Source organism: Leptidea sinapis, chromosome 28 (assembly GCF_905404315.1).
Source record: "Leptidea sinapis chromosome 28, ilLepSina1.1, whole genome shotgun sequence".
NCBI lineage: Eukaryota > Metazoa > Arthropoda > Insecta > Lepidoptera > Pieridae > Leptidea > Leptidea sinapis.
Window position 1 is genome coordinate 9,343,463 of NC_066292.1, and position 288,358 is coordinate 9,631,820.

The 288,358-nt window shown below is 34.8% G+C and overlaps 3 protein-coding genes across 4 annotated transcripts; 2 read left to right on the forward strand and 1 right to left on the reverse strand.

Annotated features, from left to right (window-relative positions):
* Positions 1-17,443: 17,443 nt before the first annotated feature.
* On the forward strand, positions 17,444-175,452 carry LOC126973010 (uncharacterized). The gene is made up of 8 exons (XM_050820135.1): positions 17,444-17,511; positions 74,343-74,428; positions 83,094-83,284; positions 126,219-126,320; positions 128,176-128,284; positions 138,961-139,072; positions 154,347-154,525; positions 174,875-175,452. Exons 1-8 carry the CDS (start codon positions 17,504-17,506, stop codon positions 174,973-174,975), a joined length of 888 nt encoding a protein of 295 aa, XP_050676092.1. The 5' UTR covers positions 17,444-17,503; the 3' UTR covers positions 174,976-175,452.
* A 33,052-nt stretch (positions 175,453-208,504) lies between these two features.
* Positions 208,505-211,584, forward strand: LOC126972985 (RB-associated KRAB zinc finger protein-like). The gene is made up of 2 exons (XM_050820100.1): positions 208,505-209,457; positions 211,043-211,584. Exons 1-2 carry the CDS (start codon positions 208,700-208,702, stop codon positions 211,530-211,532), a joined length of 1,248 nt encoding a protein of 415 aa, XP_050676057.1. The 5' UTR covers positions 208,505-208,699; the 3' UTR covers positions 211,533-211,584.
* Positions 211,585-258,328: 46,744 nt separating this feature from the next.
* Positions 258,329-282,379, reverse strand: LOC126972974 (uncharacterized). Of its 2 annotated transcripts, XM_050820081.1 has the most exons (7): positions 280,124-280,199; positions 279,059-279,747; positions 268,595-268,733; positions 262,895-262,992; positions 261,836-261,973; positions 261,048-261,153; positions 258,329-258,553 (listed from the first exon to the last, which is right to left on the reverse strand). In XM_050820081.1, exons 1-7 carry the CDS (start codon positions 280,188-280,190, stop codon positions 258,381-258,383), a joined length of 1,410 nt encoding a protein of 469 aa, XP_050676038.1. In that variant the 5' UTR covers positions 280,191-280,199; the 3' UTR covers positions 258,329-258,380. The 2 variants fall into 2 exon arrangements, with proteins under 2 accessions (XP_050676038.1, XP_050676039.1); XM_050820082.1 differs by lacking the exons at positions 279,059-279,747; positions 280,124-280,199 and adding an exon at positions 281,822-282,379.
* Between the last annotated feature and the right edge of the window lie 5,979 nt (positions 282,380-288,358).

Consider the following 288,358-nt stretch of genomic DNA (forward strand, 5'->3'; position numbering starts at 1 on the left):
TAATAATAATAATAATAATAATAATAATAATAATAATAATAATAATAATAATAATAATAATAATAATAATAATAATAATAATAATAATAATAATAATAATAATAATAATAATAATAATAATAATAATAATAATAATAATAATAATAATAATAATAATAATAATAATAACCATGTACCATCTCATATACACCATCCATTCCCTCCTTACCCCTTTCAAGCAGATATTCACCCACACCGAACTTGGATACTACAGCCGAAAATGACAGACTGACTGACAGGACTACTCCAACGGAACCTTAGAGTCCATGTACCATCTCATATACACCATCCATTCCCTCCTTACCCCTTTCAAGCAGATATTCACCCACACCGAACTTGGATGCTGCGCGGGAGGCAAATGCCTTTTTACTCGCGTCCACCAAAGCCGGTAAACCGAGAGTGCGCATGAAATGGAGTAAAGAAATGAACCTATTCATTATGCGCACCTATTACTACATCACGAAATTAGAGACCGACCTAACCACCTACAGAAAACAGTTGCATGAACTCTTCTTACAAAAATATCCGGACTTAAACGTTACAGAACAAAGAATTGCGGATCAAAGAAGAGTAATAGTAAAAAACAAACTCTTAAATCAGGAAACTTTAAATCAAATTAAAGAAGAAATAAAGTCACAACTAGAAATAGAAAATGAAAATCAATTCCATATTAACATTAGTGAACCAACAAACGATGTAATTCCATGTTCTTCCACTCAAACAATACCAAACACACAGCACAATCAATCATTAAATACATTCACATATAATATTCAATCATTACAAACATTCTCATATATCACTCAGACATCACATAATATGCCTACACAGACTGAATTTGTTACTATAATGATGGAAAACGACATTGATACGGTATTAGACCATAACCCAGGTACGAACACTGAAATAGAAGAAATTTGTTATAAATTCAAAACAGCACTAACACAATATTCAGGAATGGACCCACTAGTCCGTCCAAAATTGCCTAAACTTAGATACAATTCTCACCTATTTCAACTAGTCAATATGTTTAATAGCGATATCCTGTCCAGATTTATTTCCGACGACACAAAACTAACTGACATACATACGATAGTGTATTGCGTAGCCTTAGTTATCTCTGAAGAACTTAACTATAAGGTCACAGAATATATTAGAAGCACAAGGCCCAAAGACTGTTATAAACCACCATGGCAAATAAGGTTAGAAAAGGATATAGAAAAACTCAGAGCAGACTGTGGGCGACTCACCCAGTACATCAATAACAATAGATCCCGTAAAATCATTAAGCATGTTAAAGTAATATTTAAAACAGGAAACACACACACTAAACATGAAAATAGCAACATTAAACCGGAAGAATTTTTAGACACTTTAAAACAAAAATTAGCACTCAAAGTTCATAGACTTAAAAGATACAAAAAGGCACAGGAAAGGAAAAATGATAACACAATGTTTAGCACTAACGAAAAGAATTTCTACAGAAACTTACACAAACTAAAAACAGATACAGTAAACAATCCTAATGTGCCCACACAAGAACAACTGGAAACGTTTTGGTCAGGCATCTGGGAAGAACAAGTACATCACAATGATAAAGCTGATTGGATTATAGAAGAAGAAAATAAATGGAATGCAATTGAAGAAATGGATTTCACAGAAATAACTGAGACAGACATAAATAACATTACAGCCAGATTGCATAACTGGAAATCACCAGGGATAGACAAAATTCATAACTTTTGGTATAAAAAATTATTTTCTTTACATAAAATCATGGCCAAAAATATTACAGATATCATTATTGGTAAACAGAAAATTCCAGATTTCATTGCTACTGGAATAACCTATATGCTTCCAAAATTACAGATATCTCCACTCCCTTCACAATATAGACCAATCACATGCCTACCAACTATATATAAAATATTAACATCAGCCATAACAACAAAAATCAATAAACATGTTGAACATTATAATATAATAGCGGAAGAACAAAAAGGATGCAGGCGAGGCCACATGGGATGTAAGGAACAGTTAATAATTGATTCTACTATTCACAAACATGCGACTTCAAAAAATAGAAACCTACATTGCACATATATAGACTATAAGAAAGCTTTCGATAGTATCCCACATTCTTGGTTGATTAAAATATTACAAATATATAAAATAAACCCAAAAATAATAAACTTTTTACACGATATTATGTCTAGATGGAAAACCACACTTTATTTGAATACAAATCAAAACACCATCACAACTAGAGAAATAGCCATTAGAAAGGGTATCTATCAAGGCGATTCCTTGAGTCCTCTGTGGTTTTGCCTCGCCTTAAACCCCCTGTCACATTTGCTGCGTGATTGTCGTGCAGGATATCGCCTCAAACACGATATACAAGAAACAATAGTCTCTCATCTCATATATATGGATGATATTAAGTTATATGGAAAAACAGAAATGGAAATGAAAAAATTAATAGATACTACAGCACAATTTAGCAAAGATATTAATATGGAATTTGGTTTGGATAAATGTAGAACACTTCACGTAAAACGAGGCAAGATACGGCCGGGCGATTATGCAGTTAATGATATCGATATAATTAGAGCCATGGAACAAACCGAACTATATAAATACTTAGGATATAAACAACTTAGAGGATTAGATCACACAGAAATCAAAAACACTTTAACAATAGAATTTAAAAAACGAATTAATGCTCTTTGTAAAACTCAATTAACAAGCAAACACCTTATTAAGTCCCTAAATACATATGCTATCCCAATTCTAACATACTCATTTGGTATCATAAAATGGACAAAAACAGACATAGAACAAATAGAGCGGACGATTCGCACCACACTAACTAAGCACAATAATCTACACCCAAAATCTGCAATAGAAAGACTTACTATCAAAAGAGAATATGGAGGAAGGGGCCTCATTGATTTGAATCATCTCTGTCAAAAACAAGTCGGCAATTTAAAAGATTTTTTCCACTTAAAATCACAGACCAGCGAAATTCATAAAGCCATTGTTAAAAATGATGTTAACTTTACTCCACTTAATTTACACGAAGACATAAGCTCTCAAAACACTCGAAGAAACGATCCCCAAATACAAAAACTTGACAGCTGGAAGCGAAAAGTGTTACATGGCCGCCATCCTCACGACCTAGAACAATCCCACATAAACACCGCCGCCTCAAACAAATGGCTTAAAATAGGAAACTTATTCCCAGAGACCGAAGGATTTATAATAGCGATACAGGACCAAGTTGTCAACACCAAAAACTACAGAAAATTCATAATCAAAGACCCCTCAATATCAAACGATAAATGCCGCAAATGCCACGTTCAACCAGAAACCATCCAACATATTACCGGAGGATGTACAACACTCACACAAACAGATTACACGCATAGACATAACCAAGTAGTCAATATCATTCACCAAAAGTTAGCACTCAAACACAAACTCATACAAAACACAAACACACCTTATTACAAATATAAACCACAAACAGTTTTAGAAAACGATACATATAAACTTTATTTTGATCGCGCGATACTTACAGACAGAACCATTCACTACAATAGACCAGATATAACGCTCAAAGATAAATTAAATGAAATAACCTACCTGATAGACATTGCTGTTCCAAACACTCATAACTTACAAAAAACAATTTCTGAAAAAATCAACAAATATACTGAACTGAAGGATGAAGTGGCTAGAATCTGGAACCAAAAAAAAGTATACGTAATTCCAATAGTCCTTTCCACCACAGGTGTTATCCCAAACCATCTGTTACATAGTCTTAAACTACTAGAACTAAAGGAAACTCTTTACATAACCTTACAAAAAGTCGCCATCTTAAATACATGCCGAATCGTTAGAAAGTTCTTACAAATTGACGAACACGACATTTCACCCTACACATAAATTTAACACACCACACGCTGCATTTACTTGGTTTCGACCCGTAAATGCAGGCAAACCAGCGAAAGGCTGAGAAAAATTATAAAAATAATAATAATAATAATAATAATAATAATAATAATAATAATAATAATAATAATAATAATAATAATACTAATAATAATAATGATAATAATAATAAAGCCTTTATTAATGATTTTCCAATTGATTTCTACATTTTAGTGTTAGTATGTTAGTACGGTTAGTCGACAAACATGATTATTTTATTATTAACTTTTATGTTAGTAAGTTATAATGCATGCACTATGTTAGTTTTCTTGATTATTTTCAAATGGATCCCAGTGCGGTAAAGGCCTCCTCCATTCCTTTCCATTCCTTTCTATTTTTTCCTTTTTCGAGCCAATTAGTTCCGCCAGTCTCTCTTATCTCATCGGTCCACATAGGGTCTGCCCACATTTCTCTTTCCTACAGGTCCCTTCCATGTTGTGGTCTGAATGGTCCATCTAGCGTCTGTTAGTCTGGAAATGTGTCCGGCCCATTGCCACTTTAATTTTAATGCTTGATTTAAGGCATCAGTTAATTTTGTTTTCTTCCTTATCTTCTGGCTATGTATCTTATTAATTTTTCTTAATTTAAGAATGCTTCTTTCCATTCCGCGCTGACATGTCCTAATTATTTTCTATTTTTTATTAGTGTTGTATTTTCTTCGTAAACACCCATGTTTGGCAGCCATATAACAAAGTTGGATGAACAGAGGATTCCATTACCGTTTTTTTGAATTCCAAGCTGTAGTTTCCTTTTAAAATTTCCTTCTGGCTCCAATATTTTTTCCAGGCTAGATTTATTCGTCGGTTTATTTCCTCTTCATGACTTATTTTATTGAAGGATATCAGCTTTCCTAGGTATATATATTCATTCACAAAGTCAAGTGTTTGTGATCCGGCGCTTATTGGTACTGATAGACCATTTGTCATAATTTTTGTTTTCTCAAAATTCATTTCCAAGCCTACTATGGCACTTGCTTCATGTAACTGATTAACCATAGATTCCAGTTGCTTTGGGTTCTCATTAAAGATGACTATATCGTCGGCAAATCGAAGATGACTTAAGAAATCTTTGTTGATCATAATACCTCTATTCACCCAGTTTATGTTGTTAAAAACTTCTTCTAGTACGGCTATGAATAATTTAGGAGACAGTGGGTCTCCTTGTCTGACTCCTCTTTCAATCCTGATGTCTTTTCCTTTTGTTTCTAATTTAACTTTGCAAACACTGTTCATATATATATTTTTTATTATCTTTATGTATTTTGAGTTGACCTTTAGATTATTTAGAGTATTCCATATGGCTGTGTGGCTAATGCTATCGAAAGCTTTGCTGTAGTCCACAAAGGCTATGTAGAGGGTTTTATTATATTCTTTGTACTTCTCAATTATTTGTTCGACTGAATGTATATGATCCATTGTTGAGAAACCGGATCGGAAGCCAGCCTGTTCTTTGGGTTGTGTGGCATCTATGCGTTCTGTGATCCGGCTTAGTATTATTGATGCAAACAGTTTATAAATACTAGACATAAGACTAATGGGTCTATACTTAGTTATATTATGAGGGTCTCCTTTTTTGTATAACAGTACTATTTCTGAAATAGTCCACTGCAAGGGTATGGTTCCTGTGGTTAATATTAAGTTGAAAAGTCGAGTGAGATGAGTTGTTATGGCGGGTATTCCTATTCTTATAGCTTCGGTCGTGATTCCATCCGGACCAGGACTTTTATTCAATTTCATTTGTTTTATGTGTTTTATAACTTCCGTGTCTTTGATTTCCATAACATCAGTGTCGGTAATATTTGAGTACTCGAAAATTTCATTTTCTGTGTGTCCATCCGTACATTTATAGAGCTTCCTGTAGTAGTCAGTAGCCTGTTCTAGTATGTCTATTCTTGAATTCGTTTCTATTGATCCCCTACTCAGTTTTTGGATCCATTTTTTATGTGATATTAATTCTTTCTTTGCCCGTTTTGTACTTCTATATTTAGCCAGATTGGTTTCTATTATTATTTTTCTATATATTTCGTAGTCTTGTTTAATTGATTTTTTTGTTTCTTTGAATATTTTACTAAGTTCATTTCTAGTTTTTCTATCGTTAGGTTTTGTTTTTATAAGTTCTGATCTTTTTTTCAATAGGCTTTTTGTTGTGTCATTTAAGATATTTTTTGACTTTTTTGTATTTAGTTTTAAATTTAATCCCTTAGTAATAGCTTTTTCCAATGTATCGTAATATGTTTGTACATTATTTGTGTTTTGTTTTCCTTGCTCGAATTCTGATAAACATTTCTTTAGTTGTGTGATATATAGTTCTATTTCTTCTAGTGTGGTCGGGTGCTTTAAAGTTGTTTTAAAGTTTGTTCTTTTCTTCTTTTGAGTTCCAATGTTTAATGTAGCGCGTAGGGGTCTATGGTCTGAAGCAAAGTTAATATTTGTAATAACTTCTATATTTGTAATAAGTTTTGGTTTGCTACATAATATAAAGTCGATTTCATTTTTTGTTAATTGGTTTGGAGATATCCACGTCCATTTTCTACTCTCTTTTTTTTTGAAGTACGTGTTCATTATTGACATTTTGAATTCATTTGCAAATGAGATAAGTTGCTCACCTCTTTCATTACGTTTACCATAACCGTATCTGCCCATAATAGGGTATTCATGTTCTTTCGGCATTCCTATCTTTGCGTTAAAATCTCCTATAATGAGTATAGTACCGTGCGAAAGGTCGAGAGCCGTTCTGATGTTATCATAGAACATTTCTATTTCATTTTCCGGTGCTTTCTCAGTTGGGACAATACTTGTATGATAGAAAGATATAGCTTTGCGAATTTTAACTGTAGGAGGGCTACTCTTTCCGAGATTCCTTTATAGTTTACTATATTGTTTTTATGAGATTTATTTATAAGGAATCCGACTCCGTATAAGCCTTTAGTCTCTCCTATGTAACATAATATATGGTCAATGTACTCTTCGATGTTGCAGTTGTTCCTTCTTACTTCAGAGAGTCCCATTACGTCGAAATTGATGTTTTCAAGAGCGTGTGATAACTCTAGGTACCTTTCATAAGATGATAAGGATCGTACATTGTATGTACATATCCTTAGTAGATTGTTTCTTGGGTTAGTCTTACAATTTTGTATGTACGTTTTAGATGGAGGGTATTGGTCTAATTTCCCACGAAGACCACTCGGGTTGGGAAATGTTTTTCTAATGTTATGGTTACTTACTTGTTCTTTTGTGTGCGGGTTGTTTTGGTGGCCGATTGCTATTTGCTAACTAATGTGCTCTCCTGTGTTTTGTTGTTTTGATGAGGATGGATATGAATCTGATCTGCAGCGTATTAAATCGAAAGCGTTGACGAGACTTGTATTCGTTGTAGTTTTTTTGTTATATGAAGCGTATTGCTTTCGCGGATTTTGTGCTACCTCTGGTGATGTCAATTCTTTTCTTTTGCGGTTCTTCTGGTTTCTGTGTTTACCTTCCTTGACTATTAGTTTGTCATAACTTATTACCGCGAAGTTTCCTTTCTTTCTTTCTTCCATCATTTTTTCCTGTAGTTGTTTTCTTATTGCTAGTACTTCCTTGGGGAAATCTTCTGTGATGTAAGCATCTTTCAATTTTCTTTGATTTTTTAGTAGATCATTTCTCAACCAATAATTTGTAAAGGATATTAATATTGGTCTGGGCTTACCTTTTTCTCCTTTTCCAATTCGAAAAATGTTGTCAATATCCCTGTTGGTAACATTTATTAGCATTTCATTTTTAAATTTTTCGACTGTCCATTCTAATCATTGTTTCTGTGATTTTTCCATTTCTTTTATGCCGAAAATTATTAAGTTTTTCTTCCTTTCTTTGCGCTCGTACATTTCCAATTTGTTTTTTAGATTACTGTTATCTCTTTTTAATTCTTCAATTTCGAGTACTAGAGGTTTTAATTTTTCGTCTATTTGTGATAAAATTTCTTTAGTTTGGTTGTTCATTTCTGTCTTTATTTTGTCAAAAAACAATTGTAATTGCGATTCCATGTTGATTCTTAAAGTTGTATTCGCCCGTGGACTATAGTGGAGCGTAGCGGTTCGTTTAAGCGAGACGTAGTATTGCGTAGGTCGCTACGTAGCGGCAGATACTTGTTTCGTTGCTGGGGTAGCACGATGACGTACACTCGACTCGGCGACGATGTTTGTGTACTAGAACCAGTTCGTGTGACTTGCCGTTCTCTGAGCGAAGTGCTCGCTATTAGACGTCTTATGTGTCGTAGGTCATGGTTTTTTTATTTATTCACTGCACTGGTCTTGGAGTTTTAAGTGTTTTTGCAATTAAATAATTGTTTTTGGCACTATTTATTATAATACTTTATTAACTTATAGTACGTATTTGAGTATTTTACACTTTTTTTATTTAGATAAACTGTTTATAGTAATATAAATATAATTTATTCACGGAGTGTAAAGAGACGCTGTCTACTCTTTCGGCACGCGCACCTGAACAATGGATGGTCGATATTACTTACCAATTACCATCAAATACGCTCGTTTGTCATCCCAGTCAATAAAAAACCTTCAAACTAAAATCCCATTCAAACAACCACAAAGAACATGTCATTATAGCCATGGTAAGGACTATAGCCGAAAGCTATTGAAATTCAGCTACCGATATTGTAATTAATATTACAAAGTGGAGTTATGCGAACCTTGCAAACCCAATAAGCTCATCGGAGCATTAAATCAATTTATGTGGTCACTCATCGCAGATGCTTTGATATTCTACTGAGGAATATTGCATTTATAGTTTCACTCAATCTATTCATATTAATAACGTAAAATAGTTGCTGAAATATTGAGTTTAGTTTACGATCGTATATTTAAAGGGAAGAATTGACGGATCTAGTATTCAATATATATATATCGCATCGCAATTACAATCGTTACTTTGAGACATAAGATGTTGCATCTCATTTTCCCAATAAATTCACCAGATACGGTGCTATTGAAACCGAAACACAAATAATGTTGCAAACGACAGCTTGGTGGAAGAAAAAGGCACCGCCGTGGTAAGAGCACAAATTAAATTTTAAAACAGAATTTATGAACCCCTCGCGTTCCGTGCGTGCGCTCTTCCACTGAGCCAACCGTTCGAGTGACGTCACGTTCATAAATCTTGGTTTGTCTTGTTTAACTCTCAGGTTGTAGTATTCATCTACAGAATCTACTAGACAGTTGATAATCTGCCCAACCCCACTATTTGCATATTAGGAAATTGACTTGAGATGTCGCTCTTTCAAATCTTAACAATTTGTTATTTTTTTAAAGTGATAACCCTCACTTCTGCGATTAATTACACAAATTATTTAATTATGTGCGAAGAAGAAGTATATAAGTACAACATGCCACAAGAGCTGAAAACTATTGATATAAATTTTCCTAATAGAACACAAAAGTAAAGTTGATCTTGTGGAATGTTTTAAACGTCTTAGTAACCATCGTGATAAAACCAATTATTGGTTAAGTTCCCAAAATGAATTGTCAGTTGTGTGGAATTAGGTTTGAAAGAAAAAATTCGAAACGTGAAGATTTCAAAGCTTTTTACGTTCAGAAAGCAATTCTATTAAACGGCCCAACAAAAAACGTGCTTTGAATGTGTATATAGATACATTTTGTATTTTAAAATATCAATATAAACACTATATTTGTTTGTAGTTAACACAGCTTTTTGTTGTTTCTAACTAAATGAAGTAGGAATAGGGTCTTTGATTTATTTTAAATATCTTAAGTGCTTGGTTTTTTTTAAACAGCTGAGATTGTATTTACCTCTACTAAGGTGCTTCTTATGTTCATCAATAATATTATGTTAAACTAAAACCAATTAAATTCTAAAGTATCATTTTATATACCACCTGATGATAAGTAATCTGCATCACCCATCAAACACTAGAGGAATATATTCAGCGTTGCTGGATTTAAAAAGCATTAAATAAAAGGACATATGAATTCCAAAAGAATTGTTACGTGGCGGGTGCTTTTCGAACCCGGGACTCGGGACGGTGAGCGTCAAAGGTTCTAACTATTGCACCACCGATACTTCTACCAATTTCGGAGTATAAGTTTGACCTGAATAGCGGAGTGGTTAGCGATCCTACCTACTAAGCTAGAGGTCCCGGGTTCGAATCCCGGTAGGTGCAAGCATTTATATGATGAATATGGATGTTTGTTTCCGAGTCATGGATGTTTAAATGTATTTATGTATTTTGATATGTATGTTTATATGAATTTATGTATGTTTAAGTAAGTATATTGTATTAAATATATCGTTTTCTTGTAACCCATAACACAGGCTATATATGCTTAACTTGGGGCAAGATAATTTGTGTAAAAAGTGTGTCAATATTATTATATTATTATTCAAATTCAAATTCAAATATTTTTATTCAAAATAGGATTTATAATCACTTATTGAACGTCAAAATCTACCACCCATTCAAAAGAGACTGCCTCAGACCTGAGAAGAATGGGCGCAAGAAACTCAGCGGGCTTTTTTTTTATATAAAACATGGATTACAATGTAATATCGTACAATAAACATTAATAATTAAAGAGCCTGAGGGTGTTCGCTTTAATCCCAGTCCGTGGTGTCATTAAGAAAATCGTTTATGCTATAATAACCTTTCCCACACAAACGTTTTTTAACAATTCTTTTAAATTTCGTAACACATTTGTTTTGTACATTTTCTGGGATCATATTGTAGAAGCATATACATCGCCCAACAAAAGACTTACTGACTCGACCCAACCGAGTAGTAGGCATAACAAGTTTATGTTTGTTCCTCGTGTTAACATTATGAATGTTACAGTTTCTAGAAAATTCCTCAATGTGCTTATGAACATACAAAACATTATCAAAAATGTATTGAGAAGCAACTGTCAAAATGTTTATTTCTTTAAATTTTTCTCTTAATGATTCTCTAGGACCTAGGTTATAAATCGCGCGAATAGCCCTCTTTTGCAGCACAAAGATAGTATTAATATCGGCCGCACTGCCCCATAACAATATACTATATAAATCTCTTATTTATTGGTTGGTACCAGGAGAATATAATTGAAGAAGAGATGGTATTTCCTTGAGGAAATGACACTTATGAATGCCATGATGTCACCTATATCGATAAAGTTATTTTGATTTGATTAGATCCAAATAGGTAACACTGCCAGCTTCTTGGATATTTTTTATTCGATTCTTACATGTTGTTGATTTTAGTTAATTATTAATGATTGATAAATAATTATTTAATTAGATATATTAAATAAAAGGAACTAACCTCGTCATTGATTGCTGGAAATAGCAAATAAATCCAATTATACTTAGCTCACCTCGTTATAATTTGCAATACTAGCAATTGTGTGACATCGCTACAGCTGATATTGTTACAACGGCTATTTCATTACATTAATCAATAACTATCATATTACTATGTTACAAGTGGATAAAATATGTAACTAAATATGTGTATGTACGCACAAGGAAGCTTATTTCAGTTTGTTTGTGTATGTAAGAAAGTAAGAAATGTGGTAAAGACAAACAATGAAGCGAGGTCTCTACGTAACATACAAAGTAACATTATTAAAATAAAAGTACAATGTAACATTTCAGATTAAATCTAAAGCGTTTCAAAGATACTATACAAAAGAAAGAAAACAATCAAACTATAAACTAGTAATCTTATTTTATAGAGCTTACAGGCATTATACTCTCAAATCTTTGATTCCATCGAGCTGGCAAATAGATCACACTGTGGTGCTACGAGTACCTCAAGTACATAGTTTAGAAGACAGATGGCTCGTATTACAGGCTTGTGCTTATGAGCTTGAGTGCGTGCAGGCAACTGCGCTTACAGTGCGTGTCGCCGCGCGCGTATGTACGACGTCGGTACAAAGAGTCAAACAGTTGAAATAAGTATGTGCAGTCCACTCTGCCACGAATTATTTAAACAGCTAGGCACTTAAGAATTGTATTCTAGAATGAAAAAGTAAGCTTTTGATATTATGTCCATTTCTATAAAAAGATAAACTGGCTAGTCAAAATTAAGAAGAATAATAATTATAGGTAGCATAATGTGTATTCACTTACAAAGTCCACCGAGGTGGAAATACCATAATAAAATTGAGAACATTTTGAGAAAAGTAAAGGTCCAAAGCACCTGGAACCGGCGAGCATATGTGAAAAGAGTAAAGAATGTAGAGAAAGTGCGTGATGTTTGTAATGATAGAAGAAAGTGGCATTCTATTGTCTCTGCCTACCCCGACGGGAAGAAGTATGTGCGTATCCAAATACTACATAATTCTAAAACCGTGTGACCTACACATGGTTTTTAGAATTATATGGTGTATTATTCTTGAAGATAGAATTACCAAGGCACTGCTATACTTTTAGTTGTCTCTTATTATCATTGGAAAATTCAAAGTACCTTCAAAAACCGCATATTCTATTAAGGATGTCAACGCTCCAATGATCTCACTGGTTTTACAAGCCAGTATGGGTGGTGATTTAACATCAACATGTAAACCGTCCACTCGTCTATTCTAGTATTCTATAAAAAAGAGTACGGGTTGCACTCCGAGAGTGCCGGCAAAAGTGAAAACTTGAACTTTAACAATGTGTATTTTTGATTATTTTGAAATTATTAGGGAAAAGTTTAGCACGAATTGTTATATTTATCAGTTTAAAAAGTACTATCATTTATGTGGTTAAATACAATATTCATTTATTGCGCTATCGTACACATAAAATGACAATTTACATTACATAAAAAATTTCACGGTTCAGAACTTTACACAACTTACTTTTATTACAATTATTTTACATAAATAGTTTTTCTCTCAGAAAAATCAATTTTCATCCATAATTTCAGAACACCAGCGAACAACAACAACGGGTCTGCACTTGTGTAATAATTTTAAGATCTGCATTGTGCATGAACCTCTAAGCTGTATATGAAGTCCTGGTACATGTTGCTAGGATGACACCACTGACTAGTAAAAAAATAAGGACTCCGTGTCACCTTACATAACAATGTTAGCACCAAAACAAGCCAATTAAGGTGTAAATACAAAGCCCTACGCATACACTTATGCTACTACAGGCCGATAGGCGGCCATTATGAGAATTGTCATCGTCTGTGAAAGATCAGTTTGCGTCTCAATAAAATATTTTAAAAATTCCGTCGTGCGTTGTGTAAAAACGTAAAACGTAAATACTTTTTAAGTATTTGTGGCCATATATGATTATTTAAGGGAGAAAAAATTGTGTAACTACTATCCCCCGAAACCGCACACACACTAGCATAACGGTGCTTTACTTGCTAATATCACATGATTTCAACGCGTATGAAAGACATTAATTATCACAGAGTTAGGATGGATACTTACGTACATTACTATCACCCGTAGATAGAATACGGATAGAGTATGTAAATGAGATTGCAATAGTCTGTGAAATGTGTTATAATTTCATGTTTTCGTTCTGGACGATTTGTACAACGTAATAGACAATAACGTCCCATATTTAAATAATAACTAAAATCACCATGGCAACCATTGTTTGTTGGGAGCCGATGAAGCGTCTCGTAACGGTGTCGCGAGTCCAGAGATTTTATCTCAACTAAAAATATATATCCCCGCTAAAAGTAGTTTTCACTTCAATAAACGAAGTTGTGAACAAAGGGACGTTAGTAAAAGCTTCTACAGTACGAATTCCGAAGTGGCAAAGAGTGATTGTTCAAGACATATTATTCTTGTAATATTAACTGGGCTAGAAGCAATACTGATTGACAGTTGGGAGTAATTACCTACGATCAATTCTCGTCGAATAATGGCTAACCTAACTACTCTACTCGTATACGCTTTACGTAAAAGGTCTAAGAATTTAAAAGAGAATGGAATTGATCGAAAACATTCTACATACAAAAATTGGTCTTTAAATTTATTATCATTTTGTGTTCATGCCCTGTTACTAGACAATTTAATATCAAGTAACAAGAATCCTTATAAAATCCCTAAAAGACTTCATTTTTACCTGAAACTTTTATTAATCTGGAGATGGCTTCTTCTTCATACTTTTTCGTTTTTGCGGCTTTCTTGTAAACAACGTTTCATATTAAATTCGCCGCATCAAGGTTTTTACTCTCAGTAGTTGCGTTTTCCCTTTTTGTCATTTTCTCATTTTGAATGTGATACAAATTTTATTTGTATCAAAATTTATGGATGATTCGGGACTTGAGCCTGCCTCTCAGGTTTTTTTTATGTGATAATAAGGGCCGTACCCATTACAATGCAGCACCGCTCAGAATAGTTGAAAAACCCAAAAACGCTGAGCGGCACTACAATTGCGCTCGTCACCTTGAGACAATATGTTATATTAAGTCTCATTAGCCCAGTAATTTTTCAAATTTTAATTTTAATTTTTTGGGTTCCGTCCGAGCGCTCTTACCAACTGAGCCAACCGTCCGAGTCACGCATTGATCGTAAATCTTGGTATGTCTTGTTCAACTCTCAGGTTCAACGTCCATAAAATTTGGTACATATTACATTTATATATTTAAATCTCAGATGTAACTTAAAAATGACAAACCGGTCTAAGTAATTGTAATGTAAATTGCATTAAAAAAAGCGACTAAGAGAGAAAAGCCAAGCTCCTGTTACTTATTGTCTCACAGGTCTACCAAATATTCAACTATGCTGAAATCGAGCCCTTTAAACTATATAATATATAACTCACAATTGAAACAGATCCAAAAATATATATTATCAAAAATGCTAGAAACGTACTGTTACTGTATATTTATTAGCTCATATTTCTGGCAAAACTACAATTAGATAACGGTATTATTTGGAGATACAGTCTAGTTTATTATAAGAATTCGGCTTCAATGTCTATCTAAACTGCGTATCTTGTCCCGATCCCTGCTTATATTAGTCCGAATTGTTTTCAAATTCCCTTGTATTTCTGAGAGGCTTATGAATCGCATGTTTTGTTTTGAAAGAATTATGAATTTTGTTATACAAGATATTATTGGGGATTAATCTGATAAGTTTGAGATAAAAACTAAAGTTACGGCCGCTTCAGTTAATCTGCATTACATCATATCTAAATTATAAAATAAGTTTAACAAAAATGGCCGTAGCAATGGTAAGCGCCCTGAAGGTATTTGAACCTATTGGCTTGGCACGGGGAAGAAGAACGCATAAAAAATATCCACGTGCCTCAATAATCTACTGGGAGCCGCAGCGTTGGCAGCCATTTCGGTTTTTTTATGAAAATAAGGGACGAGACGAACAGGAGGTTAAGCTGATGGTAATTGCCCTACCCATTACAGTGCCGCTCAGGATTCTTGAAAAACCCAAAAATTCAGAGCAACACTACAATAGCGTCACCTTGAGACATAAAATGTTAAGTCTCATTTGCCCAGTAATTTCACTAGCCCCGGCGCCCTTCAGACTGAAACACAGTAATGTTTACACATTACTGCTACACGGCAGAAAAAGGCGCCGTACCCATAATCTAGCCGGCTTCCTGGGAAATTCTTGGGGAATTCTCCATTTCTCCCACTGGTGCACTTTCGGTCAACGGATCAGCTCAGCTATCCACTATAACGCAGAAATGCTACCAGTTTTCTTTGTATACTTGCTTAAAGAGATAGTTTTTAATGTGGTTATAAACACTGTTTCGTTTTAAATGAGAATTGGGGAATATACACCTAAGCCGACCTTTTCTAAAAAGCTTTCCAGCAAGATATGACAATAACAGAATTAAAAAATAGCTTCAAACAACATGGTTAGTCCAAACATTATCAACAAAAGCATTAAGATATAAAATTAAAACCATTTTCCCATTGAAGTAACAATAAAAGAATATTTCATCCAAGTAATATTACAGCTTTTCATTACATTTCTCCCGGTGGATTCTGCAATTCTCGACAATCCTCTAATCCCTTATTACAAGTGAGTAAGGTATACAATCCCGCATATCTAGCAGTCATCCGCCAGGCTTACACTGAAGTGGCCTCGATTGTATTTTTATTTTTATGATCCTGTATTAAATTCATGAAAAGACATCTTAAAACCGTCATTATAATAATTGTTTATTATTTGCTTGAGTTGCTCAGCAGTATCTTGTTTCAATTCAGCCAAGCTTAGACGTATTGGAGTGCTATATAATTTCATATTATTATATCATAATATTTAATATCGGCAATACAACGTTTGCTGGGTCAGCTAGTAATATATGTTTTCCTACGCACGCGCCAATACAAAAGTTTCATATTAAATGTCAGCAATTGGATTTGATTTCAATGAGTGGCTTTACCGTGATGAATATAATATATCAGAAGCAAAGAAAATAAAATTTCAATTTTTGTTTTTTTTTCATTATATCTGCGATAATTATTTTTGTATAAAAATGCTATAACAGTGTAATAATAAATTCCTTAGGGATATTTACTACTTTTTCTATCTCGTTGAAATACCACTATTTATTAATATCTACACGTTTGTTTTGAATGGACAAAGGCCTATTCCAATTTTTTCAATTTTGGGATCTCATATTTTGTAGATACCAACCACCAATTCATTACAGTTTTGTTCCATTTCATGGCAGCCCTATATTATGTGTTGATTTGTTCTTACGAATTGTATAAGTGACGTTAATAATTTTGGTTTTAATTCTGATAATTGTGTTCTGTATTTAATCTGATAATTTTAAGTTTAGAATACTTCTTTCCATTTATCTGGCTTGGCAACCTTCTAGTTTTTTGTTATGTGCTTTAATGAAAGCCTACGTTTGACAACCATTGGTTAATGTTAAGATGCGATTCCACCAGTGTGCTGAACTGTGTGGCACTGTACTGCACAGTGTATGGCACAGATGTTCACACTGGTCGACTCACTCGGGCAAACAATAACAAATTGACTCGAACATTTCTAAAATGTTCGCGCACATCTGTATATTATTGTGCGTGCACACATGCATTTAGTTGACTCTCGTCGACGCGTACAAGCTTGTTGTTTGCGAACTCAGTCTTGCTTCCGCCACCGAAGCGAAAAACTTTATTCGTACGCGCACATTATTTAACTGAGTTAAATATGGATTGGACGAATGATAAAATTATTAAATTTATTCAAGCAATTGAAACTTATCCTCTTTTATGGGACCAGTCACAATGATTATAAAAATAGAAACAAAAAACACGACGCCACTCAAGTGTTAGCTCAAAGTTTCAATTGTGACTGACTGCTCGACAGAGGTAATGAGAAAATGGAAGATTATTTTGGCTCAATATCGGCGAGAAAAAAAGAAAATAGTGGATTCAAAATCTTCAGGTTCTGGTATTTCAGACATATAAGAAAAATTGTTTGGTTATGCATACTTGAATTTCTTTCATGGAAGGGACGTACCGAACGCCAGTGTGAACTCACAGGACGAAATAAATGAACAGGTACGTTTAATTTTTTTATTTTCAAACCTCTTCTTTAATTTTTTAGGTACCTGTTCTTTTTATGCTAGTGTTGCCATGGCAACATCCCAATGTCAGTTTGGAAATAATGTGCAAATTCTTCTCGTATGTCTTTCGCATCGCCACATGGTCTTCTTCCGACATGTCTTAAAGGTAGTAAGTTTGCTATGGGTGCATCGCACCGCCAACTTCCATCGATAGTGCTATGGGTAATTTGGTTCTCAGTATCAAAACTGCCAAGAGAAGTATAAAGTTGTGAAGACGACTTTTGTGTCATCAAAAAATTATGCAAGTAACAACATGTCAGTGTTATTAATTGTGCCTTTTCTGGAGATAACAGAATAGGTTTTATAAGTACGCGAAACACAGCGGACAAAATCCCAAATACATTTTCCACAACACGTCTTGCTCTGCTCAACCGATAATTAAATATTCTTTCTTTTGATCTTTTATCATTCATCATTCATATCATCCGGGATATGGTTTCATTAAATTTACATCTAAAGCCACAATGACATGTGGAATTGGTTTGTTCCTTCCGGGTAGCAGCGCATAAGGTTGAGGCAAATTTAATTTTCCTTGCTGAAGATTAGCATAGAAACCAGTATTTTTGAAGACACCACCATCCGATATTCTTCCTTTACAACCGACATCTACGTATGTAAATTTATAATTTGCATCAACCAGTGATAAAAGTACAATGCTAAAATCACCTTTGTAATTGAAAAAGTCACTTCCAGTATTATTTGGAGCTTGAATAACAACACGTTTGCCATCCATAGCCCCAATGCAATGAGGGAAATTCCATAGATGGTCAAATTGATGCTCTATCATCATCCATTCTTCTGAAGTGTTAGATATCTGAAAAAAGAAATATAATTATTTCGGCGAGTAAAAGATATACAGATACACACAGTAAATGAAGACCAAGAATCTCCCCAGGAAAGTCCAGTCGAAAAGTTTAAGGTTTCGAAGAACTCTCAGAAATGTCGTGCTGTCGATGAAGACCCAAGAATCGTCCATTCTTTGTCCATTACGGATAACGTAAACAAGCTGGAAGCAAAAAAGCATGATGATGACGACATTTTTGCTGCAGCCGTCGCAGTGAAATAAAGGAAAATTAAGGATGAGCGAACGAAGATTTTAGTGCAAAGAGATATTGATAATTTAATGTATGACGCTATTATTGGTACTGGAAAATATACTATGACTCCAATGCTTTCACCGTATTCAGATTCGTCGAATTCTCAGAGCCAAGGAACGACTAAAGTCGGAAAACTTGAAAGTTTTCATGTCCGCGATAAGGATTACTCGGAACTTTTATGCCAGAATGACAGCGAAATATTAACTTGGCGTGATATGTAAAGCAATAAAAGTAACTAAAATTATATGTGATTTTATTTTCTTACCTTAATATTTTCTTTCAACACGCTTATCGACGCTTTACAGGTCTCAGGTACAATCCGAGCAATAAGTTCTTTTGAAACTTTAAATAAATACATTAAACTTGCAAATGAATCTCCAGTAGCAAGATATCTTAAGGTAATTGAAAGCCTTATTGAAACAGGAACACATTTTCTGTAGTTGGTATCTTGCTTAGCAATAAGAGGATTAACCGCATTAACCAGCAACTCAAAATTTTCGCACGATATACGAGTGAATATTTTTAAATCCACTCAGTGGATCTATTTTTATTTCTTCTACGAATCTGTTCGTTTCTTCATTTCGTCGCTGTAGGAAAGGCCTCTCCCATCAACGCGGTTTCTGACTTCGCTTCTTTTTAAGCAGACCACATAATAAAACACAAGTTGCAGCACAGAGCACTACGTTTTCTCGCCCGTCCATATTAACAACTGAAGACAAAAAACTCTTCTCAGTGAACATGTTCGTGCACAAGTGTGCCACACTGTGCGTTTACAAAAAATACGCACAGTCTTGCCGGTGGAGCCAGAAGCTAAACGCGATACAAGCTTAGTACGTGCAATGCTGGAGTTTTGCACAAAATGTTTGTAAACAAATGTGCTGCACACTATTCTCGTGGAATCGTACCATTATGAGAACACAAGTGGGTATGGACATCAAAAGTAAAATATGATATATTTTTCCAGTTCTTCTTCAAAGCACTCCTCATTCATGTATCAATTTCTTTCGAGGTTTGGTTACTAGGAAAATTAACTTAACAACGCAAGTATATTCTTGGACAAACGCAACGCAATGACAATAAGAAAACCTGAACCATTTACCGATAATGGTTCAGGTTTGCTTATTCAGTGTTCCAGTGCATGCTCATATCTGAATTATCCCTACAAGTTGTTTTTTATTTTTCTCCACATTATAAAATCTGTTTTATATTTTTCTGGAGTTTCGACTTTGTTGTAGAAGATAAATTCATAATGATTATCTATGTTTTCTCCATATATCCATGCACTTCATTTAGAACTATAACGATCCATTTTTATTTATCTTGGGCTAAACAAATTCTTGTAGATTACTATTCGTTCTCAGTGAGTTTATGTTATATGCAGCAATGTTGTTTTGAATATAATTCGTAAAATCTGGTGCGTTTGGACGATATTGATGTTATTTTTGTTAGAACCTTATATGTAGTCTTTTTGCTCCTTGGTGAATAGACGGATTAATCTAGTTTTATTTTTGTGTGTTGGTTGTTTGTGTAAGATTAGTTTTGCTTTCCGGCTATCGGTGATGTTAGTTTAGTTATGATAGTTTAGCTTAGTTTTTGAATTTGAAATTGACTTGAATTTATAATAACAACAAATATTAACTTGTTTTTGAAGTGTGAACCTCTTTAGCGGCGTTGAGCACTTTGCTTGGGATTGGTATAAAATGTTAAACTCGCGTCAGGACAGATCGAAAATTCGTTAGTCGTTGAAATTATGGATGAAAGTTGATTTTTCTGAGGGATAAACTTTTTAATGTAAAATAATTGTTATAGTTCAATGACGTTATATATATAGAACGTCATTGTAATATTTCGAAAGTGTTAAATTTTTTATGTAATATAAATTGTTTTTGTGTACGATAGCGAAATCAATGAATATTGTATCTAACGATCTTAATGCTAGTACTTTTATACTGATTAAAAAACGAATTCATGCGAAATTATTCCCTTACCATTCCAATATTCAAAAATGCACAAGGTTAATAATCACGTTGTCACTTCTGCCGGCACTCCCGGTGTGCAACTCGTATTATTTTTTCGTAGCTGTATTTCATATTTTTAACACCTTTATAGCCCAACTGTTTAGACATCATCACAAGACATGACAACATTATAGACATATCTTCAATTCCTTTAATATAGATGTTTCGGTTTCTCAGATTCTTAGGTTTTAAAAGGTTATTAAGGAATGAATTAAAGAAGGTTATATTGACCAAGTCTTTTCTAGATATGTTATAAGTTATACTATATATTGCTTAGTAAGAGTTTAAAGCAGTCAACGAGCTAGACAAACGAGCACCACCAATGTACTTATACTTTAGATATAAAATAAACTTCAAATTCCACTTCTGAGGTCAAGAAACCCATTTTTAACCGTTACAAAACTTAAACAATAAAGAGCGTCGTGAAAGTAAAACAGCTAGAAATATTGCTGAGCTTGTAAAATATTTTGTTTGCGGAATTGTAGTTCATAGTATTTATTTCTTTATGCTTGGAATAAAATTGGTGATATTTTATGTACTACTGTCGTTGCAATAGTTTTGAAAGTAATACCTACTAATATTATAAATGTGAATGAAAGCTTGTTTGTCACGCTTTCACGCCGGAGCTACTGAACCGATTTTGACGAAATTTGGTACAGCGATAGACAATCCAACCGCGGGATTTGTGAAAAAATTTAATTCACGTCGATGAGCTATAACTATACCAATAGTAGGTTTAGTTTGCAATAGCAATCTTCCTTGAAATAAGATTCATATAATATGTTGGGAACGGGAGCGGAAACGGGAACCGGAACTGGAATAGGACATGAGATAATCTTCAACTTTGCTTATTATTTTTAAAAACCCTTTATCTGTGCGGACGAAGTCACGGACATCTGCTAGTTTAATATAAATTTGTGATCATAAGTTGAACAGAGAGTTCAAACATAAATTTAAATTCAAATATTTTTATTCAAAATAGGATGTGACATCACTTATAGAAATTCAAAATACTACCACCCATTTCAAAATTAATGTCTCAGACCTGAGAAGAATGGGCGCCACAAACTCAGCGGGCTTTTTTTTTTCATCGAATAAATATATTTAAAAAGTAATATTGTACAATTAAACTTATTATTTAATAGCCTGAGGGCGGTCACTCCATTCCCAATCTGTGGTATCATTAAGAAAGTCATTTATGTTGTAGTAACCTTTACCACACAAACGTTTTTTAACAATTCTTTTGATTAACGTAATACTTTTGTTTTGAAAATTTTCTGGGATCTTGTTGTAAAAGCATATACATCGCCGCACAAAAGACTTCCTAACTCGACTTAGCCGAGTAGTAGGCATCATCAGTTTATGTCTGTTCCTGGTGTTAACATTATGGTTATGACAGTGTCTGGCAAATTCACTTATGTGCCTTTGAATAAAAATGATGGAAATGTTGAAATTGCTCATTTCTTGCGGGGCAGTAATTGTTGTCTATAAATAATATGTACATAGTACATACATCATTACATTGCTAAGTATGAATGACATCTGCGAAGATAAATCCTTTTATGTTCATGCGTGGACTGTGAGTCTAAGGGGCCCTAATCCGACGTATACAGATTAGGGGTCTTATTAAAAAACTTATGGCTGTTTTAATAATAATAATATTAACACACTTTTTACACTAATTATCTTGCCCCAAGTTAAGCATATATAGCCTGTGTTATGGGTTACAAGACAATGATATATTTAATACGATATACTTACTTAAACATACATAAATTCATATAAACATACATAAATACATTTAAACATCCATGACTCGGAAACAAACATCCATGTTCATCCATTAATCAGAACCAATTTTTGATATTGTGTAGACTGGAACGTTAGAGTGAGGTTGATGGGTAGGTACTCACAGGAAAGTAAGAGAATATATATATATATATATATATAGAGGTAAATAAAAGAAGTTTACATGACTGTATGAAGGGCACTCAACGCGAGTTTTAATGACTTATTTTGTACAGTTACATACACTACTTTATCTACCCACATATCATAAGCCTCTATGATGCATTCATGAACCCCATAGTATGACCAAAGAGGATGTAAATACTACGTAATAAGAGGCGGGGCATAAGCAAAAATTGAAAACAAAAAAAAGCCGTTAAAGACGTAAGAGATACAAGTTATAAATATATGTAATTTTTTTTAAATATATGTGAAGGTTAATTGAGAATACGCTGTCATGGGTTCTTTGCTGTTATATCGGCAATAAAATATAATAAAAACCAGAAAGTAATATTTTTGTACGTAAGTATGTATCCATATACTCCGTGGTATTTTACACTATTTCAAAATTTTAGCAGCTTAACTATTACGTTATATGAGATACAGCCCAATCACAGACAGACGGAAGGAAGGACTGCGGACCCAATATAAATCTTCTATATGCCGGGAGATGTTATTTCGTTATGCGTCTTCATCTCTATTTATCATAGTGTGTGCGGAAGTCCTGTTTTTTTTTTTAATGAAAATAAGGAGAATAAGACGAGCAGGACGTTCAGCTGATGGTAATTGATACGCCCATTACAATGCAGTGCCACTCAGGATTCCTGAAAAACCCAAAAATTATGAGCGGCACTAAAATTGCGCTCGTCACCTTGCTTCACGGCAGGCGCCGTTGTGGTACCCATAATCTAGCCTTGCTAGCTTCCTGTGCAAAAGAGCCTCACACTGTTTTAACTTATCCCCACTACCCAATTTTAGCTTCACACCATGTGCCAATTCTCGATTTTGTTTCCAATTCATGAATTATATATATATATTATACAATTTAATATATCGATATGTTGAATCGTGCGTGTGGTCGGTCGCTCGGTCAGCGTCGGACTGAACGCACTAATTTATCGCCATAACGCGTCAGCGGACCGATGTACGTCGGACCGACGAACTCGAACGACGCTTCTCGTCGGCTCGACATATCTCTATGTGCGTAGCAATTCATTAGATATATATAGATAGCTACGCTCGACCGACGACAGCCTGACCGTCGGTCGAACACTAAATGCATCCTTAGACTCCGCATTCAATCACTGCTTAGTTATTGTTTTTTTTTAATGTTATATTTAACTTAGAAAGAGCGATCATTAGCAAAATTTTCATGAAAAATTCTGTTATATTACAAAAAGTACAGAACCGATCGGAATATTACTTACATTATAAGATGCTACATGTTTCAGAGAAGGTTTTATTATATAATATATTAGTGATTACGTCTTATCCACAACCTATATTACTTCCTATATACTTAGAAATACCAACAAATTCCCAATACAAAATTTAGTCTTAATATATATGGCTAAACAACGTTTGCCGGATCAGCACTTGTGTAATATAGTATATACTTTTATCTCAAAATATATATTTCAAATATTTAACCAACATCAATACCACAGGATATCAAATATTTTAGATACTAAATAAAACTGGTTGCTTTAGAGCGCTGTGTGATTTGATAATATGACGAGCCAGTTGTTTCACTTTGATACAAACTCAATCTAACCGCTTCAGGGCATCGCAAACGCCTTCAATAATCTAAGGTTAAGTCTGAAAACGGGTAACTACATTGCCCCCTTTTATACCTAGCGTATTATTATACAACTCAGCCTACCACGAGGAATAAGGAATGTTTAGTTTTATTCACTTAATTTATTGTACTGATCAACTCATAAGAAAAGTTTAGTTATATTAACTTTTATTCTAGTGATCTGTAAGCAACTTCTATAATAAGATCTTTAATGAAAGTCTTATCTAAAGGTATCCTACTAATAAAAAAATTATCGAGGTAGGCGTTACTTTGCGGAAATCCATAATTATCCAAATGTTTTGATAAACAATTCGACAGATGAATGCAGAGTCTCGCATCAGTCTCAAGCCAGAGTTTGGCGAGTCAACATCTTCTGAGGATGCCTCGTGTAGAGGCGAAACACGCGTCGAATTGTTTGAAGACAAATATTGGCGGAATTAACACTCAAGAAAACTCAAAACATTTGGAAATCCTACTAATATTATGAATGCGAAAGTTTGAAAGAATGTATGGATGGCTGTTTTGTCAGCTGAAAAATAGTCCACAGTTGTTCGATTTAAATTTGGTTATATATTTATTTGGTATGGGTTATAGTATAAACCACCTTTACCACAAATAGCATCTGTCAGTGCACTACAGAAAACCCAAGGTGCTTTTCAAAGGGTTGGTTGAGAACCTCTCGTACAGCATGTTATCGTATGAATGTATGTATGTAATGTATGCATGAGGAAGTGTGCAGGCTCCTGTTTACACTAGCCGTTCCCGCCCGCTTCGCTGGCCGAATTTTAAAAGGAAATAAATTAAATTTTATTCATCTTCTTACAAATGCAATAAAATAGAAGAAGCCATAAAACATCTAGGATAAATTATCACGCCAAGTGCCACCGTGTGGCGGAAGCCATGTCTAATCTTTCCTGTTGAAATTAACTCGCACCACACGAAACACAATTCCGTGACCGAATAACAGTAATAAAAACGGTTGAGGAGAGATATTATGAAATCGGTATTGCTTATTGCTACCAAACAGTAAAACACAGTGCGGATTTCTGGAATTTTCTTCCACGTACTACAAAGCTAAAACTTTCTTAAAGGCTGGGTTTGCTCCTGTGATTCCTGGTGTTGCAAGAGAATGTGGATAACGTTGATCACTTAACACCAGGTTCGTACGCTTGGTTGTCCTCCTATTTCATAAAAAAAAATATATAATAAATGCTACTGCATATATTATATATTATTATTTTGTATTATTATTATATGTATTAGTACGTCACGGTATCTACTGCATCAGCTTTAAATTTTCCAGCAAAACTTTACTGCCCTTGTACTTTTGTGATACTTTGAAAGTCATAAGTACCACACACCATCGGTGTGTAAGCATGGCACATGACATTACATCTTAAGTGACGGGCTTATACTGATGTGGTTGAGGTCATGTTGCACTGCGATATGCCTTACCATCTTTTTATTACGATATTATTATTTTTTAACATTCATATGAAAACCCAGCAAATTTGTTATCACAGTTTGATTGCAGGAACGAGTCTCTTTCAATATAGATATTTTATTAATAAGCCTTAATTTAATATGCTTAGTATATTATTTTACCTTTTTTACTATCACCATTTAGTGCTAAGATGTATATAAGTAATAATAGGTAGGTAATAATAATCTAGTTCTCTCACTTACTCTCATAACACAAAAAGTTTTGAGTCCAGACAAAGTCGAATACATTTATATTCAAGTACTTAAGTATAAATGCTACTGATATTGATTCTTTTTTTGTGTTGCAGAAAAGATCTATTCGGACTTTTTATGATATGAGACCAAGAGAGTCGCTTAGATCTAAATTTAAAGATTTAAGAATTATGACTGTTTCTTACCAATGTATATGAATTATTGTATGTTAATTATTAAATAGACCATGTTCATAAAACTGCAGAAGATATACCAAAAACATGATATTTATACCAAAAAAAAACTTTTAATAGCTTCAAGGCTAAGAAAACTCGACAGGTCATTTATCTTCAATTGCGTTATATCTTATAATAAGCTTCCTGAAAACATAATGGAAAAGTCCCTCAACAAGTTCAGAGCCTTTATAGAAAAATCTTATTACAATTTAAAGGATTTTAATTATAAGAAAGCTTGGGTATGAATTGCCCTAAAGGATTTGAGCTTTTAATTACTCTTAATAAAAATATAGTAATAGTAATTATAAATTATAATCAAAATGCTCAAATTTAAAGGTATTTTGTGAGTATTGCATAATATGTATTTTTTTTATATTTGGTTGGATTCTCGTGACAGGCTTCGTCATGCTCTCTTAAATGTCTCTAGTTGTGGCGGCGACGTGGGACGGGTCGTTCCCTTCCCTAAAATATGGTTTAGGGAGGCGATTGCGTCATACTCGTGAACGGGCGCTACTTGTGGTGGCAGTATGATTCTGTTAGCTGAAACTCTGCTTCATGTTTTTAAGATTAAAGTTATTATATTTTTTACAATTGCTTATAAAATGCTCACAAAACACCTTTAATTATTTACGGTGTGTGTGGATTGTTGCTTAATCTTACTGTACTCAATAACTCTAGTTTTTACGTTTTAATTTACATTTCCTTTTTTGACTTCCTCGTTTTAGGCATTAATATCCGGACGACCGAGCCTTGCTCGGATTTTTAAGAATGTACAAAACTTGAACAAAAAAAAAAAACTAATAGGACTTCTGGATTCGAACCGGGGTCGTCTGCTTTTCGCCAATATACGTCTTGTGTATATTGGCGAAATTTACCTTTGTATTCTAATGTTTTTGTACCTGTCTCTCATTAAAACACGGATAAAACTACTTTTTTTTAAATTGAAACCTATCTAGATCGATTTATCGCCCTCGAAATCCCCTGTACACAAAATTTTATGAAAATCGTTGGAGCCGTTTCGCAGATTCAGATTATATATATATATTCAATCAAAAAAAATCAATTCTTGTGTAGATATATATACAAGAATTGCTCCTTTAAAGATATAAGATTTTTAAGTATTTGATGTTTGTGTATTTTTGTTGTGTCACTTTGCTCATTATTTTGAAGTGGACATTATTTGTCAAAGGCTGAAGCTGTAGATGTTGATTTAAAAGAGCATCAATGAGTTTCTTGGCACTTCTGACGACCTGTATAGCCGAGTGGTTAGCGATCCTACCTACTAAGCTAGAGGTCCCGGGTTCGAATCCCGGTAGGTGCAAGCATTTATATGATGAACATGGATGTTTGTTTCCGAGTCATGGATGTTGAAATGTATTTATGTATGTTTATATGAATTTATGTATGTTTAAGTAAATATAATATATCATTGTCTTGTAACCCATAACACAGACTATATATGCTTAACTTGGGGCAAGATAATTTGTGTAAAAAGTGTCAATATTAAAAAAAAATATATTACTGTTACTGTTAAGTTGAGCTTTAATGAGAAGACTCATTAAAGCTCAACTTATTGCGAATGGCGGTAAATGTAAAAAGAAAAGAAAATTTGACATTCATAAGTGTCATTTCCTTGACCTACTTGAATAAAGTGATTTTGATTTGATGAACACTCTCACTGATTAGATTCAATAAAATCATATGATACAAGTAGAACTATTTTAATTAATACAATTTAGATAAAAGTAAAAATAATTAAAAAGACTTATAATTACAATCAACAAAAGCTGAATAATATAAAAAATAAACTGTAAAAATAGTACTGATAATGGAATAAAATAATAAAATATCAAACACTTTATTGAGCAAATTTTGCGTGCGAGAGATAGGAATATCTTTAACGGAGATACATCAAGATAGAAAAGTTAAGCGAATAGCTCCTCCGTATTTTGAATATTTAACTTGCTAACCACGAGTTAACGCACACAATGAAAAATCAAAATCAGATATACCCGACTATATTGTAAGTTTATGCTAAAACCTAACACATAACCACACATAAAACACCCACGGTGTTATTACGAAAAAAATAATTAAAACATGGCTAAGACACGTGTCTCGTTAAACAATGATTTAACTATAACAATTTCAGTGACCTAACAATATAGACGCCTAAAATAGAGTTTATCTTTTTCGAATACAAAACAGTGTCAAGCGTGTGTTTAACTAAAACGTCGTTAAGCACAACATAAACTGTAGTGTACAGGAACAATTGAAGGAACGGAACGCAATTTCTGTCAGCTGTCATCTATTTGTGATAATTAATTCCAAATCTTCCATAAGAATATGATAGCTATCCTTAAGACACACCTTAGACAAGAATTGACTCATGTTTAAATATAGGCAATGTCTAAAGATAGTTGAACGCTAAACAACAGAAAGACTTGTAATATAATTTTTTTTTTTAAAATTGTTCAAAGCACGTTTAACATTTTTGTAATAACACAGTTTTTATCTATCCTTATTTTTAATTTTACTATCTCGTATTCAAACTCTAAACATCAGACCCTTTGAGCATGATGAACTCAACTGAAAGAAAAGTTTTAAATGGACAAACTTGTGACGAAAAGAGGGACGACAAAATAATATTAAATATGTTGCCGGTTGAGCCGAAGGGCTATAACGGGTACCTCTATTATAAAAGTAAGCAACTTCCTTCATAACATTATCAAATCCCACGGAGTCTTTACATAATTTTGACTACCCAAAATGTGCCCCTAATTCACACAAAATATACAAAGTAAACGAAAGCCCCCATAAAAATAAACGGCCAAGTTAATCTATGGGTATCCGGAATGACTATGTTGGATCTTTGCAAAAGGTTTTTCCCTTTAAGTATTCCGTTTTTGGTGTCTTATTAGATCTCGAGCTGGTTGATAATTTGAAGCTCTTGTTCGAGCATTTGTGTGTGCACATTTGAAAATGCAATACTATTGGAACCCTACCTTACCTTACCTTTTCTTTTCAGATACAATAATACTTACCTCATTTGTGGTTTAATTTTATCAGCTTCAAGTTCAATAAAAATCTCTTTTTAAATAATCAATCTTACAAGTAATATAGATGAAGGATTTTTTTCTCTTGGAAGTGCCGGTAACAATTTCTTATCATATTATTTATATAGAGAAAGCTTTCAGATTCCTTCGAGTTACGTGTCTATAGTTCGTTAACCGATTGATCTTTGCACATTCATAAGGTGCATAATACTATTAGAACTTTTATATATTTTGTTGAAGAGAAATTGGTAGAAAATTCCTACACTGCCATAATTTACTATTTACAAAAGTGAGATAGAAGTATAAGACAACTACTGCGTGAATTGTCGGCGTTCCAAAACAGTGTGAAGGGCTCGATAGGTGCCTTACTCAATTCCGATTCTGCATTAATCACGGACATTATTCCGAAGATTGAGATGACTGGGATCATCGGCAAATTAACCATCACAACACCATGCAAAAACTAAAAATTAAATAGTTTGCTAACCACCAGCTGAATGCGTGGCTTTCTTCAACAAACCGTTTTTTTAAATATTTTCTTATGCGTTCCGAAGTGATAGCAAATGGTTAAAGGAATAAAAAATTGACAAAGCTATCATATTCTTACGTGTGTCAATTTTTTATTGTAATAAGTGTCATTTCCTTAACCTAGATTAATAAAGTGATTTTGATTTGAAATATGATTGCTACATATACCTCTGAAGGAAGACTAATTTTAAATATAACCTATAAATAATAATTATTTCATCGTTTTATAATATATTATTACTATCTATATCTCTCTTTTACAATACGGTAAAATAATAAAAAATAGAGATATAGAGAGAGATGATTTATATTTATATTCTATGTATTTACTGAACGGCGCCTTTTTCTTCCGTGAAGCAGAAATGTGTTTCGGTGTGAAGGCCGCCGTAGCTAGTGAAATTACTGCGCAAATGAGACTTAACATGTCTCAAGAATCCTGAGCGGCACTGCATTGTAATGGGCTAAACGTATCAATTACCATCAGCTGAACGTCCTGCTCGTCTCGTCATTAATATTTTTTTTTAATCTGTTTTTGTGTATATAAGTTCGTTATAATTAATAAACTCTTAAAAAAGATAAAAAAAAAATTAAATCACTCGTAGAATGCTGTATATTGTATCATATTTTTTACTTATTACTGTCAATACCATTAGGTGAAGTCGTGGCGAGCGACCACTAAGAAATAATATTAAGGCAGCTATAAAATACAAGAAGTCCACTTCAAAAGCAAACTTCCGAAGTAGCAATTGAATGCGCTTGTTAGAATTTTGCTGAAGGCGCTGAATCTCAAGATTTTCTATCCAATTGGACATGTCAGACTGTCGGACTGGTTCGATAGAACTGATATTTTCTTCAGAGTATTCAATAAGATTTTCATATGGATATCTGATAGCTTAGATGACTGAAGTTGTGTTGTAAAATTAACAGAAGTTAATAGTAGAGGTTAATAATAAAATTATTAGAGGGTATGAGATAATGTATATGAGTTGATAGCAAATACTGTTGAAGTCAGTGAACCTAGTTGAAGTTAAATGGAGAGACATTTGAGCCTTGTCAGAAAATTGTTTGTTTTGCCTAATCTTAAAAAAAATGTTGAAAGGGTTTCAACCCTCTTGCATGACTTACGATCAGTTGACATGTACCCTCATTTTCCTCTTATTTCATAAAAGGTTTATAGTTTATATATTATAATATGTAAGTGAAACTTTCTGAGTTTAATCTGAGGCTGAACTAGAATAATCTTAGAAATTTCTTTTTATTCTATTCCCGGCTTTTTGAATACTTTACGTGTAAAGTCTGAAATGCCAAATACATGTTTGATTGTTTGAGCGAAGATAAACAAACTTTGTGTTTTCCTATTTTCTTTGGTGTTATTATTTAATAATAACTTAAATTGGTGCTTTTCAAAATAGTACTTTAGTAGAAAATATTATACATTCGCATTTCTTCTTCTTTATCTTTAGCCGTTCTCAACCAAAGTTCTCAAGGTGTAGGCCTCCTTCAGTTTATGCCATCTTTTCCAGTCTTGAGCAGTTTCCAACTAAAAGTGGGAATAAAGATTCAATCTTTTGATATCGTTCCATTCACATAATAGTATAGATTTGTTTATTTAATATTTAAAAAAAGAACATTATGATTAAGAACTGAATGAAAACGAAACAGAAGTTCTTTTAAAGTTAAAAGCTTTAGTAAAGTCATCAACGTAAATTAATTTTCATCTATTGTAGCACAATACAAAAACAACAAAAGCCCATTCATTCCTCGAGCGACAAATGAAAAACAAAATTAGAGGAAGTAATAACGTTGGTGTAAGACCAAGGAATGATAAACACAGGGCGGCTTCATTTCGGTAGATACACTTACTTCATCGTCAAATCAAATTTGAATTCTTTACATTATTTCCGTCCATCTTCTTCGTCCACTTTCAAGTCCGTTATATAACTCAATTCTCTTTTGCTAATTTTAATTACATTGTTCATTCTTATTAAACAGCCTGTTTTCATTTCGTTTCTTTAAAGTTCATTCAACAACGCAACGTTAATTTGTTCAGTGGGGCTTGCTCATGTTAATTTCACTCTTATAAATCTAAATTGCTTACTAATTACACATTACAAATTTTGAAAATTTCTTGAAGGCACGAGTTTGAATTTTTGCGAATACAAGGTTTGGCCGACTTTGACTTATAGTGACAATATGGTGGCATAAGTACTCTCTAATACGTTGAACTATTGGTAACCACAGTTAAACCTTGTGTTTATGTTTTGACATCAATTGCTTAATAAATTGTATCTTGAATACAAACATTATACCAGACGGTTTAGATTGATCTATCAACTAGTTTCATGGAGTTGGAAAATTGTGATGCTCTAGTCTGTATATGCAAATTGAAAAACTCATTCATCACAATCTTCGTAAATATAGTTTCCATCAATATCTATTTACATATTACTTATATTATATTTATTAATATATAAAAAGAGAAACGCAAAATGGAGAATAGTTAGTGAATATGTATTTGAAGTATGATTTTTAGCAACAATAGTTATGTAAACAATTCGAAGAAGTTCATTTTTCTAAATTATTTATCACGTGTACGCTGTATTTAATACGAGCGACATACAAAGATATATTTAAAAGCATAGTTATTTAAAAACTGAGTTTAGGATCCGGTCTACAGTCGGGTCGGAAACCTAAGGAGAATATATTTTATCCTCGAGTTTATATTTTATTCAACAAAGAGGAAACATTTGTAAAAATACATGAGTTTGTTGCGAAAATGTTGAGTTACTGACAGACCAGCTGGGAAGTGCTGAGTTTTATTATTTGTGAAACTTTACACTGCAAGCTGAAATTTATTTTAGCCTTTCCTCTCAAAATGGTCCACGGATAGTGCTAACGTGTTTGTTAAAGAGATTTTTGAAAATGATATTAGCAATTAACAAAGCCATTTAGGTTTGAGTAAGTAGTATTTTCTAATATAATAAAAAGGAATAATTTTTTATTATAGTTGAAATGAATAAGCTAATTAACTTTTTGACTGATTTGACAATTATCTTCTACCGTATATCTACCAGTGGGAGGCTCCTTCGCACAGGAAGCCGGCTAGATTATGGGTACCACAACGACACCTGTTTCTACCGTGAAGCAGTAATGTGTAAACATTACTGTGTGTGAAATTACTGGGCAAATAAGACTTAACATCTTATGTGTCAAGGTGACGAGCGCAATTGTAGTGCCGCTCGATGAACGATGGGTAGGGCGTATCAATTACCATCAGCTGAACGTCCTACTCATCTCGTCCCTTATTTTCATAAAAAAAAGTACAATGCTACATTTTTGCAATGTAAATAGACATATATATATAATAGAGAGTAGATAGACATTGTTTTTATTAGGCTTAGTAAAGAGAGTTTGTCAGAGTGGGCAATGCCTGATGTTAAATGATTTTTACTTCATAAATTACCAAATTCGGTTGATGGAAACAGCGATGAAATGAATCAGGATGGAAAAGGCTTATACTCGAACGAGATGAAAATTATTACTTTAATTATAAGTTTTCAAATGTAAAAACTAATAATTAATTGAGAGTTGGAGTTGATAAACCCCAATTATATTAAATATTAACTTTTGTATAGTAATTCTTATAACTCTATAATTCATTAGATATTTACACATCTAGAAGAGACTTGCTATAAGACAACCGATAAAAACAGGCCAGGATGAATACTGTAGTGTGCGTGATAAGCTACGTGATACTCGTGATTTGTGTGACACTTTGTGCTAGTGTGCATGTTCTCGTATTGCTCAAAATAGAACTGACCTCTAAACTCAGTTTTTTTCGACTTTCTTACAGCTGTCATAGTCTATCTAGATCCATAAATGATCTAAGAATATTTCTTTATGAAATATATATTATGAATCGAACAGATACTTAGTCGGCATAAGTAAATTTAGCTTTCTAAGGATCTTGAATGTAACACTCTTTTCAAAAAAGGTTAAAAGACACGTGGCGACTTATTTTAAAAAGTCGTCTCTTTAACCCTTTTATTTTATTTATTACCCAATGCCCCAAAATTTTGAGTGGCATCGCTATTGCGATCGTCACTATAAGATATAACATGTTAAATCTCATAAGCCTAAAAATTTAACTAGTTACGTCTCATTCAAACCGAACTGCTTACATATACAGTGCAAACAAACTTCCAACTGCTGTAGTGACTTCCATATGGACAGAAAAATTGGAAATCGTTCGAGATTTTGGATAAACTGCTCCAATACTAGGCGAGATGATACAATTACATTTGCTTAATTTATTTCAACAGTGCTTACTTTGATTAAGGGTTGGTCTCCGCTCCAACTAGATACCGCAGGCGTAGTCGCAAAGTGCGGCAACTACTAATACTACGTCCAAGTGGGAGCCAGTCTCTAACAATATGTGACGTTGACGTGCCAAATGTTCTGTTAAACTTTGCTAATAATTAATAAAAATGTATAACTTTATTTAAATACCTAATAGTTGCCGTAATAAAAAAGTTATTGTTCTTAGGTAGTGCGGTATCTAGTTGGAGCGCAGCGGAGACCAATCCGTAATCTAAGAGTGCTTATGGTATACCCGCATTACGTCATACTATATAGATGCAATCCTCAGAGATTTTACGTCGTCGTCATTATAAATAATTTTGGCAATGGTTCCCAACAGCTATCCGCAGTTCGTGACAGCCATTGAAATATTGCCTCAAATAAATCCACCATTGCATCTCAAGCATACATTATAGGCAACCAATGAGCTATAATTAATGGTAGGCAATATGTATAAATTGCTCGAGTGCGGTATTGTGGTAATATTGACAAATCATTTATGATTAGTGGTCTAGAGTAACATAATTGTCATAGATCTCAGTATGATACCAATAAAAAAGGCTGCAAATGATTTAAATGAAATTTGTTTTTTTATTTATTTTTTTCATCCAAATATTTTAAAAATGATATTAATTAATGATAATTAACAAGAAATAGTTTAGATTTGAAAGAGCAACATCGTACATCGTTGGAAATTGGCTTGGCACCGACTTCATCTTTTCGACTCAGCGTAATCGGTATACATGCATTTAAAAATTACCAATCGAAATGAGAACCTCCTCCTTTTCGAAGTCGGGTAAAACGAATATGAAATATAAACAGGCCTATGACAGTATTTTGTACGTCATAATATGTATATTTATATCTATAACTAGCTGACCCGGCAGACTTCGTACTGCCTCGATAAAGACCTAAATTTTTATATAAAATAAACTTTTATTCATTTATTTTTTACCTCCTGAGATAGTTAGAAAGATATATAAATTCTAATAAGTTATTCATTTTAAACTATTACATTTAATTGATTTCTGAACGTCGGGGACACATCAAAGGAAAATTAAAATGGTTTTTCGAGTATTTTCATATTTATTTACCTTTTAAACCTTCTCTGGACTTCCACAAATAATTCAAGACCAAAATTAGCCAAATCGGTCCAGCCGTTCTAGAGTTTTAGCGAGACTAACGCACAGCAATTCATTTTTATATATATAGATATACTACCTAAACATATGGATGAAATTTGTTGGTACTGGGTGGTATTTCGGAGGAAACGGGTTTTTTTCATTCAGATGTCCGAAATTAGATTTTTGAGGGCATCTAATTGGTCTAGTTAGGTTATTATTAGAAAAACACGTACTACTGCTTAACACCTATAGAGTCTCAGGTATCCCCCTCTATTTTATTGCATGAATTGTAATCTCTGATACTTTTCATTGTCTCTTGTCATTTATATATTATACTAAGCAGGGATCTGTATTTAATTATGAACTAGCTGACCCGACAGACGTTGGGTTCATAATAAAAAAAAAACTCTTGCGGATGGAATTTTGGAAAATCCTGTTCTTAGCTGAAAAGTTGAAAAGAATATTCCTACCAAATTTCAAGTCTTTAGCTCTAGTGGTTCCAGAGATATCGTGATGAGTAAATATATACGTGGAAATCTCTTATATATTTATAGATTGAACTTCGGAAAGGGATTGTCTTGATTCATACCACAAACTTTCAAGGATTGGCCTTAAGATTTGAATGGTCAGGGCGAATGCGAGACGGATCGGAAATTAAAGGTTTGCGGGCTAACTCGTCATGCAAAATGTTCATGAAGTAGTTGCTGCAGATCTGGAGAATTGCTATTATCATTGCTGCATTGATCTCTTGACATCGATCAAGTTATTTGTCCATGTTGCCCATGAAGTATAATTGTAAAAATTTAGGCTGTGCATCTTCGAGAGGTTGCAGTGATCCAATACGATGGTGAATCTGTCCTTATATCTACAATATCAAAAGCGAAACCCGTATTAATGATTTACAAACTTTTTTTTTAGAATTAGCATACACAATACATAGGAATAAGTATAGTACGTACGTTATTCTTTTACTGTATTGTGTGTAAGTATGTAAATAAATAAATACCTTGAATGTCGGATTAAAACCTCATTCATAGATGTCTGCCCCAAATGAGGTCATTTGGAAACAAACATTGTATTTTAGAGTGTTTCCTAGAACACAATTCTTGCGTTTCTCCGCAGAATACTCGCAAAGAACGTCCATCGGCCCAATGCGAAAGCTAGTATGCAACCAGTACTACAGTACAGTATAAGTACTACAATCGTATCGAAACGTTGCTCGATTCAAATCAGTACTTCATAAACTTCTTCTTGTGCGTCGAAAATTATCTATAAGTTGTTGATCTCTGAAGTTTTACTGGACGATTTCGTATTGCCAGCCGATCCGTTTTACGGGCTGCTACGCTTTGCTCTTCTGATTCATAGCACGAAGACGATCCATACTAACGCGGTTCTTTTCACCTGCAGTTTCTTGTTCTTCTTCAGTCCTTTCATTCGCAATATTTCGAATCCTAGTTGCATTACGTCTTTGCCGGGAATAATTTGATCGTCTTGGTCGTGACATTGTTAATGATTATATCGCCACAATAAGCTAATAGAAACTCGAAACAAACACACCAACCGGTCAACTTGAATAACATGGACGTGCACTGTCAGTTGTATTTTATAACTCATGAAGCGTGAAACTAACAAAAAACTTTATTGAATTCTTTCTATTCTCGAGATGTCATCAAAATATCAATCCATACAAAATGTATCAGATTTTTTTTTTATAATAATATTTTTTCGTATTTTTTTTGATATTTTATGACTTATTATATTCTATGTCCGTCTCCTGGCTCTAAGCTACCTCCTCACCAATTTTCAGCCATATCGGTGAAGCCGTTCTTGAGTTATAAATAGTGTAACTAACACGACTTTCTTTTATATATATAATAGATAGATATAATTTCATTATATTTTTGATTCTAAGAGAGTTATTTTCGCCATTTTCCACCATATAAGAAGTCTTATAGGAATAAGTTATGATTGTGCTGTGACCAAAATAAACAAAAAATGCGTTTACTTATGCCCCATTTTTTCTTGCCGTTTTAAGTAATTATTACATATTTGATCGGAAGTACCTACAAACAAATGAGTTTCTGAGACTTTTTTATGATAATACGGGACGATACGAGCAGGACGTTTAGCTGATGGTAATTGATACGCCCTGCCCATTACAATGCAGTGCCGCTTAGGATTCTGGAAAAGCCCAAAAATTCTGAGCGGCACAACAATTGCGCTCGTCACCTTGAGATATAAGATGTTAAGTCTCATTTGCCCATTAATTTCACTAGCTACGGCGCCCTTCAGACCGAAACATAGTAATGTTTACACATTACTGCTTCACGGCAGAAATAAGCACCGTTGTGGTACCCATAATAGACTCTGTAAATAACAATCATCAAAAAGAACCTACACTGCGTAATTATTATAGATATTAAAAAACCTCTCAAAAGTTACGAAAACAGAGCCTTTAAAATCATTAAATTTGTTTAAACGAAATCCTTCGGTAATTTAAGACGACGCAATTATTATTACCAATTGTACCGTGCTGGGCAATTAATTCGTTTAATTGCTTTTAAGCTTGTTTATAGCGAGAAACATTGTTAATTTGTACAAGCTAGTCGTTACACTGACTAACGAGGTTTTTCCTCTGATATAGTGGAGGAAAAACTTCAAAGGAAGTATGTTTTACAAATTAGATCTTGTTAACCTCGATAGGAGATGACGAAATGTTGTGTTTGATTTCTAGTTTTGAAAAAACTGATACTGCGATCAGATCTTTGACTTTAAGGCGTAAACAATGTTCTTATACTGAAGAAATATATTATTTTAATCGTATAAAATTAATAGTGAAGTATATTGTTTAGTATGAAATAAATATTATTATGAACTTAGGTCTACTATAACAGTGCTTGATGTAATAGATGGAATGTATTAACTTGGTATACAAATGAGGCACAAAACTAAGATACTTAAAAGACATAAAATACATTTATTTTTTAAAATTGATTCTCTTTAGAATTATTTTTGATGTCATTTCTGAGATACTACATACTACTCCCGCTTCGAAAACAAATGGCGCTATGAGAGAAAAGAAACTCTATCAGCATTCTGTTTTTTGCGCTCTTTTAAATAAAATATACAATATTGTACAGTCATTGCTATTGCCACAAAATAATCATAATCTAGTTCCAGGCTGTCCGATCACATCCAGCTGTGGAGTAGTAGGATTTACGACGGAGACATTTTTTAATAAAACATTAAAATTTGTTAATGCCTCAACAGTGGCTGGGATTTTATAAAAAATGTTAATTACTCTTGAAGCTATTATGTATCTTATGAGCTTATCTGATGGTGGAGCTATGCACAAAAATGCAAATGTGCTGGCCATATTTCACGAAGATAGATCAACAAGATAGACTGAGAGAATAAGAAAATGGCGACTAGAATTTTAGAACTAAATATTTGACAAAATTGGAAGATGAAAAAAAATGTATTGAGTGATTCAAATTCAAATTTAAAATCACTTTATTGTAGGCCACGGAAATTACGCTTATGAATGTCAAAAAATAAAAATATTTTTTCTTATTGAATTTACCGCTACTTCGTAAAGGGAAGCTAATGAGAAGAAAAGGCAAGAAACTCATTGCCACTCTTTTAAATCAAGGTTTACATTTTAATTGTTTTACAGATCATTTCAATTACAATATATGCAAAGAGACGCAACAAAAAAACGAGTAGTGCCCGTTCACGGACCAGCCATCGCCTCCCTCGACCACATTTTAGGGAAGGGAATGACCCACCCCCTTTGGAATGCTTGTTACTCAGAATAACAATATTTGGAGTTCTTTGGAGGAGGCATTCACAGTTCCTGTAGAATAGTTAATAATTACAAACTAAAAATAAAAACAAAACAAATAAGAACATTGACATTAAAATATTACTAACCTTTGTAATCACGAAACTTAGGAAACTCTCACGTGCGTTGAACATGGTTGAAACTAAAAATTTAATCATAACGATTGAATTAGTTTATGGCCCTTTTATATTAGAGTATCTGATATTTTGATAGCTTCTAGCCCTAATAATATAATAGCTTTTTGCACCAACGTCTCCATTCTCCAGGAACTTGGCATAAAACAATGCCTTACAGTTAATACAGAGTCGCATTATTATGTTCTTCGGACACGTCTTCCGGCGCGAGAGTGAGTGCAATGAGCGCCTTGTAGTGCAGGGCAAAGTGGAGGGCACCAGAGGGCGGGGAAGGTCGCCCATGCGATGGACCGACCAAATTAAGTCTGCTGTGGGCGGTCCATTGAACGAGATTGCACTAGACTGTCGGCCAGCAGGGAAACGTGGCGAATTCTCCTGGGGTGAACCACGTCTGCCCCGAAAGATTTTACTTCGTGATGACCACGACCGCTCAAGAGTATAACGACGAAGAAGAAGAAGCCCTAAAATGTTTATGTTAATAATTAATCTAGCTAAAACCACAATATATTGTGGTTATTGGTTTGTTTACGTAACGTTTCAAGTTAGTTTTAGAGCCTATAATAATGGCAAGCTTCCAAAAACACCATTAAAATATTATTCATCGTTAACCATTTAAAACTGATGTTAATGTTGAATCCTGCAGCAGATTTAATATTTTTAAGACAGGGTGCAAAAACATCCCAGAAGGGATGAAGACAACCTGGAGAGACTGATAGTAACAGGGAAGGTGGAGGGAAGAAGACCAAGAGGAAGGAGCCCCATGCGATGAACCGATCAGATTCGCACTGCCCTTGAAACCACTGTCCACGACGCAACCACAACCACTTTACACTCTGCTTTCGACAGGGGCAGATGGCGGGAAATAATACGCAAAAAAGTACTCTGTCGAGATGATAACGACCCTCAGCACTGAGGAAACCGACGCGAGGAGGAGGTCTCCAATACGACTTATATGAACATGACAATATGACGTCAAAATGTGAAACTTACCTTCTGCCAACAATTTTCCGAGCTATTACGCGTTAAAGACCTTAAAGTATTTCTTTCACACTGAAACCGTTACTTGTGTCCTTTATATATACATAGGATGCCAAATAGATGCGCACTATAAAAGCGCCTTTTTCTGCGCAAGCATAAATTTTGTGATTAGGTTTGAGTGGTACCGAGCTTTTTTTTGAGAGAAGGAAAATATATTTACGTATTGAAGACCCCGAAACGGGGCCCATATGTCGGGCTCGGGTGTAACACCCCCTACTGCCTAAAAACTCCTCTGTACTGATAGCCCTAAAAGCTTTTATAGTGAAGCCGGGCGGGACCTTGGAGGCCGGTTATTAACACATACCAAGGCTTTGAATTTAACGGTAAGTACTAAATATGCTTCAATCCATGAATAAAATTATACTATTTCTATATTAATTTCGTAGTAGTAGTATCTACCAACCATTAAACTTAGGCTACTAAATGGTGAGCCCGTACGATTGTTTCATGGGTAGAGTGGTGAGTAAATATCAAAATCATTTTATTTTGGTCTCTCATATAAAATGTCTTATAAATAAAAATGTTCTATTCCTGCCTTAGTCCGAACTTACACTAGGACTAGTTTTAGACTTAGTCATTTTCAGTTTATTGAAGAAGACAATTTGTATTTTTGGGATTATAATAAACATTGAATAGGGTCTTAATAACAATCATTAGTTTCGCTTTTATTAATGCGCTTTCTTAGGTATCCATGCAATTATATTGTAAAAAAGTAAGTAATGCCGTTATTGACAGAATTTCCACCATAAAATTATAAGCGTATAGACAACCTGACAATACGATATAGTGCGACGAATTTTGATTTGTAGGTACGTTAGCTAATGGATTTATATTCAAAATACTTAGGAGGTGTACCGGGCGTGGCTCACTGTGTACGACTTTTCCATAAAAATCGGTAACAGAAACAATAGATTCGCTAGATCTCCATTTTTCTCTCAGATGCTTGCTTGCGGCGGCTTCGTGTATCGGGTTATCTCCTTCCCTCAAATATCTGCGAAGGGAACGATGACTGGTCCATGCGTCAAATCATGAACGGATGCTACTTTTGGTGCCAGGTCGACCTGTTATAGTTAAACGCGATGCGACTTGTAATTATGACAGTAATCACGACCATCATGTTCATGAACATGAAGCATTCTTCCACAAACAATGAATTCAAGCTCTAAAGGTGGATGCATCCAATATAGGATAATTTATTTTTATACAGTTCTTAAAGTGAAACTTTTATTACATCGTCTCAAACTTTTTCGTCTGTGTATTGCATGTCGCATGACGATCGGGTGGCGCCTATAGTTCGCAGCAGCTGACCGTGTAGTTTAATGACTATTACTTATTTGTGCCAGTGCTCCACGCTTGTTTTTAGTTAAATGTCTATAATGTGAAAAAAAGTTTCACTTTTACCGTGGTTTCATAAAACCACACAATCCTTTTTTTCTTTAATTAATATTTTTTTACGAAATATTTGGTATTTAAAACGCTTTTAAGTAACACAATGAACATTTTAAATTTAGTCTCACCGTATTCAGAGGAGTATTTGTCTATTACGGCAGTATACTAAGTATATCGTTATCACTGACTAAATACTTGGAGTACAGTTACTCTGGCTCTAGTCTACGTTTAATATTAAAAGTGATAGATATTGTATACCCGCGGCTTATCAATCTATCATCGTTGTACAAAATTATATTTGAACACGTCGCTATGGCGGTCGTGTTATGTTTCCTACGGATGTTTTACCCGATTTCTTTCCGGCTATTATGTCTGTTATTTTTGCGATAATTCAAAGCTAAAGACTAACATTGAATAAAATATAATATAATAAGATTTTTTATTGCAACTTGAAATGTTATTGAATAATTTTATTATAAAAGTAAGATACTAGCCATTTTAGGGTTACTTTCCTAAACTCTATAATTAATTAAGAACTCGATAGTTAAGAAGACTTCAATGTCTGTCAGTGAAAGTATCTCATAAGCTGTAAGTACTCGTATCAGTGAGCTATTTTTTTTTAATATGTAAAAGTGCATAGTTTTATATTTAGTAAAATTGTACCGAATTCTGTTCTAAGTTATCAATTGACGAAAGTGGTGTCCTTCTAATGGCAGATACCGTCTGTTTATCTTATCTAAAAAGGTAACTTATATCTGCCACTGCATGGAATCAGGTTATATCGCAATCCCTCAAGAATGCTTTAAAATTTCGGATTGAAATCAACCGTTAATTCTTAATTAACCCATGAGAACGTAAGCGCAAAATTCAATGATAATTTGAATACTTACGATGAGAAACTGTAACAAACAAACTAACTATATTCACATTAGCATAAAATATAATATTTTTTCGATAGTGGGTCGCTGTTGAAGCTTTTTAAGATCTAATTTGCGTTGAAGAATGATTCACAAACTACGACGTATGTAGGTATCGATATACCTTGCGTTGAAGTGATTATATGGAAATGCTACCGTGTCTGTCCATCTCCAAGATCAGTTCATGAAGCCTATCCGTCAAACAAGACGATGTCATATCGCTGAAACTGTTCACCACTGCATTGGAAGATGTCTTTAAGCTTCTGGACTGGAACGGGCTGGATATCAATATCAAAAGCGTATACATCACTCACCCTTGATTCGCAGACGATATATTCATTATGGCAGCGACCATCAAATACTTAAGCCGTATGCTCGATAGCCTCAATACAGCTTCCAAAGGGAAGCTACTCCTTTGAGTAGGTCTCAAAATGAACATGGACAAGACAAAGATCATGCCCATATCGCACCTGCTCCCGTAACAGTTGGGAATTGTTCTCTCAAAATTTTTGACGAGTTCGTCTACCTTGGACAAATAATCCAGTTGGGCAAGTCCAATTACGGGAAAGAGGTTCGGGAAAATGGGCAGCGTTTGGGAAGCTCCGTAGAATCTTCTCGTCTTAAATACTATAGTGTCTGAAGACGATGGTTTTCAACCAGTGTGTGTTGCCAGTGATGACATACGGAACGCAGACGTGGTCGCTAACTATGGGTCTTACGAGAAAGCTCATTATCGCTCAGAGGGCAATGGAGAGAACTATGCAGGTGTGGGCTATGTGGGCAGCACAGAACCGATCGTTATGGGAATCTTTGGGGATGCCTTTTTTCAGCAGTGGACGTCTTCCGGCTGAAATATGACTCTTACCATCAAGTTGACTCCTTAATTGCCACTATTCCTAAATAAAAATAAAAACATTTTTTATTTATATTCTTAAAGAACGCGGAGATTACATATCATTAAGTGAGTTCCACGCTGTATTGGCGTGAATATATGTAAATTTGATTCTGCGATATTGGCAAATTAATATCTAAAGTGGCACGTGGCAAAACTTAACCAAGCCAATTACTGTCAAAATTAATGAACTGCAGATTTTTAAGTGCACTCTTATGACTTTTCCATTAATGAAAGTAATTAACCTATGAAATAAGAAAATCATAAATAAATTTTTGCTTTGTAATGATAATATGACGTGTGCCCGCAGTAGTATTTGTCTGTGAGGACTTCAAGGTTTTGGCATTTTTTTAACCATATTCAATTATTATTTTTGAAGTAAAAATTCCAGTAAACTATTTTGTGGATATTGAATGAGAATTAATAATCACGCTCGGCAATGTAACGCATGTAAGGGTGAAGTTGACTCAGATCGTCTAAGATAGCGCCATCAGCCAGAGCACCGTTTACAAGTTGTGATGATGATTTCAGTTTGTTTGTTTGTTACACTTTCACACCAAAACTACTCAACCGACTAACATTTATTATATTTTACACACACGTTTTCAGGTCTACAGAAAGGCACATACAAATTTTAATTGCTTACAAGATAGAGTAATACAACTTTTAGGTCTGCTTAAAATATAATTAATGTGGCCCAAAGAAAGCTACCAAAGAAATACAATCATTTTGAAGGTAATCGAATGAATTTGGGATATTTTTGTGAAATACCAGATAGTATGGTTTCAACAATATGGATATTGTTTTCAAACGATCATCACATAATATTATATAATCGATAAACAACAAAAAAATGCACATATTTTTTCGAAGTGTATGTACTAATAGTGATTTGGGGTAATGGATATGGAACCATCGGTCAATAACTCACTTTAAAAGATAGATATAAGACTTTATGCTCTTATATGATATCGACAGTTATACCAACATTTCCTCTGTCAAAGACCATAAAAGATGGAGTCGATACCGTGCTGTAGAAATCTAAAGGCTGTTAATGATGATAAATTAATATTGCCGAAATACTGTTAGAATCACAATAAATTTATTGCAAGTTATGCAGATTCCCGTAGGACACTTTCGCGTTTCATCGTTGAAGAATTGAAAGATGGTGCTTATCGTCGATGCACAGAACATAGGGTAAGTTCATAAATCAATCATGTTCATCAATTACTATAGTAAAAGACATGCTTGGCACGAAGATAACGTACTGGACTTAATAAGAGCTGAAGCGTAAGCCCTTGTCTAGCCTAGATATAAACCCCTTAGAAGACAACTTATGGTCAGGTTTAGAACATATGGTACATAGACATAAACGACACAATGAAATCGAGTTACTTAAGAAATCTCTGGAACAAGCGATTATGAAATTTCCTATGGAAACAGTAAATATATAGTAGTATAAGAAATGACATCAAAAAGAATTCTAAAGGAATCAATTTTGAGAAAATAAATGCCTTTTATGCCTTTTTATAGATTCATAGGTCAAATGGATTAAAGGCCTTATTAAGGTATTTTCTTTTATTGCTAAGACTTCAATAAATAAACACATGTGGGTTTTAGACGACATTACTTCATAAATACTAAATGCATTTTTGTTTGTAATAGAACGTGTCACTGGAGAAACTTGGCCTGGTGTGTCGTGAGAAATATGGGAGCATATCACGGTCAGGCCAGTTTTTCACGTAGTTATACCCTTTAAAGAAGATCTACTTCCGATGCAGATGATATTCATGCATGTATATAGTGGGGACATTTCACGATTTGCTGTTAGTCGCTGAAAGTGTCACGCGATAAGCTATAAGCTATAGACATATCATTCAGGGAGGGATAATTCAGTCCTTGTCGACGGAATTGTCTCTTGTTTCCTAATAAAATTTCATATTTTATTTGCGTTCACCGTGGACCATTAAGAACGGAAAGAATTAGTAATTAAAACTTTCAGTGTAAAGATTCATAAATCATAAATCCCCGCAGTGTGCAGCAGCGCCAACTGTAAATTGCCATCCTCGCAATGATTTTGCGAAATATATTTCTGCTTTCTAGATTAAAATATAAACTATAGGATAAAATTAGTTTCAGGCTTGAATCGTGGACCGTTTTTACACTCAGAATATTTAATTTCGCTTTGAAATGAATTTTATGTTGGTCTTAAAATGTTTGTGTCCAACTGAATAGCTAAGAAGAATATAGAGTGTGTGTTAAGCTGCCACTGACCTCTACTATAAACCACTGGACTGGCGGCTGTCAAAGTGCTTTTGTGCCTGTTTGATATTCGCCATTTTGGCGCTGTTGGCCATGTAGCGAGAGTCTGTGGTACTTAAACTAGTAATGACAGTCTAGTGGACAATATAGATGGTTTTACAACTTTACAAAAAATCATTGTGTAATTTATTACGTTGATTCTTGAAGTATTGATAACACGGAAAACGATCGAAATTAATTCAAATTGTAAAAATACTTCAAAGTATTGTACGTTTCTTCGCAGCCATTTGTATTATACGTCAAAATTTGTTCTCTGGACGCTCGCAAGTGGCGCTTCAAATAGGCACAAAACATTTGCTGTCAAATATGTGGAACAGCCTGTCCTATGTGGTATAAATACCAGGTACAGTAATATACAGGTCAGTGGTTACTGCGGTCAACATTTGACATGTCCAATTATCAGAAAGAGGTAACGTTGACAGCTTCAGAGGCACCTTACCTGCCAACAGAGTTCTTAATGATATTTAAAAATATTTTAATTAATTATTTTTATTAGATTATTTAAGTTTTAATTTATTATTTTTTATATAAATAATGTAACTGATTATTAAGTCATATGTAAATAACATCAATTTATTATTATGATTATTACCTACATTAGGTTATGAAAATGAAACGGAACGATTTATTATCTTAGAAGTCCTGTAGAATTCATATTTTTTATAGAAGCGTTTGAATATGAATTTACATTTATAATAATATAAAAGACGGAAGTTCAAATAGACAATTTGTCTGATATGTGATGACAAAATAGTTTAATATTTTATGTCAATCGTTCCCTTTAATTTCTCATCTCTTAATTTTCAAATTCATATTATGACGTATAGTATAGAAAATTCTTATCAACCACTTATACGTTGTGTTAAAAAAACTCTGAACGATAATTGGCACATTGTATGCGGAGTCACCACTAAATTTAAAATAAAAAACACAACCCCGTAGATTAAATGCTACAGCAAAAAGAACACATCATATGAAATGTTTTCAAAAAATCTCGAGAACCCTTGACTTATTTATTCTACCAGTAATCTAAATATTGCTGATGCCGCCAATTATTGCTTTACAAAATTAAAAATTACACTCACTCTCACTCAGTTACCCGTCATCTCGCTTTTGCGCTTGCGACAACTGCGTGATTTTTGGTCTGATTATATGTCTGCTAATATATAAGTGCTAGTGATAGTTTTTATGTGTCATGTACATACTCGAGTGAAGAGTGTTTTAGTGCAGCTCGTAGGCATTACGAACAAAGTTATGCACCGGTAGGCACCTGCAGATGTGACAGTGCACCACGGGCAGCGTTCATGCAACATTTTTTCGTTCGGCTGCCATGGTCACCCAATCTCACGCCGCTCGACTTTTTGTACGGGGGCACGTAAAGGAATACGTGTTCAGAAACATTTGTGACGCTGAGGTGGAAATGAGAGCCCCGATCGTTACTGTATATGATACGGTTAAGACTGACACGACGGTGTTAAAACGGATCCGAGCCAATGTCATGAAACGATGCACTAAATGTATCGATCGAAGTCAGTGGCGGTCACGTCGATCATACTTTGCGGTTGTAAAGTATGTAATAATACAAAAAATTGTTGTTTGTCGTCGCCCACCCGACGTCCGCACGCCCATCACAAGTACATGAATGAAATGGGTGTATGGGCAGGGAAAACTGAATATGTCCGCAAACAGAGGTGTACAAACTGTTATAATTGGATACGACTCTTTTTTTTTTCACTTTTTTTAAATGTGCTTATTTCCTGACTATCAAAATTTGTAAGCTCTCACTACTTGATACCAATATACGCCTTCAGATATAGTACAGGATTTTTTAATCATCTTGTATACAAAAGCCTAGCTAACTACTATGTAGCTAATACCAGTACGTCATCCCAACAATTGATAGAATAAGATATCACCACGACTGATCAGTTGTTTGAAATGCCGGGAGGTAAATGGCTTAAAATAATAATCCCGGAACAGATTGCAATTGAATTATGAAATGAACGTAATTTAATACATCAGGTGACGACGTCTGACAGACTCCACATAAGTGAAATATTTCCACCAACGCCACCTCAGTTGCAGAAGGTTAAGTAATAGTTCAGCTGTGTCATATTATAATCCCGTCTCAGAATTAAGTGGAAACATGAGGTCTATTGATTTCTTTATACAATATAGCCCTGGCTATAAATTAACATTTACATTCTAATAATATACAACCTTCCGAAATCGGCATGGCACTAGATTTTTCAGATACAACAAAACCGAGAGTGCCGTTCGGCACTCTATTCCCTCGCCAAGTTCTGACCCTTATTTTGTTTATAAGATGGTTTATTTTGCATGGTCTTATAGCTTGTTTTAATAGCTTGCAAATACATTCACTCAAATCATCCTAATTATAAGCATTCTATTAATACACATAAAAATAATTCGCTTTGACAGAACGCTGTGCGAGCGCCAAAATAATGAAGATCTGAGGCAAACCGCGCGATAAGAGTTTCCGGCACAATTTAATTATAATAAAATTACAAAGATAGTGAGTAATTGAACATTCATTTTTGTATAGTTTAACACTTAATTGGTGAAATAATTTATGATGAACGGCTTTATTTTTATTGAGATGAACAACGTTATTAATAAGTAGGAAAAATTACATTTGGGCAGTATCTCAACGGGAGATGAATCGTTCTGATATTTATTTAAAATAAATAAAAGTTAACACCGCGTCTGTCTTTCTAACTGTTCGTGATAAATTCATAAACTACTGCACCGATTTTCTTCTTTTCACTGAAGGATATCGTGGTTTTTAGTTTTGTATACCTTTTTGTACATATAAACGAGTTTCTGGATAAAATAAGCTGTCAAGGAGCTTTTTATGATCAACCTCGCCTTTTTAAAGTTTTAACAAGTTAAGATGTGGTGTTTACAGTTCAATTTTCGAGTATTTCTGCCATGTACAACCAAATAATGCAATGTGCTTCCTTGAAATGACATGGATACCTTCATAAGTGCGTCATCTTCCTAAAAGATCGGCAACGCTCCTGTGATCTACTCGCAGGATAATGTGATCACTTTACATCATGTGTAATAAATAATACGCTCGTTTGTCTTCCTCTTTTATTAAAAATATATGAATTTGTGGTGTGTAAGGCGATACCTGTGCATGAGGGGGTGTTGGTTACAACACTCATGTACGGAAGTGAAAGTTGGGTATGGCAGAAGAAACATGAAAGCAGAATAAATGCAGTTGAGATGAGAGCGTTGAGAAGTATGATAGGAGTTAAACTGAGTGACAGGCTAAGAAATAGTGAGATAAGGAAACGTTGTGGTCTGAAAGAAGATGTTGTGACAAAAATTGAGAAAGGTATGCTGCTTCTCTCGACATGTCGGTTTGAGAATGAATGAAGAACGATTGACGAAGAAAGTGTATAAGGCCAGTGTGAATGAAAGTGTTGGAAGGGGTAGACCTAGGCGGACGTTTCTAGATCAAATCAGGAACGTCTTGAAAAAGGCCAGGTCAAGAGTACCCTAAACCGGAGAGCATGTATGAAAGTAGACGAAGCGAAACAAGCATGTAAGGATCGTAGCAAGTGGAAAGAAGTGGTCTCTGCCTACCCCTACGGGAAAGAGGCGTCATTTTATGTATGTATGTAAAGCGATACCGAAATTTGAATCACATAATATCTAGTACGCAACTAATCACTTTGATTTGTCAATATTACCGCAACACCGCACTCCAGCTTGTACACGTAATTGCTTTCCATTAATTAGCTTTCACTTATTTGTCACCAATGATATTGTTATGATATGAATATAGTGACAGGAAAATACTGCCCAGTAACAATTTATATATAGTTGTAGGTATAATTATTATTCTTTTATAATAGTATTGACACACTTTTTTACACAAATTATCTTGTCCCAAGTTAAGCATATATAGCCTGTGTTATAGGTTACAAGACAATGATATCTTTAATACAATGTACTTACTTAAACATACATAAATTCATCGACTCGGAAATAAACATCCATATTCATCATATAAATGCTTGCACTTACCGGCATTCGAACCCGGGACCTCTAGCTTAGTAGATAGGATCGCTAACCACTCGCCTATACAGGTCGTCTACATATAATGATACTATCCTACCCGACAGACGTTGTTCAGTTAAAAAAATGATATAAGTACTATTACTTAATTCCTACGGATTAATGTAGTCTAAGGCCATCGGAAATATTGTGTAAAAAAGTAATAGAGTAAAATGTGTAGTAATAAAATGATAAGGATTAATATCGTATTAATGTAAACCGCTTTTACGTAACCGCTTCATGATTGGCAATTTTTTTAAAGTATTAAAATGGATTTAGTATGTTTTTCTTAAAAGATAGACATACGCTATCGCTACTTTTCTGTAGACCCAGACAATTACACCATACATTATATTGATATATCTCAAATGGTTCAGTGTTTTCGTTGAAAGCTCCCAGACGGCTTATTTTTTTTACACCTCCAACAAATATCGTAAAATGTACACAAAACATAACAAATTATATACTAAAACCTTCCCCGAGAACCACGCTATCCATTGGTCAGAACGACATGGAAATCAGTGCAGTGGTTTTTGTATTTATCACGAACAGATAGACAGACCGGCACAGCGGAGGACTTTGTTTTATAATATGTATTGATGATAAAAATAAAATAGAGTGCACCAGGGGAAGAGGCTGTAGGAGAATTTCATGGCATGACAACATTAAATCCTGGATAAGAATTCAGAGAGCTGACGAGCTGCAAAATAGCTTTAGAAAGAGAAGCGAATAGAGAAGTGATCACCAAGTTACCTTACAGGGATATGATATGGTATACGAATATTATCTTTAAACTTCGTTTAAATAAATTAATGTTATTGCCACTACACTGTAATTGAGATTTTTTTATGAAAATAAGGGACGAGACGAGCAGGACGTTCAGCTGATGGTAATTGATACGCCCTGGCCCATTACAATGCAGTGCTGCTCAGGTTTCTTGAAAAACCCCACAAATTCTGAGCAGCACTAGAACTGCGCTCGTCACCTTGAGACATAAGATGTTAAGTCTCATTTGCCCAGTAACTTCACTAGATACGGCGCCCTTCAGACCGAAATACAGTAATTCTTACATATTACTGCTTCACGGCAGAAATAGGCGCCGTTGTGGTACCTATAATCTAGCCGGCATCCTGTGCAAAGGAGCCTCCCATTGGTAGAACGTAAGTAAAGTCTGAGCAGTCTTGGTATGCTCTATAGATCTAAGCCTTTGATGGCGGACAAACCCAGTGTATGACGGAGCTACAATAATAGCTCCACATCAATTCACAATAGTCTACACAGTAAACATTAACTGACGACAAGAACAACAGACCTAAGGAGTTAATTTTAGAAGTTTTAATTAAGGTTTCCGATGAAATAATGCTTGATATATATTATACTTGATGCCGGCATCCTGTGCAAAGGAGCCTCCCACTGTTGTTTTTTTTTGCTGTGGCAACCCTAAGGCATAGTTCGAAATTGAACTTCTCCCAATTAATTTTAATAAATTTAATTGTTAGAGTATTTAATCTAGCATTAATTTTTGTTAATAAAATAATAAATTATTAAAACTCAGTGTGTATATTATAAACAAGTATTATTGAGGAACAGCAGAGTGACCGCCCTCAGGCTATTATATAATAAGTTTAATTGTTCAATATTACTTTGTAAACATATTAATTCGATGAACAAAAAACCCGCTGAGTTTGTTGCGCCCATTCTTCTCAGGTCTGAGGCATTCATTTCGGAATGGGTGGTAGTTTTTTTTGACTTTCAATAGGCGATATCACATACTATTTTGAATAAAAATATTTGAAATTGAATTTGATAATATGTATTAGTGTAGTTTAATTAAATTTTTAAAAATAATTATATATTTTTTTTAATTATTGTTTCATGATTGATTGTATTATTAACGTTTAGAATGCTTTTATAGTTAATTTTTCTATGGTAAAATAAAATATAATTAACATACTATGTGCCCTTGTTTAAATTGTTTTTTAATACTTTAGGCTCTCAAATAGAGCTATCAAAGCTTTAACAGAATATACAATTACAAGAATATAAATTTAAAAAAAAAATGTAAGCAAACGTTAATATTAGGCATTGAATAATTATTGTGGTATTGGAAAAGTTTCTAATTAGATGAAAATCCTGCTTTGTTGAATAATTATGTTTATAAGAACAGGAAAGATACACGAAATTAACTTTTTAATACCTTTGCGAGGCAAAAACGTAATTAAATTACCAAGCGAGTGAGCAATCGAAGATTTATTCAAGCATAAATAAATAGTGCAGTGTTAAAAGGAATAATTTTGAAAGTTGGTTTAATTAAGAGCGACTTTTTAATGTTTATCTTTCATTGGGATAAGCAACTTCATTGAATGGATCAAAATATAATGGCATGTAAGCTTAGATTAACTAAGCAGTAACTACTTAGATAAACTACGCCCAAGTGAGCGTAGTCGAACCAGTCTCAAACAATGTGTGACGTTCACCTACCGCATGTTCTGTTAAACTTTGCCAATAATTGAACTGAAAATCACGTAGTATAACATTGTAAAAATAATTCTAAGAAAAATACAAAATACTCACATATCATCTGTAAGTATTTTGTATTTTATTAATTGCATTGTAAAATAACACGAAGCGTATGTTAATAAATTTGATAGACGCCATTGAGTGTAAAGATGCCACGCACACAAGCATCTACTAGTTGCCGTAATAAAAAAGCTATTGTTCTAAGGTAGTACGGTATCTTGTTGGAGCGCAGCGGAGACCAATACTTAATCTAATCATGTAGGTAACATTATCACTCAGAGTTAAATTATAGAAGTTGCCATTAAGAAAATGATGCAATGTATAAACAAATAAACAAGATTAAAAAATATTTTTATATGACTAGACACATAAATACAAAGTTCAATTCTTATATATGCTTCAATTAAAATTCAATTATTAGAAAAGAATAAAAATTTATTGATAGCAAACCACCGCCACACAATAATTAAAAAACAAACCAGAATGAGTAATAAATTCTTAGAACTAATAAATAAAACCAATTAAATAATATAATTTATTACTAAAAACGAAAAATTAGTTACTGTGCGGCAGTGAATGTCACCAAATGGAGCTTACTCAGTAATAAGCTGCAATGGCGTGGCGCCAATGTAGCACTGGTTTTCAGTAGCCCCAACATTATTGATTACAATTATATATAGCTTTTAACTACGACTTCATCTGCATTGAATAGTTACTTTGGGCATTTTCTTTTATTTTTAGGATACCATATATATCGCGCATATCCTTTGCCATTATGGACAGTCTCTTTAATAGTATTTCCCTGCGAACTTTAATGACCTATTTCATCCCTAGGTAGGTGAAAGTTTAAGAAATGCTCGTTTAAGAAATTATTTCTTATCAAGTGCCTTTATACAAAGTTTCATGGTTTTATCTTCGATAGTGACGAATTTCCATACAAATTGCCATCCCATTATTCAATCCATCCGTTTTTTTTGCAATACAATGTAGCCAATGTCCTTCTTCAAGCTCTTTTATATGCTCTATTTCTAAGCTCTGTACTAAATTTTATCCAAATCGGTTCGATGGTTTAGGCATGAAATAGTAACAAACAAACTTACATTCACATAATATTAGTAGGGATGTAATGCTAATTATAAGAGACATTTCAATATATTTGACTCAAACGTTAATTTCCACCAACTTGTAAATGTTATAGAGATTTTTTACACTTTAAGGTAAATCAAGTCCACAAAGAGATAAATTAATTTTTAATTAAGAATCTTATTTATTTAAAATAATTCTAAATGGTATCAATAATATCTTCATGTAATGGAAATTTACAGGAAATTAAAGTATTACTTTATGATTACCATTTTGAAGTATATGTGGTAAACTAAACCAATGAATGTTTAAATAATTTTTAAACTAAACTTCATCATTTTATTTAAGAAACTGAAGAATAACTTTTTATTGTAGAATAATTTACTCTAGGATTTTATAGAGATTATTATCATCGAACACAAAAGTTTCCAAATTTCTCGAAAAGTTTTGTAGATATTCAAGTGGCATATTCACTTCACGGACTTATTTTGAAAATTTTATTTGAGCTAGATACGCTACCGTTGAATATAAACACTTATGGGCTTATCTTTCAGGCAAGCCAATGTAAGAAGTGTTGGTCTATTCTACAACTCAAGGCAATACGTTTACGATCTTCAATATCTGAATAAGAAAATTGCTCTTTCAATACCATTTAATATTCTGATTAGTTCCATTCAATTCAATTCCATCTACTAGGCTCCGTAAAATTGCTAAGTCTTTTAAAGTGGATTGTGTTATATTTTATAATAAACTCCCAAATTATATTGAAATATTACCTATTAAAAAATTTCAATGTATCGTAAAAAATAAATTAACGTCTAAGGCGTCTTATAATGTGAAAGATTATTTGAATGATAAAGATAGTTGGAATTAATGTTCTAAATTTTGTTAATGAATATTGTTATACTCATTTGAATGCTATTGTAACTTTTGTACTTCATCCTGACTTGCACTAAATAACTTATAAAGTTTTACAGTGAATAAAGATTTTTTTGACTTTGACTTTGACTTAGACTATTTGACAACCTTATTAGCATATTCATACACGAGGCTTGGTTTATCGTGTCGTACTGTACATCAACATACACTACATCAACATCGATGAGTGTCCGAGACTTGTGACTCGAGTAAAGGATTATAGGGCCCTTACTTAGATAAAGGATTGGTCTCTGCTGCGCTCCAACTTGATACTGCAGCCGTAGTCGCAAAGTGCGGGAACTATTACTACGCCCAAGTAGGAATACTCCAGCCAGTCTCAAACAATGTGTGACGTTGACCTGCCACATGTTCTGTTACACTTAGCAAATAATTGAAACTAAAATGCCGGGTTGCGTAGTAAAACTTTGTAAAAATAATACTACAAGAAATAAGAAAGAAACTGAGATCACATATCATCAGTATGTAAATTTGTATTTTATTAATTGCAAAGTAAAATAACACGACACGTATAATACAAAATTTGAAAGATATTATTGAGTGTCAAGATACAACTCACACAAGCATCTAATAGTTGCCGTGATAAAAAGCTTTTGTTATTAGGTAAGCGAAATGTTGGCGAACAATCCTTAATCTATGGGCCCTTATTATGTGCAAATGCAATAATTAGTATCCCGTAATAAATAAGGGTAGGTAATAGAAGTCCTAAAATTTTCCTCCAAAATCCACGAATACAACAAATTTCTAAATGGCAATCAACGTTGGTACAAACGAAACCTCATCAGGAATCTGTATGCGGCTACTAATGATCTGTGTCCCATTAACTTTACTCTTTGTTTTAGCTCCGGTTTAGTCGGAAACATTGCGAGCATGTTTTTGAGAAATGATAAATAAATGTTTAAAATGAAACAATGGCAAATACTCTGACGTTACTTCATGAAGATACAGATGGCTTATTCACATTGACTGGATAATTTTCTATGCTGTTGTTTTTAAGATATATTGGAGTTTTTACGTTCTCAATTACAAATGTAGGTTTCTTGAAAGGCATTTTATTAGGAAATCATCACATTGTTTCTATAGGAACGCTGTCTAATTTTATTTTCGACTCAATCGTCAATATTATCGATCCGCATAAAAACAGAATAATTTAAGGATTCAGAAATATACGTGTTTACAAGGAAATTTTTATCTTCTTATTATAAATCAATATGTGCCATTATTAAGTATAGTTCATATAGTTCATTCATCATAATTAATGATGTATATTATATCATAACGAAATAAATTTAATAAATATTTCCCATCTAGAGGCATCGTATTCTTTCGCAATACACAGCTTAAAGTGCCTAGTACATCTAAAATTAAAATAAATAATAAAGTAGGTATGTATTTTTTAGTGAAAACTTCTTTAGCGGCATTGAGTACTTTTCTTGGGATGGGTGTTAAACTTGCGTCAGGACACGTGGCCTGATCGTAAATTCGTAAGACAGCCATTGAAATGATGGATGAAAGATTTAAACTTCTAATTAATTATATAATAGTTCGGCTATTTCAACTTAATGATTGTACGGTTATTGAACCAGTGGTTGAATCATTGTGACTGCTAAGCCGAAACACGAGGCCGAGGGATCGAATTTCAGCCGTGGACTATTTTTACACTTTAATTATTCGGTTTTTAAGCTGTGTCGTTAGTGAAGACTCTCCCTAAGGCGATAGTTACACTTGTATTTCTCTGTTACTTTTTATTTTGATTATTTTTTTTTTCTTACTTCTGCTACCATAAACGTATTGTATCACTTTTAGAGGTTTGCGATGATGATGCTGGTAATGAAGATGGTGAAAGAGTCGTTGAAATTATGGATGAATGTTGATTTTTCTCGGAGATATACTTTTAAATGTAAAATAATTGTAATAGTTCTAGGTGTTAAATTTTTTATCTAATATAAATTTTACTTTTGTGTACGATAGCGTACAAAATGAATATTGTATTTAACCACATAAATGCTAGTACATTTATACTGAGAAATAAAGCAATTCGTGAGAACTTATTCCCTAACCATTCCAAAATATTCAAAAATGCATAATGTTCAACATTAAACGTTGCCGGCAGTCCCGAGGTGCAACCCGTATTATTTTCTTCATATGATGATATTCTTGATGATATATGTGAATTCTGCTCATAAAACTCTATAAAACTAGAGAGAGCGGTATCCTATATATTGTTATCGGTGTTTTATCGGTATATTGGCCCATTACCTGCGACATATACAGCATGTTTTATCGATATCACACGATATTATGTCAACGTAATGCTATGCGTATCTTAAAAGACAAATCACAATATAAAATCCAAAAGACTTTAAGCTCATTTATATTTTATATAATTATTATTATCACTTTCACTAAGCTATTGTCAGATTATTTTACTTGGAATTAGATTTAGAATTGCGTTTACCATTAAAACTATGTATCATAAATAATACAACCAAAACAGAAATAAGTTTATGTAAACATAGAAAAGGGTATAATAAATTACAAAATGGGATAAACTATCACAAACCGCATGTTATTGAAGCGGTCTTGGTCTGCTGAGATTAATGTTACGGGAAATGAGTCAAGTTAATTTGGGACTTATGTAACTTAGTGAGAGCCTACTCAGTAAATTAAAATTAAAATAACTTTAATGTTCACTGTTCAGTGACCCATATGTTGAGTCACACACAACTTGATGACAAGTCCGTGAGACACCATTAATTATGGAGTGCATAAAACTTTGAATATTGTTTTAGGTTTGGAGTTGTAAGAGTGTTGTTGTAATTTTTTCGGAAATCCGTCGGAGCCCATATTGTCATGCGGTGACCTTGGCGTGGCTTAACGTTTGTCGTCAATTGATTCATCGCGCGGTTACACATTTGTTGCCCCCGCAGCTGATAATATAACTCATATCGCTGCCTTGAAAGAATACTGTTTTAACTCAAAAATGCTACTTTTTTCAAGGGAGCTGATTGAAGTTTTCTGTTAATTCAAATTGTTGTAACTATTTACCTATTGTACTTTTATGGATGAAAGCTAATTAAAAACAAAGAAAATTTGTGATTCTATTTATTTAAGAAAAATGTGTTAGGATTTGATCACCTTCGTGAAACAATACTTATAAAAAGATAAAAGAACTTCGAAATACTTCAGAACGTCTTTAGTAATTTTATGACGTATACTGACTCAATTTCGAATATTAAAATTTTCTATAAATCTAAAATCTCTCATTTTGGATTAAGAGAGTCACGTATTAATATAGAGTCATAAAGCGAATTCGGCCACTTTTAAACAGAAAAAGTTATGTATATAACCCTATAATTGGGATATACAATGTTATATTAAGTCTTATGACCTAAAAATATACCTACAAAAGTTAAGAATAATCAATAAAATTCGGATTTTGGTGTTAGCTTTGATACCTATAGTTCTAGGATACCACTTTTATATAAACACTTAAATAAAATTGATAAGAAAATTAACACCTGAATAGCCACGCTCATTAATGTTCTCTTACCTTCTATCTGATTCTTGAACTTAATATTATATTTATACATTTGTTAACCTGGTTGAGCCTTATACAAAAGCTAAACGTTAAACTTAAAACGTTATAAAGTTTTCATTGAATAGAGATCAGGACAACAAGAGATTCTGCAAATTTTTTGTCTAGTCTACAACAACTTTTTTTAAATTCTCGTGATCACAGGAAGTTTTGTATAAAAAGGTTTTATTTTGTGTGTCATCCATTACTACTTTTAAAATTTTTATATATGTTAATTTTACGACATCTTTATCAGAGTTCTTTGAAAAATTGTGTCCAAAAGCTGTTGCTTACTTTTCATTATCATTTAAAAATCTAAATAGTACACTACTTATACCTTTTAGTTTACCAGTTTTCTTAGCACTACTTACAATCTGGGTATATTGATCTAGTATATATTGATCCAGATCTAAGCCTTTTTTGGATTTTCCTTTCTATTACCAAGTGAACGCTATCACCCTCATTTTATGTATGGAACCTTTATTAAATATTTATAACATATAGTATTTATAAAATCAAGATGATGTGCGGCGTAAATGTAAACTGCCATTATATAGCGAATAGTTTTGCTAAACACAGCAATTGTCTGAATAAAATACCAAATCCAACTTTGATTCTAGTCATTTGGACGTTTCTTTTAACTATTAATATTGAAGCACACAACGACGATTTCAAAAACAATAATAATTGTTACTAAATTATAATTAATATATTAAATATATAGTCTTAATATCTATCGTTTCATTTTACTAAGAAGAACTCTATAAATAAGTTGTTTATTAAGTTGTGGAGGAATACACAATTATTTATTTACTTTTTAGTGAATATTATTATGTTTTGGAATCGTTTTATTGAAGTCAGATGTTTTTTTGTCACATGGGATTGACTATGACTTCTCGGAAACTTTGCTTTCATAGATATCCAGTTCAATTTTGATTTTAGATTATTTTTCATAAGATTTTGTGTCTTCTGAGGCTGTTGTTGACGAACGCACCTTTACTCTTAGAATGTGTATGGTTAGATACTCGTGTATTAATTTCAATTATAGGTGTATTCCATAACAATATTCAAATTCTTATACATTTGCAGCGTTCATCGATTAGTCACAAAAATATAAAAACATTTTTTTTTATGGAATAGGAGGACAAACGAGCGTACGGGTCACCCGTTGTTAAGTGATCACCGCCGCCCACAATCTCTTGCAACACCAGAGGAATCACAGGAGCGTTGCCGGCCTTTAAGGAAGGTGTACGCGCTTTTGAAGGTACCCATGTCCATTCCACAGCTTCGTAGTACGTGGAAGAAATCTCCTTGAAAGCCGCACTGTGGAGGACCGCCACACATCCAGATGGTGAGGATGATATCCTAACTTGTGGCGTGTAGTGCGAAGGTGGAATTCGGCGGCAGGAATCAGGTTAAACAGCTCTTCGGAACACTCCCCGTGATAAATGCGGTAGAAGACACACAATGAAGCGACGTCTCTACGCAACGCCAAGTGATCCAGCCGTTCACAGAGCACTGGGACCCCGACAATTCGAGCTGCTCTGCGTTGCACGCGGTCAAATGGATCGAGCTGATACTGGGGTGCGCCAGACCAGAGATGACAGCAATACTCCATGTGTGGCCGGACCTGCGCTTTGTAGAGCGCTAGTATGTGGGCCGGCTTGAAGTATTGCCGTGCTCTATTAATGACGCCCAGTTTCTTTGAAGCCAATTTGGCTTTGCCTTCCAGATGACCACAAAACTGGCGATCGCTCGAGATTTCGAGACCCAGTATTCCGATACTAGGCGAGGCTTTGAGGGAAGTGTTGTCGAAGAGCGGTGATACGACAAATGGGGTTTTTTTAGTGGTAAACGCGCAAACTTGAGTCTGTCAAACAATTTTAATATCATGCCAAATAACATTAAAAAATCTGACTGCAATAAGTACCGCATTTTTCATTAATAGGATATTTAGTTGTAAAACCTATTTGATATTTTAGGTTAAAGCGCCTTATTCAAAAATATGGCACAATCAACATTGGTTTTTATTGTCTTTGAAACAGTCTTATTATGAATAGTGACAAAATTGTTCCTCTTATTTGTATCTAATACGGTATTTTTTTTTAATTGTAGGATTAATAAATACTTACTTTTTCTAAAATAAGGTAGTAAATTGAAAAGAATTAAACAAATAGCACTGTTTTATATCGATTAGTGAAATAGCACAAAATAATATAGTTTTATAAAAAAAACACATGGTCATGATCTTATTTCGCGTTACGACTATTTTACGGAGAAATAATCTGTCTTCCCCTAAAATTCACGTCGCAATTGGTCGATCACTGTCAAAAATAAATTTGGACTTAAATCAACCAATGGCATAAAGTTTTACAGTCGTGCCACAGTTACAAGAATTGTGATACAAATATGATCTTTATTGAGTGTATATTTTGGATCATTCTCCATCGCGTGGTCTAATAGCCTCGAAATTGGTATTTTGTAATAATACACTATTCTTCCAAAGAAGCGATGTTATGAAAAGAAGCATTCCCAGTATTACATTTAAGTGTTTTCTTACGTAGTTGAAAACAAAATTCAGAACAGTCTTATTATTTCACCATAAATTTTAACAACATATTAAAAGTAAAAAAAACAGCACACCGTTGCAAATATCTAATTGGTTGTGCTCCGCAGAGGTAGACCCCGAGGGCCTCTTCCCAGCAACTGCAAAGCGACAGTACTGTCGTAGCTGTTCTCAAAGGCCTCTCGTTCTTTGAACTCTTCATCTGGAAGTTCCGTTAATTTTTCAATTTCACTCTGATTTGTATCAAAGTCGGTATACAATTCTTGGAATCTAGATAATTGACTATTGAGTTGAATTGATTGAAGCGATCTTAATGTTTATAATGGCAAACGGAGATCAAGATAAGATCTAAATATAGTTAAAATGGATTTCAATGAAGCTCGACTTCTTTTTAACCGACTTCAAAAATGGAGGAGGTTCTCAACTCGTCGGTATTTTTTTATGTTTGTTACCTCAAAACTTTCGACTGTGTGAACCGATTTTGATCTTAATCTTATCTTTTCCCGAATGGTCCCATTGTAATTTGGTCCAGATCTGAAACTGGAATCCATGAGAAAACCATAAAAGTCTTAAATATTGCTATACATACGTATAGCAAAATGGATAATAAATTTACGAATAACTCAAAATCGCGCCAACCGATTTCGATCATTCTTTTATTGGAAAGCATATACTTCAAGGATACTTGGTGAGTGTTTGGTTAGGTTCTGATAACGGAATCCATGACAAAGTAACGGAACACTGTCTGTAATCAAATTGCAAAGTACTTACGTTCATTGCTGCATTGAAAAATTTAGTATAACTACACATATTTAGACAAATTGTTAGTTAGTGTACTTCAAATTCACTAAAAATCATAAAATAAAATAAATTAACAAAAAAACAACCGCCTTCGAAAACACTATTCCAAAACAATAGATATAATGTGCACTAAAAAGTATAAAAATATTTTTATACAATCTAAATTAATAATCTTATTCTAGTTAAGATTCAATGTCAAGTCATCCAATATAGGTTTGTTACTACATACATAGTTATAGGTGAGATGTGCTTGAGTCGTGAGGAGGCGAGAGCGGGTTACGGCCGAAGGACACCGATCCCAAAAATAACAATAATCGTAACTAGAATAAGATTAATAATTTAGATTGTATAAAAATACGCCATTATTTTATACTTTTTAGTGCACATTATAGCTATTGTTTTGGAATAGTGTTTTTGAAGGCGGTTGTTTTTTTGTTAAAATTTTTTTTAGCAATTTTATATCCATTTTGTTCTAGTTAGTAGGCAGTAAGAAGGCAAGTGCAATTATTGTTTTGATACAAAAGTATGAAAATAGACTAATATATAAGTGTATAATAGGCATGAACAGTACTAGGTTGGACTTTTTCTTTGTTTTACGATATAATATCATGTTGAGATAAATATTTATAATTGCCTAATAATTTATTGCTCAGCACCTGCGACGTTAAGCGTCAAATGGGAGCTACTGAAAATCAGTGCTGTGACTAGTCATCACAGTTAACCTGAGTAGCATTCCTTTTGACACACACTGCCACACAGCTGCTATATAATATCTTGGGAAAGTTATTTATTTATTATTTGTAAAATATGGTCAAGGTTAGTTTTAGTTTGAATTTTTCTTTTTTAATGTTATTTTTGTAGCAATGTAATGTTTCAAGTGTGTGTCAAATAAAAGATATTATTATTATTATTAATATTATAATGGTTTGAATAAAATAGTCAAAATTTAAATACATTATGTATAGCCAGTCATACCACCAAGTAGCACAATATAAGACAAGGAAGCTAGCATGCACGTGCAAATTGCTGCAGGCGCTCCGTTCATGCTCTTCGACTTCACCCACGCTCGAGTAATTAGCTGGCGCCTGGCACGAAATAACTTTAAATAAATTAACACTGTTTTGTACAAATACGTATATACCTACAAGTAAAAATGTAAGTGACTGAATTTATTGGAAATTCACAAATAAATATTATTATTAAAAGTGAATATAATGAAATATTGAATATTATGTTTTGAAATATTGACATTTGAACTAAAGTCATGTGTTTGAAAACTTGGAAGAGTGAGCGCTTGAGCAAAATAGCGTCACCCTTAAGTAGCAAGAAAAAGAAATAATAGTTATTAAATTTACGGCAGTGCATAATAAATAGAATCATTTGGAACAAACACACTAAGTTATGTATAGCAAACGCCTTCCTGGGTTTGTGTCTCGACTCGATGATTGCTTCTTTAAATTTGATAAAGCGTTGGTAATGGCTCACCGCACGCTGGACCGTAAAAAAAATTGTTATGATATCTGACGATTGCGTCTTTTGGCTCGAAATCGTCAAGATCTTCTTGAATAAAACCAACCAAAAGTACCAAGTCGAACTAAGCTTTTGTATAGGATCATTAGAAGTATTCAGCAAATAACATATTTTATATCATGTTGTGTTTTTTTATCTCTTGCATAAAAAAACTCATAATATACCATTTAATTTTAACTTGTACAGCTTCTGGTGAGCATCTGTAACGTCATTACTACAAAAAAAATCAAACTCTTTCCATAGAATGCCTAGATTTGAGTATGAGGTGTTTTTCGTGTTCGCATACACCTTTTATCAAATAAGTAATCCTAATAATTTATATGCGAACATTACTGGAAATTCGGTTTCTATTATGGTTTACAGAGAAATCTAGCTGTAGATTATAGAAACACATTTGCATTGGTTGCGGTCTCACATATGCAGATCATTATCGAACCTATCTTAATACCTTCCTAATTAACAAACTTCAAAACAATTTGACGACCCATATACATAGTGACCCTGCTTTCTAAGTTAGAGGCTCCGGGTTCGAATCTCGGTAGGTGCGAGCATTTAAATGATGAATATGGATGTTTATTATATTTTTTATTAGTTTTTGTAATTATATCATACTAAATATTATATTGTTGTCATAGCAACCCATAGCACAAATTATGCTTAGTTTGAGCAAAGTAATTTGTGGAAAGGTATATCGGTATTATATTATTAATTATTTAAATTGTCATAATAACTAACAATCAAATAAATTAATTACAGCTATAAATATAATGAGATGAGAAATAAGATCTTTCAAATTCGGAAACAACCAAATATTTAAATAATTTCGTTGAACATTCTGTCGTTTTCTTCAAAAACTCCACATTATAAATGACTTTCAATACAAATGCTTGATTTGATGCTGAAAAAACTAAAAACTCTAATCATGGAGAATATTATATACCCTTCTAAAAGAAGAAAACATTTTCAAATCAATTCTTATGAGGAATTTTTAAGTAATAAGTAGTTACCAGTGGGAGGCTCCTTTGCACAGGAAGATTATGGGTACCACAACGGCGCCTATTTCTGCCGTGAAGCAGTAATGTGTAAGCATTACTGTGTTTCGGTCTGAAGGGCGCCGTAGCTAGTGTAATTACTGGGCAAATGAGACTTAACATCTTAAGTCTCAAGGACGACGCAGTTGTAGTGCTATTCATAATTTTTGGGGTTTTTCAAGAATCCTGAGCGGCACTGCATTGTAATGTCAATTACCATCAGCTGATTGTCCTGATCGTCTCGTCCCTCATTTTCATAAAAAAAACATAAATATATATCTCTACTCAAACTTTTATTAACAAACTCCCTAGAGTAGGAGCTCGTCTCGGCCCTTATTTTCATAAAAAAAGTAAAATACATCTTAATATATAAAAATTACGTGACACGTTGTTTGTCCGCGATGGACTCCTAAACCAATGAAGGGATTTTAATGGGGATTACTTCATGGAGTGCAGTTTGGTATTTGCTTGAGAGATAGGATAGTTTTTATTTCGATTTGGATCCCACAATTATTTTTATTTCCAATATTTGTACACACAGTTTGACAGTTCCGCTGTGAAACAATTTCATTATAACAACAGAGAGCATTTTTAACGAAATATTATTGGCAAATTCCTATAAATCAGTATTTTTTTTTATTATCTACAGAACTACGTCTGTCGGGTCAGCTAGTAATATATAAAAAGGAACACATAGAGATATAAAATTATACTACACTGGCCTTCAAAAGTAAGTATCACACTTTTAAAATTGGGATAACGTTTTAAGTTCACAAGATATACTTTCGAAATAAAAAGGACTCCAAGAGAATTTAATTTTGTACATTAAAACTTTATAGTCGGTAACCTTCTTTTAAGAATTGGCTGAAAAAAAACTTAAAAAACAAAACCATTCCTTTTTCAAAGTGGACGTTTCCGAATTATAATTTTACTATTCACATTTTTCTTTCTGTTTTAAATTTTTTTCAAGATCGATGGGTCTTATTTTAAAAATTTATGTTAAAAAGCACATAACATTTATTTATCGTGCCTCTTTCAGTTGAAGAATGTGCTAGGATCATGGCCTTTCTGGAACTAGGCATCAGTATGCGTCGCACTGCAAGAATGGTGGGTGTGACGGTACGAATGGTCCAGAAGGTAAAGCGAAGTTACGAAGAGACTGGACACCATCTGAGGAGACCTTGTAATGGAAGACCCAGGTGTACCAGTGCCCGAGAAGATCGTTATATTATTTCCACTGTGTTAAGAAATCGCCACCAAAATGCAGTTGAAGTCCAGCAACAGCTACTTCAGACCCGGAGGGACTACATTAGTGACAGTACAGTGAGAAGAAGACTTGCTGAAGCAAATTTGAAACCCCGAAGACCAGCGAGTGGCCCAAAACTCGAGAGACAGCATTGAGTAGCGAGACTGCGATACGCCCGTGAACAAATGCAGTGGGATGAAGAAAAATGATCAAGAATTTTGTTTGCAGATGAGTCTCGATTCTCCCTTTACACTTCTGATGGAAGGCGAAGTGTTTACAGGCGACCTGCGGTGAGCGATACCTTCAAGCCTGCATCTCAGAAAGAGTCCAATACGGTGGAGGCAGTGTCCATGTATGGGCTGGCATATCTTCAGAAGGTCGCAATGAGCTAGTAGCCATAGAAAATGGCACCCTCACTGGGCAAAGATATGCTCAAGAGATCCTCAATGAGTATGCAGGGCCGTATTTAGCAAATATGGGTGATGGATCGATGCTGATGCATGATAATGCCCGGCCACACACGGCTCATATCGTACAAGAGTATATTCAGGAGGTCGGTATCAGCGTGATAGCTTGGCCATCAAGAAGTCCTGATCTCAACCCGATTGAACACGCCTGGGATGAGCTTGGGAGGCTAGTCAGAAATCGCAGACCACCACCTACTACCCTCAGGGCACTAAAGCAGGCCCTGGTAGAAGAATGGGAGAATATTCCCCAACATCGGCTCCGAAACCTAGTGTTCAGTATGCCCAACCGGCTCGAAGCTGTAATCAGAGCTCGAGGAGGCAATACCAGTTATTAAAAATTAAATAACATGTAGTACATTTTCTTTGAATTTTTTTTACACTAAACTAAAAATGTCTATTTTCATTGTTTTATCTTTTTTAAGTTAAAAATGTTACTAATGTATAATTTTAGTTTCTAAGAATAAAAGCCTATAAAATTTGCAACAAAACGTTTTTAATCTTAAATCTCTACCTTCTATAGTTAAGAAAAAAAAATAATTTGAAAAGTGTGATACTTACTTTTGCAGGCCAGTGTAGATGAGAAGTGAATAAATAGAATTAAAGTCGGTAACAAAGCCGCGAAAGTGCAACTGACTAAGTGAAAGGTTTTTAAATTTGTTTTTAAATTTGTTTGAAACATTTTTAATATTGGTTTTGGTTAAATTTTTTAGACCATAACATATTGATACATATTATGTGACGATTTTACAATGCGTTCGTAATTTTTTTATGAAAATATCTTATACTTTAGTCTGCCAATAATATCAAAATATTCAGAATAATTCCGCCCGAGCTCGCTAATTTCCTTTTACAAGCGGACCGGTAATTTTGAGTTGGCAACACTACAACACGTTTCACCAGATATTATTTAATCCAAAGGGTAATGTTTGAGGTTTGTGCCCGTTCGTGCTCACAGCACTGGCTTATAATTTAATATTAACTTCAGTTTTTGTTTATAATAATTGCTTGGAGTTTTTTTGTCACATCTTTTTTTTTTTTGAGAGGAGGAAATACGGTTACGTTTTTACGCCCCGGAACGGGGCGTAATATGCCGGACTCGAGTGTCCGCGTAAGCGGACACCCCATACCGACTAAAACCTCCTCTGCGCTGTTAGCAGCCCTGGCTTTCACAGCGAAGTAGGACGTGGGCCGTGGAGTCCGCAAAAACAACAAACAAATAACAGTCGCTGGGCGTCTCCTAAGGAGGCTCGAACCTCAGACCGGCTGTGTGCTTGTGGGAAGGAGAGAGAATGAAAATGAAGATGAAAGATGAAAAGGTGATAAGAACACACTCGCCGGTGAGTGTGGTGATGTTTTGTGTAGTGTATGTAAGTGTGTATGTATGTGTTTAAGATTGTATGTATGTGTGTTTGTATGTATGTAAGTAGTGTAAATGTTTGTGTGCATGTATGTTTGTGTTTGTTTGTGGAGTGTGTTTGTGATTGTGTAAGTGGTGTATGTCAGTCCGTCAGTCAGTCCGTGTGTGAGCGAGTGTAGTGAAGCGATTACAGGACGAGGACTAACGTCTCGTCGGGTATCAAAACAATGTGTGGTGTATCTAGGGTGCGGGCCGCTGGCCATCGTCAGAGCGACGAGTGCCAGTTGTTTGCGGTGGTTGACCGCGCCTACGCCTGCGAAGGCGGTGTGTCGGTGTTTGTGTGGGTGTCGCGTTCGCGATGGTGATGTCGTCATCCGGGTCTACCGTTACGTGTCTGGGACGTCTTATTGGGTTGAGACTATGGTGAAGGCGGGTGTACCCGCATGCCTTCCTAACCAAGTTGTTGGTATGGTTAGGCGCCTTGTCAAAGAAGCATCGCGAGATCTCTTTAAAGTGTTGAGCTATCGTCGGAAGCTCTAGGTCGCGGTGAAGGTCAACGTTTCGGATGAACCACGGGGCTCCGGTTGCTATGCGCGTGAATTTATTTTGAACTACTTGCAAACGACGTAAGTAGCTCGGTCGGGTGTGCGCGAAAACGACGCTTGCGTATGACAGTATGGGCCGTACGATGGTTTTGTACAGCGTCACTTTGTGTTTGAGCGGAAGTTTGCTTCGCCCACACACAAGTGGATAAAGGCGACTGAGGACAAATCGGGCTCTATTGCATACCGTATCAATATGTTTCTTGAAGTTCATATTGCTGTTGAACGTGACTCCTAAGTATTTGTAATCCTTCACCCACGGTATGGGTGTTTCATACAATTTAATGACGTCGGTCGGTCGTTTTTTAGCGCGGATGCTATTTGCGTTACCGAAGAGTACCGCTGCACTCTTGGTGGGGTTCACTTCAATCTGCCATTTTCTGAACCAGTTGCCTAGTTCATCGACGGCGGCTTGAAGCATTTTAATGTTCCTGCTCAAGGTTGAGCGGTTCAATAGAGCGGAGCCAAAGTAGAGTGAAGTATCGTCAGCGTACTGAGCGAGCTGGACACTCGGAAACTTGGGAATGTCGCTCGTGAAGAGCGAGAAAAGAGTGGGAGAGAGGACTGAACCCTGTGGCACGCCAGACCTGATGGGTCTGGGTGAGGATAGGGTGCCCTCTACTCGATATCGGAAGGAGCGATCAGTAAGGTAGGCTCGTATGATGCGCACGAGCCTGTCTGGCACTCCCAGTTGATACAGCTTGAATACTAAGCCGTTGTGCCAAACCTTGTCGAATGCCTTCGCGACATCGAAAAACACGGCTGCCGTGGTAGCGTGAAGTTGACGCCGTACGAGAATGTACTCGGTGAGTCGGTGAGCCTGCTGGGGACACGAGTGAGCGGTTCTGAATCCGAACTGTATGTCGGGTATCAGGTTGAGCTCCGCGATGTAATGATTAAGACGCGCGAGGATTAGTCTTTCGTAAAGTTTCCCGATCGAGTTAATTAAGCTAATAGGCCTATAGCTACTCGGATTAGCTTTAGGTTTATTGGGTTTTGGGATACCGATAACAATGGAATCCTTCCATTGTTCGGGGAACGCGCTATTAGACAATAGAATATTAAAAATGGTAATCAATTAAGTTAAAAGAGTCGAGGGTAGGATTTTAAGAACCCTATTGTTTATAGTGTCGGGCCCCGGGGCCTTCTTGGAGTGATTTGTCTGGAGCTGTTTAACCTGATTCCTGCCGCCGAATTCCACCTTTGCACGACACGCCACAAGTTAGGATATCATCCTAACCATCTGGATGTGTGGCGGTCCTCCACAGTGCGGTTTTCAAGGAGCTTTCTTCCACGTACTACAAAGCTGTGGAATAAGCTTCCTTGCGCGGTGTTTCAGGGACGATACGACATGGGTACCTCCAAAAAAAGCGCGTACACCTTCCTTAAAGGCTGGTAACGCTCCTGTGATTCCTCTGGTGTTGCAAGAGATTGTGGGCGGTGGTGATCACTTAACAACAGGTAGGTACACTCGTTTGTCCTCCTATTCCATAAAAAAAAGGAGGCTCTCAAATCAATTAGTATTTTTTTATGTACTATGTACACCAATTACGCTGAGATTTATTATCCGACTTACGTGATTCGTCTTTAGTTTGATGCGGATTAGTTGCCAATTGGGGTCCATAAAAATGACACTAACTTAAAATCTATCAATAGGTAGCACATACAAATAATAGTATTTTTTTTAATTTTAAAGGTATTAAGTTTGCAATACGAGGTCTATTAGTATTAGTAGATTTTTTTGTTTACTTACAACAATATAAAAGATGAGCTGCTAATTTGAGCTCAAGTAGAACCAAAATTTAAATATCTATTTGCTAACAAAATAAAAACACTCTTCAAGCTAAGGTGTTTTTGTAAGAAAGTTAGTTCATGATGCTTATTTAGGACCTATTTTAGCGTCGTGAGGACTTCAACATAATTATAAAGTAAAGGAAATTTAATACCAAATCAAACATATTTACAACATCAAAACAAAAATAGGTTTTTAAAAGAAATCCTACCCTTTTTTTGCACTACGATAAAAGACCACTATTTTAACTAGATTTTCTCGAATTTTTTTTAGCAAGCCCTTCATTTCTACAAAAAATCTGTGCCTACGCTTAAGAGCGTTGAGAATGTTTCTAGTTTCAAGGCAACCTTGCATATCATGGTGAAAAATATAAAAATTTCTACATCAAAATCCCGAACCAACCAATACTCTAAAACAAGATAAACAAAAATTAAAAAAATATATATTATCTAGAGAACTTTATAGCGATATAAAGGGATTATTAAAGTGCTTAACATGTCACTATAGAACAAACTTTTATTTAAATCTAAATAATATTTTTGTGTTCATACATAAAATTATTCATATTAATAGAAGACTAGAATTCTTTACATGTCCCATGTGTGTCGATAACTTTACTATGCTAATGATCCTGGTAGTAAGAACAAAAAATATTGCACAGTCATGTGTCCTTGGCACGTTTAAAATTTTTCAAGAAAATCGGACGAATTTAAGCACAAACGTAGATAGATCTAGGTAAAGCTATTTAATAATGAACAGCATAAAAAATTCACAAACGAAAGTCCAAAACAAAAACAGCACGATGAAAATGATGATATTACTTTACATCTAGTTAATATCAATACTATATTAGATTATATTATCCTTTGAAGGCTTCATCTAATTTAAATAAACATTATTAATTCTGAGAGATATTAGAACAATGGCTTTATCACTAACTAGATAATACAATAATATTATCTACGGATTCCGTAAGCATAATGAAGATTATAGAATTAATAAACATTATGGAGTTTGGCGCGAACGTTAATAGCAGCCATTATAATCCAGACTTTGCTAGGATTATTTTTACTCTCGTGTTTTATATTCAGCTCTCATCTTAAATATTCTGAAATCGTTTGTAATTGACGCGAGAATAGCTTCATGGTTTTTGATGTCGTAATAAAGAATATCGTGTCGATTTTGTAGATTCAGATGGTACCTAAATTACCGATAAAATAAACCATTTTAAAAATCCAATATCCATGGCTTATACTTTGTTTCATTGAAGGGTTTCTAAACGCCATATATTATCATGTATATACTACTTTTAATAATGTGAAAATTGGTGGAATTCTTATAGATATTTTTATGGAAATCAAAAAGTTTCGAGGCTTGTAAAGAAGTTCCGTTCTTTGTTCGTTAAATGCGTTTTTTGAGCAAGTGTGTTGGAAAAGTACTTCATTTTTATTTGTAGTTGTAGCATTAAATCAAGGAATAATAGTTTTGTCTTATATTAATTAACAGTGTGTTTGTTTTCAATTTTATTTTTCTGAACAACTGATCTGATTAATATTATTTAACTTTATATTTTATCACTGGTACACTGATCTCGGTTATCCTTACCTTATTAGGCATTTTTCAACGTACAGGAATAGCCAGATATTGTCAAAGCAACGTTTTTTTTATGTTTTTATTTTTCACCATTTAATTTCAGCGAAACAAGTTTGGAATTAGCTCTCACTAAAATTATTTAATTAAGTTTGTTCTTAAACAAACGACGTTCGCTGTAGGGTTTAACTGAGCGAAAGTTTCTTGCAAAGCTATAATTACAAAGCTTGGGGAACATAACAATAACAGCCAGTTTGTTTCGTAAACGCTGACAACCATTGTTCTAAGCACCGTGTTCATTTAACTTGGTATAACTTCACAATGTTTTTAACAAGCAATTCACTCGCATACGGATTCTGAAAGGTAGACTTAATTGATTAATATTAACTCATTTTTTTTTTATTATTAATTTGCTAAAACGTAAGTAATGCTTTTTTTGTGTTCGTTTGTTAATTACTCTCGATTTGCACCCATAATTGGGGTGTCACTTAAATAGTTATATCTATGTTAGTTAGTAAGGAATTGTAGTGGTGTTCACCCTGTTGGAGCATTAAATAAATAAATATATAATACTAGTTGACCCGACAGACGTTGTTCTGTATATCTATACTAATATTATAAGGAGGAAAGATTTGATTGTTTGTTTGTTTGTTTGTTTGCATTGAATAGGCTCCGCAACTACTGAACCGATTCGAATAATTCTTTCACTGTTGGGAAGCTACATTATCCCCGAGTGTTATAGGCTATATAACATTTTCAAAAAAAATAAGGATCCCTAATAAAAGTCCAGTAATGTAACCCAAGGTGTAAAAATACGTACGCGAACGACGTCGCGGGGTATCAGCTAGTAATAAATAAAATAATGTTTTTATGAATTTGTCAATAATATTTCATAACATCAAGAATTATTTCTTAAAATATGCTTCCTGTTGTTGTAATGAAATTGTTTTACAGCAGAACTGTCAAACCGTGCGTCAATAAATTCTCTCATAGAAAATATGTCCGTACAAAACAAATATAGGACGACGGAGGACACATCAAAGGAAAAACAAAATTGTTGTTTTTATTTAATTCCGAAAACTTTCATATTTATTCACCTTTTAAACCTTCCCTGGACTTTCACAAATAATTCAAGACCAAAATTAGTCAAATCGGTCCAGCCGTTCTCGAGTTTTAGCGAGACTAACGAACAGCAATTCATTTTTATATATATAGATAGAAATATCTAGACGACCGAGCCTTGCTCGGTTTTTTAAGAATGTTCAAAACTTGATAAAAAAAAACTAATAAGCATCTGGATTCGAACCGGGGTCTTCTGCTTTCCGGATCACCCAATCAACCTGAGCTATTATAGTCTTGAAGTGGTGAAATTTACTTTGTATTCTAATGTTATTGTAGCTGTTTCTCATTTAAGCACGGATAAAACTACAATTTTTTAAATTAAAACCTAGCTAGATCGATTTATCGTTGGAGCTGTTCCGAGATTTAGATTATATATATACAAGAATTGCTCGTTTAAAGGTATAAGGCAAGTGTTTTAAGTCAATTCAAGTAAGAATTTTGTACATAATTTATAATAACAGTTGAAATGTTGTATAAATTGAGTGAAATTTTGTATTGTTACGTATCAGGGTAAGAAAAACATCAGTTTAATTCTGCAAGTAATTCATTATACGTTGGAGGAGTCAGTAAATTTCTTACCAGTTTACTGAATTACATACTCAATAAGTATACCCCTAAAGATTATTTTCGAATGTTGTCGAAAACAATAAATATGAAAAAATAAACGTTTAACACATTGTTTAAGTAAGTAAGTATAATGAGTTATCTAATCTAATACTCCAAGGCCTATTTTTGCAATTGATCATGTCAAGCAAATTTTCTTTGAGTAGCTTCATTTTGGTGAGATCCCAAAACTTTTTCGCTTGCAATAATTTTCGATTGTGGTAGCGAATAGGGATCGCTGAGACGGATTGTGACGATTCGGTGATTTTCAAAATTTATTACTAACTGTTCAAACAATAATCATGCGAAGTAACATGATTACTATCTGAATCTTTCGAAAAAATATTTTTTATTACAAAATGTATGGTTTGATGAAAGAATCCTCATTTTGGGGATACATTATAAGCACATCGTCCAGGAATTGAATCTAAGAGCACAAAACAAAATAAAAAAGAATTAAAGAGCAATAACAGGAGAAACAAATAGAAAACACACACGCAAATACAAACGGAAGTTTTCGAAATTTGTATGTTGACATTTTACAATGACATACTCGTAGATGTTCCCTAATAATAGATAAAGAAATCAAATAAATAATTAATCTACTTCATTCCTTTTTAATAAAGTTATTATTATAACTGTCATTCAGGAACTATGTCCAACTATTTATCACAAAATTTGAGCATAGTGATGCTTCAATAATGATCAAAGTCAATAGATTAAATTGGGTAAGTTTAAATATTAGAATGTAAATTAATTTGCGAAGAGTACCTGTGTGATTTATCCCATCCAAATCCACGTGGAAACAAAATGGCGGTTTTTAGCTTATCAACTAATTCCCAAAGATACTTAACGAACTTATATTGAGATTATAAATTGTGTACATAATACTGGTTCTAATTCATGAATACAGACTGAAAATTTGTTATGTAGGAAAACAATATTTTTCTTATACCAGGCGTATGGAGAGTTTTAAAAATTGCATTTGGCTTCATACCTACTTTTTGTTATGCAATCACAGCGATTCGGTTCTCTTTATCACCCCACTCCATTTTAATATCGCAAATTATTGTATAATGTATTGGCGCCAAAATGAGAAAACTCAATTACATAAAAAGAACTTTCATCAGAACTCAGCATGTGATTAACCGTAACAAATACTTTAAATTGCCAAAAATCAACTAAATCACATTTAAACACACGTTCTGTGCGTGAAAACTGATTACGTTTCCAAGAACAATTCGTGGGCGAATACGATCGACTATATGCGCGGCTTGCGACCTGATATAATATAAATAAAACTAGCTGACCCAGCAAACGTTGTATTGCCATATAAAATAATAGTGAAAATTTTTTGGGTTATAAAAAATAGATGACGACCAATTCTCAGAACTACCAAATATATCGTACATAAGATTTATCATACTACAATAATCATTATATTCGATTACATTCTTGCAACTCTATTACGTATCTGTGCATGGAATAGAATAATATTAAAATTTCGATACAAAGATATGTGTTGGTCGTAGACGGGTGAAATTTTAGGGTTGTATGTATATAAGAAGTATTTTGTACAAGTTTTATTGGAATCATAGATGATAATACTGATAGTACTTATGTTTATTTTACTGTTGCAGGTATACCATTAGGATGTCATTGGAGGGACAGAGATGTCTATGTATCGTCATTTTCCTCGTGCACACTGCCATTGGCGCTGGCGAAGGTATATTTCCGTTTAATTCTATCAATTATACAAAATGAAGCTAGATAAAATATAAAAATTACAATATTGGATATATCCTAGAATAGTTTTACAATTAATTATACAGACATGACAACAGAACCTGAAGATAAGTAAACAATGGGATATTTAGGCGAATACACAATATTATATAAATCAAGACATAGACATACCTACTAGTGGATATAATAATGAATAAAGATACAAGGTGTAAGGTAAGGACAGTAATTGTTGTTTTAACTTATTCTTAAATGACGCAGTAGAGGCGAGCAAAAACAGATATAGTAAGATGGCAGAGAATAACAGTCAAGGCTTGTTTGCAACAAAAATTTGTGTCAGTAGACCTCTAATCATCTTAACCTGTGTCTTCTACCGCATTTATCATTTATATCAGTATTCCGTAGAGCTGTTTAACCTGATTTCTGCAACCGAATTCCACCTTCGCACTTCATGCCACAAATTAGGATATCATCCCCACCATCTGGATGTGTTGCGGTCCTCCACAGTGCTGTTTTCAAGGAACTTTCTTCCACGTTCTACAAAGCTGTTCTTCTTTGTGCGGTGTTTCCGGGACGATACGACATGGGTACCTTCAAAAGAAGCGCGTGTGTGTGTCCTGTGATTTCTCCGGTGTTGCAAGAGATTGTGGACAGCGGTGATCACTTAACACCAGGTGACCTGTACGCATGTTTCATAAAAATCATCTTAACCGTCAGCTTTTTAATTTCATGCATAAAGAAGACAAGGGATTAGAATTTAATTAATTTTAATATGTATTAATTTTAAAGTCAAAATAATAATTTCTATACATTTGTAAAAAAATAACAATAATGATATTTAAATAAACGTTATTTAGCAAAATTATGTCGTAAGTATAATTTATACAAGTACACTTCTTGCGCGCGTACATTATAAGTACACACACATTTTTTATTTGCCATTTATCTGACAGTGTGGCCACTTTACATTCTTAAAAAGAAAATAATAATATTATGATTAATTATTAACATTAAATTGTATATTAAACAATGATTAATTAACTTGTAAAATAAAATCTTTTTAGCTTTCTGTATTTTTTTATGTAATCATTCACTTTGCCAAAACTTACACAGTCCCGTTCAAATTCAAATTCAAATTCAAATATTTTTATTCAAAATAGGATGTGAAATCGCTTATTGAAAGTCAAAAAAACTACCACCCATTCCAAAATGAATGCCTCAGGCCTGAGAAGAATGGGCGCAACAAACTCAGCGGGCTTTTTTTTTTTTCATCAAAAATATGCTTTACAATTAAAGTAACATTTACAAAGTAACAAAGTAACATTGCACAATTAAACTTATTATTTAATAGCCTGAGGGCGGTCGCTCCATTCCCAATCTGTGGTATCATTAAGAAAGTCATTTATGTTATAGTAACGTTTACCACATAAACAATTTTTAACAATTCTTTTGAATAACGTAATACTTTTCCTATGAACATATTCTGGGATCTTGTTGTAAAAGCATATGCATCGCCCCACAAAAGACTTACTAACTCAACTTAGCCGAGTAGTAGGCATCATCAGTTTATGTCTGTTCCTGGTGTTAACATTATGGTTATGACAGTTTCTGGCAAATTCACTTATGTGCCTATGAACATACATTACATTATCAAGAATATATTGAGAAGCAACAGTCAAGATGTTAATTTCTTTGAATTTTGCTCTCAATGATTCTCTAGGACCTAGGTTAAAAATAGCGCGAATAGCCCTCTTCTGCAGCACAAATATTGTATTAATATCGGCAGCGTTGCCCCATAGCAATATACCTGCTGTAGTTGCTGACAATATTTTTAGAAAGGTATAAAAATCTGGCCATAATAAGTTCTCTTCCAAATTAGATTTGTACTTTATATCTGAATAATACATGCTACGTATTTATTTAATGAAGTCTTGGCAATACATAAAAATTGTTCTATTTGAAATGTCTATGACTTTAATGGTCTTGCCGCGAATCTATGTTTTTTCCTATAAGGGGGGCTAAAGGCTTGCCCTTTAGCCCACGTGATAGGAAGTGAAGAGGCAACCGCCCATGGACATCTGCAACACCAGGGGTCAAAGGATGCTTTTAGTTGGGGGTAAGCTCTAAACTTGAAGGTCCCAAAATCTTATCGGTTCGGAAAAACCGCAGCCAATAATTGATAAGTTCAGACCATGCTGAAATTTTACTTCTGGCACATTTAGAGTCGTACCGCGGAATAAGCGTTAGTGGTGTAGCACCTTGGTCATTCAGAGTCGAGTTTGACGTAAAATGAGAGCCCAGGAGATCTGCTTTTTCATCATCTCTGTGGTGGTGGAAAAGCAGGCAGAAATTTCCGTTGACAGCGTTACCAGAACGCAACAGCTTCCGAGGGAAGGCTTTTAAGTCTTCGCCAATCATGCCTGTGTGACAATAACTCTATTGAGGGACCTAAACTTATGGTTGTAGTATTTTTCAAGTTCGCTGGTATTTTCATGCCAAGATACCACCGCTTTCTGGGATTCGCATCAGTGCAATTACCAGTTGTTTCAGACCATATGCTGACTGATCTCCCCGGATAATCGGTGGTAGGTGACATCAGGGGCGTTCTGGATATTGAAATCGCCTAGAATCTCAGTCTCGAACCTGTATCCATCTGGATGTGTTCGAGTTACTATCAAGAGAGGAGTGCCCAATCTACTTGTCACGATTTTTGGTCAAAAGTCCCAAAATTCCTGCAACAACGAGATCATGTCACTACCTGTAAGACGGCAAATGATTGAAGTTTCTATCATATAAACGCGTCCCAAATTTGAAATAAAAAAAGACGTTTTTAAGTTGTAACAATATTTAAGGCTACAATAGTGATACGAGTTTTGTATGCAAAAGCGAGCTCCGCGAACATGGAACGCTTAGCCAACAAAAAAGGATAAATTATACAGAAAGACGAGTATAATTAGAATCCTTTTAATAATTAACATAACAAACAAAACATTTAAAAAAGCTACTCAGGCATCAAAATAAATAAACTCTGTCCCTTTATTTCATTTACGTGAGTCGTAACAAACCCGTGTGCAACTCACCCTTGTTTTGTAGATTGAATGCGGTGTGCATCACCTTTATAATTTAACAGAGTCGCTTGAATAAAAATAAACAGAGAGTTATTAAAATAATTTGAACAATTTTTGAGTAAAGCTTTGTAATACTCTAAGCATTCATTTCTTTGGTCTAGGCTACAAGGTTGATATAACTACTGAGATCTTTATATAGATATACTGTCCAACTTGAGAGATATGGGCGTTTTTATTTCAATTCGTAAGCCTTAATTATTTTTATTTCTTCGTTTATTTTTGTATTTTTTTTTAGAAAATAAGGGACGAGCAGGACGTTCAGCTGATGGTAATTGATACGCCCTGCCCATTACAATAAAGTGCCGCTCATGATTCTTGAAAAACCCCAAAAATTCTGAGCGGCACTTCAACTGCGCTCGTCACCTTGACACATAAGATGTTAAGTCTCAATTGCCCAGTAACTTCAGTAGCTACAACGCTCTTCAGACCGAAACACAGTAATGTCTACACATTACTGCTTCACGGCAAAAATAGGCGCCGTTGTGGTACCTATAATCTACCTCGGACACCTCCAACATACATTGCTATGCAGACGACAGCACTGGTGATGCCGTATACACGGGCCATGCAGGTCTCTCTCGGGAAATCGTCGAGCAGTGCCGGGAGAAACTTGTGTCTTCTATCGAGTCCTCTGTTGAGAAGGTCGCGGAACCTTGTCCAATTTAACCCCCAGAAGACTCAAGTTTGCGTGTTTACCACTAAAAATACCCCATTTGTCGTATCACCACTCTTCGACAGCACTTCCTTTAAAGCCTCGCCTAGTATCAGAATTCTGTGGCCATCTGGAGGGCAAAAGCCAAATTGGCTTCAAAGAAACTGGGTGTCATTAATAGAGCACGGCAATACTTCAAGCCAGCCCACATTCTAGCGCTCTACAAAGCGCAGGTCAGGCCACACATGGAGTATTGCTGTCATCTCTAGTCTGGCGCACCCCAGTATCAGCTCGATCCATTTGACCGCGTGCAACGTAGAGCAGCTTGAATTGTCGGGGACCCAGTGCTCTGTGAACGGCTGGATCACTTGGCATCGCTTCGTTGTGTATCTTCTACCGCATTTATAACGGGTAGTGTTCCGAAGAGCTGTTTAACCTGATTCCTGCCGCCGAATTCCACCTTCGCACGACACGCCACAAGTTAGGATATCATCCCCACCATCTGGATGTGTGGCGGTCTTCCACAGTGCGGTTTTCAAGAAGCTTTCTTCCACGTACTACAAATCTGTGGAATGAACTTCCTTGTACGGTGTTTTCGGGACGATACGACATGGGTGCCTTCAAAAAAAGCGCGTACACCTTCCTTAAAGGCCGGCAACGCTCCTGTGATTCCTCTGGTGTATCAAGAGATTGTGGGCGGCGGTGATCACTTAACAACACGTGACCCGTACGCTCGTTTGTCCTCCTATTCCATAAAAAAAAATCTAGCCGGCATTCTGTGCAAAGAAGCCTCCCACCAGTAAGTCTGTATGAACATTTCTGTGGAAAAATATTTCGATCAAGATATAACAGTTCACTCGTGACATTATTTCATTACAATATCAGGAAACAATGATATAATTGCTGATAGAATTTAGACTAATGTCTTAATAGCAACCAAATCTACAAATTAAACTATCCTTTATACTAAACTTCATTTCTTGGGCGCTAAACATTTAATTTTGAGGATAATGTAAATGTATTTCTTATTTCAAACTTTGCCATGCTGTACTTATTTCTGTACCATTTTATTTAGGCAAACATTAAATTGACATTTGCAATATATATTTTTTTAAATTATTGTATTTTTTATACATTTTTCGTAGTAGTATAAAGAGCAATAAACACTTCGAATCCACTTCTCGGGTGGCTCTTCTACCTTCTAATGTAAGCTTCTCCTCTAGACTTTGTAGATCCTCTTTCGTTGGTTGAAAACCACGATTCAACGGTTATTATTCTGATCAGGTTTCGTTGCAAAGCACTGGCAAACCACGAGACTACAACGTCTCGCAGTGTCTCACAGTTATATAGCAAGACAACAGCAATGTGAAACCGTGTCGAAATGTAACGGTACTGCTGGAGTTTTAAAGGCAACGAGTCTGTTATCTTTGCTCATCTGGAATAATTCAACGTATCGTATAGTATCGCCCTGTGTAGAATAGGCCAGAGTCTTAGTATCACATATCATACTACCTCATCGCTTTAAATTTATCATAGTTAAATATTATTTTGCTCTGTCAATGCAACTCTGTGTAGTCACACAAAACATGAGCTCGTTATAATATTCTTTGTGTAAAGATATTTAAGCTGAAAGCTCTTGTGTTTAAATATTTGAGCGTTTATAGCATGTTGTTATAAATCTACAAAACTAAATTGCAAATAAAATTCTGTAGAAAATTTATTGAAGTAGGCGTTACTTTGCGGAATCCATAATTATACAAATGATTCAAGTTTTCTTTACGTTTCGTTTGTGAGGACGAGACATCATTCAGTCTCGTTCCAGATTTTGGCGAGACAACACGTCCTGATGATGCCTCTTGTAGAGGCGAAACACGTGTCGAATTGTTTAAAAAAAAATACTGGCGGAATTAACACTAATGAAAACTTAAATCATTTGTAAAATTCTGTAGACACAAACATACCATTTTCATTATTCAATTTCGTATTATCTTTCTTTCCTGCCTATATGTATCTGAAATGTAAAAATGTCATTCATTTAGAGTCAAATAGATTTCAGACGCCAGGGTTAAATAAAGATATCTGTATTTATCTTTATTTATTTATATAAGGTTTATTTGATATAAGACAGTCTTATGTTTCCCGAAAAAATCCGTATTCGAACTTACCAATTACATTTCTTTTCCTACTTTATATTTACGGAAGCATGCACATCAGGACTGACTCCTGTTCCTTGGACTATGGACTATATAGAGTAAACTTGTATTTCTTAGAAAAGAAACACTTTTTTTAAGATTCAATCCTGCATATATACATAATTACAACAATTACAATACTTTTACACACACAAGGACTAGCACACTACATACGGGTACAAAAAATTACGATTACCCTTCATGTAGGAATCTCTACTGATCTCACTCGTCAATGCAGAAAGTTCCAGACACTCTCTTTGGTATTGTGGTTGGGATTTTGAGCTACTTAATTCTATTGACGTTATCCGAACTATATCTTCCCTCCCCGGAGCATAGATCGAATAGGGACGCTCGCTGTTAAAAAGTGGACTTTCGGCAAGAACGGCCAATGTATGCTTTGTATTATTTACATCAGAAATTATTCACCATTTCACTTCACTTTTCAAGGGTTAGCTTGGTGAAGCTACGGTGGTAAGAAATTGTCATAGCGTCCCATTCCATTGTTTGCTTGTAATCTTCGTAAATCCGTCGAAACGGTTAAAAATATTTAGTATGTAATTGAATTTTTAAAAGAAATTTTTCGTCCGAAGATAAATATATATGAGCTATAGTTTTTTTAATATTTTGCTATTATGTAAATATTCACGTTCAGTTACGCGGCTAATTAAGCTGGCTTGAGAGAAATCACCTTCTACCAACATCATTCACATTCTACAGGCATTGTCGTTAATTACCTTAGTGGCTGCAGTTGCTTTTTCAAGTCAAAGTTTTCACTACGGCAGCGATTTAGCTAAAAACTCACCGTGTGTTCGTTAGCGGCATTCTATCCAAACACAGCAGCTATTCAAATTACGAGCAGTTTCTGCTGCTTTAGTGGCCACGACGAAGTTCGTATTCAAAAACACTGATTTTTTTCTGAATACGTTTTTACTTTGATTTGTGAGTGTTGAAACAATATTTGAGAAAGAATCAAATGTATCAATCAAACTACAAATCTGTGGAATGAGCTTCCCTGTGCGGTGTTTTCGGGACGATACGACATGGATACCTTCAAAAAAAGTGCGTACACCTTCCTTAATGGCCGGCAACGCTCCTGTGATTCCTCTGGTGTTGCAAGAGAATGTGGTCGGCGGTGATCACTTAACACCAGGTGACCTGTACGCTCGTTTATCTTCCTTTTTCATAAAAAAGGGGATGTGTTAATAATTAAAAAGTTATGATATTTGCAAGAAATAGGTGTCGCTCCGAAATCTATCACAATTCTATTTTAATTTAAAACCAGTGAACTAAAACGACTTTTTCTCGGTGATTTTATACAGGAAATACACCATTTTTGTCCTAGAGTGGTTAAAAATGTTTTTGAATTTACCTGATACCATATTACCTGCCCATCTATGATAATAACTCAGATGCGTGTTTCAAAGGGCATCTTCTAATATTTTAATGCACAGTTATAAAGAAACTGATAGAGATACACCATTATGAGTAATGTATTCAGAAACTTTGTCAAATATCAACCCAATAATTCAGGTCAATTTCATTAGATTTTGAATTTGCAAAACAGTAATTCCCTTAACTTTACTCTCGTAAATTAAAAAAGGGCTTACAAACTTGATTTCAAAACTTATATGTGATACAACCCTGATGAAGTTATCTGATTTCATATTAATTAAGGTTTCTAATTAATTTCCCGCAACATTCCAAGCTGTTGACTCTCTACCAAAGCAAATATTTTTAATAATTTAGCTTGTAGACTAAGAAGAATATTTTCATTGAGTATCCACAGCATTGTATAAGGTAATATAAAAAAAGTTTTAGAATTTTAATATCAGGAAATACCAAAACTAAAAGTACCTACACTTTTATTTTCAATCTGCAGTCTTCATATTTTATCAGCAATTGTTTTCAACAAGTTTCAAACAACCCCTTTGGTAATAGAAATATGAATTGCAATAACATTTTATATTTACAGTGCATAAATAATTTAGTTACATTATAAAGGCATTAAGCAAAATACTCGTTAAAATTGTTAATGTTGTTCTTTTGTTAAAGCTTTTTAAGTTTTAAAAACTGGCACAGCTTATTACAGGTCACAGATATTGTACGGTCAATCAATCATGTTTCTGAAAAAAGAATTATCAAAAATACAACAGACTTAAAAAAAGCGACACCAAAATAATATGCACTAAAAAGTAAAAAAAAATGCATATTCTTCTCCAACTTAATAATCAATATAATTATAGTTATTTTTGGAATCGGTGCCCACCCGCCGCGGCCCCGCTCTCGCCTCTCGCCTGGTCACATCGCGCGTGCGACACAAGCACATCTCACCTATAATCTGTATGTACAAGCCTACCTTGTCTGACATATTATCTACTTAACGTACTGCACATATGTGGCAGCGCTATTGAAATGAAACAATTGAAGTCAGCGGGAAACGCCTATCTCAACAGAGGAAATGTATCTCGGGGAAAATTTCAAAAGAGACTTGCGATGAGCGCAAATATAGAAAGAGCACTCGAGTCATGTCGCAATTTAGTAACGAACATAACCGCAAAGTAATTTGATTTTGAAATTCTGCAGCAGATCGCTCCCATACTGTAAGCTATTATAGGGAGAGAGAATTAAAATATTTACCTATATAAACCACTATTCATACTTATTTTATTATTTTAGGTTCATCACCTCTGCCATCTACAGTGCGAGCGGAGGAAAACGATCTAGCCGTCTCTTTCCCACCACTAGATGATCTGTACGCTAGCACTTTAGAGAAGCACTTCGCGACGGAAAACAATACGATCGTGACGTCGCAAATAGGGTCAACAGCCCTATTGCCGTGCATTATCAGAAATATCGGAGATGGAATTGTAAGTACATTAAGTATCTAATTTATATTTAAATACTGTTTTTTACACTTTATATTAGCTTCGCCTGTTCCTTACTTAGTGAGCTTAATATGCTACAATTTTAGGTGGCATCCGCAAAACCAGTCAAAAACCGTGGATTTTTATCTTCCAAATAAAATCTACTTCAATATAGTATGCCTTCTTTGTCAAAGAATCTTTAATATATTACTTGAATTTGTGTTCAGTGGGTCCCAGTATATTGCCTGGAATTTTATTGTAAAATTGACCTATGAAGGAGCCTAAGGGGTAAGCTAAGGCTTAATAAAACTGGGAAGTAGTATTCTTTCTTAAATCATGACAAAAATTAAAATTTTGGGATTTTTAAAAGTTCCCATCATTATTTCACATTGAAATTAAATATTATGCGTTTAGTGAAATTAATTTACCAAGATACCAAGAGAAGAAACGTGATCTAAGATTGAGAACAAAAGCGAAGTGAATACATAAAATGATACTTGAGAACAACAGATGGAAAGAGTTGTCAAGAATTGATTTTTGTAGTTAAAGAAAAACCATGACAAGAATGACGAATAGTTAATGTGAATAGTATAATGATGAATAGTTAATGTCTGTCTTACATCAATGTTAATATTAAAGAACGTTTGTTTCTTGTTCGAATGAAGAATAATATATAATGTACTAGCTGACCAGACAGACGTTGTTCTGTATATAATAAATAAAATACCGTTTTTGATGAATTTGTCAATAATTTTTCATTGTAACATAATAATATGCTCCTTGTTGTTATAATGAAATTGTTTCACAGCAGAACTGTCAAACCGCGCGTCAAAAATACTCTCACAGAAAATATGTCCAAACAAAACAAATATTGGAAATAAAAACAATTATGGGTCCCAAATCGAAATAAAAACTATCCTATCTCTTAAGTTGGACTAAACTGCACTCCATGAAGTAATCCCCATTGAAATCCGTTCATTAGTTTAGGAGTCCATTGAGGACAAACATTGTGACACGAGATTTATATATATTAAGATGATATATATTGTCAAAGCCGTGATATTATAATTATTTAACGGTAGATTGTCAATCGACTTAATTCCTGGTTGTAGTGACTTTGTAATGTCACGGGTACACTATAGTGATATTATAATAAATCTAGGTATATTACAAATGAAGTTAGCAGAGACGTCGAGCGTTCTGATTGATCAACTTTTTTGCATACGCAATTTTCAAAACAATAATAGTAATCATTGGAGCGTGTCTGTAATTTTCCATCTGAACTTCAATTCGGTTCTGGCACTCGTCGGCCGCTTCCACGGCATTCTACGCCCGTGCGTTGTAATTAACAGTGTAAATTTGTTTTTGGGACCTACTAGTGAACATGGGCCGATTCAATTCTGGAACGCTGCCGCGAAAATTTATGGACTTCTTGCGCCTCTCAACAAATATACTAAGCTATGGTATGAGTTGTGGGTTGGATGTGGGTTTCTTCAAAAAAAAGTGAAAGTGAAGTGGATAGGGCACATAATGCGACAAACAGAAAGCTGGTGGTTCAGAAAAGTACTCGAATGGCGACCAGGTACCGGAAGACGCAGTGTTTGTAAGCCCGCTACAAGAAGGACAGACGATCTGGTCTAGATCGACGGAATACCTTGATGAGGGCGGGGCAGGACCGATCGTCGTTGAGATTTTTAGGGGATGCCGTTGTCCAGCAGTGGACGTCTTCCAGCTGATGATCATGATGATAATGATACCTTTTTCAAAGGTCGGCAGCGCTCTTCTAATTTCTCTGGTGTTGCAAGAGAATGTTGGCTTAACATCAGGTAACCCGTATGCTCATTTTGTCCTCCTTTTTCATAAAAAAAAATTACTTTATTAGCGATCGAAGTGTCGCAAAAAGAAATCAGAAGAGTCAACTGTGGAGCTTCAAATCTGTATTATCCATAAATTTTAATATCAGATATAAGTTTGGAAAATACATTCCTAGGAGTGAGGGAAACGCAAATTCTTAAACTCTAAAACGGAAAATTAACTTCTCTCATCGTCTAAAAGGAATCACTCTTCATATTTGACCAAAGAACTAATTAATGACTATAGTTTCGTATAAAGCAAACAGAATTTCAAATGAGTTGTAAGGTGAACCACTCATTATGCTTTCAAATTTATTACCCGTGCAAAGGAAACCAAGTCTTACGTCTTGAGACAAAAGTAGAATATTTTTTGTACTCAAATTGTGTTTCATGAGTTCTCTGTACTGTTTAACTAATAAGTTATTAAGTTTGAATTTACTTAATTGTATCTGATATTAGGATATATTTCCTCTTTATGCTATGCTAGTTATTAAATATTCCATTTCATGTTCAGATGAAATTTTAATTTATTATTCTCAATAGATTATCTTTTAAATAAAACTAGATTTCACCCGTTGGTAGTAATTTGGACTTTTATTAAATAGCTAAGCTGACGCGACAGATGTAACGTTCTGGACATAATAAATAATACTATTTGTATAAATTTGTCAATAACATTTCATAACATCAAGCATTATTTCGTATTATATGCTCCACGGAATAGAAAAAACTAGTGAAAGTTGCATGTGTGCGTTACCCTCTCGCCACTATTGTGTACAAATGTACCTACTCGAGGCTCAAGTGAGACCAGTCATTTGATAACAAGTGAAGCATAATTATCTCTTAAAAAAATACAGATATGCCTTATGGTGCCATTTTGGACTGCAATAATCATAGTTGCAATAAAAATATGTCCAACGAAGGGATTTTCTATCATCGGTAATCATAATTTTCCAATTTAAATACAATTAATATATTTATGTGTTCTGCAAAACATACAATTAAAAATGCACCATAATATTACGACGTATGGTTCATTTACCTTTACGTTTAATCGATGTAACTTATGTGAGAATAATTAATGTAAACAATAAAAATATCTTACTACTTAACAAGTCTATGCATGTACATATCGATATAATATTATCGAAATAAGTTTTATCTTTTAAATTGTATTCAAGTATTGCTATTTTCCATGCATCATGCGATAAGGGTGTAAGTAAGCAAAATGTTATAATATGGTTTTGGTAATTGTGTACAAGAGAAACTACGATGAATTCAAATTATTAGTTTTAATTCTCTTAGGAACAGCTAACTATTATTAAACAAAAATGTGTCAGATTCCAGTTAAACTAAATAAGCGTTAATTTTTTTACATATATTGAGGTTCCACTTACAAGGTTGAGTAGAGGAAATACGTTATAGAATTGTAAAAAATAGATCGAAAATCATGATTATTTATTTATTTATTTATTGTTAACAAGAACGGTCTATAACCAATTACACTTATTAACACAGAATATAATATTGTTTACAAATAAAATTAAAAATAACATAAAATTCAATTAACAATAAAAATTTAAACAATGTCAAAAGTAATAAGAAAATTTTAAATATACACAGATGTTGATACAACACACGAATCAAAGTCGTCTCAACCGTTGTCAATCGTCGTCTTAAAACAAAATAACATAATGGATTAGTCAAATAGAACAATTCTTAATAATAATAGCAGAAAAATAATAATAACATGATAATAACAGTAATAATTCCTATTTGTAACATCGTAAACGTAGCCAAAGTGTCTCACTGAACCTCAGGCAAACATTCATGACTTCCTTACATGCATCCGCAAATAAGTCAAAGTCAGGAAAGGCTTCCAGCAGCGCATTGAGGGCAGTGAGGGTGCGCGGAATGGGGGAGCTGGCCCGTGCAACTGTCCGACAGAAAGGGACAGCAAGGAGACTGTGTTTCCGGGATCGGCAATAGTTGTCTGGGGTATAGAGCCTAGCCAGAGCATCAATCTGACCTCGGATTATTTTGCATACCATGACTAATTGATCATTCTCTCTCCTGGTCTTAAGCGTGTTGTAAGGCAGCCCAGGAGGAATGCTGTAGGATACATGAATGGGTAATATCCAAAGTTGTGTTTGTACACAAACCTGAGAAAAGTTTTTTGGACCTTTTCAAGTAGCCTGTCATAGGTGGAATAATGGGGGTTCCAAACACATGAGCTTGCTTCTAATTTACTGCGAACTAGCGCACTATACAGAAGGCGAAAGACACATTCTGTTTTAAAATTGCGTGCATTTCACCGCTGGAAAGATTCCTTTGCAACGGTTGTTATATGATCTTTAAACGTGAGCTGTTGGTGTGATGAATGTGACACCCAGATCTTTATCAAATCATTATCATTATTAAATTATTATCATGACCATGATTATAGCATATGTACATCATAATATAAAATATCATATAATTATTATTATAAGACTAACAAGATTATTGATACTTCATCAATACTTATAGCCTCTCTTTTTATTTATCATTCGTTACTGCTTGTTTTGGAAATTTTCTTTCCGCACGCGAATTATGCATGGAAGCAGTACGGTTTATAAGATATCATGTCTTACTGGCCCCTGGATTTATACAGAATAACGATGAATACTTATAAAAATACTATGTTTATGCGTGTATTGCTTCCCAGGTAAATATAATATTGATATTTAACTTTCCAAGACTATTCGTGTCTAGATTTTATTTGAATTGAGCTAAATATTGTCCATCCTTTTAAATAAAACTATACCTAAGAAAAAATATTGGCCTATTATAACTTACTTTTGCTTACGACGTTGCGTACTTTATAAGTACTATATGTATATATATTTAGTTTTCACTAACTTATATCAATAACATATCGATGTTTATTCATTATCGTACAACACTAGGTATTTTGACAGAAGTCTAATCTATGGTTACAGAGTTCCTATTTCTTAAAGTTTTATAATATGTTATTTTACGCAATTTAAGAAATAGTTCTGAGGTTGTCATAATCACTTTGAGAATATGAGATTAGCGGTATTGTATTAAGTTTGAAACTGATGTAAATAAATTTGTAGTTATCACTTTTCGTAATTATGAATTTAGGTATATCATAAAGCCGGAATTGAGTGTGTGTATTACATATTAAATACATAATTGTGTGAGTTTGGCGACATCGGCACAGTAGACATATGACCAGTACGGAAACTACCTACAAGCGTTCGAAATGACACACTCACACAAATATGTGCATCGACGAGGCCCCTAAGCGGTTTTCGCGGTCAAACCGAGTTGAGTGTCACGTGGTTAGTAAATTGTTTCCACGTTCTTTTTAAAAATGCCAGCGTATTGCGTGGTATACGGCTATTTGAACTCGGCTCCATCAAAACTCCAGTTTTCGTTTTTTTAACAAAAGTTTTTTTAAAACTATAAGTATCTAAACAATAGTATATAAGAATGATTTATTGTTATATTATTTTTATAATTAGTAGGTATTCGAATTATAGTCCGTGAGATCGATAATAATACATTCGTGAACATAATTAACAATTTACACTAAGATGGCGGCTGCAATTTTTTTTATGAGTGTGTTTTTTTATGATGTTATTTATATTTATTTATTTTGGACAAAAATACTTACCTATATGAGTTTTTTCATGGTTTTCTTGAGTGTTGAAACCAATACCAGCAAGTTCTGTCAAAATTCAAGATGGCAGCTGCAAAAAAATATAAAGTTTTTTGTTAAGCTTTTTCATGGTTTCGAGGGTGCTGAAATTAAAAAAACGCTCAAAAAAAATATTTCCAAGTAAAACATTCAAAATAAAATGTTGTTTAAAAATATTACATATCAGTCATCATTTACACTATAATATTGCATTATAAACTGTATAGATATCATACATACACTATACATGAAAAACTTACGCTTTTACTTTTTTACGCTCCGCAACGCCCCAAAAGGAACTTCGTTCCGAAACTCCTTTTTTAAAGTCGGTTAGAAAACTAACCTGACAACCCTATTCCTTCAATGGAGTGTACGCACATGTAGGTAAGTATCTTATCAACAAGGCTTAATTTCCATTCTGATACATATGTCTACTGTGACATCGGTTTCCTTAGTAAAATAACATGAGGCCACTTCTACTAGTTTTTTCTATTCTGTGATATGCTCCCTGTTGTTTTATTGAAATTATTTCACAGCAGAACTGTCGAATCGTCCGTCAATAAATTGTCTGATAGAAAATATGTCCACACAAAGCAAATATTGGAAATAGAAATAATTATGGGTCCCAAATCAAATAAAAACTATTCTAACTCTCAAGTTGGACTAAACTGCACTCCATGAAGAATGGGGATTACATTTAAATCCGTTCATTAGTATAGGAGTTCACTGGAACAAAAGGCACTGGATTATAAATTAATATAAATTATTGAAACTTTCGTGAGTCATTATTTAATTATTATTATTAATACGGCTTTACTCACGTTTTTGTCGGTGTCGGCACCGACTAGTATTGGACCATTCGGAGGTCCTTTATCAGGGTGAGTGTGGACAGGGTCAGTAAGAGGTGGGACGTTATCGCGAACCCATCGACGCGACGTACTGACACCGACAAAAACGTGAGTAAAGCCGTATTAATTAATAAAATAAAACGTTTATTTTCAGATAACTGCGATTCATTGTTAGTAAACTTATAGTCTTATTGTGTTAGTAATTATATATCTACGAAGGGACATATTTATTTTAATTATAATGTCAACATACGAACAGTCCCCGCTGTCGGCAATCGCCTTCAGCTAACTGTTACTGCTGCCTCGTATTCGGCGGGGTAGAGAAGCCGCTTTTTCACGTAGAACGGCGCTAATGCTATCGACCTCTGCGTGTGTAAACATAACTGACGCGATACAAAAACGTGGCAGCCCCAACAATGCACTGAAGGCTTTGTGATACTGGACTCGCGGGGCGCTGTGCGATTTATTAGTGTAGCACGCCCACAGGCTACTCGAGTATAGCGTAAAGTTTAAAAAGAGTTATTTTTACTTCTGTAGAGCAACGCGCGAATGAGTGCTATCATATTACATATATATATATATATATATATATAGTAAAAATCTTTCATAATTTTTTCATAACGCGCCTAAAGAAGTATTTAGTAAGTTAGTGTAGTAACTTCAAAATATATATATATATATATATATAGTTAAAATTATTTATTCCTCGTGCTATTCTACGTTTGTAGAAAGAACAATATAGTATATTTTATATATATATATATATATATATATATATATATATATATATATTTTGAAGTTACTACACTAACTTACTAAATACTTCTTTAGGCGCGTTATGAAAAAATTATGAAAGATTTTTACTATATTGTTCTTTCTACAAACGTAGAATAGCACGAGGAATAAATAATTTTAAGGATTTTTGCTTTGTAAGACCAAAGAAGTACTTCTTGCATCCATACATAAGTCCATACACACTTATTTATAGAAGTACCGTGAATGAGGTTATTTCATTGATCATATTATCATTAAAAAAAACTTTTTACAAAATTTATTGATCATGTGTTATTTTGTAGATATCTACAACATCTGAATGATCTCTGTAAGGGCTATGCTTGGAGTTTCCCTGCGAGATCGAATGAGATATGGGGAGATCCGTAGGAGAACCAAAGTTACCGACAAAGCCCAAATGATTGCGAAACTGAAGTGGCAGGGTGCAGGGCACATAGTTCGACGGATAGATGACCAGTGGGGCAAGAAAACGGTACCTTCAAAAAAAGACCGTACACCTTCCTTTAAGCCCGGCAACGCTCCTGTGGTGTTTCGGGAGAGTATGGGCGGCAGTGCTGTTTGTAGTCCGTTTCCATTAAAAAAATTACCAGAAATACACTAACTGCAGCATCACGAAGCAACAGGACTTGCACCCCTTCTGTCTCAACCTAAATTTGAAAATTTTATATCGATATTATCAACTAGGACCGATCGCGATGGAGATGCACTGTGGATGCTCTCTGCCGCAGCTTGGGGTTACTGGAACATGAATAAAAGATAAATGATCACCTAGAGAATTTGATAGAAATGTAATAAGATTCTAGCCAGACGATTGCTATATTATATACATTCATTACATCACTACGTACTCTTGCAACGCTCCGGATTTTGAGAGACTTCTGCAATATAGGAGTGCGCATAATGACAAGAATATTAATAAATTAATAATCTTATTGTATTATAAAGTTATAAATGTTATATTTTGGTTGATATAGTTGTAGATACACAAATAAAATTTGAAAACAAAAACGATGCGGGACTCGAAACCATGACATCTCGCGTTCCGTGCGAGTGTTCTTCTAACTGAGGTAACTGGTAAGGTAATCTTGTATGCTGTGTACAACTCTCAGGATGTGGCTTCATCTACGGGATCTACTTTACAGCTGATAACCTGCTCAACTCCAGTATTTACATATTAGGGAATTGTCTGGCGCACCCCAGTATCAGCTCGATCCATTTGACCGCGTGCAACGCAGAGCAGCTCGAATTGTCGGGGACCCAGTGCTCTGCAAACGGCTGGATCATTTGGCGTTGCGTAGAGACGTCACTTCATTGTGTGTCTTCTACCGCATTTATCACGGGGAGTGTTCCGAAGAGCTGTTTAACCTGATGCCTACTGCCGAATTCCACCTTCGCATGTCACGCCACAAGTTAGGATATCATCCCCACCATCTGGATGTGTGGCGGTCCTCCGTTTTCAAGGAGCTTTCTTCCTCGTACTACAACGCTGTGGAATGAGCTTCCTTGTGCGGTATTTCCGGACGATACGACATGGGTACCTTCAAAAAAAGCGCGTACACCTTCCTTAAAGGCCGGCAACGCTCTTGTGATTCCTCTGGTGATCACTTAACACCAGGTGACCCGTACGCCCTATTCCATAAAAAAAAATTACTGGAGATGTCGCTCTTGTTTTTGTTATTGTTTTCAAATTTTATTTGTGTTTTAATCCTAGTAGTGAGGGTTATCACTTTAAAAAAACATAACAAATTGTTGGAGATATGTGGATTTCATAATAAACTATATTAAAATACAACAAATTTACGCATTGTTGCACGTCCGCCGTTCTAATTAGCACTTAATCACTACTTTCTGGTGATGTTTTAGTCACCTGTGAAACGATATAATGACGTGGCTGAAGCACTTTTTATATTATTGCTACCCAGTGAACGCATACAAAACATTGCAACCTAATATTCATAACATAATAATAATTACACAGCCATAAGATAAGGAAGAAAACAAAACTAACTGATGCCTTAAGTCAAGCATTAAAACTAAAGTGGCGATAGGCCGGATATATTTTCCGACAAACAGACGCTAGTTGGATCATTCAGATTACAAAATGGAAGGGACCTGCAGATAAAAGAAATGTGGTCAGACCGCATAAAAGGTGGACCGATGAGATTATAATAATAATACTTTATTTCAGACCCTTGATCCATAGTACAGACACAGTATAAAATTATATATTATATATTATAGATATTGGCGGAACTAACTGGCTCGAAAAAGGGAAAAATAGAAAGGAGTAAAGGAGGCCTTTATCCAACTGGGATCCATTTGAAAATTATCAAGTAAACTAACATAGTGCATGCATTATAACTTACTAACATAAAAGTTAAAATCGACTAACCGTACTAACATACATACTAACACTAAAATAAAGAAAATTAAATGGAAAATTAATAAAAAGGCTTTGTTATCATTATTATCATAATATTCATAACATAATTTTCTTCTGTGTAATTTGTAAGAATCGTTATCAGATGATTTAAAGTAATTTACCTTAACTCGTAAAGTCAATATATTATTTATTATTATAGACCCGTCAATGAGAAGAGTAGCAATACTCTCGCCGACACTTGAATAATTAATTTTATCTTTGTAAATGTTTCGGAGATTTGTCAACACAAAGTTTGGAATTATCTGGGTTATAATTTATGTTCAGGATTATTCAAGATCTATCAAATATAACTTTAGATATTTTCTCATTTGAACGATAGGTTTATATTTACAAGGTATTCTTTATTACACTCAAATGTCTTATTTAACATTTCAGCTTCAATGTAAATTTGCCTTAGGTGAGTGTTATAGATAGTTATATCTTACACAAATTAAATTTGGAAACAAAATTGATGAACGATGCTGGACTCAAACCTGTGACCTCTCGCGTTCCGCGCAAGGGCTCTTCCACTGAGCGAACCATCCGAGTGACGTAAAGTTTATAAATCTTGATATGTCTTTGTTCGACAACTGGTTGTGGCTTCATCTACAGGATCTGATAGCCTGCTCAACCTCAATATTTCCATATTAGGAAATTGACTTAAGATGTCGCTCTTTAAAAAAAAAATTTAAAGTTTAATTACACAATTTCATATCTTCTTAAGAAAATCTATATGTATTATGGGTAATTTTTTATCTCTATCAAAACGTTTGAATTCAAATATTTTCACTCTAAATAGGATATGAAATCTCTTATTGAACGTCAAAAACTATCATCACCCATTCGAAAATGTATGCTTCAGATCTGAAGAACAAGCGCAAGAAACTTGGTGGAATTCTTTTTCGTTACAATCAACAATACAATTTATAATTTAAATAGCTTGACGGCGGTCGCTCCATTCCCATTATGTAGTATCATGATTATAGTATATAATATTAGTAGCCCTTGCCACATAAACGTCTTTAACAATGATTTTGAATTTACATTTTTTTTGAACTTTTTCAGGTATCATGTTGTAAAAGCTTATGCATCGCCCACAAAAGACTTGTTAAGTCGACTGAATCGTGTAGTAGGCTTAACAAGTGTTTGTTAAGTGAATTGAAGTTAGAGTGATTACTCTCTGCAAATCGTAAAATCTTTAATGTATTTTGTCTATATTGCAGGTGAAGTAACAAATCAACGGATTATCATAACCGCTGTTTTTTATATAAAACAGCTGTTATGATAAGAAGCCGAACGTCGTTCAACTGAATTCGCGTAATTGCACTACGCTTACCAAAAATGCGTAATTATGTTCGTTTACGTAAATTTTGCGGTGATAATGTGCATTTAGTGAAGGCTGACTTGAAATATATTATAAAAAATGCCAAAAATCTTCAATCAATGTCTATTTTCACGCCATTTTACATATTTTTCTTAAAGCTCAGAAATTTACGAAATAACAACGCCCAAAATGTCGTTCAACTGTCTAACATTACGTAGCTTTTTCACATATAGAATATGATGATAAAATAAAAAAGGTGATAAAACCTTACCAGTGGGAGGCTCATTTGCACAGGATGTCGGCTAGATATGGGTGTAAACATTATTGTGCTTCGGTCTGAAGGGCGCTGTAGCTAGTGAAATTACTGGGCAAATGAGACTTAACATCTCATGTTTCAAGGTGACGAGCGCAATAATTGTAGTGTCGTTAAGAATTTTTCGGTTTCTCAAGAATCCTGGGCAGCACTGCATTGTTATGAGCAGGGCGTATAAATACCATCAGCTGAACGTCCTGCTCATCTCGTCCCTTACTGCCATAAAAAAAACATTATATCTGAAACAGAGCAACTAAGCGAGGTGCGGTGCATCTTTGACATCAATATTCCTGGATTGAACTGACTCTGTGCGAATCTTATTTACGCTTCATTAGATTTAATAAACGTTACAATTATTTTAGGTGGCTTGCGTTGAATATTCGCATTTACACTAATTTTCACAGAAAGTAAACCAAATCAAATATGGCTGGAAACATTACTGTGCTAATATATTTATATTTGTGTGAAATCTAACCTTTTTAATGTCAAAACCAGCTAGATACAAATAGTACAGACAAAGAGATTTTATTCCAAATATACACATACTATATAATATGCGAAAAGACTGTTTCCCCAGCCTATTATATAAATAAGGCGGCTAGCGCTTAATAATAATATCCGGATTAAGCCAGATAGAACTGAACATATTATCGAGTAGGTGCATTATGTCGAAAGTCACATTTTTTCCCAGTTCAGCGTATTCCAAGCTACGTATAAGAATTCCCTAAAGATTATAAACTCAGACGACATAAAACTACACCACCCGAGGGCAATTAAGACTAAAATACGTCCCTGTAGAAACAGTGAGCTGTGAAATCTTTGCAAGTTTTCAATTAAGATCTGTTTACGCCCCATTGGAAGTTTTATAGAAGTTTGAGTGAAATGTTACTCGCTCTTAGTGTTTAGTTAGCTAAGATACTTATCGGTTTTCGAAGAATTATACTACTTGTATATCCCAGTTTCACACATCTCAAACAATAATTTAATGGTGACAAGTTTTTATTGTTGTTTGTTTGAAAGCGCTAGTCTGCTTGTCATAAGCAAGTCATTAGCATCCAAGCATGCACATCTCAGCTTCATCTTAAGTATTGGTTTTTGTTAAGTTGAGCTGAAGAGAAAACGCTCCAAACTGCCATATTAGTGAGCTGGCATATATAGGTAAATAACAATGTTCTACATAGATAAGAATATCATATTAAATATTCTTATTTTCTTTATATGGACGTAGTTCCTGACGGACTAAAAACGTTCCAAGCCACATACATCATAGCTTAAGGAATTCGCGTTTAAAGTTTAATAAATATTAGTGTATATCGGTTGGGCTACTAAGTCATGATGTCAGTTAGAGTGACAGTAGGGCTGCCTATTTCTGCCGTGAAACAGTGATGTGTAAGCATTACTGTGTTTCGGTCTGAAGGGCGCCGAAGCTAGTGAAATTACTGGGCAAATGAGACTTAAAATCCTATGTCTCAAGGTGACGAGCGCAGTTATAGTGCCATTCAGAATTTATGGGGTTTTTCGATAATCCTGAGCGGCACTGCATTGTAATGTGCAGGGCGTATGAATTACCATCAGCTGAACGTCCTGCTCGTCTTGTTCCTTATTTTCATTAAAAAAAGTAGAGATTCATATTTTATCAATATTGCTTTTCTAATAACAGGTACTTAATATTTTGGATTCAAATTGTAACGATACGGTCTATACTATGCTTTATCTATATATCGTAGATGTATTAACGCCGGTATCAAGACAGTCTACTGTTTTCCAGACAGTAGATACGCTGATAGGGCTAATAATCAAGGCTATTTACGGCCGTTTAATGACAAGATCGTATCTATCCATAGTTATGTCCAATATAGTTATATTATTAGTTATTGTCCAATGCTATCTGTCGGTTGGTAATTGAAATGTAACTAAGCGTAAAAGGATAGATTTGTCTACCTCTAGTAAGATAAACTAAGGATAGATAGGTTATTGCAAACGGCCGTTATTACTGTCGAGACACAGTCCAGTATATTTGAAATGTCTGCTTTAAGGTAGCACAGTTCATATGCACATTTACTACTTGCTAAGTGTTAAAGATGAAATGAAATGAAATATATCTTTATTGCAGACCACAAAATAATTAAACATAACAAAAATCGAGAATACATAGGCGGCCTTATCGCTTAATAGCGATTTCTACCAGGCAACCTGTAATGAAGTAGTTTTAGTTGAAAAGATAAGAGAATGTGGTGTTATCGATATGCATATAATTTAAACATGCACATACAGCAAATAATTCCAAGAAAAGAACTAGTAATGAATTTGTCACAGTAATAAATAATAATTATGGAGCATCTTTTTGAAAGATTGGAGAGTTTGAGCCTTTCTTATTTCAGAGGGAAGAGAATTCCATTTTCAATCCACCGTCATCCAAAGATCAACATTCTTTCGTAGATTTCTGTAATTTAACTGACATAACAGATATTCATAGATATATTATAATAAATTATTATAATGCTAAAACAAGCAATTTAAAAAGCGAATATATAATAAATATATTAATTGAAGTCTCATGTCTAGTAGGGATTATTCCAAGCGGGAATCTGGCTTTCTCGCGTTCAAATATTTTATTTGCTCCTCTTTAGTTCTTACAGCCCTGGTGGCCTCGATCTTATAATATGATTTGTGATAGACGATGTGTTTGTATATCTATTAATAGTACGATATATGAAAGTGTATAATATCTTCTTATAATATATATAAATTATGTGACACGTTATTTGTCCGCGATGGACTCCTAAACTAATGAACGGATTTAAATGGTTTGATCCAACTTGAGAGATAGGATAGTTTTTATTTCTATTTGGGACCCGTAATTGTTTTTATTTTCTGTATTTGTTTTGTATGGATATATTGTCTATAAGAGATTTTTTGACGCACGGTTTGATAGTTCTTCTGTGAAACAATTTCGTTTCAACCACAGAACAGTTTAAAGAGATTACAATGGCCTTGTGGGCGGGGCAGGCGCGCCGCGTATATGACCCACTGAGCATATTTCAACGAAATTAGCTTGACCAGCTGACAGTTGCGCTCTTATTGTGATAAGGTATGATACTCCGCGAAAGTGATGAATTTTGCCGTCTTGCACTATGATAACGCGTCGATAAAGAAGCCTGGTGTGTAGTGTAGCCCGAGAAGGAAGTTTATTTTCATCAGAAAGTCAAAAACCTCCAAATACAAGTGATATTTGGAATTATTAAATATATCAAAGTTTGAATCCATGCGTATCGATAGGGTTGTACCTAATTGTAAACAATGTCGATGTTAAGTATGTGTATACATTTGTACATACACGGAATAGGTAAGGTATCTTCGCATAGTATCGGAATAATAAAGGGAACACGACAACCTACAAAGCGCAGGTCCATCAAAATAAGGTGTACTGCTGTCATTTCGGGTCTGGCGCACCCCAATATCAGCTCAAATCTTTGAACACTGCACGCAGATCACCTGTCGTTGTGACATGGCTTATATTTTGGGAATAAAAAACCCTTGCCTATCGATTATTATTTACATGATTTGAATATATTCGATTTAAATGTCAAAATCGATTTTTGGAAGTCGGGTTGTTCTTTATGCGTGACACATCACTTTTCTCATATACCCATCCACGAAGTATAACATTATCGGTATGACAGTTTAACTAAAAAAATGTGAAACTTCATAGGCGTGAAATGTCAAAAGTAGGTGTGTATGCCAATTATCTATGTGTTGACCAATTATAGGGCTGCGTTAGTTGTTACGCATGTAGCTACGAATGTAGTAATTACGAATGCTTGTGTTTATTTGACTAGGGCGTGTCTAGGGCGTGTAGTATCACATTGAGTGGCGACAGTTGTTCCCATACAAATTACGCGTGATGGCCATTCTAATGTATTTTACTTATTCTGTGGTTTCAACAACAACGAGCATATTTTAGGAAATAATTCTTGATGTTACGAAATATTATTGAAGAATTCATAAAAGACAGTTTATTATTTATTATGTACAGAACAACGTCGGGATATAAATATCGCAGTCAAGAACGTCGAGCCAAGAAGCGAGTATTTTCGTCTAAGTTTGGGTGTAATTGGTGTGCGGAGCGAGTGCGGCTTTGCCCCGTCATACATATATGATCCCATCATATACAAATAAACCTCGCACTATATACCATTTATAACCATATATACTTTCTACCATAAATAAAGACTTTATAATAGTTTTAAATATTATATTAAAATCCTTTAACTATTAGCTTGATAAAATTTTATTTATTTATTATATAATCAAATATTTGGTTAAAACAATGTTAATTAATATTGAAATAATTATAATAACAGTTCCAGATTTATAATTAGCCCAATATAATATTAATTACACAATTATTTCACGTTATTAACACAACGGCCGCCAAAAGGGCACTTAACGGCCAATTATTAACAAGACTCGAAAAACAACTCACAAAATTCAACCCCATTGGTTTAATACGATTTCAACCCTCACGTAATTTGCGTAATATTAAAATTTCAACAATATATTTTTCTTCTGTTTCCCCGTGTTTTACACTTAAATTATTATCGATGGCTGCATCTAAGAAGCCTGCAATTTTCTTCTCTTGTACATTTTTTGAAATGAAAACTTCTAAAGGCACTTTCGCTGTTGAGCACTTTTAATGGTGATACAGCACTGAACTCTCAAGATCAAGAACTAATTTTACTTTCGACAGGAATTCGAAAATTGAATGAAATTATTTAATTTGGATTTCTGAATGTGATACAATAATGATGATAATAACAAGATTTTTTCGATATTATGAATAAAAGTAATGTTGAATTAATCTTATAAAATTTAAATGAATTGTTTTTTTTTGTAATAAATAGATAATAATTTATATTTTTTATGTATAGCGTAATAAAACAGCGCAATTAATGAAAATGTCATTGATATATATTTGCTTTGACAAAAAAGAATTAACTTTTTATTACATATTACTTAAAATATTTCATAACGTTTTAAAAATAATGTTCGCAAGTTTGAGAAGGTACTAATTTAGCCAAGCTATTCAACACGGAGATAATTTATTATATACTAGCTGATACCCGCGGCTTCATCCGCGTAGATGTGTCCTATTCCAGTTCCGGTTCCCGTTTTCGCTCCCGTTCCTAACATATTATATGAATCTTATTTCGAGGAAGATGGCTATGGCAAATTAAACCTACTATTGGAATAGATATACCTCATCGAAGTGAATTTCAGTTTTTCATAAATCCCGTGGCAACCATGAATTTTGCCGGGATAAAATGTAGCCTATCCCAAGCTCTAGTCTATCGATGTACCAAATTTCATCTAAATCGGATCAGTAGCTCTGGCGTAGCAGCGTAGTAAACAAACGTACTCGTACATTTACATTTATACATGGGGCGCACTAAAAGTTTTGCACTTCTAGCTAATCGGAACTATTTGAATTTCGAATGTTAACGTTGTAACCTTCTTAGTAATAAAAATAACAATCGGCGGGAAATCATTTGTCAATTGATAAAAAAATCACACATCAAAGTTCTACGTACGCAACGAAATTGGAATTAAGTCGAAATTACTATAGAGCGATAAATTTTTATGATTTTAAAAGTTCTCACTCTCCGCAAGACTGTGCCGCTCGTCTTCAAAATGCTTTTGGGAGAGAAACACCTTGCTTGAGCACTGTGAGGCGATGGTTTGCTGAATTTGAGAGAGGTCGGGTTTCTTTAAATGACGAAATTCGTGAAGGGCGGCCTTCAACTGCCGTCAACGAAAATAATGTGGCTACTGCTAAGCGGCTAATTGAAGAAAACCCACGGATCACCTATGAGACAATTCGAGGACTATTGGGGATTGGTATGAGCCAAATTCAGAAAATTTTACACGAAGAATTGAAAATTCGGAAACTATGTTGTCGTTGGATCCCTCTTGAACTGACAGCGGAGCAGAAGCGGGCTCGCGTGGACATGGTGCTCATAGAAGCTAATGTAGTACAACCACGGACAATCTAATGCTGTATATGACATTGTCATAGGAGGCGAAACGTGGATTTATTGTTGTAGAACCCGAATAATACAGCAATCATGTGAATGGGTGTTTGAAAATGAGAACAGGCCAAAAATAGTGAGGCAGGTGAGAAACGTTGGTAAAAAAAATATCGCATTTTTTTTCTCAGCTACGGGTTCAATTCCACTTGAAGATCAAAAGAGTGTTAATGCCGAGTGTTATTCTACCATCTGTTTACCCAGGGTGTAAATAAAGTTCGCGACAGGCGACCAAAAAAGCCGCGTTTTACTACATCATGACAACGCTTCTTCACACACGGCCAACAAAACTAAGTCATGTTTTTAGGTTCCGAAAAAGTACATCTCGTCACCTATACTGCACATAGCCCTGACCTAGCAACCTGTGATTTCTGTACTTTCCCCAAAATCAAAGATTTGATGAGAGGTTTCACTTTTACCAATTCCGAAGAGGCAGTGATAGCGTTCAATCAGTAGGTACGTAGAATACATGCCCTCAGAGCTGTGGTCCTCCTGTTTAAAAAAATGATTCGATCGCATGAAAAAATGTTTAAAATCTCAAGGAGAGTATATTGAAAAGCAATAAACATAATATTTTGGTAATAACATGTTGTTTTTTTAAGTAACGCAAAACTTTTAGCGTGACCTACGTAATATAAGTAGGGATTGGTGCAATAATTTTTGAAATCGAATAGATAGTTTGATAGCAGGATATTATATCCAACACAAACTTTACCTATATAAATAGATATATGTAGTGTAGATGTACCTTATCGTAATATAATTATCTGAGACGTAGTTGATTGTTTGGTCAGCAAATAATATTGGTCTATTGTTTGGCTTGTATATAATATTGGGAGATTATGAATAATTTTGTTATATTGTTTTGACTGTGGTGAAATTCATGGAAAACATATTCTCAGGCTGATATTATAATTGAAGTTTTTGATATTATATTACAGTTTAAATCTACTTTTTTCATATTGAAATCAAAAGTTTGTTCTGTCAAGACTTCGGCTTTGATCATTTATACGTCTAGATAGACTATGACAGTTGTGAAAAAGTCGAAAAAAATTAAGTGTAATTTTTTCTGTTTTTAATCGGTTGTCTAACAGCCTAAGATTCTATCTAGACGTATAAATTATCTAATACATTGGGGTCTATTTTTTCGTATAAGTACCCCCCCCCCCCACACTACTCGCCGCTTCTCATTTATTCAGTTCAGTTGAATAATTGCCGCAATATTATCATTTTGATGGAGCAACGAAATACATTTAAAAAATTGTTGTTTAATACTTATGTTAAACATGAATACTTGAAGCAGTTATGTCTGCACGATATGATTATTTAAGAAAATTAATTTAGTTAACTGAGTAACTGATTTACATCTTATTTTAGCCTTTACGGATTTGTCTTACACGTGTTTCTTTAATTGTAGATTCAGCCTCAAAAGATCATCATTGACAAACAACAATCGCCTCGTAAGTTGCAGTGTTTAAAAAACAACAATTTAACTAAATTATACTCGTCTGCAACTGCTTAGAAGACGATAGTTACAATAGCTTAATAATTTAAAGCTGCTATCCAAGAAATCGCCAAAAAAGCGCATAATTGAAACCATTTCTTGACGAATTATATAAAGCTTAAATTTTTAAATAATTAAATAACTACAGAACATGAGAAGAAAATTAATTCTCATTATATTTCTATTTTTTATAGACAGTGATAAAAAAATCACCAAAATAAGTTTTACAGTTTGAGCCATGCTAATCATTTAATGTGGATAAAAGTTGTACGAAAATTTAGTAATTGTACACCAATACTATTTAACATGACATAGTTTTATTCGTTTGGCAAAGAAAATTTTATTATGTTTATAATAAATCAAAAATGCTTGTAATTCTGAATTAAAACTTTGGCGATCTTGTGCGAAAGAGGTAACTTAGCTCTACTCGATTCTTCAATGCCATTGGCTCCGTCCCAACCTTAACTCCATCAATAATTGTTAAAGCTTCTAAGGGACAAATATAATTATTTAATTGAAAGGTTTACTTAGACTCATTGTGAGTAAAACACGTTATTTTAATAACGAGACGAGCAAGACACTAATTAATGGTGTCTAAATCTGAAAAAATATAAAAAATAAGGTATAAACTGCTGACCAATACAATGCAGTAGGGCTCAGTGTACCTGCAGCTCTTTAAGTAATTCTAAGACCCTGTATTGTGTCACCCTGAGACATAAATATGTTACGTCTAAGTAATTAATTTCAAAATAAAAAACTTATTAAACCGAAATATAAAAACTGCTTGCACTGGCAGAAAAAAGCGTTTCTTTGAAATCTGTGAATCCGGAAAGTTGAGCAAATAATACTCCCATTATTCGGATATAAAATTGCAAGAATTTCTCTTAGGAAAGAAGTCGTGACGGAGCGTTTTGTTCTACCCATTGATTCGGTCATTTACAATTCGTAGAACTGTTTAATACTCTGGCATCAAGACAGGATGTGTGATGAGTGTCAGCTAGAAGCGACGATAAATGCGACATGAATATAAATGGAATACTATTTAATACCAATGTCGAGCTACGAGTGTCTCCTAAGATACCGCTTATAGTGATATAGAAGCGATCAGGTGGAAAACATCCAGCAGCAACGTGCTTGGGATATCAAAGGTATCCAGATTTCATTAAAAACGATACATTATCTATAGCCGAAGATATTATGTAAGCTATAGTTGGACAAGATTCTGGGGCAGTAATCAATAAATACAATACGTGGATTGTACACGCAATAGTCAAAACCTTGGTCAAAACAATACAAATTATTGTTGAAACAACGAAAATAACAGTCCAACATTTACAATTACTAGTCCCAACAAAATTATCGACACAATGATTTCGAATAACTAGCACAATTATTATGGCTAAAAAGGTCAACAATAAGTGCCAATTACTAACAAAACGCGAGACTTATGAATAACACTCCAATGTTTTACCAACTCTAACATAAATATTATTTACGTAGTGTTCAAAGTTGAAACCCATTTCCTAGTAATTCTCCTTAAATTGTGAACCCGTTTTACACATCATGAATTATGACATTCCGCTCGGTAAACATTAATTACGTTCTAAGATGTAGAATAGTTGTATGTGTGTGTGAATGAATATAAATAAAAGTCATTCAAATATTGCTACTTCTAAAAATGGTGTTTAATTTATTAGTGCTAGTATTTTTTATGGCAGAGAAGACAAACGAGCATACAGGAAACCCTCCCGATGTTAAGTCATCACCGCCGTCCACATTCTCTTGCAAAAACCAGTTGACAACTTGTTGGCGAACAGAATGTCGAGCGTGACCCACAAATCAAACGTAATATTCGTAGAAACTAAACGTAGAAATTAGAATAGGGGACGTCGGCTCAGTCTTCCCGAGTGGGAAATTGTCGTGACCCTCATGGTGGCCGGAATCAAATCGCGCCCCAAAAATGTACTAGTAGATTTTGACGCGGCCGCCGGTGTGCGTTCCATCGCCGAGACAGGTCCATTACCAAAATTGAAAGCTGACGTTTCGGTCCGAAACGAATGAACGACGAACTTCGAATTAAATCCTATTACCAAAGTACTTCGGATCCGAATAGTGCGTAGAATATAAAGCGCAGTTGTAGTTACGATCATAATAATGTCAAGTGAATTTGGGAATTAGGTAAACGATAGACAAAATGTCTAATCGCGAACTTCGTGTCGATATTCGGATTCGAAATACTTTCATAATAGGAAAATATACGATCCGTCAACCGAAACTTCGTATTTCGATTTTTGGTAATAGGGCTCCAGTATAGTGTATGCAGCGCTAGGTCGCACTGAAAATTGTGGGCGGGCAGCGGAGTACAGAGGGGGAAGTAGCGCGGGGAAATAAAACTTCAACAATACAACATGACAGCAGGCGGTGTAGTGGTGGAGAGAAAGTACTTCTTCACTAGGTTCCCCAAATCACCATTGAAAAAAAAAATAACACTTTTTCTTCCTTTTCATGCTTTTCTTCCTTTTACTTCCGATTCACGATACCAATTTCCGTTACCAGTTGCAACAGACGTTTTCGAAAACAATTTATTTTAAAAAATATGTAATTTTTAATACCCAGAGTATTTAATGTTATCCTTATATCTTCACGTAGCTGTGAAAGTAATTAATTATTAATAAGTAAATATTGGTACTCACTAAAATTATATTTTGGTGCTGCGTGAAAATTTATTTTAACATTCCTACCGCGGGATATGTCATTTGCAAACGGTAGTTTGATGCCGGATTGACAGATTAAATATAAAAAGGTGTGTATTTTTGACGTGGTGTGTAATTTTTATTTTTTAAAGTATTTTCTTATTACCGTGCGCAAAGTTCGATTTTGCGCATGCATTTGCGTTCGCAAATTACCACTTTCCCACACGTTGACAAGAGCGTGCGGGAATGTAGCTCAGAGTGCGGGAATGGGGTGAGCGTGCGGGAATGTTTGAAAATAATTATAGTGGTCGAATTTTGCGCAACTTAATAGGAAAAACAGTATACGATACTCGTGCGTACGTAGGTCACCCTGCACTCGCACCTACTTTGTGCACTTGTATCGTAATGTACTATTAACGCATTATTTTTAAGCCGCTCAAACATAAACATTCTAGTTAAATTGGTTAGAATTCGTTTATTCACATATAACATTTATTTGAGCTTCCCTTAATAAATCTAACACAAATTTGCTTCAAAATTTTCAGTATTTGAATAACGTTTCTTTGATAAACGCGAGTGCTAACACATTTAAATAAAACATTTTTAATGGATTAAATTAACCTTTAATCTCTAAACTACTACAACCAATAATCTCTAAATTAAAACCCACAACTGTAAATAACTAAAAATTAAATTTTATATGCAAACCTTTACCTTTAATATTAATAAAATACTATTATTTATATATGCTACCTATTGATAGGTTTTAAGTCAGTGCCAAGCCCAAAACTAAATAAAACTTAATATTATAAACAGCTTACATACAGTAATTATTAAGGTTGTCTGGCCACGCGTGTCAGTCCGCTTGGGTTGTTTTTAGCTAGCAAAGCTATCCTGCTCAAAGTCACGCCTGGCGAGTGTAGGTACCTATTACATTTGTCATCCACGTAGACAAAAATTTCCATAAAAAATGTTCAAAAAATTAAAATTACGGGGCCAAACTATGTAAAATCTAACTTAAGAAGAATTACGTAAATAGGATCTCGGAGTAATCGGTGTACATACATTAAAAAAATACCGATCGAATTGATAACCTCCTCCTTTTTGAAGTTGGTTAGAAAAGAAAAGGACGCTTAAGTAAATTATGCTCCGAGACAATGGCGCTAAACTTTTGACAATAACGACAACTATGACAATTACAATCTTTGACTCATTTCACCTGCAGACTGCAGTCCCCTTGAAAACTAAATCTGCCAACGAAGGGTTAACTATAATATTAAAAATGCAACTTTTACGCAAAAATTTAATGTAAAAATACAATTAAACGCGTTTTCCTTTAAAAGTGTTTTGTTTAAAAGTGCTATATATTACAGCACTTAACTATTCGACTAGTAATTAAAGTAACAGAGAAAAGCTCAATTAAAATTTACGCAGCGGGAAATAATTCTAGAAGTGTAAAATGTGTACCTGACACATATATAAAGGATCACTGGAAAATACCTTTCAAGTTTGAAGTCTACGCAAATTGAAATAAAGCTGAATTTGTATTAAATTAAATTTTGTGAGTGTTTTTTCATAAGTCTCGCGTTTTGTTGGTAATTGGCTGTTATAGCTGCTCTTTTGCTAGATTTTGTTAATTGAGAGAAATTATTGTGTTATTAAAATTTTATTGGAATTGATTGTAAATTCGTAACTGTATGATAGATAAACTTTATTTCCATTGAATAGGTACAGGTAGATGGTACAGTACAAATGTTTATAGTATGCTACTCAGCTTTATACCAAAAATATTAATATAAATAAGTAATTTAAATATCAATGTCGCAATTTAACACTTCACCCACATTATAATATACAGATGTCAATAGAATTTTTTTAAGAGTTAATATAAATTTATATTCGGGTAATTTTTGTACACGGTCAGGTATTTTATTAAATAATTTAACACATATTCTGTATGCGTTACGTTGATGCAATGAAGTACGTTGTGGTCTATCCAAAACCAGTCTGAACATTTCGGGTGCAGCGCGTATGAACTTGTCCAGCAGTTTTAAATATTTATGTTTTTTAACGAACATACATGCTTCCAATATATACATGGTAGCTAGTGTGAGTATATTTTTCAGCTTGCAAAATAGTTGTTTACAGGATTCGTACGATACAACCAGCGCTGATCATATCACCTGTGGGTATGATCAGTATTATGCTGAGGTGAACTCCAATTCTGCATGTTTAATAAATAAGTCTACTTGTATACTAGGTTTAAGTTGCAGAATAAATGATTTTTCTTTCTTTCTTTTGCCTGTTAGGGCTACATTTCACCGGGACATCACGGTGGCGCAACCAGTCGCAGCTTACAAAAAAATATGCATATGTATATATATATATATATATATATAGGGGTTACTTACCTGGTGTCCGTTTGGTTGCACAACCAATTTTGTGGCACGACCAGCTCGGACGCGTCATGACGTAGCCCTAAGTATGAAAATTTTAATAGGACTAATAAATTAAACTAATAGGAGGTCCGAATTTGACCCCGGTCTTCTGCTTTCCGGATCACCCATTGTCCCATTTGAGCTGTTTCCCATTAAAACACGGATAAAACTACATTTTTTTAAATTGAAACCTAGCTAGATTGATTTCCCGTCCCCGAAACTACCTGTATACTAAATTTCATTAAAATCGTTGGAGCCATTTCCGGAATTCAGATTATATATATATTTATATACAAGAATTGCTCGTTTAAAGATTTCATTAGTAAATAGTTAATAATTGAACTTTATGAGTATCAGTATCAATGTGGTAGTAAAAATGAAATTATTGTCTCTTATCGGAACGTTTAAATGCAATGTAGTTATATCTTTTCAATGTCTACTTGCCTAGAAGTCAACACTATTTCAAGAAAATTTTAATATTTATTTGATTTATATTATTACAAAGACCCTAACTTGAGCGAATACTACAAGTGTTTTGATAATATGATACTTTAAGCTGAAAGAGACTTATAACTAATAGATTCGTGGCAATCCTAATGCGATATCTCGTAAGTCCAATCGTTTGTAATAAAAAAATATTGATATCTTTTAAACGGTTTTGTATAACTGATGAATGCTATAACGACCAACAGACGATATCATCCTTAGGATAGATAGATTACAATAATAATAATGAAATTTTATTTCATGTATTTGCCCACATAAATCAAAAATCACAATATACGATTAAAATTAAAATCAACATTAGGTACAATTAAAATTAAGTTAAAATCAAAATGCAAAATTAAATTTAAAATCAACATTAAACATAAATTTAAACTAAAATCAAATTCAAAATTGAAATTAAAATCAAAATGTAAAATTCAAACATTAATTAATTTTAACATTAACATTACAATAAAGGCTTTATTTATTTTTAATAAAAACACAGAATACTTATTACTAATCCTATCCTAATTTTACATATAGTCATCTAAGTTTGAATGAAACCCTCCGCGGGTGAAGGCCTCCAAGGAGCAGGAGCCCTGAGTATATTGCAACCAGTTCGTTCCAGTCGTTTTTATTATGCCCTCGGTCTTCCTTTGAGGCGATTGGCTCTTGGGCCTCTACACCTTGTCACTCCTATAGTCCAGCGTTCATCCGACAGTCGTTCCTTGTCAATAAATATATAAATAACTTATATAGATAGTAAATAACTTAAAAACAGGTACTAGATCTAGTTTCTCGTGTTATAGTAATAAAATAATATACTTTAAGCAAAGTGGTACGGATTATTAGCATATACTATGTTATATAAATGATTTAAGTTTTCTTTAGTGTGAATTCCGCTTTTTATATTTGTTTTTAAAACAATTCGACACGTGTTTCGCCTCTACACGAGGCATCCTCAGGACGTGTCTGACGTTGTCTCGCCAAAATCTGGCACGAGACTGAAAAACACGTGTCGAATTGTTTTAAAAACAAATATAAAAAAGCGGAATTAACACTAAAGAAAACTTAAATCATTTTTATAATTATGGATTTCCGCAAAGTAACGCCTAATTCAATAAATATACTACGTTTTCACAAGTATACAGAGATTGAAAAGCCAGAATATTTCTTCCTTTATTTTATCTCGTAGAGTCTAGACAGTCAATAGACATATGGCCACATAGCAAAATATGTACGTCCTGATGTTATTAAAATAACTTACACTATTCTGGCCATAGTTACAATAATGTGCCAACTTATATTTTTAATAGCATATGCAGCAAAACTAGTTACCTATACAATCAGTCAGTGTGTGAGCCCTACTGAAGCTTTTATTGAACGGGAAACTTAAAAAGTATTTATTATTTATATTATTTATTTAGTATTTACAAATTCCTATTTCTCGTCGTTTATATTGGTGTAAAAATCCATAATAACTTTGTTTTTTACTGTTTAAATGTTAATTCAATCGTCTTAAATCAACATACTATCAACTTTTTATAGGGCATCGAGATTCTCGTCACCAATATTTGCACGTTACTTAACTATAAAATACAATCAACAATTATTATCAAAAAACAATAAAATGTCAAAGCCTAACAAATAATTGCCTACCAAAAAATATGAGTCGTTGAATATTAAAAACAATAGGGGACCGAGAAGAGAACCCAGCGGAACACCTATTCTTATGGGTTAACCTGAAGACCGTTTGCCTTTGGGACATTTTGTGGACTTTGGCTACAACGAAACCAATAAATAATCATGGAGTGAATATTTCCCACAATTTATTCCACTACCATCACACAAATTATTAAACTACACCATGTATTAAAACAACCGACAATCACAAAAATTACAGTATAACCTACTCTCAGAGTGTTTCAATTTCAAATACCGTAATTGTTTTTTAAATTACTGTAGCAGTTTAACCGACTCCAATCGGCTGGATAATTGGAATTGCGCAGAGATGTGGAATTTCTCTTTCTACTATACAGGTTGGTTTTTTGAGAAGGGCGGTGATGGCCAAGTCAGAAACTACGAGTATTAGAGAAAAGTCGTGAATCATGCCCTCGATTTATAAGAAAACAATAACTACATATTTAGTTTTTTAAAATTTCTTGAACTTTTGACGGAAAACGACGCGAACGATTTTTCAAAAAAAAAAATACAACCTGTATTATTGGCCCAATGGACTTTGTTGCTGATAAGGATCACTCTTTGCAAGGAAATATATTACTTAAAATTAAAGGACATAATAATAAAGGACATAGGACTTATTATTTTTACACAGAAGAAAACTCACTTCCTATTCAAACTTTTTGTTAGAGATCTTACTTTTTTTGTTGATATTCTATCGAGGATAAATCCTGTCATGGTATCCAATGCAGTGAGGTCATTGGCCCTGTTTATACTATGGGGAGTATTAGCAAATAGTTCAGGCTCGGCCTGTGTTAAATATACAATTTTTATCGAAAGGAGCTATTTATTAAGTAAGTTCAAGGTAATGACAGAAGAATCAGCTGACTTCGACCACCATCTTATATCACATTAAAATAAGATAATTACAGCTCGTAAGAAACTTTTAGCCAAATTCACTATTCCTAATAAGGTTTTATTGAACTACAATCTGCCCCTTATAAATAAGTTGTTCTTAAAAGGAACGTTTAAAATTACAAGACAGTGTCTTACGACTTCTCCATTGAAACTTAATCCACCTTTATAACGAGTTCGAATAATTGGGAATTGAAAATATAAAATAAATCTGACTGTTTGTCATAATGTGCAAAATATTTGCATTTGGCATTAAATCATCAATGTAAATAATATTCATTTATAGTTATCTCTTTGCTAATAAATTATTCGGATAACTAATGAACTACAATGCAGTAATAAATGTTTTTTGATTATGCATTTAATTTGCCTTTCTATTAAATTTCATTAAATTAGGTATACCTATTATCAAATGTCCAGAAAATTTCGTCTTGGAAACGATGGGCAGATAAGAAGAACAAAACTCTTGCCTCAAATCAAATAAAGTCACTCAACTACCAGGACCAAGACATGAAGCAAGAAATTGAAGGAATTTGCCCTGTACTTTTCCCGGGGCGTTAAAAGAATGGGGGAGTCCCAGGCCCATGGGTGTCGTAAGAGGCGAATAAGGGCTTTTTAGAAGTGGGAGAGTGACGCTGCCGTCTTTTGACGTCAGCACAATCGGGCCAGACTCGTCCGGGTTAATTACCACACTCGCACAGAATACCCGCGTGAAGTAGCGGCCTAGTGCCGCTATGTTTATGTTTATGTTATATGACAGCGGAACTAAAAAAGATTTTACCCCAGGAGGGTACCGGCTCGGCGGGAATTCACTCCAATTTAAACGCCGTCCACCACCACCTTGAGACGGCGCAGCCGGCCTTGTGTTTCCTTACTGAGACGCAGATATCTCAACCTAGCGATACGTCATATTTAACGTACCCCGGGTACAAAATTGAGCACAATTTTTTGCTTCATGCCGGGGTATGTGTGTACGTTAGGGAGGATATCTGCTGTCGCCGTCTCGGCAATTTTGAGGGTAGGGACCTGTCCACTCTCTGGCTCCGCGTAGATTTAGAGGACCGCGTCCGCATCTATGCGTGTGTCTACAGGTCCCATAGTGGTAACGCAGAAACCGATCATCTCATGGGCTGCTTTTAAGCGGCAATTGACAACGTACTTGCACTGATCCCCTCCGCTAAAATCGTAAACTTGGGTGATTTCAACGGGCACAATGCCGAATGGCTTGGATCACGTACCACAGACTACGCAGGGCGATCTGTGCATAATTTTGCATTATGGTATGGTCTGTCCCAATTGGTTGAGTCGCCAACGCGGCTCCCGGATGTGGGTAGCCACATGCTGTCCTTATTGGATCTTCTGCTGACTACACATCCCGATGGTTACCAGGTCTTTGTCGACGCCCCTCTCGGAACGTCCGACCATTGCCTGGTCAGGAGTGTAGTGCCTATCCGACGCCAACGTCACAGACCACCAGCGACCCGCCGCGTTTGGCACTACAAGTCAGCAGATTGGGATAGGATGCGTTCCTTTTTTGCATCCTACCCTTGGGGCAGGGTTTGTTTCCCTTCGGATGATCCTAGGCCTGCGCCGTCCGTTGCAGTAGCCGATGTGATCCTACAGGGTATGGATATTTTTATACCAAACTCATGACTGCAAAAAACAGGCGTATCGAACTTGGGTTGCGGCGCTGAGCACAAAGGATCCAAACTGCACAGTTCTTAAGAGGAAATATGGACGGATATTGCTCGAACCCCATTTGTCGTATCACCGCTCTTCGACAACACTTCCCTCAAAGCCTCGCCTAGTATCAGAATACTGGGTCTCGAAATCTCGAGCGATTGCCGGGATATGTCATTTGCAAACGGTAGTTTGATGCCGGATTGACAGATTAAATATAAATAGGTGTGTATTTTTGGCGTGGTGTGTAATTTTTATTTTTTAAAGTATTTTCTTATTATCGTGCGCAAAGTTCGATTTTGCGCATGCATTTGCGTTCGCAAATTACCACTTTCCCACACGTTGACAAGAGCGTGCGGGAATGTAGCTCAGAGTGCGGGAATGGGGTGAGCGTGCGGGAATGTTTGAAAATAATTATAGTGGTCGAACTTTGCGCAACTTAATAGGAAAAATAGTATACGATACTCGTGCGTACGTAGGTCATCCTGCACTCGCACCTACTTTGTGCACTTATATCGTAATGTACTATTAACGCATTATTTTTAAGCCGCTCAAACATAAACATTCTAGTTATATTGGTTAGAATACGTTTGTTGTGAATAATATTTCATTCAGTATTATTATATTCACATATAACATTTATTTGAGCTTCCCTTAATAAATCTAACACAAATTTGCTTCAAAAAGTTCAGTATTTGAATAACGTTTCTTTGATAAACGCGAGTGTAACACATATGTGTTAGCACTCGCGTTTTTTAAAAATGTTTTATTTATATAAATTAACCTTTAATCTCTAAACTACTACAACCAATAATCTCTAAATTAAAACCCACAACTGTAAATAACTAAAAATTAAATTTTATATGCAAACCTTTACCTTTAATATTAATAAAATACTATTATTTATATATGCTACCTATTGATAGGTTTTAAGTCAGTGCCAAGCCCAAAACTAAATAAAACTTAATATTATAAACAGCTTACATACAGTAATTATTAAGGTTGTCTGGCCACGCGTGTCAGTCCGCTTGGGTTGTTTTTAGCTAGCAAAGCTATCCTGCTCAAAGTCACGCCTGGCGAGTGTAGGTACCTATTACATTTGTCATCCACGTAGACAAAAATTTCCATAAAAAATGTTCAAAAAATTAAAATTACGGGGCCAAACTATGTAAAATCTAACTTAAGAAGAATTACGTAAATAGGATCTCGGAGTAATCGGTGTACATACATTAAAAAAATACCGATCGAATTGATAACCTCCTCCTTTTTGAAGTTGGTTAGAAAAGAAAAGGACGCTTAAGTAAATTATGCTCCGAGACAATGGCGCTAAACTTTTGACAATAACGACAACTATGACAATTACAATCTTTGACTCATTTCACCTGCAGACTGCAGTCCCCTTGAAAACTAAATCTGCCAACGAAGGGTTAACTATAATATTAAAAATGCAACTTTTACGCAAAAATTTAATGTAAAAATACAATTAAACGCGTTTTCCTTTAAAAGTGTTTTGTTTAAAAGTGCTATATATTACAGCACTTAACTATTCGACTAGTAATTAAAGTAACAGAGAAAAGCTCAATTAAAATTTACGCAGCGGGAAATAATTCTAGAAGTGTAAAATGTGTACCTGACACATATATAAAGGATCACTGGAAAATACCTTTCAAGTTTGAAGTCTACGCAAATTGAAATAAAGCTGAATTTGTATTAAATTAAATTTTGTGAGTGTTTTTTCATAAGTCTCGCGTTTTGTTGGTAATTGGCTGTTATAGCTGCTCTTTTGCTAGATTTTGTTAATTGAGAGAAATTATTGTGTTATTAAAATTTTATTGGAATTGATTGTAAATTCGTAACTGTATGATAGATAAACTTTATTTCCATTGAATAGGTACAGGTAGATGGTACAGTACAAATGTTTATAGTATGCTACTCAGCTTTATACCAAAAATATTAATATAAATAAGTAATTTAAATATCAATGTCGCAATTTAACACTTCACCCACATTATAATATACAGATGTCAATAGAATTTTTTTAAGAGTTAATATAAATTTATATTCGGGTAATTTTTGTACACGGTCAGGTATTTTATTAAATAATTTAACACATATTCTGTATGCGTTACGTTGATGCAATGAAGTACGTTGTGGTCTATCCAAAACCAGTCTGAACATTTCGGGTGCAGCGCGTATGAACTTGTCCAGCAGTTTTAAATATTTATGTTTTTTAACGAACATACATGCTTCCAATATATACATGGTAGCTAGTGTGAGTATATTTTTCAGCTTGCAAAATAGTTGTTTACAGGATTCGTACGATACAACCAGCGCTGATCATATCACCTGTGGGTATGATCAGTATTATGCTGAGGTGAACTCCAATTCTGCATGTTTAATAAATAAGTCTACTTGTATACTAGGTTTAAGTTGCAGAATAAATGATTTTTCTTTCTTTCTTTTGCCTGTTAGGGCTACATTTCACCGGGACATCACGGTGGCGCAACCAGTCGCAGCTTACAAAAAAATATGCATATGTATATATATATATATATATATATATAGGGGTTACTTACCTGGTGTCCGTTTGGTTGCACAACCAATTTTGTGGCACGACCAGCTCGGACGCGTCATGACGTAGCCCTAAGTATGAAAATTTTAATAGGACTAATAAATTAAACTAATAGGAGGTCCGAATTTGACCCCGGTCTTCTGCTTTCCGGATCACCCATTGTCCCATTTGAGCTGTTTCCCATTAAAACACGGATAAAACTACATTTTTTTAAATTGAAACCTAGCTAGATTGATTTCCCGTCCCCGAAACTACCTGTATACTAAATTTCATTAAAATCGTTGGAGCCATTTCCGGAATTCAGATTATATATATATTTATATACAAGAATTGCTCGTTTAAAGATTTCATTAGTAAATAGTTAATAATTGAACTTTATGAGTATCAGTATCAATGTGGTAGTAAAAATGAAATTATTGTCTCTTATCGGAACGTTTAAATGCAATGTAGTTATATCTTTTCAATGTCTACTTGCCTAGAAGTCAACACTATTTCAAGAAAATTTTAATATTTATTTGATTTATATTATTACAAAGACCCTAACTTGAGCGAATACTACAAGTGTTTTGATAATATGATACTTTAAGCTGAAAGAGACTTATAACTAATAGATTCGTGGCAATCCTAATGCGATATCTCGTAAGTCCAATCGTTTGTAATAAAAAAATATTGATATCTTTTAAACGGTTTTGTATAACTGATGAATGCTATAACGACCAACAGACGATATCATCCTTAGGATAGATAGATTACAATAATAATAATGAAATTTTATTTCATGTATTTGCCCACATAAATCAAAAATCACAATATACGATTAAAATTAAAATCAACATTAGGTACAATTAAAATTAAGTTAAAATCAAAATGCAAAATTAAATTTAAAATCAACATTAAACATAAATTTAAACTAAAATCAAATTCAAAATTGAAATTAAAATCAAAATGTAAAATTCAAACATTAATTAATTTTAACATTAACATTACAATAAAGGCTTTATTTATTTTTAATAAAAACACAGAATACTTATTACTAATCCTATCCTAATTTTACATATAGTCATCTAAGTTTGAATGAAACCCTCCGCGGGTGAAGGCCTCCAAGGAGCAGGAGCCCTGAGTATATTGCAACCAGTTCGTTCCAGTCGTTTTTATTATGCCCTCGGTCTTCCTTTGAGGCGATTGGCTCTTGGGCCTCTACACCTTGTCACTCCTATAGTCCAGCGTTCATCCGACAGTCGTTCCTTGTCAATAAATATATAAATAACTTATATAGATAGTAAATAACTTAAAAACAGGTACTAGATCTAGTTTCTCGTGTTATAGTAATAAAATAATATACTTTAAGCAAAGTGGTACGGATTATTAGCATATACTATGTTATATAAATGATTTAAGTTTTCTTTAGTGTGAATTCCGCTTTTTATATTTGTTTTTAAAACAATTCGACACGTGTTTCGCCTCTACACGAGGCATCCTCAGGACGTGTCTGACGTTGTCTCGCCAAAATCTGGCACGAGACTGAAAAACACGTGTCGAATTGTTTTAAAAACAAATATAAAAAAGCGGAATTAACACTAAAGAAAACTTAAATCATTTGTATAATTATGGATTTCCGCAAAGTAACGCCTAATTCAATAAATATACTACGTTTTCACAAGTATACAGAGATTGAAAAGCCAGAATATTTCTTCCTTTATTTTATCTCGTAGAGTCTAGACAGTCAATAGACATATGGCCACATAGCAAAATATGTACGTCCTGATGTTATTAAAATAACTTACACTATTCTGGCCATAGTTACAATAATGTGCCAACTTATATTTTTAATAGCATATGCAGCAAAACTAGATACCTATATAATCAGTCAGTGTGTGAGCCCTACTGAAGCTTTTATTGAACGGGAAACTTAAAAAGTATTTATTATTTATATTATTTATTAAGTATTTACAAATTACTATTTCTCGTCGTTTATAAGGTCCTTTAATGTTTGGTGTAAAAATCCGTAATAACTTTGTTTTTTACTGTTTAAATGTTAATTCAATCGTCTTAAATCAACACACTATCAACTTTTTATAGGGCATTGAGATTCTCGTCACCAATATTTGCACGTTACTTAACTATAAAATACAATCAACAATTATTATCAAAAAACAATAAAATGTCAAAGCCTAACAAATAATTGCCTACCAAAAAATATGAGTCGTTGAATATTAAAAGCAATAGGGGACCGAGAAGAGAACCCAGCGGAACACCTATTCTTATGGATTAACCTGAAGACCGTTTGCCTTTGGGACATTTTGTGGACTTTGGCTACAACGAAACCAATAAATAATCATGGAGTGAATATTTTCTCACAATTTATTCCACTACCACCACACAAATTATTAAACTACACCATGTATTAAAACAACCGACAATCACAAAAATTACAGTTTAACCTACTCTCAGAGTGTTTCAATTTCAAATACCGTAATTGTTTTTTAAATTACTGTAGCAGTTTAACCGACTCCAATCGGCTGGATAATTGGAATTGCGCAGAGATGTGGGATTTCTCTTTCTACTATACAGGTTGGTTTTTTGAGAAGGGCGGTGATGGCCAAGTCAGAAACTACGAGTATTAGAGAAAAGTCGTTAATCATGCTCTCGATTTATAAGAAAACAATAACTGCATATTTAGTTTTTTAAAATTTCTTGAACTTTTGACGGAAATCGACGCAAACGATTTTTCAAAAAAAAAAATACAACCTGTATTATTGGATCAATGGACTTTGTTGCTGATAAGGATCAAACTTTGGAAAGACACGTTTCGCTAAAAATGATAGGAAATATAAAAAATTTACAAATTGCTTTTCACAACTCACTTTTACCTACCTAATAAGTTGCTCAAAATAGTTTCCGTTGATTCAAAGGCTTTTGTTTAAACTTCTCTGTAATGACCTCACTGCATTGGATACCATGACAGGATTTATCCTCGATAGAATATCAACAAAAAAAGTAAGATCTCTTTTTGAATTTTTTTTGAAAATTCATTCGGGTCGATTTCTGTCAAAAGTTAAAAGAAATTATAAAAAACTAAATATGCAGTTATTGTTTTCTTATAAATCAAGGACATGAATCGTTTTACGACTTTTCACTAAGACACGTAGTTTCTGACTTGGCCATCACGGCTCAAATAACCACCCTGTTTAAATTATGGGGAGTAGTAGCAAATAGTTCAGGCTCGGCCTGTGTTCAATATACAATTTTTATCGAAAGGAGCTATTTATTAAGCAAGTTCAAGGTAATGACAGAAGAATCAGCTGACTTCGACCACCATCTTATATCACATTAAAATAAGATAATTACAGCTCGTAAGAAACTTTTAGCCAAATTCACTATTCCTAATAAGGTTTTTTTGAACTACAATCTGCCCCTTATAAATAAGTTGTTCTTAAAAGGAACGTTTAAAATTACAAGACAGTGTCTTACCACTTCTCCATTGAAACTTAATCCGCATTTATAACGAGGTTGTATAACTGGGATTTGAGATGAAATAAAGCTGATTGTTTATCACATGTGCACATTAGCACAATATTTGCATTCGGCTAAATTATTATCAATGCAAATAATATTTATTTATAGTTATCTCTTTGCTAATAAATTATTCGGATAACTAATGAACTACAATACAGTATTAAATGGTTTTTGATTAATTTAACTTTCTATTAAATTTCATTAAATTAGGTATATTATTATCAAAGGTCCAGATAATTTTACCTTGGAAACGATGGGCGGATAATTAACGTACCCCGGGTACAAAATTGAGCACAATTTTTTGCTTCATGCCAGGGTATGTGTGTACGTTAGGGAGGATATCTGCTGTCGCCGTCTCGGCAATTTTGAGGGTAGGGACCTGTCCACTCTCTGGCTCCGCGTAGATTTAGAGGACCGCGTCCGCATCTATGCGTGTGTCTACAGGTCCCATAGTGGTAACGCAGAAACCGATCATCTCATGGGCTGCTTTCAAGCGGCAATTGACGACGTACTTGCACAGATCCCCTCCGCTGAAATCGTAGTCTTGGGTGATTTCAACGGGCACAATGCCGAATGGCTTGGATCACGTACCACAGACTACGCAGGGCGATCTGTGCATAATTTTGCATTATGGTATGGTCTGTCCCAATTGGTTGAGTCGCCAACGCAGGTCCCGGATGTGGATAGCCTCATGCCGTCCTTATTGGATCTTCTGCTGACTACACATCCGGATGGTTACCAGGTCTTTGTCGATGCCCCTCTCGGAACGTCCGACCATTGCCTGGTCAGGAATGTAGTGCCTATCCGACGCCAACGTCACAGACCACCAGCGACCCGCCGCGTTTGGCACTACAAGTCAGCAGATTGGGATAGGATGCGTTACTTTTTTGCATCCTACCCTTGGGGTAGGGTTTGTTTCCCTTCGGATGATCCTAGTGCCTGCGCCGTTGCAGTAGCCGATGTGATCCTACAGGATATGGATATTTTTATACCGAACTCTGTAGTAGGTGGCAGATCACAGCCCTGGTTCGATGCGTCAGTTAAAGCAGCATTTGAATGCAAAAAACAGGCGTATCGAACTTGGGTTGCGGCGCTGAGCACAAAGGATCCAAACTGCACAGTTCTTAAGAGGAAATATAGACGGATATTGCTCGAACCCGAAGCCCGTGAACACTAGAGTGCCCCAAGGCTGTGTGCTGTCTCCCACGCTGTTTCTTCTGCATATCAATGATATGTTGGACACCTCCAACATTCATTGCTATGCAGACGACAGCACTGGTGATGCCATATACACGGGCCATGCAGGTCTCTCTCGGGAAATCGTCGACCAGTGCCGGGAGAAACTTGTCTTCTATCGAGTCCTCTCTTGAGAAGGTCACAGAATGGGGAAAATTGAACCTTGTCCAATTTAACCCCCAGAAGACTCAAGTTTGCGCGTTTACCACTAAAAAAACCCCATTTGTCGTATCACCACTCTTCGACAACACTTCCCTCAAAGCCTCGCCTAGTATCGGAATACTGGGTCTCGAAATCTCGAGCGATTGCCAATTTCGTGGTCAACTGGAAGGCAAAGCCAAATTGGCTTCAAAGAAACTGGGCGTCATTAATAGAGCACGGCAATACTTCAAGCCGGCCCACATACTAGCGCTCTACAAAGCGAAACAAACACATGGAGTATTGCTGTCATCTCTGGTCTGGCGCACCCCAGTATCAGCTCGATCCATTTGACCGCGTGCAACGCAGAGCAGCTCGAATTGGCGGGGACCCAGTGCTCTGTGAACGGCTGGATCACTTGGCGTTGCGTAGAGACGTCGCTTCATTGTGTGTTTTCCACTGCATTTATCGCGGGGAGTGTTCCGAATAGCTGTTTTACCTGATTCCTGCCGCCGAATTCCACCTTCGCAAGACACGCCACAAGTTAGGATATCATCCTCACCATCTGGATGTGTGGCGGTCCTCCACAGTGCGGTTTTCAAGGAGCTTTCTTCCACGTACTACAAAGTCGTGGAATGAGCTTCCTTGTGCGGTGTTTCAGGGACGATACGACATGGGTACCTTCAAAAAAAGCGCGTACACCTTCCTTAAAGGCCGGCAACGCTCCTGTGATTCCTCTGGTGTTGCAAGAGATTGTGGGCGGCGGTGATCACTTAACAACAGGTGACCCGTACGCTCGTTTGTCCTCCTATTCCATAAAAAAAAAAAAAAAAAACAAATTAGATTACGAAGAGTGTCATAAAACGGTAAAGTGCTCTAATCCTATAAACTCTTATTTTGGAAAGAGACTTCTGTCACATACAATTAAGAAGTATAACTTATTCTACTTTCAGGCCTTTTAATATTTGCTTGTGTCAGAAGAAACAATCGCTTTAATTCCAAAGATTTAATCAAGAAGATGGTTTGTCCCTGATAATATTCTGATTGAGTATATTGAATAAGCTGGATATCTTATTGACGGGTTGTCTTAGATTTGACGAAACCGATACGCGCGCTGTCGAAGCCGCTGTAGATAAACTAGGTTCAAATAGATAGTTGTTTGAAGAAGTTGTGGCAAAGCTCCAAAAGTATAACAGTCTATCTCAATTTGTTACAATCAATGAAATATTAGATATAGGCTTTCAGAGGTAGTTATAGCTTCAGGCCTTAATTCCGTCACAGCCTACTAATTACGGTATCAATATTTACGCCTTGGCTGCTGTGACACCGGTACTGGCGTGAATTATTGTAGTTATAATTACGCTTATAACTGCGACCATAATTATTCTACGAATCTTAAAATAATGCCAATAATGCCAAAGTCTGATTTTTGCGGAAATGACCATTATTTGGATGTGGCACGTAGTGTAAAGAAGTTTAACTTACTTCATAAGAGTAGAAACTTGATACACATTTCCACCATTTTTTTACCAATAATATGGCTTAAACCTTCCTTGATAACCTATCACTGAAAATGGATAATTATCAATTGGATGGACATTACTCTGCTGACGTGAAAAGCTTTGAGAATAATCTCGGCTTCATAAAATATTGCTCGATAGTTATTTCCCGTCAGTAAATAAAAAAAAATCTGTGGTCTCCCTTTGTGTCTCATTTAATAAGTTGTTTTGAATTTACGACCTTTATTTTTAAAGTCTTGTTTGAATAATGAACAGTGCATCTCTGAAAATAATTATTTAAAAAATATCATCATCATCAGCCGGAAGACGTCTATTGCTGGACAAAAGCCTCCCCCAGCCTCTCCACGACGATCGGTCCTGCGCTGCTCTCATCCAACGTATTCCGGCGATATACAACAAATACAAACACTGCGTCTTCTGGTACGTGGTCGCCATTCGAATACTTTTCTACTCCACCAGCCATCTGTCTATCGAACTATGTGCCCTGCCCACTGCCACTTCAGTTTCGCAATCACTTGGGCTATGTTAATGACTTTGATTCTTCTACGGATCACCTCATTTCTGATTTCATCTCGCAGGGAAACTCTGAGCATAGCCCTATTCATTGGCCTCTGAGCGACCATGAGCTTTCTCATCAGGCCCATAAAAAAATATTAAAGGGAAAAATAATTATCACTCACCGATAATATGAAAATCCGACTTTATGTGTCCTGCTAGTGTCACTTCCATCATGTTAAGAAGAGCTAGTGCATCCGCAAGTTGGCTGTAATTCGACCATACTAGCCACACATCTAACATATTATTTATACCCTGATTTCTCTCTCTATTTTAAAGGCTTTCTATTACGTAATATTAACTGGAAGTTTCAAATGTTGCAACAGAGTGAGGGCGGTGGTAATTACTATACATTAGATGACCGGTACGCTCGTTTGTCTTCCATTTTCATAAGAAAAATCATGAATCTATTCAAGATCGCTTGCCAGCGTATTCTAGTGCTATTAATCTTCGTATCTTTTAGCTAAATTTACTCGTATGATATATTTTCCAGTGATTTCTGCCGAGTGTTTCAAAGTAGTTAAAGATCCTTTTCTTTTGAAATGACGTAACGTAACCAATTTCTTCCCGGCTCAGGCAAATGACCGAAAGGTATCTTATATCACAATGATTGATCGGGGATCTGTGAGGAATGAATATGTCACCGTAGATAGATATTGGGCATCTCCAACTGAAATATGTAGGTATGTAGATATATTAAATACACACGATGTTTAAATTGATGAAAAGTATGTAGTAACCAAGGATTGATTGAAATAAGTAAACTATTGTTTTTGTACATAATTTTTCTAATATTATGAACTAAAGCTTCTTTGGCCACACTGAGCACCTCTTTTTGTCGGGATTGAATGACACTGAGTTGTCACGCTGGGCAATGTAACACTCGTAAGTAATTCAGCGTAACTAAGCTTACTTTACTCGCCCGGTGCTCGACCGGCGCCCGCTTTCGCCCGCACTCGCACCACACGCCGATTACACCCGAGCTTAGACGAATAACTAACTTCGTACACGCTTCTTGTACTTGACGTTCTCGACTACGACACATTATGGACAAGCAGTGCTTGTGTGAAATTCTGAAGCAAGAAATATTGGATTTGGTTCACACATGATTTACAGTAAAATAATATTAAACAAAAAAGATGTAGGCGTGATTTAGGTTATGTATGATCAATATAGGCTTCTTGTTGCCCAGTCACGTTATGTTATTCATGACTGATGTATTCGCCCTTAGAATTAATCCATCATCCGTTTATCATATTCAACATGCTCGATACAAACAAACTCTAAATAAAACTTTTATCGTATTCATCTGAGAATTCACTCACAGTCTGAGACATTTTTTTTGTTTTAAAGACCCCTTCATAAAGGTATTCGCAATTTAAAATAAGCATATGAGGCATTTACTTTCTCAAATATCAATAGAAATCGAATTATATTTGATGATTTCACAACGGCGCCTACTTCTACCTCTACCTTCTACCGTGAAGCAGTAATTTGTAAGCATTACTAGTTTTCTGTCTAAAGGGCGCTGTAGCTAGTGAAATTACTGGGAAAATGAGACATTACATGTTATGTCACAAGGTGACGAGCGCAGTTGTAGGAGGCTCCTTTGCACAGGATGCCGGCTAGATTATGGGTACCACAACGGTGCTGTGAAGCAGTAATGTGTAAACATTACTGTGTTTCGGTTTGAAGGGCGCCGTAGCTAGTAAAATTACTTGCCAAATGTCTAAGGGTGACGAGCGCAATTGTTGTGCCGCTCAGAATATTTGGGTTTTTCAAGAATCCTGAGTGGCGCTGCAGTGTAATGGGCAGGGCGTATCAATTACCATCAGCTGAACGTCCTGCTCGTCTTGTCCCTTATTATCATAAAAAAAATCTAACCGTTTTTGAAGAGTTTAATAACTGTTGATCACGTACTATAAGAAGGTCTGAAAAGGTCGTGCTTAAAGGTAGGTCAGGTTTCATGGATTTTGATAAAACATGGGTTAACTGACAATTAATATGATGCTGTGCGTATGGTGGGTTTTTTTTTCTTAATGGAATAGGAGGACAAACGAGCGTACGGGTCACCTGGTGTTAAGTGATCACCGACGCCCACATTCTCTTGCAACACCAGAGGAATCACAAGAGCGTTGCCGGCCTTTAAGGAAGGTGTACGCGCTTTTTTGAAGGTACCCATGTCGTATCGTCCCGGAAACACCGCACAAGGAAGCTCATTCCACAGCTTAGTAGTACGAGGAAGAAAGCTCCTTGAAAACCGCACTGTGGAGGACCGCCACACATCCAGATGGTGGGGATGATACCCTAATTTGTGGCGTGTCGTGCGAAAGTGGAGTTGGAGGGGCATCTATTTGGATTTTGATTGGATTCTGTCAAGAACTGATGAGATTAAAAAAATAAATTGAGAGAGAGTGACTGGAATGATCTATTCCATTTTAACGCAAGACTTCATACAGCAGCTTTAAATACCGTATTAACTCTAGAGAATCTACATTAAAATCAAATCAAAATCTTTTTAATCATTTAGGTCAAGGAAATGACTCTTATGAATATCAAAAGTTCTCTTCTCTTTTAATATTTACTGCCACTTCGGAAAGGATTGAGCTTTAATGAGAAGTAGTGGCAAGAATCTTGCCACTCTCAATCAATTGGCATGAAATAGTGGCCTATTTTAAATAAATATTTACAGCTTCATCTTTATACTAAATGCCTAAAACGAGTAGATCAAAAAAAGTAAATTATAACGTAATATCAAGAGTTATTGAGTACAGTTGCATATATCCACACACACTGTAAATAAATCAAGGTATTTTGCGAATTTTTTTTACTAGCGATTATAAAAAATATGATAACTTTAATTTTAAAATGTTAAGTTTCTGGTAACAGGATAATCCTGCCACTGCAAGCAGCGCCCGATCACGAGCATGACGCATAAAAGCAGAAACTCCGACTGCAATACTCGCCGGACCCCCGACTCCCATGCTTTTCGCGATTTGATTTTTTTTAACATAATAAATTATTTTAGTTTAACATGGGAAAAATTATAGAAATCGAGAGTAAAAAATTTAATTAAATCAATAAATTAACTTAAAATGTTTCCGAGAATTAAATATATCAAAAACATACTTGATATAAAACATACCCAGAAAAAAGGACTCAGTTAGCTTCTTTATCTAGTCACAACTCTAACGAGCCATTCCGCGACTTTCCAAGTGCAAACTTGTGTTCACTTTATTGAGAATTATTTCCGAATTACTTTAATATAGATGTTACCGAGTAATACACAGTGGTGGTTTAGCTTCTATATATATAATATATCGACATTTTCTTCCTCGTCACAAATGATAGTATAGACCAATGTCGATAATTTTTGATACCAAAAAGTGAAGAAGACCATTTATAAATAGATTCTTAAATCTATTTATAAATGATAACAGAAGACACACCAACTTTTTGAAAAAAACTGATATTTTGACGAGTGAATTAACGATTGAAAATAAGGGTTCTTTTTCGATATTACGTGGGTGACACTGAAAGTTTTTAGAACTGGCCAGTTAGAAAGACTTTTTTTTAATTTTAATTTAAGAACTCTTTGGTAATCTAATGTGGTAATATTGTAGTCATTTGTCATTTGTTTTTGTGAATTGCTGGCAAATCTAAAACTCTTGTTACATGTGAAAATGAACCTAACGCGAGAAAATTTTCGGTCAATGATTTATTATGCCTTTCGTTGTGGGCTTACTCAAAAACAAAGCTATGATAGGCTGTGATTAACATTTCTTAATGAAGCCCCATCTCGTGCCACTATTTACAATTGGTTTAACGAGTTTATACGTGGACGTAGCAATCGCAAAAAATTAATATTTCAATTCAAATAAATTACACTGTATTTGGGACACAAAAATGGAAATTTTCACCAAATTTCGTGAATAAATTATTGCTATTGCATATTGCAACCACAAACTTGGTTTTTGAATTTTTCACTTAAATTTAAAGGTTAATTGAAAAAATTGTATATTCAAAAGTTGTAGATATCTTTATTACGTACGACTTTGCGATTTGCCTTTTTTACATAGGACTTGCAGTTTTGCCGGAGATAAACCACTTTTTCACTTCCCGACCTCAGATCGCCCATAGTTTATTTTTCCTTTCATTTTATTATATTCTCTTCAGTTTCTGATGGGTTTCATGCTACTATATTTATTATTTTTTTTTTCACTCTTTATCATTTTCAAAGGCTTCAGCACTGCTCTAATGAAAAAGATAAAATTAGCATTTTATTATAATTGCATGTATGACAAGTGAAACAATTTACTATTTTTTTGGGAAAATTGAGCTAAACGAGGTAATTAATTATTAAAATTGTTGTTGCAATAATTGTGTACTGTAGGTTGCGGTATGAAGTTAAGGCGCGAACAAGAGGATTGATAAAGCGAACAAGTGCACTAACCTTGCTGGTGGTATGCTCGTGCGCAGATGCAGCTTCAATCTCTCTTGTCCGGTAATTGTAAGTTTCCTTCACAGTACCCTAAAGGTAAAAGTCGAAGGAAAATCACAGTTCACGGACAAGTTTACATTAAGACAAACATATTTTAAATAATTACTTAAAAATTTTCAAATTCAGCAATAACATTAAAAATATTGTTTTTGGTTTCAGGTGTCTTGGATAAGAAGAAAAGACTATCACCTCCTCACAGTTGGGCTGACTACATACAGCTCAGACCAGAGATTCCAGGCCATACATTTGCAACATTCAGAAGTTAGTTAAACTAAATATACAATTTTATATAAGTTTTGATTACATGAAATAAAAACGATCGCTACGAAGAAGCATAACTAAAGATACTGGCTGCCTTTTCATCTTGCATAGCTAGGCTAATCCCTTGGCCAAAAAGGGTGCCAGCGATTGTTTCCAGTAGCTCTATTGAAACGCTTAGATAGTACTTTGTACGTTCTCACCCCCATAGGTCGAATGTAAAACTCACTGAGACTGACACATCTGTGACAATTGCTGTCTTCGACAGTTGAGGCAGGAGACCCAGTACTAATTGAAGTACCTTGAATATTAAAGATCCAGTACTACCCAGCGATTGCTTGGCGACAACGAAGTGACGTCACTTCATTGTACTTTAACTTCTCTCGCCTTTATCTGAGTGTTCTGAAGACTTGCTTGACCTGATCCCTGCATTCGAATTCCAGTATCACACTACACATCATTAGCTACAATATTTTTATCACCATTTGGATTTATGGAGTTTTAGCTGAGGTTTTCATGGAACCTTACAATGTTGGCCTTCTTAGTGAGGTATTTTTAAATACGCCATATAAATACGCAATGGGTACCTACATAAGCAACGAACACACCCACCTTAAAGGCCAGTAATACTTTGATTTAATAAGAGCGGCGGCTGTAATCACTTATCGCGAAGGTACTCTCGTTTGCCCTCCACTTCCTTAAAACTAGCAAATAAAAATATAAACGCTTTCCTAAATACATCAATACAATAAACACATACAATAGGTACAATCCTTAAATCAAGGTCCAGTAAACACTGGGATACGTTCGTGTATTGAATATTTGATACAATATTAGGTTTACCTATGAAATTGCCGTTTTGTATGAAAAAAAAACAATTTTTTTCATGTATTTTATATTTGTATTAATCGAAGTAATCACCCATGGAATCAATGCATCTTTGCCAACGCAGTGGCAGTTTATTGCTGCCCTTCTTAAAGAAATCATCTGGACGGGAGGCAACAAATTCTTCAAAAGCATTTTGTACTGCCTCTCGGGCATTGATTTTCGCGCTGGCGATCATTGAGTTCGTGCACCCATTTGTCAAACTTTATTACCTTTCAAACTTTATTTGACGCAAATGGACCAATATTGTTTTGATGCTAACGATGAAAGCTGCTGCTAATTCTGCCGTAGATTGTGTATCATCAGCTTCCACAATCGCCCTTAATTCGTCATTGTTGACCAAAGTCTTCGGACGACCGCGAGGTTCATTTTTCAGGTCGAAATTTCCAGGACGGAAGCGGGAAAACCAATAACAGGTGGTGCGTTAGTTTGTAGTGTTAACTACGTAAACGTCGTTGATGTTGCTTACCGCTTGTGCCGCGTTGCTGCCACGACGGTACTCATATTCCATAATTACTCGAATTTTCAACGTATCCATGATGACGAAAAATATTGAAATGCGATGAAAATGTATAACACTAATCAATAAACAAATGACTACTTTTGGAAAAAGAATTCCATGTTTATAAAATAAAATTAATCTGAAACTAGAATTCTTAGCCAAACAAAAATTATTTTGATTTGAAATGGCCAGTACTGCAGAACGGCAATTTCATAGTTAAAGACCTATTATATGATAATATATATACCAAATTAATAAATTTATATAGAATAATATTTATCTAATACCACAAAATCGCGTAAAAACATAAAATATCGTAAGAAAAATGTTACGCCCAGATGTGATTCACTGTTGGCACTATGATATTCTTAAGTCCATATTGGAATGCCTACTATATAAATTTTATCTAAAATAGAGCATTTAATAAAGCTCAAAGTGTACTTCCAAATGGTAAACCATAAACTTTTTCAGGACTGGACCCTCAAAGTTCGCTTCGTACAAAAAAGGGACGCTGGTATTTACGAGTGCCAGGTTTCAAGTCACCCTCCCTCCAGTATATTTCTACATTTAGATGTTGTGGGTAAGTGTGAGTGCCTAGTACTTTTATATTGAATATGAATATATTTTTTATATGTATAACTTAAATAAGAAATATTCAATTTTATCTCCATCACTTTAAAGACGCCCAATTTATTTAAAAATATGCACCAGTTATTTCAGTGACCACTGACCCCAGAGCAAACAATCAAGCCTTAAAGGCATAAAAGGCATTTATTTTCTCAAAATTGATTCCTTTAGAATTATTTTTGATGTCATTTCTAATAACTACTAGATACTACTAGCGCTTCGAAAACAAATGACGCTCTGAGAGAGAAGATGTGGCGCAAGAAACTCTCCCAGCATTCTTTTTTGCGCTCTTTTCAATAAAAATATACAATATTGTACAGTCATTTCTATCGCTATAAAATAATCACAATATAGTCCCAGGCTGTCCGATCATTTAGATATTCAGCAGTGGAGTAATAGGATTTACGACAGAGCCATTTTTTTATAAAACATTTAAATTTATTTATAGATAATGCCTGAACAGTGGCTGGGACTTTATTATAGAAGTGTATACATTTACCCTTAAAGCTATTATGTATCTTATGAAGCCCTTTCAATTATAAGTCCTTTTGATGCTAATTTAAGAATAAAGGATATAAAGAATATACTATAAAAAAAAACTAAATAAGACACGCCATAATAGCAAGCTTAACTCAAAAGTATGTAGTAAATTATTTGTAAATATGTGTAGTTTGAGTAAATTTTATAACGATAATATATTTTAAATCGAATTAAAATAGTAGAATTTACAACGAGTGCACAAAACGAACCATTTTTATCCTTCGGCTCGGGCTGATAGCAATGTCGAGGATAAAATGGTTTTGTGGACGAGTTATAAACTCTGCTTTTCATTTCAATTGCGAGGAAATAATGCAGTAATATAACATGGACATTTTTAACAATTTTACCAAATTTGAAGAAATTAATAAACGCACGAAAAAACAAGACCTGTTTTCCGCCGCTTTTTTTAATCTTACTACATTGATATTAGGCTTGGACTCCAGACCTATAAAGCCTACTATTAAATTAATTTTGTAATATACATATTTTTAATTAATAAAATAACCTACCGTATTTTATTTTAATAAAACACTTTTAAAGGATTAAAACGCGTGTAAATTAACGGTTTTACATTAGATGTTTGCGTAAAAGTTACATTTTTATTTCTATTTTAGTTAACCCGACGTTTTAAGACCTTTCCAGATCTCGTTTTCAGGGGAACTGCAGATGATATAACTTTTACGCAAACATCTAATGTAAAACCGTTACAATTACACGCGTTTTAATCCTTTAAAAGTGTTTTATTTAAATGTGTAACACTCGCGTTAATCAAAGAAAATACTACCGTATTTTAATTTTAATATCTTTTATGTCTTAAAAAACACATGAGGCAAATAAATTTAACTAAATATTATAAAATAACAAATTCTATCTCTGAACTTATTATTGTGTTTGGCTGTATGGCTCATTTTCTTTGCCTTAATATAGATACATTTATGAGTAGATACGTTTATGCACTTGTGCACAAAAATCGATTTTGTGCAGCCTATATCTTGCACTAATAAGCAGTTTCAGAGCATGAGAAGTGAAAAGTATATTTTACCGGTATTTTTCACAGCGACGCCTTTTTCTGCTGTGAAACATTAATTTATGAAAATTCGGGACGAGACGAAAAGGACGTTCAGCTGATGTTAATTGATACGCCCTGCCCATTACACTGCAGTGCCACTGAGGATTCTTGAAAAACCACAAAAAATTTGAGCGGCACTACAATTGCGCTCGTCATCGTGAGACATAAAATGTTAAGTCTCATTTGCCCAGTAATTTCACTAGCTGCGGCGCCCTTCAGACCGAAATACAATAATGTTTACACATTACTGCTTCACGGCAGAAATAGACACCGTTGTGGTACCCATAATCTTTAATAAATAATCTACACAATCCATAATAATTATGTGCAAGAAATATATATCGGTTTGCGGTTCATCTAACCATAATTTAATATTATTTTCAAATGTTAAGTTCAGCTTGCTATAAAAGCGGCTTTTATAATTCCATGAACATTAGACTCAAATTATTTAAATCTGAATTTAAATAAAAAAATAGTGTGAATACTAATAATTTTAAATACTAAGATTAAGGATTGGTCTCCGCTGCGCTCCAACTAGACACCGCACTACCTAAGAATGCTTTTTTATTGCGGCTACTATTAGATTATTAGATGCTTGTATGTGTGGCAACTTGACACTCAATGGTATCTATCAAATTTTGTAACAAATGCTTCGTGTTATTTTACATTGAAATTAATAAAATACAAAATACTTACTGATGATATGTGATTTCAGTGTCCTTCTTATATCTTGTAGTATTATTTTAACAAAGTTTTACTACGCAAATCGGCATTTTAGTTTCAATTATTAGTGAATTTTAACAGAAAATGTGGCACGACAACGTCACATATTGTTCGAGACTGACTCGAATACGCCCACGTAGTAGTAGCAGAAGTAGTTGCCGCACGTTGCGACTACACCTGCGGTATCTAGTTAGAGCGCAGTGGAAACCAAACTTTAATCTATACATATAATTTACGGTTGCAGTGTCATTTTGCATTTACAACAATTATAATTTTATTTTTGCCTGTTTCTCTGTTTGTTGATGTTATATTATTATCTTTTAATTTCAAAAAATAAACAGCTGTAAAAATATTTGCTTCGTAAACGATCATTTGATTGGCTTAGGTAAAATCACAAGCAATCTATCGTTTAATATTATAAGATCGCACTTATTCCTCCGTTTCCTCTATTCGTTCTCTATTATTATTACTCCGTTTATTCGCTAAACGCATGATCACATTGTGGTAATTTTTGAACTGAATGAACTTAACACTAAGTCTAGAGTTTGCTTGCTTAGACTTTGCACAGACTAATCTAAAGAGTTAAGTCGAAGCCCGTCTTTATAAACATCGCGTGGGCAAATGAGACTTGACATGTTATGTCTCAAGGTAACGAGCGCAGTTGTAGTGCCTCTCAGAATTTTTGGGTTTTTCAATAATCCTGAGCTGCACTGCGTCGTAATGGGTAGGGCGTAGCAATTACCATCAGCTAAACGTCCTGCTCTCGTCCCTGATTTGCATTAAAAAAAAATTTGCATCATCATAACAACTGTTGTTCGGCGTATTACTATTCCCGTATAATACACGCATGGGCGTAGTTAGGTGTTTCTTACCTGTCATTGTTTTGTATGTCTTTATACAATTTTGCTGTCACCTAAATCTTTCAACGATTTCCATTTATTTCAATAAAACTAATGATGAGATAAATTTTGAATACTGTTATTATTTAATATAGTTTCAAATCTTAATCAATTTATCATTTTTTATAGTGATAAACCTCACTTTTAGGGTTAACTACACAAATTATAATTTTGTTTTCAAATTTAATTTGTGTAATTCATCCCAATTCACAATCACTTTAAAGTATAACAAATTGTTTAGATTTGAATGATCGACATCTCAAGTCAATTTCCTAATAATATGCAAATATTGGGGTTGAGCAGGTTATCAACTGTAAAGTAGATCCTGTAGATGAAGCCACAACCTGAGAGTTTAACATGGCATACAAGATTGTATCAACTATACGTCACTCGAACGGTTTGCTCAGTTGGAAAGAGCGCTCGCACAGAACGCGAGAGGTCGCGGGTTCGAGTTCCGCATCATTAATAAAATTTTTGTTTTCAGTTTTATTTTTATATTTTTTATTGTTAGAGTTTGTTTAGTACTAATCGACAATGTACTGTGTATAATGAATCGCGCGCTTGACCTTTCCATTGGGCTGTCTTAGCTTAAGCTCAGCATAATCTTAGCAGTCAAATGACTATAGGAACAGACATAAACTTATTTTGCCTACTACTAAATCGAGTTAGTAAGTTTTTTGTTGGGCGATGTGTATGCTTTTACAACAAGATCCCAGAAAATGTTAAAAACAAAAGTATTACGATATTCAAGAGAATTGTTAAAAAACATTTCTGTGGTAAAGCTTACTATAACATAAATGACTTTCCTAATGATTCCACAAATTGGGAATGGAGCGACCGCCATATTTCTTTTGTAAACTTATTTTTAGATAAAAAAAAAGCCCGCTGAGTCTGTTGCGCCCATTCTTCTCAGGCCTGAGGCATTCTTTTTAGAATGGTTGGTAGTTTTTGACTTTCAATAAGTGATGTCACATCCTATTTTGAATAAAAATATTTGAATTTGAATATAAACACCAAATCAAAGCTTGAACTCAGCTGAGTTTTACGTAAGTAAAGTCTGAGCAAAGTCTGAGTACGTTCTTTACATTGAGTTGTATAGAGGCTGAGGCCTATGATGGCGGACAAGCCCCGTATATAACGGCGTTACAATAAAACCTCCACATGAGTTCACAATAGTCCTCACAGTAAACATTAACTGACGACAAGAACAACAGACCTAAAGCGTTAATTTTAGAAGTTTTAATTAAGGTTTCCGATGAAATAATACTTGGCGTATGTTCTACTTTATGCCTACATAATTACATTAAGTTTTACACAGTGAATTAAATTAAACTTTCGTTTGAGACCTTCAATGAGTTTCTAGTGCTAAGATGACTTTCTTAATACCATGGTGACAATTTGAGTAAATATTTGCTAGGAAACTGCTTACTTTTGACTCTTATTAATTGCTAATTCGAAGGAATTTTAACCTCATAATAAAAATGAGCCCTTTTATAATTTATATATCTACAACATGAAATACATACTATAATTGATTGGCAGAAGTACGTATGATTTGATTTTTCAATTTTGAGTTTTTGATTTGAGTGTTAAATTGATTGGAACAAATAAAATTGAAATATTATATGCTTTTTGGAAAATCTAGGGACATTGTTAATAAAAGTTTGAGTAGAGATATATATTTTTTTTTATGTAAATTTAAGACGAGACGATCAGGACGTTTAGCTGATGGTAATTCATACGCCCTGCCCATTACAATGTAGTGCCGCTCAGGATTCTTAAAAAACCCAAAAATTCTGAGCGGCACTACAATTGCGCTCGTCACCTTGAGACTTAAGTTGTCAAGTCTCATTTGCCCAGTAATTTCACTAGCTACGGCACCCTTCAGACCGAAACACAATAATGCCACACATTACTACTTCACGGCAGAAATAGGCGCCGTCGTGCTATCCATAATCTAGCCGGCATCCTGTGCAATGGAGCCTCCCACTGGTAGAACGTAAGTAAAGTCTGAGTACCTACGCTCTATAGATCTCAGCCTATGATGGCGGAAAAGCCCCGTGTATGACGGCGCAACCAGTCACCGTGGTGTCCCAGTGAAATAAATCCTTAACTACAACAAGCGCCACCAGGCGACGCCAGCTGACAGAAGCAACAAAAAATCTCGATTCAGAAAAACGATGAAATGTAACAATGAAGGGCTAAAAAATAAAAAAAAATATATTATAAATCTTTTAAGTCCCATATGAATTTTACATCACTAATTCCAAATACTATGTTTAGTTTTTGAATGAATGAACAACATCAATCAAATCAAATTTATAAACAAAAACTTAATGACACTTTTCATCGACAAAAATAGCATCTACACCATTTAATTGCATTTCAACCATCCACATGTTTCTTCCTTTTGAAGCTTAGAATCGAGCACTTGTTGTGTCAAAGCCATTCAAATCATGTGTATCAATAGCTGTTGTATTTTCTAATGCTGAATTTTCAATAATTCCTATAGCCCATGGCTTAAATTCATAGTATATTTTATTAACTGTAATACGAAAATTATAATTTTATTCGAATAAATAAATTTCTGGTGATGGAATCCATTCGGAAATGGAAACACCCAAAATATAATACCGTATATACAATTTTTATTATTCTAAACAATTTATTTTTTATGGTTGTATAACCCTCGTTGCTGGGATTAATTCCTCCTCCTCGCGTCGTTTTCCTCATTACTGAGGGTCGTGATTCCCCCGCTGCATCAGTTTCTCCCGTACGATTCCCCTCCATCTGCTGCGATCCTTAGCCTTATGAAGGGCATCATGGAAGTTGGTGTTTAGAGTAAATTACACAACTTAAATTCGAAAAAAAAAATATTATTGATGCGGGTCTCGGATGCGGGACAACCTGAGAGTTGAAGAAGACATATCAAGATTTATGAACGTTACGTTACTCGAACGGTTGGCTCAGTGCAATAGCGCTCGTACGAGTTCATGAATTTTGTTTTCAAATATAATGTGTGTAATTTTTATTATTGTTTATTATAATTTTATATTAAATTATGCTGTACATAAATCGGGGTGAAGTTGTGATCGCACACCTGAATTTAATATTGGTCCGCTTCTAAGATTAATGGAAAAACACAACCAATTGAGTTCCTGTACAATAATCAAACCAACAGAGTATCCACTCCGAATATATAATATATACTAGCTGGTCCAGCAAACGTTGTATTGACATATAATAAAATAAAATAAAAAGCCTTTATTTTTGTTAACAAGTTTTACACAGAGTAGTTTCATGTGCCTAAAATTAATGTTTATTGTAATAAGTTTATTTTAATATCTATTGATTATCGGCAAACGGTAGTTCGGTTACAACTTGTCTTCCGACAAAGGCGAGGAGGCCTTTGTCGGAAGACAAGTTGTAATAAAGCTCTCCAGTCTTTTCTCATTTTTGCAGTGCGAGTCCATGTTGAACCCCCTATTTTCTTAACGTCATCCTCCCATCTCTTAGCCTGTCTTCCTCTATGTCTCTTTCCGTCTAAAGGGAACAATTCTGTGGTAAGTTTTGTATATTTTTCTTGCTTTTCTCCAATCATGAAAAGAAAAGACCGAGAAAAATAAATAGACATCAAAAGTAAAACCAAGTTTAAGAATGCATACACAACATACAAACAGCTGAAGTGGAGGTGGACATATGATGATGATGTATTGACATATAAAGTAATAAAAATAAATTCAATAATTAAAATTTTTGGGTATAAAAAATAGATGACGACTGATTCTCAGACCTACCAAATATATCGTAGATAATTTATTGTACTATATAATTATTATATTCGATTGCCATCTTGCGGATCTGTGGACGGAACACAATAATAAAATCGCAATACAAAAATAGGTGAAAATTTGAAGTTGTTTGTATTTTTAATGCTGAATCACAATAAAATAAAAAATAAAAAATATGTAAAAAAAAAATAATATGGGTATGGGGCTGACCCTTTTCATTTAAGGGTGTGAAAAATAGATATTGGCCGATTCTCACACACACAAACTTTCAAACAAATTGGTTTAGCCGTTTCGGAGGACTTTTGTAACAAACACCGGGACACGAGAATTTTATAATATACTAGCTGACCCAGCAAACGTTGTATTGCCGATATTGAAATCGCGATACAAAAGTAACTGTTGAATGTAGATGAGTGAAAATTTGAAGTTGTATGTATTTTTTAATGCTGACTCATAATCAAATAAATTTAAAACAAAATGTCAAAAAAATTAAAAAAAAAATTTGGCGTGACCCTTAACATTTAGGGGGATGAAAAATAGATGTTGTCCGATTCTCAGACTTACCCAATATGCATTCAAAATTTCATGAGAATCCGAACCGATTCGACCAATCGAAGGAGTTTAACTACAAACACCGCGACATGAGAATTTTATATATTAGATAAAATAATACCAACAGTTCTCAATCCAGAGCTCCGTACCGTAATGTTTCCTACAATTTACCTTTCCTGTTATTTAGAAAGCCTATCTGACATCCAAAATGTTTTACATTTTCGAAGATAATTGTCTTCTCTTAAAACTTTACAACATCACATTAAATATTTTATGAAGGAAGTGTCACTTACCAAGCCAACATTGTGTTTTGTGAAATAACAAAAGCATTTTTATAAAAAAGGCAAAATAATTAACATTCAACCTTCAGCGGGGTAACAACTTAACCCGAAAATAATTAAAATTCCACTTTGTTTATGTAAATTACGCGTGATGCTGTTCAGGGTTTTATTTTGTTTTGTAATGGCTTTTATCCTCCACTCTACTTATGTATGAATTTAAAATTGTTGGGAAATTGCTTTGGTCAAATTCTAAATGGTTACAATGAATATATTTAAACAAGAGCGCTTGGTGTGCCACTGTGAATATTGTAGTTGATTATTTTAGTACAACAATAGAAGAAGTAAGTTTTTTTCAATGAAAATAAGTGACGAGACGAACAGGACGTTCAGCTGATGGAAATTTAAACGCCATACCCATTATTACAATGCAGTGCCGCTCAGGATACTTGAAAAACCCAAAAATTCTGAGCGGCACTACAATTGCGCTTTTCACCTTGAGACACAAGATGATAAGTCTCATTTGCCCAGTAAATTCACTAGCACATTACTGCTTCACGTCAAATGAAATAGGCGTCGTTGTGGTACCCATAATCTAGCTGGCTTGCTGTGCAAAGGAGCCTCCCACTGAAAGAAGTGATATACTTAGATTAAGGATTAGTCTGCGCTACGATCCAACTAGATACCGCACTACCTGAGAACAATAGTTTCTTTTTGATGTCATTTCTAATATACTAGACACTTCTACCGCTTCGGAAACAAATGGCGCTCTGAGAGAGAAGAAGCGGCACAAGAAACTCTCCCAGCATTCCTTTTTTTTTGCGCTCTTTTTAATGAAATATACAATATTGTACTATCATTGCTATTGCTGTAAAATAATCATAATCTAGTCCTAGGCTGTTGGATCACTTAGATATTCAGCTGTGGAGTGATAGGATTTACGACAGAGCCATTTTAATTTAATTTTATTTTATTTATAGATAATGCCTGAACAGTGACTGGGACTTTATCATAAAAGTGTATACATTTAGCCTTAAAGCTATTTTGTATCTTATACTTAGATTAAGGTCTCCGCCACGCTCCAACTAGATACCGCACTACTTATGAACGCTTTATTTATGACAGCAGCTATTAGATACTTGTGTGCGTGGCATCTTTCAAATTTTTAACATACGCTTAGTGTTATTTAACATTTAAATTAAATAAAATACAAAATACATACTGGTGATATGTGATCCCAGTGTCTTTCTCGGAGTTACGTTGTAAATCTTTGTACAAATAATACTACAAGAAATTTAAGTTTCAATTATCAGAAAAGTTAAACGGAACATGTGGCACGCAAGTTACACAAAGTTCGAGACTGGCTCGAGTACACCGGTCGGTCGTATTATTTTTGCCGCAATAATTCTAAATCTAAGTTGATATATTTCCGTTTTTCAAGGCAGTCATCAACCGATAAGCATGTTGTTCATTTGGTGGTATGTGATCACCTCCCTACAATTCATATATAATATTCGACTGATTAAGTGTTTTTCACACAAATAAAATTTGAAAACAAAATTTTATGAACGATGCGGGATTCGACCCCACGACCTCCGGCGTTCCGTGCCGGTGCTCTAACCAACTGAGCTAACCGTTCGAGTACCGCCTCGATATAAAATTCTGTTTGCTTTGTTCAACTCTCAGGTTGTGGCTTCATCTACAGGATCCACTTTACAGTTGATAACCTGCTCAACCCCAATATTTGCATATTAGGAAATTGATTTGAGATGTCGCTCTTGTAAATCTAAACAATGTGATTTTCCTCAATTTCGGGAGCGAGAATGAGTATGAAGATATAACGCTTACACTCAGTAAATGCCTTGGTACTCTAGTTTTCAAGACATCCAGGTTATTTAATCGGCATAAACCAAAGTTGGTAGATTATTCCGCAACTTAGCGGTTTGCATAATTAAGTTGGAAATTAATCATTTTGTGTGAATAAAGGATCCCCTTTATCGACGATATAAGTCGTCCGATTGTTAAATTTAACTAATTAATCAGAGGTGTTAAATCATGCAACTCACTGGGATACTCTTAGAAATATCATTATCATTCTCAAACTTCTTATATGAAGTGTTCCTCTATATTTTATAAAAGGCTGAAAATGCTGTAGGAGAGTGTGGCCGGCGGTGATCACTTAGCACCACGTGATCTGTACGCTTATGTCTCTTTCTCTTCCATAAAATAAATTAAAAAAATCGAAAGTTACACTACTTTTCATCGGTGTTTCTATAAATCGGCTGTACCGGAAAACGCTCCTGTGATTCCTCTGGTGTTACGGGAGAGTGTGAGTGGCGATGATCACTTAGCACCACGTGACCCGTACACTTATTTATCTTCCAGTTCCATAAAAAAAATGTAAAATTTAATATAACACTACTTTTCACCAGTGTCCAGCTCGCTTATCACCGATTATACAATTTGATTTTTCCTAGTTCTTAGTTAGTATGGCCGGCAAAAGAATAAAAAAAAATAGTAGCTTACACATAAACGTATAAGAATAATTGTAATAATACAGCTTTATATCATTATAATTTCTTTATTATTCAATAACATTACATTTATAACTTCATTTGAACGTGAATAAATATATCTGAATAGCTTTATGTCAGATATGAATAAGGTCACACAACAATAGATTGTTAAGGTTTATATTTGCCATAAAAAGTTAGAATACAATGTATGATTTTACTCGACGAAATAAAAAGTTATTCGCTAAGAGTATGTTGTTACAGAGGCTCGGGCACAGATCTCCGGTCCTACAGAGAAATACCTCAAGCCTGGATCCACTCTGAGACTGCAGTGCTCTGTGGTACAGACAACTGAAGCACCTGCTTTTGTATTCTGGTAAGTTTGTTAAGGAAATGTATGTCTTAATTGTATTAAGATTTAGCTTACATTTTGATTTAAATTATCTTTAAGGGATGCCCGAGATATTTCTGTTTATCATTTTAAATTTTATTATAATTTTCGTAATTAAGCGCGTCTAGGTCTATGTCCTTCTAAAAGTGTTTGTTTAGATAATTAAGTGACTATAAATATTTCTTTTAAATAACTAAATTTACAATATGTTCAAAAAAATTGAGCTCGTGAGAAGAACATACAAGATACTCAACGAACACTCTTTTCATCAAATAGAGTTATTACATTACAATTGCTGTAGTATATAGGTACAAAACAAATTTGTTTGTAAGGTGTTGCATCCAATATATGAATTGTGTTTTTTTTTTATATGAGAGTGGGCAAACGGGCAAGAGGCTCACGGGATGGGGAGAGGTGAGGCAACCGCCCATGGACATCCGCAACAACAGGTGTGTCAAGAAATGAGTTGCCGGCCTTTAAGGTGGGAGTATGCATTTTTCTTGAAAGTCCCTAATTCGTATCTGTTCGGGAAGACCGCTGCCAGTAGTTGATTCCACAAAGTGGCTGTGCGAGGCAAGAAATTTCGATCTAAACGCGCGGTTGTGGAATGCCAGACGTCTACGTGATGCGGATGGTACTTTGCACGTAATGTCCGGTGGTGGAATTCGGCCGCTGGAATCAACCCGAACAGCTCATCTGAGCCCTCCCCGTGATAAATGCGGTAGAAGATGCAGAGAGAACCCACATCTCTACGCAATGCTAGAGAATCAAGCCGATCGGAGATGACTTGATCGTCGATGATTTGAACCGCTCTTCGTTGTATGCGGTCAAATGGAAGAAGCTGGTACTGGGGAGGACCCGCCCAGAGGTGAGAACAGTACTCCATGTGAGGCCGAATTTGCGCCTTATAAAGTTGTGTTAGTTAAAAGAGTTTTAAGTACTGAATATTTTATAAAAAGTAACAAATAATAAACTGTGTAAATATAAATTATCGTATATTGGATGCATCAACTTTTAATTCATTGTTTGTGTAAGGATGCTTCGTGAACACTGACTGACTGAATGACCATCATCATTCGTATCATTATACTCGTTGAGATGCATAAACATAAAGCCAGAAAAAGTAATTCGTGATTGTTCATTATACTTCTCCACTATCCACGACTCAAAATAATTTATAATATATATTCGATAAATACATATACACCAACCCCCTTATTAATAATGGTCCGCTAACTTTAAACAGCCGCTAAGGAGTGATTTTTCTCATTCTGACTTAGGTCAATAGAAGAATACAGAGTGAGAATTAGCGATGCATTAAGATAGCAGACTATTATGAATAAGGGGGCAAATCACTAAAGCCTACGTTATCCGGTCCGATCTATTTTGGAATATCGTTGCAGTAAATTGAATTCCCACTATATAATTCACATTAACAGAATCGAAAAATTTGAAGTACGCTTCATGTTTTTTCTTACTGTCCATGGAAAGAAATTGTCTACTCTTAAATCATATCCGGAGAGATTCCAACACTTTAAATTTTCATCTCTTGAGAATCGTTACGTGTCGGATCAAATCCTGTTCTGTAAAATTGTAAGAGGCTTCATGGATTGCCCTTGATTGCTTGGACAGATATTCTTGGTTGTCCCCAGACCTAATTATAGATTAAGTAATTATATAACTATACAGTGAATACCAGGACCAATTTGGGTTAAAACGGCTTGCTCTTCAGGATGTGTCGCGGACACAGCAACTGTCTCGCTACTTGTATAGATATTTTTTCTGATTCTTTAACTAAATTGAAAAGTAATTTTTAGTTGTAATATTAGTCTTCCATATTTTTACTAAGGCGAAGAGTAAGCAGAAAACACGCAAACATGGTGCTTTTAGACAAGTTTTGTGGTGAAAGTATAGCATTTCGAGCTATGAACACTATTTAATCCTGTTACACATATCCTTAAGTCTTATTTGTAGGTTGCTAATGCTTGCTGTTGGTTATAGTTAACACTGCCGAGCCTTTTTGAACTACCACTTTTCTTTGAAGTTAAACAAGTTTTTTGGTATGGCGTGACGCTTTTTTTGTTACTTCTCTCAGAAAAGTTATTCTTATAGCTTGTACGTTATTGTGTAGGTTCATTTATTCAGATTAGTAGTGAATAACGAGGATCGTAAGCATATAAACTGTTTTCCACGCAAGAATTTTGAAAATATTGGCTTTTGTTACATAGATGGCGGCAGCCGTGAACTCAAGGTCGCTGGCATTTAGTGTCGCCTTAATATTTAATCCGTATCCATGCCGAGCGATATTGTTTTAACGTAAGCTGTGTTTGCTGTGAATTGGGTCTGCATCTCTATTTATAATATAAATGTGAATTCTGGTCGGAACTACGATGTAAGCCTGTTAGCAAATCTTATAAATAAATAAATACATGAAAACGCTTCGCATATTTGAACCCCGTTACAATATTATATTTCACGGTAGGAGAGCAGAATCATGTTTCAAATTACAACTCCCATATGAATTATATGATCGCACTTGCAACGACGAAAAGAAGTTGCTGATATTTCCTACCTAGTTGCAATTCTCAATGGAAATGTCAATAGTACTGAAGTATGCTCAGTTACATTTATAGTACCTAATGAACGCAACAATGGTACCTTACTTCAATCAAGCCACTATTTTTTCCAGAGCAATTCATTTTGTTCGATGATTTTTTGCCATCTTGTAAGTACTGACATGATTCCGTTGTTGTTGAAATTTTGGTACTTCTGGTCAAAAAAACGCGACAAGACATGGTTTTGGCATTCCTCTTTATGTTGACTTTACTAATACATCATCTGAAATTGAATACACGGTTACTTAGGTTTCTTTAGGCGAGTTTGTAGCACACCCAATCTGAGTTTTCTTATGTACAAACCTCGCGGTTTTCAAATGGCTTAGAAATGTTTTGTGGTCAATTCCCACTTCGTCAACTATATCGTATCTACCGATATACCGATCTTGATCCACTATTTCATAAATGGAGTCCATGTTATCCATAACAGGGTAACCATAGCGAGGTTTTTTTATGGAAATAAGGGACGAGACGAGCAGGACATTCAGCTTATGGTAATTGATACGTCGTGCCCATTAATTACATTGCAGTGCCGCTCAGGATTCTTAAAAAACCCTTAAAATTGTGACCGGCACTACAACTGCGCTCGTTACCTTGAGACATAAGATGTTAAGTCTCATTTGCCCAGTAATTTCACTAGCTACGGCGCCCTTCAGACCGAAACACAGTAATACAGAAATTGGCGCCGTTGCAAAGGATCAGGCAGCAGCAGGCATCCAGTGCAAAGGAGCCTCCCACTGGTGAACCTAGAGGTCACAATGCCCGGATTAAAAACACCTAAATCAGCTTGTGTAAGCACAATAAGATAAGTCTTATTGACATTGCATTAGATCTATATACAATACTAGTTTTTTTTCACGGGCTGTGTTGCAAACCAGAAGATTCGTAGGAGAAAAAAAGTCACCGAGATAGCCGAAATGATTGCGAAACTGAAGTGGCAGTGGACAGTGTATAGAGTTTGACGGACAGATGGCCAGACGTGCAGAAAAGTCCTCGAATGGTGACCACATACCGGCAGACGTAGTGTTGGTCGCCGGAATACGTTGGAATAGAGCAGCGCAGGACCGATCGTCGTGAAGATCTTTGAGGGATGCCTTAGTCCAGCAGTGGACGCGGACGTCTTCCGGCTACTGGTGATGATGAGCAAGATTTTTGTAATAAAATTTTATGCTTACCACTTCTTCACAAGGTTCATTAATTCAGACAGAAAGAAAACAAATGAAAATAAACCACTCCATTTCAATGTTATCAGAACCAGCCAAACACAAATATTATAGTTAAATAATGCATGATATGCAAGAAGTTTGTTCATTATAACGGTTCCGTTTTTTTGGAATTTGGCTAAGGAACCCTAAAAATGCCATATCTATTAATTATTATAATAATTAAGAGCCTCAATATATAATATCTGAATTAATAATAATTTACAGCTCTCAATGTAAACTAAATCTCCTAAGAAAATTTATTGAAGTAGGTGTTACTTTGCGGAAATCCATAATTATCCAAATGATTTGAGTTTCCTTTAGTGTTAATTCCGCCAATATTTGTCTTTAAACAATTTAACACGTCTTTCGCCTCTACATGAGGCATTCTCAGGACGTATTGCCTCGCCAAAATCTGGCACGAGACTGAAATGCAGTCTCTGTCGAAACTGAAAGACAAATTTGTTGGAATTAACACTAAAGAAAACTCAAATCAATTGGATAAATCTCCTAAGTTTCCTTCTTGAGAAGGAAATTATTTTTATGTATACCCATGACAGTTTTACCCAAAGACATACGTTATGTACACGATACTTGAAACACTTAAAACCGTACTATAAATTACCGTGTAATACAATTTAAGTCAAGTTTATACCAAACATGTCTTGATATCGTTCTCCTGAGTGCACTTTGTAGGAAATTGTTTCCAAAATGATCATAAAACTAACGAGATAGTTTGTAATGTAAGCTGTGTAGTCTTTGATGCTTAATCCCGTGACTAATTTAGCAATTTACATTTTGTACAGGTACATTTATATAAGTAAGTGAATATAAAGTCTATCTAATCATTACGGCTTATAGGGAATTATGAGATACGGCACGCTGCCATATTCTATAACGGACGGGCAGTATAATATATAAGCAACAGCATATAGATAAGATAAATCTAATATATAAAATTCTCGTGTGGTGTTAAACATTGAACTCCTCCGAAACGGCTTGACCGATTCTCATGAAATTTTGAGTGCATATTGGTTTGGTCTGAGAATCGGACAATATCTGTTATATTATATCTACTATTTTCATCCCCCTAAATGTTAAGGGTGGTCCACACGATTTTTTTTAATATTTTTGACATTTTTTTAAATTTGTTTGATTATGAGTCAGCATTAAAAAATACATACAACTTCAAATTTTCACCCATCCACGATCAACAGTTACTTTTGTATCGCGTTTTTAATATCGGCAATACAACGTTTGCTGGGTCAGCTAGTAACTTACAATATTTTACAATAATATTGCCAAAAACAGGTATCCCTTAAATTATATTACGGTTTCCGAAAAATTCAACATGGTGCGATACCTACTAAACAAAAATATGATTTATTTTGAGATTGTATAGGTCGTTTTGTAACATAAAAGAATATTGTAACTAACTAACTCTATGTATGGGATATGATAAAATAAATAAACATTTTAATATATGTTAGTGCATCACTTACATAGACGTATCATTGTGTAAGCATTATTGTGTTTCGGTCTGAAGGGTCGTAGCTTGTAAAATTACTGGGCAAATGAGACTTATGTAATTATGTCTTCAGGTGGCGTGCGCAATTGTTGTTTCGGTCAGAAGTTTTGGGGTTTTGTAATGGGCAGGGCGTATCAATTACCATCAGCTGAACGTCCTGCTCGTTTCATTCCTTATTTTCATAAAAATAAATGAAAGTAGCTGTGAGTTCTGATTCGAATTTAGATTTAAATATTTATATTGAAAAGGTCTTCATAACTGAATATTGTGTTGTTATGAAAATAAGGGACGAGACGAGCAGGACGTTCAGCTGATTGTCATTGATACACAATGCCCATTACAATGCAGCGCCGCTCAAGATTATTGAAAAAACCCAACAATTCTGAGCGGCACTACAACTGCGCTCGTTACCTTGAGACATAAGATGTCAAGTCTCATTTGCCCAGTAATTTCACTAGCTGCGGCTAAATTGTTGTATATATAATGACGTAAGTAATAATTAAGTTATTTAACTCTGCTTATTCAAGCTTAAAAAGTTGTCTCAATTTTATACACATTTTGTATAATCCAATCGCATTATTTAATATTTTTTTAATAAATTATTTGAAAAATTTCATAGCGTTGGAAAGCTAGCATAAAATTCCTTAATATCACATGTCAAATTCGATTCTACCTACAAAGAGAATGTCAAATAAAATTCGCAATAAAAGTGCATACGAAATAAAATTTCCAATATCGAAAAGCTGGAGACTTTCAATTTTAACTGGCAATATAAATAGCTTAAGATATAGACTAAGGAATTGAATAGACGTAACAATAAAAACAAAAGTTTGTGAAGCTACTTGACTTCTTTTAAGGAGGACAAACGACCGTACGGTTCACCTGGTGTTAAGTGATCACCGCCACCCACATTCTCTTGCAACACCAGAGTAATCACAGCAGCTTAGCCGCCCTTCAAGGAAGGTGTACGCGGTTTTTTTAAGGTATGTCGTATCCCGGAAACACCGCACAAGGAAGCTCCTTGAAAAGCGCACAGTAAAGGACCGCCACACATCCAGATAGTGGGGATGATATCCTAACTTGTGGAATGTCTAACCCTAAGTTGTTTAGATTATAACATTATATTTTCCTAATTTTATTTTTATTTAATTTATTCACCAGTGGTAATTACAATATTACATTTATAATTATGCTAAGTTAAAAAAGTCTTATTACTAAAAGAAATTATGTGTGAAATAGATATATAATATTGGTATAAATTAAAAAACAAGCATTCGATAATGTAACAAAATCACGAAATGAACAAAATCTACCAAACAAGTCTAGATATAGATACTAAACAAATCAGTTTTTTTTTATGAATTTGTCAATAATATCTCATAACAAAGATAGTTAACCCTCAATTACTATAGTTAGCTAAAATTAATTTTAAGTTTTTTTTTAGCTCCTGAGAAAGTTACTAAGAAATTTAAAATTCTAATTAGTAATTCATTTGAAACTATTCTTTCAATTTGATTTCTGAACGACGCGACACATCAAAGGAAAAACAAAGTCATTGTTTTTATTCAATTTCGAGCATTTTTCATATTTATTCACCTTTTAAACATTCTCTGGGCTTCCACAATTAATGTAAGACCAAAATTAGCCAAATCGGTCCAGCCGTTCTCGAGCGAGCTTTTAGCGAGACTTACGAACAACAATTCATTTTTATATATATAGATATATTTTTTTGCATTTTTACGAAACCATGGCAACGAATCTCTGAAGAGTTTTAAGCATTTATTTGATTTATTGAAGAGTTTTATTACCTTTATTGTTAGTTTTGTAGTTAGTTTGTACTATATTCTAGCATTGTGGTTATGCTGATAATAATTTGTAGTCAAGGACCCAAAGTAAAGGCGTATCACATTAACTAAAGAAACTAATAACTTACTAAAATATTAGTGTAATTTGTACATTCAAAGACATTTCTGAAGATAAAATTAATAATTATTTATCCAGGAAGTCTAAATATTTTTTAACTTTTCACAAACTATCACTCAAATTTCAGTAGCAATTTACACTCGCCCAATATATAATTTATCGCAATCGACTTAATTTAAATTGGGTATTAAAAAATCACATTTTCATGTCCCTAAGGCTAGGCTACTATGGATGCGAGTTCTGACGAAAATTTGTCCTGACGAGTACGTCCGAAATCCTCGTCAGATAAAGGCGTTTACACTGTGTGCGTTTTCTGTTATTCTGATAGTCAGTTCGTTTCTGCCGTCCAGCGAAGATGGACGAATTTGATGAATATGATTTGACATCGATAAAGAAGGTCTTACTTCCGTTGATATTCCCGAGGTGGACTTTGAGTCCCTACACAATGTGCCATTTTCACGGAGATATAATGACTACGGAAGAAGCGCGAATGAGACTAGAGAAACCTTGAAAAATTATTTTGTTAGTCCAGCAGGTGAAATTCCGTTTCAATACAACCTACTGTAATAATCTATAGCTCTACAAGTCATGTTCTTGATAGATTAATTAATGTAAACATTAATTCTAATTGCTCATGTACATAATTAATGTAAACCCTATATCAAAATAAAAAAATTGTACCTACTGCTAGTGTTGAGTTCTGTAGCAACTTTCACCCACTTTTACCGAGAAATATCTCTGCTGTGGTAATTTTTGTCTCTCATATCCCACAAACTCCTGTTCTCGTACACGAGACTGATCAATTTATCGTTATCCATGGTGGAAACCCAATCACTCGAAAAAATCAAACTCGTTTGAACGCTCGAGTGGTTCTGACGGCGTCGTGCATGTTCTGACGCGTTCGTCGTTGCCAGTGTAAACACTGTCATTGGATACCAGGCGTTTGTTTCTTCTGACGAATCCGTCAGAACTCGTCAGAACAAATTTTCGTCAGAACTCGCATCCATAGTTACCCTAGCCTAAGAGTATATATCGTATTACAATATCCAGATGATGTGGCATTGAGTCTAAATCCACCTTATTGGCAAACGAACAGATTTTATAACAATCATTATTCGATTCGATTATTATTGTCTTTTGTTAAATTACATTAATTGAGGGCAAAAAAAGACTTGTAGCATTTCTTGTGCCGTTTTGCTCTGTCAGAGCGCCAACTGTATCCGAAGCGGTAGTAGATATTTAATTGAGATCAAATAGAATTATCAAGGAGTTAATTTTGAAAAATTAACTAATTCTATCTAAATAAATATCCATTTTCATTATTACTTAAAAAAATCTTGAAAAAGTTATTTAGTTCAATAAAAACAACCAAATAAGACCTCATACTTAAGAAGAACTCAATACCAATTAACGTGGTTCGTTTGTTCCAACTGAACCCTCTTAGTAATTAGGGATTCATTAGAGTATTTTTCAGTAATTGTCTTTTGATGGTTTTGTAATTAAAAAGAACTAAACAGAGCCAGTTTCAGAAAAGTTAATGAGGTATTTAACTTATAAGATATATTTTTATATGAAAATTATTTATATATTAAAAATAATATAAATTAAACTAACATGATAAATTATTGTGATAATAGTATAAATTTCAACTGTAACACTTACTTTAGTAATTTGTTTGGAAATGGAAAATTAAATGGCAGATTTTAGATATGAGGCGTTGTTCGTGCATGGAGGAGGTACGTGCTTTGATATTGTGTAAGATTGTCGTAAAGCAAAAGCTCGTTCCGTTGTAAATAAAATAAAAAGTAGAATTAAAACGTAAAAACAACAAGAAACGTAATTTATTATAAAACTAGTAAGTTTATTTGCAATGACACTTTTTTTATGGAATCACAAGAATGAAAAGAATCACAAGAGCGTTGCCGGCCTTTAAAGAAGGTATACGCGCTTTTTTTAAAGGTACCCATGTCCTATTGTCCGGGAAACACCGCACAAGGAAGCTCATTCCACAGCTTTGTAGTACGAGGAAGAAAGCTCCTTGAAAACCGCACTGTGGAGGAACGCCACACATCCAGATGGTGAGGATGATATCCTAACTTGTGGCGTGTCGTGCGCTTATTTAATACTTATTTTTGTTTTAATATAAATAGTCGCGTTATCAATTTTAATAACTTAGCCGCTTTCGATAAGCTCCGTCTAGAGTTTCCTATTCTGCTGAGATAAATTCAAACTGAATTTTGCAGTATTTCTCATTATAGATATTTTATTCATGGGGAAATTTTATTTTACCTCACGATTGTTATTCTCGTCTTTTATTGTTATGACGATCGGTTTTATAAACGAAATGTTCTGGAAATTCTGTTGTTGAAATTTTATGTGAGCCATTCCTTTCAAATTTTATCACATTAAGTGTTTTATTTGTTAGGAGTCTTATTTTTTTATGAATGTATACATCTATATATATAAGAGATTTCCACGCATATAGTCACTCATCACGATATCTCTGGAACCATTAGGCGTAGAGACTTGAGATTTGGTAGGAATATTCCTTTCGCCGAGTAGAGGTCAGCTAAGAACGAATTTTACGACATTCCACCCGAAAGAGTTTTTTTTTTAATATGACAGCGCCTGTCGGGTCAGCTAGTACAGTATTATATAGCATTGACATTGAGCACTATCGGATGACACTAATTAAGAAGTTAGATTTATAAAGAGTCAAATATCGACTTATGCGTAGACTTAAGAAGATCTCTACCTTAGATACAGCATGATAGAAAAGGAAAGGGAATATATACTACAATAGTAACCGATTTTAATGACAAGTTTGTTTGAAATCTTAGATTAAGGATTGGTCTCCGCTATCACAGGCGTGGTCGCAAAGTGCGGCAACAAATACTACGCCTAAGTGGGCGTTCTCGAGCCAATCTCGAACAATGTGTGACGTAGACGAGCCACATGTTTTATTAAACTTTGCTAATAATTGAAATAAGAAAGACACTGGGATCACATATCATCAGTAAGTATTTTATTAATTTCAATGTAAAATAACTTTAAAATTTTGTAATATACACATGTTACAAAATTTGAAAGATGCCATTGAGTGTCAAGATGCCACGCACGGGGCATCTTTAGAAATAGCCAAACCACACTACAATTTAAAGTTGCCGTTATAAAAAATCTATTGTTCTTAGGTAGTATGGTATCTAGTTGGAGCTTAGCGGAGACCAATATTTAATTAGGTAAATACCGTTTAAAGCATAGACTTAAGAACATCCTTAACGGAGATGCAGCAAGATAGAAAAGGAAAGGGATTCTATACACTATAATACTAACCGATTTTAATGACAAATCGTAAACAGTCAGCTTTGTTTGAATTAACTCCTTAGTATTATAAATTTTAAACACAATAAGTCACCCATTATCGGGCTGACAGGTCATCTTTACGCTTCTATAGTCTATGGTTTAAGGGTCCAAAGAGCATTGTCACATGAATTCTGCAACTTTTAGCAAGTCTTAACTTAACATCTAATTTTAAGGTGACGAGCACAATTGTAGTGCCACTCAGAGTTCTTGGGTTTGCCAAGAATCCTGCTTGGCACTGCATGTAGTGGGCAGTGCGTATCAATTACCATCTTTACCTAAAAATAATGGGTGAGTCCCAGGCCCATGGGTGTCGTAAGAGGCGACTAAGGGCTATTTAGAAGTGGGAGAGTCACGCTGCCGTCTTATGAAGTCAGCACAATCGGGCCAGACTCGTCCGGGTTAATTACCACACTCGCACAGAATACCGGCGTGAAGTAGCGGCCTAGTGCCGCTATGTTTCGCATGGGTTAGTGTCGAGGACCGGTGGCTATCCCCCCCTCCTTCCCCAGCAAAGATTATGAAAGCGGTCCTTAAAGAGATAGTACCCCAGGAGGGTACCGGCTCTACCAGAATCGAAGAATCCCTCCCCTCTGGGGAGGGCACAGAAGCGCGCATGACCAAGGACAAACGAGGCAGTAACACCACGGCACCCCGCTCCACACTCAACGTGGACTTTTGCAATATAAGGGGAATTCACTCCAACTTAAACGCCGTCCACGACCATCTTGAGACGGCGAAGCCGGCCTTTTTTTTTTTAACGTACCCCGGGTACAAAATTGAGCATAATTTTTTGCCTCATGCCGAGGTATGTCTGTACGTTATATACGTTATATATCTGCTGTCACCGTCTCGGCAATTTTGAGGGTAGAGACCTGTCCACTCTCTAACTCCGCGTAGATTTAGAGGACTGCGTCCGCATCTATGCGTGTGTCTACAGGTCCGATACTGGTAACGCAGAAACCGATCATCTCATGGGCTGCGTTCAAGCGGCAATTGACGACGTGATTGCACAGATCCCCTCCGCTGAAATCATAGTCTTGGGTGATTTCAACGGGCACAATGCCGAATGGCTTGGATCACGTACCACAGACTACGCAGGGCGATCTGTGCATAATTTTGCATTGGCGTATGGTCTGTCCCAATTGGTTGAGTCGCAGCTCCCGGATGTGAATAGCCACATGCCGTCCTTATTAGATCTTCTGCATACTACACATCCCGATGGTTACCAGGTCTTTGCCGACGCCCCTCTCGGAACGTCCAACCATTACCTGGTCAGGAGTGTAGTGCCTATCCGACGCCCACTAGTCAAGTCAGCAGATTGGGATAGGATGCGTTCTTTTTTTGCATCCTACCCTTGGGGCAGGGTTTGTTTCCCTTCGGATGATCCTAGTGCCTGCGCCGTTGCAGTAGCCGATCGGTGGTTGATCACAGCCCTGGTTCGATGCATCAGTAAAGCAGCATCTGACTAAAACAACAGGCGTATCGAACTTGGGTTGCGGCGCTGGGCACAAAGGATCTGAACTGCATAGTTCTTAAGAGGAAATACAACCGTGCGTCCAAATTTTTTAAGCGGCAAATCGCCCGTGCAAAGTCAAAACACGTCGTCAAAATCGGCGAGCAGCATTCGAGTTACCCGACCTGAACACGCAAGTTCTGGTCGTTGTCGAAAGCTGCTCTTGCTAACTTCAGCCAGCCGTCGTTGCACATGAGGAATTACACCCTGGCCCATACGGCAAAAGAGAAAGCTGATCTCCTGTGCGCTCTTTTCGCCTCTAACTCGACTCTTGACGGCAACGGAAAAACACCGTTCACAAGTACAGTTCAGACAGAAAACTGTTAGGCGAGCTCTGTTTTCGTTAGACGTCAGGAAGTCGAGCGGGCCGCATGGCATTTCTCCAATCGTGCTTAGAACGTGTGCCCCTGAGTTAATAACGCGTTTGTTCCGGCACTTTTATTCCAAAGGCGTAGTCCCTGACTCATGGAAGTCAGCCCTTGTCCATCCGATCCAAAAAAAAGGAGACTGTTCGGATCCGGCAAACTACAGGCCTATTGCTATTACCTCCCTATTCTCCAAAATCATGGAGAGCATAATTAGCCGTCAGCTCTTGGTATACCTAGAGGGTCACCAGTTGATCAACGACCGACAATACGGCTTTCGCCATGGTCGGTGGGCAGGTGATCTTCTGGTATACCTAACACAAAGATGGGCTGCGGCTATTGAAAGCAAGGGGGAAGGCCTGGCAGTTATCCTGGATATAGCGAAGGCCTTTGATCGTGTATGGCACAAGGCGCTTCTCTCAAAACTTCCATCATTTGGGCTTCCCGAGAGCTTGTGCAAGTGGACCTCCAGCTTCCTCACTGGGCGCAGCATACAGATCGTTATCGAATGACATTGCTCGAACCCGAAGCCCGTGAATGCTGGAATACCCCAAGGCTGCGTGCTATCTTCTACGCTGTTTCATCTGCATATCAATGATATGTTGGTCCTCCAACATTCGTTGTTCAACAGACGACAGCACTGGTGATGCCGTATACACGGGCCATGCAGGTCTCTCTCGGGAAATCGTCGACCAGTGCCGGGAGAAACTTGTGTCTTCTATCGAGTCCTCTCTTGAGAAGGTCGCGGAATGGGGTAACTTGAACCTTGTCCAATTTAACCCCCAGAAGACTCAAGTTTGCGCGTTTACCACTAAAAAAGCCCCAATTGTCGTATCACCGCTCTTCGACAACACTTCCCTTAAAGCCTCGTCTAGTATGGGAATAATGGGTCTCGAAATCTCGAGCGATTGCCAATTTCGTGGCCATCTGGAAGGCAAAGCCAAATTGGCTTCAAAGAAATTGGCCGTCGTTAATAGAGCACGGCAATACTTCAAGCCGGCCCACATTCTAGCGTAGTACAAAGCGCAGGTCCGGCCACACATGGAGTATTGCTGTCATCTCAGCTCTGGCGCACCCCAGTATCTGCTCGATCCATTTGACCGCGTGAAACGCAAAGCAGTTCGAATTGTCGGGGACCCAGTGCTCCGTGACCAGTTGGATCACTTGGCATTGCGTAGAGACGTCGCTTCATTGTGTGTCTTCTACCGCATTTATCACGGGGAGTGTTCCGAAGAGCTGTTTAACCTAATCAGGTTAAACAGCTCTTCGGAACACTGAATTCCACCTTCGCACGACACGCCACAAGCTAGGATATCATCACCACAGTCTGGATGTGTTGCGGTCCTCCACAGTGCGGTTTACAAGGAGCTTTCTTCCACGTACTACAAAGCTGTGGAATGAACTTCCTTGTGCGGTGTTTCCGGGACGATACGACATGGGTACCTTCAAAAAAAGCGCGTACACCTTCCTGTACCTTCTTCCACAAGGCCGGCAACGCTCCTGTGATTCCTCTGGTGTTGCAAGAGATTGTGGGCGGCGGTGATCACTTAACAACAGGTGACCTTGTTGTTTTTATGGAAAAGGTTTGTCCTCATATTCCATAAAAAAAACTGTACCACCTACACAATAACATCAATAATTCTAGGTGGAAAACACCAGAATATTATACATAATATATACATATATAGTATATATATAAAACATTAAATCATATATCTTCTGACGCGTAACCCTACGCTCCAAAAATTTTTATATTCATTTAAAACGCTGTTAAAATTAAATTTCCATGTCGACATTTCAAGCACGAGTGCCCACCGCGATGTGACTACAAAATGAACAAAATTGTCACGGGGGCTTTGATTAAGCTGCACTTTAGCTGCTTTAGTTTAAGGTGTAAATTAGATTGTCAATGACAGTATTTTGTGACAGTTATTTCAAAAATTTCCAATGATATTTTAGTTTTTTCTATCCAATTGTAGAAATTTGACTTTCTCAGTGTTTTATTCAAAGCTTCTTTCATAATTTGAAATTTTTTTTGTTTTATGTTAAAATTATGACATTTACAATATATAATAAAAGTTGTGTATTATTTAATCTGGTTGAGTTTGCACTGACTAATTAAACCTGAAACACCGTTACGTAGCCGAGCCTGTAACATACTTACAAAGGATTAGCTTGTAAGGTGCTGCATCCATTATATGAATCATGTTGATAGTTAAGAAGCGTCTTACAAATGAATTATTTCATTAGAGTAATAAAAAATAAACTGTATCAACCTTTGAAGCTTTTTATTGTTTGCGTAAGGATCCTTCGTGAACATAATGGTTGTGGTTACTGTCATAATTAGTAATCGCATCCAACAAAACCAGTGGGAAGCTCCTTTGCACAGATGCCGGCTAGACTATTGGTTCCACAACGGCGCCTATTTCTGCTGTGAAGCAGTAAAGTGTAAACATTACTGCGTTCCGTACACAGCTAGTGAAATTACGGGGCAAATGAGACCTAACATCTCAAGGTGACGAGCGCAATTATAGTGCCGCTCAGAATTCTTGGCTTTTTCAAGAATCCTGAGTAGTACTGCATTGTAATGGGGAGGGCGCATAAATTACAATCAGCTGAACATTCTGCTCGTCTCGTCCCTTATTATCATAAAAAAAATACATTGATTTAATAACATTGAAGCGAACACCATAATGCTCCAATCTATTATTAAACTTAGTTACCATTACATTGACCCCTTTCTTCCTCAGGTATCACAACAGCCGGATGATAAACTACGATGTAGAACGCGGCATAAATGTGACCACTGACCCCGACCAGCGCTTGTCTGATCTCCTCATCCCGGCAGCGAGTGTGACCCACGCAGGGAACTACACCTGCGTACCAAATAATGCTGTACCAGCTAGCATATACGTGCATATATTTAATGGTGAGTTCTATTACCGATATTAATACCACCTGTGTGCTGCAGAAAAGACTATTCGTGCTATTTATAACGTCGGATATAAGTATCCGTATCAATAATTAAAACCTGGACGACCGAGCCTTGCTCGGATTTTTAAGAATGTACAAAACATGAACAAATAAAAACTAATAGGACATCTGGATTCGAACCGGGATCTTCTGCTTTCCGGATCACCCAATGTCGACCACCAAATTCGACCTATTATAGACTTATATATAGTGGCGAAATTTACCTTTGTATTCTAATGTTATTGTAGCTGTTTCTCATTAAAACACGGATAAAACAAAAAATTTAAAAATTGATATTGATAATGAAACTACTTACTTAAATGACCATGTATATGCATTGAGGAATGCAAATAAATGATGGATTTTAATAAAGAGTTTAAAATTAAGCAACATATATCATTCAAAATATCCACGTCATAAAATGGCTTAAGGCTAGTTCACATGTGGAAAATATTCAGTTATCACAGTTCGTTCAATAGCGCATAAAGCTTTACACTGCCGTAGTAAGCCTTAAACGAATTTACATAACTACACTATTCGAAACGGTAGCAACACGATTCTTCGTATTGGAAATCGGATTCTACATTACCGGGACGTATATTTCACGAGCTGTTTTGTACAATATGGCAGCTTACGAGTACCTGTCAGATTACTGGTGCTTTAAAGGATTTTGTAACAGATCAGAATGAATAACTATAATATAATTGTATGTTGGATATACATTAAAGGCACGTGTTTCTCAGAGGCTAATTCTTAACACATTCCAGATCGGATCGAAAAGAATTGTTACAAAACGTTTGTGTGGGAAAGGTTACTATAGCATAAACGATTTTCTTAATGACACCACAGATTGGGAATGATGCGAACACCCTCAGGCTCTTTAAATATAAATGTTTATTGTACGATATCACATTGTAATCCATATTTTTATATTAAAAAAAGCCCGCTGAGTTTCTTGCACCCATTCTTCTCAGGTCTAAGGCAGTCTATTTTGAATAGATGGTCTTCAACGTTCAATAAGTGATTTTGAATAAAAATATTTGAATTTGAATCTGAATCACCAAATGTACACTCTCAAATACCTTTTCTTATATTTATTCAATGTTAATCCGCTGCAACCAACTATTTCATTTCTATTCAACATAGCCAAACCACATCAAAATTAACTCTACAATATATCTGTATGCAAAAAAGTGAACGAGCAAGACATACCTGATGGTAAATAATACGTCCTGCCCATTATAATGCAACTGCACTCGTCATAAGACATAAGATGTTAGGTCTCTTTAGCCCAGTTTTTGTGACAATAAGGGACGAGTTTAGAAGTTCAGTAGATGGTAATTGATACGCCCTGCCAATTACAATGCAGTACCACTCAGGATTCTTGAATTATACCAAAAATTCTGAGCAGCACTATAACTGCGCTCGTGACCTTGAGACATAAGATTTTAAGTCTCATTTGCTCAGTAATTTCACTAGCTACAGCGCTCTTTAGACCGAAACACAGTAATGCTTACACATTACTGCTTCACGGCACCATAGGCACCGTTGTCTTACCTACCCATAATCTATTTTCATTACGTGCGGCGCCCTTCAATACACAATAATTCTTGCATATTACTGATTAACAGTAGAAAAAAGCTTCTTTGGCAACTAGCCGTCATCCGGTGCAAGGAAGCCTCCCACCGGTTTTGTACAAAACCAAACCACAACTCAATATTTTGCGTATTTCTTTTCACCGGTAAGTCAGTAAAAAACATCACTGGGTGCTCATTAAAACATATTATATTGTAATCTACTTTAAATGAAATCTACTTTGAAAGTGTTTAACTGTATAATAAGCTTCCTAAAAATATTAAAAAGTGCAACAGTATGCACATTTTTAAAAAACTCCTAAAGGCCTATTTTAGCAATAAAACTGAAACACAAATAGAAATGTCTTGAAATTTGTTGTTAACCCATTAAATAGAAATAATATTTTCAGTTGTCACATCTAGTAACTCGTTATCGATAAATCTACGTAATCTTGCGAGGTGAGTTGTGACTCAACCGTGGCTCGCGTCGACTGTTGACTTCGACCGGCCCGGGTCGGTATGATTTTGATGCGATGGTGTTTTAAAACTACCCTTTATATAAGCTATATGTACTTACCTAATTAGCCTATTATATTTACTGTACGCTTTAAGATGCAATTTTGTTACCCACTTTTTATAAAATAGCATGTAAGTTCCATTTAAGTGGAAATTCTTTTATGGAACAATAAATTACAAATGATTCTTAAACTACAAATGATTTTACAATGCTACGCAATTTCAACAAAGTCATGGGTAAAACTTGGTATACATTATTATAATATCAGGATAAAAATAATACGAGATGATGGTTAAGATAACATTATACGTTTCTCAAATAAATTCGATATTTTCAGGTCGTGTTGTTTTACGTAATGTAATACTTGAAAAGACTTTTCTCTCTGAATAATGATTGGGACTTGGATATGGTTAAAAAAATAAATATAAAAAATTTAATTTTCGTTTAATTATGTTTCAAACACTGATAAATTCCAAGTTATAAAATGCTATAAATAGTAGTCACTTAACGCTACTGAAATATATCTCAGTTAGAGAAATTTTTTATTCGTGCCAAAAATGATCGTGTATATAGAGCTAATATAATAATAATAATAATAATATAATAGCTAATATAGACCGAGTGCTCTGTGAACGGCTGTATCACTTGGCGTTCCGTAGAGACGTCGGTCACTTCATTGTGTGTCTTCTACCGCATTTATCATGGCGAATGATCCGAAGAGCTGTTTTACCTGATTCCTGCCGCCGAATTCCACCTTCGTACGACACGCCACAAGTTAGTATATCATCCCCACCATCTGGATGTGTGGCGGTCCTCCACAGTGCGGTTTTCAAGGAGCTTTCTTCCACGTACTACAAAGCTGTGCAATGAGCTTCCTTGTGCGGTGTTTCTGGGACGATACGACATGGTTGCTTCAAGAGAGGCGCGCACACCTTCTTTAAAGGCCGCTCCTGTGATTCCTTTGGTGTTGCAAGAAAATTTGGGCGGCGGTGATCACTTAAAACTAGGTGACCGTACGCTCGTTTGTCCTCCTTTTCCATAAAAGAAATAATAATAGTTGAATCACGTCATTCTTGGCTTACTTCTTCACTACAGTAGTAGTTCAGGAGGTCTATTACCAAAATCAAAAGCCGAAGTTTCGTCCGAAACGAAAGAACGACGAAATTCAAATTACATCCTATTACCAAAGTACTTCGGATCCGAATAGTGCGGACGAATTTCGTTTCGGAACCATAGACATAACCATAAAAATTTAAATTATATTTACAACCTTATTAATCTCAAACAATGAAAAAGTAAATGTCAAGTGAATTTGGGAATAAGGTAAACGAAAGACAAAATGTCTAATCGCGAACTTCGTATCGATCTTCGGATCCGAAACACTTTCGTAATAGGAAAATGTACGGTCCGTCAACCGAAAAATCGTATTTCGATTTTGGTAATAAGGCTCCACGTTCGATTGGACGACAGTTTGAATACTGGCATACGAATATTGGCATGAATAATGAATTACGTATACATAATTTGACTGGCTTTCACAAGAACTAACGATAGTTAAGGAGAGTACGGTACTTAATTTTTGAACAAATTCCCCAATAAATATTTATGTATATTAACACCACGTTAGTGCTGCAGAAGAGCAAAGAGAATGTAAAGTCGCGGGACTGTCTAAGTAAAATTTGAAATTTAGCTTAGCATGAAACATGCAGGGAGATTCGACATAAGTTTGAGTTAGTAATTACAATATGGCGACGAAGTATAATCCGGCTAAGTTTGAAAGCGAACAGTTGCTTAAAGCGTAATGGTTTTCGGCTATCTCAGTTTTTTACATGATTTATAGCTTAATTAATATAAATAGCTTTTTTCTTAGAGAGTTTCGCTAGGTTGCAGAAGAGGGAGGGCTATTTGTAACCTAAGTCCTAAAGATACATAAAGGGCAAAATTAAACTTAAAACCCAATATATTGTCCTGGATCTTGGCCGTATAATTCCTTAGGTGATCCTCTCACCTCATCACTTAAAAATAAAATAAAAACGGTTTGTGCTTTATCAGTGCAAGTTATTAATACGTAATACAATTATATGTAGAAGGGGTTGGTAATTTAAACGCACATAATAAAACTGTTATGTGTATTTTAAATTTTCCACTTAGAATAATTATAATAATCACTGACAATTATAGAGACGGGCATAGTGTCCCCTTACAATTCACAATAAGTAACGCAAGATAGAAAGAAAGATAGAAAATATGATTATTGACGTCATTATACATTCAGATAATAGTTCTTAAAGTTATACTATTCTAATTATGATCTAATGACTCCAATGGGCCCCCAACTCAGCATAGTTGTGGGTTCGAAAGAAACCACAAAGAGAAAAATGGCCACTCGTACTTAGCGCTCTGGCTTATATAGGGCACGACCGCCTACCGTGATGATGCCACCAACTGTTAGTTGGCACTGCTGTAGTAAATAATAAATAAATAAATTTCGTTTATTTCAAAGATTACATATACATTTTTTAGTGGTTGAGACTTCCCAGTAAGTTGTCTTAGGACACTTGTATTTGGAATATCTCGCAACTTCCTTAGCAGATACATTTTATTTAGTAAACAATATAGAAATAAACAGAAATGATTAAAAACCAAATCTTACAATTTACAATTAATTGTGTGTGTGTGTGTGTGAGTGAATGAGTGTGTGGATGTAGGTTTGAATTGGACCTTTGATTGGGTCCATCTATACAATGCGTGTGTTTATCAGTCTGATCAGAAGATTTTCCACTTCATCATAAGCAAGACAAGTTAGCCAATTATTTAAAGCTTTTCTGCAAAGATGTAATGTCATAGGATATATATTTAGGACACGATTTATTTTATTATATAAGAACACTGATTGACAGCTAAACTGTCGTTCAGCAAAAGTGGTGCGAACAGTAATGGTATCTGCTACTTTATCATTTCTTCTACTGATCAATTTGGCGTGATCTAGCGGAAGTGACCTGTGGACGGCTGAAATGATGTTAAGAACATAAAGTTTCCTAATTGTCAAAAGATTACAAGTCAAATAGAGTGAATCAGTTGGAAATCTTAAAGGTTTGAAGTACATGACCTTGAGAAGTGATCTTTGACCTCTTTCTAATTCTAAGAGGCTTATCTTAGTTGCACCGCCCCATGCCGAGATTTGTTGCCAACTAACTAACACGAATCAAGTTAACTAAAGATCTGAATATTATATGCTTATAGTTATTTCTAATTATAGTGATAATTATATTAAATAACATTACTAACACAGGAAGTAGTTAAATAAATGTTATTATTAATTGGGATGTATAAGTCAGTTGATGACGTTCGTAGCGCTTATAAAAAAAGTAATCAATATTATAATTTTAATTGTATACAATTGCAACCCTTTAGTCAACTTGGGCCGTTGTGTTAACCTTATTAAATCATTCCATAGCCACTTATTATAGTTTTCATCTCCCTGAAACTGTAGTATAGTATTGTAAAGTGTGTTCAGAATGCTGAGGGACACTGTGTTGTAATAGGTACGATGTATCACTTACTAACAGGTAAATATGTCGTTCGTCACATCACTTCTTATCACACTTCATAGACATTTTAATTTTAAAATTGAAACGTGAAAGGGTTGCTTCTTGTGGTGCCAGGTCGACCTGTTATCCTACTAATATTATAAATGTGAAAGTTTGTATGTCTGGATGTATGTTTGAACTTCTTTAACGCAAAATCTACTGAATAGATTTTGATGAAACTTTACAATAATATAGCTTACACACCAGAATAACAAATAGGCTATAATTTATAAAACTATAGTGTGAATTATACAAAATATAAAAGAAGTGTGATTGTTACTAATGAATACAACTAGCGCCATCTCTTATCAACTAGCAAGTAAAAGATCAATACAATTTATATGGCAAAACAACGTTTGCCGGGTCAGCTAGTAGTTAATAAATCATTGTATTTGTTGGATCCAATTACTAATTATGACCTTAATCATAACCATCATGTTCACGAAGCATTCTTAAACAAACAATTCCAGCTCTAAAGGTTGATTTATCGAACCAGTATGTATGCACCGGATGCCGGCTAGATTATAGGTACCACAACGGCGCCTATTTCTGCCGTGAAGCAGTAATGTGTAATCATTACTCTGTTTCGTTCTGAAGGGTGCCGTAGCTAGTGAAATTACTGGGCCAATTAGACTTAACATCTTATGTTCTATCTTAACATCTCAAGGTGAGCGCAGTTGTAGTGCCGCTCAAAATTTTTGGGTTTTTCAACAATCCTGAACGGCACTGTATTGTAATGGGCAGGGCGTATTGATTACCATCTGCTTACTCGTCTCGTCCTTGATTTTCATAAAAAAATCCAATATATGATAATTTATATTTAGACAGTTAATTCTTTAGCACTTTTTATGAAACTGTTGAAGTATATTATTTAAACAACACTCAAATATTGGATTCAGCACCTTACACACTAATTTGTTATATTGTATATAACAGCCGTTGTACGATACTCTATTTGATTGAAAAGAGTGGCCGTTGAGTTTCTTATATGTTCTTCTCGAGTGCTCAACTTTTTACGAACCTAATATGGTTAATTCAGTAATTTTAAAGAAATATTTATAGTTACGATTCAAAAACGATTAGTTTAAACCACATCAAATAAAGTTTATTTGTATTTTACTTTGAAAGCATGCACAAATAAACAGACTAAAATTCAAATAACTGGCCTAGTTTATATAATAAAATATATATAAAATTCTCATGTCGCGGTATTTCTAGTCAAACTCCTTCGGCTTGACCGATTCTCATGAAATTTTGAGTGCATATTGGGTAGGTCTGAGAATCGGACAACATCTATTTTTCATCCACCTAAATGTTAAGGGTGGTTCCACGTCAATTTTTTTTTTTAATTTGTTTGACATTTTTTTTAAATTTGTTTGATTGTGAGTTAGCATTAAAAAATACACACAGCTTCAATTTTCACCCATCTACGATCAACAGTTACTTTTTTATCGCGATTTTAATATCGGCAATACAACGTTTGCTGGGTCAGCTAGTAATTAATAAAATAATTATCTGTTTTTAAAAATAAGTTTAAGGCACAAACCCGGTATGTTTATGATTTTATTATATCTATATTTAAAGTGAAACATTAATTACATCGTCTCAAACTTTTTCGTCTGTGTGTTGCATGTCGCGTGACGGTCGGGCGGCACCTATAGTTCTCATATTGGATGCAATTGCGTTCGGGTGGAAGAGTAGGTTCGAACCCCACACACTAATAGATAAAGGTTTATTTATTTTATGAAAATGTAAAACATAATATATAAATTTGTTTTTTTTTCTATGCTTATATTAACTATGTTATTTTGTGAAAAAAAGTTTCACTCGGATCGTGGTTTCATAAAACCACACAATTGCTTTTTTATTATAAACAAATGAAAATAGAAGGAATGATCCGGGGTCGATCATTCCTCGAATTTGAAAGTATCGTAGAAATGTTATCACTGTTCAATCAATAAAATTCAAATTACTTAACCAATTTCATATTCAGATCTCGAACTCTTTCAGGGTAACTTTTCCTTACAAAATTATTCTAAACTGATTCTTGCCGCTCTGAACGGAATGCTACATAAATCATTCATTCAAGTTTTTGTGACTACTATTAAACAAATGTGCATTGTTATGACGTGTTATTGTTAAATAACTTTATAGGGCCCCAAATTTATCTGTTCAAGTCGAAAAGTTGCCAATGGTAAATCCGATATTTCCAAAATTATAAAACCTTCAAAATAACTAGCCATGTATCACTTTCAAGAGATTTTGGCAGTTGATTTGCACTTTTCATCCATATCTATCTATATGGAGGTGCACCAGTGGGAGGCTCCTTTGCACAGGATGCCGGCTAGATTATGGATACCACAACGGCGCCTATTTCTGCCTTGAAGCAGTAATGTGTAAGCATTACTGTGTTTGGGTCTGAAGAGCGCCGTAACTATTGAAATCACTGAGCAAATGAGACTTAACATCTTACGTCTCAGGGTGATGAGCGCAGTTGTGGTGCCGCTCAGAATGTTTGGGTCTTTCAAGAATCCTGATAGGCATTGGATTGTAATGGGCAGGGCGTCTCAATTACCATCAGCTGAAAATCCTGCTCGGCTCGTCCCTTATTTTCATAAAAAAAACATATTATATATGAGATTTCCACCTATATATTGACTCATCACGATATCTCTTCCATTCGGCGTAGAGACTTGAAATTTGATGGGAAATTCCATCCGCAAGAGTCTTTTTTTAAAGTGAAACTTTTATTAAATCGTCTCAAACTTTTTCGTCTGTGTGTCGCATGTCGCGTGACGGTCGGGCGGCGCCTATAGTTCGCAGCAGCTGACCGTGTAGTGTATAGACCATTACTCATTTGTGCCAGTGCTCCACGCTATTTTGTTTGTTTTTGTCAGTGTTTAATGTAAATGTTGTTATTTATTAAAGTGAAACTTTTATTTGCTTTTGGTAAACAACGACACAGCGAGTCCAAAAAACTGATCAACGAGGACAAGTCCAAAAAACAATCAATTTTTAGTTAAATATCTATAATGTGAAAATAAAGTTTTACTTTTACCGTGGTATCATTAAGCCACACAATCCTTTTTTTATTATGAACAGAACATCGACTGGCGTTGTCTATCATATGATGTGTATTTTATTATATTTAACTGCGAAATTTTGCAATTCTTTCAATAAAAATAATACATCTCAAAAATAAAATAAATGGCAATCATTTCACTTTGACATAATTAATTCGTATTGCTGTCATTTTTGATACCATTGTTGCAGAAGAATCAGCTTATGTGTGTATACTCAATATCTGGAGCGTTGCAAACAAGCAAGACGTTCATAGATCATTCATGATAGTTTGGTACAATAGCTAGCTAAAGTCGTGTGTTCTATCGTGTGTTTGGACTTCAGACTTAAGGGCGACGTAGTTAGTGAAATCACTGGGCTAATGAGCCAACATCCTGTCTCAAAATAACAAGCAAAAATGCGACGCTGCTCAGAATTTTTGGGTTCAATCAAAAGTCCTGAGTGGCACTGCATTATATGAACAAGGCTTATCACTTATTGGTCCCGTTGCTTTTTCTTATAACATTATTATGTTCCTTGAATTATAAAGTTGAAGAGAATAGCGTTACTGTAGAGACTTCATAAATTTCAAATGAAATTAAATTCGCATTAAGAATTGTAAGAAATAATAATAAGCTTACGACTGTAGCAGTTATTTCAAAGCAAGATGTAAAAAGAGAAAAATGCTTTTCATGTTAAAAATTTCAGAACGTTAACGAGAGTTAAAATATATCGCAATGTTGACGCGAACTGCTGTTGTTGACAACTCAGGTACTCGGGTACCAATCAAAATAAATCAAATTAAAATCACTTTATTCATGTATGTCACGGAAATGACACTTATGAATGTAAAAAAAAATCTTATTGAATCTACTGCTACTTCGTAAAGGCTTATAAGAAGAAGTAGCAAGAAAATCAAAAAACAATCATTTACTGTTGTATCATGTTCGGATATGTTATGCTGGTTTGACTAAATTCAGCTCGAGACGTCTAACGGACTGCAATTAGGAAGGGAAATTTACTTCGTAATAGTATTGTACGGTCAAACGCAGGTACAGTAATAATGATCCCGTTAGGCAGGGGCGTGCATTGGTTTTTTAGCAAGGTAGGCACTGTGGATCTCACAAGTCGTAGTTGAGCTTTGGAATAAGCAAAGATTGCTTACAGTAGATGTTTTGTATCTAGCGTAAGGAAAAATTTTATGAGTGAGTGTTCAATAGAAGTTTGGTAGTAAAATAACGGCACCAAATTAAACTAAGCTTACTTTAACACTAGTGCTATATTTGTTTTGATTCATAACGAGGTAGGCACTGCCTAATTGCCTATATGATATGCACGCCCCTGCCGTTATATGCAAAATATAGAAAATAATATTACGAACGTTACCATTGGGACGACTGTGCTCTTGAAATATAGAAAAAAATAACAAGAAATAAAGAGCCATAAATTTGAAGCCAACATAATGCTGAACACTTGATTGTAGGAAATACAGAAAAAGTAAAATGAAATTTGCATTCCGAAAGCTGTTAGGAAAAAACCCGCAAAGCAACGCGCAATAAGAAAATTTTCTACATAGAAGGAAAACCCGTACAGTAATTGCATACTCTACGTGTCCTATATTTAGTTTTGCTTCACGATTCTGACCCATATCGCCCGATCAGGGATAATCGTAGAAGCGGAATGGCTAAGGTATTTAATATGGAACCCATTTTGCATATTATTGGTCGAATGATTAGTTATATCACATGAGCAATGGAACTACGTGCTATACATATTTGAATTATTAATCGTTCACTTTACATTAATAAACTCTTTGAAAATATATTCACGAATCTTCCTTGTATTCTTATAGATTTCCGCGTCAAATTAAATCAAGTCAAATCCGCTATATTTATTAAGGTCGAAATTATGCTAATGAAGGTCTAAAGTAATAGATTTTACCATTTGCCACTACTTTGGAAAATGTTGAGCTAGATAGGCTGATACATGCAAAGTGATGCACAGAAAAAATTCCCGTCAAATCAAATCAAATTTGCTGAGTTTATTAGGGTCCAAAATTTTAATGCTCGTGAATGTACAAAGTTAAACAGTTTACCATTTAAGACCACTTCGGAAAAGGTTAAGCTTATATTACAATATGAAGAGAAGTAAAAGATGCAAAAAATAAAAACAAGTCCCAACTTACTCAAGTAAGTGAAGAAATTAAAATAGACAAGACGAGCAGCACTTTCAGCTGATGGTAATTGATACGCCCCGCCCATTACAATGCAGTGCCGCTCAGGATTCTTGAAAAACCCCAAAAATTCTGAATGTCACTACAACTGCGCTCGTCACCTTGTGACATAAGATGTTAAGTCTCATTTGCCCAGTAATTTCACTAGCTACGGCGCCCTTCAGACCGAAACACAGTAATGCTTACACATTACTGCTTCACGGCAGAAATAGGCGCCGTTGTGGTACCCATAATCTAGCCGGCATCCTGTACTTTGCTTGTGCCAAGGAGCCTCCCACTGGTAAAATTCACCTATAGATCTACATTTTATCGACTTTAAACCCAAAACAGGTATTCAGGTAGTCACAGTTTTAAACCCAAATCATAATAGTTTTACTAAGAGCACTTACCTTCATCGTCTTCCTGTAAAGTTAAGTACTCTAAAAACTAACGACGGTATATTTTAAAACAATTTTCAAGTCAATTACAGGCTTTTAGGTGCCTGAATTGCTGTGGTTCCGTTAGAAACACGGAATCGATTTAATTATAAACTCTACCCCATTTAATATAGAAAGGTTGTGGGTTGGAATATTAATGATTTAATTTATTTATCGGATGAGTTATTACGGGGGAATATATGAATTTAACTCAAGTTCGGTGATTTAAATTATTTATTACAATTTAAAGGGTTTGTTGAATACTTAAAACATATTCCTTGTGGCATCATAGATTTTTCTGTCTATTAATTTTAATGTCTCAATAAATAGTTTTGCGAATATTAATGATTTAATTTATTAATCGGATGAGTTAATACGGAGGAATATATAAATTTATTTCACGTTTGGTCATTCTAATTATTTATAACAATTTAAAGGGTTTGTTGAGTACTCGTTAACCTTTTCCTCGTGAAATCATAGATTTTCTATGTCTCTTAATTTTAATATCTCAATAAATAATTTAGATTTTATTTAAATAAATGGGTGGTAGAGAGTATATTTACATTTTGTAAAACTGTACTTTCCATTGAAAATCTATTTATGTGTAAAAATCATCAGAGCAAATGGCATGGTCTATCAAAACTTTACCTATCTCGTTCCTTACTTAACGTAACTTTTTGTGAGTAGTAAGTATAAGTGGTTTATCAAGTTTCGTGTATATTTATACACGTTTACTCAGGCATTGTCATACCCACTATATACGTTTCAAGCCTACAAAAATTTGCGGAAGGAAAAAGTAATACTTACTGTACGAATCTAATGTTGTATTATTAATCTTTAAAATTTTTTTTTCTCAAAATATTCTCTCCTAGACGTAAAAAATAAAAAGTAATAACAAAAATAAAGGACCTCCTCCGTGGCCACCTCGTTAACATTTTTTTATGAAAATAAGGGACGAGACGAGCAGGATGTTCAGCTGATGGTAATTGATATGCCCTACCTTTTTATATCATTTGCTTTGGCAATATAAAAATAAAATAAATACTTTATAAAAATGTATTAAATATGCAATTTATAGTTAGCCGCAGCAGTTTGTGTGTGTATTATTTGCAAAATAATCTAAATAATATAAATTGTTGCCCAATTGAATTGAAATTCTTACAATTTCACGCGGACGAAGTCGCGGGCAAAACCTAATATTAAATAAAAGTAACGAGATACAAAAGAACTTTTATTAAATACCTTGTAGGTAATAAAAGACTAAATATTCATGTATATTTTTTACTTTTACAAAGCGTACCCTGTTGAATGTTTTGATTTAGAAAATTTGTTACTTTTACAATGTTTTTTTTTATATACCGTATAAAATTCCACTGATTGGGATAACTGGTCGTACTTATCACCTGTACAGACCCCCACACAGTTTATTTCTAAGTTACTAAGCAATAATGTAATTCTATTAAATCCTACAAAAATTTGACTTTACTTTGATATTCTTAAGAATATTTAAGTATTCCTCATCAAAAGTCTAAGGTGAATTGTAATAATAATTTAGACACAATAGCAGTTAATCTAGGCTAGATACTGATTTACTACGCCCGCGGCGTAGTATTTTGTCTGCTACATAGCATAATAATATTCATTTAACGTAGCAATTGTCGTCAAGTATTCGCATACTACGCGTCTAGCTACGTCACTAATTTTCCTGCAGTCTATTTAAAAAACAACTTCTGTTAACTAAAAACCAAATTATTTGAAATGAATTGTTTTTTTTTAAATTTAATTAAATAATTTACTCAGAATTATTATGAATACAAACAGTTTAGGTACTGTTTATTTGTCCTATGGTAGAAATAAATTAAATAAAAATACTTAAGTGGCTAGTGATTACAACGCTTACATACTTACAAATAACTTAAGTAAAATGTATTTCAATACTAAAGTTAAATAATGTGAACAGAAATTTAATCATCTTCAGAATTGTTTTGGGCAACTCTTCTCAAGTTAGGTCCTGTTGTCAATTTTATTTCATCTTCACACCTTGTGTGCTGTCTTCCTCGCTTTCTTTTGCCATCTCTTGGGTACCATTCTGTAAGTCTCTTGCGCCATTTCCCGACTTCATCTCCGCATCATGTGCCCTTACCGACATACTCAAACGAATCGACCAACAAAAGTGGAGATGGGCAAGGGTGGCACAAGTTGTACTAATAGCTAGGAATAATAATATTACAATATAAAGAATTTATTTTATATAGAAGAACTGCGTCTCTCGACTCAACCCCAACAAGCCCAAACACCAAAGTCTAAACTTTTTTATATTAGTAGGACGAAACGGACAAGAGGCTCACACAGACATAGGCGCCATTTGTTTCCGAAGTTATAGTAGTATCTAGTATATTAGAAATAACATCAAAAAGAGTTCTAAAGGAATCAATTTTGAGAAAGTAAATGCCTTTTATGCCTTTACGTGTTGCGCAGAAGCGAAACAAGCGCCCATGGACATTTGCAATACAAATGAACAAGATATGCAGTCCTTAAGGTGTGGGTAGGTTTTAAGCTTTAAGGTCCCTATTTCGTTTCGGTTCCGGTAAACTGCAGCCGGTAATTCATTCCACAAAGTGGCTGTTCGAGGCAAGAAGTTTCTTGCAAAAATATGAAGTTGAAGTATGCCAGAAGTCCACATAATGTGGAATTTGGATGCTTATATCAAACCTGAACATACGGTAGAAGGTGCAAAGAGACCCTTATCCCTACGCAACTATGCTTCGAATCCGCTTCATTGTATCCAGCAAAAAATAGAGATATTTGAGTTTTCAAATGGTACTTGTATATTTTAAAATATTTTGTTATTTGGAGCAAAATACAAAATTAAGTATTTAAATCAGCCAAGTCGTTTCTGATATAATTTGTTGCCTTCTTTAGTTATACTTCAAGAAATGATTATCTCTGCATACAAATGTTTGATTAATGCATAAAATTATTTTTTGAATATCACTATAAAATTGGGGATTATTCATAATTCTATCATCAAATTTGATTTATTTCGAATGCTACCAGCCTAGGTGTACGTTATTGGATGAAAAAATTTTGAAATCCATTCATACATATAAAAAACGTAGCAATTTACTAACCCCAAATCGATGACCCTCCTCTTCCCACTTGGATCACCCATCTTTTTTTATGGAAAAGGAGGATAAAGGAACGTACGGTTTAAGTGATAACAGCCACCCACATTCTCTTGTAACACCAAAGTAATCACAAGAGCGTTGCTGGCCTTTAAGGCGAAGAGTAAGCAGAAAACACGCAAACATGGTGTTTTTAGACAAGTTTTGTGGTGAAAGTATAGCATTTCGAGCTATGAACACTATTTAATCCTGTTACATATATCCTTAAGTCTTATTTATAGGTTGCTAATGCTTGCTGTTGGTTATAGTTACCACCGCCGAGCCTTTGAAGTACCACTTTTCTTTGAAGTTAAACAAGTTTTTTGGTATGGCGTGACGCTTTTTTTTGTTACTTCTCTCAGAAAAGTTATTCTTATAGCTTGTACGTTATTGTGTAGGGTCATTTATTCAGATTAGTAGTGAATAACGAGGATTGTAAGCATATAAACTGTTTTCCACGCAAGAATTTTGAAAACATTGGCTTTGTTACATAGATGGCGGGCCGGCAGCCGTGAACTCATATCGCTCAAGGTCGCTGGCATTTCGTGTCGCCTTAAGGAAGGTGTACGCGATTTATCATTTATTAACTATTTATCGCAAAAATATTCTACATATAGTTTTTATTTACTTTGTACGGACATATTGAAATAAAGTTTTACCTCAAGTAAATTTACCTTTAATATAGTCTTTTAACATCTGCGTACTAATTGATGAAAGTAAAACCAGGCCACACATTCTATCGACCTTCATCTGTATATATAAAAATAAATATTATCTGCTAATGCAATATATCAATGATATGTACGTATGTAGTTTAATAATTGTGGCTATGCTTAAGACCGGTATTACAGAAATCGCAACATGGAGCGAAGATAATTCCCTCTTTTCGAGTACCGCCAGAATAATAAATATTTAGAAGTTTTACCATTAATTAAGTATTTATTATATTATACATGCAATTGTTCATTAGGATTTTTCTTCGTTTAGGTATTTTTTTTTGTCTTTTTCGTAAATTTAAATATAACTGAGTTTTTATTTTACTAAAACTTCATACGAAAATATTAACTGTTTATTAATTATTGTTATCAAAAATTAAACCAAATGTTGCATACTTATTTTAATTACTTTTGGACAGTTTTGCGTTTCTTTCTCTTTTCCCGGTATTGAGGTGAATTGGGAATAAATCACAAAGTACGTGAATACGTTGTGGATAAAGATTCTTAGCATTTTATATTAAAACTCAAAACTTTTTTTGTTCAAAATTTCTTTACATTACAAAACAGTATATAATACTGTACCATTTTGTTCAATGACTTTTTGCCATTCTGTAGGTGGTTATTTGATCCCGTTGCTGTGGAAATTTTAGAAAATCTGATCAAAAGAAAATGCAACAAGTAGTTTAGGCAGTCCTCTCTTGATGTTTGCCTGACACTATCAAAAGGATTATGTTGAGACTGAAACAGGTAACAATCTAAAGGTACAAGGCCAGGGTCATATGGCAGATGCATTTTAACCTCTCAGTGAAACTCTCTTAAATTCTTCTGAGTGCCTAAATATGTGTTTACTCCAGCATTGTGTTGTGAGCACTATCTTTTGATAAATTGTGGCCGCTTCCTCTCAGTCGTTGGCAGTAGAGATCCAAATAGATTTCAACTTTCCAATACTAATCCTACAATACACAAGGTATCACCATACTGCGAGTTAACTCGGGTTTTGCCACAGTCTCTCAAGACTAACCGATATTTGACCAGAACCTTTTCCAGACTTTCTTATCGTACGTGATCCAATTTTCATTACCAGTTATAAATCTCTTGCTTGCCTTTTTTAAAAATTGTGTCCATTTTATCCGTAACAGGATTATCATAGTGAAAGTGCATCTTTGACATCTAAGTGCTCGGATCGAAAATCCTAAACGTAACATATTTTCGCGCGCGGCCTACACAGCAATCTCTCCTTTTTGTTTAAATTGTTAAATGTATTGAATTTTAATAATTAACTTAAAAGTGGGAGACTCTTATGCACAGGATGCCGGCAGATTATGGGTACAACAACGGCACCCATTTCTTCCGTGAAGCAGTAATGAGTAAGCATTATCCTGTTTCGGTCTGAAGGCCTTTGTAGCTAGTTAAATTACTTACTTACCTAATTAAAGTTAGGCATTTCAAGAATCTTGAGCGGTACTGCATTATAATGGGCAGAGCGTATCAATTATTATCATCAGCTTAACGTCCTGCTCGTCATGTAACATTACATAACACATAACATGGGACATTGTCATAAAAAAAGAACTAACTCTGAGGAAAATCAAATAAAAATAGCTGAAAATAATATTTTACTATTTTTTTTCCTCACAATGTAATGTCATCAATACCAGACATGTACAAGAAGTAGAGGCAAAGATATCATATTACATTCGATACATGCGAAAATACTTTTTATCTGATCTATTAGAAATATCTAGACCTATATGTATAGAGGTCTATAACTTATTTAATAAATAGTCCTATAGTCGGCTAGCTTATGTCGTTTCGCTACAAAAAGTCTACTTATACTAGTCCAAGTATACGACTTAATCAACTAAAAACGATCAGACTTATTGTGCTGACGGTACGTGTGGATAAGAGATATGAAAGTTATATAATCGCGAAAACTACGCTTCGGTACCGCACTTTCACTGATGAAATTGTCGTATATTTATTACAAAATATTATTGAAGTATACTGAATACTTTTATTGATATTACATTTTCGTTGCTAGAATGGTTTAAGTATTTGCTACGTAGGCATCTTCGAGACTACAAATAGATTGTTTGGAAAAAGTAACGTTAAATGGGCTTACACTTAAATAAATTATTTTACCATTTTCCGTTAGTGATAGAATAATTTCATTTCATCTAGCACAGAACTAACTTGTTGCTAAATAAGATCAACTATACTAGTTATATCAAAATAATGGGTGGGGATAGTATCAGCAATTGAATTTACTTGATTATTTAATGAAATATAATATATTATTTTTGTAGTAGGTGTTATTTTGCGGAAATCCATAATTATCCAAATGTTTTGAGTTTAAAATGTTTTTAAATGTTTTTACTTAAAGAACACATTGCGGATATCAAACACAGACGACACTCTAAGTCAGCTGTATGTGAACACATAACAGACCGTCCTAACCCCTACATCCGGTTCGACCAACCAAAAGTGTTGGTAAAAGAGAATAGATTTCTCCCCAGAATGGTACGTGAAGCCATCAAAATTAAAAAACACCCAAATTTCCTAACCTAAAACCCATAACTACACATACCAAAAAAGAAGAGAACACTGTCATTAAATTTTGCCAAAAACCATCTGTGTACAGCAAATACCGAAGAAATAAAGGGCGCTAAACTTCATAATGACAACTATGACAAATACTATCTTTGACTCACTTCATCTGCAGTCCCCCTGAAAACGAGATCTTGAAAGGTCTTGAAACGTCGGGTTAACTAAAATAAAAATGTAGCTTTTACGCAAACATCTAATGTAAAACCGTTACAATTACACGAGTTTAAATCCTTTAAAAGTTTTTTATTTAATTGTGTAACACTCAAAACATTTGGATAAAAATATAATATTCCCATTCCAACACAACCATATTATATTGTAGAGCTATAAATATTAATATAGTTTATTTACCATTATCAAGTTTCAAAATGATAAATTAATATAAAATATTAGTATCATTAATTAATTTTCAACGTTTAGTTGACTTCTCTATTGTTGTGATTGTTTAGTAATTTTTTTAAATATTTTCCCTCACTACTGGCATTAAAAATAGAAGTGTAAATTCGTAACAAAATTTGGGATGAAAAGGGATTCAAACCAGCGTCTCTGGAGATTATACCTCCACCGTTCTTAACCCAACGAGTTAGTGCGTCTAGATTTGAAAGAGCGACATATCTAGCCAATAACTATTATTGTTAAATAGATTATCAACTATAAAGATAAATGGGCATTTTGTTCGGACCTGTGACCCACCAGCGACCAGACAAAACTAAACCATAAATGGCCCAATGACATGAAGCCCATTTCCTTAAAAAAATGGGAAAGTTTTTTTTTGGCAATGAGATGAGTCGTATTTCTCAAACGTCTGAGAGTTTTAGGATAAACAATATATTATATTATAAGAAAACTAATTTTTATATTTTCATGTTCTTCTTAAATATAAAATTCGACCAACCAAAAGGTAAAAGAGAATAGATTTCTCGCAAGACTGGTACATGAAGCCATTCAAATTAAAAACACCCAAATTTCAATAGAGAAGACTGTATAAAATAATCTAACCGTCTGTCTACAGCAAATACCACCCCCGAGGCAATAAATGGCGCTAAACTTCATAATGACAACTATGACAAGTACTATCTTGACTCATTTCATCTGAAGTCACCCTGAAAAGAAGACCAGGAAAGGTTTTAAAACGTCGGGGTAACTAAATTAATAATAAAAATGTAACTTTTACGCAAAAATCTAATATAAAAACAAAGTTAAAATCACACGACTTTTAATCCCTTAAAAGTGTTTTATTTAAATATGTCACACTCGCGATAATCAAAGACAATACTTTAAAATGCTTAAAAAAACAAGTTCTTTCTGAAGAGGTAAAGCATTATTTAGGAGCTTTTCTATTTTATTGCCCGCAGTTTCTCATTTGTACGAGTGGAACATCGCACATCACGTTGCGCCCTGTTAGCAGTTGCGCTGGCGCGTGCCGTGTTTCCACATTTTCCCCAGTTCACGTTCGAGCATCAATTGGTTCGCGTGTGCTCATAACCATTTACCATTATAACCATTTAGACTAAGTTCAATAAACTAATTGTTCTTAAGTCTAGTTTAATTTATGAACCAAACATAAATTAATCTGTACGGCAACCAGAACACCGTACATCTTGGTCCTTCGAGCCGGATTCATCATTCAAAGTATCCATTGATTAAAATACTAGTTGATGAGAAATCCTCGAAGAAACGTGAAATTTAACATATCATACACATATTTATACAGTTCATTCAATACCATCAATATCAATTGTTACATCATCTAAAAACCTTGCTGGTGTATCTATTCCTTTCTATATTTCTATCTATTGCAGCTTCTAAGGCTAAGTCTTCTAGCTTTAATATTTTTGAAAACCTCGCCTTCCTTTATACTGGGACCGTCATTCTGTTAATAGAAAAACGCTCACGTGTCTTATTCCATGACTCATATAGCCGAGTTTTCAGTGACCCCTGCCTACCAAGTTAAATCTCCTTGGCTCGAATCCCGGTAGGTGCAAACATTTATATAATGAATATGGATGTTTGTTTCCGAGTCATGGATGTTAATTTGTATTTATTTACTTTGTTTTAGTAAGTATATTGTATCAAATGAAACTTTTTTGCATCCAAAATACAGGCTATCCCTAGTTTGGGGAAAGATAATTTGTGTATGTCAATACATTATTATCATTAATATTAACTATTCGAATACGAAACTATACGTCATCACATAGACGGATTGAAAAAGAGATAACTACAAGATTCTATACATTGATCATTGAAATGCCGAAATAAGGAAATGGATGAAATCTAATAGCATCCTATATTGGGGTACATACTACAGGATTGTACCCAACATATACTGCTTCAATGTATTTTCAAAGAAAGTTAGTTAATTTTGCTTACCGCTGAAGAATCTATAAATTAATAACTGTTTAATAATGTTTCTCTTTGTTGACAGGTGAAAACCCGGCGGCAATGCAGTCATCATCTCCTGGCTTTATCCAACTAAACTTACATACCTACATGTACACAATTATAACCATGAACATTTTGCGGTGACAATTGGATTCTGTGCCCTAATCACTTGTGTTAAGAGTTGTTTTACTGTGAGCCAAACTGTCTTAATTTGCTTATAAGTTTTGAGACGATGAAAAAGTTACGACATGGTTAAAGGAGTATTTAATTAAAAATTAATAAAGGCCCAGGTTTATTTGCGTAATTGGATTTAAGCTTTGATGAAAGCTCATTGTTAAGGGGTTTAGAATTAAATAAGATAAAAATGCTTGGTATTCCGTAGGAGATTTAATTTCATCAATGGATCAACTTTTGCCAAAATTAACATTCACAGCTTTATCTAACTGGTTTCAATAAATATTTAATTCGAGTGAGTTTTGTTAGTCTACATGCAGAATGCACGGCGCTTTGTGTCCGGTGTTGGACTATCGAAGACCATCGGCCCGCAGGAGGTGTATTCTGAACGTACACTAACAAATCTTACCGGAATTAACACTTATGATATTTATAGCAACCTAAGGCTGGGTTGCACAAACAAACTTTAACAATAACAAACATGTTAAAATACCGGTTATGCAAAAAAATTATCCACCATTTGTCAATTTCTAGATGACGTCAAAACTTTCTTCAGTCTTCGCGCCGATTAAAGCTATTGTCAATACACAAATAAAATTTTAAAACAAAATTTTATGAACGATGCGGGGCGTTTGAGTGACGTAAGTGAAGTAGATCCTGTAGATGAAGCAACAACCTGAGAGATGAACCAAAGCATACAAGATTTTATGACGATACGTCACTCGTACGATTGGCTCAGTTGGAAGAGCACTTGCACGGAACGCGAGAGATCGTGGGTTTGAGTCCCGCATCGTTCATAAAATTTTGTTTTAAAATTTTATTTGTGTATTAAAACTTATGATATATTTAGCATATAGGCTGGGTTTCACCAACTAACTTTAGCAAGAACAAACATGTCAAAGTACCGGTTAAGCAAAAAATATGTTGCACCATTTGACAACTTTTAGATGACGTCAAAACTTTAACTGTTAACCGTAACCGAGTAGTCTTTGCCGATTAAAGCTATTGTTAATGTTAAATAGCTAAATAACGACCTGTCAAAGGTTTCAAATAAATATTCGATGTTGACTTGATATTTCACTTTTTAACTTTAACAATGCCAAGAAATTCAATGGTTCAACACATTCCGCAGTCTATGTTAAAGTCAGCGTTTCTGCTAACGTTAAATTTGACTTAAACCATAACTATAAAAGCTAATATGATGCAACTTAGCCTAAGTATATTATTTATCATCCTTTAGTCTCATCAATAAAATCAGATATCTTAAACTTCCAAGTGAAAAAGCCTTAATACAAGATATTTTTTATTTTTTATTTTAAATAACGCTATTTGGTTTACAAATTAAGAAGAACCTCACCAAAACTTTACTATCAAATACCTTTGAAATAAAATGGAGTTTCTACAACAATAACGATTTAAGTTTTTCTCGTCTAAATATTCCATTTTCAAATACAGCGCTGCGACGGATTTTCTGAACGTGACATATGTCAGGTGTGGTTTCATATTTTGACGAGTGCCTCGGTTCTTGCTTCCAAAAATAAAACGATTTTAGAGACAACTGTCCGCAACAGACGGTGTCTTTTATTTGTTCTTATTTAAAAATATAACTTTTGAATTTCGAAAATCATTCCTGTATCCGCGATAATAATCAAGTACGACGTTGTGAAAGACTAAGAAAGAGGGTAGATTGATATATACATTAACTACACAAATTAAATTTGAACACAAAATTTATGAACGATGGAACTGGAACCCTTACTACTATTTTTTTATTTATTTCCATCTAAAATTCGACCAGCGAACAGCGGGATCGGCTAGTCTTCTTATATATAAAATTCTCGTTCCCGATGTTTGTTACCAAACTCCTCGGAAACGGCTAAACCAATTTGTTTGAAAATTTGTATATCGGGTAGGTCTGAGAATCGACCAACTATCTATTTTTCATATCCCTAAATGATAAGGGTCACCCACTCCTAGTTTTTTTTTTTGACAATCTTTTTTTATTTGATATTATTATGATTCAGCATTAAAAATACAAATGACTTCAAATTTAAACCCGTGATTTTTATATAATTCTATTCACAGATACGTAATAGAGTTGCAAGATGGCAATCGAATATATAATGATTATTTTAGTACGAAAAATTTTATATACAATATAATTGGTATGTCTGAGAATCGGTCATCATCTATTTTATCTTTTTAGTTTAGTTTTCTTTTTAATAGATACTTTAATTGGCAATACAAAGTTTGCTGGGTCAGCAAGTATATTTATATAATTTAGGCAATTTACTTCAATGTTTGATTTTATTTCATTTTTTTTTTTTGTAAGCTGAATGGAATTTAGCAACTGTTATTTTTTTTACGGAAATCAGTGACTAGAAGATCAAAACGTTTAGCTAATTCTTGATAGAATCTAAAATCCTGCGTGGCAATTTCACTTTGCACACCTTTAGACATAAGATGTTAAGTCTCATTTACCCAGTAATTTCACTAGCTACTGCGCCCTTCAGACCGAAATACAATAATGCTTACACATTACGGTTGCTACATTACATTACTTCACGGCAGAAAAACACACCGCTGTTAAACGTAGCTAACCAATTTGCATTCAAATCGGTTTAGCCGTTTATCAAATCGTCAAGTTGACAAAAATGATTTACACTTGATGCTCAGTCACGGCTCGCTTATAATTTTATTATATGTACAGATTTGATAGCCGGGGACTAAATATTTAACTTAACTTTATATATCTAAACAGTATTTGAAAACTGGTAGTGTTTCTAGTGCCGTTTCTTCTCTCCCAGACCGCCAGCAATGATAATAATTTTAGTTGTAGAGTCAGAAAATTTTATATAGGTTATAAAGTGGATATAAATGACATTTTTATGTCGGCCTTAAGTTAAATATTTTATCATTCTCCCGTCTGCACGATTACTTACAAACAGTATTTAAGTAAGCCCAGATGTAGAATAACCAAACATCTTTTGTCTCGCTCTGTCCCTTTTAACACATCTACTATTCCTCTCACGCAATAAATTTTCTTCGCCATTTGTTCATCACTCATTCTCTCAACACAGACCCACGGAGCATTTAGTGCCCAGACAAATGAATGGAATAGATGGATGGGTAAGAATGTAGTTTTATCATTATTCATTTGGATGTTTATCTAAGCTGGCATGAATATTCGGTTTCTAGAATGTTATGTGCTCTATTCTAACAAATACTGTCAGGCATTCTGGTGTTGCGGTAAATGATGATCAGCCTAGCGAAACTCTCTAAGAAAAAAGCAATTCACTTGATTTTATGAAACGTGCAGTCATTGATAGATTGCCAGATCATGGCTGTAATCTAGTAAAAAAACGGAGATAGCCGAAATCCACTACGTTTTAAGCAACTGTTTGCTTTCAAACATAGCCGGATTATAATTCGTAGCCAGTCGCGTTTTATACTAAACTAAATTTCAATTTTTTACTTAAGCAGTCACGCCTTTTATTACGTAGTACTTACATACATCCTCTTCGGCGACGATTTGCGGGCTTAAATCAAATAACTTTATTCATTAAGGTTAAATAAATGACCCTTTGGAATGTCAAAAGTTATACTTATTACCAATTACTACTTCGGAAAAGGTTAAGCCTTAGAAGATCTGGCAAGAAACTCTTTGCTACTTTTTTAAACCTAAATTTAGAGCTTAATTATTTTACAAATGTTTTAATAACAATCTATGTAAAATGATACATTTAAAATAAAGCTCAAACGTCAAATAATCTATGACACGAGTAAATTGAAAAACAAATGTAAATTAATAAAAACAAACTACAAGTTCGAGCGGATAGAGGCCGATTTCTATAATTATTCAATTGCAATCCTAAAATGGCGATCTGAGATTATTAATTTAATTAGTAAATGGATTAAAATACTAATCTTGGATTGCCATGAGGGTTACGATTGAATATAGAGAACGGTACCTAGTCTTTTATTGGGCAAAGTTTATGTCTCTAGTAGGGATCCTTTAAAACTTAGAAAGTTCTGGACGAGGTTGCTCCAAAGAAGTCTATGAAAACAATTGCGAGTTCTGTATTGAGCTGCTAGAAGTAACTGACATGGGTTGAATGGGTCCAATTGAGGAGTATAATTGTGGAAACAGGAGCCCTATACTATAGCAGGTATGCCTGACACCGAACAGAGATGCTGCCATGTCTGTATACGTTATGTATTAAAAGAAAAAGAAAAGAATTTAAACACGTTCCTTGGTAACCGTGACAAATTTAATTTTTTAGAATTGTTGGCTATGTGTCTGTGCTTTGATTCACGCTTACCTCAGAAACAGTTTCATTGTTTGAATTCAGTTTTCTCTGTTTAGCTCAACCTTTTACGAAGTAGCGGTAGATTCAATAAGAAAAACTATTTTTTTTAACATTCATAAGTGTCATTTCCGTGACCTAAATGAATAAAGTGATTTTGATATGATTTGGTTTGATTTGATATTTGTATACTCATTCCAACCAGCTACTGAAAAAGTTAGATTAAATGAAATATAAAGCCGAAATCCACGCAGGCGAATTTGCGGGTTCCGGGATATATATCATAAAATATTTATCACACTGCGCATGTTATTATAATTGTGTCAATATTGTTTATAGTTTCAAGCTCTATCTATTCTTCGAAAGGGAAACGGGCGTTTAATATAACAAAAAGTTATTTTCTCCGGCGCCGCGAACATAAAGTATGAAAGACAATTTCCATGTAATATGAATAGAATTTCTCATAACTCATACCATCTGAATATAATACATAATTCCCTATTCATAGAATCACGTGCTTGTCGTAAATATGGACTTGGGACAATCTTGAGTTAATACGAATCTTGTCTCTTGCCAACAGTAATGAAGAAGTACAGTTATTCAGGTCATAATACTTAACAGTGTCACATGTGACGGGACTTAGTTTATGTCATCAAAGTTTCGACAAGTTAATAGAGTACTGGGCTTGATTTATATGCTTTTCTACTTAGTGTCCTGTCACACTATTGACTTCGTCCACGTGACTGACTTTACAGCCTGATTCTAATTATGTTTTACCAATAACAAGGAGCATGACGTAAGAATTGAAAAAATTTAAGATGCAAGTTTGAAACAAAGGCTAAATTCGTCAGTTTCGATTCGTCTAAAACACTTCAATTCATTATTGAGTAGTAGAAATAAAATTATTGAACAATTTCACAACAACAATTCCACCTTCGCACGACACGCCACAAGTTAGGATATCATCCCCACCATCTGGATTTGTGGCGGTCCTCCACAGTGCGGTTTCTACAAAGCTGTGGAATGAGCTTCCTGGTGCGGTGTTTCCGGGACGATACGACATGGGTACCTTCAAAAAAAGCGCGTACACCTTCCTTAAAGGAGGGCAACACTCTTGTGATTCCTCTGGTGTTGCAAGAGAATGTGGGCGGCGGTGATCACTTAACGCTCATTTGTCCTCCTATTCCATAAAAAAAAAATACACATACAATAAGATCACAGGTTCTCTAAACTAATCACTGTTATACTTGATCGTGATCCAGTTTCAGTAGAATTAAATTGAAATTCTATATAAAAGGGCATTTGTTTGTGTACCAAATTTAGTTTTGTGCTTAACTTTTTTTAAAGACAATAAGGGATGAGTCGTTAAGCTGAAGGTAATTGATACGTCCTGCCCATTACAATGCAGTGTCACTAAGAATTCTCGAAAATACCGAAAATTCTGAGCGGCACTACAAATGCGCTTGTCACATTGACACAAGATGTTAAGTCTCATTTGGCCAGTAATTTCACTAGCTAGCGCGCCCTTTAGACCGAAACATAGTAAGGCTTACACATTACTGCTTCACGGCAGAAATAGGCGCCGTAGCTAGCTAAGTAGAATCTAGCCGGAATCCTGTGCAAAGGAGCCTTCCACTGGTAAATATTACGGATTATTATTATTTTAAATAAATAAATAACAAACAACAATAATATTATGTGTGTGTACTTATTTCTATAAAAATTATGGAAATATAACATACAATAAAGAGTTTTAAACTTATAACTAGCTGACCCAGCAAACGTTGTATTGCCGATATTAAAATCGCGATACAAAAGTAACTGTTGATCGTAGATGGTTGAAAATTTGAAGGTGTATGTATTTTTAACTGCTGACTCATAATCAAACAAATTAAAAAAAAATCTCAAAAGAATTAAAAAAAAATCGTGTGGACCACCCTTAACATTTAGGGGGATTAAAAATAGATGTTGTCCGATTCTCAGACCTACCCAATATGCACTCAAAATTTCATGAGAATCGGTCAAGCCGTTTCGGAGGAGTTCAAAGTTTAACACCATGACACGAGAATTTTATATATTAGATAAAGCCAAAATTTTAGTAATAATATTTTTAGTCGTAGACTTTTTTGATGTATGCAAGACACTTGAAGTGTCTGAGATGTAAGAGTAGGTACTTGGGTGAACAAAGAACAGCTTTTGTTTAGCCTACGCAGTTTTAAAAATAAATTATCAGAATTCGATTAGTGAAATGAAATTAGCTTCCAACTTTCTAATCACTGATTTCTTAGGGTCCCGTAGCCAAATAGCAAAAAACGTAACCGTTATAGATTCGTCATGTCTGCCTGACTGTCCGTGTGTCACAGCCACTTTATTCCAAAACTTTAGAAACTATGCTGTTGAAACTTGGTAAGTAGATGTATTATGTGAACCACATTAAGATTTTCAAACAAAAATCTCAAAAATTTTTTTTATCAAACCCATTCGTGTGGCGTATCTATAGATAGGTCTTCAAAAATTATATAGGTTTCTTGTATATATTTTTCTTTAAACTGAATAGTTTACGCGAGAGACACTTCCAAAGTGGTAAAATGTGTCTTCCCCCCCCCCCCCCTCCTGTTACTTTTAAAATAAGCGAATGATAAAACTAAAAAAAATATATGATGTACATTACCATGCAAACTTCGGCTAAAAATCTGTTTGAACGAGATCTAGTAAGTAGTTTTTTTGTAATACATATAAATGATGAGAGCTCATTGGCACTGTATAATTTTGAGCAAAGATTTTTTGCCTTTTCCGTTATAATAATTTAGTATAATTTTCTTTTCTAACTTTTATATATAACTTTTTTATTACTTGCTGCTACGGAACACTTTATGGACGTGTCTGACTCGCACTTGGCCGCTTTTATGAATTTCAATTTGATACAAATGAGCAATAACTCACTCCGTTTTAATCCCTAATATAATATAAATTCATATAGGCTTATAGTACAAGACAAGATCTGCAATAGTATTTACTTTGAGTAACGCGAGTTTACATATTTAAATAAAAAACTTTTTAACTGTAACTGTTTTTACTAGAGAGTTTGCGTAAAAGTTATATTTTTCTTATTATTTTAGTTAACCCGACGTTTCAAGAGCAAAACTTTGTGGCAAAATTTACTGAAGAAGAAGACACTGTCAGAAAATTTTGCCAAAAACCATCTGTCTACAGCAAATACCACCTCCGAGGCAATAAATGTCGCTAAACTTCATAATGGCAACTATGACAAATACCATCTTCACTCATTTCATCTGAAGTCACCCTGAAAACGAGATATGGAAAGTTTTTGAAACGTTCGGTTATCCAAAATAATAATCTCTAATATATAAAATTCTCGTGTCATGGTGTTAAACATTGAACTCCTCCGAAACGGCTTGACCGATTCTCATGAAATTTTGAGTACATATTGGGTAGGTCTGAGAATCGGACAACATCTATTTTTCATCCCCCTAAATGTTAAGGTTTTTCCCCACACGATTTTTTTTTAATTTGTTTGATTATGAGTCAGCATTAAAAAATACATACAACTTCAAATTTTCACCCATCTACGATCAACAGTAACTTTTGTATCGCGATTTTAATATCGGCAATACAACGTTTGCTGGGTCAGCTAGTAAAAAATATAACTTTTACGCAAAATCTCTAACACAGTTACAATTACACGCGTTTATACCTTTAAAAAGTGTTTTATTCAAAAGATCTGCAATAGTCACACGATGATTACTTTTATTTCAATAATTAGAGATGAAGATTCGATTTAACGCACGAATGGAGTTCGTCTTTGAGCTAATAGAGCTGAGGTTATCCCATTAGTGCTATCGACCCCTCAATACTCAAGTCACAAGGGATTATTCCTCTGTGAAGTTTATCATGCTACTTATCGTTACCGAGTATTAACTTGAAAACAACTTATTATTACGAAGCGGAGAATCATTTATTATTTACAACGAATTGCCTAAATCTACCATTGAATAGAGTTCTGTTCAAAATTTATTCAGAAGTAAAGGTCAGTTTGCCTTTTCGGGAATTATAAAAAATATACAAACTTCACACCCTTTTTCACAAATTATCTGGTCAAACACGACAATTATACACAAATAAAATTTGAAAAACAAAATTTTATGAACGATGCGGGCTTCGAACCTATGACCTCCGGTGTTCCGTGCCGGTGCTCTAACCAAATGAGCTAACCGTTCGAGTACCGCCTCGTTATAAAATTCTGTTTGCTTTGTTCAACACTCAGGTTGTGGCTTCATCTACAGGATCCACTTTACAGTTGATAATCTGCTCAACCACAATATTTGCATATTAGGAAATTGACTTGAGGTGTCGCTCTTGTAAATCTAAACAATATGTTATGTTTTTAAAGTGACAACCCTCACTTCTAGGATTAATACACAAATAAAATTTGAACAACAAAATTTTATGAACGATGCAGGATTCGAACCCACGACCTCCGGCGTTCCGTGCCGGTGCTCTAACCAACTGAGCTAACCGTTCGAGTACCGCCTCGTTATAAAATTCTGTTTGCTTTGTTCAACTCTTAATTAACTCAATTAATCAACAACAATTATATATTTAATACGATATACATAATTAAGAATATATAAATAAATAATCATATGCCAGACTCGGAAACAAACATCCATATTCATCATATAAATGTTTGCACTTATCGGGATTATTCCTTTTTGCCAAAAAACAGCAGTTTAGTGTATTGTAAATACATAGTATGTTGTAGTGTACGAGTATATATTATACTAATTCAGACAAGATATAAATTATAATAATGATAAAATTAAAACTATCACTAAATAAAAAAATAGGGAATATAAAAACTTAGGGAAGCATACCAAGAATACTGGCAGCATTTCTACTTTAGATAACTAGGCTGATCCGTTGACCGGAATAGCTGCCATCGCTTGGGTTTCTAGTAACCCTATTGAGGCGAGAAAATAGTACTTTGTATATTCTCCGCGCCTCTGGGCCCCATCGGCCCAGTGTTTCAACACCAAACGGCACAAAGATTCACACTCATTAAGATTCGGCAGGCGAAGTAGCAGCCCCAACACCCACTGACGTAAGTTATTTTTTTAAAGTGATAACCCTCACTTCTGGAATTAATTACACATTTTTTTTTTAATATTGCGGTTAAGCAGGTTATCAACTGTAAAGATCCTGTAGATAAAGCCACAACCTGAGAGTTAAACAAGATTTATCAACGATACGTCACTTGAACGGTTGGCTCAGTGAAAGAGCGCTCGCACGGATCGTGACCCGCATCGGTCATAAATTTTGTTTTCAAAATTAATGTGTCTTAAGACATGAGTTATTTTAAGTTATTATTATTTAAAAGTTCAAAGTTAGGAATATAAGTAATGGTTTACAAATACAGTTTGGCTCACGTGAAAACTCCAAAGCATTTACAATTGTTTATATAAATTACTGTCCTAAATGAAGCATTTGTATAAGATCTGATTAATCTCATTGTATATAATTAATGTTTTCTGTAATATAATAACACACCGATTAGACGTAATTCCAGGAAAACTTTCCAAACCACAATCATGTCGAAATTGAGTTAAGAACACAAAACTGGTCACGTGATTCACATTAACAGACTGACAAAAAATGGCAGCCCTACTGTCAATCATTACTTAGTAGCCCAATCCATATGTATGGAATACACTAATTTTTTTTAAACTTTGAACACGAATCCTTAAAATGTGATGTTTGTGGCTTGAACGTTTTTCACGAACTACGTCCAATTTAGGTTAACATAAACAATACATTAAAACGTGATATTTAAATTGTTAACTTGATAGATTGAACAATGATTTAAAAAACTAATAAACACTACTTTCGAGCCAAACGAAACTAGACCATGCTATATTTAACTCTATTACCTATTTTTATTTCGATTGTGTTTATCTCGTAGTCTATTAAAGTGTTATTAAATCATTTAGTTTATTTTCTTTATTTTTAGTCTGAAAACAGCATCGAAAAGTATTTATTTATTCTGATATTGTTGGTGTCGATATTTTTGTCATCTTGATGATTTTTGGTCAATGTTATGACAATATTGATTTTTTTATGGAATAGGAGGACAAACGAGCGTACGGATCACCTGGTGTTAAGTGATCACACCAGGGGAATCACAGGAGCGTTGCCGGCCTTTAAGGAAGGAGTATGCGCTTTTATTGAAGGTACCCATGTCGTATCGTCGCGGAAACACCACGTTGATTTCACCAGTCCTGTCAAGTGTGCATATTTTGAACTAAATCGCAATTTTGCTTATAGAAAGTCGGTAGCTAGGTTTACCATCCGTCCGGATTAATCCGCACATGTCCGAACTTTTAGACGCTGGTCCGGATTTTGTCCGGCTCTCTAACTTGTCTGGATTTTATTTTTAATTTGATTGGAATAGGAACATATTTACTAATATCAAATATGTCTTTTATCTTTACGTGAAACAAGATCAATTAAAAAGCCCAGAAGTTTATCGAACTGTCAGAATTATTGTAAGGACTTTTCAAATTACTTAACGGTTACCCTATCGGTAGCTCAATTTGTAGAACTATGTACTTCTATAAAAAGATTTCGTTGGACATTCATGCTAAAGAATTCATCAACTCTGTATTGTCGTTGTGCAAAAATTTATATTTGTATCATGTAGGTAATATTTTTCAAACTACCCGCCGCAGATATGAAACTTGACAGGTGATTCGTGAAACAATTGAGAAAAATGTAATCTCGTATTTTAAAGCTACAAATTTATAACAGTATTTTTTTTATGTTGCATAGTTGATTTTATTTGTTTATCTCGCTTAAGTTAACTTGATATTTGAAAGTAATTCGTTTAGCTATTTTACAAAATGAAAGCTTTCCCTAAATAAACGGTACCCTTTGTATTTTATCCACGTTTATATCACATATATACTATATAATATAATTCTATTATATTATACTAGTGGACCCAACAGACGTTGTCCTGTCGGAAATTTCGGACACACGTCTTAAATTTGAAAAATCGGTCCATCCGTTGGGAGGAGTCCACTTAAATACACATGAGCAGGATAATTATATTATATCGACGGAATTGAGAATCTAAACCAATCTCAAATTCACTGGAACACACAAAAAAATCATCAAAATTGGTCCAGCTGTTTAGGAGGTAGTTCAATTGTGAATCTAAACCATTCTCGAATCCACCTGAATACACACAGAAAGTTTCATTAGAATCGGTCCAGCCGTCTAGGAGGAGTTCAGTGACATACACACAAGAATTATATATATAAAGATGAACAAATTTGTTATTACATCATCGATAATCATGGGAGCATTAACTAACATCGATCAATGCTCAGTCTTCCAAATATTGCATACATTTTATACAAAACTAGTATTTACCAAAAGAACACAATATTTTTTTTTAAATCAGATTTTTTGACCAGGCTTGACTGGATTAATTAAATTCAATCAAACTTCACAAGATAACTAATGTTGGCCTATTCTGAATATTGGTTGCTGATTGCATCACAATTAGACTTCATAACAATTAATTTGAGGATCAATCACGCCTAAACCACTAATTGTATCGACATAAAACTACCACAATTCGATGCGAAATTTATCCTAGATAGTTTATGGCTACTTATTTTTCCTTCATAAATTTATTTCCTTTTAAAATTCACCTAGTACGGCTGAAACTAAAACGGCTAGTACACTTATAAAGAGGATTTCTTATACAGATAAATGAAATGGTCGGGAACAATATGACGCCAGTTTTCCTAATTAAACACACCCCTGTTTACAATAATGTCCTTTTTTTCTAGAAATTCTTCAATGAGTCGTTCCCGCGGTGTTGATGTTTGTGACATTTCGAAAATTTTCTTCGTAATGACTACTTGAGCAAAAAAAACTGATTAAAATCTACATCAATGAGTAGAGAGGTACACAATTGATTTTAATTTTAAGTTTGTAGGTTCTATGCACATTGCTAACCTATTTCCGTGAGAGTTGGGTAGCGAAACCACGATTATTTATTTCTCTATTGCTATGAATTAATATAATATCATACATGAACACTGCACGGACGAGTACAAAACGGTAAACGTGTAAATACATAACCCCACGCACACACTTACACTAATACAAGCCGATGGACCGCCATTAGAGAGATTTGCCATCGTCTGTGACAGATCAGTTTGCTTTGCAATAAAGTATTATATAAATGCCGTCGTACGTTGTGAAAAAGTGTAAAAACAATAATATAAAAGTATTTGTGGATATATGATTATTTAAGGGAGAAAAAATTGTGTAACTGGTATACCCCGGAACCGCACACACACTAGCATAAAGGTGCTTCACTTGCTAATATCACGGCGCGGATTCCTTCTTTTTTTACTAGTCCGTACTAGTCAACATTAAAACAGTGTTTTAATGTCGTAATTTAGCATTTTTTTAATTACTCATAAATTCCTCCAACAATGTAATGTCTCAGATGGTAAAGGTGAAGGTCATCTCACCCCTAGAAGATTAAAAATAGTTTTTTGACAGAGCAAATAATATATTTGTCAACCGAATGACGAACTTTGTTAGATCTGTTAACCCTGGTAATTCTGTTCAGAGAAGAGTAAAACCCTCAATTATATAGAAAACTATACCATTTCTTAAGGAATCACTTAGTATTTATAAACCTAAGGGGGTTTCATAATAGTCTGCTAACTTAAAGCATTGCTAATTCTCACTCTGTCTTCTTCTATTGACCTAAGTCAGAATGAGAAAAAACACTCCTTAGCGGCTGTTTAAAGTTAGCGGACCATTATGAATAAGGGGGTAAATGTTTACATGTATCACTGTAAAATTTATGTTATTTAATAATCATCACTTAGTAATATTTATCAATGTACTCATGCACTGGTAAAGAATGAATAAGAAATAAGTCGTATATAATTTAAAATGTATTAAAAATGTAAATAGTATTCGTAATTTCATTTCATCTTTGTACGATGTAAATATATACAACAAATGTTATATTAAATATTAATCAAAATTAATTGTTTGTACTTTGTAAATAATAGTAATAAATGGAACTGTATAAGAAAATAAATAATTGTTCATTAAATAGCTCTGCTTTTATTAAACTATTTGTGGACGTATGCGTTACTCGACTTGCTGTTAAATCTAACTAGAACGGACCAAACTGTGGATGACGATGACGTGGACTGTATAGAACGAGGTGTTTACCGAGAGATAAACGAAATTAGCTAAACCATTCCGGAACCAGGATGATGAAAGACGGACTTGTACTGAACTAGGATGGCAAGGAGGGGAACTATGCGCCGAATCAATTCGGGTGCTGACAAATATCTTCGCAGCATTCTTCCACAACAGGTTTCTTTCTTCTTGAAGATTTCTTCCTTTTCCTCACATCTTGTTTCTTCTAGTGAGCTCCGAATGTGAATGACTCGCCTGGCGCAACGGATCCAGATTTATTTCGTTTCTAATCGAATGTTCTAAAGCATAGATATGTCAAAGATAGATAGACATATCAAGCTATATTTTTTTTTAAATAAAAATAAGGGACGAGACGAGCAGGACGTTCTGCTGATGTTAATTGATACGTCGTGCCCACTACAACGCAGTGCGTTCAGGATTCTTGAAAAACCCAAAAACTCGGAGCGGCACTACAATTACGCTCGTCACCTTGAGACATGAGATGTTAAGTCTCATTTTCCCAGTAATTTCACTTGCTACGGCACCCTTAAGGCCTAAATACAGTAATGTTTACACATTACGGCTTCACGGCAAAAATAGGCGCCGTTGTGGTACCCATAATCTAGCCGGCATCCTGTGCAAAGGAGCCTCCCACTGGTAAATAATACACACATAACGATAATGAAACACGGACTTGTACAGAACTACGAGTGCGAGATGCCGATAGGTGAGGTACCAGCGGGGAGAACTATGCGCTGACTCAATTCTGGTGCACACAAATTTCTTCCCAGCATTCTGGAAGTTTCTTCCTTCTCGAAGATTTCTTCATTTTCTTCTCTTTTTATTTTTTCTATTGAGCCCCGAATGTGAATGCCTCGCCTGGCACAATGGCAATATTTATTTCGTTTCTAATCGAATATTCTAGAACATAGATACCTCACCCCCGATTCACGGTCTCTTTATTGTGTCACAAAATATACATATACAAAAATTTAAATTTTCACATGTGTAACACATATTAAATTGTCCTTAAGTCGTGCACACCATTTTAGTTTTACTTATAACAGGCATACTGCCGATCCCTACAAATTATTTTATAATTTTTAAAAGGCTGGATATTTCAGCTCCACGGAAATAAAACTCAAAATTTTTAATACCAACACGTACTCAATACCACAAATTTAATTAAGTATATCCTCATATTCATATATCATTTGGATATGTGTTGTTCTCAAGGATATTACTTACAGATTGTGGAACAAACTTTGTTACGAGGTAAGCGGAACACACAGAAAGATCTCTCTCTTTATTCCATTGTACGCTACCGCATTTATCACGGAGAGGGTATCGAAAAGCTGTTCCTTATGGTGATATCGTTATATGTTATATACCAACTGTTGCCATAAATATTGTTACAAGGAAAATATATTTTCTATTGCATGAAATATTTGTTATTGTAGTGTGCGTTAGCTTAACCATAGATATAATTGCATTAAAAATGAACCTCTTTCAAAATTATCTCCATTACCCTCAATCAACCTTTAATCATTGAGGCCAGTTATTAATTGAAACACACACTTTCTGCATGGACAAATCATTTATTGAATCTTGTGCTTATTAGTCTCCAAATAGTTATGGCGCGGGCTATATTTGTAACTAAAACCAACCATTTTTTTCATCACGGACGAGACGAGCAGAACGAGATTAAAATGTAGTTGTTTGACTAGCTATTCATAAGCACCCTTCAGACCGAAATACTATAATGCTTAACCATTAAAACTTCATGACTGAAATAGCGCAGTTGTGGTACCCATAATCTAGTCGGCATCCTGTGCAAAGGAGCATTCCACAGGTATAATCCCACCACAAACCATAAAAATTGAAACGAGATGACTAGGATATCGGATCGGGGATGGGGACGAGCATAGTCAGTCTTCAGCGACGATGAAGTGATAAAAGTTCGTATCTAACCACACACATAGTTAACATGAGAATCGTTTTTTGACCCGGCTGGGGCTTGTTGAAAGGGCGTCTAAGAAAAGTGTTTGCCACAAATTGGTCCACATCTAGTGCCTCCAACAAACAAAGTCAAATAAGAATGCTATAATTTGTAACTCGTTTTAGAGAGAGAGATTTTTAGAGATTAAGAAATTGTTGTAAAACAAAATAAATATTTTAAAAGAAAGAATTAAATAAAAATGACCCATGTTTAAGTATAATATGCACATGATATTAATCTCATTATAACTTTAGTCAACAATTCCTCTTATTTCTGTTGATATTAAATAAATTTCTTAGAGTTAATTTTAAGAATAGTCTTAATCTTAATATAAATAAGTAAATATTGTGTTATGATTTGTATCTATATTCTGTGTATGCCTGATGGTTTTCAATTAAATTTACTGTATGGTGGTTTTAGGGTGAAAAACTCTGAAAAAAGCAGAACTTGGTTCACTACCCACCAATATTTAAGCGATTTTCGTACTCATGAACGTGAAGCGACAGATCTATCGTGGCGGAACCTGTACACACCTACGAAGATTTGAATATCTTGAGGTTTTGAGTGAAGTTGACCAACACACACACAACCAGGTAATCTGTACTCTCCTTTGTGTCCCTCTAGTCTGTAAGCGTAATCAAAACCATTCTGTTAAACTACCTACTTACCTCAGTCGGTGTGTAATTATATAGCCTTCTTTGAAATTCCCCGAAAATTAATTCTATAGCGACGTAAATCTTTACCTACCCTCGGGGACTGTAAGATTGAGATGGGATTACAATGGTAGATGTTGTATTTCATTGTTATGCGTTTTTGGGTAGAAGGTAAAAGCAAAACTATACTTCTATAACGTTACGCAGTTTTATTCCGTTGTTACCATACAGCATGAACTTACTTTCGTCAGAAAAGAGAACTTTGTTCCATTGAAGTTATAACCTGTTCAAGTGCTTACGTGAAAGGTTAAGTCGCTATCTTCGCTGGTCTACCGTCAATTTTGGGCCATCAGCTGGTTTCTGAGGTTTCAGTCCATGGTGCCCCATTCTTCTTCTAATAGTAGAATAGTTCTCAGTCAGTCTTCAAACCACACAAAGTCGTAGGTCGTATTTAATACACTTCAAAATGGAGAGTAAAAGTGCTAATATGTCCGTATATCGTACTATCGATAGATATTTACCAGTGGAAAGGTCATTCGCACAGGATGCCGACTAGAATATGGGTACCACAACGGCGCCTATTTCTGCCGTGAAGCAGTAATGTGTAAGCATTATTGTGTTTCGGTATAAAGGGCGTCGTAGCTAGTGAATTTTTTTACTGGGCAAATGGGACTTAACATCTCTTAAGGTGACGAGCGCAATTGTAGTGCCGCTCTGAATTTGCGGGTTTCTCAAGAATCCTGAGCAGCACTGCATTGTAATGGGCAGGACGTATCTATTACCATCAGCTGACTGCTCGTCTCGTCCCTTATTGTAATAAAAAATAAAAAAAAACTTCAGGTCTTTTTTGCTGATATACGAAAGAGTCCTAGCAGTAATATTTATATTTTTCGATATCTCCATTATATTACATTTCGCCTGTCGCCCTGAGAATTTGGTTGGAATGTATTATGAGCCCGTAATTACAACGGCATCCAGATATTTCAGCCTAGGGCATTTGCCTTACAAAAAGGTTAGATAGAGATCAAAGGGCATTAGATGAGACCTTTACCGTTGTAGAAACTCAAGATGTTGGCATTACATACCTAAATAATGGAGTGAGATTTGACTCAAAATAGCTATGAATTGTTTTAGTATATTCTTATTCTAGTACTTACCCACGGCGCCAACTGTTCCAACGTATCTGTGAGAAAAAAAATGTTACTGCGAGGTTATTTTATATCGAGTCCTCTCTTGAGAAGGTCGTGGAATGGGGTAAATTGAACCTTAGCCAATTTAACCCACAGAAGCCTCAAGTTTGCGCATTTACCACCAAAAAAAAACCAATTGTCGTATCATCGCTCTTCGACAACACTTCCCTTACAGCCTCGTCTGGTGCCGCTCAGGATTCTTGAGAAACCGAAAAATTCTGAGCGGCATTACAATTGCGCTCATCACCTTAAGACATAAGATGTTATAGGATATGGATACATAATAACCCATAATCTAGCCGGCATCCTGTGCAAAGGAGCGTCCCACTGGTATATTTCAAATGGTACAGAATTTTAATACATTAACCTCATCTTAAGAAGGCACAAACTCCTATTTGCATAATTTACACCAATGAACCGTATTTTTGTTATAAGCTTAAACAATCTAAAACAATTGCGTTTACAAGTCAAAGGTATTCAGTTCTTAAAGCATTAGTTTTATGGAGCATGAGGACCATCTAATCTTAATTCAGCACAATGACAATATATTTAACCCTCACCTCGCCATTCAATTCAAGGCTGCAGTACAAAAATGTCCCAGAAAAGAGAAACTTAAACGATTTTTCTCAAGTCAGACTTTGCGTGTGGCCCAAACATAAATTTATTTACATAATATTTTGTTAGTGTTGTCTTATTCTAATGGTAGTTCATATTTTAATCTAGTTATATATTATATAGTGCATCCCTTTTGGGTAAAAGTCTCCCCCAACTTTTTCCAGTTTTCTCTCTCTGGACAAAGACTCCACCAGTCTTTGTCAGCAACTTCAGTTATGTCGTCTGCCCATCGTTTCTTTGGTCTTCCAGGTTTTCTTTTTCCCAATGGTCCAGGCCACTTTGCTGGTATGCACCTCTTGTCACGGACCTTGTGATATGGCCTGCCCATTGCCACTTCAACTTCAGGGTATGTTTTAGTACATCTGTCAGGTTTGCAATGCATGCAATTAGAAAGCTGGTAAGCAAATAGAAAACAGCTGCTATTTTGATATTATAAACACATAATTCAATTTTATTTATTTTCGACAACCTTTTATTTCATGCCTTCTTCTCGTTGAAAGAACCACCGTGAAACAGAGCGATTAACACTACATGAAATACGCGTGAAAATTATTTATCGCTACAAGCTTATAATTTGCAATAATAATTCGCTCACATTGTCCCTTGGGGTCAAATCGCTTACCTGCCAAATCCCCACTCGCCATAACGTTCGCTAGCAAAATAGGGTTAACCATTTATTGAGTAGGCACTTTTTAACCCTTATAAAATATGACAGTAATCTAAGATTAATTTTTCGAAGTTTCTCTCGGCCGTGATTTATGAACATTTGTCCTCGAGGCTTTCGTTTGTTCGTAAATTCCGGTTTTGTTACTTAATTTATTTTATTCATTCGGGTCAAAAGAGTTAATTAAGATTTACATGTGCAAATGCTTTATTGTATTCTATAGTTGCACAAGAAATACATATCAAAGATTAGGTAGTGGCCGAAGAAATGGTTAAAAAAGTTGAAAAAAATTGCTTGAGCAGATTGTTGTATTACAGTACGTTATAAAGCCGAAGAAACAAATATTTCGATGGGTAGAGAATATAAACAGTATAATATATGTTCCGTAGGAGCTAGTTACATAATATTAAAGTTCTTGTAGTTTGTTGTTACTTTAATCAATGTTTTAATAATAGTGTATTTTTTTCAAGTACTTATTTATGACGTATTAAACAAAACTACTTACTAGATCTCGTTCAAACCAATTTTCGGTGGACGTTTGCATGGTCAAATCAAATCAAATCAAAATCACTTTATTCATGCAGGTCACGGAAATGACACTTATGAATGTCGAAAAAAAATTTTTTTTCTTCTTTATTGGTAATATACATCATATTATACATTTTTTTAGTTTTATAATTCTCTTATTTTACAGTTTACAGTCTTTTTAGTTACAGGGGGGGACCCCTTTTACCACTTTGTAAGTGTCTCTCGCGCAAACTATTCTGTTTAGAAAAAAATTGATATTAGAAACCTCAATATCATTTCTCAAGATCCATCTCACACTTACCTATGGGTTTGATGAAAAAAAAATTGAAATAGTTCTCAGTATGGGGAACCCCCAAAATTTATTGCTCTTTTCTATTCTTGTGTTCAAAATCTTAATGCGGTTAACAGAATACATCTACTTACCAAGTTCTTATAGTTTCGGAAAAGAGTGGCTGTGACATACGGACGGACAGACAGACAGCCATGACGAATCCATAAGGGTTGCGTTTTTTGCCTGTAACCGACGGAACCCTAAAAATTAGCTTTTATGCAAATAAAATTTTATCCTTTACAAGTATTTTATTTAAACGTGTAACACTCGCGTTAAGCAGAGAATGACTTACTGAACTACTGAATAGCTGTTATTTTAATATTATAAATAGAAGCTGAAATTATATATGCAACATGTAAAGATATGTAATGTAAATACAAAATAAAGAGGTTTTAATTTTTATTTAGCGGTAAAACAGTTGCTAAATTACAATGTTCAATACAACGATCTTATTTTATAACCGATTGCTCAAAGGCAGGCCTTTGAATGATTTTGATTAGCTCCTTAAGTAATAGATCATTGAATATTCTAACATTCGGTCTTTGATGAAAATTTAATATCTGCCGTTAGATATTCTGAACAAATCGTGGTATTTGTGACACTGTAAACTATTATCAACTATGTAATTGATTCGTCGTAGTTTCGAGATCATAACACTGCTTATGCCAACACCTAAATTACACCGTATTTTCTTGAGGGGTTGTATACATATACCTGTGTTATTAATGAACGCGAAGTAAAGTTATGCCAAGATTAAAAGTTTTTTGTCTATAGCTTACCTTAATTGTCACTACATAATCATTGATAGAGGCAAGCATAAACTTATTATACTAGCGTAATAGACAAACACTCTCCTCATTACGACGAGACTAAATTTAAAATGTTCACGTGTGCTAGTTTTACAGATGTATTAGTGAGTTATTGAATTGGGTAGTAGTTTTCTTTTGTCAATCCCTATAACAAATATTGATAAACGCGTCATATTCACGTATACAATATTTTATTTTTTACCACATGTTTTTTTTTTATTAATAATAGAATCTTTTGAAAATAGAGTTTTTACTGCATATATGAAATGCAATACAAAATATTTTAGTGAATATGTTCTACGAAAATAAGCACCACAAAAGCAGTATAGAAGACTCAATATTTACTTAGTGTGGTTGGTGATTCTTTCTTGTTATTTGAGTGAAACGAAGCGATATGAAGAGTACAATACTCATTCGCCAAAATATGGAAGGGAAGTGAACTCCTTCCAGACGTGGACAACCTCGATCGAAGAGCCCAATTCTTCGATGTATAGCGTACTAGATCAAAATTAAATCAAATCAAAATCACTTAATTCATGTTGGTCACGGAATGTCAAAAAAAAATTCTTATTGAATCTACTGCTTCTTTGTAAAGGGTTGAGGTGATGAGGTGAAGTAGCAAGAAACTCATTGCCACTTTTTTAAATCAAAATTACTTTTATATTAATTACTTTACAACATAACCCCTAATTCTAAGCCGCGTGGGCGGACTTTAGGTGCATTCTGAATGTAGACTTACAAATCTAAGCGAAATCAACACATATAAATATTTCTATAATCACTATAATTCACTCTCCCCTCTCACACTGACACTAAAAAATCGACACATATAGTACGACATAATATCGTTATAAAAGAGAATCTAAGTATTTAATGAATCTTTAATTTTAAATGTGCTCTGCCCCGTCACTCGTCCTCTTTTATCCGATACTATCAAATTCGCTACCAAGTCTTTCTTATGACTAACGAAGCTTAATTTCCGGAAAATCGGTGTGCAATGTCGGCAATTCACTCAAGCGTTTACTGAATTTTCAGATACTGATGACAGATACTTTAGAGGCAACTTCAGAGCTTGGGACCTCGGTCATAACTGTGTTTTAAATACTATTCTTAGATATCTTAAAAATATCAAAACTAGAACACTAAACAATACGTATTGATTGATTATTTTTAACAAAATATGTCCATATTATGTTGATTTTTCGATCCAGACGTTAGAAACACAGTATAAAAATACTCTTAGCAGTTATAATATAGAAACCAAACCAAAAATATCAAAGATGGATGAGTTTTAGAGTAAGTAGTACCACAGAGTAGGGATGGACACTTACGTATAAACCCTATGCATATCGGCACTCTCTGCCTCAAAATGCCGTCTCAATTGGGCACAATTTGGGCGCTCACGTAGCGTTCACTCAATGTGTATTGTTATTTTTACGTGAAGCAATCGATTGCATATATTTAGGGTGATTTGTGTAATGTATGTGAAAGCTATGTAAACAAGCTATAAGACCATATATTATTACCATTTACCATTATTCATATTCTGTTTTTATTTTATTTTACACAGACCTTTCTTTCGATAAAAAGTGGAAAAATAGTCATATTAAAGTGAAACTCTTATTACATCGTCTCAAACTTTTTCGTCTGGGTGTTGCATGTCGCGTGACGGTCGGGCGGCGCCTATAGTTCGCAGCAGCTGAACGTGTAGTGTATGTATAGAGTATTTACTCATTTGTGCCAGTTCTCCACCCTATTTTGCTTGTTTTTGAAAATAATTGAAAAACGCCTCAAAATGACTCAACGATAATAAAATATTGTTTTCAGTTTTTTAATATGTGTATATAATCTAAATAATTGTCAAGTATTATGTATGTGTACTCGTATGATTAAAAATATTGATTGAAAGTATTGGGAATCAGTCACCTCATGTAAACTGTATATCTATAAATATATGAAAAAGAATTTAAAGCATTCAAACGTATTCAACTTTCATCTTTTTTAATCCTTTTCAATCAATATTTTTAACCAGGGCTAAGACACAGAGTTCAATAAAAATATTAGTTGGAGACTAATTCTACTTTTATTATTTTCCATTATCATTCCAATTTTCCAAGTATTAAATTAAGATTGATATTGCGATTTTTATACCCTTAATGGAAACTTTTATTTTTCCAAACTTTTGTTATTCCAAACATTTTTAGTTAAATGTCTATAATGTGAAAAAAGTTTCACTTTTACCGTGGATTCATAAAATAATACAATCCTTTTTTTTAGGAATTATGAGTATTTTCAATGATAATTACTTGTTTAATCATTAGTTTTTTTAATATTTTTGTAATTAGTTTTATCTGTTCTTCCTAAGAAAAAATCAAAATATTGCCGTTATTATTCGACTATAATTTGATATTCATATCAATTATAGTCGAATAATTATGATATATAAAATTAATTAAATATATTTACAACGCATGAATATACAGAAACATACCGACGAAGGAGCTGTTCTCCCAAAACCATTTTATGAATACCTTCTTAGATAAAGACTTTTATTTATATTATACTATATAGTGGAAAAATGATACGTATATTTTTTCAAAATAGAACTTATTCCTACTAATACAAACCGACAAATACTTTTATGAAGCAAAAGTCAAAGTCAAGTGAACTTTATTCAAATAAGTAGGCTTAAATAAAGCGGTTTTGAATCGTCTCTCTAAATATTTACATATTTAAAGCAGAGCTCGTGAGAAGAAAAAAGTACCTACAAGGAACTCAACGGCCACTCTTTTCAATTATTATTAAATAGAGTATTTTACAATGGCTGTAATATACACAAAAAATTAGTTTGTAAGGTAATACATCTAAAATATGAATCATGCTACATGAAATAATATCAAATATTTCATAAAAAGTAATAAAGAATAAACTGTATAAATATAAAATATCGTATATTATATGCAACAACCTTTACAGCTTGAATTCATTACCCGTGTAAGGATGCTTCGTGGACACTTCAACTCGACTTGGCCCCACAAGCAGCACCCGTTCATGAGTTGACGGATGGACCAGTCATCGTTCCCTTCGCACATACTTGAAGGAGACGACCCGGCACACAACGAATCATGTTATAGCATACCTACGCATCATAACTACAAAATTACAAATTTAATGCTGACAAAGCAAGGCCACAAATTATTGTATATCATGCAATTACAGTGGATTCTAAACCAAAAGAATATATTATATTATTAATGTTACATTCATAAGACTCTTAATAGAATCTTAATGTAAAGGATTATTATTGGGTGCACCACGAGAATCTATTTTCCATTCTTCTGTATCCTCTATATATTCTTTAAGGAAAAACTGAAATAAATCAATCTCGCTCTGTTAGTATGAGTAAGATTCTTAAACGTAGAGTAAGGTAGAAAATTAATTATAAAAACCAAAGAGTATTGATCTTTACATTGTTGTAATAATCTAAGTTACCTATTAAAAAAATATCTATCAAAATGGTAATGAAATAACCTTCTCACCAATTTATAAAACATGTAGACGTGCAACGTAGAGCAGCTCGAATTGTCGGGGACCCAGTACTCTATGAACGGCTGGATTACTTGGCGTTGCGTAGAGATGTCGCTTCATTGTGTGTCTTCTACCGCATTAATCACGTTGAGTGTTCCGAAGAGCTGTTTAACCTGATTGTTGCCGCCAAATTCCACCTTCGCACGACACGCAACAAGTTAGGATATCATCCCCACCATCTGGATGTGTAGCGGTCTTCCACAGTGCGGTTTTCTAGGAGCTTTCTTCCACGTACTACAAAGCTGTGGAATGATCTTCCTAGTGCGGTGTTTTCGGGACGATACGACATGGGTACCTTCAAATAAAGCGCGTAAACCATCCTTAAAGGCCGGCAACGCTCCTGTGATTCCTCTGGTGTTGCTAGAGATTGTAAGCGGCGGTGATCACTTAACAACAGGTGACCTGTACGCTCGTTTGTCCTCCTATTCCATAAAAAAAATGTAGACCATAAAACAATAACTTTAGACCATAAAAAAAAGGTAAATGAAAGTATCTTGCGTCGACACAAATCGTATATGTGTGCATGTATTTTGTGAGACCTCATATTTAAGAATCAATTTATTAAGCTGAGATGGTTTTGCCATGTCGAGAGAATGAAGGAAGAACGATTGACGAAGAAAGTGTATAAGGCCAGTGTGAATGAAAGTGTTGCAAGGGGTAGACCTAGGCGGACGTTTCGAGATCAAATCGGAGACGTCTTGAAAAAAGGCCAGGTCAAGAGTACCCTAAACCGAAGAGCATGTATGAAAGGAAAAATAAAAGTGGACGAAGAGAAACAAGTATGTAAGGATCGTAGAAAGTGGAAAGAAGTGGTCTCTGCCTACCCCTACGGGAAACAGGCATGATTGTATGTATGTATTTATTAGGTAACTATGTGATACTGGAACAAAATAAAAATTACTATGTATTTTAAAACAGTTGTAAAGAGATAGTACCCCAGAAGGGTACCGGCTCTACCAAAGTCGGAGAATCCCTCCCCGAGCACTCTAGCACGGGCTGCCCTTCGTATTCTGGGGAGGGCACAGTACCGCGCATGACCAAGGACAAACGAGGCAGTAACACCACGGCACCCCGCTCCACACTCAACGTGGACTTTTGCAATATCAGGGGAATTCACTCCAACTTAAACGCCGTCCACCACCACCTTGAAACGGTGAAGCCGGCCTTGTGTTTCCTTACGGAGACGCAGATATCTCGACCTAGCGATACGTCATATTTAACGTACCCCAGGTACAAAATTGGGCACAAATTTTTTGCCTCATGCCGGGGTATGTGTGTACGTTAGGGAGGATATCTGCTGTCGCCATCTCGGCAATTTTGAGGGTAGGGACCTGTCCACTCTCTGGCTCTGCGTAGATTTAGAGGACCGCGTCCGCATCTATGCGTGTGTCTACAGGTCCCATAGTGGTAATGCAGAAACCGATCATCTCATGGGCTGCGTTCAAGCGGCAATTGACGACGTGCTTGCACAGATCCCCTCCGCTGAAATCATAGTCTTGGGTGATTTCAACGGGCACAATGCCGAATGGCTTGGATCACGTACCACAGACTACGCAGGGCGATCTGTGCATAATTTTGCATTGGCGTACGATCTGTCCCAATTGGTTGAGTCGCCAACGCGGCTCCCGGATGTGGATAGCCACATGCCGTCCTTATTAGATCTTCTGCTGACTACACATCCCGATGGTTACCAGGTCATTGTCGACGCCCCTCTCGGAACGTCCGACCATTGCCTGGTCAGGAGTGTAGTGCCTATACGACGCCCACGTCGCAGACCACCAGTGACCCGCCGCGTTTGGCACTACAAGTCAGCAGATTGGGATAGGATGCGTTCCTTTTTTGCATCCTACCCTTGGAGCAGGGTTTGTTTCCCTTCGGATGATCCTAGTGCCTGCGCCGTTGCAGTAGCCGATGTGATACTACAGGGCATGGATATTTTTATACCAAGCTCTGTAGTACCGATCGGTGGCAGATCACAGCCCTGGTTCGATGCGTCATTTAAAGCAGCATCTGACTGCAAAAAACAGGCGTATCGAACTTGGGTTGCGGCGCTGGGCACAAAGGATCCGAACTGCATAGTTCTAAAGAGGAAATACAACCGTGCTTCCAGATTTTTTAAGCGGCAAATCGCCCGTGCAAAGTCAAAACACGTCGTCAAAATCGGCGAGCAGCTTTCCAGTTACCCGACCGGAACACGCAAGTTCTGGTCGTTGTCGAAAGCTGCTCTTGGTAACTTCAAAAAGCCGTCCATGCCGCCGTTGCACATGAGGAATGACACTCTGGCCCATACGGCAAAAGAGAAAGCCGATCTCCTGTGCGCTATTTTCGCCTCCAACTCGACTCTTGACGACAACGGAAAAACACCGCCGACCATCCCGAGGTATCAGAGCTCTATGCCTGAAGTACAGTTCAGACAGAAAACTGTTAGGCGAGCTCAGTTTTCGTTGGACGTCAGGAAGTCGAGCGGGCCGGATGGCATTTCTCTAATCGTGCTTAGAACGTGTGCCCCTGAGTTGACGCCGGTGCTAACGCGTTTATTCCGGCACTCTTATTCCAAAGGCGTAGTCCCTGACTCATGGAAGTCAGCCCTTGTCCATCCGATCCAAAAAAAAGAAGACAGTTCGGATCCGGCAAACTACAGGCCTATTGCTATTACCTCCCTGCTCTCCAAAATCATGGAGAGCATAATTAGCCGTCAGCTCTTGGTATACCTAGAGGGTCACCAGTTGATCAACGACTGACAATACGGGTTTCGCCATGGTCGGTCGGCAGGTGATCTTCTGGTATACCTAACACATAGATGGGCTGCGGCTATTGAAAGCAAGGGGGAAGGCCTGGCAGTTAGCCTGGATATAGCGAAGGCCTTTGATCGTGTATGGCATAAGGCGCTCCTCTCTAAACGTCCATCATTTGGGCTTCCCGAGAGCTTGTGCAAGTGGAGCTTCCTCACTAGGCGCAGCATACAGGTCGTTGTCGACGGACATTGCTCGAACCCGAAGCCCGTGAATGCTGGAGTGCCCCAAGGCTGTGTGCTATCTCCTACGCTGTTTCTTCTGCATATCAATGATATGTTGGACACCTCCAACATTCATTGCTATGCAGATGACAGCACTGGTGATGCCGTATACACGGGCCATGCACGTCTCTCTCGGGAAATCGTCGACCAGTGCCGGGAGAAACTTGTGTCTTCTATCGAGTCCTCTCTTGAGAAGGTCGCGGAATGGGGTAAATTGAACCTTGTCCAATTTAACCCCCAGAAGACTCAAGTTTGCGCGTTTACCACTAAAAAAACCCCATTTGTCGCATCACCGCTCTTCGACAACACTTCCCTAAAAGCCTCGCCTAGTATCGGAATACTAGGTCTCGAAATCTCGAGCGATTGCCAATTCCATGGCCATCTGGAGGGCACAGCCAAATTGGCTTCAAAGAAACTGGGCGTCATTAATAGAACACGGCAATACTTCAAGCCGGCCCACATTCTAGCGCTGTACAAAGCGCAGGTCCGGCCACACATGGAGTATTGCTGTCATCTCTGGTCTGGCGCACCCCAGTATCAGCTCGATCCATTTGACCGCGTGCAACGCAGAGCAGCGCGAATTGTCGGGGACCCAGTACTCTGTGAACGGCTGGATCACTTGGCGTTGCGTAGAGACGTCGCTTCATTGTGTGTCTTCTACCGCATTTATCACGGGGAGTGTTCCGAAGAGCTGTTTTACCTAATTCCTGCCGCCGAATTCCACCTTCGCACGACACGCCACAAGTTAGGATATCATCCTCACCATCTGGATGTGTGGCGGTCCTCCACAGTGCGGTTTACAAGGAGCTTTCTTCCACGTACTACAAAGCTGTGGAATGAACTTCCTTGTGCGGTGTTTCCGGGACGATACGACATGGGTACCTTCAAAAAAGCGCGTACACCTTCCTTAAAGGCCGGCAACGCTCCTGTGATTCCTCTGGTGTTGCAAGAGATCACGGTCATCAAGAGAGGGCGGCGGTGATCACTTAACAACAGGTGACCCGTACGCTTGTTTGTCCTCCTATTCCATAAAAAAAAAAGTAAAGTAAATACATTTAAACATATTCCAAAATAAATAAACAATAAAATACACAGACAAAGGAATCCTTGGTTCAAAGTCCATCTGCATCCGTTACTAAATTTGACAAAAGAAGCTTTTTATCAATAGGAGCTATGCTTGCAAATTTTCGTTCTAAAATTGCTTGCCTTGAGTCGAAATGATTTTAAATCTCTCTCTGATTTCATTCCAGAATAAGTTTATAGTAAAATAGACCTTCTAGTAATGAGGGAACGGGTGACGCTTGTCACGTACGACATATCGGTATGTACGTGTAAACGGGACGTAGGACTGCACCGATCTGGACAAGGAAATTTGTGGCTAGATTAGCTTAGATATTTTATTTACTTCAAAATTATATCGAAAATTTCCTACCAATACATACATTGTATGCAATATTATGAGGTACAGCTATAGAAAACTATATCAATCACTACAAAAATCCACAACAACAAAGTCTAAATACGAAAATAATTGTTACTTAGCTTATGCATAATCTTATATATAAAATTCTCGTGTCATGCTGTTAAGCATTGAACTCCTCCGAAACGGCATGACCGATTCTTATGAAATTTTGTGAGCATATTGAGTAGGTCTGAGAATCGGCCAACATCTATTTTTCATACCCCTAAATGTTAAGGGTCCACACGAAGTTTTTTTTTTTAAATATTTTCTGACATTTCTTTTAAATTTATTTGATTATGAGTCAGCATTAATAAATACATACAACTTCAAATTTTCACCCATCTACGAGCAATCGTTACTTTTGTATCGCGATTTTAATATCGGTAATTCAACATTTGCTGTGTCAGCTAGTAAAATATATAGAACATTATTGGCTATCATAACAATACTAATTATAAAAATTTACACTTTCACACGAATTTGGCAAATCCTTTATAGAATTGCGGGTTCCAGAAAACAATATACTATTATCTGATATAAAATAAATACTATTAGCGTCTTCTATTAGTAAGAACGTAGGTATACTGCTGACGATCCATCTTCAATGACCTTTATAAGTAGTTCTTGCAAACTTAAAATTGCTTATTGATTTTATTTATTTGATTCAAACGAGTCACTTTCGCATTACAGTCTTAACAGTTTATTGACTCCAATAAATATATAATGAAACACCTTCTTATGTATGTCGAGTGTGACAGCTGTTCCCTGAAGATCTTTTTGACCTAGGCTCCCACATACAACATCATAATAGGTTAAAAAATATCAAAAAAACATTGCGTGAAACCTGCATGGTGCATGAACCTCTAAACTGCATATGAATTCCTGGTACGTGTGGCTAGGATGACACATGATTTCAACCGCTATGAAAGACATTCCTACCACCACTAATATATATAATAGTATGTTCTCCTGGTGTCTATGTAGTAATACGTCGTGCGCTTGGAGTCAGAATATATTAAGGTATACTCGCGCCATACTTAAGACAATCTCTTCTTTAACTATGATCGCCTGGTACCAAAACATTGTATTATGCTTCCTATCTAATATTATGAATTGATGTGACTGCTCTTTTTCTGTCGCTTTTTCGTTTCATCGACTTTCAAACCACAACGATGATAAAGAAGTTTTCACTTCAATAGTTTGCATATACATATTTGTATTTGTGTCTCTTACCTGTCGTTTTTTCCGTTGTATCCGGTTTGAAATCACAACGATTCTAAAGAAGTTTCACTTCAAAAAATCTCATATAAAAGACCCTATTATTATTATGTATTATAAACTATGGTCAGAACTATCCCAAAATAAATAAACAAATACACACTTATTTCATATTAACGTATTATGTCGTTAGTGACTCGGCTATTAGACCAGTGTCGATAATTTTTGAAACCAAAAAAAATAATAATATGGATGAACCCATTGGAAATGGAAGAGAATATAACAAAAATGAAAGGAAAATAAATTACAGGTGATCTGAGGTCGGGAAGTAGAAAAGTAATGTGTAAGTAAATGTAATCCATATTAGTGCTGCTACGAACTAACGTGTATGACTTCTCTATGAAACGCCATTAGATGGGCTTAAATTTTTCGAACATTTACCATTGTAATTTATATTTTTGGATCACAATTAATTAAATCTATTTATAAATGTTAAAAGTATAATAATTTAGTGTTATGCTATCCATTTACGTTTTTCATTATTATTGATTAATTTAATTAATTGTAATCCATAGAAAAAAGTTGATATTTTGGCAGGTGAATTTTTGATTGAAAATAAGGGCTCTTTATCGATATTTGAGTCAAAAGAAGGTGAAAAAATAAATATTTCAATTCTAATGAATTACAGTGTATCTGGGACATAAAAAGGTAATTTTTCACCCAATTTCGTGAAAAATTTAGTTATGGAAAAGATAAAAATAAAAAACCGAAAACTTTTTTGTTTTCTTCAATTTTTGGACCGACGATCTGGTCAAGATCGCTGGATAATGTCAATACGTTGGATGAGGGCAGCGCAGGACCGATCGTCGTGGAAATCTTTGGGGGATTCCTTTGCCCAGCAGTGGACGTCTTCCGGCTGATGATGATGATATCGGTGTTAAATAATAATATATGGTTATGATTTATAAAGTAGCTTTGGTACAGCCTGTGTCACTGGGACCATTGTGATTTATAGTGGTAGCCACTGTTAGCTATAGCTCACTGCTAAGATTGATTCTTTTCATGCATCGTGTTTTATCTTTTGCAGTGATAGTCACTGTTTTTTCTACCAACCCACCTACATGATACATTCACTGTGCTCACTACAGAATTCTCGTATAGACTATGGATACCTACCCGAAGATTATAGTAGGTAAACATCTTCTATAACGGTGCCATGGAAGTCACAAAACTTCAGCAAACGCAGTACATAATATTTAAAGAGTCCTAAGAAAGAGAAAAACTTTTCACCAAAACCATTTACACGAAATATAAAATTCTGAATCTTGGTTTAAGAAAAACCGGTAAACCGGTAATTAAGTGGGACACGGGCCAAAGCCAAGTGTGGAGCAGAGAAGATGTGACAAACAAGCGGCACAAGTAGGAGGAGACGACATCGAGTACTTTCTTATTTAGATTTCGATTGATTCGCCAAACTATGAGAGAAAATCCTGTACAAACATCCTGTAAAATACAGCAACACTACTGAACTGTATTACCACGATATTTATTTTAAGTTTTCTAATTAAAATAATCCAGCAATGCGTAAATACCCTACTCCAATACAAGATACATAGGAGAATTTTCAACAAGCTCTCATACAATATTTACTTACAAACTGGAAACTACATCAATTTCATTACACAACTTTTCAAAAACTACCTATAAAATTAAATTAAATCTAGAATGTATGAGTTCTTGGCTTATTGAAGTGAAACTTCTTTAGGCGCATGAGGGTAAAATTTTTATCGTGCAGGTTTAGCGCACGGCCGCTTGTAAGTAGAACATCTTCCCTACTAGCCTGAAATACAAGATGGCTGCCGCGCAAATTTATGATTTCAACAATATGGATATCGACGAATCCAAGGTTCTCGAGGAAGCAGAGAACGAATTTAGGATCATTTTTAAAATCCAAGATGGCCACTGCGCAAATTTATGTGTATAAAATTTTACAATCATCTGCAGTTAGAATTTAAAAAAAATATATATGTTAACAAAAAAACAACCGACTTCAAAAACACTATCCCAAAATATAGTATGCACTAAAAAGTATAAAATTAATTACGTATTTTTATACAAACTAATTAATTAATGTAATTATTCTAGTTACGATTATTGTTATTTTTGGAATCGGTGTCCTTCCGCCGGGACCCGCTCTCGCCTCCTCACGACTCAAGCACATCTCACCTATATCTACATAGTTACAAGTGAGATGTGTCCAAGATATCTGAATGACACCGACTCCAAAAATTACAATAATCGTAACTAGAATTAGATTATTAAAGTAGATTATACAAAAATACGCAATTATTTTTATACTTTTTAGTGCATATTATATTTTGAATAGTGTATTTGAAGTCGGTTGTTTTTTTGTTAAAATATTTTGTATTTTTAATTTTTAGTGAATTTGAAGTACACTTACTATCACTTTATCTAAAAAGTGTAGATTGAGAGTTGAATTAATAGACTGAAAAAATTGAGTTTAAGAATTGAAGAGTTCCGTTACTTTATCATGGTTTCCGTAATCAGAACCTAACCAAACTATCTTTGAAGTATATATATCCTTTCCAATAAAAAAAGAATCATCGAAATCGGTTGGCGCGAAATTGAGTTATTCGCAAATTTATCGTTACTTTGCTATACGTATGTATAGCAAATTTAAGACCTTTATGGTTTTCTCATGGATGCCATTGTCAGATCTAGACCAAATTACAATTGACAATACAACCACAGGGGAAGATACAACTTTCAAATAAAAAAAAAATTATCAAAATCGTTTCACCCAGCCGAAAGTTTTGAGGTAACAAACATAAAAAAACATACCGACGAATTGAGAACCTCCTCCTTTTTTGAAGTAAGTTAGAAAACTAACTCCAAGAGCGATTTACTGAAGATTAAGGTTAATTATTAACAAAAAAAAATGGATGGTGTTAAGGATTTCTTGATTGCCAATAAATAGATAGCGTGTAGGCCAAAATTCAACATTCCTTGTAAGACTAGGAATAATTGAATATAACGTCTGCCCGTATTGTAGTTTATATGAAAGAAATATAATAATTATGTATAATATTAATTATTCACCATATAAGAGGTGACACTAACATAACATTTTGCAACAACACTAATTGGTAAACGTCATGAAGCTACATCAGTTCGTTAAGGGCTTTGAAATATTTTGAATTTGTGCTCAGTGAGTCTTATAAGTATACTGTCTGGTATTTTAATGTAAAATTTAATACCAATACCTATGAAAGAGCCCTTAGAAGCCCAAGCTAATTTAGAAAGAGCAAGAAAAACTTAAACTTACCTTTACCAGCTAGAGAAATCAGAGATGCAAAAAAAAATGTGATTCTTTATCTCGCCCACCGCCACTTTATCAGTAAAATAAATAATTTAGCGTACACCTTCCTAAAGGCCGGCAACGCTCCTGTAATTCCACTGGTGTTGCAAGATAATGTGGTCGGCGGTGATTACTTAACACCAGATGACCCGTGCGCTCGTTTGTCCTCCTTTTCCATAAAAAAAATAAGTTATAAAATATAAAACATTAATATTTTTATGACTAGTGAAAACAGAAAATCGAAAACAGTTTTTTGATATAGCCTGGTAATGAGACCTGTAAGCCATCCTAAAACAATATAATACACATTTAAACTAATTAAAGTATTGACTGACTTAAGGAATTTGGTTACCAATTTTATACCAGGATTTTCGAATTCCAAAACAATACAAAAAAGGTGTCGAGTGTCGCTGTCAAGTGTCTAATATGACATATCGATTATCGATATTAAATTTGAGTTTTGACAGAACAGTCAAGTTGTTTATACCTACCTTCCCTATTGTTTGTTGTGTAAAATGTTTACAAAAAGAAGAAACGTTTATTAATTGTAAAACAATGCGGCGTAGTTATTTTTGTTGTAGAGATGAACGTCTTTTACTCATGTATAAAATTTAATAAATGCATATTATTTAATTAAAAAGTTCACCTAAGTAAGCAGACTGGTAATTAAAAAAATGGAATCTCCTGAATATATATATTACAAACACATTTGTCGTCTGTGCTTAAAATATAACAAACAAGACGACATGGTCCCAATTTTTGAAGATAACTCAAACAAATTGAGTTGTTATGGTAAATCGGTGCTTTTCTTTGCGGATATTGTTTTAAAAAAAGAAGATGATTTCCCTTCAAAAATGTGTAAAAAGTGTCTTATTTTATTAAAAAATTGTATTCGATTTAAGTTTTCATGTGAATCTAGTAACCAACAGTTAGAATCTTTAAAGAACTTATGCAGCGGCTCTTTCAAGCAAAATGTTGTGGAATATACATTATTTATGTCATATTGTCCTACTATATCAACAGAAAGTAATCAAGGAATACCTGATAAACAGGATGAACCTTGTGAAAATAAGGAAAATTACCTGAAAATAAATGAAATACATTGTAAAAACTTTTGTGATATTACTTCTGATTCTGAACACATAGTCCAGACTAACAATAATGTTGTTAATGATAATTTGAAATGTGAAGAAGGTAATGTTACACAAAAGGGTATGGATAAGTTATACATAAAACCAAAATCAGACACAAAAAACTTGAAATCTAAGCAACTGAGGAGAAGGAAAAATAAAATAATTAGAAAGACACTTTCAGTTGCAAACAGTAAACAAGCTAGACAATCACCAAAGGTTCAATGCAAAATTTGCGGTAAGATTTTAATGAATATAAGATCCTACAGAACACACATGCAAAGACACACAGAAAAACCCAGGTAAGACCAATTCTTTATAAAATTTGCTGTTAGGAATTAATCATGGATAAAACTTAGCATACATGACATATTGTTCACTCGGCTTTGGGCCAATCTCCACACAAGCCACACTTACATTGTTACAATCATATGAAGATATATAAATACAGTTGTGTTATAGTCTGTAGTAACATGACAGAACAGAAACTACTTGCCACTGTAACAGTGGAATTGTTTATAACATATTAGTTACATCACCTTGCATTTTTGAGCCTCTATTTTGAAAATCTATCATATTTTATTAAAAATAGCATTTAAAATCACTTATTGAATGTCAAAGTCTAGTAACAGTGTCAAAATATTATAATATTGTTAAACCAACTCAAAGGCATAACATAATACGATACAACAGACCATTCATACAGACAACCTGTATAGCCGAGTGGTTAGCGATCCTACCTACTAAGCTAGAGGTCCCGGGTTTGAATCCCGGTAGGTGCAAGCATTTATATGATGAATATGGATGTTTGTTTCTGAGTCATGGATGTTTAAATGTAATCATGTATGTTTATATGACTTTATATATGTTTAAGTAAGTATATTGTATTAAATATATCGTTGTCTTGTAACCCATAACAGAGGCTATATATGCTTAATTTGGGGCAAGATAATTTGTGTAAAAAGTGTGTCAATATTATTATATTATTATTATTCAGGAAAAATGTACTAAATATAGAAGGAAGATATCTTACATTGATAGTGTATGACACAAGTTATGGACAGCTATTGGTAACTCACTCTATGCTAAGTATTGTAGCAATAACACAGTTTGAATGCTAGCTAGCTCTCCCACATTCTTTTGCAACACCAGTGGAATCACAGGAGTGTTTCCGGCCTTAAAGGAAGGTCTAAGTGATTTTTTTGACGGTTGGAGTATCATCTCAAAAACACCGCACCAAGAAGCAAATTCTTATTATACACTCTTCCAATAAGTAGCCATAGACCTGATGTCTGTCCACTTTAATGGGTGATATTGTGGTGCATCTAAACTAAGATTGTTTTTGATATGTACTACCGACTCATCATCCATGTGGATGTCTGGTGATTTTGCTTGGAATTCCCAATATACATTTGTTTTTTGATTTCCTTGGGATGTCGCCTTCACCTTCCTGGTTATATCGAACCACCAGTCCAGTGTGAGGATATGACCACGGCTCTTTATAGCTTCTTAAGGGTTCTCTCACTATGGTTGATGTTTGTTCCTGATAGTTCTCTGCCTCGGAAAATAGATTTCTACTATACTATCACTTCCCATATAGGAACATATATTTCCTTAGCGTTCTCTGGTTAAATGCCCTTGAAGAGCTCATTCGTTTAAGCCAAGGCAGCCCCCAGATCATAATGCCCAATAAAAATGTTAGTGTGCCCTCTCAATGCAGATCTGGAGATGAGCAATCAATGTAGAATTGAATTTCATTGGGATAAATTTGGTCGTGCTGATAAACCTTGCCAACCATTCTCTCCGACATGGAACTAGTCCAATTGAAGTGAATGGATGGCAAGGTAATTTCAGTCTACAGATTCAATATTATATTTTTTGTTTTAGATTTATATGTGAACACTGCGCCAGAGGCTTTTCTACTTTTGCGGAGCTGAACTGTCATCTAGTTTGCCGGCACACTGCTGGACCTTATATGCAATGCCCTCAATGCCCGTACAAGTCTTGTAGGCGATTTGACATGATTGAACATGCACGGATCCACTCAGGAGAGAGACCATTCACATGTGAGAAATGTGGCTTAACATTCCGTCGCCGCTGGATTTGGAAAAAGCATTTGATATACCATGGAGAGAAAACAGTGCAATGCACTCGATGTTCCATGAAGTTTTACACGAGAAGTCAAATGATGGCTCACAGTAATAATGTTCATGAGAGATTGTATGTCTACATGTGTGATGAGTGTGGTGTTACATATGCAAGGACTTCTACAGTTCGGCGACATATGACAGAACGCCATGGAGTGCCAAGAGAAATGCAGGGGAAAGTTACAAGAGTAAAGAAAGGGGCCACTTTGTTTCCTGAAGCTCTTGAATAGCAATGATTGATTTTACTTCTAATTACATAAATAAATTTAAAATATAACAAAATATCTTTTTCTTGATAAATTTAAGTGTGCAATTTTTTATCAGAAATCTATTTTGATTTCAAATCCAATTTAGTAACTTTGAGGATTTCTGGTTTTCAAAGTATTTTATCAATGTTGCCTCCTGTACAGATTTATACAGAATAAGCTATATTTCAATTTCGGACAAATGATGAATATTTATTAAGCAATAAATCTGCATAAAGATAACACTTCTAAGATATTTTATAATAAAATTGGAAATGTCTGAAAATAAATGTTTGCAGTAATATTGGATAAAGTAACGGATGAAATCGTTGTTTGTAGTGAGCTTTTTAAGGTGACCACCCCAGCTCTCATAAACCTGGACAATCCTGCCATTCTGTATGGAGGAGTCGCTTTTAGTAGTTAAACTGATTTAACGTCTAAACCTAAAACCTAAGTTTAAAGGTACTCGCGGGATGTTTTTGTAACCGGGCGTTTATCTTCTGTGCGGATAGAAAAGTGAGGGTCACCGTAGTTAAAGAATAAATTAGGTACCTATACATTTCAGTAGCTTTAAATGTATTTTAATTGATTTAATTATGAGAGGTTTTTAATAATATCTATAATTTATTAAATTCCATTTTCATTTCTAACTCGGTTCTCATATTATGCTCATAACTGATGCAATAGTTTTTAAGAGTGTAGGTAATAGTTGAATTTCATAAAAACTAGATCTAGATTACTTGGCGTTGCGTAGAGACTGTTTGACGTGATCCCTGAAGCCGAATTCCACGACATACCACACATTGGGATATCCCCACCATCTAGGTGTGTAGCGTTCCATACCAGTGCGGTTTTCAAGGAACTTTCTTCCACATACAACCAAGCTGTGGAATGAGCTTCCTAGTATGGTGTTTCCAAGACGATACGATATGGGTTAATTTAAAAAAAGCGCGTACACCTTCCTTCCTTAATTAATTTAAAGAATCTAATTTCTGTAGACCAAGATCTTTTTCCGATCTTTAATTGCCAATTGTAGTATTTTAATCGTAAAATGGTACATGGGAGACATCGCTCGTAATTCTTTTAGAAAGATAGTTATAATCTTTCGGTCACCGGATTCGGACTTCGGTAGGTACAAACATTTGTTGAAAGATTATGATTGCTAGATGTAGGTAGGTATTTTTCTTTCCAAGTTATGGATGTTCAGTTATAATAATATATTATATTTTGTAACTCTCTAAATAGATTAGAAATTTAACTTTTACTTTTTTCGGCGTTCTAAGGTGTTCAAAATTTCTCTTAAAATCTTCGTAAATTTAAGCTGTATGTACAAATTAGATATAATATGTGAAGTACTACGCTGGTGCACTTAGCTTAAGTACGTATTTAAATACCTATTTAAAAATCTATAGTTCTCATCTCTATATTAGCAGAGTAGGTACTGCCTATTACAAAAACCAATGAGTAAATAATAATTTCTAATGACTGCACTATCAGTTAAATGAAAAGGTAACACTTTCCAATTAATATTTTAAGTAAAAATATTCATTATTAGATTTAGCTTGTTCACACCGCACGCAGTCAAAAAAATACTTAAGCCATTGCAATGTTCGCCTGCAATCATCGTATAGAAACAATTTTAATCACGAATTACAATTCGCCCCGAAATCGCTCATTTCTGTCGCGGTTCAACATGGCAAGGCCACAGACGAGAAAAAAAAGAAGGACTCCGCGCAGTGATATTAGCAAGTGAAGCACCGTTATGCTAGTGTGGGCGCGGTTGCGGGGGATAGTAGATATATATAGTATATATATAGTTACACAATTTTTTCTCCCTTAAATTATCATATATGGCCACAAATACTTATATAGAATCGTTTTTACACTTTATCACAACGCACGACGGCATTTTTAAAATATTTTATTGAGACGCAAACTGATCTGTCACAGACGATGAGAATTCTCATAATGGCCGCCTATCGGCCTGTAGTAGTGTATGTGTGTGCGTGGGGCTATGTATTTACACGTTAATCGGCTTGTTTTGGTGCTACACTGTTAAGTAAGGTGACACGGAGTCTTTGATACGACTCGGCTTCAACCACCGCATTCAATTCATTATTATTTACCTTTGTGGTTGTTCCTCATCAGGGGTATATTCTTTTCGTCGAAGTTGTCTTGTGCCGCTCGTCACCGCAATTTTCGGGGTTTTTCAAGAATCCTCAGCGGCACTGCATTGTAATGGGCATATTGCATTGTATCAATTACCATCAGCTGAACGTCCTGCTCGTCTCGTCCCTTATTTAAATAAAATAAAAATAGTACCTATGTCAACCCACCATACAAGTTTGATAGCCCGCCGCGGACCCACCCTCGCCTCTCTATATATAGTTGTAGGTGAGATAAGAAGGTTGCAACGTTTAAAAAAATATAACATTCGAAATTCAAATACTTAGTTCCGATTATCTTGAAATGCAAAACTTTTTGTGTGCCATGATTTTTTTTTTCACTTTTTATAATTTTCAAAGGCTTTAGCACTGTGATATGTGTCTCTCTTTGTGGACATTATGTCAAACGTAAACTTATTGAAAAATCCTGGTACAGTGTAAATGAAAAAATAAATCTATTCTACATAAATTTTAAAATGATGCCCAGTCAATTAAAACTGCGAGATACGGTATTTTAATATAATATTATAATGCTAACACGAAATATATTGATCTCAATGTTTTAGGTATACCACCATCTATATAAGTGAATCGAAAACACAGATCGATTTTAACATTTAATCAATTTAAAGAATTATAAAGCAGGTTCAACGTACCTTCGAATTTTTGGTACAACGAATTCATTCATTTAATTTCTTTTATTAGCTCTGGGCACTACTTACGGATTCGATTCCCGTCGGAGGGCTTAAATGTCTTCAAAGGGCGATCAGCACGTGACCCGACTTCCAAGAAGCCTATTTCTTGATCTCGGTATCCATAACTATTGTACGAATTTGTACTTTTAATTTTATGTACTCTTAAGATGAAAAGGAATAAAATATTTAATATGCACATTAAATAACTTAATAAAAATTTCATTTAAGTAATACATATTATGACTTCAAACCTATCAATATGTAGCACATACAAATAATAGTATTTTATTAAAGGTAATGGTTTGCATAAGATATGTATTAAATTAATTTTTTTTTAAGTTATTAGTTACTTTTTAGTTTTTGAATTTGTTTTTTTTAAACGTATCTTTTTATATTTTACTTTTTTCTGTCAGTTAATAATAATAATACCTATATAATAAACCTGAATGAAAACTCCTAAAAAAACCGTACACAAACTAAAACATCATCCACGTAAACAAAAATTTTCATAAAAAAATGTTCATTAAATGAAAACTACTGAGCCAAACTATGTAAATCGGATCATAAATCTCAGAGTCTTTTTTTTTATGAAAATAAGGGATGACGAGCAGGACTTCAGCTGTTGGTAACTGATACGCCCTGCCCATAACAATGCAGTCCGCTCAGGATTACTGAAAAATCCGTATATTCAGAGCGGTACTACAACAGCGCTCGTCTCCTAGAGACATACATTTTCAAGTCTCATTTGCCCAATAATTTCACTAGCTACGGCGCCCTTCAGACCGAAGCAAAGTAATGCTTTCACATTACTGCTTCACGGCAGGAATAGGCACCGTTATGGTACCCATAATATAGCCGGCATTCGGTGCAAAAGTGCCTCCCACTGGTTTATTTACCATATACTAGCACATAGACGGACAAATCGTGCAAGAGAGAATAACATGTCTAACGGAGATACAGCAAGGCAGAAAAGGAAAGTGAATCTATTGTTACTGTAACCGATTTTGATTAACAAGTCGGAAACAGTCTGCACGTTTGGGGTTAGCTCGTTCGTATTTTAAATATTAATCTATCTAACGCACTCATTGACAAATCAAATTTATTCAACATTTTATGACTGCACTGACGAATATAAAAGAAAATACAATTTACCACTACTTCGGAAAAGTTGAGCCTTAACTTTCTGTTTGCTCACGTTGCCATAATATGGCAACGGCATGATGAAACTTTTTGGTACAATATTATGAAGTTAGCGCACAAGACATGTATGAGTTTTAAATTTTTTACCATAAGGGAACTTTAGGAAATAAGTTCGGCCGCGACCACGATTCGTGCAATTGGATCGAAATATTGGCATGAAATTAATAAATGTGTTAAGTGATCACCGCCGCCCACATTCTCTTGCAACGCTTGAGGAATCACAGGAGCGTTGCCGGCCTTTAAGGAAGGTGTACGCTCTTTTTTGAAGGTACCCATCTCGTATAGTCTCGGAAACACCGCACATGGAAGCTCATTCCACAGGTTTATAGTACGTGAAAGGAAGCTCCTTGAAAACCGCACTGTGGAGGACCGCCACACATCCAGATGGTTGGGATGATATCCTAACTTGTGGCGTGTCGTGCAAAGGTGGAATACGGCGGCAGGAATCAGGTGAAACAGCTCTAGGAGTGACAAGATTCTTATCTTCTTATGATTTTCAATACATTTTTATAGCTTCAGCATTTCACATAATATTTACACAATCTATACACAGTGATGCCACAAAAGTACACAAACGTTATTTGAAATAGTAAATAAATTTCTCAATGGAGAAGATGAATCTCAAGAAAGTTTTCTTCACAACCAAACTATGGGAATGAGCTGCCTTGTGTGGTTTTCCATGACGACACGTAAGACAAAAGTTTACCTTAAAATAAGTACGTAGGCACACTTTTTTCTAAAAGCCTGCTAACGCTCCTGTGAATCCGCTAGTGGTGTAGGAGAACGTGGTGGTCACTTAATATCAGGTGATCATCACTAGGGAGGCACCTTAGCACAGGTACTGCCTCCAAGCTGTTAAGACTTAACATATAGTACCTATGATTATTAATGATATAATTTTCTAGCTTATTTCGTGAACTTTTAGAAACATATTATGTTTATATTATTCATGAAAGTATAAGTAAAAATATATCAACATCAAGCATTTTCTTAAAGAAAGTTTTTTTTTTAAATTTGTTTCATGACTATGTATTAATGAAAGCAAAAGCCGTTAGTATGGCCAGCGCTCAACAGTCTGGGTAAGAAAATGATACCCACCTGAGAAATTATTTTTAAGAAGTATAATAAAGTTGATGTTGAACTTCAAAAAAAAACTGACAGGATCGATCAGTCCCGCCCCACGACGCCACCACAAGCAAAAACATTTATGCGAGAACGACGAAGCTTGCCTCGAGCTAAAATAACAATAACGATTTATCTTTTGTTATCTATACGGCATTAAGTAACAATATTCTTTCAAATATTTTATATTTCCTTTATATAACAAGTTCAACAAACCCTTTGTTAACATTGTTTTAAAAAGTTAGTATTTTTTTATGAAAATAAGGGACGAGACGAGCAGGACGTTCAGCTGATGGTAATTAACGGCACTACAATTGCGCTCGTCACCTTGAGACGTAAGATGTTAATTCTCATTTGCCCAGTAATTTCCCTAGATACGGCGCCCTTCAGACCGAAACAATAATGCTTACACATTACTGCTTCACGGAGAAACAGGCGCCGTTGTGGTGCCAATAATCTAGCCGGCATCCTGTGCAAAGGAGCCTCCGACTGGTATGAATTAAGTTAATCTCAGAGTTATAAATGTCATACAAATGATTTTTCTTTAGTGTTAATTCCATAGTGTTAAGACTCAAACAGTCTCGTGCCAGATTTTGGCGAGACAACAGGTCCTGAGGATGCCTCGTGTAGAGGCGAAACACGTGTCGAATTGTTTTAAAAACAAATATTGGCGGAATTAACACTAAAGAAAACTTAAATCATTTGTATAATTATGGATTTCCGCAAAGTAACGCCTAATTCAATATTTTTTTTTATGTTATAAATGTCAATAAATTAATAAATTAAGATAAATGTAACATTTGCTACATTCAAATAGGAATTGGTAAAACTATGATCTAAAAACAAAAAAATGTTCTTTCATCAAGATTTTGGTCATAAAGTTTATTCAATAAGGATACTGGATAGGGGCTTACTCGGCTAAGCTGCCAACTGAACCGTAGACATTATCTTCACCCAATCTTAACACGACGATTATGATTTATGGAGCTCTTTCTTAAGGATAAGCTCGATCGACTGACTATCAAAGATTTCCAGAGTAGTTTCAGCCAGTGCGTTTGAGACGTATTAGAACACTTCATCGTGCTATAATGAAGCTTATCTAAACAATCTCCTAAAATAACGTTAAAATAGCTCTCAACACTCAAAATAAAAGATCTCTTTGAACATTCTAGTATTTGTACATAAATTAAATTGCTCTATCTTTAGGTCGCTTCCCACGCAGTTATGACGAATGGACTAATGGTAAATACGAAAAAAAATTAGGTGTAAATAGTATCGAGTGTCACAAACTATAGAAGTCAATTTGAGTAGTTACTAGTAATAGGAAATAAAATCAAACATCAGTTGCCGATAAGTAATACAATATATATATATTTATTTATTATATATTTCAAGAATATGCAATATTCGCTTCTCAGGCCCGTAATCCACAAGACGTCGCAGTCTATGACTGTTGTTGTTTCGTGACTCTTTATATAGACTCTTAGTTAGTTATTTCATAATTTAAAGTCATCTTCATCATCATCAGTTGGAAGACGTCCACTGCTGGACAAAGGCCTCCCCCAAAGATCGCCATGACGATCGGTCCTACCAACACTACGTCTTCCACTACGTGGTCGCCATTCGAGGATTTAGTGCTCCTACGGCCATCTGTCCTTCGAGATATGTGCCCTGCCCACTGCCACTTCAGTTTCGCAACCATCTATGTCGGTGACTGGTTATCCTACGGCGCTCTTCATTTCTGATTCGATCTCGCAGGGAAACTCCGAGCATAGCCCTCTCCATTGTCTTCTGATCAACAAAGAGCTTCCTCATAAAGCCCATAGTTGGCCATTTAATAAGTCATTTAGTATTATTATTGAATTGTGCTACTAATCAAAAAGTATTTTGGTAAAGTTATGTACACCGTAATTGTTACACATATCAGACGAGTTAGGTACTCTAAAACTAGTTTTTATGGATAATACCTATGTGTAATATTGTTGTACTTATTCAATAAATAAATAGGCAAGACATATATTCTGTCTCTCTTACGCAATTATAAACATACATACTTAATCACGGGCTACTTATTGCGCCTTCTATAATATGGACTCTAAAGCTAGCGATTTGCACTTAACCAAATTGTCATCAAAATGTTGTGTCCTCTGTCTTCTTCCAATAAAATATATAATTGAGATTGGATAACTTATAAAACACATGAGCTTGCGGGCTATGAGCCACATTGGAACATGTTAAGTAATTTGTATGTAGAAAAACCTTATGAACTAAATAAATTCATTTATCCCTTACAGTTTTGAATGGATATACTTTTTCACTCTAGTGAATAATACGCATGTTAAACAGATATGTTATGTAAATATTATTCATTCAAGTATTTAGAATGTGATTTCGTTGTAATAACCACACTAATATTGTTTACTGAGGACTGAAATCACTCCTTCCATTTCTTTGCAAAAAGCGGATGAAATGACACTCACGACCTCTCTGATCGGATTGTCTGTTTTCAGGATTTCGATAGGTTTGATGCAAAGAAACCTACATCTTTGCATATTGTATCTTGGGGAAGTATTCAGAGGAAATATTCGATTGACATAACGTCACTTTGACCCGAATTTTTCCTCGTGGGTGTTAACTCACACACACCATTTTGATGTCATGTGACAGCTAGTTTGAACTTTGTGTAATAATTTTATCGGCTTAATATTCACGAAACGATTTGAATTCGGGATTTAACAGTTAAGGCCGCTATCAAGAAAAATCACCAAAATAGCGCATAATTGTTACCATTTCTTAACGGTTAATATTAAGCTTTTATTTAAAAAAAAATTATATGTGTATAGAAAGTGAGAAAATTCATTTTTTCTTTACATTTCTATCTTTAGTAGACATTGCGAAAAACAATTACCAACGTACCCCTTACTCTTACAGTTGGAGCTAATCATTCAATCTAGATAAAAATTCTATGAAAAGTTATTAACTGTTCACCAATACCTATTTAACATGACCTAGTTTTGATATTTTTGTAAAGAAAATTGTTTTATGTAAGTAATAAATTAAAAATGCTTCTAATTCTGAATTAAAACTAAGGCGATCTTGTGCGAGAGAGGTAACCTAGCTCCGCTCGATTCCTCAATTTTCATAGGCGAGGGGGCACGGCAGTACCATCCTTTTCTCGAAGCAGTTAAGGCAATTTTCGACTAGACCTCGTTGTGGATAAAACTAGAAGTGGCACTAAACAATGTAATTAAATATAATATGTATTACTTGTGAGATAAATTGTGTTTTTAATAAAAAAAAGATACATTTTGTTTTCATGCGATGTCAATTTATTTATTTAAAACGTAAAAGATTTTTAATATAGTCACTAGATGTTATTAGGTTAGTTAATTACGTAATAACTTAAGACCCATAAGTAGGGACTGAATAAATTGACCGACTTCGTCTATTTCATGGATCTCACAACTTTTTACGGTAAAATAACTGAGTAGCGAGATTTTTGTTATGAGAGTTATATTTTTGATTCACCTTTACCCATATTTATAATGTTATTTTAGGTATTACCATTAGGTGTTAAATATAATTTAACATTTTATAGCTTGAACATTTTATAGAAGAACTGGCTTCAAAATGAAGACCACAATAATAAACAAAACATACTTACAGGGGATTCTCGATAAAAATAACGATTGAATGGAATATAAATTTTTATCAAAACATCTTTACAATCTCAATAAACAACGAATAAAAACCATACCTTGATACTCTATAAAATTTAACTGCTACTTCTCATAGATAAGTATTAAACAGATGCGTCATACCATTTTCAAAGCATTTATTCTTTATTTTAGGATTATAATTGAGTGTACCTGTTAAGTTAAATGACTGGTATCAAACTGAATCATCATCAGCCGGAAGACGTCCACTGCTGGACAAACGCCTCCCCCAAAGATTTCTACGACAGTAGGTCCTGCGCTGCCCTCATTCAACGTATTCCGGCGATCTTGACCATATCGTCGGTCCATCTTGTGTAGTAGCAGTATTGGTAGGCCCCCCTACCAATACTGCGTCTTCTGGTACGTGGTCGTTCATGTTCATCCGAGGACTGTACTGCCCCAAAGGCCATCTGTCCGTTGAAGTTTGTGCCGTGCTCACTGCCACTTCAGTTTCTCAATCATTTGGACTATGTCAGTGACTTTGGTTCTCCTACGGATCTCCTCATTTTTGATTCGTTCTTAACCTCTTCATTGCTCTCTGAGCGCATAAACATTCTCATAAGGCTCATAGATAATTATTTAATATTTTTTAAAGTTTATTCATATAACGTCTATAAATTTTCGTAGAATAAATTTTGACGACCTGTATAGCCGAGTGGTTAGCGATCCTACCTACTATGCTAGATGTCCCGGGTTCGAATCCCGGTAGGTGCAAGCATTTATATGATGAATTTGGTATTTATGTATATTTATATGAATTTATGTATGTTTAAGTAAGTATATTGTATTAAATATATCATTGTCTTGTAACCCATAACACAGGCAATATATGCTTAACTTGGGGCAAGATAATTTGTGTAAAAAGTGTGTCAATATTATTATATTATAACGGTATTTCGGGCATTAGAGTAAAGAGGCAAAGTTTCGTTTCCCACTTGGATCTAGTACAGGATTGAACGTAACCGTTGTAAAAACCGGCAAGAGAAGTATAGCCACAAATAAACGATATTTGAACCAAAGCCAGCGTGCGGACGCTAGCGTTCATTTAAATGTGGTATACTTCTAGGATACAAAAGAGATCCGAGTTTTTTTTATGGAATAGGAGGACAACGAGCGTACGGGTCACCTGGTGTTAATTGATCACTGCCGCCCACATTCTCTGGCAACACCAGAGGAATCACAAGAGCGTTGCCGGCCTTTAAGGAAGGTGTACGCGCTTTTTCTGAAGGTACCCATGTCGTATCGTCCCGGAAACACCGTACAAGGAAGCTCATTCCACAGCTTTATAGTACGAGGAAAAAAGCTCTTTGAAAACCGCACTGTGTAGGACCGCCACACATCCAGATGGTGGGGATGATATCCTAAGTTAAGGCGTGTCTCTCATTTTAAGTAAATAATAATTGTTTTTTTGAAACAATAATGTTATTGTGAATATTTAGTCAAGAAATTATTTTACTCAAAGAAAATATTACATTATCGTTTGTGTGGCAAGGACCGACCATTACGGTAATATTTATACTTATATTTTTCAGCACTTTACTTCCACGATAGGGTGGGGGGGGGGCTTCCAATTACTTTTTTTTTTTTTTAATATTTCTGCTAAAGAGTTTGCAGTCGTTTTTTGAAACTACACGTCGTATTCTTTAACGGCCGTTTTCAATAACCTTTCCTTAGTTTAACTTACTAGAGGTACATAAATCTATCCTTTTACGCTTACTTACATTTCAATAACCTATCGACATATAGCATTGGACTATAATTATTATTGACATAGCTATGCATAGATAAGATCTTGTCATTAAACGGTGACCGAATGTATCCGTATCTAGAGATACGTTATTGAAAACGGCCTAAAATTTACAATACGAACCGAGTTAGTGCCAGTCGGCCTCGATATCTCTCTCCATACTAAAGCAGACCTTGATTCATTTTTTTTTTTTTTAAATAAGCTTCCATTAATTCAAATTGTTCTTGATAAGCCATTTTATCCTTATAATTGACCCTAATTATCGATTCAATAAAAGAAGCGGCTGCCGTTGGATTTTAGCCGATTCGATTCCCGGGTGAATCAAGTGAATTTTCAGAAATCTTTGAATGCAGTTTTCTTTCTTTTCAAAAATCATGGAATATTTTCTTTGAGTAAAATTTAAAATCTGCAGTATCAAGAGTACTTTCCCTTTTCGTTTGAACTTTGTGTAATGATTTTATCGGCTTAATATTCACGAAACAATTTGAATTAAGGATTTAACAGTTAAGGCCGCTATCAAGAAAAATCACCAAAATAGCGCATAATTGTTACCATTTCTTAACGGTTAATATAAAGCTTTTATTTAAAAAAAAATATATTTATATGAATTTATGTATGTTTATATGAATTTATGTACGTTTAAGTAAGTATATTGTATTAAATATATCATTGTCTTGTAACCCATAACACAGGCTATATATGCTTAACTTGGGGCAAGATAATTTGTGTAAAAAGTGTGTCAATATTATTATATTATAACGGTATTTCGGGCATTAGAGTAAAGAGGCAAAGTTTCGTTTCCCACTTGGATCTAGTACAGGATTGAACGTAACCGTTGTAAAAACCGGCAAGAGAAGTATAGCCACAAATAAACGATATTTGATCCAAAGCCAGCGTGCGGACGCTAGCGTTCATTTAAATGTGGTATACTTCTAGGATACAAAAGAGATCCGAGTTTTTTTTATGGAATAGGAGGACAACGAGCGTACGGGTCACCTGGTGTTAATTGATCACTGCCGCCCACATTCTCTGGCAACACCAGAGGTATCACAAGAGCGTTGCCGGCCTTTAAGGAAGGTGTACGCGCTTTTTCTGAAGGTACCCATGTCGTATCGTCCCGGAAACACCGTACAAGGAAGCTCATTCCACAGCTTTATAGTACGAGGAAAAAAGCTCTTTGAAAACCGCACTGTGTAGGACCGCACATCCAGATGGTGGGGATGATATCCTAAGTTAAGGCGTGTCTCTCATTTTAAGTAAATAATAATTGTTTTTTTGAAACAATAATGTTATTGTGAATATTTAGTCAAGAATTTATTTTACTCAATGAAAATATTACATTATTTTTGAAAAGAAAGAAAACTGCATTCTAAGACTTCCGAAAATTCGTTTGTGTGGCAGGGAACCGACCATCACGGTATCATTTATACTTGTATTTTTCAGCATTTTACGTGCACGATAGGGGGGGAGGAGGCTTCCAATTACTTTGTTTACAATGTTTTTTAATATTTCTGCTGAAGAGTTTGCAGGTGTTTTTTGAAACTACACGTATTCTTTAAATTTACAATACGAACCGACTTGGTGCCAGTCGGCCTCGATATGTCTCTCCATCCCACCGCAGACCTTGATTCATATTCATATATATTTTTTTGATTTTTAAAAATAAGCTTCCATTAATTTAAATTGTTCTTGATAAGCCATTTTTATTATAATTGAACCTAACGATCGATTCAATAAAAGAACCGGCTGCCGTTGGATTTTAGCCGATTCGATTCCCGGGTGAATCAAGCGAATTTTCAGAAATTTTTGAATGCAGTTTTCTTTCTTTTCAAAAATCATGGAATATTTTCTTTGAGTAAAATTTAAAATCTACAGTATCAAGAGTACTTTCCCTTCAGGTAGCATTACGAAATTCCAACCTGTATTGGTATGGCAGTGGATTTAAAAAAAATAATAATGATAAAAGTTCATAATAATATAAATAAAATTTACATAACAATAAAACACATATTCTTTGACAAACATTATCTATGCTCTCTCAATTATTGCCAGACTACAGAGTCCCAAAATAATTGAACCAAAACAAATAACCCGGGGCCATCCGACGGAATTCATTACGGTATTTAGTAACGAACTTTAATCAAACTTGAAGTGCTTGAGATAATTAAATTCCGAGATGTTGTTACGCGTTGTTTGAAAAATAAACAGTTGAGCCTCACATAGATTGCTCCTTGTATATTATAAACAAGGCTTAAAAGGCATTTATTTTCAGGCTTTTTGATGTCATTTCTAATATATTTACTACATACTAGATACCACTACCGTTTCGGAAACAAATGGCGTTCTGAGAGTTAACTATTTAGTTATTGTAACCTTCCCCGTTAACGCGATTAACTGTACTTCATAATTAGTTGAAGGATTATAAATCTGATAATCATAGTTTTTAAATCTATTATCACTATTTATGGTATTTTTTTATTATTATGATTATGCAGTTAGAGACGAGCAATGAAGTGCCGCTCAGGATGCTTGAAAAACCCAAAAATTCTGAGTGGCACTACTTTTGCGCTCGTCACTTTGAGACGTAAGGTGTTAAGTCTCAATTGTCCAGTAATTTCACTAGCTACGGCGCCTTTCACACCGAAACATAGTAATGTTTGCACATTACAGCTTTACGGCAGAAATAGGCGCCGTTATGGTACCCATAAGATTATGTATATATATAGAAGGAAGCCGGCTAGATAGCCGATAGCTGTGCAAAGAAGCCTCCCACTGGTCTCCTATGTGTACCTGGGTCTGGATCTCAGCATAGCCAAGGAACGTGGGCTTAATTTGCTGTGATTTTTTCTCGAGGATTCATCATTAGGATTAGTTTCATTGTTATCTTGAGGTACCATTATTATAGTATACGTATTTATTTCATAAGAAATCGTGGTTTGGCCTAAACTGTGTTGGTTGTTTGATGCAACACACCAATGTGCTGTCGTATTTTTTTTATGATAATAAGGGACTAGACGAGCAGGACTTTCAGCTGATGGTAATTGCTGCGCCCTGTCTTTTGCCTGCAGTGCCGCTCAGGATCATGACAAACCCCAAAAATTCTGAGTGGCACTGCAACTGCGCTCGTCACCTTGACACATAAGATGTTAATTCTCATTTGCCCAGTAATTTCACTAGCTACGGCGCCCTTAGGAATGAAGACCACAATAATAAACAAAAAATACAGGGGATTCTCGATAAAAATAACGATTGAATGGAATATAAATTTTTATCAAAACATTTTTACAATGTCAATAAACAACGAATAAAAACCATACCTTGATACTCCATAAAATTTTTCCGGCGCCCTTCAGACCGAAAAACATTACTGCTTCACGGCAGAAATAGGCGCCGTTGTGGTACCCATAATCTAGTCGGCATCCTGTGCAAAGGAGCCTCACACTGGTATTTTCACATGTAGTCTTATTCGACGCTTTTTAAGGTCCAATACACTATTGTATTTCCTCTGATGTTACTGAAGAGAGTATGGGCTGCAGTAATCTCATATCACAAGTTGACCCGTATGTCTCGTTTGTCCTTTCCATAAAAAGGGTTCTTTCTTGACCTAGTCAAGGTCCAATGTTACCCGTCGTCCGTGCGAGAGACGTTTGAAACAATGTCGTTGAAATAGCGGGAAACTTAAAACATTCATTAAATCATGGCTGCAACTTTCAGACTGATAGTTCAAGTTAGTGATCTCAAGCTGTGATATCGAATACAATAAGTATGTTAATTAAGCAAAACTTAAAGTTTATTTCTCCATCAAAGTATTCAACATTATTGTATCCTTGTACAGAGTATCCTTACCGTAGACTGAGTGGATGCCCTTAGGCTCTTACTTTGGAACTACAGAAACATCAATAGGGCTGACACCATATGAAGTAAACATTAGTTTTTTTCAAAGTAATAACCCTGTCTTCTGGGATTAATTACACGAATTAAATTGTAAGTAAGTAAGTGTAAAATTATTGGAACAAAATTAATGAACTATACGGCACTCGAACCTGCGACCTCTCGCGTTCCCTGCGAGCGCTCTTCCACTGAGCCAACCGCTCGAGTGACGTATCGTTAATAAATCTTGTTTGTCTTGTTCAACTCTCAGGTTATGGCTTCATCTACTTTACAAATGATAACCTGCTCAATCCCAATATTTGCATATTATTAAATTGACAATATGTCGCCCTGCCAAATCTATACAATTTTTTTTAAAGTTATCTAACGGATGTTAACTATCAGGCAGCGATGATGACATATTAGTAAGACGAAACATTAGCTGAGACCTTTTTAGATTTATGAATTCTAAAACCACATCGCGTCGCGCTAATGGGGGCGAGACCATCATTAGTACAATAAGGGCGACTAAAAATTGTGAGTAAAAAAAGTGTGTGTGTCAACTCCGATGCACGACTGGAGTTTACTCGATTGTCTTTGAACAGGTACTAAACAAAATCAAGTCTAATAGCAGAAGCTAATAAAAGCGTATTAATTAAAAATCAAATAGATCCCTAACGCTCAAAATATGTTTGGAAATGCCCAAACACAACTCCTGTTAAAAGCGGAACTCAAAATTCCAATTTTTGATGGTCCATCAAGGAAGTTACATTTTGGCATACCCTAATAGGTATATTATACTACATGCGTGAGCTATCACTCAGTATACAGTGTATGCTGGCTACACACAAGTATATATATATATAATTAAGTATATATATATACACACACACAAAACTGAAAAGTGATAGGTGCGCGAGAAATGAAGCGCACTAAAAACGTTACTATCGCATTTGATGAGTAGGTTTTACTCTCCATATTTTTCTCATACCGGGCGCCTTATATGAAAATCGATTCTTAAGAAGTAAACTCCAATAAACTCGAAAAACTCAAATATTCCTCTCTTACAAAAAATGACCAAACGTAACGAAATTTTGGAAATTGAATGGGTAGGAACTATTCAGTGTCGGGCAGTTTGGATTTTTTCTTTTGTTGTTGTCGGATTTGTACTGACCTCTGTTTGCCTGTATGGTTAGGTCATTTTTTTGCACATTTTCAAGAATCTAGCTTACAACAGATAACGACGATATTGAATTGATTTGAAAATAATTTTGATCTCGGTTTAAAACAAAGGAGAAAAGAGTTGAAAACCGTTGTATGGAAAAATGGCCAGATATGTTTTCTCTTAACAAAAAATATAATGTTAGTTGAATTCGCCAACCCTAGATATGATGAAGATTGCAGAATTACAAAATACACAACTTCGAGAGATGGCGCTGGAAAGGAAGCCTTAAATTAAACTTTAATAATTCTCGCTCTTCGCCTTTTTTATGTCTGATAACATAAATTACTAATCGCATAATCTATACAAATAAAAAATTCGTAACGAAGTGAAAACTGTATATTGTTATTTTTTTTATTGAACGCTTGCTGTGTGTTCTACGAATAAATGTATACACTTTTATAATAAAGTCCGAGCCACTGTTCAGGCATTATCTATAAATAAATTTAAATGTTCTTTAAAAAAATGGCTCTGTCGTAAATCCTATTACTTCCACGGCTAAATATCTAAGTGATCGGACAGCCTGGGACTAGATGATGATTATTTTATAGCGATAGAAATGACTGTACAATATTGTACATTTTTATTGAAAAGAGCGTAAAAAAATAATACTGGAAGAGTTTCTTGTGCCGCTTCTTCTCTCTCAGAGCGCCATTTGTTTCCGAAGCGGTAGTAGAATCTAGTATATTAGAAATGACATCAAAAAGAATTCTAAAGGAATCAATTTTGAGAAAATAAATGCCTTTTATGCCTTTTTAAACCGAAGTTTTGAATAGATTTAGTTTAGATCTTACATGAATATTACCAAGAGCTCGGGGTAACATAATATATATGCTACATACTGCCACGCTAGACGCCACATTGTTTGCATCTAGTAGAATATATTTACAGAAAATTATCTTATATTTATAATGTTTATTTTATGAAAGTAAGGGACGAGGCAAGAAGGACGTTCAACTGATGGTAATTGATACGATATTGTTTACAATGCAGTGCCGCGCAGGATTCTTGAAAAACCCAAAAATTCTGAGCGGAAATCCAATAGCGCTCATCACCTAGAGACATTAGATGTTAAGTCTCACTTGCCCAGTAATTTCACTAGCTATAGCGCCCATCAGACCGAAACACAGCAATGTTTACACATTACTGCTTCACGGCAGAAATAGGCGCCGTTGTGGTATTCATAATCTAGCCGGCATCCTGTGCAAAGGAGCCTCCCACTGATATGTGTGTAGAACGATTCAGCTAACATTTTATCACATTATCCATAACATATAACACGGGTACCTTGTCCGCATAGATTGCGAAATATTATTTCAAATCACGTTACCTTTTTATGATATTATCTTTTTAAATCAAGCCGCCTGTTTGTTTGTTTAATCTTAGAGACGGCTTACACGATTTGAATCGCTGATGTATTGTGGCAAAGTCCCCGATATCTTGAGTATTTATTTCATTCAAGATGCAAGATGTGAGCCAATCGCTCACAATAAAGATTTTGATTACCATTTTGCGATCAATTCATCCAAATTTTAATTTGAACTCCATTCCAATGTGTGTGTCTATGGAAAAATAATATGCACCAAAACACAACGCTTTTAGTTGTCATTACATGAAGTAAAAAATGTGACATCGAAGAAAAATGTAAAAAACAAACCACAAGCCACTGGAAACCCAAGCACTGACAGCTGTTCCGGCCAACCGATCAGCCTGGCTATTCAACGCGGAAATGCTTCCAGTATTCTTGGAACACTTCCTCTTAGTCTGTAAATTGTACATTAAATTTATTTCGTACCTACATTAATCATTTATTTTTATGTTGGATTTATTTATTATAATGAGTACGGTCGCGTTGAACTTGAAACTTAAAAAATTTCATTTCGATCACGTTTTCTTCCGAAATAGTCGTTATAGGGCGACCACTTCTTTTTTCGTCCCTAAGAGTTAGCCGACTTTGGTTAAATTTCATCATTAAGACCTCCTTAAATACTAAATAAAGTCTATGATACGATTGCTCCGGTTTTAGGAGACGTTGAAAATTATTAAAAACATCGCACGAAATTGTTCCCGACATTTAATACTTAATTTCCCAATGAAACTCGATAAAAAATAATTGAGGGAATTCTTTCGAACATTCCTATTTTTACTTATAATTATAAATCATGGTTTAACAATAAATTATAACTAACCAGTGTCTCATACATAAAAACGTTTTTTCACAAATTTTCGGCGTATCCTGGTATATATAAATCTTCAATTCAACAACACTTCCTCAACAATAGTTTTACATACATAGTTATTGATGTCTGGAAGCCGCATTAAGCAAGATTATTCTTAGAAAAACTGCAAAAAACCTCTCTTATGTACTTGAATAAAAAAACCTACAACTACTATACTTTTCTTTACCCAACCGCTTTTCTTCTCGGTTGTCTAGAATACATCTCCCTGGAAGCAAGAAGGACTCTATAGATCATATAGTGATAGCGGGTAACATTTATCTAGCACTAGACGACGAGACGAGCAGGAAGTTCAGCTGTAACTGATACGCCGATACTAATACAGTGCCGCTCAGGATTCTTGAATAACCCAAAAGCTCCGAACGGCACTGAGACATAGTTGTCAAGTCTCATTTGCCCAGTAATATCACTAGCTACGGCGCCCTTCAGACCGCAACACAGTAATGCTTCCACATTATTGCTTCACGGCAGACATATGCGTCGCTTAATAATCTAGCCAGCGTCCTGTGCAAAGGAGCCTTTCACTGGTAAACAACATAACTTGTTACCAATCCTAACTGCGATTCGTTCGAAGATATTATGCGAAGTGTTTTATGTATATTTTGGCATTCTGAAAGAATAATGTTGTATATATTAGTTTAATTAATGTGTATATCTTTAATTAATGTAACTTGTCTGCGAACGTACTTTTTAAAGTAAACCAAATATTACATAAGCCATCATGGTTACAGATAACCAAAGTGTCAGTTTGCCAATTAGATGATTGTATCAGACGTCGCTTGGGAAATATCTGTTGTTACGAAGTGATACTGGAACTTCACAACTATCCGAGAACTAGCTTTGGTGCAAAGTTTCGAGCTTCTCTGATAACGTGGTAATATTGCAATCAACAGTAGCGTGAGATAACATGTCAATATGATCGTCAACGTCATACCACTTACTATAATGAAAGAAAAATATATAAAATATATAATAATAGAAAAAAGATTTATTAAAAAAAAAAAAAATACAATTTGGAGTGTTTGTTACAAAATGGTCACAGTTCAGCATAATGCTGATTACTGTCGCAACCAGCGCTGATCTTCCAGTGGGACCACTAAATGACGCCACACACGAATGCCATAAGTAGCGCACGCCTTTATAATTACACTTTTTACACGTTTTATGTTAGGTAGTAGGTTCTTCGTTAACCTTAACTCATGTAACTATAGTTTAAGATAATATTATACATACAAACATGTGTTTTCAGTTTTTTTTAATTCACAACTTAATCGGTTTATTCGATGGTCTTACGGTGAAATCTTGGTGAAGATTCAAATATACACCTGGAAGTAATTTTAATGGCTGGGTGTGAAGTAGACCAACTCGCATTAAGACTAGACTCAATAAAGGGCCGTTTTCACACAAATCTGCCATACTTATGTAATTAAAAGCATTGTTTTTCGTAACATACCAACGCTCTCCTCTAACAGGCATCGATTTATGTTAACCAAAGATATACAATTTCACATAAAAGTTACACTTACATTCATTAATGCATGTTACTTCCTTGTGGTATTGTTTAGTTTACAAATCAATCTAAAAATACAACGAACGAAGTTTTGTGTCTAATGAGACGTTTTGTAATATATGTATACGTATCTCAATCATTTTGCGCCTGACAAAACAAATTAATTTGAGTATTGTGCAAGATTTCTTATCCTACGTACTATTGAAGTGGCCACTTGTAATTGAACTCCGAACCACTCCTTAGCTAGTTCCACGTTTAGTATTCCACCTTCGCACGACACGCCACAAGTTAGGATATCATCCCCACCATCTGGATGTGTGGTGGTCCTCCACATTGCGGTTTTCAAGGAGCTTTCTTCCACGTACTACAAAGCTGTGGAATGAGCTTCCTTGTGCGATGTTTCCGGGACGATATGACATGGGTACCTTCAAAAAAAGCGCGCACACTTTCCTTAAAGGCCGGCAACGCTCTTGTGATTCCTCTGGTGTTGCAAGAGAAAGTGGGCGGCGGTGATCTATACATAATATAGAACGTGATTAGTCACTGACAGAGAGCATATTTTACAAAATAATTCTTGGTGTTATGAAATATTACTGACAAATTCATAAAAAAACAGTAAATTATTTATTATGCACAGAACAACGTCTGTCGGGTCAGCTAGTTAATATGTATAGTAACACGTTCCAAGATCAATTCGCATAAATTACAATTTTACTACAATACTATTACCTGATATTATTTTATCTTTTCGCATTTTGTGTTTATCGATATTTGATATCATAATATGATACAATATATTTCAATACATTCTGTGTGCCTATAGTCGTCTGTCTGTTCGAATATTATAAATATTATGAAAGGCCGGCAAAGCTCCTCATTCCAGCTCGTCCTCTAACTGTATAAGCAAATAAATTTATTTGTTTTTCAAAAATAATAATAAAATGACTTTTTAATTTACGTATCCCATTATATTTGAAAATATTTAACCCGTTTTCTAGCCTCAGTGCTAAACTTTACACAAACAGACATGTTTGCCTTGTGGGTGTTCACACGCAAGAGAACTTCTACGTTTAAATATTCTTTTGATACATTTTTCTGCTTAATTTTCGAACCATCTCAAAGAAGGTCTGAAAGTGTTTGAACAACTTCTGAACGGAGATATGAATGCTTAAATAATTTTGTACGCTTTCATTTCTTAATGTGAAAACGGTCAAATTAAGTTGCAAAGTAATGACTTAAGAATTTAATATAAGACTAGACAAACCCACCTACGCTTCTGTGGTTATTTGTATAGTAAAATAGATATATTTGACTTTAATTTTGTAACAATTATTAATTTATTTATGTTACTAGCAGACCCAGCAAACGTTGTATTGCCATATAAAGTAATAAAAAAATCCAATAATCAAAATTTTTTGGATATAAAAAATAGATGACGACCGATTCTCAGACCTACCAAATATATCGTACATAAAATGTATCGTACTACAATAATTATTAAATTCGATAACCATCTTGTAACCAAATTCCATCTGTGGATGGAACAGAAAAATATAAAAATCGGGATACAATACGGGTGTTGATCATAGACGGGTGAAAATTTGAAGTTGTATGTATTTTTTAGGGTTAATCTTAACAAAAAAAAATGTATGGGTGTTGATATGTGTGTGTTAGGGTCACCCTTATCATTTAGGGGTATGAAAAATAGATGTTGGCCGATTCTCAGACCCGATATGCACACGTAATTTCATACAAATCGGTTCAGCCGTTTCGGAGGGGTTTGGTAACAAACACCGCACCACACAAATTATATTACTGGTTTTGACTTTGATTATGCCTATAATCTTATGTTTCCGCCGTTTATGAACCGATTTAAAAAAAATGTTTCATCGTGTTTGAAAGATTGAAGGATTTCGATGAGGTCGAAGGTAAATGAAACATTAGATCTTTTTACTACGATGTGGGAGCAACAGCTGAAGTGCTTCTTTCAAACGGGGTGTCAATACCGGACGAACATAACTCAAGCTCAAAATTGATTCGGAAACTTTTTGATTTAAGATTTGCTCCCAAAACGTTTCTTATATTCTATTTAGGCGCTCTAATAAAAAGAATACAGTCAATATATTGTTGTTCATAAGTTATTTCTATAGGACAATCAGCTTAATCTAGCCCCAGGCTAATTAATTGTTAAGTTAATCTGTAGTTCGTAACGCCCTCAGGCAATTTAATTATAAATTTAACTGTGCGATTTGACATACATTGTAACCAAATTTAAAAAAGGGCTCTCTGAGTTTCTTGCTCCCTTTCTTCTCAGACCTGAGGCATACTATTTCGAATGGCTGGTAGTTTTTGACGTTCAATAAGTGATTGTAAATCCTATTTTGAATAAAAATATTTAAAGTTGAATAATAATCTTCCTAAAGATATATTCACGTTCTGATTTCTGAAAGATTTCTGCATGCTCTAAAACACAGCAATGAAACGCTTAATTACCGGAAAACTATAAATGAAATATGGGCAGCTAAAAGTATTTAACAGTTTGAATATTCCTAAAGCATTAGTTTGAAGCAATGACATTATAACATTATCCAAAACTTATGTGAAATAACAAGAAGCCAAAGTGGGACTAACTTCAACCCGGACCAGGTGACATAGTTGAGAATGTATTTGTTGACGAATTCCACAAACTTCCTAACTTTGTCGGAGACAATCTGCTGAAATGTTCGCCTTAAGTTTCGGCTTTAATCATGATTTTGAATGACAATGTTCTTATACTTTGATCGGTTAGGGGAGTAAGTAGGAACAAAATTTAATGAGTCAAAGTTATGTTCATGAGGTGGTTTGGTGATGTATAGAGGTATTTTTGACAAAGAAGTGTACCTGTTCATAATGGTAAGAGATCTCTTCTTCTGAATCCTACACTTCGCCTATATAGAGGAAGTGTAGGAGTCTTGTGAACCCTATAGTTTCGATATTCCATAATTATGGTTTGGTTATAGAAGAATAGTTCAATGGAAAGCGCAGTGGAGGCAACTCATGTCCCACATTCATGATGGTATATATTAAATAGCTCTACGAAACACTGCCTTTGGTAAATGTGGTAGAAGACACACTAAGTATTGCTGCACAAATTTATAAAGCAAATTAACGGGAGCCATTCTAATAAGTAAAGGGAAATTTATTCACACCTCCGAGAAAAACTAAACTTTTGGTTTAAACCAAAATCAATAGAGGAATGAAATGAACATAGCGTCGCTTATAAATCATTTTTAATCACATCTTGTCTTGCATGCAACAAAAACAGTAATCTAAAAGTATTAATGACATAAATCTTTAGGTAGTGATGCATATATTATCGAACATGTAGTAGATCAATATTTTGGATATAAATTTGAATTTACTATCTAACTTTTCTTTTTTCTCGAAGATCATTTTCTAAAAATAGTCGCAAATGACAGTACCAAGAACAGTGGTATCGTCAGTTTATTTTACCAATTCTTAGTAAAAATCTACATCTAAATCTTCCCAATACACGGCAAGAATTCTAAAATCTTGTTATAAGTTAGCCTAATCGTCAGAAGCGGTAAGATGAACTAATTTTCCGCTATCTCCAGTGACGCGAAATTTGTGTTGAAAATATTTCATAACGGGCTCGGAGTTTTCTGTAAATTAGACAGAATGGGAGGGCTCGCTCATAAATCATTTCTGCACAAGGATAAGCGTGTGCCGCAAGTAACAGTTATTTTTTATTATTTAAGATTTTTTATGATCAGGCAGAACTTACCAGAACTCCCAAACGAACAGCATATTTATTATAATTAAAACTTTCTAAAATATACCAGTAGGATGCAAAACTAGAAAGGTATTAATAACTACGAGAATCTCTTGTAATCCCCACAATTACTAATGTTTTCGTTGCTCAATTTTGCCCCGTTTGATCTAATAATTATTATCTATCTAATAATTTCAGTGGCCTACTAATTGTTGGGGTCATTTGAGGTGCTTCCAAAACTTTAAGGAGCATCCGCTACCAACTATCGTATGACGGTTAGCATGTCTTCAATGGCTCCTGTACACCTGAACCTTCGTCGGCCGAATTTCGCTCGAGCGATGACCAACCAAAAGATTTGTTAGGATTTCTCACCAGTCTGCCGGCATGGCAGCTCTAGAAAGTGCAAATTAAGTGTAAATACACTTAACGACTTAAAACACATTCTTAAAAATTCGAAGAACTTGATGGATTATAATTTTAATTCTGCAAGAAGGTGGTGGTATTCACCCAGTTGTTTTCTGTACCTACATAAATTTTTCATTGACCTACACACGCCGATGTCGCCGACGTTGATGTCGACGAATCAAATTGCGGTATGAATTTTCTAAAAGATACATTTATTCGAATTCCTCCATTTTAAAAATACTTCGCAACATAGTCAACTACAGAATGCCGGCAACGACCAATATGGGCACAAGTTAAACTGTTGCAGTATTAGGAGATTTTTTCTTCAGATCAAATCATAAATCAAAATCACTTTATTCATGTAGGTCACGGAAATGACACATATGAATTTCGTATATAATATTTTTTTCTTATTGAATCACCTGCTACTTCGTAAAAGCAAGAAACTCATTGCCACACTTTTAAATCCAGGTTTACATTTTCATCGTTTTACAAATCATTTCAATTACAAAATATAATATATATAGTGATGAAACAAACAAACTCAAACGTTAAATAGTTAATGTACACGAGTAAGTCAAAAAACTCAATATAAATTAATACAAAACAAAAGTTATTGAGTAGCTGCATCATCCACACACACACCGTAAATAAATAAAGGTATTCTGTGAGCATTTTATAAGCGATTATATATTAAAAAATATATTTATAATAACTTTTAAGAATCTGAAGCTGAGCCTCCGGCAACAGGATCATCCTGCCACCACAAGCAGCACCCGTTCACGAGCATGACGTATGAGCCAGCCATCGCCTCCCTCAACTATATTTTAGGGAAGAGGACAACCCTTCCCATGTCGCCGCCACAAGCAGTGACATTTAAGCGAGGTGACAGTTGAAATTCACGTGCAAGTTACGACAAAATTCAGCAGGGGAAGCGCATTGCGCACTGTTGCGATACAAAGCAAAATAGTCGAACGATATCGCAACGTGCAGTACCACTGCCGCTAGATGAGCTACAGTTTCATGCAAGTCATAATGTGTGTGCAATTTGTCTTGTAAAATTAATGAAGACAAAGTAATTTTATTATTATGTGTTTCCGGGACGATACGACATGGGTACCTTCAAAAAAAGCGAGTACACCTTACTTAAAGTCCGGCAACGCTCCTGTGATTCCTCTGGTGTTGCAAGAGAGTGTGGGCGGCGGTGATCACTTAACAACAGGTTAAAAAAAATGTAGTAATTAGCAAACTTTATGATTTACAAAATCGACTTTATATGAAAACCCACGAGAAAGTACAGCATTTGATCGCAAAGGAAATTTGTATTTTATACTGATAATTGGTCCACCAAGAAAGTGCGCTTGCGGGGGGAGTCTGCATCGTTGGGTAGGCGGGCTCATGGAGTTTTAGTCAATATGAGTCACTTCGACGGGAAGCGTCGCGCATTTTGCGTGCGCGCATTTTACGAGAACTCTCGTTCATACATCGTTACTAGGCGTTTATATTGTTCTGAATATGGACTACGGCAAATTAGTGAAGCTCCGAGTGCTAATTTAATTAAAATATGGGTACAGCGTTTTGAAGAGACTGGTTCAACGTTTAAACCACAAGCAAAAGGTCGTCCAAGAACATCTAGGACCGACGACAATACTGAGAGAGTTATGCAGTCTGTACGAGGAGATCCACAAATGTCTACTCGCAAGAGATCGTCTGTCTTACACTTATCGAGACGAAGTTTGCAACGAATTTTAAACTTGGATCTTAAACTGCATCCTTACAAGCTGCAGTTAACACAAGACTTGAAAGAGTCTGACTTCGGAGCAAGGCTCGCATTTGCTAATGAAATGCTTAATCGATTTTCCAATTTTGACAATATCCTTTTCTCAGATGAGGCCCACTTCCATATCAATGGGTTCGTAAACCGTCAAAATTGTCGTTACTGGAACAGTGAGAATCCCAAACTCAAGCACCAGAAACCACTGCATAGTCCTAAAGTGACAGTATGGGCAGCAATCTCTGATACAGGAATAATTGGACCGTTTTTCTTTGAAAATGCGCGGGGGCAAAATGTCACTGTTAATACCGAACGCTATGTTGCGATGTTGGAAGGTTTTTTGGCTCCAGAGCTTGAAAATTCAAGAATAGTAAATTCTAGGATTTGGTTTCAACAAGACGGAGCTACCTGTCACACATCAAATGACTCCATGGCGGTTGTGAAACAGATGTTCCCTGGCAGACTGATTTCGAAAAGAGGTGATATCCCATGGCCCCCACGTAGTCCAGACGTGACGCCTCCTGACTTTTTTTTTGTGGGGATACCTCAAGAACAAAGTCTACAGCAATAATCCGAAAAACATCGATCAGCTCAAGGAGAATATCCGTGGTGAAATGGCAGCAATTACACCAGCATTACTGAAGAAAGTTTTCAATAACTTCCGTTTGCGATTAGAGAAGTGTCGTCGTAGAGAGGGTCATCATTTAGACGATGTTATTTTAAAAAAATAAACTTCAGTTATTTTTTAATAATACCTCAGTTTTATTTTAACTATACCTTTTGTATTTATTTTTAATCAATATTTTAAATATGCACGTTCTATTGCGCCACCCTGTACATCGCCCCACAAAAGACTACTACTATCTCGACTTAGGCGAGTAGTAGGCATTATAAGCTTATGTCTGTTCCTGGTGTTAACATTATGGTTATGACAGTTTCTAGTAAATCCATTTATGTGGCTATGAACATACATAACATTATCAAGAATATATATCCGCTTCATCCCGTAACTTGACCCACAAAGATCACACAAGCCTTGGGGACTGTGTTAGACATTATACCGACAAGCGCTTTAGATTTCAGATCCGAGCCGCAGATAACTAGAATCACACACTTTATCCGTACATTTTGCGTTTATCATGAGATATGTCTTTTCTATGGCGTTACCTGCGTCTATTGCTCTGTTGTGAAAAATATTTTGAGTGCTTCGGAATTATAGTATTTTTTATAGACATTTAAGAGAGTTTTTACGAGCACTCTGATTTTCGAAATGGCTTTAAATAAATTTGAGTATAAGCTCACGTCTGTTGTAACTGAACTCCTCCTAAACGGCTGGAGCGATTTTAATGAAACTTTCTGTGTGTCTTCAGGTGGATTCGAAAATGGTTTAGATTCATAATTAAACTACCTCTTCCGGCTGCACCGAATTTGATGATTTTTTTGTGTGTTCCAGTGAATTTGAGATTGGCTTAGATACTGAATACCGTCCATATAATATAATTCTCCTGCTCATGTCTATGTTAGTAAACTCCTCCTAACGGCTGGACCGATTTTTCAAATCTAAGACGTATGTACAGGAGAACGTCTGTAGGTTCCACTAGTTACACTATAAGTTATTATGAAAATTCAAAATAATAGAGCTTTAGCTTTTAGACAATTTTTCGTACAACTCTGAAAGAGCGGCGTCATTCACAGCACGAATCTATCTATATATAATATATAAGAAAGTTGTCTTTTTGACACTCACTAACTTCCTTCTTCAAAGTGATTTTTATTTGATTTGATTTCATGCTTCGAAGTTATGCTTCGAGTATTGATTTTTTCCATTAAAATCGTCAATATCTATCAATTGTTTAATGAAGAATGAGTCTTCCTTAATAATTAAAAATTCGAATTACCAGTCTACTCATATTTTATAGTCTATTTGATGAACTTTTAATTCTTTGCATATTGGGACAAGAACGACGCAAGCGCAGATGTAAGTCAATTTTTACAACACATGCAATACATGCAAATGATGCAATAAAAATACTAAAACGTCAAATGCAGGCTATTAACAGTGTTAGTGGAAGTACTCCGAACAGCCTCCGAAATGCCTTTTTGTGCTACTGTTTTTATGACTAGTTTAGTAAATATATTCGCAGCCAGATCTTTGATTTTGTATTTACTTAAATACAGTAATCAATAATCTGTATAATTTAAATAAATAAATGAATGGTCCTTCCAGCAAGTCTCGGCGCTGGGTGATAAAGCTCGGTCTACGCAGTCTTGGTTGGAAACGACCGTTTCGGACTTCATCAGAGCTGAAGACTGGCCATCGTCTAGTCCCGATCTTAATCCGCTTGATTATGATTTTATGGTCAGTTTTAGAGAGTACGGCTTGCGAAATATCTGCAAAACGCCATGATAATTTGGAGCTCCTAAATCATTTCGTACGATTGGCAGTGAAGAATTTTCCCATGGATAGAGTGCGTGCTTTTATTGAAAACTGGCCTCAATATTTAAAGGACGGTATTGCAACCAATGGAGATCACTTCGAATAAGCTTTTTATATTTTAAATTGTTTTATATTTATGTATTACACTAACACTCTGTAAAAGTAATAAATGCTATTTGCGATAGAAAATTCTTTTTTCTTTGTTTCAGTATTTATGGCAAGACTAGCTATGGTGCCTTTTATATAGCTACCAATGGGAGGCTCCTTTGCACAGTATAGGTTGATTGTGGGTACCACAACGGCGCCTATTTCTGCTGCGAAGCAGTAATGTGTAAGCATTATTGCGTTTCGGTTTGAAAGGCGCAGTAGCTAGTGAAATTACTGAGCAAACGAGACTTAACATCTTATGTCTCAAGAAGACGAGCGCAATTGTAGTGCTGATCAGAATATTTGGGAGTTTCAAGAATCCTCAGCGGCACAACATTGTAATCGGTAGGGCATAATATCAATTACCCTCAGCTGAACGTCCTACTCGTCTCGTCACTTATTGTCATAACGAAAAATATATACCTCAAACACACAACGAGTTTTTCCTCTCTCCCAATTCTGTCCTATCTAACCAAAAATTTTTTTTAAATATTGTCTTTCAGAGTCTCGAAATATAAAAATTTCCATTTTTTCAAACAATGACTTTGTCAAATCGTTTTTTACGCTTTGAAAACTGTGAAGTAGCAACAAATCGTTACTTATGTTATCTGAGTTTCACTCTGAACTAATTTTTCTCATCAACTCTAACGTGTCTAGTCTTTATTCTGTTACAACTTACTATAACTTTATATAAAGACAATGCAAATGTATCTTGCTACGTCGCAGCATGCACGCGTGACCTATACGTGGGCGCCTGCCCGGTTCTCCAAAATCTATATTACATTGTGTGTGTCCTACCTAGCCGGCATCCTGTGTAAGGAGAGAGATTATTTAGAATCGAGATTTTAAATCATTCGTCAAACAATCTTGGACATTATAATATATGAATCTTAATTTCCTATTATATTAATCAAAATATAAAAATACCAACGAGTAACCCTAAAGATCGATTGAAAAACGTGGTCGCAAAGTTCTTTAGACTGACTATTGCATAAAGCAAGGCAATACTTCAAGCTGGCCCACATTCTAAAGCTCTACAAAGGCTAAGTCCGACCACACACGGAGTATGTTACCTCTGGTTTGGCACACCCCAGTATTAGCTCGAACCATTTGACTGCGTGCAACTCCAGTACTCTGTGAACGGCTAGATCACTTGGCGTTGCGTAGAGATGTCGCTTCATTGTGTGCACCGCATTCATAATGGTGAGTTTTCCGAAGAGCTGTTTGTCCTGATTCCTGCCGCCGATCTTCACAAGACACGCCACGAATATCACCCCCTTCATCTGGATGTGTGGAATTGCTCAACAGTGCGGTTTTCAAGGAACTTTCTTCCAAATTTAAGCAAGCCGTGGAATGAGCTTTCGTGTGCGGTGTTTCAGGGATGATATGACATGGGTACCTTCAAAAAAAGCGCTAACACTTTTCTAAAAGGCCGGCTACGCTCCTGTACTTCCTCTAGTGTTGATCACTTAACATTAGTTGACCCGTATGCTCGTTTGTCATCCTCTACCATGAAAAATCTACCATCCGTGCGCAACATCACCATCATGGCCTCCACCAAAGATATCCACTACGATCGGCCCCCGTGCTGTCCTCGTCCAACTATTCCGGCGATCTTGACATCTTCCGATACGTGGTCGCTATTGGAGGGCTTTGCTGCTCCAACGACTGTGCTGGATTCGAAAAGCGCTTGTTGGAATGGCAACGAGAAATAGAGTACAGGGTATAGAAATTACAAGTAAAGCTAATATGAAAATCTAATAACCTTTATATTTAAGTAAACTACCGTCACCTTTATAAATATATTTATTAAGTCATGAAGCTACATCGGTTCGTAAAGGAGCTTTGGACATGAGGAGAAGAACCGACAAGAAACTCCCAGCTCATGTTTTGAATTATAATATTACAAAATATACTGTACACATAATAATAATTATAAGTACTTAACACTGATGTGTCCGTTCGGTGCAGCAGCTACGAGCCAAATGTGACTAAGCGAAACCTTAGCAGACTTAGGTTGGCAATCCTAGCTGCTCGTGGCTGTCGAACAGCCAATCAGGAACAAGCTCCTATTGGCTGTATTGACTTTAAAATACAATTGACCTACTTTTTACTTTTAAGATGCCAAAACATAACTCTTAAACACACAAGGTTTTCAGTGTTATTTAGTACTATTTGATTATTAAATAATAACATAAAAGCTTAAATCTAACACGCTCCACTGGGATACATTATACACTCTTTTATATTCCGAGTGTATTAAAGTAATTGATTTGATAATTTAATTATTGAGTACTTCAGATTCAGAAGCGTGACAAACAAATAAACTCAGGCGTTTACAACTTAATCAAGGGTAACACCGATGCTACAAACATTTTGAACTGAATTTTTCAGAACAGAATTCCAAAAAACTGTCATTAAAAGTATCCATTCTCTTAATGGTAACAACATGAAAATTATATTTAAACCAAAGTTGAAACATTTTTCACGCAAACAGGAACCAATGGCGAGTAAAAGTTTTAATTGCTGCTCAAATTAAAGCTCTGGGACACGCTTGTGTCAACACGGGTGTGTATTTTGTGAATTTATGCCACGTTTGTTTTGTTTTCGTTCAATAAAACTCACAATTCTATAAAACAGGCGAACATACATATGGTAGCGGTGATAGTAATGTCGCTCTTTGTCGTTGAAATCATGTGTCATCCTAGCAACATGTACCAGAACTTCATGTTCTGTTTAGGGGTTCAAGCACAATCTTAAATCTTAAAATTATTATACAAGTGCTGACCACTTTGAAGCCAAAATTTTTGAAGGTTTCACTTCTACCATGTGTGAATTGCATTAGTATGCAATGCAATTCACACGTGGTAGAAGTCATGTTTATTGCTTCATAAAAAATAAACAACCTATCGTTTTTAAGTCACTTCTCTTAATAACTTAAAAATAGCTTATTATTCCGGATCTTTTGCATTCAAATTAATAATAAACACAAATTTATTTACAATATGTGATACTATCGCGTGTCTCCCGAGAGGGCGCCTTCAACGCTTGCCTTGCCTATGAAGTCACTACTGAAAGGTTGAAAAGCTCATTAGAATTTTTAAGAGATTTAATACATAAATTCCCTTAATTATATTTTAACACGTAACAATAACTCATTGTATAATATGCAAATGTAAAATATGCAAACTTCAATGTATATAAATTTAAACCTAACGTAAAACTAAAAAGTAAAATATAAATTTTCTCTTTCTAAAGTAATGTATAAGTTTAATATAGAAATACTATATTTACGTAGGAAAATAGCAGATTTTATTATAACCATAAATAATAGGTAGATATCTATTTAAAAAAAAACTTATCTATTAAACAATTTCAAGTGTAAATAGCAGTCATGTCAGTAAGATCTCGTCGGCAGGTAAGGTGCCCATGAAGCTTCTGACAGACGTCCCTAGCTTGAGTCACCTGTCAATTCGGGAAGGTGCCTAGATACCTCTGTTATGTGTTTTTTTTTATTATGAGCCCCAAAGACCCGTCGTTTCCACCCCAAAGAGAACAAACAAGTATCCAATGATATACCAAGTGATGCATATTTCCGTTTCAGTATTTTTCGCTTCTGCACCTGTTGCCTTAAATGAGTTTTTAATATGAAAGGGCGCTAGAGTGGCCATACAAGTCGCATCCCGACTTTCACGAGTCCAGGGACGAGTCCCATGAAAATAAGGGACGAGACGAGCAGGACGTTCAGCTGATGGTAATTGATATGAACTGCACATTACAATACAGTGCCGCTCAGAATTCTTGAAAAACCCAAAAATTCTGAGCGGCACTACAACTTCGCTCGTAACCTTGAGGCGTAAGATATTAAGTCTCATTTGCCCAGAATTTCATTAGCTACGGCGCCCTTCAGACCAAAACACAGTAATATTTACACATCACGGCAGAAATTGGCGCCGTTGTGGTTCCCATAATCTAGCCACCATCCTGTGCAAAGGAGCCTCCCATTGGTAATGGGCGCCAGCTGGGTAGCCAGCACGTCGTCGGTAGCAAAAGCCCGACGCATGACGTCGTTTAAGACAGACAGTGTCATAATTTACATGCAAAACTTTTATACTAACAGTGCTTATCCCGTGAACTGTCATTTTAATATATTTTGACAAGACTCCATCCGATTTCGTCTATGCGTAGACTTTACCGGACAACAACCCGTATATTTCTTATCGTAGAGTACTCATAAACGTGACATTTTATTTATTACAGGCCCGGCTTATCCGAGGTTTTTTAGATTACTGTAATAATTTTAGAAAGTCCCTTAATATATTCCACAGACTCCGCTAGACTGATTCTGCAGACCTTATGTATTAATCTGTTCGAGTTGGGGATTCCCTGTAATTTAAGGTGTAAAAATATTGTGTACCGAAGGATTTTTCTACTACGTTGAGAGTACAATAAGAATAAACTAAAAATAAATCAACGCCATACTCTATCTATTCTTTAACCATTTTCAACTTCAAGTCTTTTTCGTTGTTAAATTTGCAATCGGTATCGTATTTGTAGTTTTTTTATTCTTGATTTTAATTACGTTATATTGCAATTGATTTGGAAAAGTCCACACATATAAACATTGGCATATACTATTTTAATACAAGTAATGTGAAAAAGTAGTAATTATTACAAGGGACTATACCAATACCCACTAAAAGCCTAAAATAAAATACCCACAAAGCCTAAAATAAAATAAAAAAAAAAATTTTGAAAATCCAAAACTGCACGCTATATAAACTCATTTTCCACAATATTTTAATATTAGGAAAAAATACTATTAAAAATTATAAAAATATATTTATCACAGTCTCCTCCAAACACCTCCTTCGTTCTTAATTAAGTATAACTTCAAAGGTCCCAAAAAATCCAAAAAATTGAAGCCATAACGATGTTCATACATTTACCAATTTCAATAAAAACCTTCAAAGGCTTAACTAAATGAAGCGGCAAAAGGAAAATCTGATCCACATTTAAAGAATCTGGAAGTAATTTGTCATCTTACTTCATTCATTCTGTGACTTATACATTCCCTTACTGGATCGGGGCCAAATATGAAGGTTATTCAAAGGTCGATGCCGACTTAAGTTAATATTTATATAAAGTACTGCATCATAAGCCATCTAAGCTTGTTCCAAAAGATTGCTCTGTGATAGACAATGTTTATAAAGTAAAAATGTGAAAGCTTTAGAAAGAAACCCGGTACACTATAATGTATGAGCACATATCAACCAGACAAAACACAAGAAACTCCTACACCTCACAAGTGAAATCTGCTGTACAGTTTTCACGATCCCATATGCCTTCGGGTCTTTCAACCTCACTTACAACAGCCGTGTGTCACTCGCGCTTTGGGAACTAAAACATACCTACGCAAGTAACCCTCGAGGTAGCTATACGTTCGATTGTCAATCACTCACCGCGATGAGCATTCTGCTTTTATCATAGTCATATTTTCCTTTATAATTATGTTGATTTATCGAATTAAAGAGAAGTAGAAGAAGACTTTTACAGCCAGAAGTAAATAATTCTAATAAATAAATATCGTGAAAATGGTGCGTGCTGTCTAATTAGTGCGTCAGCCCTGAGTAAGTGCGCGTTAATTAATTTATCAATGTGTTATAAGCCCAAAGCAGCTACCAAGAAAGGACGATATAAAAAGGACCTTAGCGGACATGTTTTTTTTTTAAATAAGGGAAGAGACGAGCCAGACTTTCAGCTAATGGGAATTGATACGCCCTGCCTATTACAATGCAGTGCCGCTCAGGGTTCTTGAAAGACTAAAAATTTTGGGCAGCACTTCAACTGCGCTCGTCACTTTGAGACATAAGATGTTAAGTCTTATTTGCACAGTAATTTCACTAGCTACGGCACCCTTCAGACCAAAATGCAAAAACACAGTAATGCTTACACATTACTGCTTCACGGAAGAAATAGGCGCAGTTGTGGTACCCACAATGTACTCGGCATCCTGTACAAGGGAGCCTCCCACTGGTAATTTCATAAAAATAATGTAAGCCTGGCTATTCACGGGTGTGCCGTTTATCTACAATTATTAATGGATTGCATCTAAATCGATAGACGTAATATTTTGACAAAATTTGTGCCACGCGCCAATCAGTCTCACCTGCATCAGTAAATTAATAAAATTTAAAATAACTTGTCTAGACTGCTCAGATGTTCTTTAGATTGCAAAGGTATTGCATATATTTGACCAATTATACCTATTACTAATAACATAATCATAATCTCTGTCTCTAAATTGTCCTCTTTTAGTTCTAATCTATATTCTTTTGCCCTTGCTACGTTATGATCTCACGACCGCTCTGTCAAGTTTTCAACTATTACGACAAATAATTCAAATTCCGAACACGGAACTTGGAACTTGGAAAGGGATTTCCAAATTACTATCTAAGACAAAATAAACGTCAAGTACAGAAAGATCGATTGCATCATCTGCTGTCAAAACTTATGATATAAGACGCCATAGAAACCTTCCTCCATTCGAACTTCAAGTTATTTCCATACCAAATTCCATAAAACTTTTTCAGCTTATCGTCCCGTTACGTCTACTTACAAAAAGATTGATAGCTGCCCCTGGCTGGCTTTGATGTGAGGTAGTACTCGTGCTATTATTATTTTTTTAAGTAATCTGTCAAAAAGTACCGTAAAAAGATAATTCATCCAATATTAAAATAAATATAACCGTTAACAGATAATTATAATAATTTTTTTACCGCCTTCAAAGTATGCATCTTCCGAAACGATACACTTACGCTAACGAAAGTCATAAAGGCATTAATTATCTCAAATTTTATTCCTTTAGAATAATTTTTGATGTCATTTCTAATACTACTACCGCTTCGGAAACAAAATGGCGCTCTGAGAGAGACGAAGCAAGAAACTCTCCCAGCATTATTTTTTGCGCTATTTTTAATAGAATATAAATCATTGTAATCGTACAAGTCATAACTAGCTGACCCGGCAAACTTTGTTTTGCTATATAAAGTATTCTTTGTGTTCGACCGTTTTTTCTCCGAATTACTTTTTAAATCAATCGTATGATGTTTTATCAATGTTGCCGCTCCCTGAAGAGTTGACGCCGAGGAAACAGGAGACTTACATCCACTCATTCTAAAAGTAATCTTATCTAATATTATCTACTTATAATTACTATAAGTGCGATTTAAAAATTAACCTTAGTATAGAATATCATTTATATTTTAAAACTACTATCATACAATTATTTATCGTAACTTACTTATACATTGTACTTACTTTACTGATACATTGTCGCGCTGAAAAGCACGTTTTTAGTCAGTTCTGTTATTTTCCTCGCTAGAGAGCTCCGATAGTAAATGCGTCCGATCGCTGCTAATTTGCACGCTCCCGTCGCCCGGCCGGCCGGAACCGCCGCAAACGCTACGTCCCGCAATTTTTAAATCTGTAATATCTTCGAAAATATTCATTTAAATCATATGGTGTAAAGGGCCATATAGATTTTTATCAAATCAACAATGTATTTAAGGTATTTAATTAGATAAGGATTAATGCTGTATTGGTTAAAATCGCTTCGAAAATTAGCCATTATTTGTCGTAAAAAGTAAATGACAAAAAATGTTATTGTGGGATATCAATAAGAGATAGACATATACCATAGCGGAGTTTTCTGTAGACCTTTTCAATGTGTACAATACTTAGTACATTATTTTGATAAATCTCGTAGGATTCAGCCTGTTAAGCGTGTTAAGTCGGAATACTTTTATTCATTTACAGTGAAGAGCGATTGATACATATACTGTCTTTAACTTTTTTGATGACTCTTATGATGAATTGATTTCCTTTTTTAACTTAACTCAACTAAGATAATAAAAATAATGATTATTTTGTTTTAATGACAGTACAATATTGTACAATGTATCAACAAGAGCGCAAACTGCGGGAGAGCTTTCTCGCGCCACTTCTTCTCTCTCAGAGCGCCATTTGTTTCTGAAGCGGTGGTAGTGTTTCAAGTGACATCAAAAATAGTTCTAAAGAAATAAATTCTGAGAATTTAAATGCCTTTTCTATGCCTTTAAATATTCAACCTTTTCGTACGCTATTGCATAAATTGAGTAAATATTTTTTTGAAATTGCGCAGCTGTAAGTATTTACTTAAAGGAATGAGTTTTTTGTCATTATTTTTTCCGCATATTTTATCCGATTTTGCGAATGCGAAGCTGTGATAATATGAATATAATTTGACCTAAATGAAAATCTTATCCTCAATAACAATCTAACATAAGGGCTTGTCCTTCAATGAATAGTATTATTAATTTGATAAGCAAAATAGCATAACATTTTCTATCACATGAAGTAAAAATATGACCATAATGTTCACTGAATGAAATACTGCTCAGGATTCCTGAGTACTTAAAATTCCGAACGCCTCCGGGATTGCGCTGGTCGCTTTAGGTCATTAGTATGTAATAACACGGAATGAAAAGGTGACCAATCCAGTATCCTGTGCAGCCTCCAATCGCTATTATAATGAAATGATATAATAGTTAGGTTCGCTCAAAATTTTGGAATATTTTATTTTCAACGATGTGTTTATAGAAGAGTTTGACAAGCGAATGTAAATAAGAAATAAGGGATTGCTTGTAACTAATTCTAGTAGGCTTTATGGGATACATAATAGCTTTAAGGGTAAATGTATACACTTCTATAATAAAATCCCAGCCACTGTTCAGGCATTATCTATAAATAAATTTAAATGTTTTATAAAAAAATGGCTCTGTCGTAAATCCTATTACTCCACTGCTGAATATCTAAATGATCGGAAAGCCTGGGACTAGATTGTGATTATTTTATAGCGATAGAAATGACTGTACAATATTGTATATTTTTATTGAAAAGAGCGCAAAAAAAGAATGCTGGGAGAGTTTCTTGCGCCGCTTCTTCTCTCTTAGAGCGCCATTTATTTCCGAAGCGGTAGTAGTATCTAGTAGTTATTAAAAATGACATCAAAAAAGAATTCTAAAGGAATCAATTTTGAGAAAATAAATGCCTTTTATGCCTTTATGAGTCACTTGATGTGTAATGTCACGCTCGCTTTTACTCTTTTACCACACCCTATGACGTTCTATACATATTTATGGATATATAATTCGAATCGGATTCTTAATTCAACACATGTAACCTCAAGTGAATGAATGTGTTACATTGCTGCTTATTGACCAAGAATATTTTAAATAACTGGAGTAAATGCGTCAATGTATAGATTTAATATTCGGGGCTTATTATGGTGTAAATTGTGTCATGTTCCATATTTCGGCTTTATTGTTATACGTCGTGACTTGTCTATATGTATATAACGTCATTGGCCACACCATTGGAACTACTCGAGTTTTGGTGGCTTTTCAAGTGAGTTATCGCGATTTTGTAACAAATGAAAAGGAACGTACCCTTAGGTGTTTTATCGACCTGGACATACCGCGAAACAAGCTCAGTCACAGTTGAATATATATTTAAACTCCATCCGATTACCATTCTTATTGGTTGCGCCAGAGAATTCAAAGTGACTGTGTTTAAAAAAGGAGTACTCAGGTGAACACAACAGGAATCTTTGGAATAAAGGGAATAGCTGGAACTCACCCCTTCTGCGAGATCCTGGGTTCTTCTATATTCGCCTGAGAGTGCTGGCAAACCACATTAATATATTTTGCGGGACACTTAACGATGAAATCTCTATGATCTCACGGTGCCAAATCAACAGGAACACAAGGATATCCTGGATTGATACTTAAATGTTGCGGTGCTCAACCTTCGCGTGCGGTTACTTGACAGGATGTGTGTTACGCCATACGACCATAGATGTTGCGGCTCGCGGCTTATTCTTAACATGAACCTGCTAATTTGCTAGGATAAAGATGTTAGGGGTTAGGGAAATTGTTGTTTACATGAAACACTGGCGTTACCACTTATCATATAACCTTGTTAATGAATATATTATATTTTTGTCATTTATGTGAGCGTGGCCATTTTTTTTTAAATTTGTATGTTTGTATATATATATTTGCATGATTTATTGTATCGGTGTATTCATAGCATTAAATATTTGTCTGATTTCAAGTCGGATAATAAGCAAAACAACTAAGTAACTGAAATAACAGAATAAAATATATGGGAATTAATTCGCGGGCACTCGTTCCTTATTAATATTTTTTATATTTTTTGTATACCACTTTTGTATATCAGATATAATCTATGAAATTATTGATTCATTCATCATAATTTAATGTGAAAAGAACCAAAAAAAACCATCGGCCTTTAGAAGTCGAAATAGATTTTTATACCATGAAGAGCTTTCTGTAACTATATTACAGATTTTATTTATTTGTCGGATCAGCAGACCATCTCACAGTGGATACCCCACTATAAAAACTCTTTAATAAAAAGGGTTGCACACCGGGAGTGCCGGCAGAAGTGAAAACTTGAAAATTATCGTTGTACATTTTTAAATATTTTGTAATGGTTAGAGATAATTTCGCACGAATTACTTTATTTATCAGTGTAAAAGTACTAGTATTGATGTGGTTAAATACAATATTCATTTGTTGCACTATCGTACACATTAATGACAATTTAATTTACATAAAAATTTTAACTCTTCAGAACTATTACAATTATTTTACATTAAAAAGTTTATCGCTCAGAAAAATCAACTTTCATGTATAATTTCAACGACTGTCTTTTTCGATCAGGCCACGTGTCCTGACGCGAGTTTAACATTTTATATCTATTCCCAGAAAAGTGCTCAACACCGCTACAGAAATTTTCACTTCAACTTCAATTTTCTTCTTTTCATTACGTGGTTTTTTTACTGGATATAATTTTTCTTTGTATTTTAATATAAAAAACCGCACCATAAGTTCTTATAACTAAATTCTTTATTTCTCATGACATTGTATGTGTATCCCTATTTTTTCTTTTCTGTTTAATAGATATATTTTGTTGTATCGATCTAGTCAAAGCTAATACAAAGTGTATAACATTCGTCCTCCCCTCGATTCGTCATCTACAAGCCTAACCAAAAAAAAATCCCTGAAAATGTGCAGAGTTATCTATCTATGCCACTATTTCAAAATTGTCAAGTTCAAATTAAAATCTGCAATAGCATTCCGGACACAGATTGGATAATCACGGGCCTCCAAGTTACGTCAAAGCATCAAAGCTTTACGGATTTTCAAGAAATTTTGATTGAAAATCGCTCGCTATTTGTTATCGTATGAAATATTCGCAATTTTAATTACACGCAAGCAATAACCTTACATTATTTTGATGAAATTACTTATGTAGTGCATTTGACGTTGTTTAAATAAGTTTATTTTTAAGCTAGAAATGTTCATATTAAATTTAAAGCTGGAAAGCAATTTGAAAATAGACAACATTGTGTCTAGATTGAAACTACTGACTTAAGATCAAATATAGTAAAATATGAATCGATTTTGAATAAAACTAAGATAGGGATACCTCAGGTCAGTGTATTTGGACCATTATTATTTCTACTATAATATCAACGACCTAGTCACACATTTGAACAATTAATATGCATGCAAGAAAGCTCTATAGAAATTACTAACGTTATTCAGAAGGTGGAAATAATGAATGTAAATTCATTTCTAACACGTTTTTCGTTTGTGTTTTGTTTGACTCTTGAATATTTCGATTGAAAACGACACCAGTGGTCATTTATAATTAATTATACCATTATGTGACAGATTTCTAATTTTTGATTTGAAGAGATTTGAATTTACAATTTTCATTTGGACTTACTTCTGCCAATGATGTATAGGTTAATAAAATTTCGTTATGGAGAGAGGATAAAAGTACTAACTGACAGTTCAGTAAATTCCGGCGGGGCAAAGAATCATGAGGTGCGAAAAGCACCTGTCGCTATCCCAGCATTCGAAGCAAACACAAAATAATATTAATAGTAATTAGGTCCTATTCCCGTTTTGGTGCCTGAAACAAAACCTACCAACCCTAAGTATTACTATAATGAATATTTATAACAAAACAACGGATTGATATTTTTAAATCAGCAACACGGCAAAACATTAATCTTAATGATAAATGGAGAGATAGTAAAACGCGGGAAGTGACAGATTCGTGAAGATTCAAAGATTTACTCGTTTTTACTAATTTTTCGCACTTTTGTCTTATGATTACGAAATCTAGTTTAGAGTAGAGGATTATAAATGGTTAGAAACATTATTAAAATATTTTTCAAACAAGAGATATACCATTGATGTGTAAGACTGCTCTTGAAGAGTCTCTATGGCAGAAGAAATACCACAAGTACTTGCTGACACCTACAGCAGTTTGAAAAAGCTGCTAGTTTCTTAGAATGGCCTGGGCTATTTGTAGTTAGAAAGCGGGCATTATTGCAAAAACAAGAGGCTTTGTGCGTAAATAGCTATAATATTTTTATGTACAAGGCATAAGTCTAGGCCTATTTTATCCATCAGCTATTCTTCTTATTTTTGTGGGCAATAGATCTCTGGAAAAAAGAAAGGCCAGATTAAGAGTACTGAGTATAAGAAGGTTTATGGCTTATAGCTATAGGCTTACTAAGAGTTATTATCATATTATTTCATTTTACTCGTATTTGGGTTTCTGAAAATTTTATTATTAGGTTCCTTTGATTTTATTTTTAAGTTAGCTCTAATTGTGTATTATTTGTTCCATGATTGTACTAGATTTTGAAAATTTTCATTATTAGGATTTTTTGATTTTATTTTTAACTTAGCTCTAATTTGTGATTTGTTCATTGTACTAGATTTAGAAAATTTTATCATCAGGGTTGTTATGATTTTATTTTTATGTTAGCTCTAATTGTGTGTTATTTGTTCAATGTATTAGAACCAGCTAGTTGACTGTTACAGCTTGTTGGATCTTCTGCTTCTAACTAGTATCTCTTTTGCAAGCTGTTGCAATCTCTTAGTGGGTCTACAATTTAGCAACAATATGTAAATACCTCATTTTGTTTAGTTTAATAATGATCAATTGTAACCCGTTGATTGTCCTTAAGAAAAAAAAAAGAGTTGATGTTACGCCAAACAGTCAGGAAAGTTTGACTATTACTTCATTCACTATTCTCAAGCTCAAATTCTAATAAATCATCTTAATATTTAAATGTAAGACATAACACATGTTCAGTTCGTTTGGACAATTGTCACGTTTACATGCAAAGCACTCCAGAGTGCAATATACACAGTTACGTATGTTGTGGTACATAATATTCTGTTATAAGAGAAAATGCAATACTTCGTCGTAATGTCCGTTTCGTGCTGTGCGATCTGTCCAATTACTATAATGTCTGATCGAGATTGAATCGAGTTATCATCGAGCTGTTTGTACCACTTTGCGAGAAAATCTACGGAACGCCAAAGAGTCAAGCTGATCGAAGATTACTTCTTGATCGTCAATAATTCAAACTGCTATGGGGAGATAAAATTTAAGATACTAAATTTATTTTTTAATAATTTGCTATTACAAAAATATAATGTTAATGACCTATTATTCTATAGTTTGTAGCACTTTACAACCAAATTCTTTTTGTATTCCAAAATATCATTTGACGTAACTGAGAACGCTCATTGGTGTTCAAGCCTTTTCGCGCCTAGATTTTACCGTTTAGTTAAATCCGTAAAATATTATATCTATAAAAAGTAAAAATTTAATTCAAGAGAGAGGTCCGATGTTTGATACACTGAGGTATAGATATATAGATACTAGTTGTCCGGCAAACGTTGTTTTGCCATACAAATTGTATTGATATTTTCCTTGCTAGTTGATAAGAGATGGCGCTAGTTGTATTCATCAGTAACAATCACACTTCTATTATATTTTATATAATTCACACTATAGTTTTATAAATTATAGCCTATTTGTTTTCTGGTGTGTAAGCTATATTATTGTAAAGTTTCATCAAAATCTATTCAGTAGATTTTGCGTTAAAGAAGTTCAAACATACATCCAGACATACAAACTTTCACATTTATAATATAAGTAGGATATATCAACGTAATTATATAACCCATAGCACTGTAAGTATTGAATGTAAGTGTATGAGGTTTTGTGTTTAATGTCCATGCTAGTATTAACCCTCAAGAGGAGATAATTCTGACTGCATCATCAGCTCATTTCCACCAATTAAAAGTATTATCATTCAGATTGAAAAGGTATGAATAACTGCAGAGACGTAAGTTAAAAAGAAACAGCTCATCAACAACAATCTTGAAACAGACATGCCTACACACGAATATTAAAAGTTAAATAATAACCACTACATAAAAAATCAAAGACTGTAATATTGGTTTCGAAGAAGCTGGGCGTCATTAATAGAGCACGGCAATGCTATTCTAGCGCTCTACAAAGCGCAGGTCCAGCCACCTATGTGAGTATTGCTGTCATCTCTGGTCTGACGAACCCCGGTATCAGGTTGAACGCAGAGCCGCTCGCGTTGTTTGATTTGATTTGATTCGTTTGATTGTCGCGGATCCAGTGCTCTGTGACCGGTTACATAACTTGGCGTGGTGTAAAGACGTCGCTTCATTGTGTCTTCTACCGCATTTATTGACCTGATTCCTGCCGTCGAGTTCCACCTTCACACGACACCCCACAAATTTCGATATCATCCATCTGGATGTTCAACGTGTGTATCCTACACAGTGCAGTTTTCAAGGAACTTTCTTCCACGTAAAATCTAGCTGTGGAATGATCTTTCTTGTGCGGTGTTCCAGGATGATCGGACATGGGTACCTTTAGTAAAATCGCGTACACCTTTCTAAAAGGCCAGCAACGATCCTGTGATTCCTCTGGTGTTGCAAGAGAATGTGGGCGGCGGTGATCACTTAATATCAGGTGCCCCGTTCACTCGTTTCCATAAAAAATAAGACTGTTTCACAATCAATTTGTTTTAAAAAAGATTGCTCTCTAACCAATGTGGCTTATATGGCACTATAATATAAAGCGCGACATTCAAGTCGTTTTAAGTAATCCTGCCAAATAAGTGTTTACAGAATTTTACTACGTTAACCAAATTGGAACTGTGAAACTAAAATAATAGATTATACTGGATATGAGTAGATAATGCCCTTGATATGAAAATATTTGATGAAACTTAAGCAATATGTGATTGAAGGAATACTTGACTTCGGCCCTGTCATTATAATAAGACTTATGAAAAATATTCCTTCGACAATGGCTGCACGGCTCTGCCTTATAATTTTCATAGTTTACCCTTCGAATACAGAAGTCTAAAATTAAATACTCATAAATTTTAACCCATTTCAGAGTCTATAGTAGGGGATCGATCTAAATTACTATGCATAACGCGCCCTTCGTGCACTTGCGTAGTCATTCGACCTTCAAATTTACATACAAATGAATTTACGATGCTCCCGCCATAAGTTGGATATGATTTATACTCTGTTCTGCATAATTCCTATCTTGAAATGGTATGTATATGGTTTTGTGTAATAAAAGTGACGCAAGCGGGCGTTTCAAGACAGAATAAACTAAACGTGCCCCGTAATAGGTTAGCTAGGGTTACGGGTTTCATATCAAATCAAAATCAATTCATTCATGTCGGTAGGTTAAGAAAAAGACACTTATGATTTTCAAAAGTTTTCTTTTCTTTTTATATCTACCGCCACTTCGGAAAGGGTTGAGCTTTAATGAAAAGAAGTGACAAGAAACTCATTGCCACAATTAAATCATCATTTACAGCTTAACCTTTTTACAAATCATTTCAAATCAAATCAAAATCAGTTTATTCACGTAGGTCACGGAAATGACACTTATGAACGTCAAAAAAAAATATTTTTTCTTATTGAATCTACCGCTACTTCGTAAAGGGTTGAGCTAATTAGAAGAAGTACCAAGTAACTCATTGCCACTCTTTTATATCAAGATTTACATTTACATCGATTTAAAAATCATTTCAATCACAATATAATATGTAAATTCTAAAATGATGCAACAAACACACTCAAACGTCAAATAGTCAATGTCTTACACGAGAAAGTCAAAAAAGTAAATGTAAATTAATACAAAAGTTATTGAGTACAGTAGCTGCATCATCCACATACACCATAAATAAAAAAAATAAGTAAATAATAATATGTATTTCATTTACAATATAATATGTAAAGTGATGCAACAAAAGTACTCAAACGTCAAATATTCAAGGCCTTACATGAGTAAGTAAAAATAATACGTCTTAGTATTAAATTTGACAATAAAATACGAGGGATCATAATAGGACTCACTGAGCACATATTTAAGAAATATATTAAAGCTACAAAGAAGGCTTATATAGTTAAGCAGATTATATAGAATTATGCGTTCTTGTCTGGCCACCCAAAATTGTATAATATTATTAGGTTTAATCCCTATGGAATGGTATGGAATTGCGTGAATGATTTGAACTGAAAAATTGTTTTTTTTTTTTAATTTAACATATTTATTTATCCAAATGTTTTTTTTAGTGTTAATTCCGCCAATATCTGTTCCAGATTTTGGCGAGTCAACATTGAGGATGCCTCGTGTAGAGGTGAAACACGTGTCGAATTGTATACAGACAAATATTGGTGGAATTAACACGAAAAGAAAACTCATCACCTTTGGATAGTTATGGATTTCTGCAAAGTAACACCTACTTCAATCAATATTTATTTAATCAAAATATTTACCATTATTATCTATACTTTGCTGTCATTTAATAGGAAGGTTATTTATGCCTTTATGATAGAACTGTGGGGATTTAGATTTTACAAACTGTGTGAAAGCATTTTGTACTGCCTCCGAAGAAGAAAAGTTCTTATAACGTAGAAAATTATCCAAATCACGAAAAACATGGAAGTCTACTGGAGCAAGGTCTGGCGAATACGGAGGGTGATGAATGATTTCTAATTGCAGTTCTTGTAGAGTTAAAACGGTTTTTCGTGCTGGATGATCTCTCACATTATCGCGCGGGTAATTATGAAAGGATTTGAGCTTTTAATTACTGTTATTAAAAATATAATATTAATAATTACAAAAGCAGAATTGTCAAATTGTAAGAAGAAGTATTTAGTGAGTGTTGCATAATATGTACATAGATGAAGATTCTTTTTTGTGATTTGGTTGAGTTCTCGTCGAAGTAGGCGATGGCTGACCCATGCGTCATGCTCGTGAACGGGCGCTACTTGTGGTGGCGGGATGAATCTGTTACCAGAAACTCTGCTTCAAATTCCAAAAATTAGTTTTTTTTGTATAATTGCTAATACATATGCTCGCAAAATGCCTTTATTTATTTACGGTGTGTGTGGATGATGCAACAACTATACTCAATAACTTTTGTTTCGTATAATTTACATTTACCTTTTTGACTTGCTCGTGTAAGACATTTACTATTTCACGTCTGAGAATTTTTGTTGCATCACTTTACATAATATATTGTAATTGAAATGATTTGAACGACGACGATGAAAAACGACGAAAATGTAAATTTTTCAGCAAGTGGCGGTAAATTCAATAAGAAACGTATTTTTTTGACAATCTTTAAATCCCAGGTTATAAGTATATTAAGAAAGAAGCAAGAAGACGAATACAAAATTTAAATATGAACTATACATAGAATACAGGCTCCTAAAATGTGTATATATGTATATATATATAGGTAAATGTGTATAATATAGATAGTAGGTATAATATATATTTTAGTGTTTTACTATAATATGTATAGGTATAATATAGTATTATATACCTTTGATTATATTATTTTTATTTTATTTTTTTAATATTTTATATGTATATATGTCACTATTACTATTACTTATAAATATTATTTTTAATCTTAATTTTTAAGCACTAGTAGTATTAAGCGTAGATAACGCAATATTGTTAAAAATCAGCGGAACACGTGGCTTAGAATACATCTATTATAATTCTTATAACTTATTGTCTACACATGTATTTGTTTTTCTGTTTGTGTTTTTTTTAATAAAATAAATAAATTCTTAAGTGTTATAAAGTGATTTTGATTTGATTTGATATCTACTAGTGTGAGGCCAGAGTAAGAGCGCAGAGCGATAAAGTCTCAATTTGTAAAGAAGAAAATATAAGTCCTTATTAGGATTTGTATTATGATAAGATTATTAGTCGAGTCAGTAAGCCTTCTTCGGGTGAAGTATAACTCTATAACCCTGTTAAACAAGCATTATACTTAACCCAATTCCAAATTAACCAACGGCTTCAGGCTGCTTCGTGATTCGTTTATTTGTACTAAAAAAAAATATAGAAAAAATCCTCTGGGTTTAATGGTGTAATGTATTGACATCTAGTCTGAATTGAGTATGTGTTAACAATCATTGTCATTGTCATGACATCGACAGTGACATTAATCGTGTGACGTTCAGTGCTTATAAGGAATGCACAGTATGGGAGACCCATTCCATTCCGCTATAGGTTGCGAGCGGACGTCCACGGGTGTAATGCTACATAGTATAATTTTTCACTCGTGACCAAACGTGGGACGTTACAAATGCATCCATTTTTCTCAGATCTGAGACATTCTTTTCGCAGCAGATTTTGACTTTGAATGAATAATTTTAAATAATTTATCGGTGAATACGGAAATAATAAAGCAGATCAGAACATTACTGCGTAAATCCAAAACAAAAGTCAAACTTCGCTTACTCCGAATTAGTTTTTATTTTCTTTCGACATTATAATATAGTTACTATATAAGATCAACAAGCCATTCCGCATAGTCGCACAGTCGTGTGTAATACACCGGTTCATGAACACAGAAGTTCCCTCGGGACGAAATTGTGCTCCTGATGCCCAGTAGATGCCATGTCTTGTTACGTTCAGTGGCAAATATACCGCCATAGCTCGGACAGACAACCACATCTGAAAATACGATATAAATTTTATTATTTCTTACAGTACAAAGTTTTATAAAAGTATTTTAAGTAGAGGTCACTGATTCCCTTTCCTAAGGGTAGGTATTTGTGCCTATTTTATTATTAGTTCTAGGTCGACCATGCTACAGTGTGATTTGATCAACTTTACTCAAAAACTTTATTTTTTCCTAACCATCTATTGTTTTGTGGACTCTTTAAACACCTGTCAATTTTATAATTAACTCAGATTTATGTTTTTCTTGACAAGTAACTGTACGACATTGTGGTAAGTGATCACATCCACCCGTACTTTGTGCCATTAAATTATTTAGGTAGGTGCAATCATTTATATGATGAATATGGATGTTTGTTTCCGAGTCATGGATGTTTATATGTATTTATGTATGTTTAAGTAAGTAGCCTAGTTTCAGGGAAGATAATTTGTGTAAAAGTGTGTCAATATTACTATTATTATAATTATTTTAAAGGATTGAGAGAATGACTGATAGGATAAGCTTGCGTACGTTACAATGTTTAAGCTCCTTTCAGACTAATACTATTGTGATATTATGTAATATAGCAAATAAGGACCTAATGCTTATACTATATAGCATGGCGTTCATATTACGCGATATAATGGCAAGTATTTATAGTATATGGCAAGGTCAGTTGACAGCAATATTTGGCAGACACACGATCGATACAATGGATATGATACTGGATAGTCTTGAAAGCCCATCGAGCGATGATGACAATACGGAATTTGACGAAATCCCACGAAAGAAGAAAGATGCCAGACCATGGATATCAATCATATAAAATTCAGAGGAGAATGTGGTGATTCGAAACTTTTTGAAGATTGAAGAAGTAGCAAGCGGGTGGCTCACGATATACCACAGCGCAAATACGGTCCAAGGCAACGTAAACAAGTAATATGTATGTAAAACAAATAACTGATAACGTACCTATTATTTTTGCCAAAACTATTATACGGTTATAACACACCTTACATGCACAAAAATAACCTAAACCAAATTAAAACAATGGGCAAACAAAATAATTGAATGTATTAGGACAAATTAGGTGAGTATTGGCAACGCTAAGGTAGCAGGAAAATATGGGATATTAAGAAGGCTTTTACGCAAAGGGACGAACCTTACCTTGCGTTCTTATTAACAAGAACAATAGGATGAGAAAATATTACACGTTGTTTTACACAAAAATAAAATCAATGTTGAAGGCAAAAATAATTATTTAGCGACTTCAAAAAAGAAGGAGGTTCTCAATTCGTCGGTATGTTCTTTTTTAACTTATATAACTTTTTAAAATATAACAGTTTTAATAATATTAACTATCAACCTTATAACCCAGTAACCCAGCAATAAACAAATTAAAGAACTAATTTAGTATAAAGGTGACAACCTGCTCGGCAAGGTAAAAGGGAAAGAGGGGAGACGTATAAAAACCCTATTTATCGTACTACTTTCAACACCACTTCCCTCAATGCCACACCTAGTATTCTTGGTCTCGAAATCCCGAGTGATTGCCAATTCCGTGATTATCTAGATGGTAAAGCCTAATTATTGCCTTCGAAGAAACTGGGGATCAGCCGGGGCACATTCTAGCGGTCTATAAAGCGCAGGTCTGGCCATATGTGGAGCATTGTTCTCATAATATCTGGTTTGTTGCATCTCAGTATATTATGCTTGAACCTTTTGACCACGTCCAACATAGAGATGTTAAAGATATTTAAATCATTTACAATTACATTACATGGGTACCTTCAAAAACAGCGCGTAGGTTGGGTACACCTTCCTTAAAAGCTGGCAACGCTCCTGTGACTCCTTTGGTGTTGCAAGAGAATGTCGGCGGCAGTGATCACTTACCACCAGATGACTCGTAAGCTCGTTTGTACTCCTATTCTAAATTGATGGTCTTATAGATATTATTTCACTGTTTCAGATGGTGTTTCATTGTTGTGGCGTGTTTCCAGCATAATACAACATGGCTTCCTTCAAAAAACTACACTTCTCTAGAAGTCCTGCAACGAGGCTGTAATTCCTCTTGTGTTTCAGGAGAATGTGTGTTTTACTTATCCCATTAAAAAAACGGGCACACTGCAGAAAAGGTGGGATGAGATATCAGGGAAGTGGCAGAAGCGATGTGGAACAGAGTGGCTCAAGAAAGATCAGAATGAAAGAGGTTTGAGGAGACGTTTGCCAATTGGCAAACTGATCTAAATAAAATAAAAAGTAGCAGATACTACAATAAATTTTAAGTTTTATTTTTGTTTTATGATGTTAATAGTATAAGTTGATCTAATCTAAGGCTTTAATTATTATTGTAGGGTGATTGTCCAAATTATTGTACCAGCACCAGAACAGTTATGAATCAACGAAATTCTGTATATTGGTGTAGACTGTAGTGTTCAGTATAGTCCCGGTTTCAATATATTGTTATACATAATAAAACATAACAAAGGAAAAAAATTAGTTTAATACCATTTCCATAGGCTCCACATATTTTTCTGGACATTTGGCAACTTTCACTTTTCTTCTTGTTGAAATATATTGGAGTCAGATCGCCTGAAACCGCCCAACCTGTAGTCTAAGAAGTAATATACGGGTAAGAAACGGTGCGCTTAGGTATAACTTAATTTTTTTTGGAGACAATTTTAATTCAAAGAGGTATCATTTTTTAAACATTTTTTTTTAATTTTTTAAACCTCATTATAACGAACCTTGATAAAATTTAAAACTTCCATAACCTGAAAAATATTTCTATCATTAAGAGATGGGGCTTTCTAGCGCCATAATATCAATTACTCGAAATCTAGACCTTCTTTCTATAAATCAAAAAAATTTGTTCAAAACATATTTTTTCTTCACTAATTGAAATATTAAATTATTTCCTATTCAAATTCAATTAGAGGTAAAATTTATCTTTGCCGAAATATTTGCTTCCAAACCTGTTTAAGGCCAAATAAAAAAAAAATCCTTTGAGGTCCAATTTACAGAGGATCAATTTATAGAAACAAACGCTATTCCTATAAAATTTTATCTGGTATTTAATACTTTTAGCTAACCAAAAACTTAGTTGTTTGATTACTTTAGCATATGATTGATTTTCTACAACTCAACTCAGACTTTATCCACCCAAATCTTAGTATGATTCTGTATAGGTACTCATTTCTATCGTCCATAGTTTGTTTGTCCTGTACAGCTTCGATTAGTAATCTAATCGCGTTGCTAAAATTTATTATTTTCATTACTAAATCATTTCTACTTACCATCGCTTTATCGTAATCTAGTTCATCACCTAAACAAGAAACAGAAATCGTTTCTGTCTCATCTGCAGCATCTATTTGTAGTGAAGCTATGTCATCATCGCTGGCAGTAAAGTTTTCATGGACAATTATGTTATTTACCTAAAAAATTGTAATACATTGCTATTATATTAAAATATATTTTATGTGTTATATCAATACATTCAATAATGTTCTCAGTGTTGTTCAGCGGATAGGGAAACTGTCTTCCTCTCGGAAACAAAGTGAGTATCAACCGTCGGAGATTGGGTTAATGGTGCAAATGAAAGGAAATCGACATTGAATAATGAATAAAGTTAGACTGTAAATGATGACAACCTAGGCAATATTACCAACATTTTTGTATTAATCAAATAAATGAAAAATTAATCAAATAATTGTGATGAAAAAAAAGATTTACAAAATTTACTTTCACTCTCCTGTTTTGGGAAAGCCAATGCACCTGAAGAAGCCTCGTATAATGGCAAAACATGTTTCCTAGTAATTTTTGTGTATCAGAATTAAGTTTTCAAGAATCCTGAGCGGCACTAAATTGTAATGGGCAGGGCGTCTCAATTACCATCAGCTGAACATCGTGCTCGTCTCCTCCCTTATTTCATAAAAAAAAAACTAAAAATCAACATTCTAAATGGGAGGAGATGTATTGCTTGGCAGTTCTCTCAAAGATATACTACGATATATATGACGACCCCTATAGCCCAGTGATTAGTGACCCTGCCTACTCAGCTAGAGGTCCCGGGTTCGAATCCCGGTAGGTGCAATCACTTATATGATGAATATGAATGTTTGTTTCCGAGTCATGGATGTTTATATGTATTTATGTATGTTAAAGTAAGTATATTGTATTAAATATATCGTTATCTTGTACCCATAGTACAGGCTATGCCTAGTTTGGGGCAAGATAATTTGTATAAGAGTGTGTCAATATATTATTATGATTATATTATGTTGTTATAATAGATCTCATTAAACCAGCTTCTGATATAATAAAGCCACACGAAATTACATAATAAAAAAGATTACCCGAACAATTTTTTCGGTATCCTTCGTAATATTCAATGAAGTTTTCCCGAGTATGATAATAACATCTTCCGCCCTTGTTGATTCAACACATCTTGCGGCTAGGAACAAAAAAGTAAAAATGTTATTATTTGTGTGAAAAGTAAAAGAAAGTGTTTATAGTGAAGTTGTATGTTATGGTTGTACACATGTTTGTAAGTTACATATAAAATAATTTTATTTCACATATACGAGTAAAAGGTGTATATGTACCCATGCAAAAAGTTATACTACTTTGGAATAACAAACAAAAATTCTTATTTTTTTTATTGCTCGTGTAATTTTATGTTTTGTAGAAAGAACAATATTGTAATAAAGAATGTCATAAATACAACGCACAATTTCCAACTCAACGTTTACTTATGGCTCTTTTATAAAAGATTGTCAAAGATAAATCTACAAAAACCGGCATTACTAATATAGCTACTAACTATTATTAAAATATTTTACATTTAGTACATAAAAAGTAGAATAAAAATCAAAGTAAAAAACGTTCCCCTTATACGCCGTGCCGATTATAATGCCGCACAACTTAGCCGTAGAATCTCATTCTTGATTAAAGCTAAAATTCAATGAAAAATAAATGCCAATGTTGTCTCATTAGCCCTGTAATTTCAATAGCGACAGCGCCCTTCAAATCGAGGCATAATAATACTTGCACATTACTGCCTCACAGTGTAAGCACGCGCCGCTGGGGTCCCCACGTAGCCTCGAAGTCAAAAATATTTCTAAACAGAAAATATTTCTCTTTCTGCATAAAACATGAACACAATTGCGTAGCATTAACTTGTACAGTTGCTAGTTGTATTAAAGCGGCTAAATGGAACGCATGATAATATTTCTTGGAGTTAAGACATACTTTAATGTCAGCTGCATTCGAAGCTGGTTATAATCAAATTACCATCTGTATACTCAAGTATACTCACTGTGCTGAATGACTTATTATATCATTGAACACTTTTAAGGCACGCTGAACACTTTATTATGAAAGTATGGAAAGAGACTGAGAGTGGGTTATGTCGGCCTGTCGACGATCAGTCAGACTAAAATTAGCCGTGATAATCTTTATATTATAACTTTAACTATATAATATAAATATGTACACATTGTAAGTGTTACTTACTTGAAAAAAGGCCCGGAGAAGAGTACCCTTAGCTGAAGAGCATGTATGAATAGGAATAATGAAAGTGGACGAAGCGAAACAAGTATGTAAGGATCGTAGCAAGTGGAAAGAAGTGGTCTCTGCCTATCCCTACGGGAAAGAAGCGTGATTATATGTATGTAAATGTTACTACTATTATTATTAGCCTCGCCGCAACCAATTTTAGACTTCTGTTAAATATTCTTATGCACACCGATTTTTATGTTGGGCGATTACAGTTTTATAACCATTGTTAGATTAACACATATGATTCAGGTTGACTTAAAAATTGGGTTGGAATCAGTTAATGTTCTGCGTACATTGATTCAAAAGTATTTTAAATATGGCTCTTTTAATCCTTACTACCACAAGCCAAAAGTAAAATAGGAATTTGTCATTTAAAGTATTAATAATGGGTCATGTAAAACATCAGGAAATCATGTAAAAAGCAAAATAAAATTAATTTTATCTATACTAATATTATAAAGAGGAAAGATTTGATTATTTGTTTGTTTGTATTGAATAGGCTCCGCAACTACTGAACCGATTTGAACAATTCTTTCACGTTTGGGAAGCTACATTATCCCCGAGTTTTATAGGGTATATTATATTTTAGAAAAAATTAGGTATCCCTACTAAAAGTCCAATAATGTAACCCAAGATGTAAAAATATGTACGCGAACGAAGTCGCGGGGTATCAGCTATATATTATAAACACAATGATGACTCGCATCACCGTTCATACATGATAGCCACTCATGCCCACACACCACTGATCTCTACTACTTACCACTGGACTGGCGGCTGTCAAAGTGCTTTTGTGCCTGTTTGATAATCGCCATTTTGGCACTGTTGGCCATGTAGCGAGAGTCTGCGGTACTAAAACCAGTACTAACAGCCTCAGCTAAACAAACATCGATAGCAAAACAATTTACAAAAAAAATTGTGTACTTTATTATGTTGATTCCTGAAGTATAAATAACACGGAAAACGACCGAAATTAATTCAAAATGCAAAAATACTTCAAAGTATTGTACGTTTCTCTCGCAGCCATTTGTATTATACGTCAAAACTAGTTCGCTGGACGCTCGCGAGTGGCGTTTCAAATAGGCACAAATAAATTTTTGTCAAACATATGGAACAGCCTGTCCAGTGGTATTTATACAGGTCAGTGCCACACACTATTGCCAATACGTGAATACGACATAGGTGAATATTCGTTACAGTGGAAGACAAAGTTAATAAGTTTCATTGCGAATTTTATTCGTATAACTACATTTGTGTGTACATTAAATAATAAATGTATAATTAACTCACATACTTTGAGTTCCATTGTCATATCTTTTTATTCTATTAAAAACTTGTATTATTGCAACAAATATTTTGTTTAATTAACACTATGATGTCGACCTCGGTAGGTAAAATATTCACATTTATATTAATAGAAAAAATCTAATTGCAAATCACACATCAATTATTGGAGAAGACGTTTGTCTGTCTGTTCATAATAAAAAAAAACTCTTGCGGATGGAATTTTGGAAAATCCGTTCTTAGCTGACCTCTACTCGGTGAAAAGAATATTCCTACCAAATTTCAAGTCTTTAGCTGTAATGGTTCCACAGATATCGTGATGAGTGACTATATACGTGGAAATCTCGAATATATATACCCCCTTATTCATAATGGTCCGCTAACTTTAAACAGCCGCTTAGGAGTTTTTTTTTTTCTCATTCTGACTTAGGTCAATAGAAGAAGACAGAGTGAGAATTAGCAATGCTTTAAGTTAGCAGACTATTATGAATAAAGGGGTTAGAAGCTAAGATGTAATTCGAAGCCTAGGATTGACATTTTGCCCGACCTTCGCATATATGATTGTATTACATACATATATTAATACAATTTACACAACTAGTGATCACTTTTCACACTGCAAAGCGTCTCTTGCAGCGAATTCTTAAGATATACTTGATATGTTTAATGACTTACTATGTTTAAAGCATGTCGGTGACGCTAAATAGAAACTATGTCCCATATTGAAAGTTCTAATCGCGCTAAAAGTAGTAGTAATGGGACAGCTATCAATTTGATTGAAGCGGCTTAAATGAATTATTAAGATAGAGAGAAAAATGGATTACACTAAAAGTTTCACACTTTTTAAGAGCATAGTTATAAATTTTTCTTTGACATTATTAACCAGCACAGTCAGTAAGCATCAGAATTTTTGCCAGAAGGGAAAAAACAAAAAGTTGCTCCTTCCAACGTCGCTTTATATTCGCGAGGTGACATTTTCTTTTTTTTAAAACACTCAAGAGGGCGGAAGAGACATTTTTCCTCCACATTCGTCTCTTGTGTGGAATATTGTTCACATCAACATCGTTTAAGCGATGTATTAAGACGTAAAGTTTGTGATATAATTTTACTCTGGTGTTTTATACATGAACCAAATTAAACATTCTTATCAATCAGATTTCATAGATATTATTTGAAGTAGAATTTGTGAGAAAGTGGCTTGGCATGGCACACAAGCCCAGACTAAAACCATCGATAATAGATTTGATGTAATCACAAACAATAATCACATTTAAGCTTATGCTCAAATTTTAATTTATTTTGATACTTTTAAATAAAATTTATTTTATACAGTGTAATTTATTTCTTAAATGTAAAGTTTTTGCCGATGAGGTACAACAACTGTTGGTAGATAATTTAAAAATCGTAATATATAGGCTGATATACTATAAGCAACTAGCGAATGCAAAACTCACAGTACCAAAATTAACAGGAACGTTTTGTCGAGTTTTCTGGTGAAACGATCGTAAATTTGCTTCGGATTTTTTGCCGAGCAATTTTGTCATTGTTCCCCCCGCCATCCATCTTTAAAGTAAATGCTGTGATGCATAAGTACGTGGGTAAAACTGAAAATGTTTAGAACTGGCCAGTTAGAAACATTGCAAATGAAAACTTTTTTGAATTTCAATTTTAGAACTTTTTGGTAACCTAATGTAGTATATTGCATTCATTTGTCGTTTGTTTTTGTGAATTGGCGGCGAATCTAAAACTCTTGTTACACGTGAAAATGAACCTAACGCGAGAAAATTTTCAGTCAATGATTCATTATGACTTTCGTTGTGGGCTTACTTAACAAAAAAGCTATGATAATCAGAAGCTGCGATAAGCATTTCTTAATGAAGCCCTATCTCGTGCCACTATTGGTTTAACGAGATTTAGCGTGGATGTAGCAATCTCAATGATGATCCGCGTGAGGGACGTCCTTTAACAGCGACTACTGAAGATACCATCAGCGCTGTGCAACGCATGATAGAGGAAGATAAGAGAGTGACCTATCAGCAAATACGGGCAAGCCTAGGCATTAGTATGAGTCAAGTTCAAAAAATAGTACACGAACATTAAGGCGTCAGGAAGCTGTGTACCAGATGGACCCATACTTTAACCGATGACCAGAAACACCTTCGCATGGACTGGTGTCGCCAAATGTTAGATAAGTTCAACGGCGGTAACTCAAATTCTGTATTTGACATCGTCACAGGTGATAATAGCTAGATATATTGCTACGAACCCAAAACCAAAAGACAATCAGCTCAGTGGGTGTTTACTTTCGAGGATCGGCCAACTATGGTAAAGAAAGGAAGAAGTCAAGGAAAAAGATGATTTCCTCATTCTGTGGTCGGACAGGTCATTTCGCGACAGTTGTGCTAGAAGATGGAAGAACAGTTACTGCAGACTGGTATGTCAATCGCTGTTTCCCTGTTGTCTTGGAAAAAAATCGACAGTAGCACCCTTGAAGTAGGATCCTCCTTCACCACGACAATACGCAGCTCAGTCCGCAAAACGGACTGTTGAATATTTGACTATGGTAGGTGTTGAGATAATGAGTCATCCGCAATACAGTACTGACCTGGCGGCCTGCGACTTTTTATTTATTTCCAAGAACTAAAGATAAAATTCGAGATATTCCCTTTACGAGCCCTGAAGATGCGGTGAAAGCGTACGAAAATGCCATAGAAGAGACCCCTAGGGAAGAATGGGCCCACTGCTTTTCTCAGTGGTTCCATCGAATGCGACGATGTGTAGAGAGTAACGACGATTACTTCGAAAAACAATAAAAGCACTGGCAACTTTCTACATTAAGCCGTTTCTCTATTCTATTGATAAACTAGAGAAATATCATAATCGGATACGTGGAGCGAATGAGTGAAGAAAGAATCACGCATCAAATATATATAGGCAAGTGTGTGGGCAGGTCGGTCGCGGAAGACCTCGTTCTACGAGGTCCCCAATTTTGTCATTTTTCGACCAAATTGGTGACGTTTTGAGAAAACGAAAGGTCCGCACTCGCAATCGGCGAGCATGTATAAAAAGAGTAATGAATGTAGAGGAAGCGCGTGAGGTTTGTAAGGATAGAAGCAAGTTTAATGCATTATATTGTCTCTGCCTACCACGACGGCGACAAGGCGTGAGTATGTGTGTATATATCAAAATTATGAAAAATGTCCAAATCTTACCAGTAATTACAACTGTACTAGACAAAAGTGCTCCATCACAACGATACTCGAACTGGTCTGTGGTGTTCTTTACAAAAATGGCCGCTATCCACGAGAACACATCCGCTACATCCTTGTTCCTGTGACATGTGCTGTTATCCTGAAAAAACACTTGAATATAGCATGCCTGTGTATTACAACATTATTGAAACGATTTTAACATAGTTTATCAGCTTCTTCCATAGCATAAACCTAATCCGACGAGATATCTTACTATTGGCACTTATAGACTTTGTGCCATTTCAGTACTTCCTTGTATAGAGGAATGTAGGGTTACGACGATCTTTCTCAAATGCACATTTTACCTTAAATTGTTCTGGAAGAAGAGTAGGAACCAGCATACATACGGATCATCTGATGCTATATGATCATTGTGGCCCATACTTTGTAGCAACACCAGGGGAATCAAAAGAGCGTTGCTGACTTTTTAAAGCGTTGAACTGAAGACACATTGGCACGTGAAGGACGATGATTAAACCGAGGCACTACCTTTGCCAAATTTCTACCTACAACGCCACTGACACTTTCAACGTAGAAATGTAAAAATATCGGGCTCTACGTGGGTAAAATATATATTTCAAAGGTATATATATTTTAATGTCATTTTCGTATTTAACCTATCAAAGACAGATTTAATTATCCTAAATCGGAATCGAGAAGGGAGTAGGCGCGACATGATCATTTGGCTACTCTTGTAACAATTTGGAACTGCACTCTCGAAATTGTTGACGAATACGTCTACCACGGGCAAACAATCCAGTAGGGCTGGTTAAATTTCGAATCGAACTCGGATGGGCAGCGTTCGGGAAGCTCCGTAAAATCTTCTCATCCCAAATACCACAGTGTCTGAAGACGAAGGTTTTCAACCATTGTGCGTTACCAGTGATGAGTTACGGTACGCAGACGTGGTGACTATGGGCCTTATGAGAAAGCTCATGGTCGTCATAGGGTACTGGTGAAGGCTATGCTCGGAGTTTCCCTGCGAGATCTAATCAGAAATGAGAAGATCCGTAGGAGAAGCAAAGTTACCGACATAGCCCAAATGATTGCGAAACTAAAGTGGCAGTGGGCAGGGCACATAGTTTGACGGACAGATGGCCGTTGGGGCAGAAAAGTCCTAGAATGGGGACCACGTACGAGAAGACGCAGTGTTGATAGGCCGTACAGGTACAAGATGGACCGACGATCTGGTCAAGATAGCCGGAATAACGTATTCCGGATGAGAGCAGTGCAGGACCTATGGTCGTGGAGATCTTTAGAGGAGGCCTTTGTCCAGCAGTGGACGTCTTCCGGCTGATGATGAAATCAACATTATAAACAGGAAATGAAGAAGCCGTAGTCCACCTAAATATAAACTCATAATAATTTTATTATTTCGTATACTAATGCATAGGTATTTTTAAGGGAAGGGGAAGGGAGAATATAAAATGTGTCTAACTTTAATCATATAGAAAAGTAAAATCAAATGTTATAATGGGCCATTGACAACCAAATCTGTCCCATTATTTTCGATGCCCATTTACGGTGCCCATGCTTAAAAATTTAAGACAAACGGTGTAAGTGCATCATCAGACTTTTTTTATGAAGCTAATTACAGCAATAGTGCACAAAATAATGCTTCAACTTCTGAATATTCTGTGGAGAAAAGCAAAAATAAACCAAGTAATAAAAATATCCTTGGGAGGAACTAGTAAGTATATACGAAAGAAATAATAAATGAAAACTAAGAAACAATATTGTAAATTCCTTAGAAAAAATATTGTAAGCTTATCTCGAGACACTTTACGAAGTGTTACTATTACTATTAATAATTTATATTATTATCGATCGTAGCATTTAAATCTGTAGATCTATTGTGCCCCCTATATGTGCCCGAACGCACGTCCTAGTTATGGCTGTACCCGTTGTGATGAGGTAGTTTAGGCAAACGTTTAGAGAAATTATTCCCTTGCGTTATGGGGTTCTTAATTGTATCTAAATCTCATCCTCTAGGCCAATGACCTTTAAAAGGCGCAGCACCCTCAGGAGTCGCAAGTAGGGTAGGTCCCTGCTTGAAGTTTGAGGGCTTTGACGCAACCCGCATATCATAGATAGATACGCAGTGAGAATAGAGTAATATCCTGAAATAAGCGGCAGATATTGAAAACATATTTGTGCTGCAGAAAAGAGCAATTCGAGCAGTCTATAAAATGCGTTCAAGGGATTCATTGAGAGTAAAGTTTAGTAAAGTAAATATTATGACAGTACACTGCCAGTACATATACGAGAACCTCCTATACGCTCATAAAAATATTTGCCAATTTAAAAAGAATAGTGATGTACACAGTGTCAATACTCGAAACAAACATAAACCCGCAATTCCATCTACTAGGCTCCGTAAAATTGCTAAATCTTTTAAAGTTGATTGTGTTATATTTTATAATAAACTCCCAAATGAAAATAAAATATTGCCTATTAAAAAATTTAAATGTGTCGTAAAAAATAAATTAACATGTAAGGCCTATTATAATGTGAAAGATTATTTGAATGATAAAGATAGTTGGAATTGATGTTCTAAATCTTGTTAATGAATATTGGTATACTCATTTGAATGCTATTGTAACTTTTGTACTTCATCCTGACTTGCACTAAATAACTTAAAAAGTTTTACAGATGTCAATTTTTTTTTATATGTTTAGTTTTTATGAGAATGCTCTGTGTTTTTTCTAGTGTTTTATTATTTATAACAAAGAATTACAAACATGCGAAACAAAAATTTAAATTATTCTTAATTATTATTAATTATAATTAAATATAATTTTTCACACTTAAATACTGGAATTAGTGTCTTAGTCAATGTAAACAGAGTTAAAATAAACAATTTTATGGGTATAATGAAATAAAGACTAGCGGCCTTACAAATAAAATTGGCATTAAGTTATAACTAATCATAAACCAAGAATATGTAAAATGTTTACAAATATACATTTTGCTTACGAATGGTTTGTTCGGACGTATAACGTTTCCCGCGTTTATTTGCAAGGCAGCTTGTCATAAGAAAAACTTCAGAATTATCATTGTATTGACAGTGTTGTCAACGATAATGTAAGCATTTGTTTATCATCAGTTATAACTTTATACCAAGTTTATTTGTAAGGAGTATTGTTAACGTATTTTAATAAAAGAAGTCAATAAAAATTAATAAAGAGTATGACCTCTCCTTGCATCGATAATGGCATATAATCATCTTGGCTTTTGATGGTGTCCTGTGGAATGTGTATCGATGTAATGGGAAAGATATTATCAGCCAAACTCAAGAACAAGCTCACTGAGCTTCACTTAAAAAATTAGAGCTGACTGCTGAACGTTGTTCCAAGAACCTATCACGTTCCAACAGTACTAAAAATATTTGCAATTCAGTTCTTAAGGATGTGAACAGTATTCATTTACATAGCAAAACTAAGTCTAAAAAGTATATTGCTTTGTTCTAAAAATACCATATATTGCTTTTAAATGCCGTTGATTAGTTTTAAAGATATAATTATGTTTGACATTAATGAGTGTACAGTTTGTATATTGTATAAATTTAAATTTAATTTGAATTGAATCACATTGCTATATTACATTACATTTTATATTCATATTATTTATATTTTCTAATGATGACGTATTAATTATTATTTTGTTATTATTATATGACGTGAAAATGTGTATTTTGAAATACCTACTTTCAATAAACTGTTTTGATTTGATTTGAATGAATCTCACTCAGTCGTGATCACACATATTTTTTGGAAGTGGTTGTACTCCCCTTGTTAGGAAGTCCCATACGTGCTCATTGGGGTCAAGTCGAGGCTCCGCGCTAGCCAATCCAAACGACGAATACCAAGGTGTTGTAAATAAGCATCTACATCAACAGAACGGTGGGCTCGAATAAATTTGTTGTGCATGTTAGCAAAGTATTTCTGTTTTGTACCTTTGCGCATTTACTGTGCAATTTTCAATTGATACTATACTCGGTTCGATAGCTGGAAGCTACGCCCTTCAAAATATAACGGACCCTCCACCATTAGGGGTAATTTCTTCTAAATACACGTCGACATAACGTTCTAGTCTTTACAATACTCGCCGACGTCGGTCCTCACCATTCAGATAAAATCGAGCTTCGGCGGAGAAACTTACGGGACTCCAGTTAACAAGGACAAAGATAAGCAAGTTTGAGTGAACCTCAATCGAGCAATCCGGTGGTCATGTAGTAACTTGGGGATCGGCGCTGGTCTTCGATTGCGTATATAAGCCACTAAAAGCTTTACTTACTTACTAGTCCATAAACTGATTTGTATACATCGTACCTCTAAAAGGTTTTTTCTGAGGTCTATGTAACTGCATTTGCGGTTCCCCAGCGCCTAGTCATGAAAAAGCGGTTGTCTCGTGGTTGTGTTTCAACGTTTTCTCCCAGAACCTTGCTATTTCTGAACAGAACCCTCTTTTCTCTTAGTTTCGAGTCCAGGTTCTTTGGACGGTTGACCAACTCACGTTTAATCGTAAAATTGTAACATAACATTGGCGACACCCATCTTCCAACAGAGCTATGATTTTAATAGCTCTTGTTGCTTTTTCTGACATTACAATCGACACAAAGATATATAAATTTATTTCAAGTTACAATAATGTAGGATTATGCGAGAAATATAAATTATTCTACTAAAAATAAGGAGAAGTTGGCTTAAGTTGCCTGATAACCTTTTAACAGGAAACTTGGGAAAAGTAAATAAAACGTCACAAACTGTAAAAGGGATTATTATTTTTAAAAACAAAAGTTTCAAATTTGAATCAATTTTTATATCTCATAGAATAACTCTTTATTAAGTGATAACAGTGATAAGTCTCAAATAACATAGTTTAGCTATCAATGTTGTTGAAATATCAAAAACACCCGTTTTTTTTTGCAAAAGAGTGTAGTTGTAGTATTATATTATTAACCACAACTTGTTGAAGTTTTCATTTCTGACGTATCACCTTAAGCTTTTATAAGTAATTTACCCCAACTCTGGGGATATATCCAAGTTTGTACTTTATCAAAATTTATAGACGGTAGTTGAAGCTCCGCCTCCAGCCTCCGCTCACAGACTAGTAAAAAAAGAAGGACTCCGCACCGTGATATTAGAAAGTGAAGCACCTTTATGCTAGTGTGTGTGCGGTTACGGGGTATACTAGTTACACCATTTTATCTCCCTTAAATACTAAACTACTCCCTTAAATACTTTTATATTATTGTTTTTACACTTTTTCACATTTTTAAAATATTTTATTGCGACGCAAACTGATCTCTCTCAGACGATGGCAGATCTCATAATGGTAGCCGATCGGCTTGTATTAGTGTAAGTGTATGCGTGGGGCTATGTATTTACACGTTTACCGGCTTTGTTTTGGTACAATGACGCATTGTTATGTAAGGTGACACGGAGTCCTTATTTTTTTACTCGTCCGTGCCTCCGCTTTTACCTTTATTGCTTTTAATGAGTGTCTCGCTAGGATAATGACAATGATTGTCCTATGACAATTTATACGTTAATCTATGTTTGTTTATCTATTTACTAGGAGTTTACCATAATGTAGTAATACTTTAAAAGTATTATGATCAATATATTAATTACTTGAATAAGTTAGCTGAGTTTGTTGCGCCCGTTCTTCTCAGGTCTGAGGCATTCATTTTGGAATGGGCGGTAGTTTTTGACTTTTAATAATTGATGTCACATTCTATTTTGAATAAAAATATTTGAATTTAAATTTGAATGATCTCTTATAACATCTACATTATCTGAAATTTACAATGAGATTGTTTAATATGCTTTCACGCTTTAAGTAACCAACCGATCATTATGAAGTTGTGAGGTACCATTAAGTAAACTTTTTTAGTCCCCGAGGGAATATAATAATATATTTATATATGTCATATATTTAACACGGACAGCTCGCACTAGAGTATCGGTACTCGCCATCTTCATCACAATTAAATTTTCAGGGGTATTTGTTCCACGTTTGTAACGATGAACAACTTTTATGCGCGTTGTTATTATAATATCATTAAACTATATATTCAATAACAGCCTGTTTGAATTTGTGAAGTGTGGAAACATTCTGGTTATCACTTATGGTCATATGACCCCAAGCACATCCCTGCACCTATTCCCATGGGTGTTCATATCACATAGATAAATAGGCAGTGCCTACCTCGCTATGAACCTAAATGAATATAGCACTAGTGTTAAAGTTGATTTAGTTTAACTTAGTTCCGTTATTTTGTAACCAAACTCTTATTTAACACCTACTCATAAATATTTTACTTACGCTAGGTACAAAATATCTACGGTAAGCAGTCTTTTCATATTCTAAAGCTCAACTACGACTAGTTAGATCCACAGTGCCTTACCTTGCTAGTAAACCAATGCACATCACTGCGTATAGCTTAAAAAACGAATGTTCTGTCCAAATATATCTAAAATATTCTATAGTCTATAGTCGTACATCAACCAAGCAATTACAGACCAGTAATAACACACATACATATGTATACAACTAAATATAATAAGATTCGCACAAATAATACAAAAGTTTTTCCCTCTAATTATTGTGAAACCTTGAGAGTTCGTGAGGGTACCGCAGCTTCTTCCACAGATTCTAGAAAAATGGATGCGGTACTTTATTTAATTTATCTATACTAATATTATAAAGCTGCAGTGTTTGTTTGTTTGAACGCGCTAATCTCTGGTACTACTGGTCCGATTTGAATGATTCTTTCAGTGTTGGGTAGTCCATTTATCGAGGAAGGCTATAGGCTATGTTTTTTTCAAAATTAGGGATACGTAATAAAATTGCTATTTTGTAACACAAGGTGTAAAATAGAAATGCTATTTTTGCGTGCGCTGCAAAAACTAGTGACAATAGAACGGTTGTACGATGTACAGGCTATAATTACTTACTTATTATTACTTATAAAACTATCGCGTGAATTATACTTTATATGGCAAAACAACGTTTGCCGGGTCAGCTAGTTTTATATATTTACTAGCTGACCCGGCAAACGTTGTTTTGCCATATAAAGTATAATTCACGCGATAGTTTTATAAGTAATAAAATATTGCCTATATTATAGCCTGTACTTCATTTTGTTCTATTGTCAATAGTTTATGCAGCGCACGCAAAAATAGGTTTTCGATTTTACACCTTGTGTTACAAAATAGCAATTTTATTACGGATCCCTAATTTTGAAAAAAAAAAAATACAAAACATAGCCTATAGCCTTCCTCGATAAATGGACTACCCAACACTGAAAGAATCATTCAAATCGGACCAGTAGTAAAAGAGATTAGCGCGTTCAAACAAACAAACACTGCAGCTTTATAATATTAGTATAGATACTTTCTACGGAAATGTTATTAATTAACTGTTGCGACCCCCTCATTGTTAGTGAATAAGTGTCCACGTTTGATAAACTCTTCGGATGCACGTGACTTTTACTTTACAGGCGCTTACAAAATTATTTTCAAATATATAATCGTTCATGACTAGCCGGTTACATAATATGAGTCTGGCCGAATAGTACATAGAGGTAGAGGTACTACATTATCTGCAAATATGTTTCGAAAATTACAACAAAACGTAAATGAAATATTTAAACATTGCAATATCTTGCCCATTTATCATAAAGTTAAGCAAATCTATTGAGTCAATTTATTTTTTAATGAATAAATAAGATTGCAAAAGATAGAACATCCTATACAAACAAGAGCCATAACTCAGAACCGGTTGTCGATTCTCCGGGCCTGCAACGTGTACGACAAACGAAGAGAATTTGAACCTGCTAAGTTATATTTATAAGTTATGTTTACTCGTTTTTGTCTCTAAAAATATTTTCACTGTTGTTAATATAATTTATAGCTTAAGTTGTAACGTATTAATAAATAGTTATTAGCATTAGTTGTTAACCTTTGTGGTTTTTTAGATGCTAAGTTGACCTATTTTTATATCAGTATATGTAATACGATAAATAAATAAAAATAAAACAACATACCAGTAAACCGCAATCTCAAAGACGCATCTCAGTGCGTTGGAATTATCAGATATCATATAAATATAGACATGTGGTCTGCGGTAAGCAACACGTTCAAACTAACCTCGTGCCTTGAAGGTCTAGAACCTTTAAAAGATATTCGGATCAACACATACAAACTGGTGTAAACAATACCGCCTCCATAATTAGGAACGCCGGCCACGAAGCATTGTTAGCGTGATTGATGAAGTGCGTCGCGTGAGCGTATCAGACTGTACCACTGTTTATTCACACAAGCCAACCGCCTATTTAATATTTAATACGTCATCATCATCATCATCACTCACACTGAGGCAGGAAGCTGCTAATGAGTTGATGAGAGGTTAAATATTGGGGAACTTACACAGCGAGAATGGGAATGCTTGCTTTATTAGCTAGTTTAACGATGTATTCATTGTACGTGGTCATAATAATGGAGGTCACTGAGATGACAAAATATATAAATAATACCAAAAGTATGTGGTGTATAATTTTACAAAAAAAAATTTTTTTTTAACAAAAGTATCAACTCACTTCAAAAACACTATTCCAAAACAATAGATATAATATGCATATGCGTATTTTTATACAATCTAATAAATTAATCTAATTCTACCTCCTCACGTCACGCGTGCGATTGAAGCACATCTCATCTACATATATTATGTAGTTACAAACCTACCTTGGCTGACAGCGACTCCAAAAATAACAATAATCGTAACTAGAATCATATTAAATAATAAGATTGTATAAAAATACGCAATTATTTTCATACAAACCCAGTCGGAAGTTATGAGGTAACAAACATAAAAAACCATAATTAATCAAAAGAATTGAGAACCTCCTCCTTTTTTGAAGTCGGTTAAAAAACACACCCATGTGTGTTCATCCCTTCATGAAGGCGAGGCTTATATTTTTTGGTTCTACATGCGGAAATAACTATTTTATAATGGAAGTGGAGCACAAACCAGCGTACCTGATATTAAGAGATCACCGACTCTTGCAACACCAGAGGAATCCAGGAGTGTTTCCGGCCTTTAAGAAGGTGTACGGGCTTTTTAAAGAAGCTTTTTGGATTGAAAGATTGTGCCTGTCATATCTAGCTGGAAATACTGCACAAGGAATCCCTTTCTACGGTTGGTTACCCTTTAAACGTGGAAGTTAGTTCTTTGGAAACCGTACTATAGAAAAACGTCAGATACGTGGGGATGATATCCCAATTTATGGCGTGTCGTGCGAAGGTGGAATTTAGTAAAACATCTCAATTTATAACAGCTGATCTTATTAATTTTTTTCTTTAATGGATTACAAATTAATACCTTCACAAGTAATTTTCCTCAATTTCCATCAATTGTTTCGACCCTGGCTTTCAATATTTGTCATCATTCGAATGTTGTGGAGTGAAATATTCAGATTCCCGAGAAATGTTTTTGTAACTGCGGTTGGATTTATTTGGCTTTGTTGCGACAATCGCGGGTGAGGAATTGCGGATACGAATAAAAGAACGCTTAAATTTGGAGTTGTGGACGATATTTTTGGTGAACGTCAACAATGGAATTGACACGTTATATGATCAGCTACTCGCTTCAAAAATATTATATATATTTCAGTATCATTTTTTAATAGTTAAGACAAAAACACTTGAACTTGAATTATGTATTGAGACGGTTTCTAGAAAACACTGCCTTGAACACTATTGTTAGTGCTAAGCAAGCACGTATTTTACAATAATATGGAAAACTAAATATCGTTCTGAATTCATTGGAATAAAGACAATGAGCGCTTATGTCTTTTATACGTTTTCTTTTATCAGGAAACAAGGAGCGGTGTACGTGAAGACTAAATACTTGGAATAGATAGTATGCCATATATTTATGCTATATAATTATAATGCTAATCTTATATTTATTAGGGAAGATACGTAAAAAATTATAAGAAAAAAAAACCCTAAATGGATTACTTCGTTGTATAAACCTGTCCCAAAGGCCAATATATAGTGAGGATTGGATCACAAGATAAAATTTGTGACAAATATTGGACATAAGAACCGAAAGGAAGGTGGCATCAGACACAATCAAAATAAATTCAATGAATTGGTCAGGTGTACCTCGAAACCAGGCAGCCAGGGTGTGGTAATGATGTTTTAAGAACGACTGGTAATAATCAGGCTGGCAAAAATATCTTAGATAAAGTAATAAACGTATTACTGTCTAATTATAAAAAAAACTTGAAAGTAGGTCATATAAACAATGCTACATGCTTTAAGTTCTCAAGCAAACAAAATTATATAACAATTCATTAATATTAGAACAAAAATTTACATTGAGGCTAATTATGCAATTGAAATTACTTACATAACTCGTCGTTTTATTCATTATAATTAAATTTGATACGTGTGAAAGATCACTATCAGTCGTAGATATTTCTGTTGTTTTATATTCATTGTATTCATTTGTTGTGTCTTTGTAAATGTCAACATAATCTATTATCGGGTAATCAGTAGCATTGTCCTCGTCATAATATTCAATTAATATTTCGTTGTCAAACACGCTTTTTGGAATATCCTTAACAAATCCACTGTTATCTTCATTTAAAGGTATTATATATTCAATAACTGTCTTATTAATAAATATATTCGTAAGATTCTCTTTTTGTGGTTGTATAATCTTATTTGTTAAATCTTTTTCTGTTAAATTCTCAATGTTTTCAGAATCATTCTCGTAATAATCAAAATCATCTTGTAATTCATTTATTGGATTTCCAATTATAAAACTTTTAACAACAATGGTAGATTTATCATTAGATCTGAATGAGCTAAAATCGGAGTCCAAATTCACAGTACCGTTCACCTCGTCACGTAGAAAACCAGACACACCTGATATTATTTTATTTATATCGTCCGTATTAAAATCTAATTCACTGTTTTGGTTTTTGCTTTCGATATTCGTTGGCAGAAAATAACTAGAGTTTTTGAAAAAATTTTCCACAAAAGAACTCAAACACGCGTAGTACGTATCACATTGGCAATTCACACCCACTGTCACTAAAAATAATGTTATTATTAAATTCATAACTAAAATCGTAACGTCACCTCCAAGCGCATGTAATTTTATAAATGTACTCATCCACTGTTTTTCTAATTCTTTATTTTATTATGTAAGATAAAGCTCATGTTCCCACGAGACATAGTATAGAGACTGGTGGTTGAATAAATGCATTGAAACACATAACATTGTAACAATATTTTGTAATATATAAGTTGTAAATATATATTTACCTTAAAATTGAAAAAAGTTAACAAGTTTTGTGCTATCATTTGTCTTTATTCGCGTTAATTTAAATAAAACAGAGTAATTAAAACAACTACAAGTATCTAGTCTGTGGTATTAAGGTTTAAGTTTTGCAGCAAACGACCTTACCTTGGAAGATTCGTGTCGAGTCCGACTTTGATGGATTACTTTGCACAATGGACAGATAATGGACCATTTAAAGGTGTAATAGCTCGCGAGGATAACAGAGCTGATGAATGGATATAAACAGAATGGTAAGATAACAAATTCAACATGATTCTATTATTTCGGTTTTATAAAGGTGGACAATTAAGGCGAAAATGTGTTAAAAGGAAGGCGCAGCCAACGAGCTTTGCTGAACTTTTAGGCATTTTCTGATCGTCTAACCCTGGTCACACCGCAAAAGAAAACTCCGTCTACAGTGCGATTATATAAAGAAGAAAGATCGTTGAAAAGTGCACAAAATGATGTTCCTCCAGGAACAATATCAATCCAGTTGGTAAGCATTATATTTTGGTTTCTGGCGTATGATGCGATATATGCAATCTTATTTGACACTCCTCCATGAGCCTAAGTGAGCTATTACAGTTTACGTGAGCGATTCTTACGATTCTTCCTTCACGTTTTTAGTTGGTATTATTGATAACCAAGATAGTCTCATAGCTGACAGAGCTGATAGCGCCTACCATAAACAATAATTTATAAAATTAGCTCTAGTTTGTAAACATATCTTGCTACAATACATCGTAATTGTAATATACTCTACTAAAAACGTTTTTCTGACCCAAATAAAAACATCTTATCACACTCATAAGATTTCTATTTAAGTTATCAATGGTCAAGTGCATTGTCTCTTTTATACTCAGGGAAGATAGTGGTCACTATATTTTTCAATCACATCTTTAGATGTCTTTTGTAATACGAACCTAATACGTAATTAGTAATTATTGCAAAGTTCGAGAGAACATATAGCTGTAGTATTTTTATTTTCATAAATTAGGCAGTAAGTAAGCATGGACACAAAAACATTCTCAGAAATTTCTTTTCCTTATAAAATATAAGTGGCAATATTCATTTCAGTCTTGGTGAAGTGAAAAAATTCATAAGGAGTGCTGAACACTTTATTTTACGGTTAATAAGTGATACTAATAACTAAACGCCCATTTTAGTAAAGTTGACTCGAGTCAGCTAAGGGGGAATCACTCAGTGAGCATTCTTGTGCTTTATGTTATAAGCCTCAAGCTGATGAGGTTTTCACTTGTGTCGTGTGGTCCATAACTTGTAATTGTCATCAATCTATTGGCTTATTTTATTTCATCCCCCAAATCTCTCCCATATTTGTTCTATTCTCCTTAGTGGGAGGCTCCTTAGCACAGGATAACGGCTAGATTATGGGTACCACAACGGCGCCTATTTAACTGCCGTGAAACAGTAATGTTTTAGCATTATTGTGTTTCGCTCTGAAGGGTGCCCGTAGCTATTGAAATTACTGGGCAAACGAGACTTAACATCTTATGTCTCAAGGTGACGAGCAATTTATTGTAGTGCCACTCAGAATTTTTGGGATTTTCAAGAATCCTGAGCGGCACTACACAATAATGGGCAGGGCGTATCAATTACCATCAGCTGAACGTCCTGCACGTCATCTCGTCCCTTATTGTCATTAAAAAATAACTCTAATGTATAAAAATACAGGCCTTTTAAATTTTATTTAAGTGTTAGAAAACCGAGTAGGTATTAAGTTTAAAATTTCATTAAAAATTAATCCTTGATGTATACATGCTTACCACGAACCTACTATTATAATAAACAAAAAGAACTACTTACTTTCAAGTTTTCTATAACTATGAAGCTCCGTCCAGTTACAAACTCTACGTCTTTCATATCCGAAGTAGTGAGATAACTTACATTAGCTTCATCATTCATAAGTTCATTACAATCTTTATTTGACCTACAATCACTCGTGATGGTATCGTTGTCTATATCAAAAACATAATCAACTGTCACTAATTGTGGCAATTCTATATAATCTTTCACTTCTTCTACATTCACTTTGCGCTTTGGTCTATTAATTATGTCAGAAGTGAAATTTTCAATGTTATCTATATCGGTTGTCGATTCAACATCGTAAATATCAGTCGTTGTGTAATATTCTGTTGTGTCATCACAGGACACTTTTATTTCCGATATAGTTGGAATCCTTTTGATAGTTATATTAGCATGAATGTAGTTATACACATCTGGCCAATACCGGAAGCTGTATAAAAACGTAGAAAATATTATTAGCACTGTTAGTATTATGAGTACAATTAGCAATCTGATTATTAATTTGGTTGATGATATGTTTGGCTTCATATTTGATTGCGACACATGTAACTAATTTTAAATCGCGATCGATACTAAATTTGAGTTCAGCAGCTCGTAATAAGAGAAGTAATAATGGAAAATATAATGGGCTGTTTGCCATTTTAGGAGGCAGTAAACAATGGATCCTACTTTTATTAGTTATTGCGATGGACGTAAGGATTATTTTATGATTGCTTTGTTATGTTTTAAGCTATTTTTATCTTTATGTTTGCTATCATTTGCTCGTTAATAGCAGTGACTGGTGTGTCCGGTATCTTTTATAATAATAATACCAGCCAGTAACAAGAATAATGGTTTACTTTTTTTAATATTTTTTTATTTATAGCCTTTAGATACACTACTCTCATTTTTCTTATAAAAGTGTCATCTTATTGGTGCGCTGCGTTATTAGTATAAATATAAAATGATTGAAGTGTTTTTAGAAATTAGAATAAAATCTTTTATGGACTTAATGCAGTGTCTGTAAGAATAGCACAGGTTTAAGCGTGAACAACCTGGGAATTTTGATTTCTTATATGCACCTTGCTCCGTTCGTCCGGTTACGGATAAAATGGATGTTTTAATATTAAAATAATTGAAGAACTGGAGCTAGATCGGCATATTAGTAGTTACGACATAGCAAAAAACTGGGAATAGACCACAAAACAGTTTTGATCCATTTGAAAAAAGCTATCACAAAAAGATATCTGGATGCCACACAAGCTCACTGAAATAAACTAATATATTTCTCTATTTCTTAAAGAGTACCTACAGAAACTACAATATACATTCCAATATAACTACAACAACAACAACGTTGTTTGTCGGCTATAAAATAATAACGAATTATATAAATCTGAAACATATTTAACAACTATTTCTACAAAAATAAAATTTAATAAAATTACAAAGTTAACGCTTTTTTTTATGGAATAGGAGGACAAACGAGCGTACGGGTCGCCTGGTGTTAAGTGATCACCGCCGCCCACAATCTCTTACAACACCAGAGGAATCACAAGAGCGTTGCCGGCCTTTAAGCAAGGTGTACGCGTTTTTTTTTGAAGGTACCCACGTCGTATCGTCCCGGAAACACCGCACAAGGAACCTCATTCCACAGCTTTGTAGCACGTGGAAGAAAGCTCCTTGAAAACCGCACTGTGTAGAACCGCCACACATCCAGATGGTGGGGATGATATCCTAACTTGTGGCGTGTCATGCGAAGGTGGGATTCGGCGGCAGGAATCAGGTTAAACAGCTCTTCGGAACACTCCCCGTGATAAATGCGGTAGAAGACACACAATTCAATGACAACTGGTGTACCACAAGGCTCCCATCTCGGTCCTATTTTATTTAATTTGTTTATTAATGGCCTATGTACAAATATCCATCATTCAGAATGTTATTTATTTGCGGATGATTTAAAAATTGCCAGATGTGTGAATTCTATAAGCGACTCTGAAAAGCTTCAGGAGGATTTAAATAGATTAGCTTTCTGGTGTAAATGTAACCTTATGGTATTAAATGCTGAGAAATGTTTTCATGTGAGATTTTCCAGAAAAAGGCTAAATAGCTGTAAAGATATAGTATACAAAATAAATGATACACCTCTTAAGCAAGTTGAGCAGATTCGGGATCTTGGAGTGATTTTGGATAGCAACCTAAGATTTGACCAACACATTAATAACATTACTTCCAAGGCTTTTAAAATGCTCGGATTTGTTCTGCGGAATACCAAGGAATTTAAAAATTCTGAAACAATGATTGTACTATATAATGCGCTGGTGAGAAGTTGTCTTGAGTATTGTTCTGTTGTTTGGAACCCTTATTATAACAAATATATACAACGCGTTGAGAGTATCCAAAAAAAAATTCTTAAAATTATTAGCTTTCGCCTAAAAACGAGACATCTCGACAGCTATAGTAGCAGGCTAGCAAATTATAAAATGATATCCTTGGAGGATCGTAGAAAATCCATGAACAGATATTTTTATATAAAATCATTAATGGGATGTTGGATTGCCCGCAGCTATTGAGCAAGATAAATATTCACATGCCAACTAGAGCACCTCAACTGGCAAAATATAAACCGTTTATACCTGATCGAGCAAACTCTAATCTCGGATTTAACTCCCCACTGAATAGGCTGTTGCGTCAATACAATACTATAATTTCAAACAAGCGATCTATAGATGTTTTTGGAGATACAGTAGCACAATTTAAGAGAAACCTGACACTCTGATTAGTAAAATGTAATGACCTAATTTATAATAAAAAATGCATAGACAAGATATATTGTACCTATACTATAGTATTTTAGTGATTATATTGAAGTGACTGTATTTTAGCTTGTAATGATTTATAGAATTAATTTATCTTTTTATATTGTTTTAACATGTTAGCGTTATAGGACTTCAATTTACTTTTATATAAACTATATTATATAATATAAACAACTAAATTGTTTGTATGTGCATGATGTGTTCACCTGTAATTGCAGGAACACGATTTTTCAAATTTATGTTTCAATCTTATGAATTGTCTTGTGTGTTCTGTGTTGGTGGACCTTGTATAAATAAATAAATAAATAAAATGAAGCGACATCTCTACGCAACGCCAAGTGATCCAGCCGTTGACAGAGCACTGGGTCCCCGAAAATTCGAGCTCAATTCAAATTCAATTTCAGTATTATGGATAATGTCTAAACCCTCAATACTTGGAGATAGATAATTGTATGACCGCGAAAGCCTAAAACCGTTTCCCTACTTATTTACGGTTTTTTATGGATAAGTGGTAATAAAAATTGGATGTACGTCAGGAACATCCAAAAATCGTCGTTTTTGAAGGTTGGACAGGCCTTACTGACTGTAAAAAAAACCCGGGTTAGCTCGCAATAAGGTGATAATTTCATGCTTCTAGCTAGTCCGATCTTAAGTTCTGTTATAAATACAAATGGATTTATTTTTTATGACGAAATGATTGAATAAAATTAATGTATAATATTTATTTATTAAAGTAAAAAACATAAATGGAATTTTATTCGACATGACCTTCGGCTTTAATGCAGGCCTTTGATCTGCCTGCCCAATGAGCCTATGGACTTATGCACTATTGGCAAGGGAAATTTAGCCACTGATTGCTCTATAAGTTTTCATAAGCGACTCGATGTCGGCGTGTCGTTTATAGCAGACCATGTCTTTTAAAACTCACCATAAGTCCAAACCATGACTGACGCATTATGACCACGTTGCACTTTTCCGACCACGCGTCCAGCTTCTGTGAGAGCTATGGAAGTATAACTACAGCCAAATATATGACTGATTCATAGCATTAGAAGTGTCTTGAAAGTGGCCGCACTGTGCAAGGTAATCTCAGCACGGCTGTTTTCTTAAAAACTGCATTCAATTATTATGATTTAATATTCAAATGGAAAAAAATCGCGAGAAATTATCAATATTTTTCATACACAAATAAAATTTGAAAAACAAGATTTTATGAACGATGCGGGACTCGAACCCACGACCTCCACGACCTCCGGCGTTCCGTGCCGGTGCTTTAACCAACTTGGAGGTTCGAGTCCTGCATCGTAAAATCAGCATAAAATTCTGTTTTACAAATTTTACTTGTGAATTAATCCTAGAAGTGAGGGTTATCACTTTCAAAAATTAACATATTTATGTTATCATAAAGTTTAGGCTATTTGAAATTTCCTCTAGCTTGGTTTATAGCGTTTATATATATCCTGGTAGGTATATTATGTTCTGTGCCACAGCGGTAGCTACAACCTGAGAGTTGAACAAAGACATGGTGGAATGGGGTAAATTGAACCTTGTCCAATTTTAAGCCCAGAAGACTTAAGTCTCCACGTTTATCACTTAAAAACCCCATTTGTCGTATCACCGCTCTTCGACAACACTACCCTTAGAGCCTCGCCTAGTATCGGAATTCTGGATCTCGATATCTCGAGCAATTGCCAATTCCGTGGCCATCTGGAGAGGCCAAAGCCAAATTGGCTTCGAAGAAACTGGGCGTCATAAATAGAGCACGGCAATACTTCAAGCCGGCCCACATTCTAGCGCTGTACAAAGCGGAGGTCCGGCCAAATATGGAGTATTGTTGTCATCTCTGGTCTGGCGCACCCCAGTATCAGCTCGATCCATTTAACCACGTGCAATGCAGAGCAGCTCGAATTGTCGCGGGCCCAGTGCTCTGTGAACGGCTGGATCACTTGGCGCTGCCTTGTGACATCGCTTCATTGTGTGTCCTCTACCGCATTTATCACGGAGAGTGTTCCAAGGAGCTGTTTCACCTGATTCCTGCCGCAGAATTCCACCCTTGCATGACACAACACAAGTAAGGATTTCATCCCCACCATCTGGATGTGTGGCGGTCCTCCACAGTGCGGTTTTCAAGGAGCTTTCTTCCACGTACTATAAAGCTGTGGAATGAACTTCCTTGTGCGGTGTTTCCAGGACGATACGACATGGGTCCATTCAAAAAAAGCGCGTTCACCTTCCTTAAAGGCCGGCAATGCTTCTGTGATTCCTCTGGTGTTGCAAGAGATTGTGGGCGGCGGTAATCACTAAACACCAGGTAACTCGTACGCTCGTTTGTCCTCCTTTTTCCATAAAAAAAAAGACATATCAAAATTTATGAACTTTATGTCACTCGAACGGTTGACTCAGAGGAAGAGCGCTAGCACGGAACGTGAGAGGTCGCGGGTTGGAGTCCCACATCGTTCATAAATTTTGTTTTCAAATTTAATATGTGTAATCAATCCCAGAAGTGAGGGTTATCACTTTGAAAAAAAAATAACAATTTGTTTAGATACAAACCAAGTTAGAGGAAATTTCAAAAAGTCCTACACTTTATGATAACAGATAATGTAATGGATCAAATAATTGAATAAAATATGATAAAACTATATTACTTAATCTAATACAGGGTCAATAATTAACATTACACTTTATCCTCCTCAGAAAATTACGTAGGTATTTAATTCTGATGAGATCTAATTAACATTGAAAAGATTAATTTATTTTATATTCAGGCCTCTAATTATCTTGAAGTGCGTAGAAAAACGTTACCTACTATACTGTATCGTGATATACAAAAAATATAAAAACATAATAAATCGATCATTTTTGTTATCGGCCATTTATCGTCAATTGTGGCAAAAATATGCATTTAAGTGATGTTAATTCATTATTTTAATGAGCAATTAAGGATTATATTACTTTGAAATAACAGTCGAGATATAATAGTATAATTTTAACTTATAATTAAACGAATGAAAATAAATAGAGAAGAGATGTGGTGCTGGAGGCGCATGCTACGCATATCCTGGATAGCCAAGCGCACAAATGCTTCGATTCTTTCGCAGCTGCCTCCGAACCCGCGTCTCTACTCGATTAAAAAGAACGCAATAATAAGAATGCTGGGAGAGTTTCTTGAGCCGCTTCTTCTCTCTTGGAGTGCCATTTGTTTCCGAAGCGGCAGTAGTATCTAGTAAATTAGAAATGCCATCAAAAAGAATTCTTAAGGAATTAATTTTGAGAAAATAAATGCCTTAAATGCCTTTTACAATCTGTTAGTTAATTTTATGTTATTCTCACCTATTTCAGTCACATAATGAGAAGGCGAGATGAGAGCCTTGCCACGCCCGCGAAGCTATGAAGTAAAAAGCCCAAACTGGACTTAGTTCTGCTTGGTGGTCAGAGATGCAATAACAATGCAAAACGAGACAGATTATAAGTGTGTATATCTACGTCTCCCGCTTTCACCACACCACCAAGGCCTCCGACTTTGTTCAGTACTTGGTGGAGAAGACAAGGTTCCGGTTGGGGGTTGAAAAGTTGGTGACGCGTCACGCAGTAGACTTTAACTCTTTTGTTGTTCGCGTCCCGACAGAACATATATCGACCTTCCTGGACGTGAAGCTGTGGCCGAAGGGGATCGTGTTCCGCAAGTATCGCGGACGTCGCCGACCGCCGGAAGTTACCGAACCCGCGCCTCACATCG

What these genes read in the sequence shown, in the direction of transcription:
- LOC126972985 (XM_050820100.1), top strand. Translation starts at nt 208,700, where the DNA reads ATGGAATCTCCTGAATATATATATTACAAACACATTTGTCGTCTGTGC. An exon ending in AGACACACAGAAAAACCCAG is followed by an intron (nt 209,458 to 211,042) that starts GTAAGACCAATT and finishes TTTTTGTTTTAG; the next exon opens with ATTTATATGTGAACACTGCG.
- LOC126973010 (XM_050820135.1), top strand. An exon ending in TGCCATTGGCGCTGGCGAAG is followed by an intron (nt 74,429 to 83,093) that starts GTATATTTCCGT and finishes TTATTATTTTAG; the next exon opens with GTTCATCACCTCTGCCATCT. An exon ending in TACATTTGCAACATTCAGAA is followed by an intron (nt 126,321 to 128,175) that starts GTTAGTTAAACT and finishes AAACTTTTTCAG; the next exon opens with GACTGGACCCTCAAAGTTCG.
- LOC126972974 (XM_050820081.1), bottom strand. Translation starts at nt 280,190, where the DNA reads ATGGTCCATTATCTGTCCATTGTGCAAAGTAATCCATCAAAGTCGGAC. An exon ending in ATACCGAAAAAATTGTTCGG is followed by an intron (nt 261,974 to 262,894) that starts GTAATCTTTTTT and finishes ACAATTTTTTAG; the next exon opens with GTAAATAACATAATTGTCCA. An exon ending in ATGTGGAGCCTATGGAAATG is followed by an intron (nt 258,554 to 261,047) that starts GTATTAAACTAA and finishes TCGTATTTTCAG; the next exon opens with ATGTGGTTGTCTGTCCGAGC.